Source organism: Dromiciops gliroides, chromosome 5, assembly GCF_019393635.1.
Source record: "Dromiciops gliroides isolate mDroGli1 chromosome 5, mDroGli1.pri, whole genome shotgun sequence".
Lineage (NCBI taxonomy): Eukaryota > Metazoa > Chordata > Mammalia > Microbiotheria > Microbiotheriidae > Dromiciops > Dromiciops gliroides.
In genome coordinates, this window is record NC_057865.1 from 225336570 (window position 1) to 225624927 (window position 288358).

Below are 288358 nucleotides of genomic sequence, written 5' to 3' on the forward strand. Positions count from 1 at the left end.
GTAAGTGTTAAGTGTCTGAGGCTGGATTTGAACTCAGGTTCTCCTGAATCCAGGGCCAGCGCTTTAACCACTGCGCCATCTAGCTGCCCCCTAGAACTCAACATTTTTTAAAAAAATGAATGTTAACAAAACAAACAAACAAAATGAATGTTAGAAATTGTCTTTACATGTAATTGGGGGAAACATATATGTATATATCTGTGTGTACATATATATAAAGTATAACATATATGCTCTGATACTTATTCCCCCTTGAGGTACCCCCCTTGAGGGTACCCTAAGGAGTTAGGGTGTCTCTTTTCTATTAGCTCAAGCTCCCACCAGCTGTGTTCCTCCTCATAACCACTCAACATCAATTAGCTTTGCTTTTTTTTTTTTTTTTTAAGTGAGGCAATTGGGATTAAGCGACTTGCCCAGTGTCACACAGCAAGTAAGTGTTAAGTGTCTGAGGCCGGATTTGAACCCAGGTACTCCTGACTCCAGGGCCGGTGCTCTAACCACTGCGCCACCTAGCTGCCCCAATTAGCTTTTACAAAGAGATATTTACCTCTAAATTATAACAAGAACATTGAATTAACATTTCCCCCAAACCTCAGTTTCTGGGGGAGTAGGCTTAAAGCAGCTCCATTCCTGCATGGTATCAGACCCAACAAATTCATGTCCAAATGTGGCATAACTACTTGGTGAGTCCTTCTGTTGGGCTGGGGTTCCAAAGGTCTCTCCTTGTTCCTCTAGGCATTGGTGCTATGGTTTTTGCAAAACCCAGGCTGAATTCTAACCCCTAAATTCTTGTGGTATTCTTTAGACTCTTAAAACTTCCAATGCTCTACTCCCTTCATGTAAAATAGAAAGGAATAAGATAAAAGGCCAAGGCCTATTTCTTGGGACTATATGTTCTCAGAGGGGACAAGACCCTAAGGTCTTTCTCCTTGTCACTTGGTCTCTCACTGGACAGCATGAGTGAAAGAGCTCCTCATTACTCAAATGAAACCAAGGGAATGGGGCTGATGTTGACCTGTCTTTTTTGAATGCTTCAAGACAATCAAAGAGCTTCTCCTTGCCCCCAGTGGTTAGCAACCACAACCAGTTTACAGAATGTATTTACATGTTCCAGTCTCTCCAAGGCACTCACCTAACATATCATCATGATTTTCCCAGAATTAAACTCTCCATTGTCTTCCATTCAGAGAGGCTGTATCAGCTAAGCAGGCTGATGGGGCCTGTGAATACACCAGATGCTGGTGAAAAAAAGGGAAAAACAATCTTAAACAGCAGGGACCCTAAGAGATGCCCTTCTTAGCACGCTCTTTTCTTTTCTTTTCTTTTTTTTGCGGGACAATGTGGGTTAAGTGACTTGCCCGGGGTCACACAGCTAGTAAGTGTCAAGTGTTTGAGACCAGATTTGAACTCAGGTTCTCCTGAATCTAAGGCCGGTGCTTTATCCACCTTAGCATGCTCTTGTGCCATTTTGTGCATGCCCAGACTGGAAGAGCAGTTGAGTGGCCGAAAGCCAACATCTCTGAGCGTTGCCCTATCCTTTGGAGCCTGGACAGTAGAATTCAGCCCATACTTCTGGTTGAAGTGACCATATGTGGGGGATGTAGAGAAGCCCACTCTCTCAAATACACACTCCAGCAAAGACCTAAAGGGGATGCCATATGAGACAATAATAAAGGAGGGGGAGGATATAGAAATAAGGGACATCATCCAATCCCAAATTGGAAAATTAAAAAAAAAAAAGATTCCCAGAAGCCAACAGTGACTGGGAAAAGAGTTACAGTAGGGAAGCCATATCAAACCTTGGCAAATGGATGTTAAGCCTGAGAGCCTGGGGATGGGGGGGTCAAATGAAAGAAATATAATTAAACAGTGAAAAAAGAGAGAACAAATACAATGTAGAAATGCCATGGATTAGGAGGAGCGCACGAAGAGAGGGAGGTGAATGTCTAAATAAGTTGTGATGCGGGTGAGCTGGCCTTGAGCAACTAGTGGCTGCTTGCACGGCCTCTCAAACCTGCCTGAGGCTTCTGAGGACTTCATAGGGGCTCTGTGCCTTGGGGAGAAGACAAGCCCCTCATGGAAAGGCTGATCTGCAGGGTGACTGTGACCCATTCCACTGTAAGTTACTACCCTGAAAGGCAGCCAGAGCCCAGAGCAGCCCTGCCATCTCGGGGACCCTGAGGAGAGGGCTAAGGCACTGAAAGAGAAGACTGAATCTGAAAAACAGCAGCTGAGGAACCTCTACTCGCTAGATCTCCCAAGGAAGAGAAAGCAGCATGAAAACCAGTGAGTGAAGAAAGAGTTCTTGAGCTTTTTGCACCCTGGACCTCTTTGGCAGTCTGTTGAAGCCTATAGATCTCTTCTCTGAACAAGGTTTTTAAATGTGTAAAATAAAACACATAGGAGCACCTGCCCTGGATTCAGGAGGACCTGAGTTCAAATCCAGCCTCAGATACTTGATACTTACTAGCTGTGTGACCCTGGGCAAGTCACTTAACACCAGTTGCCTCGAAAACAAAACAAAACACACGCCCCAAAAAACCACATATAAGAGTACGGAGGAAACCAATTATATGAAAATAAAGTTAACACATTTTTTTTTAAGTTTGTGAACCTCTGGTTTAAGAACCCCTGCATGACAGGTACTTTTTGGTATTAGTCTGACATCATCTGATAAACTTTATGGTTGCTCATTCATTCATTCAGTCAACTAGCATTTATTTTATTTTATTTATTTATTTTTTTTGGTAAGGCAATCAGGGTTAAGTGACTTGCCCAAGGTCACACAGCTAGTAGGTATCAAGTGTCTGAGGCCAGATTTGAACTCAGGTCCTCCCAAATCCAGGGCCGGTGCTCTATCCACTGCGCCACCTAGCTGCCCCAACTAGCATTTATTAAGTGCTTACTTACATGCATTAGGGATCCAAAGAAAGGCAAACAGTTCCTGTTCACAAGGAACTCACAGCCTAATCGAAGAAGACAACATGCAGACAACTTTGTACAAACAAGCTATGAAAGAGGGTAAATGGGGGGGGGTAAGCTGAGAAGGAAAGGACTAAGATTGAGGGGGCCCAGGAAAGTCTTCTTGCAAAAGGTGGGGCTGCTGCTGCCATTTCGACAGCCCAAGTGTCACCCGAGATGCATATTAAGCACAAATACAACCTCCATGTTGTCTGATATATTTTGCTTTTGGTTCTGAGTAGGTTGTGAATGACATGACTAAGACAAAGTGAATACAATTTTAAAATTCTGTACTTTTTCTGGAAACTTTGTTTTCTCTTTGGATTGTTAGTATATTTTTAGAAAAAAAAATTTCCCTCTTTGGGATTTCCTCTGTCTGGTTGACTATGCTTTATGGGATGACAAATACTTTGTGCTTGTGAATGTCCTCGGTTAATAATCCTGTAAGCTATGTGCAGTTGGAATTGGTGCTGCTGGTTTGCACGTAGAATAGATTTCCCTGATATTAGTTGACATTTTTTTTTTGTACACTCATTATTGGTATTTGTATTTGCATGGCTCTGGGTATGTTACTTTGCTATAGCACTATATAGTGCTGCTTTTATGCACATATCTATTTCACCGTTTTTATTTTTTACATATTAGAGCATGTTTGATTGTTTTTGAGTTACTAATTTGCTGAAAACAATTCTAATTAAAATTTGAATGAAATGGTCATCAAGACTCGAGAAATAAACAAATGAATGATGCACTTATTAAGCATTTACTATGTGCAAAGCATTGTACTAAATAATGGAGATATTCCTGCCCTCAAAGAGCTCACATTCTAATGGGGGACAATACATATTGAAGGGTTCACCTGCAAGTCAGATGGAAAGGTCCCATGCATGGTCCATAGGCTACAACAGCAAAGCAGATGGTAACAGGGGACTATGCTTTTCCCAAGTCTCTTGTGTTCATGATACCAGGCTATCTCCATCAGTGTCCAAGAGGAGATGGTGGTCAAAATGGTGGAGGTGGTTTAACTTGCTTGACACATGCTGTCTCCCGTCTTTCCCTCAAGGTGCTGTGCTGTCTTAACTAGGCTGACTTGACTGCCATGACAGTGGTATTTGGTTGGTAGTTGGTGGGGATGTCGAACCCCTTCTCCATTAGAATTGCTTCCCTAGATGATGGCTGTGAGGGCTGGTGGTGTAAACTAATGGGTATAGAAACAGGAAGATGTTTTTTTCATCCTAGGACTAGCCCTTGAGTGTAAAAATAAGAACATTATAACAATATCATGTGATGTGAATGTACACTGTGAATGATGCACTTGGTGGGGTTGCCAGTGTGATAACTGGGACATTGTAGGAACACAAGCAGTCTACACCAGTTCCTGGACTTCCTTCTGTAAGCTTACAGAAAAGTTGGGCATGGCTGTATCAATTAGCTACCAAGGGAATGTAATAAAAAAGTTTCTCACCAGGTGGCACCACACTCCAGTCACTGTCCCATTGATGTCAGTTTCTTTAATATATGTGCATGACATGCACATATATTAAAAAACATATCGTTTTAAACCACCAAAGCCACATGGCTTCAAATAGTGGGACAACACCCCCCCCAACTTTTGCTAACCTGGTTACAAATTCTAGACCAGTTTTTAATTGCTCAGAATTATTAAAAAGTTGGAAAACCTGTAGCTCTATAAGTTTCCCCCATCTGAGAAATTTCTTAGTTTGATTTTTCTTAAAGTAACAGGAATTGGCAGAGACTGCCACGATTTTCTATTTTTTTCTTTTTTTGCAGGGCAATGAGGGTTAAGTGACTTGCCCAGGGTCACACAGCTAGTAAGCGTCAAGTGTCTGAGACCGGATTTGAATTCAGGTCCTCTTAAATCCAGGGCTGGTACTCTATCCACTGCACCACCTAGCTGCCCCCCACCATTTTCTATTGACACAATCCCTTCCAGTTATCCCCTCAACCAACCAGGCTGGCCATAAGAGTTCAGAAACTGCCTCGGGCAGCAAACTCTTAGGAGGCAGCCTGGTACAGGGAAATGATGCTATGTTTGGAGTCAGAAGACCTAGCTGTAAATACTGGCTGTGCTGTTATGTGACCGTGAACAAGTAATTTTCCCTATCTGGGCCACAGTTCTTCATTTGTAAAAGGACAGGGTTGGATTAAATGGTTTTTAAGGTCCCTTTCAGATATATAGATATAGCTAGCATTTATATAGCACTTTTAAGGTGTGTGCTTCACATATGTTAATTCATTTGATTTTCACAACAATTGTGAGGTAGGTGCCATTATTATCTTCATTTTACAAATGAGGAAACTGAGGCATAGAGAGGTTGAGTGACTTGTTCAGGGTGGAAAAATTACTGTGTATCTGAAGTCAGATTTGAACTTATGTCTTCCTCACTTCAAATCCCCAACTCCAAGTTCACTGTACTACCTAGGTACCTAAAATCACAAATCTATATTCCTCTCTATCAGGGATTGACTGGTAAATTATGGTCTATATGCCAAATGGTCTTCTATTTTTTTGTAGGCCCTGAGACCTAAAAATGTTTTTTACACTTTAAAATAAAATGTTATTGTATTTATTTATTTTTTTTTTGGCGGTGAGGCAATTGAGGTTAAGTGAGTTGCCCAGGGTCACACAGCTAGTAAGTGTCAATCATCTGAGGCCGGATTTGAACTCAGGTACTCCTGACTCCAGGACCAGTGCTCTATCCACTGTGCCACCTAGCTGCCCCCAAATTTTATTGTATTTTAAAATGTAAAAACCACTCTTAGCTTACAGGATATAGAATATACATGTCCAACATCCTTGTTCTATATTTACATGTGGCACTGCCTTTGGGAGTCATCCCCTAACATACATGCAAATGTTCTGTCTCTTGGATGAGTAATTGGTTCAAAGGTACTGAGTAGTCTGATAAAACTATAGTTCATGAGCCCTTTCCAATCTACTTACTTTTACTAGGCAGACATAATTAGCTCAGAACAAAAGCACTTACTAAGATTGCCTAGTAGGAACAGGGGCAACCAAACATTCCTCCCATAAACCTGGGATACATTGCCACATATACGCACAGTGTCATGGGGAGAGTAGGCCCATCCATAGAGCACACCAATATTGAACACATGGTTAAGGCAGAACTCATACCTCAGGTCCTATGGGGCTCCAATGTCCTTTCCTTCTCATGATACCCTCAGTATTACTCAGGTGGCCCTCCTGGGCTTGCTCCTGGCTCCTCAGTTCTACTTCCTAACTGACATGCTGATTCTTGAAGCCTTGGTGGGCTCCTCTTTTCTGCTGCCATGAGTCACTCTCTTCAGAGCTGCCTCTATTGACTGTCTTTTTGGAGTCTGCTCTCTGCAGTGTGGTGTCTCCTGATTTAAAGGCTGCCCTAATTCCATCAAGCTGGATTGAAGACGTTTTCACACTTTCTAAGGGAGTAAGGAGTAATGTAAACTCTTCTCTGCACTTTGTTTAGAACCTTAATACCTGTTCTCGTTATTGTCTTCCCCTTACATTCTGTGATTATAATTGTAGAGGGGAATTGGTTGACCACTTTTACCCAACATATAATAAACAGGTAATCACAAATCTGGCCTCAGACACTTGACACTTACTAGCTGTGTTACCCCATTGCCCTGCAAAACCAAAAATAACAAAATAAACAGGTAATCAACTTTCTGTAGTCATGTTGTTTATTTAACAAAGTGAAGATGCAATGGAAAAAATTTTCAGTGCTCCCACATGGGCACCACACCAACAATACCTCCTGTACCCCCAGCTTGTGGAAAGGGATGTAGTGCTGATGTCCAGAATCCAGCCTCGGGTCCTGGACTGAAACAGGTGAAAGCCAGGGGAAAGTGGGGTGGGGGAGGGAAGAAATAAGAATCCTGGCCTCACCAGCTAATGAGGTTTCCAATCTAATCTAATAAATTATATTGTATTGTCCACCCTCTATGAATTCACCTTCCATTGGTGGCCAAGCTTAAGATGAACTGCCAGGGTTCTAGCTCTCGATCTAGCTGCTGTTCTGTTCTGATCTCAGTCCACTGCTTCTGGCATGAACCATCCCTGCCATCCCTCTGTCCTTTCCCTATCCCAAGGTCACAGTTTCGAGGACAAAATGGCCAGAAAGCCTGCAGAATGAGGTTGTTTTTTCATCTGAAAAAAATGGGAATGTTAAAAATAATTAAACTACTTACTTCCCTGGGTCATTGTGAGGAGAGTGTTTTATAGACCTTAAAATGCTCCATAAATGTGAGTAATTATTATTAGTGACAATAATAATAATTTGGACCCACTTTTACTCATTCATATGTATTGCCCTTTGTAAGAAGCCTGCACTCAAGATGGGCCAGTTTCTTCCTTGTCTCTCAAATGAAACCTGCTTATTCCCACTCTGACATGCTATTCTCTTCATGTGGCATATTGTACTGTTCTCTGAAAGCCCAGGTGTCTTCTAGCTGCGGTAGGGAAGCCTTACATAGAAAAAAAGGTGGCCTTGAACTTAAAACATGAAAGATCAGTAGGATTTTGATAGGCAGATGTGGGCATTTTAGACAGAGAACATACTACAAGCAAACACCCAGAGGTGCTTTTAGGAAACCCTGAGTGAGCCAGTTTATTGGCTGCCCCCAAAAGTTTGGCTGGGAGGGAGAAGAGGAAATTAACCTGAAAAGAAGCAGAACTACCGTGAACCACTTGACATGATCAAATATAGACTAGACTGGAAGAGGCAGAGATGAGAAGCAGAGAAAGCAATTACAAACAAGAAAAATTGTAATGGTCTAGCTCTGATCTAATAGCACTTCAATTGGGAGAAGGGTAAGGAGGAATCAGAATGGAAAGGAAGGAAAATTGCTAAGACAAAATTGACACTACTTGGTGGCAGACTGTATTGGGAGGAGGGAGCCTGGTTAAGGTGAGAAAAAAAGAGCCAGAACTTTGGAGCCTAACTGAGGGAATGGTTGAATTGCTTGTAGTGATATAAGGAGGGGGCTGGAGAATGAGTTCCACTTTTGCACATATAAAGTATAATCCCAGCCCAAGAGCTCATTGGTGGAGATGAATGCCTAGCTCCAGACTTTTGCAGTCTTCTTGAACTCCACTTCAAGTCTTGACTTGCTGCAGGTGCTTCTGGCTTCCAGCTTTGAGAAGGAAGATGGAAGAGGCTGAAGGAAGACTCTGGGAAGACAAGAGAAGGGCTGACAGTCTCCATCACGTCCCTATCCCTCGCTTGCTACACTAGAGACTTTGGGGAATTCTGTTTTGCTACTTGGGGGTTCTCCTTTCCCCGCAGTAATGACAGTGATCAGAAGTTAGCTTAAACCTAATCACATCCTCTAGACTAGGAATATTTAAGAGATCAGAGAGAATTCTAGACTGGTAACTCCTCTCTCTGAAGAGAGCAGAGTGGCAGCCTCTGGCCCTCGACTTCCTGCATCCTCTTTCTGGCAGGAATGAAAGTCTCCCTTGGAGAACGGTAGAGGGAAAAGAGGCTGGACATGTCCATTCTGCCTCCCTCTGAGAAACACAAAGACAGATTCATGACACATGTGAAGAGACAGCCCTCACACTACACACGTGGGCATCACTGTGTAAGTTTGAGGCACCTCAGATGTCTACGCGGAAATGTCCAGTAGGCAATTATCCTACACTTCTGTTTAGTCCCTTCATTACATCTACTGAATCACCAGCTTATCTGGCTTCACAGCAAAAAAGGGGACTCTTTGTCATCTCACAGTGTAAGCCAATCATCATCAATGAGTCACACATGGCCAGGAGCAAGGCCTATCTCTTATGCCTCAAGCTTCCACATGGTTACTTGGAACTAAGAATAACAACTCTATCAGCAGTTCTCAACATGTGGTCCATGGAATTCATCGTGGAGGGGTAGAGGTGCCAAGACCCTCTTGGGGTGGGGTGTCTGCAAGGGCAGAATTCTTTTCTTTTTCTTTTTTAATACATTTTTATTGATATTTCTTTTTCTTATACCACCATAATATTCCGTGTATCCCTTCCTCTCCTCTTCCCAAAGAGCCATTTCATATAACAAATAGTATTTTTTGGAGAGGGGGAAAAAAGTAGCATAACTGATCAATACATTGAAAAAGTAAAAAATAAAAGTATAATGTATAAAACCCATGAGTCCTTCTACCCACAAAGAGATAGCCTGGGGAAGGGGGGGTGTCTTCTCATATTTTTCTTATTTTATTTGTGAGGTATTGGGGTTAAGTGACTTGCCCAGGGTCACACAGCTAGTATCAAGTGTCTGAGACTGCATTTGAACTCAGGTACTCCTGACTCCAGGGTCGGTGCTCTACCCACTGCGCCACCTAGCTGTCCCTATATCTTTTCATTTTAGTCCCACTTGATCTTTATAAATTTGTCACATTTACTTTTTATTTTTTTGGTGTCTCATTGCTCTTTCCATTATTGTCAATCATTCTAGAGAGCAATTTAGAACTAAGCCCAAAGGGCAATAAAATTGTGCATATCCTTTGACCCAGCAATCCCACTACTAGGTCTGTATCCCAAATTGATTTTAAAGTTTAAGGGAAAAGGATTTATGCACAAAAATATTTATAACAGCTCTTTTTGTGTTGGCAAAGAATTAGAAACTGAAGGGATGCCCATCAATGGGGGCTGAACAAGTTGTGGTATATAATTCTTTTTTTTTTGGTGAGGCAATGGGGGTTAAGTGACTTGCCCAGGGTCACACAGCTAGTAAGTGTCAAGTGTCTCAGGCCGAATTTGAACCCAGGTCCTCCTGAGTCCAAGACCAGTGCTTTATCCACTGGGCTACCTAGCTGCCCTGAAGCATACTTTTTAAAAAATAAAAGTATTTTATTATTTTCCAGTTACATGTAGAGATAGTTTTCTGCATTTGTTTATATAAGATTTCCAATTTCAAATTTTTCTCCCTCCCTTCCCCCCTCCCCTAGACAGTAGGCAATCTTATATAGGTTTTATATATATATATACATATATATATATATACACACATATGTATATATATATATACACACATACATATACATAACAACATTAAACATATTTCTGCATTAGTCATGCTATAAGAGAAGAATCAGAGCAATAAAGAAAAACCTCAAAATAGAAAAACAACAGCACCAAAAACAAAAGAAACAGTATGGTTCAATCAGTGTCCATATTCCACAGTTCTTTTTTTTTTTTTCTGGATTTGGAGAGCCTTTTCCATCATGAGTCCTTTGGAACTTTCTTGTACCATTGTATTGCTGAGAAGAATCTAGTCTATCACCGTTGATCAACACATAATGTTGATGATACTGTGTCTAATGTTCTTCTGATTCTGCTCATCTCACTCATCATCAGTTCATGCAAGTCCTTCCAGGTTTCTCTGAACTCCTTCTGCTTATCGTTTCTTACAGCACAATAGAATTCCATTACATTCATATACCACAACTTGTTCAGCCATTCCCCAATTGATGGGCAACCCCTCAATTTCCAATTCCTTGCCACACAAAAAGAGCAGCTACAAATATTTTTGAACATGAGGGTTCTTTACACTTTTCTATTATCTCCTTGGGAAAAAGACCCAAAAGTGGTATTGCTGGGTCAAACAAAGGGTATGCACAGCTTTATAGCCCTTTGGGCATAATTCCAAATTGCTCTCCAGAATGGTTGGATCAGTTCACAGCTCCACCAACAATGCATTAGTGTTCCAATTTTTCCACAGCTTTGCCAATCTGATAGGTGTCAGGTGATACCTCAGAGTTGTTTTAATTTGAATCTCTCTAATCAATAGTGATTTAGAGCATTTTTTCATATGGGAATAGATAGCTTTGATTTCTTCATCAGAAAACTGCCTGTTCATATCTTTTGACCATTTCTCAATTGGGGAATGACTTGGATTCTTAGAAATTTGATTTAGTTCCCCTGAAGCATACTTTTAAAAACCTTTTTTTTTAGTTTGTTTCCTTTTACAACATGACTAATATGGAAATGTTTTGAGTGACATGTATAATCTGTGTCAAATTGCTTGCCTTCTCGAGGAGGGGGGAAGGGGAGGGAAGGAAAGAATTTAGAACTCAATATTTTAAAAAATGAATGTTGGGGCAGCTAGGTGGCGCAGTGGATAGAGCACCGGCCTTGGAGTCAGGAGTACCTGAGTTCAAATGCGGCCTCAGACCCTTGACACTTACTAGCTGTGTGACCCTGGGCAAGTCACTTAACCCCAATTGCCTCACTTTAAAAAAAATCAATGTTAAAAATGTTTTTTACATGTAATTGGAAAAAATAAAATATAAAAATTTTCACTTGGAAAAAATTATGCCCCCCCTCAAAAATTTCAATGACTCCCTATTACTTATTCGAATCTAAACTCCTTAGGGGCCTGGGTAACTTGTCTTTTTCTTCTCTCACTAAGGGGGGCTTTCTCAGCTCTACGCCCATATATATGGATTAGGTTTAGTCTTGAGGAAACCTAGTTCCTAAAGAAGGGTTGGTTAGTCTGCTAGTATTTATTATCACTTTTTATGTGTTAAGCATTCTGCTATGTGATGGGGGAATAAAGAAAGGGAAAGCAAAAAGAAATAATACAAATCAAACCAAACCCTGCCCTCATGGATTGTCTATTCTAATGGATAAGACATTAGTAAAACACTATTTGCCAGATATATGCAGAATGGATGGAAGGTAATTTGAAAGGTGAAGGCTACCAGTAGTCTCTTGGAGGAGGTATTCCTTGAGTTGTCTTGAAAGAAGCTAAGGAAACTATGCAGTGGAGATTATGGAGAAGAGAATTCTAGGAATAGGGAATGGCATGTGTAAAGGCATGGAGGCAAGAGACTGAGTATGGTATTTGATGAACTGACAGAAGGCCAGCTTAGCTGAATCATAGAGTATATGGAGGGGAGTTAAGTGTAAAAAGACTGGAAAGGTAGGAAGGGGGCAGGTTAGAAGGCCTTTAAATGCCAAACAGAGGGCTTTATATTTGATCCTGGAAGTAGTAAGAAACTCACTGTGCTAGAAGGGGTAGTGAGGGGGAGTTAAAGTGAGCTCTTTTTTTCTGGCTTTTAATACCTTCCATCCCAAAACACTGGGAAGAACAATTTGAAGCTTAGGTGTGCCTCATGTTTCAGGTCTTCCCAAAAGGAATTAGAAGGATACTAAAAAGGATAACCTAGATAAGTATAGGGCAAATATTATTCCTTTATACAAAAGAAATACTTAACAGAATAATTAATGTTAGACTCTCCCAATTAAAATATGAGCCATTTTGTAGGACTGGTAAATAGGCATTTCATATTCACTTGGCTCTGCATTGCTTTCCTCATGGGAAAAAAAGTAGCATAACTGATCAATACATTGAAAAAGTAAAAAAATAAAAGTATAATGTATAAAACCCATGAGTCCTTCTACCCACAAAGAGATAGCCTGGGGAAGGGGGGGTGTCTTCTCATATTTTTCTTATTTTATTTGTGAGGTATTGGGGTTAAGTGACTTGCCCAGGGTCACACAGCTAGTATCAAGTGTCTGAGACTGCATTTGAACTCAGGTACTCCTGACTCCAGGGTCGGTGCTCTACCCACTGCGCTTTGTGGGTAGAAGGACTCATGGGTTTTATACATTATACTTTTTTTTCTTACTTTTTCAATGTATTGATCAGTTATGCTACTTCCCCCCCCCTCCCCTTCATGGTCAGAAGATATTAGTCTTCTCTTCTGGGAAGCCATTTAGTAGTTTAAGGTGGCATCTCTATAGCAAAGCTTAAATTGTGGGTTTCATAACTCAGTGTAGGGAGAGTCATGAAAAATGTGGCAACAGCAAAAGGTTACGTATGCCTATTTTATTTATTTGTTTGTTTGTTTATTTATTTATTTTTGTGAGTCAATTGGGGTTAAGTGACTTGCCCAGAGTCACACAGCTAGTAAGTGTTAAGTGTCTGAGGCCGGATTTGAACTCAGGTACTCCTGAATCCAGGGCCGGTGCCCTATCCACTGTGCCACCTAGCTGCCCCATATATGCCTATTTTATATACCTATATATACTCAGGCAGCTAGGTGGTACAGTGAATAGATCATTGGCCCTCAAGTTGGAAGAACCTGAATTCAAATCTGACCTCAGACACTAGCTGTGTGACCCTGGGCAAGCAATTTTAACCCCAAATGCCTTAAATATCTGGAGCTACTGGACCCAGCTGGCTCTGGAGGAAGGAGTGAGATGAGAGAGGCTGGTGACTTTGCACAGCCCTTCCTCGCTTAAATCCAATTCATTCCAAGTCATGACATCTATCACGGTCCTCTTCAAGAACCATAGACAAACAACAATCTATATACCTCCCGGGGCGAGTAAAAATTTCTCCAGCAAAAAGGGGTCAGGAGTGGGAAGTTTAAGAAGCCGGGTCCTTAAAAAAAAAAAGTCGGGTCCTACAGTACAACCAACTCAGAGGGACGCAGGTACACTTGACCTCTGCAACTCACAAGGTGCCTCTAAGCCTAGAAATGTCTATTTCGGGATGTCTGGTCACCTGTGCCTTGCAGCTGTCATGAGCGGTGGGAGATGGCGCAGAGACTATCCAAGATTTGGTATTTCATCCCCAAACACCAAGCCTTTCAGTGCCTGGCCACACCAGTCCCAGGAAGTTGGGGCATTGTCTGGCCCCCACGGGTCCATCCCCACACGTGCGCCATAGCTACACTACTATAACTGCATTTGAGACCCTCCAGAAGTTTGCCCTTATTAGCTAAGCTCATAGAGTGCCTCCTCGGGCTTATCCTTTCCCCAACTTATACACAATTGTTGGGTCTCCCGGGCACGACAGCCCCAGCTTCACGGTACTCCGTGAATCCCCACTCGGGGAAGCTAGGCGGTGCAGGGGGTGGAGCACCAGGTCTGGTGTCGGGAAGACTCATCTTTCCGAGTTCAAATCCTAGCTGTGTGACCCTAGGCAAGTCGCTTCGCCCTGCCTGCCTCAGTTCCTCATTTATAAATCGAGCTGGAGAAGGAGATGGCAAACCACCCCAGGATTCCCTGCCAAGAAAACCTGCGATGGGGCCACGGAGAGTGGGACGCGACCAAACAACAGGTGCACCTCCTTCTGCGGCACCGTCGCCGCAGAGAGCTCCAGGCTCCACAGCGCCAGAGGGAGGAGCCCACGAGGCCGGGAAGAGAGGATGAGCGTCGGAATAAAACGCGGACAACGGCTCCCGCCTTTTCCGCCTCCTCAGGCCGCACCCAGGCCTCAGAAGCCCATCCGGTTTGGATGAATCAGCCTCTCGCGCGCGCCGGCCGTGACGCGTGACGTCATCGCGCTGTACCGTGGCCTCCTCCGCGTCACGTGCCCGAGAAGCGGCGCCGCGGAGATGGCGGCGCCTCGGCGTGAGGGGCGTGCCCAGATAGCCGGGACGGAAGATGGCGCTACCCATAGCGCGCGTGCTGCGTCGTTGGGGAGCTGATTGGTTGAGGACCACGGCCACCGCCACACGGAGAGGTAGGGGTTCTCTGCTGGCTGCCCACGGGGCCTTCTGCCGATTTCCGGAGGCCTTTCCCCCGAACACACGCTCCCCGCTCCGTCCCTCTTCCCGCTTTCTAGCTTCAGTCTGGGGATGTTTCTGTGTCGTCCCTCCGCCCCCCCTCCCCCCCCCCGCGCAGGTGACCCGGACCTGGGCCCCTCAGTTCATACAGTGCGGGCAATTTTCGTGTTCCTACACTTGTTGGGAGGCCCAGTGAGATGAGTATTTGTCTCGGTTCCTGGGGCCACCTCTTTTCTGCTCCCAGACACCCCACAATGTCATCCTGCCACACCAGCTAGGACCCAGATGTCACCCCACCATCCCTCCTGTACCCAGCCAGGACTTAGACCCCCCAAATGCCACCTCGCTTTCCAATCTCCCCCCGCAAGCTCTTCTTTGGGGAGTATCTCCCCTCTTTGGACTTGAGGGTTCCTATTCTAGCCTCATCCTTTTCATTCATTGCCTTTCTCTGGTCTGCTTTACAGATATCAGTTTCAAGCTAGAAGAAAAGACAGCTCATACCAGCCTCGCACTCTTCAAGGGGGAGACCGGTGTTAAGTATGGCATGGTGGGGCTGGAGCCCACCAAAGTGGCCCTCAATGTGGACCGCTTTCAGGAGTGGGCCGTGGTGCTTGGTGACACTGCAGTTACCAGTGGTCGGCACTATTGGGAGGTAACGGTGAAGAAATCCCAGCATTTCCGAATAGGTGTGGCAGATGTAGACATACCTCGGGATGGCTGTATTGGTGTGGATGATCATTCCTGGGTGTTCACCTACGCTCACCGAAAGTGGCATGCCATGCTGGCCAGTGAGAATGCCCCCATAACAGGTATTGGCCAACCTGAGAAGGTGGGGCTGCTGCTGGAGTATGAGGCCCAGAGACTGAGCCTGGTGGATGTAAGCCGGACTGCTGTGGTATACACCTTAAGGACCCAGTTCCGGGGCCCAGTTGTTCCTGCCTTTGCCCTTTGGGATGGAGAGCTGCTGACCCACTCAGGGCTTGATGTGCCTGAAGGAATCTAGGGGAGGGGGGCGCTTAACTAGAGCCTCTCACTGAAGCCCCTGGGTGGGCCCTTTTATATGTCTAGCCCAATTCAGTCTAGTTCTCATACCTACTCAGCCAGCAGTATCGGGCAGTTGTGCAATATCTTAAATCCATCTACCATTCTTTCTTCTGTTCCTTATGGAGTTTGAGGAGACAGCTCCCAGTTCTGCCAGACACACATGTAGTAGCCTGATTTTGGTGGGCACCAGTTTGGTTATAGAGAATTTGGGCCACTAGCCAGTCTTAGATTTTACACATTCTGAAAGTTGCCCTTGCTGCTCTGCTTTAACGTCCTCATTACTAGACTGCTACTTGAGACATAAAACAAGAGGACCCTTTCCCACTCTCCCCATATTTGGATTCTACTGGTTTTGTTTTTGGGGACTCTTCCAAATTTCTCTAGAGTGAGCCCTTTCTAACTGTGAGAGGAATGGCAAATTTGTCAATGTGTCATTACGTCTTTCGCTGGAATACATGGAGTCTGGACTTTCAACTCATTCACAAGTGCTTTATTGACTCAGTGTGCTGTAGCCTGAGAACATGGCCCTGACCCCAGTAACCTCAGAACCATATAACCTATCAGCCCCACATAGCTGCAACTGTTCCCATCCATGAGTCTTTCTCCCTGTCCAGATTCCTACACCTGATCAATTACAATTGTGGAGGAGGATGGAGAAAACTTAGGGGATCGTTAGGTCATTGGTACTGGGAGTTGGCATTCTTGGGGTGCTATCTTTTCAAATCCTCCTTTGAGGATTTTGTAAAGGGATTGCGGGGCAGGTCTCACCTAACTTGTGTTTCACAGAGAGACTTGAAAATTTTTAGTTTTAAACTCAGACAAATAGTATTCTCTGGGTCATGGACTCATTGTTCCCAAGCCCCTAATTAGAAGAAATGGGAACCTATGTAAAGGAAGGTCTGAAGTATATTTAGTGGCTATTACTGTATAAATATACATTCTGTACACTATCTGGCCCCTCCTACTGGAGTGATGGTGGCTAAACACTCCTTATCAAGGAGAAAGGGAGAGGGCTGGGTTTAACAAAAATATTGATTTGTGTAATTAAAATTTTATTTGATCACAAAATACTTTCTCTGTCTATAAAAGAACTATTAGCAGCATTATATCCTGGCTGAAGGGGGTAGAGTACTTCAGCCTTTTTAACCAGGCTCCTCAGCTTTCCCCATTTCTCCTCTGTATAAAGAGATATAGCAACCCAGGGCTCTTCATCAGTGCACTCTTCCTATCTTTAATATGTTTCTTCAACTAGGGAGTCAGGGAGAAGAAACAGAATATGGACAGTTCTCACACTATGCAAACTTGACTCCTCTCAGCCCTGTGGCTCAGGCTCCCAGCAAGCAGTGGGGCAGGGGAGGTGTGCCTGGGGTCCTTGGCTGTAGACACTGAAGCCACTCTGGCTGGGGGTGGGGTAGGGAGGTGCAAGCCACACAGAGCTCCAAGCCTAGAGGGAGGTAGGGAGGAGGAGGTCTGCGGAAGAGCCCACGTACTTAAAGGAGAACTGGCTGTATCTAAGAGGAAAATTAGATAAACCCTCAGGGATGCTAATTGAGTCAAAGTACTTACTTGCACCTTGCAGAAACCCAAGCCTTCTGACCAAAACCCAATTCAAAAACTGGCAGTGGCCACTAGGGCCCTTCTCTGGGCTTTGTCTGAAAAGGTAATGGAGGAGAGTGGGTGGGAATCTGGCTCTTGGGGAGGGGCTGGGGATGGTATGAGAACTCCTGTAAGAGGCTCTGGCCTAAGACATCAAGCTTACTTCCCCTCTTCCCTCACTGAAGCCAGGTAGACTTCATTCCTGTTGGTTCTTGTTTAGGGGAAGGGGTAGTCCCCCTTACACCATGCTCTCCAGGTTTTCCTTAGACAGGGCTTCGGCAGCTGCCTCAGCCTGAGTCTCCGACAAAGTATAGGAGTCCTGGTAATCCTGCAGAAGTTTGACCACCTCCAGATGGTTGAACTGCACAGCATCATCCAGGGGAATATTACCCCACCTGTGAAGGGGAGGGCAATAGTCAGACAAATAGGGAATTGGGTAGCGATCAAAAGGGACAAGAGAAGGCCCTACCTATCGGCCTACTGATTCTTCCTACTTACCTGTCCTTCACAAAAGGATTTACTTTACAGGCTTCCACCAGGAACTTGACAACCTCCAGGTGTCCTAGGGGTACAAAGAGGGAAAGAGGGTCAAGGCTTGAAAGCCTTTAACAACCCTGACTCTTATCCTCTCTTGACCCTTAATGGGAGGGGTATGTGCAAGGAGGGGAAAAAAGTTCTTTTCCTGTCCCCTTATTCCCTTAAACAATAGGGAATAATTCTGGCTATAAATTGTAGTCAAGGGCCTCTGATTTGACTTTGTGTCCCCAGTAGTGATCAGGACAATAGCACTCAGTTTGAATGAAGGCATACGTATGCTCTAATGGAGGTTGGCTCATTCTTTGTGTCTGGTAACCCTGAGAGGCAAAGGAATATGGTTGTGCATCTCTGCTGAGTTAGAGTAGCTGGGATACACCAACATGTAGGCTTTTGTGTCTGGAGCCCTCGTTCATCTTTTGGTACCTTCTGCCGCAGCAACGTGTAGTGCTGTGCGGGAGTCATAGTCCTTCTGTTCCATGTCCATGGCTGATAAGGCAAACCTAGGAGCAATAGCACAAGAGTTGCTAGTGTCCCTTCTAAAACAGGGTTGGTACTCAGAGAAGTGTGGAGGAAAATAAGGAAGAGGGCTTGAGTCACGCCCCAAGTACTCCAGCTCTTCCAGGGCCTTGCTGGGTCTGTGCCCACATGAACCTGATGCTCCCAAGTAAGAGTGGGGACAGGCTGATCCCCAGAAATACCAGGCCTCAGCCTTGTCAGGTGTGTCCTCACTCCCACTTCTGTCCGATAGCACATTTGTCTAGGTGGCAGCAGGCACTGACTCTAGAGGAGTCCAGAAGACCCAAATGCCAGTCCCAGCTGCCGCACTCCCTGTATGACTTTGCTTAAGTCACAACCTCCCTGGTCTTCAGTGTTCTCATCCATAAAGGGAGCTGGACTGGATGGTCACTGAAGCCCCTCTAGTTCTTCATCTATGAGTCCGAGTTCTTATTTTTACCTTCGAAGAGCTGAAACATCTCCACTGTAGGCAGCAAAAAGTAGGTTCACCACAGTCTTGTTCTGAGGGGGGAAAATCAGTTACCTGAGGATGATGGTGCCACATGCACAGTCCTAATGCATTTAGGCCCACTTAGATGGGCAGTTATGGGTGCCTGCTACTGGTGCTGGGAATGGTCTATTTTAGGAATATTTCTAAAACCAACCATGATTTTTCTTTTTCTTTTTTTTTTTTGCGGGGCAGTGAGGGTTAAGTGACTTGCCCAGGGTCACACAGCTAGTAAGTGTCAAGTGTCTGAGGCCAGATTTGAACTCAGGTCCTCCTGAGTCCAGGGCTGGTGCTTTATCCACTTCGCCACCTAGCTGCCCCCTAACCGTGATTTTTCTTACCCGTACTTCTCCTCCTTCACGTCGAGGATCCAGCTTCTTAGCACAATGTCGTAAATTGTCATAGTTGTGGAAGTTGAAGAGAGATACCAGCTTCTAGTCACAGCCAAAGGGAGACACGGAAAGTAATACATAATAGGTACTCAACAAATATTTTATTTGGATTGAGAAAGGCTAGTAAATGGGAAGGGTCCTAACAGCTTACCTGGCAGAAGTTGATGCCCCTGTGGCTGTTCCCCACCTTGTCCAGTGGAGGTGACAGGCACATCAACCCCATGACATTGGGTACCACAAGCAGGATGGCTCCTGACACTGCGGACTTGGCTGGAAGGCCCACCTGGGGGGAACCAAAGATGGGACTGAACATGTGCCAAGGATTGTACAGAACTTGGCCACAACCACTGTAGGAGAAGCCACATGCTCATCTCTTGGGCTCTCCCACTTGAGTGGTCAGCCAAGGATGCTGCTCAGGTTCCTGTGAATTGTTTTCTTTTTAGAATAGTCTAATAATTAACCCATGATTTTCCTTACACACACATCTCCGCTATAATACTGCTAATTTAGCCAGCCAATTAACAACTTCCACTTTTATGTCCTTCCCCTCACCCTCCACCCCCAAAAGCTCTTGCTTAATAGCTTGAGCCTCCTGACTGGAAGAAAAGAAGAAAGATCAGCCTGAATATCTCGAAAGAAAATGTGAGTATCCCAGGTGGACTCACGTGGAAGGCAAACTGTCCAGAGAAGTCATACATGCCACAGGAATGCATGAGGCTGAGGGTGTTGCGAACAGCCTCAGCACTCAGCACACTCTCGCCTGTAATAGGGCAGATTCCACCGTTGGCAAGTGTGGCCGCCATGACACTGCCCGATTCACATGTCACCTCCACTGAGCACAACTAGGGAAACAAGGGGTATGGGGAAGGATGTTGTGTAACCAGACACTACCTTCATTTTGGATGGGGAGCAGGGATAAAGAACCCTAATATGATGAGAGAAGCCTTCTCTAAAAGACATCCCTTTCAGCACGGAAAGAATTTTGTCTCTAGTTCCCATGGCTCAGAGCTGAAATAAATGTTTTATTTACCTGGAAGTAGAGGTCCAAGGCAGCCATCATGTCAACTCCCTTAGGAAAACACTGCAGGGGAAAAATAGAAAAATGTATTACTGCCTTAGGTTGGCACTATTTAGTCAACAGAAGTCAACTTTTCGATCCAAATTTCATATGCTTCCTGCCCCTGTAGTTTCTTTTTTTTAAATCATAAAAGTATTTTATTGTTTTCCAGTTACATGTAAAGATAGTTTTCAACATTTGTTTTTATAAGATTTTGAGTTCCAAAATTTTCACCATCCCTTCCCTTCTCCTCCCTTCCCAAGACAGCAATCTGATATAACTTATATATGTACAGTCACACTAAACATATTTCTGCATTGGTCATGTTGTGAAAGAAGAATTAAAACAAAAGGGAAAAACTCAGAAAAAACCAAAAAACTGATTCAATCTGTATCTAGATTCCACAGTTCTTTCTTCTGGATGTGAAGAGCATTTTCCATCATGAGTTGGAATTGTCTTGGATTTTTGTTTTGCTGAGAAGAATTAAGTCTATCACAGTTGATCATCAAACAATATTGCTGTTACTGTGTACAATGTTCTCCTGGTTCTGCTCACTTCACTAAGCATCACTTCATTTAAGTCCATGTTTTTCTGAAATCTTCCTGCTCATCTTTTTTTTTTTTTTGGTGGGGCAATGAGGGTTAAGTGACTTGCCCAGTAAGTGTCAAGTGTCTGAGGCCGTATTTGAACTCAGGTCTTCCTGAATCCAGGGCCAGTGCTTTATCCACTGTGCCACCTAGCTGCCCCCTGCTCATCATTTCTTATAGCACCATAGTATTCCATTACATTCATGTACCACAACTTGTTCAGCCATTCCCCAATTGATGGACATTCCCTTGATTTCGAATTCTTTGCCACCACAAAGAGAGCTGCTATAAATATTTTTGTACATGTGGGTCCTTTTCCCTTTTTTATGATCTCTTTGGGATATAGACTTAGTAGTGGTATTACTGGGTCAAAAGGTATGCACAGGGGCAGCTAGGTGGCGAAGTGGATAGAGCACCGGCCCTGGATTCAGGAGTACCTGAGTTCAAATCCGGCCTCAGACACTTAACACTTACTAGCTGTGTGACCTCGGGCAAGTCACTTAACCCCAATTGCCCCGAAAAAAAAAAAAAAAGTTTGCACAGCCTCATAGCCCTTTGCCTGCCCCTCTAGTTTCCTTTCTTTTTTTTTGAGGGGCAGTGAGGGTTAAGTGACTTGCCCAGGGTCGCACAACTAGTAAGTGTCAAGTGTCTGAGGCTGGATTTGAACTTGGGTCCTCCTGAATCCAGGGCTGGTGCTTTATACACTGTACCACCTAGCTGCCCCCTCTAGTTTCAATAAAATTTCTACTAACTTCCTCTAGCACCCTCTATTACCTTCTTCTCCTTGAGATAATAGCCAATGGCATAATTCCGATCCCCAGTCTCCTTTTCTGACTGGAACCTGCAGCAGAAACTATAGTTAGTAGGCCTAAAGCTTGGAGTAGGTCATAAAAAGAGGAAATATTTCTTTGATTCAGGGGAAATCATATCATAGATATCCTCCTAAACTTTTGACCCTGAGCAAGGAAGGATCATTGCTTTACAGTGTAGGCCACAGAAAACTTTCCAACAATCTATTCCAGGAGGACTAGACTAGGAAACATCTAGGACAGGGATGGAACCCAGGGCAATATCCTAATCATTATCAACTTCAATCAACTACTGAAAAAAAAGAAAAGCTTCACTTCAATGAAATGTAGCACTGACATTAAGATGCAGGATGGGGCAGCAGGTGCTCCAAAAGGCCCTTAGATTTCCCCTCCCCCAAAATAATCTCACAAAGTCTTACGTAGCATTGCTGAAACCCATATATTCATTTCCTGCCATTTTGTTCAGATACTGCAACACCTAGAAGAGAATAAGAGGAAGCAGTAAAAATATTCCACTTAAGTAATGAAAACCTCTTGACAAGGTCTTCTGAATTACTCAGTATTGATCCCAGTTTGGCTCTAGAGCTCAGGAACTTCAAAGGGCTCTCTCTCCAATTCAAGGCAAGGGCTAGGAGCTTCCCACACCTCAGAGAATGAGGGTCACAATCTGGGCTAGTGCATTGGCTACTGGGAACATTTCATGTGGCAGCAAAGGAACTTACAAAATCAAACTTCTCTGCTTTATTGCAGTCCATCTGCAAAAAGAGACATATATCAGCACAGGAGAAAGGATGGGGTGATGACCCCCAAGTAGAGGAGTCTGGAGACATGGTAGGAATGAAGGTAGGGAGTAACATCTGGACACACATGACCCAGAGTGGCCATCATTGCGCAATAATGAGGGGGTCAGACCCATCTCCCACTTCCCCATACCAGTGTTCTGCCTAGAGGGTCAAAAACACTGGCTCCTACACCTCAGCGGTGGGGGGAGGGCAACCTGGTACCACCTTCTTCAGTAGGGGCTGCGATTGGCTCCCAGGGTGTCGCTGCCCTCAGGGTTATTGCTCAAGGCCTGGGAGGCCTACAGCTGGTGGGCCAGTCTGATACCCCTTCCCAAGGCCAACTCAGCAGTTCCAGGTGGCTGTAATAGCTGCTTCTGTTCAGGCCATTCACCCTCTTTCCTGTCTACTCCCTCACCCTCATGTGGCCAATCAGCACAGAAAGGTGCTGTCCTCCCCCTGGCCCTGGCACTTAGCCTTTGGGATCAGAGAGGGAGCTAGAGCCTTTTCTCTTCTCTAAGGACCAAGGCCTTATGCTAGCGTAGGGAACGTCCCCACTGTACTGGGACTTTTCCAGAGAGATGGTAAGCCCAGGATCCTTACACTGTCTCCATGCCCCCTCTGGGAAGTCAGAGCTGGGTGTCAGCTTATTTGAAGAGTTGGCTAAGGCAGAAGGGTGCTACATTTGGGGAATACAGAGTCAGAGGTACTTGAAGGATGAACAGTCTTGGCAGTATTTGTGGACTGAGGTCAGGACCCTTACCTTTATCAGGGAACTCACAACAATGGCACCAGCATTTACCATTGGATTATGAGGGATTCCTGGAAGACACAAGCCACCCAAGACTATCAGTGGGGGCTCTGGGGCATGACTGCCTCCCACCCTCTACTGCCCTCAGTCCTTTCATTCTGTGGGTTAGTCTGAAACTCCCAGACCATTTTCCTGGAAAGGTGGAAAATAATGGGCTAAAAGAAGGGGCAGAGAAACCCATAGAGAGGGGGTAAGACTGATGGGAAACAAGGAGGAGGAGCAGAGAGGTAGCAGCCTATGCTCTGATTCGAGTTATGGCAGCTCTCACCTTCCTCATTGAGGGAAAGCTTGTTGTACCGCAGACCACTGGGCTCTTTGCCCACATATCTATGCACATATTCAGTACCCAGGTTGCTGACAGATATGGCATAAGTGAGGGGCTTCACACAGGACTGTAGGCAGAAGGGGATCTTGGTTTGTCCTACTGAGTGCCTAGAAAGAGGGAGAAGTTATGGAAAGGGTGGGCCTTAGGTCTACAACCGTTCCCTCCCTGCTCACTCTTCCCCCTTCCCCAGAATTCTCACCTTTGTCCATCTACTGTGCACAGTGAGACGCCCCATAGATCAGGATCTGACTTGGCTAGCTGGGGAATATAGGCCGCCACCTGGGCAAGAGTAGATTTGTGGGAGAGAAGAAAGAATAGAGAGGGGAGAGAAAGGAGGGGGAGGGGAGAGGGAGAAGAGGGTAGAGAGAAAAGGAGAAAGAGCAAGAGAGGGAAAGAGCAGGGGGAGGGGAGAGAGAGAGGAGAGGGAAGTCAAAGTAAAGGGTACCAGGAAGATTAATAACCTGAGTTGAAATTTCATATAATCACAGAGTTGGAAGGTATCTCAAAGGTCATCTGGTTTAACATTTCCAGTAAGTGTCATCCAGCCTCTAGTTGAAGATTTTCATCCTTTACATCTTTCAACTTTTCAAATACAATTTTATAAATTGTAGTTTTCTTCATTTCCCCACTCCCAGCCCAAAGTCCTTTATTATCTATTTTGGGGGCTTTCTTCCTTTTATGCTCCCTAAGCATGTCAAGGAGCTTCTTGGCCATTAGCCCTACCTATAGGAAGGAGCAAAAAGAGAAACTCTTGGAGCTACTTCCTTTAGATATAGATGCATGTACGTTATCTTCCAATAGTTTCCTTTCGATACCCACTTCTGTCAAATTGCCAAATCCTTACAGTAGTTGGTCTTCTTCCTTGCTTTCCCTCCTGGGAACCTCAGGAACTTTACTGAACTAGGATATGTTGGGGGAGGGCTGTCATTTGACTCCTAATTATTGGGACCCATTCATTGGGATGCCGTTTCTTTAACAACAGAAGACCTTAGAGCACAGAGTATCCTCTCCCCCAAAGCAAATTTCCTTCCCCTCTATTGCCCTGTTCCTCACTTTGCCTCCTGTGCGTTCTTTGCTCTCCTCAAAGATGCGATCCACATGGTCTGTGAACTCCTCAAAGTCAGGAATAACAAACTTCTTTCGGAATGCCTGGGTCAGGAGCACAATGTTGCTGCTCACACATCTGGACCACACAATCACAACTGAATCAGGGGGATGAAGTTAGAATATGACACCACCCATTCTACAGGTCCCTTTAGGGTTGGGGTAAGATAAGAGCTGTGCTAGAGCTTGAGCCTAACTACCTGTGAGATCTTGGGTGAATCATAATCTCTCTGGGCCACAGATTCCTCATCTATAAAAACAGATTGGATGAAGTGATCTCTAAAATCTCTTCCAGTTTTAATATTCTATGAATTTGTGATTTTAGATAGAAGTGAGAGAAGTGCTCTTGTACCCAGGTTCTTACTTCCTAAAAAGATCACGGTCTAAGAGACCCCCACTGCTGGATTCTCGAACCATCCGCCGCATCTGGCTCATACAGTCCCGGAGCCGGGGATCTGATGTCTGTAGCCCGGTGGCTTTCAGTGCCTTCAGGGGAAAGAGATGGCTCCGTGAGCTCTCTCTATCCTTTCCTAACCCAGTACCTTTGCTAGCCCACGTTTAGCTATGTCTACTCAAACATGGTGGTGTTCTTTTCCTGGTCTCTGCCTCTTACTAATGGAACTAGGACCAATAGGTAGGAGTTGGAGGGAGGTAGATTTTACCTTAAGGTAAGGAAGAATGGAATGGATATTCAGTGAGTCTCCTAAAATTGGGGGTCTTCAAATAAGAGGCTGGACAGAATCCACACGGTTTTCTGGGCATGCAGTAGAGGTGACTGATTCAAAGCACTTCTGAGCCAGGTTCCTTTAAACTCTAGGATTCTATAATTTTATTAAAGAAGGTACTGGAGTAGCCCCCATTATTGGTCTCTCTCATAAAGAGAAATATTAACTTATGTTCTTGGTTCTTTTCCTTGGATCATATTGCAAGGCCAAAGGTCAGAGGGTAATTCCCTTGGAAACTATCCTAGATTGACCAGGAAGGTCAATAGGCATGTCTGAGACAGGGGTAAGATGGCCCCTATTAACCTAGGAATTTTTATACCACTGGTTACTTAACCTCATGTATTATAGGTTCCCAACAACAATGCATCATGCCCTTTTTTCTCCTACTCCTTCAGAAACTTGGGGATCTGGGTAGGGGAAGCTGGAGAATAGCTCACAGCAGTGAATTTATGGATGGCGATCCTTTCTTGTCCATCAGCAATGGTGTAGAAGAGCAGGTCACCCAGACGGGACAGCATGCCACTCTCTGATGAATCACTATTTGGGGGTGTGGATAAGAGGAAGAGATCAGAAATTATGGACTGTTTTATGAGCAAAAATGCAAATGGCTGTATTTCAGAAATGCTGAAGGTCCCCTTTCCCCCCACAAATGTGTCTCCTACTTTTTCACCAGCCTACAATTTCATCATTGGAGGTTTGCGGGTTTGTTTTTGGATCTTGAAGATTTTTCAGTCTTCAAACATCTCTTATTAAAGAGCCTGTATCCAGTACCTCCAGAAAAGGGAATACCTCAAGGTTAATTCCCAAGGGGATAAGTTTATCAGATGCTTTTCAACTCCAGCAGTCACCTGGAATCAATACCTTTCAGGAATGGGACACAGGACAGGCAATGGCTAATAAGAAAGGGGAAAGAGGAAGGACTCTCTGCGCCTAATGGCCAAGTCTGGCTCTGGGAAGAGTCTAGGTTAGCAGGGAGTAGCTAGCCCTCAGTGAGGGAAGGGAAAGTATGGGAGTAGTTAGGGCAATGGAGAAGAAAGCTGACCTCAATTCTGAAGGGTACTCCAAGGGGATAAGAGTTTAGAGAGTTTCAGCAAGGTGGTATTTATGCTTGGGGAGGAGGAGAAAGGCAAAAAGTTGGTCTACCTTTGGGGCCCAGAGGGGAGTGCTTTCCTCCTCTCATGTCTCCATCTGGGAGGCTCTAGTTTTAGTGTCACTCCTCCCTGGAGTGGACCAACATTCATCACTCAGAGAACACAAATCCCAGGACAATATCGAAAGACAGTTAAATCTTGTATAGCCAGGAGATAAATGGGACTCCTCTACATTCCTTCCCCATTCCCACAGCACTTTTTTGTGTAAAAGGGAGCTGAATTTGAGGTATCATTGGCTTCTATTCCCATAGGATGTTGGAAAGCTAACTCTTCGGTAAGTTTCCTTATCTTATGTTGAGAGGGAGACCAAGGCACAAGAGAGTATTGAGGGGGCTCATCCTTTAAAATTTAAATACTTTGATCTCCTTGGAGAAGAGGGGTAATAAAACAATGTATTTTCATCTTCCCCTACTCATTCAGGGAGGACAGCTAGGTGGCTCAGTGGATAGATTGTTGGGCCTGGAGTCAGGAAGACCTGAGTTCAAATCCAGCCCTAGACACTATAACATACTATGGTGTGATCATGGGCAAGTCACTTAACCTCTGTTTGCATTAATCCACTGGAAAAGGAAATGACAAACCATCCACTATCTTTGCCAAGAAAACTCCAAAGCGGGGTCACAAAGAGTCAGACAGGAATGAAGAGAAAACCCATTCAGGCTTAGGACCCAATACACTAGGGACACTTGTTGGCATACTGGGAAGGAGTGGGGTAGATTTCTTGATCTTTGATACATGGCACTTGTGCTATCAGTTTAAATACTGGGAGACTCATAAATAAAAATTCCAGGAAGGATATCTCTATCCTTTATTACTAAGTAAACATCAGGAGTGGAGAGTGCTTTTTTTCAGGTCTTTTTCTACAATGCAGGCTTAGGGTAACATTTCTATCTATTTCTGGGGCTTCACCCAAAGCCAAAAGAGAGGGCTGACTATATTTAGATGTATAAATCATATTATGTAAATATACATGTGAGTGTGGATGTAGAAGTCTTTGAGAATCCTCACTTTCCCCATCTTATCTCTGTCTTGAATTCCAAGCCTGAGCAGAAAGGAAGAAAGAAACTGGACTGGGACTGGGAGGTTTAGCACTAAGCCAAATTTCCTCAGCAGTGAAGAAAGGTGCAGACTCATGCAGACTCCCAAAGAATGGGGATATTTGGGGTAATGGAGAAGGACCAGCTCGCACGTATGGCACATAAGCAAACAAGATCCTAGTTTGGCTTGCTGGCTGACTCTGAGCTGGGGGAATCTAATTCTCAGTGAATGAATTCCACTGCAAGGAGTGGGGGGGGGGAGAGGGGGGAAGGCAGTAAGGGAACCAGCATTTATTAAGTCACTACTGTGTGCCAGTCACTGTGCTTTCAAATATCATTTCTTTCTATCCTCACAAGACTGTGAGGTAGGTACAAAGAAGCTCCCTCTATGAGTACTCCCATAAAAATCTACTCAATTCTGTAAGCCTTGGGACCTTAATTTACGAGCCACACAGATGCTGCCCTTTAAACACACATACATACGTGTATACACACACAGAGCATGTATTCTCCTAGACGAGCTAATGCAGCAACAACAAACCCCATCACTCCAAACCCCGTCATTCCCGCTCACCCAGACCAGTTAACAGGGAAGGCATAGACATATATACATTTACGTATCTGCATATATATGTGTGTGTACACAATATATACACAGACACACGCATACATACATATGAAAAAAAGCTAGACATTGAAGAAAAGATGATCACCCCCACCCCGTCCTCTACATGCAAATACTACTTAACTAGATGTGTACTCTACATGTAAATACCACCCAAACAACCCCCACCCAGCATTCTAGAGGAGACGACCATATACATATCGGTGTAACCCAGGCTTCCAATTAAGCCTAAACACCCCAGGTTACACTAGGTTGAGGCTGGGAAGTAAAGGTGGGAGGGGGAGAGGGAGAATGAAGTAGAATTAGGGAAGGGTGGGAAATAAGACAAGTGCCCCGAGACTCCGGGGCAGTGCGCGGCCCACCTACGCACCTTGCAAACGTATATTCCGGGAGGTCAATATGACTCAACCCTCGTCCCGAAGGACTCCGCAGGATAGCCCAGGTGGGGCGGACCCATACCCCCAAATCCCAAGGCAAGGGCATCACGGTGTAGCGAGGTGGGAGAGAAGAGGACAGACGGGGGTGGGGGTAGAGAACTGGAGAGAGAGCAGAGCGCTTCCCAGAGGAAGAGGGAGAGAAGGCGCTGGAGACTGGGGCGCAGTCGCGACGTGTGTAACCCCCCCCCTCCCCACCCCCGCCTTACTGTTCCTTCTGATGATGCGGCTGGTGGCTGTTCAGCATCTCCCTGCCTTGCGCCGCGGCGGCTTCATTCAGATGGTGCCGAACGCTTCCAACAAGGAGGGGACCCCGGGCCAGGGGGCTCCATCCTCCCCGCCCGGGGGGCCGTCCCCCCGGCCCTGGCAGAGCTCCACGGAGAGCCCTTAGGGAGCGCATCCCCGCGCCTCTAGCAGTGGGTTTCGCGAGCGAGCGCAGAAGCGTCTCGGAAGGAGCTGGTTGGGGTGAGGCTGGGAGGAGAGGGTGGTGGAGACGTCCTGAAGAGGGTGCCAGGTACGGGTGAGGCTTGGAGGAGGCAGCTCAGGGAGGCGGCGGGAAAGAGGGGAGTCCTGCCTCTTTTTCAAGCGCTTCCAACAGCAGTGCGTGTCGATCCCCCCACTGTGACCCTAAGTACGTTCGAAGGTGGAGGAATGGGGGGAGGGAGGAGTAAGGACTAGGGCTGGGGGAGAGAGGAAGAGCCAAGGGCGGGGTGGGCAAGGGTCGAGTCCAATAAGCGAGTTAGAGGGAGGGAATTAGGATGGGCGTGGGGAAAAGGTGAGACAGCCCAATAACGGGACCGAGGCTGGGAGGAGGGGGGTGCTTCTCTTGGGCTTCCCTCGCTCCTCCCCACTCTGCCCCTTCTGCCCGGCCCCCGCCCCCACGCGATTCTGCGCGTGCGCAGCGGCTTGCGCGGCTCGCACTTCGCGCTGCCAGAACGTGGGAAAGCCCGAGGACGCGAGGCGCGGCCAGGTATTCGAGGCTCCAGGAAGAGGAGCGGGATGATGGAAGGCCCCGGCAGAGGGGAGAGGCGAGGCCCTGGAGCGGACAATGCGGGTGAGCCCCTCCGCTGGATAGTCAAGAGGTCCCTGGTTCGTTCCACAGACTTCTTGACCGCCTTCTCTGGGCAGGGCTCTTGGGCAAAGGGAGATACCGAGATGACCAAGCTGGTTGTTTTGTGCCAGTCCTCGGCGTAGTTACAGCTTGGGGCGGGGGGTAAGACCGACCCTCCTAACCGAACGCATCTGAAGGGCGGGAAGCACACCCATGCCCCTCCTTCTCACCCTCTCCCCCCAAGACAGGTTGCCCGAACTTGGGGTCCCAAGATATAGGTGTGAGTCGAGGCCCTACTTTGGACCAGTCATGGGGGAGGGCGAGGGAGGGGCGCGCTCTTTTCACCTCTGGATCTGGTTCAGCATAGGGCATCGTAATACTGGCCCCGCCTACCTCACCAACCTTATTGTGAGGGTCGGGTGAAACAGCTAGTGAGGGTGCTTGAAGGGCAGCCCACCGCCCTGTGCCTTGGGAAGAATGGGGAGCAAGAAGCTCCTTTTCCTTACTGAGCTGAGAGGTACAGGCTTTTCTTGGAAAGACTCTCCCACCTCCTTCCAGATCCTAAGGATGGGCGGTACCCAGGTGGTCCCATCAGGATAAATGGACCACTGGTCTGGAGTTGTACCTGAGTTGGTGGGGGTTAGTGAGGATGGGAAGGAAGGGAATTTAAGATCGAGGCAAATCAGTGTATGCTTAAATCTGTCCGTTTTGGACTTTTTTATATTGGTGAAAGCAGGTTAAAAACACCAAGGATAGCCTAGAAGGGGCAAAGAAGTCTCAAAATGGCAACCTGAGGTTTGTGTGTGGAAGGGATTTGGGGGAGAATGTGGGATAGTCCTTCCTCTTTGCCTTGTTTATGGTAGGAGGCTTTTTTAATGGGTTGATTATGTTGTACATAATGTAAGCCTCAGGTCTTTTGGCTACAACTGGTAGGCTCCTCTCCTCCCAACCCCCCCCCCCCTTGCCAATAGATTTGGTTCCTATCTCGGGAAGGATTTGTGGAAGACTTTTTTGGGGGGGGGGGCAGGGCAGTGAGGGTCAAGTGACTTGCCCAGGGTCACACAGCTAGCAAGTGTCAAGTTTCTGAGGCTGAATTTGAACTCAGGTCCTCCTGAATCCAAGGCCAGTGCTTTATCCACTGTGCCACCTAGCTGCCTGTGAAGACTTTTTTTTTTTAAATTAATAAAGTATTTTATTTTTTCCCATTACATGTAAAGACAGTTCTCAACTTTTGTTTATACAAGCTTTCCAATTTCAGATTTTTCTCCCTCCCTCCCCTCCCTCTCCCCTCCCCTAGACAGCAGGTAATCTGATATAGGTTTTATATATATATATATATATATATATATATATATATATACACACACACATAATAACATCAAACATATTTCTGTATTAGTCATGATATAAGAGAAAAATCAGAGCAATGACGAAAAACCTCAAAATAGAAAAACAACAGCACCAAAAACAAAAGAAATAGTATGGCTCATTCAGCATCTATACTCCACGGTTCTTTTTTTTTTCCCCTGGATTTGGAGATCCTCTTCTATCATGAGTTCCCTGGAACTCTTCTGTACCATTGCATTGGTGAGAAGAATCTAGTCCATCACAGTAGATCAACACTCAATGTTGATGATACTGTGTACAATGTTCTTCTGGTTCTGCTCATCTCACTCATCATCAGCTCACGTAAGACCCTCCAGGTTTCTCTGAACTCTTCCTGCTCATCATTTCTTACAGCACAATAGTATTCCATTGTATTCATATGCCACAATTTGTCCAGCCATTCCCCAATTGAATGGGCATCCCCTCAACTTCCAATTCCTTGCCACCACGTAAAGAGCAGCTATAAATATTTTTGTACATGTGGGTCCCTTTCCCCTTTCCATGATTTCTTTGGGAAAAAGACCCAAAAGTGGTATTGCTGGGTCAAAGGATATGCACAGCTTTATCACCCTTTGGGCATAATTCCAAATTGCTCTCCAGAATGGTTGGATCAGTTCACAGCTCTGTGGAAGACTTTTAAGGGAGTCCTAAGGCTTAAGGCCTCAGTTCTCCATCTTTGAGAATATAACCTTCACTTTTTTCCTTCCTTCCTTCCTTTTTGCCGGGCTATGAGGGTTAAGTGACTTGCCTAGGGTCACACAGCTAGTAAGTAACCTTCACTTTCCATGTTTGACAAATATTGTGAAGGTAAAGAGGAATTGTATTATGGGTTGTCCTAGATGACCACTAAGGTCCTTTCCAATTCTGTAATTGCTAATATATCTGAGAAATGGGGCAGCTAGGTGGCGCAGTGGATAGAGCACCCGCCCTGGAGTCAGGAGTACCTGAGTTCAAATCTGGCCTCAGACACTTAACACACACTTACTAGCTGTGTGACCCTGGGCAAGTCACTTAACCCCAATTGCCTCACTAAAAAAATATATATATATATATATATCTGAGAAATGCTTTGATCTTCTCAAGAGAAAGATCCTGTGTAAATTTACAATATTAAACCTCATCTAGAGAGGCAGAATGATAGTGGATAGAGAACACCAATTTTGGAGTCAGAAAGACCAGGTTTCAAGTCCTGCATCTTATACATAAGACTGTGTGACCCAGGGCAAATGTCACTTAACTTTTTTAAGTTGCAGAGGAGGTGCTTTCTAACCATACTGGTAGAGGAAATTTGTTTACTGGGAATTCCCTACACTAATGAAGTGACAGGTCCCTTCCAGAAAAACCCCCAAACTCACCTAGAAGTTGGTTAGAATTATCCTTCTTTTGATATCTAGTGACAGGGAACACTCTAAGGTAGCCATTCCACTTTGGGGCAGCTCATATTGTTAGTAAATTTTTCTATATACAGAGCCATAATCTGACTCCCTGTAATTTCTACCCATTGTTCATAATTTTTCTCTCTGGGGCCAAGTAGAATAAGTTAACAATCCCTGTTCCACATGAAAACTCTTTGTATACTTGAAGACAGCTAGTTGTTATGTTTCCCAGACTTAAATATCCTTAAGTATTCCTTTAGCCACAATGGTTTTGAGGTCCACCCCTTGTAGCTTCCTTTTGAATATATGTAACCTGCCTGAGACAGAGTACAATATTCTGGACACTCTGCTTCTACTTCACACAGACTAAGATTCCATTAACCTTTTTGGCTGTCATTGTATTACTGCTATCTCTTACTGAGCTTTCACTCTACTAAAAATCCTGGATATTTTCATAGCAACTACTGGATTTTGTTTTATTTTTTACTGTATCTCCTTCATCCTGTACTCATTAAAACTTTATTTAAACCAGGTGCAACACTTGACATTTATCTCTATTAAATTTCATCTTCCCTACAGTCCACTCAACAGTCTTGGGATTGTTGAGAGCTTAGTGGGTTTTGTTTGTTTGTTTTTTTGTTTTTGGTGAGGCAATTGGGGTTAAGTGACTTGCCTAGGGTCACACAGCTAGTAAGTGTTAAGTGTCTGAGGTCGGATTTGAACTCAGGTCCTCCTGACTCCAGGGCCAGTGCCCTATCCACTGCGCCACCTAGCTGCCCCTTGAGAGCTTAGTGTTGAACTTGGGTCTGAATTCAAATTCTGACTGTGCCACTTATTGCTTATATGCTCTTAGGCAAGTCACTTAAAATGTGTCTGGATCTCAGGAATTGAACTAGATGACCTCTATGACCCATTCTAACTCTAGATCTATGATCTTTCAGGATCTCAGTTCTATTATTCAAACTATCAGTCATCCCTCTAGCTTTGTATCATTTAAGTAGGGCTTCTTAAACTTTTTCCAGTCAACGACCCCTTTTCACCCAAGAAATTTTTACAAGAACCGGGGTATATAGGGATATGAAATAGGTATACATAACTTTTTACTTGACAAATTTTTTGCAACCCCCACATTTGGTTATAAGATCCCATATGGGGTCACAACTCTGAGTTTAAGAAGCTTTGGTGTAGAGGATCATAGATTTATAGTTGGAAGCAACTTCAATGATCCCCTCATTTCATGTATTTGGACGCCAAAGCCCATATTAAATGGCTTTTCAGACATCCCACAGAGGGATGCCAAGTGGCAGAGTCGGGGCCAGCAAGACCAGATCTTCTCACTCCAGATCAGCACTCTTTCCACCAGAACACACTAATCTACTGCCTCTGCCTTCATTGAATTCAGTGCCACTGACTTTAAAGCATCCACTATAGGCACTGCATTATTTTAGATTCTAGGGATATAAAGACAAAAATGAACCCTCCTACCACCTAGGAGCTATGTGTATTGTCATGATTTTAATATCTTGAACAGAACAGGGCCAAAGAAAGATCTCTGGCACTATATTAAAGACATAAATCTGTGTTAATATTGATCCATTCATCAGTATTCTTGGGTTCTGATCATTGAGCCAGCTCCACACTCAACCTAACTTTCTGTCATCTAATCCACATCTCTCCATTTTGTATAGAAATATATTGTATAGAGACTTTTTCAAATGCCTGCTGAAATCCAGATATACTACGTGCATGGCATCCCCTTGTTCAATTACTAGTCTGGTAACTGTAAAAAAAGGAACCGAGGTTCCTTTTTGGTTGTTTGTCCACACATTTTCAAACTTCTGTAAAAGTTAAAAAGTTGTCCTTAACCCTATGCCCAACTCCAATATTTCTGTAATAAGTTATTGTAATAAAGAAAATTCATCTTCATACTTTGCAGGATGAAACAGTTTTTTGCACTCAGAAACAGTTCAGAGCCAGCTCCAGCCCTATCTTCACCTTTGAACTAGATCTTTGTTTATTCTTCTATCTTTTTTTTTTACATGAGTTAGGAGAATGGTCTGGTGACTGAAGTCCCCCCCCACTTCCTAGAATAGTAACAGGCTATAAGATTAGTATTCAAATAGAATTTAATCTCTTCATTTCCAGGTGTTTTCAAGCTTGCAGGTGTGACATTCTTTCTTTGGTTTTAACTTGAAAGTGACCCACTAAACTGGACATTCAGCTGGAAATAAAGCCTTGTAAATTAAAAAAACAAAAACAAACTTTTCTTGTGTCCTACAAAGTAGGTTATTGGATCAGTCTTTTACTGTGCTCATGGTCCCGCAGTCCCCCACGACTGAGACATATTTTTTGGGCATAGCCAATATGGGAATTTATTTTGCTCGACTACACATTTATAACAGGAGTTTTGTATATCTGTTTGCTTTCTCAATATGGGGGAAGAGAAGATGTAACTTCATTTGAAAATAGGATAAAATTAAATTTTTATAAAAAGAATGTTATTATGATCTGGTTTAGACTTCATCAAACCATAAACTGTCTCAGTCTTTACTCTCAGTCTAACAGTGATACATTCTTTGAGGGTATGATCTTGGAGACTTCATTTTATGGTGCTGGCACATAGTAAACACTTAATAGATAATTTCATTTTCACTCATTCATTGATTTATATATTTTGAGAATGGATTTTTTTTTTGGGTGAGGCAATTGGGGTTAAGTGACTTGCCCAGGGTCACACAGCTAGTAAGTTGTGTAAAGTGTCTGAGACTGGATTTGAACTCAGGTCCTCCTGAATCCAGGGCTGGTGCTTTATCCACTGCACCACCTAGCTGCCCCGAGAATGGATTTTTAAAAAATGAATGTTAAAAATGGTTTTACATGTAATTGAGGAAAAACAAATTATTATTTTTTTAAAAACCCACCATTGATATGGGTACTTACTTCATCAATATAACTCATGACACTTTTGTGAACCAGAAAGTCTTGGAGAGTTGCTGTGGCTGAAGAAGTCATTATGCTGTGGTCATTCTGTGGATTATTAGCCTTTTAGAGTGCTTTTCACTAAACCTGCACTCTAAACCTTTCCAGGTTGGTAGGACCAGCTAGGTTTTTGCTGCATTGGCATAATCTTTTAGAATTTAGACCTTTGTTTCATAATGAGATATCAGATTTGGATTTTTTGTGGAAGTGAATTTCATATTTTAAGTAATTCTCATCACCTCTACCAACATGTGTATTCTTATTGATGGGCAAAATGATACATAATCTGGAACTCTGACTTTGTCTCAGTTTAAAACTCAGCTAGAAAAACAAAACAAAACCAAAAATGAGGACAGCTAAGGGACGCAGTGGATAAAGTGCCAGCTCCAGATTCAGGAGGACCTGAGTTCAAATCCGACCTCAGACACTTGACACTAGTTGTGTGACCCTGGGCAAGTCACTTAACCCTCATTGCCCCCCAAAACCTCAAAACAAATAAAAATCAGCTAGAAAAGAGAGAACTGATGGATGAGTTCAAGGACATGCATGGAGTGTTCCATTTGACTTAGTGAAAGGGATGAATCATGGTATATTGACCCACCAAAAAAGTCAGTTAAAGACTACCTGGTATTTTGATGGATCCCTGATGTCATTGCTGTGGGTACTTCAAGACATCTTTTAACCTTTTGAGATTCTTATACATTTTTTTTTTTGGGCAGGGCAATGAAGGTTAAGTGACTTGCCCAGGGTCACATGGTGAGTGTCAAGTGTCTCAGGCTGAATTTGAAATCAGGTCCTCCTGAATCCAGGACCAGCACTCTGTCCACTGTGCCACCTAGGTGCCCCTCTTATACATTATTTATTTATTTATTTAATTTTTTTAGTGAGGCAATTGGGGTTCAGTGACTTGCCCAGGGTCACACAGCTAGTAAGTGTTAAGTGTCTGAGGCTGGATTTGAACTCAGGTACTCCTGACTCCAGGGCCGGTGCTCTATCCACTGCGCCACCTAGCTGCCCCCCCTTATACATTCTTAACGTGAATTTTTCATCGATAGTCTATGAATACACTACAGATATAATTCACTAGAAGTTTTCTTTTTTCCATTCAGTTCAATAAGCATCTAAGAGCCTACCATATGCAAGGCCCACTGAGGCTACAAAGACAAAAAAAGATCCTGTTCTCAAGATGCTTACATTCTTTTCCATAGGTTAGGGGAGGGGGGGGGTGAGAAGATGCAACATTACAAAGATAAGTAAATACAATGAATACAATGTAATTTGTGGAAGGAAATTAATAACTAGAGAGATCAGGGAAGTCATCTTTTAAAAGGTTACATTTCAGCTGAGCCTTGAAGGGAACTAGAGATTCTAGGGCATGAAGAGGGATAACATTCAAGGTATGGGTAATAACATATAGATAGCAGATAGAATAGAATGTGCAGTGGGACTTCAACTAGGCCAGTTTAGCTGGAATGTAGATTCTGTGAAGGAAAGTACTGGAAGCCAGATTGTGAAGGTTTTTGAATGCCAAAGGAGTTTGTATTTTATCTTAGTCATTAGGGAACCACCTAAGTGTCTTGAGCAGGGCAGTGACATAGACCTGTCCAAAAGGAATATCAGTTTGACATATGTTTGTAGGATGGGATTCTGGGAAGATGGCAGAGTAGCTCAGAAAATGTTCAGCTCTCTACATTTCCTCCACAAAAAATGACAGGACACCTCAGCGGCAGTGTAGAGCAGTGGAAATGAAAGTCTGGGTAAAGCACTTGTTCTCCTAAGACAACTTGAGAAGACCCTCTCCCACCTCCTCCCCCTTCCCTGCTCCCAGACCTGACCTCCTGGGGTGGAGATTCTACCCCAGGGAAGTGAAAACACCTCCAGGCCAACTTTGTGGAATCAACAAACAAGCAACCCTGGGGGTAAGCTTTGGTTAAGAGGCAGCCTCAGCCTTAGAAACTTTCTTCTCACAGACTTGTGTGTGTGTGTGTGTGTGTGTGTGGGAGCTTGGGGTGGGGGGGGGGGGGAGGAGGGAGTCTAATAACTGTTGAGAGATGCCAAATACAACTGTGCTGACCAGATATCTTGGGCTGGATTGCTACTGCTGGGGAGAAGGAGTTAGCACACCCCTAGTGAGTGTAGTAGCAGAGGATAGGGACCCTGCTGACTGTGGGTACTTGCTAGAGAGCAGGGTCCTTGGTTTCAGTTCCAGGACAGAGAAGACAGCTATAGTTTGAAGCCATCAGAGGAACCACAGGGAGCAAGATCATTTGCTAGACAGTATAGCCATGGTTTAGGAGTGGCAAAGAGAACCCAAGATTGAGCCCACAGATGGAACTCAGAAAATAAGAGTAAGAAATAACTGAGGGTTGGGGCATCATTCCCCATACCTCGGGACTAGAACTTGATTATACTAATAGCTGCTAAAAACAAATAAAACAAAACAAAAAAATAAAAATGAATAAACAAAGGAAAAAGAACCCAACCATATATAACTACTATGGGCATAGAGAAGTTCTGGGTTCATATTCAGAAGAAGATAATGGAGATTAAAAAGCCACCCTTTTTTCAATGAGAAATGTCAAATAGTCCCAAGCACAAAAATAATTCTGGAAGAACTTTTAAAAGACTAAAAATCAAATAAGATGGGAGTCTACTTTCCAAGACAAACCCAGGAACTATATGTACATAATTACAAAACACTTTTCAGACAAATAACATGAGATCTAAACAATTGGGAAAATATCAATTGTTCATGGGCAAGTTGAACTAATATAACATAAATGACAATTCTACCTAAATTAATTGACTTATTCAGTGCCATACTAATCAGACTACCTAAAAATTATTTTATCGAGTTAGAAAAAATAACAAACTGGAAGAATAAAGGGTCAAGAATATCAAGGGAATTAATGAAAAAAAATGCAAAGGAAGGTGGCCTGGTTGTACCAGATCTGAAACTGTATTATAAAGCAGTAATCATCTAAACTATTTGGTACTGGCTAAGAAACAGAGTGGTGGATTAGTGGAAAAGGTTAGGCACACAAAACACAATAGTAAATGACTATAGTAATCTATTGTTAGATAAATCCAAACTCCACCTTCTGGGATAAGAACTATTTTTAACAAAAACTGCTGGGAAAACTGGAAAATAGTGCAGCAGAAATGAGGCATTGACCTATAATTTATACCATATACCAAAATAAGGTCAAAATGGGTACATGAGGGGCAGCTAGGTGGCGCAGTGGATAGAGCACCGGCCCTGGATTCAGGAGTACCTGGGTTCAAATCCGGCCTCAGACACTTAACAATTACTAGCTGTGTGACCCTAAGCAAGTCACTTAATCCCAATTGCCTCACCAAAAAAAAAAAAAAAAAAAAGGTACATGATTTAGACATAAAGGGTGATACCATAGGCAACTAGGAGAGGAAGGAATAGTTTACCTGTCAGATCTATGGGGAGGGAATTTATAACCAAAAGAGATAGAGAACATTATAAAATGCAACATGGATTGATTTTATTACATTAAATTAAAAAGGTTTTGCATAAACAAAGCCAATGCAATAAAGATTAGAAGGAAAGCAGTGTAAGGGGCTAAAATTCTAGCTAGTCTGTCTAAAATATCTAATGAGTGGTCGCCAATAAATTATAAGCTTTAGCAAGAATTTTTTAAGTGTTTAAGTATTTATTAAAGAGCATTAGGATCAGAGAGAAAGGTAAAAATCTAACTATTTCTAAGAGACCCTATCATCCACCCTGCCATGGTGAGGTCCGGAACAAAAAAGAACCCAACGCTTCCTGTGAAGCTGGGAACATCCCCCCCACATGCACACACAGCTCCAAGCTAATTGGCTGGCAGCTTTGATGGACAGCACCCATGAGCAAATGTCACTTCCTGATGCCAAGGACCTGACTGCATGGCTTGCCCTCAGATGCCTTTTCCTCATGGTGGAGCTTTCCTACAGTCACTCTCCAGCAGGTGCCATCACCCCAATTGTTACAGCAGAAATCTGAAAAACAATTTTTACAGGCAGTGTTTCTGATAAAGACCTCATTTCTTTCTTTTTTTTTTTAATTTCTTTTTTTTTTTTAGTTCTCAACTTTTGTCTATACATGCTTCACAATTTCAGATTTTTCTCCCTCCCACCCCTCCCTCCCCCCTCCCCCAGACAGCAGGCAATCTGATACAGGTTATATCTATACATCTCTATACATATACATATAGATATATATATACACACACACATATATATACACACAATAACACTAATCCTATTTCTGCATTAATCCTGTTACAAGAGAAAGAATCAGAGCAGTGATGCAAAACCTCAAAATAGAAAGAAAAAAAAAAACAACAGCACCCAAAACAAAAGAAATAATATGGTTCAATCAGCATCTATACTCCACAGTTCTTTCTTTCTTTTTTTTCCTTGGATTTGGAGATCCTCTTCTATCATGAGTTCCCTGGAACTCTTCTGTACTATTATTGGTGAGAAGAATATAGTCCATCACAGTAGGTCAACACTCAATGTTGATGATACTGTGTACAATGTTCTTCTGGTTCTGCTCATCTCACTCATCATCAGCTCACGTAAGACCCTCCAGGTATCTCTGAACTCTTCCAGCTCATCATTTCTTACAGCACAATAGTATTCCATTGTATTCATATACCACAACTTGTCCAGCCATTCCCCAATTGATGGGCACCCCCTCAACTTCCAATTCCTTGCCACCACGTAAAGAGCAGCTATAAATATTTTTGTACATGTGGGTCCCTTTCCCCCTTCCATGATTTCTTTGGGCAAAAGACCTAAAAGTGGGATTGCTGGGTCAAAGGGTATGCACAGCTTTATTGCCCTTTGGGCATAATTCCAAATTGCTCTCCAGAATGGTTGGATCAGTTCACAGCTCCACCAACAATGCATTAGTGTTCCAATTTTCCCACAGCCTCTCCAACATTTATTATCTTCCTTTTTTGTCATTTTAGCCAATCTGATAGGTGTCAGTGGTACCTCAGAGTTGTTTTAATTTGCATCTCTCTAATCATTAGAGATTTAGAGCATTTTTTCATATGGGAATAGATAGCTTTGGTTTCTTCATCAGAAAACTGCCTGTTCATATCCTTTGACCATTTCTCAATTGGGGAATGACTTGGATTCTTATAAATTTGATTTAATTCCCTATATATTTTAGAGATGAGGCCTTTATCAGAAGCACTGGCCTCAAAAATTGTTTCCCAGCTTTCTGCCTCCCTTCCAATTTTGGATGCATTGCTTCTGTTTGTACAAAAATATTTTAATTTAATATAATCAAAATCATCCATTTTGCATTTTATAATACACTCTATCTCTTGTTTGGTCAAAAACTGTTTTCCTTTCCAAAGATCTGATAGGTACACTATTCCTTTCTCTCCTAATTTACCTATGGTATCACCTCTTATGTCTAAATCATGTATCCATTTTGACCTTATTTTAGTATAAGGTGTAAGATGTTGGAAAGACCTCATTTCTAAAATATATAGATAACTGAATCAAATTTATAATACAAGTCATTCCCCAGTTGAGAAATGGTCAAAAGATATGAATAGACAGTTTTCAGATGAAAAAATTAAAGCTATCTATAGTCATATGAAAAAATGCTCTAAATCATTATTGATTAGAGAAATGCAAATTAAAACAACTCTGAGATACCACCTCACACCTATTAGATTGACTATTATGACAAAAAGAAAATCATAAATGTTGGAGATGTGCGAAAATTGGAACACTAATACATTGTTGGTAGAGTTGTGAACCAATCCAACAGTTTTGGAGAGCAGTTTGGAACTATGCATACCCTTTGACCTAGCAATGCAACTACTAGGTCTGTATCCAATGAGATCATAAAAAAGGGAAAAGGACCCGCATGTACAAAAATATACCAGCTCTTTTTGTGGTGACAAAGAATTGGAAATAGAGGGGATGCCCATCATCTCTGTTGATTAATATGAATATGAATATATGAATGTGATGGAATACTATTGTGCTATAGGAAATGATGAGTAGGCAGATTTCAGAAAAACCTGGAAAGACATGAACTGATGCTGAATGAAGTAAGTAGAATAAGGAGAACATTGTACACAGTTACAGCAACATTGTGTGATGATCAACTGTGAAAGACTTAGCTCTTCTCAGTGATACAATGATCCAAGACAATTCCTAAAGACTTATTTATGATGGAAAATGTTTTCCACGTTCAGAAAAAAGAACTATGGAGTCTGAATGCATATCAAAGTACACTATTTTCATTTTATTTGTTGTTATTTTTTCCTTTCTTGTGGTTTTCCCCTTTTGTTTTGATTTTTCTTTTATAACATGACTAATATGGAAATATGTATACATGATTGTGTATGTGTGTGTATATATATACATATATACATACATATATATAAACATATATCTGATTGCTTACTCTCTTGGGGACAGGGGAGGAAGGGAGAAAAATTGGGAACTCAAAATCTTACAAAAATGAATGTTGAAAATGATCTTTACATGTAATTGGAAATTAAAATCAGAAAAAATCAAGAGAGATTGAGGAAAAATTAGGAAATATAAGAGCAATTCAAGAAAATGAGGAAAAGAAAATCAACCAACTTGAAATAAAGAATAAAGAATCAAAACCTTAAGGAAGAAAATAATTCCTTGAAAACTAGAATGGGGCAAAGGGAAGCCAATGATGTTCTAAGACACCAAGATAATAAAACAAAGTCAATAGAATGAAAAAATAGGACAGAATGTGAAACATCTCATCAGAAAAAAAAATGATCTGGAGAACAGATTGAGACAAAATAATATCAGAATAGTAGGACTACCTGAAAATTACAATTAAAAAAATAATCTTGATACAATAGTACAAGACATTATCAAGGAAAATTGCTCTGAAGTTCTAGAATAAGAAGGCAAGACAGAAATAGAAAAAAAAAACCCATCAATTGGTACCTGAAAGAGATTCCAGGAGTAAAACTTAAAGGAATATCATAGCCAAGTTTCAAAGTTCCTACATTAAGGATAAAATATTGGAAGCGTCAAGAAAAAAGTTTAAATATCATGGAGCTACACAAGACCAAGGGATTACGTAAGACCAAGCAGCCACTACATTGCAGGACTGCAAGTCTTGGAATATTATATTTTGTACAGCAAAAGAGCTGGGTTTACAACAAAAGGTAACTTACCCATCAAAGTTAAATATAATCATGGGGGGCAGCTAGGTGGCGCAATGGATAAGGCACTAGCCTTGGATTCAGGAGGACCTGAGTTCAAACCCAGCCTCAGACACTTACTAGCTGTGTGACCCTGGGCAAGTCACTTAAACCCCATTGCCCTGCAAAACAAAACAAAAACAAACAAAAAAATATATAATCATGAATGGAAAAAATAGGCATTTAACAAACTGAATGACTTTATTTATTTATGACAAAAACAGCATAACTTAAGGGACAATTCTACATATAACATCTAGGAGAAATATAAGGCAAACAAACATTAAAGACTACTTATAAGGGACTCAATAAAGTCAAATTACTTATTTATATATAAAAATATCAGTTCTTCATTATTTGGGTAGTTTGAAAGAAAGGCTTGGTGTAAACTGAGTGAGATTGGGTAATTCTAAAAAATAAAATTGTAGAGAAAGATAAAAGGGAGTAATTATACAAATGAGGCATAAAAGGAAAAATTGTTATATAGAAGAAGCTAGTTAGAGGGGAGGGTGGGTAGTGCTGGAACCTTACTCTCATTGGGAATGAAGAGGGAACAACATATATATATTCTCAATTCTGAACAACATAGGTAGTCTAAATTCAGAAAGAAGAGGTCAAGGGGATAGGGTAGGGGGGAGGATAAGAGAGGGACTCTTGGAAGAGTGGGTAGGCTAAGAAATAGGAAGGCAAGGTAGTGGGTAGAAGTAAAGCAGGGAAGGAATAGGGCAAGAAGAATAGTGAGGAAAAATAGGAAAGAGGAAAATCCACAAGTAATTATAGCTTAGAATGGAATGAGATGAATTTATCCATAAAAAATGAGAGAGACAATGATAAAATAAAGGTCAGGTGTAGAATTATATTAAAAAAGCAGGGGCGGCTAGGTGGCACAGTGGATAAAGCACCAGTCCTGGATTCAGGAGGACCTGAGTTCAAATCAGGCTTCAGACACTTGACACTTACTAGCTCTGTGACCCTGGGCAAGTCACTTAACCCTCATTGCCCTGCCCCCCCCCCCAAAAAAAAAGCAGGGGTAAAAAAAAATTAGGGGCAGTAATCATGATTTCAGACATGGTTAAAGTTAAAATAGATTTAATCAAAAGGGAAAAATAGGGAAACTACAATATATGATAGCAATATTATTCAATATTGTTTCAGACAATTTAAAATAAATAGACAGGGGGCAGCTAGGTGGCACAGTGGATAGAGCACCGGCCCTGGAGTCAGGAGTATCTGAGTTCAAATCTGGCCTCAGACACTTAACACTTACTAGCTGTGTGACCCTGGGCAAGTCACTTAACCCCAATTGCCTCACCAAAATAAATAAATAGACAGTATAAAATACCTGAGAGTATACCTGCCAAAACAAACACAGGAACTATATGAACACAAACACAAAACACTTTTTATAGGAATAAAGTTAGATCTAAATAACTTGAAGTATTTATTGTTCATGGGTAGGTGAAGCCACTATAATAAAATGTTAACGGCTAAAATTCTAGCTAAACTGTCTAAAATATCTAATGAGTGGTCGCCAATAAATTATAAGCTTTAGCAAGAGTTAGACTTTTAAGCATTTATTAAGGAGAATAAGAATTTGGTAAAGAGAGAGAGAAAGGCCTAGATTTCTATCTATTAAAGGGAGAGCACATTTTTAGCTCCCTTCTCCGCCAGCGTCCCCAGGAAAAAAAAGGGAGACTGAGCGCCAGTCTCTTCCTTCCTCCTCCCACTAGCTCGCGTCACTTCCTGACTCCTGGTCTTGCCCTCAAAGACCTTCCCTTCATGGGCAGAACTCTTCTACAGTAAGTATCCAGCAGGTGGCGTTATTCCAATCGTTACAGTCCCCCCTGTTGTTCCTCAAGAAACAAAATGTTTCCTTGACGGAACAGTAAAAAGAATATAATAACTATTGCTAACTAATAATATGTGAACAACAATATAGAAAAGGAAGAGAGGAAAGTTTTGTCCAGAGGGGCGATTTTTTTTTGTCCTCATGAACCGACGCTTTGACATTAGTCTTGCAAAGGGAGGGCCTCTGCAGAGAATACATGTTACAGATGGTGTATATTATAACAGAAAGAGAAAAAAAACAACAAAAACAACAAATCAAAACTGTTCATTTAAAGTCTCTGAAAGTCTTTTCTCAGATGTCCTCTAGGTGTAGTCGTAGAATGGAAGTCTCTTCAGGGGTTGATGTGTGGATGCTGGTAATCAGCCAGGAAAATTTCCTACAAAATTGAGCTTAACACAACTTTAAAATAGCTTTGTCAATAATCAAATCAAACAATGAAAGTTCTCAAAAACATGTCTAAGGGAATTCAGAATCTTAGTTGTTAACACGTGAAACATACAATAAAACAAAAATTGAACCATTCTTTAAAATTATATTATTATTATAGTCCCCCCTTATGGGGAGTAATTGAGAAGACAATTGCTGCGATATTAATTTTTTAAAAATAATTTTTATCTTTGTTTCATCACTTTTTGCATCATCTGCCTAATTATCCTCATGCCATTATGAGAAATTAGAAAATCTAATATAATTGGTAACAGGTGTCAAGGCCAAATTCAACACTGTTATTTATCATGGCACCTGAGATAATTATGGGGGTTACCATAAAAGAACAGAGAAATGATGGGATATGAGCATTCCCACACTTGAGCAATATGTACTGCCCATACAGTATGCCAGGCTTAAAATAGGTGGATGGAATACATGTCCATGCCACCGAACATATTGGAGGAAACTGAGTCAGACTTAATCAGATGCATGGGATTGAGATGTCCATGGCATCAGGCATATAGGAGGGAGCATAGAAGCTAGGTGTAGAAGTGAGATGGGTGGGATCAATACTTCCAGCCATCTGTACAATATTGTGGGGAAAAAGAGAATAAAATATTAAACCAAGAGAATCCAACCTCAACATTTGTCAAAAGCCGTTCCCTCGGCCATACCTTGACTTCATGCATGTCTCCCCTCATGTGACAGTTCAGTGTCTGCTCTTGCATGTATTCCTCTTGTGATTGGATGACATCTTGGCCAACTGGCATCTGATAACTCAGAATAACGGCAATTAATGTCTTAAATGATAAATTCCCATAATTCAAGTCTCATATGGATTTAAAAATTGAGGATAATAAATGATTGCAAAAAATGTGAATACATCTTGACTCAGAATATAATATATAATTATGCAACAATTTCAAATAATACCTTTTTTTTACTTAGTATACAATTACTTTTGTGAAAAATCTGAACATATTTAAATACAAGTTAAAGCACAACACAATCCTAAAGAAAACTTTTTTTGAAAAAAGAAAACTTTTACAAACATTCCCCTCTTTTTTTTAAAAATATGCTTATCAAAAATAATACTTCTAGAATCAATTTACACTTGCCATGGCAACCAATTTGCCAAGGAAATGCTTTAAAGAGTTTGATCAAATAATCAGTTGAGAAAAAATAACAAAAACAAACAACTCAGAATATGGGAGCACAATACTCCTAGAATTAACATTGTATTATGAAATCAAAACCATCTTGCAATGTTTCAAAATTAGAGATGAATAAATAGAAAAAAATACACATGGAACAATAAAAGACAATGAAATTCAAACTAGGGAAATCTAAATGAATATGAACTTAATATTAATAAGAGTATTATAAAATATAAACTTGATCATATGACTATAAAAAGCTTTACAAATATTCTCCTTGTTTTAGAAACTAAGTATAAGACACAATCTCAAAAGCATGAAAATCTCTATGAAAATAAACCCATACCATTAATTTCAAAATGTATATATAATAGCATGGAAATCCTATGTAACCTCTGAACTGACATTATTACTCTGAGTGAATTCAGAACACTTTTGATTCCGATATCTAAAATCCCCAATACTCATATCAATACCTTGCTGCTGACTTCTACATTTCTGTAAAATATATACCCTTCCATGGCAAAAGAAGCGGAGTCTTGAACTATGTTGATGATTGTCATTCTTATTTAGCTTAAATTTTTCTTCTTTAACCCCTCTATATTGTCTGTCAGTCTTTTCACCATACAAATGCTTTATAAGATTACTAATTAGAGACAAAAGCAGGTTAGCAAAATTATGAACAAAACGAGCATATCTGGAATTTAAAGGGTTTTCTAAGGTTGTCTCAGAAGCACAGCCAGGCTGGGGAAGGGCTGAGCCTGAAGCTGCAAATGTAGTTAGAGAAAGTTGAGCATGCGCATTAGATCTCTGGACTTCCCAGGCAGGGGAAGCAATGGGCTTGGCCATGGGAGGAGTAGAGGGTGGGGTCTGGAGAGGAGGGGATGGACCAGAGCAATTTGAATCAGACTTGATTTTGAACTCAGGCCTGGATTCCTCTTCCCCCACTTTGCCTCCAGGTGCTAGGGGATTAAAAGCTTCAAGAGGGTGGGTCATTGCCTCCAGGCATGCAAAATTAGAGCAACAATTAGTGTTAGAATTGGGAAAAGCTGCAGGAATCTCTTCTGGTTTCTCTGAAAAAGCTTTTTTGGGAGAGTGGGAGATATTTCCTTGTGTGAGTAAGTTGCTGGCTCTTTTAACAAAAAGAAAAAGAAAAATAGAAAATCCACAAAAACAAAGCATTAACATGATCTTATCTCCCATTTGTCTGGTTAAACAGACTAAACTCAAAAATAGGGTAATTAGGGAGTTTAAAAGGTCCATTTGAAAAAATTTAAAGGGAAAACACAGCCAGTACGCCAGTATTTAGCAGTTAAAGGGAGAGGGAGGGGAAATTTCTTACCCAACCAGAAGATCAGAAGACTGAGGTTTAGCTTTCCTCTTCGTGGTCAGCCATCTGTTAAGGGCTAAAATTCTAGCTAAACTGTCTAAAATATCTAATGAGTGGTCGCCAATAAATTATAAGCTTTAGCAAGAGTTAGACTTTTAAGCATTTATTAAGGAGAATAAGAATTTGGTAAAGAGAGAGAGAAAGGCCTAGATTTCTATCTATTAAAGGGAGAGCACATTTTTAGCTCCCTTCTCCGCCAGCGTCCCCAGGAAAAAAAAGGGAGACTGAGCGCCAGTCTCTTCCTTCCTCCTCCCACTAGCTCGCGTCACTTCCTGACTCCTGGTCTTGCCCTCAAAGACCTTCCCTTCATGGGCAGAACTCTTCTACAGTAAGTATCCAGCAGGTGGCGTTATTCCAATCGTTACAAAAAAATGACATTTTCACCCAACTCTATATGTAATGCCAATCCAATCAAATTACTAAAATAATTATCTTACTGAGTTAGAAAAAATAATGACAAACTTCATTTGAAAGAACAAAAGGTCAGGAACTTCAAATAAACCAGGTTAATAAAATGTAAAGGAAGCAGATTCAGTAGTGTCAAGCCTTAAACTATATTATAAGGTGAGAGCATTGTTGCAGTGTCAAATGGATAATTTTGATTATTTTAAATTAAAATTTTATTGTATAAATAAAACCTGTGCAGCCAAGAACCAAAGGAATGCAGAAAATTGTGGTGGGGGGGTGGGGTGGAGACTTTCTTAGTTTCTTAGATAGGATGTGATTGGGTTAAAATATTGCTGTGGTGTAGGAAATGATGAGCTATTTCATTTAAAAAACATGGAAAGACTTGGGCTTATGAAGGAAGATGCTATTCACCTTCAGAGAGACAGATGATGAATTGAAATAAGCATAGTATGGTCCTATGTATATGTATATAGATATTGATGTATATGTGTCTATATATACATATACATGTATATGCACATACATACATATGTGTATGTGCTTATATAGCCTGAGGCACGGAGGAACTGGGGAAAAGTAAGTAAAAAGTGCATAGCAGAGAACAAAAGAAAGCCTACAAGTCAGCAACGAAAAGTTGAGCAGCTTTGAAAAGAATGTGTAGTAGTAATTATCTAGGTTTTCTTGAAGTGGAAATTTGTTGTTTTATATTTAATCTTCTCATGTTCTGTGTACATGGCAATCTTTTCTTATTTTGTATTTGTTTAAAATAAATTTTAAAATTTACAAACAACAACAAAGACTAGAAGCAGGGAGACTACTGTCTGCTACAGCAGTGGTCTCAGAAGATGCCACAATGGCCTGAACTAGAGATGCTAAGTAATATCACTCAGGATGTCTGGGTGTGACATTTTTTTGTTTTGTTTTGGCGGGGCAATGAGGATTAAGTGACTTGCCCAGGGTCACACAGCTAGTAAATGTCAAGTGTCTGAGGCCAGATTTGAACTCAGGTCCTCCTGAATCCAGGGCTGGTGCTTTATCCACTGCGCCACCTAGCTGCCCCCTGTGTGTGACATTTTTGCTACATAATCACTATGCCTCCTTTTCTAGTTCTCTTTTTTGCCATCTCTAGAATACATAATTATTGGAAAAGTTTTAGCTTAAGAATGCCTGTGCTGGGGTGGCTAGGTGGCGCAGGGGGTGGCAAGGTAGCGCAGTAGATAAAGCACTGGCCCTGAATTCAGGAGTACCTGAGTTCAAATCTGGCCTCAGACACTTGACACTTACTAGCTGTGTGACCCTGGGCAAGTCACTTAACCCCCATTGCCCCACAAAAAACCAAAAAACCAACCAAACAAAAAGGATGCCTGTGCTATGCACCTCAGCACTATACTGTGGGTTATTTGTAACCCCCTGACCATTGACCATCAGATGGTCAGGACCAGGGACTTTACACCTGTTCTGCTACCCTTCAGCATCTCCATACCAAGTGACCACCAGACCAGAGTGAGGGACTCCCGAGTTACTACTACTCTTCTGAGGAGGAGATAATCAATTCAATTCAGCCTTGGAGCTGGTCAAATGCCCGTGTTGCCTCTGGATGATGATTAGAAAGTGAATTTAAAAAAATAAATTAAAAAGAAATAATTAAAAAAGAAAGTGAATTAATCAACCTTTCCTCACCCTACAATAAACAACCAGGCTCCAGACTCAGGGTCCATTCAATCTCCAACCCTTGACTACTAGAGCCAGCACTAAAGACTTGCCTTCTACTTTTTGTTCAGAGAATGATAATCAAATCAATAGTACCATCATTGCTTTTGGAAAGGAAATGTCACTATACTGTCCCATCGGTTTATTCAGAGTCTTAGGCAAGCTTAGGAGGAAGCTGCTTTTCTACACATCCAGTCATATTAGCCTTACCCTTACTAGTGTCCCGATTCTGCTCTCTCCTCCTCTTTTGTGGTCTAAAGAACCCTAGTAGATTATAATAAGTACTTTCTGGGCTCACTATTCCAAAGAAAGGCCAGTTACATTTTCCTTCCCCACTGAGGGTTCTAGAGCTATCTTGAGGGGTTGAGGTAGGTCTTCTCTGCTGCTGTTGGCTAGAACCCCATTCCAGTGTGTCCCCCCCCCACTGTTAGTTGACAATGAATAGCACACTAGTTCCATTTAATCAGTTAACATCAATTAGCTTTTACAAAGGGATATTTACTTCAAAGATATAACAAGAAATAGCATAAATATTTCTTGCCTTCCTATTGGAGGGGAGTTTATACTCTTCCTCTTTACCACCTTAGTTTTGGGGAGAGTGACTTGAGACAACTCAGTTTCTACATAACATTGGTCCCACCAAGTCACATCTCTTCTTGGATGAGTTCTTCATCAGTCATTAGGCTGTGATCTGAAGGTTGCTTCTCTGTCCTCAGGATTCATTGCTGAACTGGCTGTAAAAACTCAACATGCAAAACTTCCTGGGCCTCTCAAAATTCAGAATCTCCATTAAAAAAAAATACTGGGGGGCGGCTAGGTGGCACAGTGGATAAAGCAATTGGCCCTGGATTCAGGAGGACCTGAGTTCAAATCCAGCCTCAGACATTTGACACTTACTAGCTGTGTGACCCTGGGCAAGTCACTTAACCCCCATTCCCCCGGAAAAAAAAATACTGTATTTTTTTTTTAGTCAGCAAAAATCTTCCCTTCTCTTCTTCCCACCTCATACTGCCTCTACCCCCAAATTGAGAATGAAAACCCTACAAACATGCTTAGTCTCAATAACAACAACAACAACAACAATCTGCATTGGCATGTCCAAAAAATCTATCATTTTGCACTCTTGAGTCCTTCACTTCTCTATCAGTGTGTATGTAGCATGTTTCATCATTAGTCCTCTGGAATAGTGGTTGGTCATTACACTGATCAGAGTTCCTAATTCTTTCAGAGTTTTTGTCTTTACTACATTGTTGTCTATCAAATTGTTCTGCTCTCTTCCCTCTGTATCCATTTATGTGTTTTCCCAAGTTTCTCTGAAACCATTCCCTTCATTATTTCTTTTAGAACAATAGTGTTCCAGCACATTTGTATACTATAACTTGTTTACCCATTCCCCAATTTATGAGCACCCCCTCAGAGTCCCTTCTTTGCTACCTCAAAAAGAACTATAAATATTTTTGCGTGCCTAATTAAATTTTGTTTAGCTTATGATCTATGATGATAAGTTCTGAAGGAATGCACATTTTATTTCCCCATATTAGAATGTAAACAGTTTATTCTTGTTTAATCCTTTATATTTGTTCGCTCATTTTTAACTTTGTTTCTCATGATTCCTGTGTTTGAACTTTAGAGTTTTTATGCAGCTCTGGTCTTTTTATCAGGAATGCTTGGACATCCTCTTTAAAAGTCTGTTCCCCAAGGGGGGAGGGTATGCCCCATCGCCCGTTGGATTATGTTCAGTTTTGCAGGGTAAGTTATTCTTGGTTGTAAATCTCTGTCCTTTGCTTTTGGGAATATGGTATTTTAAGCTTTCTGCTCCTTTTATAGTCATGGCTGCTAAGTCTTGTGTGAGTCTGACGGTGACTCTTTGGTACTTGCATTCTTTTTTTCTGGCCACCTATTTCTTTGTTTGTTTTTTTGTTGTTGTTGTTGTTGTTTTTTGAGGGGCAATGGGGGTTAAGTGACTTGCCCAGGGTCACACAGCTAGTAAGTGTCAAGTGTATGAGGCCGGATTTGAACTCAGGTACTCCTGAATCCAGGGCTGGTGCTTTATCCACTGTGCCACCTAGCTGCCCCCCACCTATTTCTTTGACCTGAATGCTATGGATTTTGGCTATAATGTTCTTGAGAGTTTTCATTTGCGAGTTTCTTTTAGTTCTGGTTCTAAGATTTCTAGGCACTTTTCTTTTATTATTTCCTGAAAGATGATATGACTTTTTTTGGTCATGGTGTTCACGTTGTCTAATAGTTCTTTAATTTTCTCTCTTCCATCTGTTTTCTAGGTCAGTTGTTTTTAGCATTGAATATTTTGTATTTCTTTTTTTCAGTCTTTTGGTTTTGTTTTAATATTTCTTGTTGTCTCATAGAGTCATTAGATTCTCTTTGGTTCATTTTAATTTTTAAGAGTTTGTTGCTTGGGCAAGATTTTGTAACTGTTGTGCCAAGCTGTTGATATCCTTTCCAATTCTTTCTTCTATAGCTCTCATTTCTTTTCAACTCATGGCACAGTGGATAGAGAGTACTAGGCCTGGAGTCAGGAATACCAGGGTTCAAATTCGGTCTCAGACACTTACTAGCTTTATGACCTTAGGCAAAGAACTTAACCTCTGTTTGCCTCAGTTTCCTCAACTATAAAGTTCAGATGATAATAGTACCTACCTCCCAGAGCTGTTGTGAGGATCAAAAGAGAATTGTAAAAAGAACTTAGCCCAGTGCCTATAGTAGGCACTATATAAATGCTTATTCCCTTCCCTTTCCTTTTTCCAATTTTTTTCTTCTAGCATTCTCATTTTATTTATAAAAAAGCATTTTTAACTCTTAAAAAAAACCTGTTGCTTCATCTTTTCCAGGACTTCTAGTTGAATTTTTCCCTAAGTTGTGTTTTTCTTTGAGTCTCTGTGTTTTGAAATCATTCTCCTCTTCTGGTTTTGTGTCTTGAGTGTCCCTATCACCATCGTAGCTTTTTATTTTAATTTCTTTTTCTTTTTCTTTCTTTTTTTTTTGCTTTCCTGCTTCTCTGCCATCTTAGGTCCTCTTCTTCCTATATCAATTCCTAATGTCTTTTTTTTTTTTTGGTGAGTCATTTGGGGTTAAGTGACTTGCCTAGGGTCACACAGCTGGTAAGTGTTAAGTGTCTGAGGCCAGATTTGAACTCAGGTCCTCCTGAATCCAGGGCCAGTGCTCTATCCACTGTACCATCTAGCTGCCCCCCCAATGTCTTTAATAGTCATCATCTAAAATAAAAGAACAAACCCCAAGGCAAAGAAGTAATACCAAATGTTGGTCTCAGATACGCAGGGCCTGAGGTCTATCTCATTACAGCATGGTTTCTCTACTCACTTAAATGTCAATAAGCAAGTAGAAGTCATCTGAAGAGAAGGGTAAGTGCCTTTTGAATCTACCTCAGTTCCAGCTATGTAACTGTATAGCCAAAGATGCTCCTTTTTTTTTTGTTGTTTGTTTTTTGTTTTTTGTGGGGGTTTTTTGGTGGGGCAATGCCCAAGGTCACACAGCTAGTAAGTGTCAAGTGTCTGGGACTGGATTTGAACTCAGGTCCTCCTGAATCCAGGGTCAGTGCTTTATCCACTGCGCCACCTAGCTGCCCTCAAAGATGCTCCTAATCACCATGTGGTCAGCAGACTAGAACCACTTATAGAGTATCTAAACATGTTCACAATCTATCCCAGGCTCCCGCATTACACTCCCATCACACGTTATTACAGCTCTTCTCAAAGTAGGCTCCCCACTCTCTTTCATGTAAGGAATTGCACCAATGGTACTTTCTGGACCAACTCATGGTGTTTAAGTGAAAGAGCATTTATGCTCATACACTTAACTAGCTATGTGCCCCTGGACAAATCACTTACCCTCCGCTTCATTTTTCTTAACTGTAGAATGAAAATAAGGCTTCTGCTTCACAGGGTTGTGGGGATGAAATGGGACATTTGTAAAAAAAAAAATGTTTAGCACATAAAGCCCATCACCTCTCTGCCAAGAGGTGGGAAGCACATTTCAAAATCTGTTTTCTGGAGTTGAGATCATTGCATTGATCAATTTGTACAGTTTTCATAGTTTTTCTTTTACAGCATTTTAATCATTGTATTAATTATACTTGGTCCTCTTTAATTCTCTCAGGTTTCTTTGACTCTGTCCCTTTTATTTCTTCTTACAGGACAATAATATTTCAAATCATTTATACGCTATGATTTGTTTAGCTAATCCCCAATTGTTGGGCATTTAGTTTGCTTCCATTTATTTATTTATGTATTTGTTTATTTATTTGTTTTGCGGGGCAATCAAGGTTGAGTTGCCCAGGGTCACACAGCTAGTAAGTGTCAAGTGTCTGAGGCCGGATTTGAACTCAGGTCCTTCTGAATCCGGTGCTGGTGCCTTATCCACTGGGCCACCCAGCCACCCCTGTTTCCATTTGTTTTGCAGAATAAAAGGTGCTGCTATAATTATTTTTGTACATATAAGTCATTTCCCTCTTTCTTTGTTCTCTTTCAAATACAACTATATTCTAAATCTAGTTAGTAGTCTTATTGGATTAAGGGATATTATACAATTTAATGACTTTTGAGTGTAGTTTCAAAATGTCTTCCAGACTGGTTGGACCAATTCACAGTTCCAATAGCAATGTGCTCTTTTTAATTTTCTTCAATATACTTCAAAATGTTTTGTTGATAGTCTTTCTTTTAAAAAAAAACTCTTTTAAAAGAAATATAATTTTTTTAAAGTTTAAATTTTTTATTCTGAATTTAACAGACACCAAATAAATCGAACATTTTTGAGCTTTTCTGTGTTGCAAAGTAGAAAAATGAGGAGTGTACAAGAAACTATGAATCTTCATTATATACAGCTTACCCTTTTAACACTGTAGTCCTTATAAATTCTAAGAATTCCTATCCCAACTCCTACTCACAGATGAGTCAAATCCTCAAATGAGACTGCAGCACCCCCTCAGGGTCCTACAAGTACTCCTAAGGAATTTAGGGTCTCTTTATCTGATGCTACTGGTACAATGTGTTCTCCCCAATGTTAATCACCAATGATTAATGTCCCAGTGTCATTTAACGAATTAACATCAATTCGTTTTCACAAAGGGATATTTAATGAGAAGATACAGCAAGAATGGAAATTATAAACACTTTCTTCAACACTTGGGCACATTGTCTTCTGATAAGAGTGGACTCAAAACAATTGTGGCAAAGCAATCACCCTACCAAGTTCACTTCTGAATGTGGCATAACCAGTGGATGAGTTGCTATTGATCCTTTTTTTTGGCTTAGATCCTCTTCTGTGTTGGGTCAAGCAGTTCACATGGGATTTTGATTCCATTTAGGCTTGGTGGTTTGCAAAATCTATCATGGATTCCAGCTCCGGGGATTATGGTAGCTTGCTTTCCTGACCATTCATTCAAAACCCACAAGGTTGCAGCTTAGTCTAAAACTCCTTGAGCAGCAAAGAAGAGAAACCACAGAGACAGAAGCAACTGTCAACCATGTATTCTTGGGCTACATGCTAATAGCCTGGGTAGAGTGATATAGGCTTGAGGGCTCTCCCCACCTGGAAGCTTACAGCTTCCTTGACTCTTCACTTGAATGCAGCCAGGAAACTAAGAGCACTCATTTATCTGGTGAGTGTTTTTTGTAAACATCTTTAGTTCTGATTCAGTGGCCAAATGAAAGGCTCTTCTATTTCATGCGGTAAGCAGACCAGGAAAACAACGTGCTCTGAAGTCCACTTGGGGATTGTATCAGTAGAGCACATAGCATTGTTCCTAAGGACGAAGCTCTCATTGGCCAATCCTGAATATATAACAAATTACCTAAGTATATAATAAATTCAATGTTACTTTCAAGCCTGTCTTGTGCTTCTGTTTTTACTTCTCAACTTCCTTCTGTTTCTGTGTGTTTTAAAAAATGCTTCAAAGATTCTCTTCTTTTTTTTTTGGGGGGGGGGAACAATACTATAGCTTTCCTTTCCCCTCAAGAACTCCACCACCTTGCCCTTGGTTCATACAACTTGACATTCTAAGATACTCTTCTGCTCTTATTTTAAATAATTATTTTCCTTTAGCTTTTCCCTATAGATGGAATTTTTCCAGCTTTACATAACAGGAAAAAAAATGAGACTCAGTATAATTGTATAACATAGTCACAGAACCATTAAACGTAGTACGCAATGGGGGCAGGTAGATGGCGTAGTGGATAAAGCACCAGCCCTGAATTCAGGAGGACCTGAGTTCAAATTTGGGCAAGTCACTTAACCCTCATTGCCCTGCAAAAAACCAAAATAAAACAAAACACAAAACCAAACGTAGTAAGCAAGATTCAAAACTCAACTTTGACACCATCTAATGAGCTTTCCTCTATACCAAACTCTTTCTTTAGATGAATAACACAACCACCAATAACATTAACAAATGAAAAGAAAATACACTCTAAATAGAAATATATCAGAAAGTACATGGCAGAGTGCACAGAAAATAAGCCTAAGAATCAGGAAGACCAGAGTTCAGGTGCCATCTCTGACAAATATTGGCCATGGAATCCAGTACAAGTCATTCTCTTTTCAGTATCAGAGGCAACTCTCTGAGTTGCAGAGTAGTTCATGATTTTCGTGATAGGAGTTTCTTTACCAGGATGTTCCCTACACGAATGAAATCTGAAATCCAGCCACAAAGACAGCTAAATTCATATAGTAGCTATTTATAGATGTTCTTTTATATCTGGCACAATGGCTGTTACAGCATTTAGCAATGAGATATTTAATAAATTCTACCTCTAACTATAACCTCAACAACATCAGTATCTAATGCTTTTAATTATTTTAGCCAACATGATGAATGTAAGATAAGTATCCCAAAGGTGCTTAATTTTCATAGGTTGAACATTATTAGGATGTTGACCATTTTCAAGTGTGTAATAATTTGTTACTTTTAAAAATTATTCATCTTTTAAAATTTGTATTTAATATGATGAAATTTGACCAAAAAACTTAACATTTCCATATATAAACAAAAAAATCTGTATATGAATCAGTAAATCTCTATTATGATAGCTTTTTTAATGCAAAAAGGACCAGGCATGTCAATTGATAGAAAAAAATTTTAGACACTTGAAACTCAAAAAAAAGGTTTGTTTTACTTCATACTTAATGACTCTATATGTTTGTTATCAACATTCCTTCACATTCTAAAGACCTTTCAAATAACAAAAGAAAAAAAAAGTGGTTCAACTTATAAGGACCAGATAAATCCAGTGATTCATATGATTAAGTGCTTTATAATTTTTTATAAATGAGAAGATATGCTCCTGTATTTATTGCTAAATAAATGTAAATTTGTAAAGAAATAGAAATAAATCTACATAGATAGGAGGGTTTATTTTATATCCTGATACCTTGTTGAAGTTATTATTTCAATTAATTTTAGTAGAATCTTTAGGGTTCTCTGAATAGACTATTATGTCATCTACAAAAGGAGATTATTGTTTCTTCTTTACTTATTCCCTCAATTTCCTTTTCTTATTATTATAGCTAGCAGTTTTAGAACTATACAAAACAATAGTGCTTACAGTGGACAGCCTTGCTAATTTACCCCTATTTTTATTGGAAAGGTCTCTAGAGACATTTATCTATAACATATAATTTTGGTTCTTAGGTAAACAGGAATGAGTAGTTTGTCAAAAGCTTTTTCAGTACCTATTGATATAATTATTTGATTTTTCTTATTATTAATTATGCTTGGGGATAGCTAGGTGGTGCAGTGGATAAAGCACAGGCCCTGGATTCAGGAGGACTTGAGTTCAAGTCTGGCCTCAGACACTTGACACTTACTAGCTGTGTGACACTGGGCAAGTCACTTAACCATCATTACCCCGCAAAAAAATTAAATTAAATTAAATATTAAAATATATATATGCTTGTGATTTTTTCTCATTGAATTAACCTTGTACTCCTGGTACAAATTCAACCTGGTTATAACATAGAATTTTAAAAATATGTTGTTTGTAGCCCCTGTACTAATATTTATTTAATATTTTTGCATCCATTTTCATGAGAGATATTGTTCTGTAGTTTGTTTTTTCCCCCTCTACTTTAGGTATTAAGACCACATAGAAGTAGTTTCTTTCCCTATTTTTGCAGTTTATATAATATTGGTATTAATTGTTCTTTGAATGACCTAGGGCTTTTTTTTTCTTTGTGAGTTCATTTATGGCTTGTTCAATTTCTATTATTAGTGACTTAGAACATTTTGATATGGTTGTGGATAGCTTATCTTCTTTTGAAAATTTCCTCTTTATATCTTTTGACCACTTAAATATTGGGGAATGGTTCTTGTCTTTATATATTTGAATCAGTTGCCTAAATATCTTGAATATCAGATTTTTATCAGAGAGACTTGCTATAAAGATTCCTCCACTCCCCAGTTAATGGTTTCTCTCTTAATTCTGTTTGTATTGATTTTTTTCCATTGTCTATCAGAAGCTTGGTTCGGCTTCTACTTCACTGACCATCATGCCTCCCCCAGGATAAGCTGATCACTGGAAATCTCATCACCATCCAGAATTCCCTCCATTTTTGATATGTAATCCCTTCTCAACTTCCTCTGTTGCCTCTATCCTCTGATTGAAGGGTTGGAGGATAGAGGAATAAACTCCTCTCAAAGCCTTCCTAATGGAGGGCTCACAACTTTCCAGGTAACTCCATTTTCCATTGGATGCACTGCTTAGTTTCTGTTCCACTGAACATCATATCCCTTTGTGAGGTACTCATTGGGTAGGCTTCCCCCCAACCCTAGCACTGTTCAGCTTCCTTTTGTGTGTTGTCTTCCCTCACGAGATTATAAGCTCTTTTTTTTTTTTTTTAAGTGAGGCAATTGGGGTTAAGTGACTTGTCCAGGGTCACACAGCTAGTAAGTGTGAGTCTGAGGCCAGATTTGAACTCAGGTACTCCTGACTCCAGGGTCGGTGCTCTATCCACTGCGCCACCTAGCTGCCCTGATTATAAGCTCTTTTAAGGCAGGGACTGTATCCCTAACCTTAGCACAGTGTAACACACTTAATAAATGTTTATTGGCTTGAATCGAATTTTGTTTGTGCAGAATTTAAAAAATTTTTATGCAGTTCAGCTTGCCATTTAATCTTTTGTGATACTCTCTGTCCCTTATTTGGTCAAGAATTCTTGCCTTATGCATAGATAGAAATGGGATCTCCTTCCATTCTCTTCAAATTTTGACTTTTTATATCTAGATAATGAATCCATTTGGAACTCCTTGTAGTATATAACATGAGAGATTGGTCTAAAACTAATTTCTCTTAAACCACTCTCTAGTTTTTCTAGCAGTTTTTGTTGAATAGTGAAATCTTATTCCAGCTGTTTGAGTCCTACGGTTTGTTGAACACAGTGCTATTATCTTCACTTGCTTCTATCTTGTGTTCCTAATCTGTTCCACTGGTTGTTTTCTCAATTTTTTTAACCAGTAGCAAGTAGCTTTTGACAATTACTTCCGTTTTAGTTTTTAAAATAAATTTATTTTTTTCAATCAACAAAAATCTTGTATCCTTTCTTCTACCTTCTACCCCCAATTGAGAAAGAAAGCCACCCCCTCTTTTTTTTAAATTAATAAAGTATTTTTTTCCGTTACATGTAAAGATAGTTCTCATCTTTTGTTTATACAAGCTTTACAATTTCAGTTTTTTCTCCCTCCCTCTCCTCCCTTCCCCCTCCCCATGACAGCAGGTAATCTGATATAGGTTATACATATATATATATATATATATATATATATATATATATATATATATATATATATATATATATATATATATACACACACACACACATACATATACACATATATATACATATATACACATAATAACAATCCTATTTCTGCATTAGTCATGTTATAAGAGAAATAATCAGAGCACTGATGAAAAACCTCAAAATAGAAAAAAACAACAGCACCAAAAGCAAAAGAAAGAGTATGGTTCATTCTGCATCTATACTCGGCAGTTCTTTTTTTTTTCTTGGATTTGGAGATCCTCTTCCATCATGAGTTCCCTGGAACTCTTCTGTACCATTGCATTGGTGAGAAGAATATAGTCCATCACAGTAGATCAACACTCAATGTTAATGATACTGTGTACAATGTTCTTCTGGTTCTGCTCATCTCACTCATCATCAGCCCACACAAGACCCTCCAGGTTTCTCTGAACTCCTCCTGCTCATCATTTCTTACAGCACAATAGTATTCCATTGTATTCATATACCACAACTTGTCCAGCCATTCTCTAATTGATGGGCACCCCCTCAACTTCCAATTCCTTGCCACCACGTAAAGAGCAGCTATAAATATTTTTGTACATGTGAGTCCCTTTCCCCTTTCCATGATTTCTTTGGGAAAAAGACCTAAAAGTGGTATTGCTGGGTCAAAGGGTATGCACAGCTTTATTGCCCTTTGGGCATAATTCCAAATTGCTCTCCAGAATGGTTGGATCAGTTCACAGCTCCACCAACAATGCATTAGTGTTCCAATTTTCCCACAGCCTCTCCAACATTTATTATCTTCCTTTTTTGTCATTTTAGCCAATCTGATAGGTGTCAGGTGGTACCTCAGAGTTGTTTTAATTTGCATCTCTCTAATCATTAGAGATTTAGAGCATTTTTTCATATGTGAATAGATAGCTTTGGTTTCTTCATCAGAAAACTGCCTGTTCATATCCTTTGACCATTTCTCAATTGGGGAATGACTTGGGTTCTTATAAATTTGATTTAGTTCCCTATATATTTTAGAGATGAGGCCTTTATCAGAAGTACTGGCCACAAAAATTGTTTCCCAGCTTTCTGCCTCCCTTCTAATTTTGGATGCATTGCTTTCTGTTTGTACAAAAATTTTTAAATTTAATATTATCAAAATCATCCATTTTGCATTTTATAATACACTCTATCTCTTGTTTGGTCATAAACTGTTTTCCTTTCCAAAGATCTGATAGGTAGACTATTCCTTTCTCTCCTAATTTACCTATGGTATCACCTCTTATGTCTAAATCGTGTATCCATTTTAAACTTATTTTAGTATAAGGTGTCATATGTTGGTCTATGCCTAATTTCTGCCATACTGTCTTCCAGTTTTCCCAGCAGTTTTTGTCAAATACTGAGTTCCTATCCCAGAAGCTGGAGTCTTTGGGTTTATCAAACACTACATTACTAGTGTCATTTACTACTGCATTTCCTGAGCCTAGCCTATTCCATTGATCTACCACTCTATTTTTTAGCCAGTACCAGATAGTTTTGATAACTGCCGCTTTATAGTAAAGCTGCAGGTTTGGTACCACTAACCCACCTTCCTGTGAATTTTTTTTCATTATTTCCCTGGATATTCTTGATTTTTTGTTTTTCCAGATGAATTTTGTTATTATTTTTTCTAGCTCTATAAAATAATTTTTAGGTAGTCTGATTGGTATGGCACCGAATAAGTAAATTAATTTAGGCAGTATTGTCATTTTTACTATATTAGCTCTGCCTATCCATGAGCAATTGATATCTTTCCAATTATTTAGATCTGATTTGATTTGTGTGAAGACATACCCCCTCTTAAAGAACATCTCTAATCAAGCAAAACAAGCTCTCTCATTGGCCATGTTCAAACAAATGTCTTCATCTGTAATTTAGTCTATTCCCTCTCTATCAGAAGGTGGCTAGCATGTTTCATCATGGGGTCCTCTGGAATGTGATTTATCATTGTGTTGATCTAAGTTCCTAAATCTTTCTAAATTGTTTGTTGTTATAGTATTGTTGTTACTATATAAATTGTTCTCCTGATTCTGCTCACTTCATTGTACATCAGTTCATACAAGTCTTTCCAGATTTCTCTGAAACTATCCCCTTTATCATTAATTATAACACAGTAGTACTCTATTACATATAAGGGTATTTAAAGACTAGCACCTCTGGTGTGAGGGCTTGCTGAGACCTTTTCAGGGCTGTTCATCCACCTTTGGTGTCTACCTGGTATTCAACTTTTCCCTGTGGCTCCAAGAAGCTGTGGCATGTGCAGTAGCCATCCCCTGATTAACCATCTAGACAGATGGGCTAAACTAGGTTGAGGGTAAATGATGGGTCACAAACGTGTCAGTGAGTTAGGGAGATGTTTCCCCTAAGCATGTGAAGACTTTCTGGTAGAAATGGGAAGATAAGAACAGTTCATTCCAACAGCCACAAAGGTGGCTGAAGCAGGCTCTGTGGAGTACTTAGACATGGTAGATGCCAAGGTCTGTATCCCGAGCCATCACCAGTCCTGACTTTTGTCTTTCCACTAGACTTCCGTGGCTCTGGATGAGAAAGTGAGGCCAACAACTTTGTGCAACTTTGCCTCACTTAAATCCAATTCACACACCAGTCAAGACATCACCCTGTGATGTCATTGTTCTTCTTTGAAAAGGACAAACAAAACTAACATTTTATCTATTTATATACCTACTATAACTGATTCAGCCATTACCCAATTGATGGATATTCCCTTAGATTTCTGTTCTTTGTCACTTAAGAGTTGCTATAAATATTTTTGTATATCCTCAGAGCCTGTTTTGCCTAATCTCTCTCTTAATCTACCTTTCTCTTATTCCTCTCCCTGCCCAATAGTATGCTGGCAAATGTTTAACAACTGGCTCCCCTCCAAAAAGAGAAGGCATACTTGATATACTTTTATTGCTGTTGTTTTTGTTTTTGCAGGGCAATGAGGGTTAAGTGACTTGCCCAGGGTCACAAAGTTAGTAAGTGTCAAGTGTCTGAGGTCGGATTTGAACTCAGGTCCTCCTGAATCCAGGACCGGTGCTCTATCCACTGCGCCACCTAGCTGCCCAACTTGATATACTTTCAAGGTTAATCTGCATTATTAACATTTCCCTTTAAGACTAGAAATCAACAAAACAATAAATTTACTGATTTTTTTACGTGTAAATGATCACACTAAAAAATTTATCAGCTCTAGTGAACTGTTACAAACTGGCTGCAGCATATCACTGCCCCCTTCCTTCATTTCTTTCCCTCCTATTTCCTTATTGAGTGAAATGTATTTCTGCACCCAATCATTTGTGGGTATATTCTTCCCTCTTTTGATTGGTTCAGATGAGCATAAGATTCAAGTGTCACCCAGCCCCCTTTCCTCCTTTTCTATATAAACTTCTACTTGTATACCCCAGTTATGTGAGATAATTTTCCCCATCCTTCCTTTCCCTTTCCTCACTTCCAGTGTATTTCTTTTCCTTTCCTTTCTGTTCTTCCTTTAAGATCATCAAAACATAACAGAAACACTTGGACTCCCTTTATGAACCTGATGATGATAGGGTTCTGAGGGAATACATGTATCATTTCTCCATATTAGAATGTAAACACTTTATCCTTATGTTAATTTCCTCATTTTTACCTTTTTATATTTCTCATGAATCCTCTGTTCAAAGTTCAGAGTCACTATGCAGTTTTGTGCATAGAAGTCTGTGGAGATTGATGAGCTGGTGCTCAGTGGATAGAGCACTGGACTAAAAGTCAATAAAACTTGAGTCCACATCCAACCTCAGATACTTAGTAGTTGTGTGACTGTGAGCAAGTAATTTAATTTCTGTTAGCCTCAGTTTCCTCAACTATAAAATGGGGATAACATTAGACATGGTAGATGCCATGGTAGATGCATTTACCTCACAGGGTTGTTGTGAGAATCAAATGAGATATTTGTAAAGCATTTAATATAATGCCTGGCACATAATAGGCACTATATCAGTGCTTATTGTCTTCTCCCCTACACAACTATGTTCTTTTCATCAGGCATACTTGGAAGTCCTTTATTTCATTAAATACCCACTTCATTAGATTATACTCAGTTTTACAGGGTAAGTTAGTCTTTGTTGTAAATCTATATCCTTTCACCTCTGGAATATGGTATTTCAAGTTCTCTGCTCCTTTATAGTAATGGCTGTTAAATCTTACGTGATCCTCAGCATGACTAATGCAGAAATATGTTTAATGTGATTGTACATATATAACCTATATGAGATTACTTTCTCTTGGGGAGGGGAGAGGGAGGGGAGGAAGAGAGAAAAATTTGAAACTAGAAATCTTATTAAACAAATGTTGAAAACTATCTCTACATGTAACTGGAAAATAATAAAATATTTATATGAAAAAAAATCTTATGTGATTCTAGCTGGTTCTTTGGGACTTGAATTCTTTCTGGATGCTTGCATTGTTTTTTCTTTTACCTGTAAGCCCTGGATTTTGGCTATAATGTTCCTGGAAATTTTATTTGGAGGTTTCTTTCAGGAAGTAACCAGTAGATACCCTTCATTCCCTTTGCTTGCTGGTTCAAAGAGATCTGAATGGTTTTCTTGAAATATGATATTTAGGCTCTTTTTTTGGTCATGGTGTTTAGGTAATTCAATGATTCTTTTTTTCCCAGTGATTCTTAAATTATCTCTTCTCAATCTGTTTTCTAGGTCAGTTATTTTTCTCCATGGAATACCTCACCTTTTATTCCATTTTTTCAATCTTTTGACTTTTAGTATTTCTTGCTGTCTCATGGAGTCATTGACTTCTATTTGGTGCATTCTAATTTTCAAAGAGTTTGTTGCTTGTTCAGGGTTTTGTAACTCTTGTAATTAATTCTTGTTAATTCACTTTCCAATTCTTTCTTCCCTTTTTTTTTTTTGATGGGGCAATGAGGGTTAAGTGACTTGTCCAAGGTCACACAGCTAGTAAGTATCAAGTGTCTGAGGCCAGATTTGAACTCAGGTCCTCCTGAATCCAGGGCCAGTGCTCTATCTACTGCACCACCTAGCTGCCCGCCCCGCCCCCCCCCCCAGTTCTTTTTTTCTTTCTTTCTTTCTTTTTTTTTTTTTAACATTTTTTTGGTTTGTTTCTGTTTTTGCAAGACAATGAGGGTTAAGTGACTTGCCTAGGGTCACACAGCTAGTATCAAGTGTCTGAGGCCACCAATTCTTTCTCTCTCTCTCTCTCTCTCTCTTTTTTTTAAGTGAGGCAATTGGGATTAAGTGACTTTTCCAGGGTCACACAGCTAGTAAGTGTTAAGTGTCTGAGGCCAGATTTGAACTCAGGTACTCCTGACTCCAGGGCCAGTGCTCTATCCACTGCACCACCTAGCTGCCCCCAATTCTTTCTTAATAGCTCTCATTTCTTTGTCATTTTTTCCCCTCCAGCTTTTTAATTCCATTTATAAAATATTTTAAATTCTTTTTTAAAACTTCTGTTTTGAACCAGGAGAACATTGTGCACAGTATCAACAACATTATGTGTTGATCAACTGCGATAGATTTGATTCTTCTCAGCGATACAATGGTACAAGACTGTTCCAAAGGACTCATGATGGAAAAAGCTCTCTAAATCCAGAAAAAAAAAAGAACTGTGGAAAATGGATGCAGATTTAACCATGCTATTTCTTTTGTTTTTGGTGCTGTTTTTCTTTTTTTGAGGTTTTCCTTTTTGCTCTGATTTTTCTCTTATAACATGACTAATGCAGAAATATGTTTAATGTTATTGTACATATATAACCTATATCAGATTACTTGCTGTCTTGGGGAGGAAGGGAGGGGAGGGAAAAAAATTTTGAAACTAGAAATCTTATAGAAAAAGATGTTGAAAACTATCTCTACATGTAACTGGAAAATAATAAAATACTTTTATAATTTAAAAAAACCACCAAAAAAACAACAAAAAAAACCCCTTCTGTTTCATGTCTTCCAGAAATTCTAGTTGAATTTTTGCCCAAGAAGTTTTGCTTCTCTAGAGGTCTGGGAATCATTCTTTTCTCTGGTTTTGTGTCTTGAGTGTCCCTGTCACCATCATAGCTTTCTGTGGTGGGATTCTTTTTTTGTCTGCTCAGTCTTTCAGTCTACTTCCCAATTTCAGACTTTGTGTTAGGGCCAGGCTCTAAGTACTTATGGAGAGAGTATCTGGGCCAGTACTTCTACTTTCTGGGAATATGGATTGTTGTATTATTCCAGGATTTCAGGGACAACTCAGGCTGGGGACCTTTGTGCTTTAAGTGACCTCAGAGTTGTCTGATCTAGGGTTGCCTTCCAAGTCTGAGGTCTGCATGTTTCTGACCTGAATTTGGATCTATGCAACACGCTTGTGGACTGACTTGCCCTGGTTGGGATTTCAGAAGATAGCTACTGGACTCATCCACTGTGAGCCTCCTGGAAACCTTTGTGGTTCAGAGTGATAAAATCCAGGCTCTTCTTTAGTTTGGGATTTCTGCTGTTTATTCTATTGCAGGCTTCAGATAGGGCTGGAAGGTGAAATGAGATACTGCTTCACTCGAGTTCGAACCACATAACTGTTGCTTACTCCTTGCTTACTACACAGCTTTGGGCCTCCTTACCCTAGAATGCCTCCATTAAGCATAGGTCCCCTCCGCAGTCAACCCTGCATCTATGACAGTGAGTGAAAGAGCTTTCGTTTGACACCTGTTCTTGCATTCTGCACAGGATTGGGCCCTCCCTATATGAATCTGGGACCTCTTCTTGCCCTGGGGCACAGCCTCCTTCCTCTTTCAGTTTCTACTCTTCATGGCCCTTCCTATCTAGAGACCTTCTCAGGTGTACACACACAACTCTGTTCATCTGCCTATGTAGACCTGACCTGGAAAGTTGACTCACTCTGATTTTTTTAAAATATATTTTCCTATAAGGGCGTGTTCTAAAACATTTTCTAGATCTGTTTGGAGGTGGTTTAGGGGAGAGCTCTGCTGTACTTCTTCCTAGTACTCCACCATCTTTGCTTTTCCAACTCTCCATAGTGATAACTGGCCAGTCTCTGTTCATGCTTAGAGGCTGCCTTGCGGCCAGTGCTTTTGTTCGATAATGTATTCTTTTTCTGCTGTCTTCAGGTTTTTGCCTGACATCTTGTGCAATTCTGGGGTAGAAGAAATCACTCTCTACAGTTTTTTTTATCATATTTAACTTTTTTCCCTTTTCTTTCAAGTTATTTTCTTTTTTAAAATTAACTTTTTTTAATATTTTAACTTCTGAAGTGTATCCCTCCCTCCTCCGCCACCCGACACTAGAGAAAACCACCATTTGGCCCAGATGTGTGTGTGTGTGTGTGTGTGTGTGTGTGTGTGTGTGTGTGTGTGTAAAACTACTATGCACACTTCTATTTATCAGTTCTTTTTCTGGAGGTGGATAGCATCTTCCTTCATAGGTCTTTTGTGGTTGATGTGAATATTTATAATACTCGGAATAGCTTGTTCATTCGCAGTTATTCTTTGAACACTATTGCTGTTGCTCTATATAATATTCTCTAGGTTCTACTCATTTCATTCTTCATTATTTCACATAATTAGAAAGAAATATACATCTTAGAAGAGTAAATTGGAAACCTTATGAAAGTAACAGATACCCTGAAGACTAGACTATAACAAATAAATCAGGGGCAGCTAGGTGGCGCAGTGGATAGAGCACCGGCCCTGGATTCAGGAGGACCTGAGTTCAAATGCGGCCTCAGACACTTGACACTTGCTAGCTTTGTGACCCTGGGCTAGTCACTTAACCCTCATTGCCTCACCAAAACCAAAACCAAACCAAAAAAAAAAACCCATCAACAAATAAATCAATGACTTGATGAGAAATATTAGAACAAAATCAAGAGACTGAAAAAATAGAAGAAAAGGTAAAATATATGATGTCAGAAACAACTGACCTAGAAAACAGGTTAAGGAGAGACAATTCAAGAGTAATTGAACTAGGGGCAGCTAGATGGCTCAGTGGATAAAGCACCAGCCCTGGATTCAGGAGGACTTGAGTTCAAATTTGGCCTCAGACACTTGACACTTACTAGCTATGTGACCTTGGGTAAGTCACTTAACCCTCATTGCCCAACCAAAAAAAACCCCCAAAACAAACAAACAAAAAAAGAGTAATTGAACTCCCTGGAAGTTATGATTTTTTGTTTTTGTTTTTTTTTTGCAGGGCAGTGGGGGTTAAGTGACTTGCCCAGGGTCACACAGCTAGTAAGTGTCAAGTGTCTGAGGCCAGATTTGAACTCAGGTCCTCCTGAAACCAGGGCGGGTGCTTTATCCACTGTGCCACCTAGCCGCCCCGGAAGTTATGATTTTTAAAAGCCTATATGTTATATTTCAAGAAATCACAAATGGAGACTCCCTAGATCTATTAGAACCAGGGAATGAAAGCAGATATAGAATATACTGATTACCTGAAAGGAATCCCAAAAGGAAAAGTACCAGGAATGTCATAGCCAAAATCCAGAACTCCTACATCAAAGAAAAAATGTATTTTTAATAGAATGGAGAATTTTCAAATATTTCTGATGAAATGACTAGAGGTAATTTTAAAATAGAAATACAAGAGTCCAGAGAAAACTTTAATGGCAAATTTATTTTAGCTACTGAAAAAGGGAGGGGTATATGATGGTTCAACCCTATCCTTCTAATAGGGGAAGAAGAAACAAGTTCCCATTCAAAACCTTAATATCTTCAAAAGATATTTGAGGGAGTTAAATAAGAAAGAGGACCTATGGCAGGTTGGTTCTGTTCTTAGGACTTCAAGAAGGGAAAGAACTAGGGAGGGTAAAAGGAATACAGTAGGGTAGAACAGAGGAAGAAGGTTGTACTTGCTATTTCTCACAACTGATGTGCATATGAAGAAGAGTATACAAACATGGAGGAAAAGATGGGGAGGTGAGCATCAGATGAACCTCACTTTTATTTAAAATGGAGGGAGAAGGGTTGAATACATTTATACACACATATACAAAGTTTCGTATGGAAATAAATCACACTCTCATAAAAAAGGGAAAAGGACCTACATGTACAAAAATATTTATAGCTTTTCTTTTTGTGGTGGCAAGGAATTGGAAATTGAGGGGATGCCCATCAACTGGGGAATGGCTGAACAAGTTGTGGTATATGAATGTAATGGAATACTATTATGCTGTAAGAAATGATGAGCAAGCAGATTTCAGAGCAACCTGGAAGAACTTACATGAAATGATGCCAAGTGAGATGAGCCGAACCAGGAGAACATTGTATGCAGTATCAACAACATTGTGTGTTGATCAACTGTGATAGACTTGACTCTTCTCAACAATACAATGGTCCAAGATAGTTCCAAAAGACTCATGATGGAAAATGCTCTCCAAATCCAGAAAAAAAGAACTATGGAATCTAGATGCAGATTGAAGCATACTATTTCTATTTTTTTTTTTGAGGTTTTTCCTTTTTGCTCTGATTCTTCTTTCACAGCATGACTAATGCAGAGATATATTTAATGTGATTGTACATATATAACCTATATCAGATTGCTTGCTGTCTTGGGGAGGGGGGAGGGGGAGGGGAGGGAGAGAGAAAAATTTGAAACTAGAAATCTTATAAAAACAAACATTGAGACACTTAACACTTACTAGCTGTGTGACCCTGGGCAAGTCACTAACCCTCATTGCCCCCTCCCCCACAAAAAATGTTGAAAATTATCTCTACCTGTAACTGGAAAATAATAATAAAATACTTTTATGAAAAAAAAATCAAACTCAACAGGGAAACAAGCAGAAATAGGAAAGGGGGCCCAGCTTAGAGGGAGGATAATACTATAGAGGGAATAAATCTAAGTAAAACAAACTTCCTCCTTTTTGTGTGTGTGTGTGAGGCAATTGGGGTTAAGTGACTTGCCCAGGGTCACACAGCTAGTAAGTGTTAAGTGTCTGAGGCTGGATTTGAACTCAGGTCCTCTTGAATCCAGGGCCAGTGCTCTATCCACTGCACCACCTAGCTGCCCCACTTTTTCCTCCTGAAGGAAAGGAAGGGAGATTTTTTAAAGGGTAGGGTTAGAGAAGAGTGTTTAGACTCCAAAGGAGTATCTAGGTCACTGCTTAGACAATCGAAGAATGGCTGATCAAATTGTAATATACAAATACAATGGAATATTATTGCCCTCTGTGATAATACGAAATAGATGATTTCAAAGAATTCTGGGTAGAATGAACTGAAGCATAGTGAATTGAGCAGAACCGGGAGAACAATTTATTTAAAGACAGCTATATTTAAAAGAAAAATAGCTTTAAAAGACTTAAGAACTGAATGCATTGGGGCAGCTAGGTGGTGCAGTGGATAGAGCACCGGCCCTGGATTCAGGAGGACCTGAGTTCAAATCCGGCCTCAGACACTTAACACTTAACTAGCTGTGTGACCCTGGGCAAGTCACTTAGCCCCAATTGCCTCACCAAAAAAAAAAAAAAAAAAGAACTGAATGCACTGACCAACCATGTCTCCAAAGGATCTATGATGAAATATATTACCTACCTACTACCTGGCAGAGATAATTGACATAAGGTACAGAAAGAGGCAGACATTTTTGGACATGACTACTGTGGGAATCCTTTTTAAAAATTTTAAATAATTTTCCCCAATTATACATAAAAACAAATTTTAACATTAGGGTTTTATTTTTAAGCTTTGAGTTCCAAATTCTATACCTCCCTCTCTCCCCTCTCACATCCCTGAGATGTTAAGCAATCTGATATAAGTTATACATGCACAGTCATGTAAAACATATTTCTGTATTAGTTATTTAAAATTTTTTTTTAATTTTGCAGGGCAATAAGGGTTGTGACTTGCCCAGGGTCACACAACTAGTAAGTGTCAAGTATCTGAGGCCAGATTTGAACTCAGGTCCTCCTGACTGCAGGGCCGATGCTCTATCCACTGCACCACCTAACTGCCCCCATAGTAGTCATTTTGTGGAAGAAATCTTGAACCAAAAAAAAATTAAAAAGGAAAGAAAGTGAAATATAGTATACTTTGGTTTGTTTTCAGATGTCATCAGTTTTTTCTTTGGAGGTGGATAGCATTTTTCCTCATCAGTCCTTTCGGATTGTCTTGGATCATTGTGTTGCTAAAAATAATGAAGTCATTCACAGTTGTTCATCATATAAAATTGCAGTTACTGTGTATAATGTTCTAGTGGTTCTGCTTACTTAGCTCTGCATCATTTCATGTAAGAATTTCCAAGTTTTTCAAAAATTATCCGGCTCATCATTTCTTATAGCACAATAATATCCTATTACAATCATGTGCCACAACTTGTTCAATCATTCCCCAATTGATGGACTTTGGGGATTCATTTTGACTATTCTTGTTTGCTACAAGGGCTCCCCCCTCCCTTTTTTTTGGTGGGGCAATGAGGGGTAAGTGACTTGCCCAGGTCACACAGCTAGTAAGTGTCAAGTGTCTGAGGCCACATGTGAACTCAGGTCCTCCTGTCCAGAGCCAGTGTTTTATCCACTGCGCCACCTAGCTGCCCCTTTCCCCCTCCTTCTTTTACTTTTTAATTGGGAGAGGTTCGGTGGTAGCAAAAGAGATGATAAAAAAAAAGGGCAACTAATGACTTTTAAGATGCACATAAAAAATTAAGTTCAGAAGGAAGTACATTTCTGTTTTACACAAATTTGAAATGTATGGAAATGTAGATAAATGCTGCTTGACCTGTATTCCATTTAACAGAACTATTTTCACACATACAATAATCTTGGAACACATGGAAATAATTGCTTACTAAGTTATATTTAGAATTATGTTGTGACTTGAAACACACTATTTAGCTATAACTACATTAATAATTGGATGATTCATTAGCAAGTAAGGTTGTAAATAAAAAGGGTTTTGTCAGACATCTTTGTATAAGGGTTCCCAAATGACTTTTTTTAAAAATTGGAGTAGAGTAGTGCTGATTTTGGTTGAGATTAACAGTGCCTTTAAAAAATAGGCATTTTGCCAAAGGGCGATAAAGCTATGCATACCCTTTGACCCAGCAATCCCACTTTTAGGTCTTTTGCCCAAAGAAATCATGGAAGGGGGAAAGGGACCCACATGTACAAAAATATTTATAGCTGCTCTTTACGTGGTAGCAAGGAATTGGAAGTTGAGGGGGTGCCCATCAATTAGAGAATGGCTCGACAAGTTGTGGTATATGAATACAATGGAATACTATTGTGCTGTAAGAAATGATGAGCAGGAAGAGTTCAGAGAAACCTGGAGGGTCTTACGTGAGCTGATGATGAGTGAGATGAGCAGAACCAGAAGAACATTGTACACAGTATCATCAACATTGAGTGTTGACCTACTGTGATGGACTATATTCTTCTCACCAATGCAATGGTACAGAAGAGTTCCAGGGAACTCATGATAGAAGAGGATCTCCAAATCCAAGAAAAAAAAAAGAAAGAAAGAACTGTGGAGTATAGATGCTGATTGAACCATATTATTTCTTTTGTTTTGGGTGCTGTTGGTTTTTTTTTTCTTTCTATTTTGAGGTTTTGCATCACTGCTCTGATTCTTTCTCTTGTAACAGGATTAATGCAGAAATAGGATTAATGTTATTATGTGTATATATATGTGTGTGTGTATATATATATATATCTATATGTATATGTATAGAGATGTATAGATATAACCTGTATCAGATTGCCTGCTGTCTAGGGGAGGGGGGGAGGGAGGGGTGGGAGGGAGAAAAATCTGAAATTGTAAAGCATGTATAAACAAAAGTTGAGAACTAAAAAAAAAAATAGGCATTTTGCTTCTGCCATCAGCCATTATTTGTTTTCATTTGCAAAAATTTTCATTTTTTAAGGGTTATTATATTAAATAGGAATGTCCAAATTGCATCTCTGGAAATTAAAAATACAGTAGTATGTCACTTAAAAAATTATCACAGTACTGGGTGGCCATACTGATCAGGGAAAATTTTTTGCTGCAAAATGTAGCTGAAAACATAAGAAATGCCTTTTATTGATGAATTAATTTTTACTTGAGTATAAACTTTTTTTTTTAAATCTATCTTCGTGCCATATAAAGTTTTCCAAAGTGAACCATATAGTAATAAGGAAAAAAACTGGCTACTAAATCTTTTTAAAGCATTTTTAATTTGTAAAATAAAATTCTTGATTTTAGAATATAGTAATGAATAAATCTGGAAATATACACTTAAGAAAAAAGAAGGAAGCACACACAAGCAGGACAGTTTTGAAAGTAATATGTAGAATTTATTATACTTTAAAAAAACAAGTTGTATTCAGTAGAGATTCATAATTGCATATAGATTTCTTTTTGTGTTCTGCTATATGCCTCAAAGTGCTTTTGTGGTGTTTAAATTCAGAATTTTAAAAAAATTATAAGAATCGGTATAGAAAATGAATTAGGGAGTAAGAAAAATATTGTTTTGTCTCAATAAGGGCCCAGTTAAGATTAGCTAACACATTTGTAGTTTGTCTAATCAGCATGGATTTGGGACTTTTTCCAACTCAGTTCAGCAGTACTAAAGAGCAGAGAAAGTGGTTATCCAGGATTGGGTTTTGGTGAAGAGTGAATGATAATAAGACAAGGAGGCAACACATTCTTTTTTTTTCTTTCTTTCTTTCTTTCTTTTTTTTGGTGAATGAGTCTTTTCTGTTTGTTTGTTTTTCAGGGCATTGAGGGTTAAGTGACTTGCCCAGGGTCACACAGCTAGTAGGTGTTAAGTGTCTGAGGCTGGATTTGAACTCAGGTCCTTCTGAATCTAGGGCTGGTGCTTTATCCACTCTGTTACCTAGCTACCCCCCAGGAGGCCACGAATTCTTGAATGAAGTTGAGAGAATTGAACTGATTCTCCTAAGGGATTGAGTTTGGGAAAGGAAGAGAATATAGCCAGAGTAGGGGTAATGGCCTGGCAAAATTCTGGGGGATGCCGAGATCTCCATGATCTCCATGATCTCCAGACCATGGCTGGGACAAAGCATAAGTTTGGGGGTTGGGGGACATGGAATGATGGGAGATTGTGGCCAGATAAAGGGCCTTCCAATGTCTTGATCGTGGAGGTGGAACGCTTGTGGGTGGTGGCTGTCTTGAAGGCATAGTGACCTCTGTGTGCGTCAGAGACAGAGTGGAGGCAGCATCGGGACAGCCGAGCAGACTGAAGACCTGGGAGGCTGGGGCATGTGAAGATCATCCACGTTTATGTCTGTGTCCTCTAGTAAGAGAGCAGGAGCTGGAGATCTTCTGGATAAGGCACTGAAATATTTCCCGAAAGGACCAAAGGAGGGAGAATATCCTGGGGGTTAGTAGATTAAAGCAACTAGGGTCTAGACTGGGTGATAAAGGTGGATAATGAGCCTCAAAAGAGAAGTTGCTAAGTGGTGGAAGAAAAAGGAGAGTCTGGGATCTTGGAGGCCCTCATCCCTCGCCTTCTTTGTATCCTCGGCACTTTGTACAGAGCCCTGCACTTGACAAGTAAGCACTTGATAAGCACTTCTTCACTGGGCTTGACAGGATCACATACCTGGAGCTGTAAGGGACCTCAGAGGCCACTGAACTCAACACCTTTGAGGACCAGAGAGTCACACAGCTAGTAACTGTTTGAGGCAAGATGCTAACTGAGGTGTTCTGGTTCCAAGTCCAGCACTGGATACACCACACCGGTTCTTGTTTCTCCCAGAACTAGCAAGCACATTGTTTGGCAGTCTTGGCTCTGAGATGAATGTCAGATCTTAAGCTCCTAAAAGAACTTTTCCACTTTGTCCAGTATGGGGCTGTTTCACACTAGGAGGTACCAGGTCACTACATAGGCAACTGTTCCCACTGTGAAGAACATCATGAAGGTGGCCTCAGCTCAGGTTATGGGAAATACTTGGAGATGAAGATGTATGCACGATGTACTCTGGACCTACAACTCCTGAGGGAATCTAAATCTAAAGGGTCCGTGGTCAGTTTCAGAACTAAGAATCCCTTTCCCATACAACTGAATGTCCTTTGCAGCATACAGTCAGATCTACAGAGGTCCGCTCTCTTCATTATTTGAACTTTGAAGTCTCTGAGACCCTCTGGGTGGTAGGGGGGGAAGTCCAGTCAGTTTTAAGGTAGAAGGCTTCAGCCAATAGGGCCGTGGCCCTCCTTTATTATCAGATCTAAGATATCCAACTCTCCTGGGAGAAGGAGAGGTAAGATCCAAATTGGGAGCCAAGGCTATTATAAATGAAAGGTCAGGCTAGATTAGGAAGTCAGGGCTTCTCAGGAGCATCAGAATCTGTGGATTTGAGGCTGAGACAAAAGCAGGAAAGGCAGGGGCTGGGTGAAAGTATTTCATGCTAAGAAGACTCTATATGAGATCAGAAGGCGAATTATTAGGAGTGTCATTGAAATGAGTGTTTGATATAATCTGTCTTCCTAAAACATTGGCCTTTTAGGCAGCAGCATATTCCTTGCCCTGTTTTGAATTATTGGCATGGAACTGTGCTGTACTCGATGTACTTGTGTTTTGCCCTAACACGCAAATACCCACCCTTTTAAGAAGGGATTTAGACAACTTGTCTCTGAGAAATGATATAAAAGATATCATTGCTAACATTTTTTTCTTTTTTGGGGGGGGTGTTTTTTGTTTTGTTTTTTGCAGGGCAGTGAAGGTTAAGTGACTTGACCATGGTCACACAGCTAGTTAAGTGTCAAGTGTCTGAGGCCGGATTTGAACTTCAGGTCCTCCTGAATCCAGGGCCGGTGCTTTATCCACTCCGCCACCTCGCTGCCCCTTTGCTAACATTTATGATGGGAAAATGAATGGGCTGGTCATGTAACAAAAATTAAAGATGGTTAGGCAGCCTCAGTACTACACTGGGATCCTGAGACATTCCGAGTACATTGGGCAGGTCTTTTTATGTGGATTTTTGGGAAGCTATATGCAATGATCCTACAGGATAAGCTGTGGAGAGGCTTAACTCTACATCAGGAAGGAGTACTAATAATGCCTATGTAATTATTTATTTTTCTAAGTTAAATTAAATCTTGAGTTACTCTTCATATTCCACTCAGCAGTTTGCAGGTTGGATTTTAGGACTTGGATTTCTAGACCAATTTGTTCCATTCGCTTAAAATGTATTCATTCAGCAAACATTCATTGAATCTAGGCAGAGTGCTATGCTAAGCACTGAGGATATTGCGCATAACACAGACCTCACTTTCATGAGACTTGCTGGAAGAAAAGACATGTACACAAACAATTGTGATGTGAGAGTGAGATTCAATTCCATAGATAGGTCTATGCAAATTCCTAGGAAATGTGTAATGGATGTAGGCTCTGTGTGGATCTGGTGGGAATTACATGTCGTACTTTGAAGCATTGCAATCGTGCAAACAACCCTTCTGGTTCATGTGCCACCTTCTTTAAGTCTATCAGGAAAAAAAAAAGGTATTACTTTGTTTATTAACCATTGAGATTAAAATATACAATTCACCTACCAGGGGGCACATATTCATTCCATTAGCCCAGTGACCTTTTTAAAGTCTCTTGGATAACACCACTGGCATGCCAAGCTGAATGGTTAAGCAGGTTTAGAGGCCAAATTCAAAATCAGCCCCATTTATCAGCCCCATCCGCCACCATCCCTACCCCCTATTTAAAAGTCTCAGGCAGTGTTCTATGGTCACTCAGTTTTTATTGTATATAGAAAAGAAATACATCAGGTATTCCTGCATGGAATGCCCATCAAGAGATAACGTGTGTGTGTGTGTGTGTGTGTGTGTGTGTGTGTGAGTGAGAGAGAGAGAGAGTGTGTGTGTGTGTGTGTGTGTGTGTGTGTGTGTGTGTGTGTGTGTGTGTGTGTGTGTGTATATCCTGGACCATAACTCTGAATTGCCCTCAGAACTTTAAGTAGGACCCAGAGGTAAAAGGAGAAAGGCTCATCTTCCCACCCTCTCTTTAGTACTACTCCACAATAGATGGCAATCTCTAGCAATTTGAAAATGGCTTTAGTGCCTGTAATCCCTGCAGTCTTAGATGGCAGCTTGAACGCTGCTCCAGGGAAGGGTATCAGCTTTCCTGGATGCTGCTCCCATTTACTACAGGGAGAGACTCCAACACACAGCAGTGAAGTAGATGCTCATGTTAGTGTCTTTGTGGTCAGTGTGTTGGATGGGGGCTCCCAGGCCAGCTGTGACATTTCACCTTGCTTTTTGGACTCTGAATATTCTGACTGTAAGGAGATTCCCTGTTCTTTGACAGTACAAGAACAGGTTTTTCTGTCCTCTCTTTGGAGAGCAAGTAGCAATGCTAGTTTGTTCTCTTAGGGAGCTTCTTTCTTACTATGAGTTTCATGTTCCCCTGAAATTCATTGAAGGAGAAAGGACATGATGAACTCTTTCTTACTATCCTAGCTTACCATCACCTTGGGTCCCGGAGTAAATAATAGTCTGAAGATAAGCATGGGCAACATGGGCACTGGTTATAGAAAAAATGTTAGAACTCACTTTAATCATAGAGAGTGTCAGGGAAGGACATGAAGGACTTTTTTTTTTTTTTTGGTGAGACAATTGGAGTTAAGTGACTTGCCCAGGGTCACACAGCTAGTAAGTGTCAAGGGTCTGAGGCTGGATTTGAACTCAGGTCCTCCTGAATCCAGGGCCGGTGCTCTATCCACTGCGCCACCTAGCTGCCCCTGAAGGACTTCTAAGTATGGGAAATGTGGTAAGTACGGGGTGAGGGAGGAGTAGTTGTCAAAGTGATTCCTATGTTACAAACCTAAGTGACCCTGAGGTTAGTTAGACAAACTACAGTAATAGATAATGGGATAGATTGCTCTGTAAGAAATGAAAAAAGGAAAGTATTCAGATAAATCCCAACTCTGGCTCAAACTGAATGCATCTTCCTGTCTTTCTCTCTAAATTCTCTATTACTGTATCTCTTAATAAATTATTTTGGATAAATATATTTATCATGTAATATGGTGATAAGTTATGAATGTCGCAGTTGTAAAAAAAAGACGAACACTGGGGACAAAGCCAAGATGGTGGAGCAAAGGCAGTGACTTGCCTGAGCTCTCCCCAAAACCTCTCTAAATACCTTTAAATAATGTCATAAGACAATCCCTAGAGCAGCAGAACCCAAAAAAGGACCAAAAAAGGGTGAAATAATTTTCCAGCCAGGGCAGCTAGGTGACGCAGTGGATAAAGCACCAGAATTTAGAAAGAAAGACAGGAAAATGCATTCAGTTTGAGTCAGAGTTGGGAGAGAATTTAAAGATCACCCAGTCCAATGAACTGAGATCCATACAGGATTAAGTGACTTGCCTCAAATGACTTACATTGTAAGTAACAGAGATGATATTTGAAACTAGCCCCTCTTCCTCCAAATTCCTTGCTCTTTCCATTATATTATACTGCCTTTGTTGAGTTTGAGGTGCCTCACTCTGTGTGGAAACTGCCATTGGGCGTCAAAAATATGGGACTGGAACTTCAAGTAGAAGTTGGTAGTTGGGTATATAGATTTGGGAGTCACCTGCATAGAGGTGATATTTATAATAATGTGAGAGGATGGGATCACCAAGGGAGAGTGATAGAAAAGGCCCAAGAATAGAAACTTGAGGTACCTTTAAGGGATACGAAGATGACATTTATTGAATTAAACTGAACCAGTAAAACAGAAAGGAAGAGATACTAGAATCATGAAAGTATATTGTCACAGAAGTTAATGGAGGGGAGGGTATTTCAAAGTATGGGGTAGTCTGCAATGTCAAGACACCAAAGAGAGTTCAAAGAGGATGAGAATAGCAAGGAAGACATTTGATATAGTAATAAGGAGGCCATTAATCTTAGAAAGAGCTCCTTTCTAAGATGGTATGAGAATGGAACCACGTGCAAAGGAGGAGACTGAGTAGTTAAGAAGGAGTGGCAGAGTAGAGGAAAAGGTTTTTGTCTGTTTGTTGCGGGGAGGGGTTTGGGGGGAGTGGAGAGACCAGAACATTTGTCTAGGATAAGGAAAAGGGGTTTTTCGAGGGGGAGAGACAAAGTTTAAAGGAGATGGGAAGGGGTGGAATCAGTGGTAAGGCTAGACGGATTACCCGCATGAAAGAGGGACACCTGATACTTTGAGACTGGAGAGAAAAGAAGGACTCTAAGAAAAGTGAAAAGGAGTTGAAGCAGATGGCTTCAGTCTTATATTCCTGGAGAGTCTTGAGAAGAGAAGGAATACACAAAGAACTGGATTTCAGAAAGCCTATTATATGTTGGTCAAACGTTTTTTAAAGGCACAGTGCCCCAAATTATAAGGACTCCTTGAGAATTTAGATTTTTATAATATTGTCGTTCTCCTTAAAAATATTAAATGTATTACTTTATGCCAAAATACTTATAGAATCATAGAATTTTAGAGCTGAAAGGGACTTCCAAGTTTACCTGGTCCAGCATATATACATGCATATACACACATATATATGTGTGTGTATATATGTGTATATGTGTATGCACACATTATAACACATTATATATCCCAGACAAGTTGTTGTGTAGTCTCTAAATATGCCCTGTGATATAGAACCTTTCTCCTGAGGCAACGCATTTTAATTTTGGACTTATATGGAATAATTTTTTTATGGATATAGACTTTAATTTCTTTCTTTCTTTTTTTTTTTTTTTTTAGTGAGGCAATTGGGGTTAAGTGACTTGCCCAGGGTCACACAGCTAGTAAGTGTTAAGTGTCTGAGACCGGATTTGAACTCAGGTACTCCTGACTTCAGGGCCGGTGCTCTATCCACTGCGCCATCTAGCTGCCCTGACTTTAATTTCTTTTAAGATTTACCACCATTACCATTACCACACCTCCACCACACTACTAACTACATCCTAATTTCACCTCCCTGCCCCCATGACCAGAATTTGTAGGTTTTGTAACATTTTGTAGCTTTCCATATTTCAAACCCTAAAGTGTTCATGTGATCAAATCATTTTGAGAAACAATATTCTGAAGGGGCAAGATCTGTTTGTGCCCAGGAGGTGGCAGTATTTCTCCAGTTTTCCTGGGAATTGACTTCCTTAGAGACACATTAAAGTAATAAAAATGAAAGTCAAATCCTCTTTCAGCATAAAGCATAGTTCTCTGAAGTAATGCCCTTCAAGTGGATAAAGGAAGAAAAATTCTAGATGCTTCCATTTGTGACCCTATCATTGAATTCCCATTAATATTTGCCTGTGGAGCTGCATCTACATGAGATGTAATTCAGTGCTTTGAGGTCATTCTATGTTTGTTTGTTTTTCTTTTAAATTTTCTTTTTCTTTTCAGTTCCAAGTTCTTTCCCTCAATCTATCCCTACCCCCACCCATTGAAAGGCAAGAACTTCAATTACCATTATACATATGAAATCAGGCAGAACATATTTCCTCATTAGCTATGTTCCATCCAACCAAAAAAAAAAAAAAGACAAGAAGACTTGAGTTCAAATCCTACCTCAAACACTCACTAACTATATGACCGTGGGCAAGTCACATAACCTTCCTGTACAATATAACCTATATCAGATGGCTCACTATCTTAGGGAGGGAGGAAGAAAAACCTGCCACTCAAAATCCCACAAAAATAAAAGCTGAAAACCATCTTTATATGCAACTAGAAAAAACAAAACACAACAAAATACCACTAAGTTTTAAAAAAAATAGAAATTCTTAATATGTCGTTAGATAGCATCAGTAGCCCCTAGCTTATTCCAGATAAGGGGATGAGGAAGAAAACAGAAAAGAAAGAAGGAATGGCTGAAGAATGGTCTATTTCACATTTTTGCCTGGTCACCTCTAAATTGTAGCATATGCCTTTAGTCGCATTGGTTTCTGAAGATTCATTTGCCAGGACTTCCTACCCCAAGGGTAGCTCCAGTTCTGTGAGGCCCCAAGACAAGGGTGTGCCAGTAAATGTTTATCAGTTTTTTCCCTTATATATATATGTATGTATGTATATACACATACATGCATGCATACATATATATATACACACACATACACACCCCTCTTTAAGCATAATCTGCATTATTAATATTTTCTTCACTTTTCCCCCTTAATAGTATTTTATCTTCTTCCAGTTACATATAAGGATAGCTTTCAACATGCATTTCCATAAGATTCTGAGTTCCAAATCTTCCTCCTTCCCTCCCCTTCTCCCCTCCCCAAGAAATTGAGCAATCTGATATAGGCCATACTTGTACAATCATGTTAAACATATTTATACATTAGTCATGTTGTGAAAGAAGAATCAGAACAAAATGGAAAAACCTCAAGAAAGAAAAAAGAAAAATAATATGATTCAATCTGCATTCAGATTCCACAGTCCTTTTTCTGGATGTGGATAGCATTTCCCATCATGAGTCCTTTGGAAATGTCTTGGATCATTGTATTGCTGAGAAAAGCAGTCTATCACAGCTGATCATCACACAATAAATGTTGCTGTTATTGTGTACAATGTTCTCCTGGTTCTGCTCATTTCACTCAGCATCAGTCCACTTAAGTCTTTCCAGGTTTTTCTGAAATCTGCCTGTTCATTATTTCTTATAGCACAATAGTATTCCATTACATTCATATACCACAACTTGTTCAGTCATGTATGTTATACTATTAAAAGACTATCGGGGCAGCTAGGTGGCGCAGTGGATAGAGCACCAGCCCTGGATTCAGGAGGACCTGAGTTCAAATCTGGCCTCAGACACTTAACACTTACTAGCTGTGTGACCCTGGGCAAGTCACTTAACCCCAATTGCCTCACCAAAAAACAAAAAAAAAAACAAACAAAAAAAGACTATCAGCATTGATGAGAGATGAGCAGAACCAGAAGAACATTGTACACAGTATCATCAACATTGAGTGTTGATCTACTGTGATGGACTAGATTCTTCTCACCAATGCAATGGTACAGAAGAGTTCCAGGGAACTCATGATAGAAGAGGATCTCCAAATCCAGGAAAAAAAAAAAAAGAACCGTGGAGTATAGATGCTGAATGAACCATACGATTTCTTTTGGTTTTGGTGCTGTTGGGTTTTTTTTCTATTTTGAGGTTTTTCATCATTGCTCTGATTTTTTCTCTTATAACAGGACTAATGCAGAAATAGGATTAATGTTATTATGTGTATATATATATATATATGTTGTGTATAGATATATATCTATATGTATATGTATAGATATATAGATATATAGATATAACCTATATCAGATTACCTGCTGTCTAGGGGAGGGGAGAGGGAGGGGAGGGAGGAAGAAAAAGAAGCTATCTTGCCCTTCCTCAGTGTCCTGCCTCTTCAAATCCTTGATACCCTAAATGAACTCAATTTGGGGATCTAATTGGAATGGCCTAGATAATTCTAATAGCTGTGGTCAAACAGGATTGGTGACTCAAAGGACTAAAGATTTAGTCTGGGGCCAAGAATAACATTGCAATCAGTAGAGTGCATTCCAGTTATGCATAGGGTCTGGGCCTTCTCGTCCACTTAGTACCAAATTCTGGACTCAGCCTTGGAGAAGTTTCCTGCATCCATGATAGATTTGCTCTAAATCTCTGGTTCTGAAGAACTGAAAAGCCTGTCAGTAGTGTGGGTATACAGTCTTGGTTTCATAGACTCAGTTCCCAATGGAGAGATAGCTATATAAGGGTCGGTGTCTTCCCCCATAGAAAGTAAGGATTGTTTTATTCTTCGGTTTTGTGTCGTTAGGTGCCACCACAGTACTTGGCCTAAAGTAGATGTTTTATAGATGTTGATCTAGTCCTCTGACTCCTCCAATTTCTGTACGTTTTGTTTAGATTATTTTAGCTATTACTTTGGCGGCCAGAAGAGGGCAGGACAGAACTTTGTTTTGTTGTAGGATACAGCATTTGAAAATGTTAGTTGCATGAAGTTGATATGTAAATCTCTCTATGCTTCTCTCCAAAGCCAAAATAACTTTATTTGAATCCTGTGTTTTGGACTTCCCCCAACTTTTTTGGTTTACAAGCCAATCAACAGGGGTGGCTAGGTGGCGCAGTGGATAAAGCACCGGCTCTGGATTCAGGAGTACTTGAGTTCAAATCCGGCCTCAGACACTTGACACTTACTAGCTGTGTGACCCTGGGCAAGTCACTTAACCCCCATTGCCCCGAAAAAACAAAAAACAAAAAACAAAAAACAAAAAACAAAAAAAAAACCCAAGCCAATCAACAGTAAGAAAGATAATCTATATGGAATGTCCTGAAAAGTCATCATCGTATTTCCTATATGCGTTTGACCTCCTAGTACAGTCAGCATTCTTGTTCAGGTCCATGAGCTATATATCCATATTGCCTCACTAATGCTGTCAGTGGGCCAAGGCAAACTGGCTGCATCTGACTGCTCCCAGACACATGTTCCACATCAGTCTGGCCCCTGTTGAATGGCTGGCTAGAGTCCAGCACATCTGCAGGTAATACAGGCTGACTTCTCAGCCCAGATGGAAAACCTAGGGGCCAATGGTGGGGTGGCAGAAATTTTACAGAAGAAAAATTGTTACCTAGCCCTGCAACACACTCCTCTGAATTTTGGAAACCTCTCTGTTTCTTTTTTTTTTTTAGTGAGGCAATTGGGGTTAAGTGACTTGCCCAGGGTCACACAGCTAGTAAGTGTTAGGTGTCTGAGGCCAGATTTGAACTCAGGTACTCCTGACTCCAGGACTGGTACTCTATCCACTGCACCACCTAGCTGCCCTGAAATCTCTCTGTTTCATCCAGAGTCTCACCTCTAAGAATATTAATCTCCTTGGGAAATCATATGCCCCCTCATTGTATCTGAGACAAATCATTTTTCCCAGGAGATATGCCTCAGACCCCAGGTGTTGTTTTTTTTTTGTTGATGTTGTTTTTTGGGGGTTTTTTGGTGGGGCAGTGGGGGTTAAGTGATTTGCCCAGGGTCACACAGTTAGTAAGTGTCAAGTGTCTGAGGCCGGATTTGGGCTCAGGTCCTCCTGATTCCAGGGCTGGTGCTCTATCCACTGCACCACCTAGCTGCCCCTAGACCCCAGTTTTTAAAATTCTCCTTTATAACTACTGATGACCCTTATGTCTGTGAGCAGTGAGTGAAGAAAATTGGTCAAGTTTTAGGACATATGGGCATGTGGTAGTCAAGGCAGAAGGGTAGTTAAGATATACATGTATGAGGAAATGAGATTGTTCCCTAGCTTGATTTTTTCAATTTAACCACATAATCCCACATGCTTTATTTTTTATAAAATGAATTCAAGGATGTGACTTTAGACTTTGACATGATTCATGTTAGGCTAGGCAATCCAAACACCGAACTCCCTTGTACTTTGGGACCCCAAACTTACTTGATGGGTAGACTTGAAAGCTAGTGTATTCTATGCATGTTCCTGGATTTTCTTTCTGTCTGGTGTTGCTGAGGCAGCTGTAAATCAAAAAGTAGCCCAAAAGTCCTTTGCACAGAAAGCTAGAGGCAAATTCTAGGATACCTGAGAGAGGCGGGGGTTTTTTGGGTTTTTGTTTTTCCTCCCTTGGGTGGATGAAAATTATAGCCCTCTAAAGAACCTCTAAAGAATTAGATTTGAGATTCAGGGCTGTTATGGTCTATATCGGTTCTGTTTCCTGTGCTAGTGATAAGAGATTTTCCTCCTACTTCCAGAAAACTGAAAGTTACGCACAGAATTCCCAAATAATCCACACTGCTGATTATGAGGCAGAGTAGAGTAACTGTGCTGGTATGATCCCTGGATTTCTATATTCAATCAGTTTAACAAGCATTATTAAGGACTTACTATGGTAGGATGGTATGGTATGGATAATGGGTAGAGAGAGGGCCAGTCTTGGATTCAGGATGACCTGAGAAGACTCAACTCCTGGGTCTGACACATGCTGTTACTGTGGCCAAGACAATTAATCTTTCAATGCCCCAGGCAATTTTCTAACACTAGGAGTTATGGACAGGTAGCCAATCTACATTGTTCTGTAGTTGTAGAGTTTTCACATCAGGAGGTGTCCCTGCAACTGAAAAGTCCCATGCAGATCTGGGGGTGGGGCAGAGAATTTTAAGGTACTAAGTTAGGTCCAAACATAAGAAAAAGAAAAATAATTCTTGCCTTCACAGAGTTTGTGTTCTGCTGAGAGAGGGATTGGGGGGAAAAAACATAATCTCTACACAGCAAATTAAATGCAAGATGATTTGAGAAGGGAGAGATTAAGAGAATATTGAGGGGACAGCTAGGTGGCACAGTAGATAAAGCACTGGTCCTGGATTCAGGAGTACCTGAGTTCAAATCTGGCCTCAGACACTTGACACTTACTAGCTGTGTGACCTTGGGCAAGTCACTTAACCCCCATTGCCCCGCAACAAAAGAGAGAGAGAGAGAGAGAGAGAGAGAGAGAGAGAGAATATTGACAATTTAGGATGGGCAACTAGGTGGCACTGTGGATAGAGCACTGGGTTTGGAATCAGGAAGACTCATCTTCATGAATTCAAATATGGCCTCAGTTACTTACTAGATGTATGACCGTGGGAAAGTCACTTAACCCTCTGCTTCAAGTTTCTTCATCTGTAAAATGAGCTGGAGAAGGAAATGGCAAATCATTCCAATATCTTTTCCAAGAAAATCCCAGAGGGAGTCTAGAAGAGAGGAACATAACTGAAACAACTGAAAAACAGCAACAATTTAGGGGATCAGGAAAGGTTCCTGTACAATTTGTTCCCTGAATAGATTCTTGAAGGAAAGTAAGGATTCTAAGAGGAGTAGAGGACAGCATATGCAGAAATATAGAAGAAGGAGAAGAAGGCTGAGCAGACCAGTCTGGCCTAAAGTTCATGCAGGGAGAATAGCCTGAAACAAGTTGAGAGGCATTCTCTGGAGCCATATTGTCAAGGTCTGTAAATGCTGTGAAGAGTTTGGATTTCATCCTCTGTGCAGTGGGGAACCCCTGAAGATTCTTGAGCAGGCGAATGACATTGTCAGACCTATGCTTTATAGAGATTATTTTGGGGGGCAACTAGGTGGTGTAGTGGATGAGGTCCTGGCCCTGGATTCAGGAGGACCTGAATTCGGGTCCAGCTTCAGACACTTGACACCTACTAGCTGTGAGACTCTGAGCAAGTCACTTAACACTCAGTGCCCCGCCCCCCCCCCCCAAAAAAAAAGATTACTTTGGCGGCAGTGTGCAGGATGGATTATATCTTTCACTAGTTCCTGCAACTTTTGATTGTATTTAGGAAACTTTCACTTCCAAAGCACCAAATCTGTGTTATAATATGCACAAAGGAAATAGATCTTGTTAGCTCAATCCTACTCGTTTCCACGGGACTGAGTTAGGCCCACATAACAAAAGTGTATTTTCATTTTCTACTGGAATATGTCTGTTCTTTAGTATTCTTGATTTTTTAAAAAGGCATTTTCTAGTGAGTAGTGATGGTGGTGGTCTGGAATAAGACTCTTCACTGTTTTTCAATGTTATACTCCTAACCTGGAAACTTTCTTTTTTAGAATGGATTCTTATTTTGTTCAACCTAACACTGCCTGCCTCCTCCCCCCACCTTCCCCCAATCCCAAGCACAATCTATTTAGATGAAAACTGTATTTCGGGGTTCTAGGTCTGGACAGAAATGGTATAATATACAGCCACATTTAAATCTTGAGAAATCAGTAGGCAGGGCAGCTAGGTGGCACAGTGGATAAAGCACTGGCTCTGGATTCAGGAGGACCTGAATTCGGGTCCAGCCTCAGATACTTGACACTTACTAGCTGTGTGACCCTGGGCAAGTCACTTAACCCTCATTGCCCTGAAGAAAAAAAAAGAAAGAAAGAAAAGAGAAATCAGTAGGAGCTAAAGTGGAGTTGGACAAAAAAAAAACTTATAATACATGAAGTTAAAATTAAATTAGAGAGATTGCTTGTCCTGTGATCATAGGAGTTTCAGTGGTGGGGTTTCTGCATCACAGTGTTAAGGGCCATAGTGCTAAAGACGCTAGAGTTTTTAGAGTTGAGAAAAACTTTGGCACCTAAAAAGGTTGGGGTGAGTGAATGGTGACGTTTCTGAGAAAGCATCTATAATATTTCGTGACTGAGGAATGGATCCGAAAAAGAATTGGACTGGCACATAAATATAATGGGAGTTGATCAGAAGAGTCTCTTGTCAAATTGATGAATCACCTTGATGAGACTGGGGGCACAGGGAATGTGTCTTTCTTAGAAAAGGGACCCAAGGAGGTAGTGCTGTGCAGACACTTCTTGAGAGGATAAAATAAGCTCTTGATTAGGCTCTTGTGACTTTGGCTGCCTCTAAGATGATTGGGGAATGAATCTCCGTGTGTTTGTATCCCTAGCTCCTGGTTCTAACTAAATGCTTTTTGTTTAAGTAAAGGAGGAGAAAATGAGCTTGTTTTCCTAATGCAGGAAGCCTAAGAAGTGTTTCTGTCCCTCCTTTCTTGCTGCTGCTGTGGTTCCAGTCCTGGTTGATATTCCCACAGTCAGCCTGCTCCCACCCTTCCTGTGTCCCCTGAACTGAGCAGGCACTTCCTGTCCATTTCAAGCTGAAAGTTGGAGATTGGGGGTGGGGTATATGTGGATATTTTCTTCCGTTCACTAGTGCTGTCTATCCCACAATCATGACAAAGAGGCAAGAAGAAAACTAGAACTTGGACCAAGTCAAAAGGCAGGCAACCACTTACGCAACTTAGGCCTGGTCATCTCCCCAGGCCAGAAAAGACAGGCATGAGGGTATGCCCCAAGAGAACACTTATGAGGGCTGCAGGGAGGCCTTAAGAAAGTAGCTGAAGTGGCCCCAGTAGGAGGGTACTGAGGATTAATCTATAACTCTCGAGCTTCCCCTATCCAGTCTATAAGTGAAACTGCAATTTTCTTTTGTCAATTACTGCTATACAAGGACATTCCTGTGAGGTTTGGGAGTCATAAGAGGTGAGTGCTGTCTTAACCTTCTTGGATCCTTGACTCGAAAACTTCCTATTCTGTCGACCTTAACAGGGGTTTTCTTACCCTGTCCAGTGTAATTTGTAAATGATGATTTTTCTTTACAGTTCTTCTGATCTCTTGGAGAAAACACCTCAAACTTATGAAAGTCAATTTGGGTTCCAACTTTGGTGAGTGAATATCCCTATTTCAACTACAGTTTTAAATCTCTGGGCTAGGGGAAGTGGCAGAGAAGAAAGAGCCAGCTTTTTGTTACCAGGTAGAGACACCAAGTTTTTGTGATGGAGGCTAGCCTGATACAGAGATTCCTGATAGAGCCATAGCTGAGCATGAAGTGACAGTGATGAGCACTAGTAGAGCTGTATAATACACCAGAAAAATGCATCTGCCTGATGACATTTAGTTAAGTGGGAGGCAAAGCCTTTTTTCACATGTTCGGATCCTGGCTCCCTTCTCTGTGTGTCTGCCTCTTTACCTGCTTTCTTATGGGAAGAGTTAGTGAGTTATTGGGGTCACTTTGAATATAAGGCAGAGGAGAAGCCCTCAGCCACCTTACTTTTCTCAGGATAGCTGTTGGTAGCCTGTTCCCCAGAGTTGTGTCCCAGTTGTCACCTATAAAGTCTAGAAGCAATTTATGAAACCCTTCCTTGGAGCTCAGTGCTTCAAACATAATGTACTCATTCTGCCCTTTTCCCTTTCAGAATAAGAACTTGGTCCCTGAAGAAAGTCTTTAAAAGGAAAAGTATCTTGAAATAATAGTGGGGTCTAGGCATAGAAGAGATTGGTATAAACCTTTCTTTCTAGAATTACCTCTTCCCCTTCTGTTTTTCCTTTAAAAAAAAAAAAATCTGGGCATTAGGACCCAGTGGAAGTATCCCAGCCAGGCTCTGGGTTTACTTCCCTTGGTGACGTAAACCAGCTGCCCTAGCTCTACCATCCCCCCCCCTTCCTCCCCCCCTCCTCCTCCTCCTTCTTTTTCTTCTTCTCTCTCTCTCTTTCTCTCTCTCTCTCTCCCCCTCTCTCTCTCCCTCTCTCTTTCCCTCCCTCCCCTCTCTTTTCCCCCTTCTCTTTTTTTCCTTCTCTCTCCTCCCCTTCCTTTCCTCCTCCTCTCTCTCCCCCATCCTTCTCTCTCTCTCCCCCCTCCCCCTTCTCCCTCCCCTCTTCTCTCTCTCCCTCTCTTCCTCTCTCTCTTCCTCTCTCTCCCTCCCTCCCTCTCTCTCTCCCTCTCTCTCCCTCCCTCCCTTTTTCTCTCCCTCCCTGCTTTCTAACATTAAAGACAAAATGCTGCTCTCTGTGCCTTCCAGGCCTGGGATTACGACTTTTGGCTATAACAAGAGCAACAAGAAGGTAGGGAAAAGCTTTTTCCCCCCAGAACCAAGCTACTTCCTTTTTTGGGATCTGGCAATGTCCTTGGCTTTAGCGTTTTGCTCTGAAAAGGGAAAGAGATTTTTGTTTGCCCCTTTCCTTGCGTACTGTCCCCTCTTGTCATCTGGTTTAAGATTTCCAGGGATCTTCTGTCCCTGTATCTAAGTAAGGTCAGAGGGAGGTGGAGAAATGGAAATCAGAAATCAGTCTTGCAAGTTTGTGTCTTTGGGGAATGAAGTAACTTTGACTTCCTGATGTGCCAGCACCCTATTGAGACGATCTGTCATCCAGGGCCCTGTCCCCCACTGCCTGGGAAGGTTATTTTCTCCTGTTGCTTAACCATTTCTTCCCTTCCCCCTCTCCCCCCACCCCTGCCCCCCAAGCTTTCTTATCGTAGCCACCAGTTTATTAAATGACTGAAAATATTTAGTAAAATCAGGACAGTTCTAGTGTGAGCTCAACATTGCCTTTCAGACTTAGCTCCTTTATCCTGTAAGGAAGGCGCTGGAGTGATGACACCTCTCCAGTTAAAGCAGGGAGCTCTTCTAGTTTCTCTGGGTCCCAGCAGCCTGGACACTGAGCTCAGCAGATAGCCAGGTTCAGCAGGGATCCCTGGCAACCTTGTGGTTAACTCTGTGCTGTCAGTGGTACTGTGCCTGGGCACATGGGCAGTCAGAGGAGAGGTGGATGCGCATGCCCACATGCCAAGCGGATGTCCTTATATGCAGTTTCTTGGTACTATAGGGCACACAATTTGTCTAGGAGGGATCCTGTACTACAATGGGAATACGGTATATACTCTGTCTGGGTCAGGGCTTTGAAACTGCCCTCCAAAGGAAGGGATGTGCTAGCTTTCCTTTTGCTCCCTTGGTAGAGAGGAGAGGTATCTGTGCCTGGGATCCCTCCCAGGCCTGTAGAGAGACTCCCTGCAGAGAATTAGAGATTGGTGAAACTGGATTTACTCGAGTTTTGAGAGTTAAGGGTTCTTTTTATCGGTTTGACATTCAAGGTTGGGCCATAATGGGTAGGGTGAGTATTTGTGCCTGGGTACTTAGGTCCCAGACTAGAATGAATTGCTGAGTAGACATTAGGGTTAGTTGAGACGTCATTGCCCAATGTACCTTCTAAAGAGGAAACATTATTATACAGCTATATTAGGAAATATTTGTTGATTGATTGAAGATAGTCTTGATGTGAGGACAGGGATAACATCCATCCTTTCTTTTTCAATTCATATAAACTCATTAACAGTATCCTTTGTCGTTTATCCAAGTTTCAGGTTACACCAAAATGACTGTTGTAATTAATCTTAAAAATTGATTAATACTCATACTTGGGGGCCCTTATATTTGAACCCACCTAAAATTGTTTCTGTGCCCTTTAGCCTTTCTCAGAAATATGCAGCTATGTTCCTTTCCTGGTGCTCCAAGTTGGCCTAGGAGACCAGATTTAAACCCTGAAATGCATCCCTGTAATTTGAAGAGCCTGAGCAAAAATTCAGGGAATATGCTGACCAGAAAAGTTTAGAATGGAAGTACAGTAACTTTTAATAGTAGTTTAATAGTAGTTACAAACTCTTTTAGGTAAGAACCATCATGATGCCATCTAAGAGCATGTGCACCTACTATGCACACATGAATCACTTTGAGTGCGTGTGTGAGCATTTATTTGTATGTGTAGGTCAGTGTTTAAGTACATTTATACTGAAATGATGATGTAGACATTACTTTGTTTCTGTATTTATGCAGGGATTAATAGATGTTTGGGGATTAATGTACTCAAGTATGTGTGTTGGGAAGGCTACGAATGCTTAGGGATGCATTTGTTTCATTTTATCTGTGCATTTTTATACCCAAAATTTTAATGGTGTCAGTAACCCACATATCAGTTCCAGTCAAAGCTCACTGACTCTCAAGTACCACATTACAAAAGTCCTGTGACCCCTCCAAGATGTTTAAAATATTAAAACAAAAAAGCAAACTTCAAATTCCAACCCCTTGCAGAATGATTGTATCTTCTGCTTTCCTTAAATAAGCAGTATTTTTACAAAATAATGTACTATCTGAGTCATCTGTAGTTTGTAGAAGTTGGAAAAAAATGCCAGTCCTCTGCTTGGAAGGCTGCTATTTTATACCTTATGGAAAACTTGTATTTGGAAAGGCATTTCTGTATTATTTAAAATTAAATTTCAATTCAACAAGTCTTTATTAAGTACTTTCTATGTATTAGGCACTATACAAAGTCCTGGGTGATACAAAGAAAGACAAATTTGTCTAAAGAAAATATTTGCATTTTAATTATCAGAAAGTTTATATAAAGGAATGTGCATACTTATAAGCATCTAACCACCTTGTTCTAGTCTCTTTTTTTGGATGGTGTTTAATACTTATCAAATGTTTAAAACGTACTAAATGCTAGAATGAAACGAATACAGTCCCTTCAGTTTTCTGACAGCTTATTTTTGTGGGAGGGTGGAGGGAAAAAATCCTCTCTTTATATATAGTACCAAACCTTTCTTTGGAATTAAATTAGCCCCTGACCCACATTTCAAAGGAAAATATATATGTTTTTCCAAGTGGGACTTAGCAAAATAATTTAATGTGGTGCATTTTCCCAGGTCCGTTTTAATGGCCTTCAAATTATCCATGGCTTCTTCAAAAAGAATGGCTGAGGTAAGCAGACCAGGGTTCCAGGATCTAAAAGCTATTTCTTCACCAGTGTTTAAAGGAACTACCTCTTTGGTGGTTTAAGAATAGGTGAGACTGAAAGAGGAAATGTTCAGGACTAAAGGAATTTCAAACTTGCAAAGGGTCTAGCCACGCCCTCACTGACATCATTTCCCTGGCATGTGTTATTGTAATTTAACTCATTGTGGCATCAACAACCATTTCCTTAGGAGAAAAGAAAACTGACTCAGTTTAACTGGAGGTTTGCCTTTTATCTGGTATCTTGCTTAACTTTCAGTTTCCTTCTTAATATTAATGTATAAGAATATCTTATGGGGAAGGAAAGTTGGAGCTGACTTGTGGATCAGATCCTCGCTGTGTTAGAGAAAGCTTTCAAAAGAGGTCGGAATGGGGATATTGTTGAAGAGGAAAGAGGCATAATTGTAATAATTTTTTTTTCTTTTAAAAAAGGGAGAGGTTATTTCCTGGTTTTGTTTTTCCACTTTTTCTTCTAGTTGCCATCTTCACACCAAACCTAACAGTACTGAGAGCTCAGAACTCTTGGTGCCTTTTACCATCTCTTGCCTGTGTACTTTAAGGACTACCTAGAGTTAGACCTTAGTCTGGTTGACTTGAACTTAACAAGTCATCATAGTAGAAAAACCTCTCCTTTAAATCAGAACAGACCTGGGTTCCAACCCTGCCTCTGGCATTTACGTCTTTGTGACTATGGGTAATCCACTTAACTTCTCCACAGTATATTTCCTCATCTGTAAAATGGTGATGAAAATATCGATGCAGTGCTTAGTTCACAGGGTTGTTGTGGAGTTAAAATGACATCATGTATTTAAAGTACTTTTTAACATATGCATTTATATATTACAAGTGGTCTAGAAATGTCAGTTATTATATTTATTCTAAATTTCCACTGCTATTAGGCCTTCTACCTCTCACCAGCTAGTATAACAGCTTCCTTACTGATCTCCTTGCTTCTAGTTTTTCTCCATTCTGTTTTGTCAGATTAATATTTCTAATGTGTAACTTTGATCACATCACTTCTTTGTTAAAAGAAAAAAAAGCCTTTAGTAGCTCCCTACTATTTACAGAATAAAATCCAAATTCATTAGCTTGGCATCCAAGGTCCTCCATGATTTAGCTCCAACATACCTCCCTGCACATACCCTATGCTATGGCAGGACCCTCAGACTAACTCAGTGCTTTCAGGCCTATGGGTGTATTCCCTTTGGAAGGTGCCTCTTTGTTATGATTTCTATCCATCCTTCAATGCCCATTTCAAATGCTGTCTCCTCTGTGGAGATATCCCTGATTTCTCCTCCTTGTCTTTCTCTTTTGATTCAAATCACATTCTGCCTTATGTTTTGGTTCTTTTTACATACGCCTTATTTCTTCTAGATTATAAGCTTCTTGAAGGCAGAGTCTATGCCTTATTTATCTTTATTTCTCCCAGAGAGCACAGTACAATTTCTTATACACAACAGATGCTCAATAAATGTTTGAATGAATAAATAATTAAGGTAAGGTTGTGTATCCCCTTGAGGGTCCAGTTAGCTTCATGGCCACAAAATTCTCTTCTTAATTCTGATAAACTATTTTGAAAATGTGCACTATTATTCACAAAGGTGGTGAAGCAAAAATTTGGATGGCTCTTTGCAGCTTTATTCCTGGTACAATAATAATGATGCCGAATAGAGCTTTGGCATTAAGAATGAGGCAATTACAGTTTTTTGTATGAAAAAAAGCTGTCTCATTGTTATTAGGTGCTATAGCTTTATGCCGGAGATAAATGTAGCCATGACACCTGTTCTTCAGCTAGTGGTTAACAAGTGTTTTGACTAAACATTCATTATGTGCCTAGTCATGTGCCTATGACCCTTCTCTTCCTTCAAAGTCCAGCTTAAGTACCATCTTCTACATGAAACCTTGCTCAGCCTCCAACTCCTAATGTTCTCCCTCTATAAATACCTTACAGTTAATGATATTTTCTATATTCTGTAACTACTTAAAAATAAGCTCCTCTGAGGTAGACATTATTTTATTCTTTATATTTGTATCTTTATCATGTAGCACAGTGCCTGGCACGGATAACAGGTTCTTAGTAAATGCTTGTTGATTGGCTGATTCTGTATGGATACTATCTACTCAAGGAGCTTGCCATTGGTTTGCGGGGACAGAACTGATCTGTTTGGAACAATTCGAAAACAGCTCAGGGCTAAGCAAAACTGTATGGCTCTGATTATAAACACAAGGGTTTCCTTTGGTTTTGTCCTGGATATTTTGGGAGTCTGAACCTGTGACTTCATGCAAAGCAGCAACTCCTCTGTAATTTATAGCCTTAGAGAGTTGCTTGGGACGTTGAAAGATTTAGGTGTCCTGGCCCTGGTCATAGGGGATCATAGGATCTTAGCTTGTAGAGCTAGAAAGGGCCCGAGAAGCCATCCATCTAACCTCCTACAGAGAAGGACCTAAAGGCACAGAGGGGCTGAGGGACTTTCCAAGGGTCACACAGTGAACAAGAGAAGTGTCAGGCAGATTTGGAATCAGATCTTCCTGCCTCTTAAGTCCTTTGGGCTGTGCTGCCTTTCAGCTAGTGAGTTCTAGAGTTAGGACTGACCTTGAGTCTTCCTGGCTTCTGTTGACTATAACATGCTGCGTCTGGTGTTTTAAAAAATTAAAGAGAGAACATAGTAAAGGCTGGAGCAGAGAAAGTTTCATATACATGTTAGAACATAACCTTGGCTTTGAAGAGGAAATAGAATATAGTTAGGCCTGATGGAAGAAAAGCATTTCATTTGGGGGAAGAGCTTACTTGGCATGTATGGAGGAAACAGGCTAGGCCTACTGGAATGGAATGATACTTCTGCATTAAGGCTGAATAGTTGGAAGGAAGTCAGGTAGCAAGCATAATGTGGCAGCAAGAGCCCTGCACTTGGAATCAGGAGACCTGGGTCAAAGGGGTAACTCTGACAGTTATTTACTATCTGTGTGGCTGTGGGCAAGTCACTTATTTTCTCTGAGCCTCGATTTTCTTATCTACAAAATAGGGATTATATTTGTACTACCTACCTCATATAACTGTTGTTTCTGACACTTCATGACCCCATTTTGGGGTTTTCTGCAGTGGTTTGCCATTTTCTTCTTCAGCTCATTTTACAGATGTGGAATGAAGGGGAACAGCGTTTAAGTGACTTGCTTGGGGTCACACAGCAAGTATCTGAGACTAAATTTGAACTCATGAAGCTGAGTCTTCCTGATTCCAAGCCCAGTGCTCTATCTACTGTGTCACCTAGCTGTCTAGATAGGGTGTATGAGGTGTTCAGGAGGACTAGCGTATTTGGTGTGAGGGCTGGTGTCCACCTGATTTACCCATCTCTGACCTGTGGCTCCAAGAAGCTGTAGCTTGTGAAGTGACTACAGTCAAGTAAACCATCTCAGCAGATGGGCTAAAGCAAGTTGAGGGCAACTGGCAGACCTTAGGGTTTCTGAGTTAGGGGGATGTCTACCTCAAGCAGGTGAAGACTTTCCCCTGCGTAATGAGTAGATGAGAACAGTTTGTTCCAGTGGCCCTGAAGGCAGCTGAAGCAGGCTCTGTGAAGTGCTTAGAGCTTGGTCAGGTGTCCAAGAAGCCAAGGTCACCCATTACATCCTCAGCCATTGCTAGTTGTCTTGATTTTTGCCTTGCCACTGGACTTTGGTGACTCAGTAAGAGAGTGAAGCTGACGACTTTGTGCAACTCTGCCTCACTTAAATCCCATTCACACACAAGTCAAGATATCGCCCTTGATGTCATTAGTCTGCTTGGAAGACTACGGACAGACAACAGTGACAACTACCTCACCTATGTACACGTGTGTGGTCAGAAGTTTTAGAGGCCTTGAAAAACCAGGTAGAAGAGGTGGGAAGTGAGACTTACATGCAAGTAGGTGTGCCTCTCATTCGAGGAAGAGTAGATTTTATTCCTATTGTAGTCCTGAGCTGTGAAGCTTCAGTGTAGGAGGTTTCATTGGTACTCATAGAGTTATTGAGAAAGGAATTGGTAAATTTTAGTGCCATATAAATGAGTTGTTATTACTACTCCTACTAAAATAAAACAACCTCTTTGTGTTTTAGACATCATAGATGTCTAAACTGGAAGGGACCTTAATTGTCAGGTTCATCCTTTCAGTTTACAGATGAGGAAACCCTACAGAAAGTAATTAAGTGACTTGGCCAAGGTCACACAGCCTAGGTGACAGAGTCAGGATTTGGACTTAGGGCTTCTAACTCCAAATCCAGCAGTTGTATGTGTGCGTGTGTGTGTGTGTGTGTGTGTGTCTAAGAGAGAGAGAGAAGGAAAAGAAGCTGAAAATTTGTTTTATGAACAGCTTTTCTTTTTTTTTTAAATATAATAAATTCAACATGTTATTTTCAAAGCTGTCCAGCTTATCTATACTTCCTACTGATCACCATTTGGTTGTCTTCTATTCATTTTAAAATGCTTCAGTGACCCTCTTTTCTTACTTTCCTTTTTCTTTTATTTTTTAAATGTTGGTGACCTCCATCACTACTTCCGTCCCTCCAATTACCCTCCATATTAAAATGTAAATAAATAAAATCCTTTTATCAGTTAAAATACCTATGTCAGCCATATCTGAAAATGTATGTCTCATTCTACATCTTGAGTTTGTCATTTTTCTGTTAGGAAGTAGATGTTGTGTTTCATTACTGGTCCTTTGGAATTGTGGTTGGTCATTGCACTGATTAGAGTTTTAAGTGTTTCAAAGTTGTTTTTCTTTACATTTCTGTTATCATATAAATTATTTTCCTGGTTCTGTTCACTTCATTCTGCATCAGTCCACATAAGCCTTCCTGGGTTTGTCTGAAATAATCCCTTTTGTACAGTAATATTTTATTACATTCACATACCATAATTTGTCTAGCCATTCCCCAGTTGGTGGGCACTTCCATTAGTTCTAGTTCTTTGCCACTACAGAAAGAGCTGATATAAATATTTTTGCATGTACGGCTCCTTTTCTCTTTTCATCTCTTTGGGATATAGGCCTAATAGCACTATCACAGGATGAAAAAGGTATGCACAGTTTAGCAACTTTTGGGTTTAGTTCCAAATTGCTTTCCAAAATGACTGGACCAATTAATTCACAGCTCCACTGTGTGTTGATGTGCCAACTTTCCCATGGCCCCTCCAAATGATTGCCATTTTCCTTTGTTATTTTTGCCAATCTGATGGGTGTGAGGTGGAGCCACAAAGTTGTTTCAATTTGAATTTCTAAAATTATTAATGATTTGGAGCCTGTTTTTCATATGGTTCTTGTTAGCATGGATTTCTTCCTTTGAGAACTTCCTCTTCGTGTTTTAACCATTTGTCTAATGAGGAATAGTTGTCTAGTGTTATGTCTGCTGTACCTTACCATTCTGGTCTTTGTGACAAGAAATAAATAAAATTGTTACCTGGTGGCTAACCTTTTTGTGATAAGCTTCTCTAAATTTAGCTAAGCAAGTGTTTGGATGACAGACATGGAGATTGTGGCTGGTCCTTTCCAGTTTAATAAGATTTGGAAGAGCTTATACTCAGACTTTATCAGTTCCATGTTCAATAGCTTTTTAGGAGAGGAATACCCCAAATATTTAAATGGATCTGTGATCTTATTGACTTAGAAGGTCCCTCCAACAATGCAGATTGCAATCCATGCATGCCTGCCTATTCTGTACAACACTTGTCCATATATCCCCCTAAGTTCAGCACAATGGATCTACCCAACACGTTAGAGGTCTTCCTCTTCTTCTTCTTCTTCTTCTTCTTCTTCTTCTTCTTCTTCTCCTTCTTCTTCTTCTTCTTCTTCTTCTTTTTTAGTGAGGCAATTGGGGTTAAGTGACTTGCCCAGGGTCACACAGCTAGTAAGTGTTAAGTGTCTGAAGCCGGATTTGAACTCAGGTCCTCTTGACTCCAGGGCCAATGCTCTATCCACTGCGCCACCTAGCTGCCCCCTCATTTTTTCTTAACATTGCTTGGCGTACACCTGTCACTCCTTCCTATCATACAGTCCTTGATATCATGTCTTTTACTCCTCTCATCTTTGTAGTTCCTCATATTGCAGCTTATTCACAGTTACCATGTCTTCATTGCCTTTATGATACTTAAATTTAATTTTTTGAATGCAGTTAAGTGGAGGAATATGTCAAGTTAGGCCAAGAAGCATTTATTTAGTGCCTGCTATTTTCTAGGAACTGTGCTAAGAATAGGAAATACAAAGAAAGGCAAAAATAAGATTGATGAATTTGAAGGTGATTATTACCAAAGGAGTATTCCTTTTATAAAGTAATCTCAGGATTCCTTTCAATATCAAGCTCCCCAGTGAATTTACAATCATTCGTTAGCAAAACACACTTAGATGACAGTAAAAGATCTTGACAGGTTGTAACTATGGGCTGAATCTTGTAAGATAAAATTTAATGGGAATAAAAGCAAAATCCTGTACTTGGCTTTAAAAAAAAATCAGCTAGACAGGCCGAAGGAGGCATTTACTCAATTAATATGCATTTATTAAGTACTTTGTGCTGGGTGTTGTGCTAAGATGGGGGGGCCAAAGAAGGGCAAAAATCGTCCCTGCCTTCAAGAATCTCACATTCTGATGGGGGAGACAACATGTAAATAATCAGATACAGTCACGATACATACAGAGAAGACTGGAAGTGAACTTAGGAGGGCCCTAACACCAGAGGGGATCAGGAAAGTCCCCCTGCAGAAAGTGGCATTTGATCTGAGTTTTGAAGGGAGTCAGGTGTTCTAAGAGGTAGAGGTGTGGAGGAGGAAGAACGTTCTAGGCAAAGGATCAGACACAGAAACAGGAAATGGGGCCTTTCAGGAAGAGCACATAGGCCAGTATGGTTGGATCATAGCTTTCATGGAAGAAAGAGAAATGTATAAGAAGCCTGGAAAAATAGGAAGGGACCAAGATGTCACGAGCTTTCAGTGTAGTGGTTCTTGTGATAAAAATGTAGGGTGTTAAGTGAATCACAAGCTCAGTATGAATCAACAGGGTAACATGGTAGCCAAAGACCTCCCATGATATTAGATAGCATAGTGAGAGGCATCATATCTAGAATCAAGGAAGCAATTGTTTCTCCATACTTTGACCTGGTCATGCAGCATCTGGAGATCTGTGTTCCTTTCTGGGATGTCTAGATGGAGGCTGTCCAGTAAGTAGGGCCGCCATGATTAGGAGAGGATTGCAGACAATGGTATACGAAGGATAGGTTGAAGCACTCAGTTTTATTTGGAGAAGACTTGCTGAGGGGAGCAGGGCAGCAGACATGACAAGTATATTCAAGTATTTTAAGGGAAGGAGAGTGATGAAGCAGGCTTTTACTGGCTTTAAAGAGCTGATTGTTAAATTTCTAGAATGAGCATTTACAGCTTGGAAACTGCCAAGTGCTACAAATCAGAGCCTGATTTATTGTTTACACTTAAGAATGTAATAGAGACTGGAAGGACTTGCATGAACTGATGATGAGTGAAATGAGCAGAACCAGGAGAACATTGTACACAGTATCAAGAACATTGTGTGTTGATCAACTGTGATAGATTTGATCCTTCTCAGCAATACAATGGTACAAGATAGTTCCAAAGGAACTATGATGGAAAAGACTCTCCAAATCCAAAAAAAATAAATAAATAACTGTGGAATATGGATGCAGATTGAACCATACTATTTCTTTTGTTTTTGGTGCTATTGTTTTTCTTTTTTGAGGTTTTTCCTTTTTGCTCTGATTCTTCTCATAATATGACTAATGCAGAAATACGTTTAATGTTATTGTACATATATAACCAATATCAGATTACTTGCTGTCTTGGGGAGGAGGGGAGGAAGAAAAATTTGAAACTAGAAATCTTATAAAAATTAATGTTGAAAACTATCTCTACATATAACTGGAAAATAATAAAATACTTTTATAATTTAAAAAAAAGAATGTAACAAACAAAAAGAAAAGAATGTAATAGAGAAAATGTTCCTCTAGATTAACCTTAAAAGTATGTCCTCCACACAAGTTTTTTTCCCCCAGAGAGCCAATTGTTAAACATTTCTAATAGTACATTCCTATTTAAGGACTATCATATGGAAGAGGGGATAGCTTTTTTTTGCTTGGCCCCAGAAAGCAAAACTTGAGAGCAATGGGTTCAAGTGCCAAAGAAACTGATTTTAGGATCCCTAACCATTAGAGCTGCTTAAAAAGGGAATGTAAAAATTGCCTGAGGAAGTATTAATTTCCCCATTACCAGAGGTTTCTGGCAGATGATGGGTGACTACTTCTTGGGGATCTTGTAGAAGGATGGGGTAAACTACATGTAGAACTAGAAGGAACCCGTTTCACAGATGAAGAAGCAGAGGCTCAGGGAAGGTGAGACTTGCACAAAGTCAGATATAGGTAGTCTTTGTCAAGGGTAAGATTTGAGTCCAGGTTCTCTAATTTCAGAACCATCACATTGCAATTCTATGATTCTGTACAATTTCTTACAAGCGGGGCAGCTAGGTGACGCAGTGGATAGAGCACTGGCCCTGGATCCAAGAGGACCTGAGTTCAAATCCAACTTCAGACACTTAACACTTACTAGCTGTGTGACCTTGGGCAAGTCACTTAACCCCAATTGCCTCACCAAAAAAAAAAACCCACAAGATTTTATTAGGTTTTTTGGGACAGCTAGGCGGCGCAGTGGATAAAGCACTGGCCCTGGATTCAGGAGGACCTGAGTTCAAATTCAGCCTCAGACACTTGACACTAGCTGTATGACACTGGGCAAGTCACTTAACCCTTATTGCCCCGCCAAAAAAAAAAAAAAAAGACTACAATTTCTTATAAGCAATCGGTTATGTCAAAGAAAGCATACTGGCATTTGTACCTAAAGGCTAGAGGGATGTTGCAATAAAGGGGAGTATCTCTGCTTCTACCCTAGTTGCCCCATTTGACAAACAACAATAGAACAGTGGGAAAAGAGATGGTTTATTTTGTGAACCTTGATCATTTTAATGTCAGTTTGTATTGAGGATATCTCTAAAAGTACTAACTCTTACCTTGTCATTTCAGGTAATAAGGATGGTATTGACTCTCCTTTGAAAATGAAGAATAGCACTAGATCAGCTCTGTTAAAAAAGCTGTTAAAACTGAAAAGATGTAAGGTGAAATGTGATGGATATGGAGTAAGGATTTGGGTTTAAATCCTGCCTCTTAATGCCTGTGTGACTTTGAGAAAATTCACTTAACCTCTGTTAACCCTTCTAATGTTCCTCAAATATAAATTGAAGGGACTGTCTTAAATGACCTCAGGGTCCCTTGTTATTTCTAAACTATTATACTTTGATATTACTATGATGTAATCATTTACTCTATTGCAAAAAATTGGTTCTCTTGATTTGATCTTATTTCCACATATCAGTAGACTAAAGCTGTTTACATATTTAAGCTCATTTGGGTTTCTGGTTTCTTTTTAGGCTACTGGTTCAAATAAATTTTAGAAATGGAATTACATGTTCTTACCAGGGACATCTGTTGACCATGGTTTTAGTCAGTGACCGTCCATTGATGGTCCTTGTCTATGGTCTCTAATATGTTAGGGGAAAGGTAATAAAATTACAGGCCATTTGCCTTTTTCTTGCTTATAGCTTCTGCTGTGTTTTGTTTTATAAAGTTATTGCTATTTGTTTGTGAAACTCTCTAAATAGTTTTGGGATTGCCTGGAAGCACTTCATTTTGTTTATAGTGTTAATATGTCCAAGTTTTTTTTGCCTCTGGTAAAGTCTTCCTCCACTGGTAGCGTGAAGGTGACCTTGGTCCTTGAAGTTTCTAGAACTAGAAGAGAGAGACCTTACAAATGAGGAACCCCCGGCCTCTGAAGGTGAAACTCCACAGGTAGCGTACCATGATGGGCTGTTGCTAACAGTGCCAGGCTCTCCCCCATACCATACATTAGGTCTGCACTCATCTCATAACTCTGCCTCTGAGTCAGAGGACCTGTGTTCATATCCTGTCCATTTTTTTAACCTATAGGATATTGGGCAAATTGCTACCTTGAAGGGGCTTATCTTTTTTACCTGTAAAATGAAGAGGTTGAAAGAGATGGTTTCTAAAATCCCTTCTGTTCTTTTTTTTTTTTATCTCAAACTCAGAGATCTTTTATTTATTGTTGTGTCATTAACAAACTACAGCAAAAAACAAAAAACAACTTCAGCAATCAGTGCCTTAAATGCAATTGCATTCACTCAAGAGTACATTCTACAAGGGCTATAAAGTGCCCAAGTAAGCATCAGCCTTCTCTGTTCAGGTCTGAGGTGGGCAGGAGGAAGATTCCTGTCCCTGTCAAACTAGTCTACATTCAGGTTCTCTCTCACACTTGCAAGGGGAATCTTTGGTTTTTAGGCAGTACTGAATGAGAAGGGATTTGCAAATGGATGGGTATTGTGACATCTGAAGAGCTGCTAATCTCTTCAGAGCTAGCTTATGAGGCATATGAGAACACCAGTTTCATTTTTAGTTATACCTTGTTTTTGAACAAAAAACAGCATCATAATTTGATCGCCAACTTCACTGAATAGTTGAAGAGTTGCCTATGAACAAGGTACTTAACTTCTGCCTGGATCCAGAAAGAACTGTGAAAATGGGTAGAGGTTATGGGAGCTTGATTCTAGTGCAATCTAAGTAAGAACTTCCCAACAATCAGAGCTATCCCAGAACGGATATGGCCTGCCTCATGAGGTAGTAAGTTTCCTGTTATGAGAGGTGTTCCAGGAGAGGTCTAAAGACCACTGGTCAAAGATGTTGGAGAGAGTTTGGATTAGATAATATCTGAAGTCCCTTCCCACTGTAACTCTTTGACTTGGGAGTATACACTTGATAGCCACCCCTTATATGCTAGAGGTTTTGCTTTAACTCCAATCAAGGTCCATCAGTCCATACAGCAGGTCCTTGTAGTTCTGTTTCTTGGTGTATACCTTAACGTGGGCGGTGAGCTTAGACTGCTTGCAGCAGAATGACCTGGCCTTGCTGTGGATTTGAAGATGACCCTTCATGTCGGCTTTCACTCGGAAGCTCTTGTCACACTCTGTGCACAGGAAGGGCCTCTCCCCTGTGTGCAGGCACTGGTGCCTGAGCAGTCGGTCCTTCCGGCCATAGTTCTTTTTTTTTTTTTTAAGTGAGGCAATTGGGGTTAAGTGACTTGCCCAGGGTCACACAGCTAGTAAGTGTGAAGTGTCTGAGGCCGGATTTGAACTCAGGTACTCCTGACTCCAGGGCCGGTGTTCTATCCACTGCGCCATCTAGCTGCCCCTCAGCCATAGTTCTTGTTTCACTCAATGCAGAAGAAGGGTTTCTTTTCTCTGTGTACCCTGATGTGATTGGCTAGTTGAGACTTGTGGGTGAAGCCCTTGTTACACTCGCTACATCGGAATGGTAAGAGCCAAGATGAGTTCTGGTTTTGAAAGTTTTCTTGTTCTCTTGAACTTGAAGATCTAGTGTTCCCAGAAAACAGCTGCCCTTGTGTGCTTTTCAAGTCAGGATGCTCATCAGCCCTGGAACCAGTGGCTGGTTCTCTTGTCTCTAAGTGTCCCTGGTCTCTGACGAATGGCTCCTTCCCTTGTTCAATCAGAGTTATCAAGTTTGGCTTGGGAATGGCATAGCTCAGTGAGATCAAGGTCTCATAATTGGTCTTCACTACATCCTTGTAAAGCTCTTTCTGCCATCCCTCCAAAGTCCTCCACTCTTGCTCCATGAAATACATGGTCACATCGTTAAATGTCACAGGCACCGGAGCAGGCACCCCCGGGGCCATGGCCTCGTCGTCTCCTCGGCCCAGAGCCGGCTGTCCGGCAGGCAGAGAGCAGGCCTGTGGTCAGTCCGCCCAGCCGGCCCCACGCGCTGGGACCCGCTCTGCGTTTGGACACGCAACCCGCCGGCCAAAAGGAGGGGCCACCCTTCCCCCTTCTGTTCTAAAACCTCTGACTCTAAAGAGGCAGTGTGGCGTGGTGAATAGAGAGAGCCCTAAACTTAGAGTCAAGAAGACTTAACTCAAACACTTAATAGTAGTTTCACACTGAGACAGTCACAACCTTTCTGTGCCTCAGTTTCCTCATCTGTAATATGGGGGAATTGGACTTGATAGTCTCAAAGTTCCCTTCCAGCTGTAGATCTATCAATCTATGACAGGTGAGGAATTGGCCCAGTTCCCTTACGAGTCCTTATTCAAACAATGGAAAGAAAGAAAATGTCTAGCCTAACATCATCTTAAACTATCAGTCTCAAGAGAATAAGGATTATATCTTTAAAAAAACTTTATAAATTAAAGAACAACTTAAACAGCTGACAGAATAATCTGTGTTCATGGCTGGGCCATGCCAAAATAATAAAAATTATGATACTACCAAAATTAAAAAAAACAACTTTATAGCCCTCTAATACATTGTGGTTTCTTCATAAATATTAAATACATCTTTATCTGGTTGAAGACCCTACATAGGAATCTGTACAAATCCTAGAACAGCAGGAACTTTCGTTTTCTTACACATTCAGTTCCAAGAGTCAAACCTCTGGCTGTTTTTTTGTTTGCAGCAGGCTTTAGCATACCACCTGGACAGGCAGGCTTCCCTCCCTTTGAGATATAGATAGATAGATAGATCTCTATATATATATACAGATAGATAGATATCTTCCCTCCCTCATTTTCCAAACATAATTTGGGGTATAGAGTTCTTATAAACTCTGTTATGCTTTTCTGGGTTTTTTTGGGGGGGGTTGTTTTTTGGGGTTTTTTTTGGTGAGGCAGTCAGGGTTAAGTGACTTGCCCAGGGTCACACAGCTAGTAAGTGTTAAGTGTCTGAGGCCAGATTTGAACTCAGGTCCTCCTGACTCCAGGGCCAGTGCTCTATCCATTGTGCCACCTAGCTGCCCCATCTGTTATGCTTTTCTAAAGACTAGTTCTCTGTAAACTGCCATCACTTTGCTATTCCAAGCCTGCTAGGAATTAGAACTTGCATCCAGGAACTGCGGACCCCATGGTCTCAGGTGGAGAAGGTCATGGAGGTCAGGTTTTCTTGAGTGAGGTACTCAGAATGCTTTAAGAATCTTTTTCTTTTCTTTTCTTTTCTTTTTTGGCAGGGCATTGGGGGTTAAGTGACTTGCCCAGGGTCACACAGCTAGTAAGTTTCAAGTGTCTGAGGTCAGATTTGAACTCAGGCCCTCTTGAATCTAGGGCCGGTGCTTTATCTACTGTGCCACCTAGCTGCCCCACTTTTAAGAATCTTTTGAGGCAGATTGGAACTAGATATGACAATCCCAAGCCAGTGCCTTGGTATTATGAAGAGAAAATAATGATATGGATTTTATTCAAGACTGAAAAAGAATTTGGCCACATCAGTTGAACCCTCAGGGTATGCAATCTTCATATGTGCAATTTTGGCCACTACCTTTACAGTATTATTATACAAGAACAATTGTATAATAATATTTACAACTTCCATTTACATTTTGCTTTAAGTTTTGCAAAGCTTTTTCATACATTACTTCATTTATAGGTCCACTTCTGATACTTTACTAGCCATATTGTCTTGGACAAATCACTTAACTTCTGATTCTCACTTTTTTCTATAGCTGTCAAATGGGAACAATATCTGTAGCACTTACCTCATAGGATTTTATGAGGCTAAAATTAGGTAATGAAGTGCTATGTAAATGTTAGTCATTATCATTTATCCTCACAACAGCTCTGGGAGATAGGTATTTTTAATCCCTCTTTCTACAGAGGAAGGAGGCAGCACAGGTGGCTCAGTGGATAGAGCACTGGGCCTAGAGTCTGGAAGACCTGAATTCAAATGTGATCTCAGAGACTCACTAGCTGTGTGACCTTGGGCAAGTCACTTAACCTCTGTTTGCTTTAATCCACTGGAAAAGGAAATGACAAATCACTACAGTATCTTTACCTAGAAAACCCCATATGGAGTCAAGAAAAAATGAGGCTAAGTGACTTGCCCAAGGCTAGTGAAGTAGAAGAACCAGGACCTTGATCCTCCTTCCAATATACATTGCTGTCCAGCTAAAGATAGTACACAGAGCCTCTTAGCTACAAATTTGATTCTCTCTTTTGAGGAGAATTTGGATGTGCTTCCTGGGAGGCTGTGAAATATTGTCAATTGAGAAGCAGTGTGACATAGTAGAAAGAGACCTGGACTTGGAAGCAGGAAGGAAACTCAGAGTTTGAATCCCATTCCTGACCCTTAACTGGCTCTGTGACCATGGGCAAATCATTGCCCTTCTCTGAGCCTCAGTTTTCTTCATCTATAAAATGGGATTAATAATACTATATTGTGAAAAAAATAATACTATATTGTGTCCCACAGGGCTGCTAGGAGGCTAAAATGACAATATACAAAGTGCTTTACAAACCTTAATGGGATTCAGAGCATAATATAAATCAGCATAAAAGGTTTACTTCTGAATGATAATGGGTTTCATGCATGTGATCTCTAAGGTCCCTTCCAGTTCTAAAAATTGGTTATTTACTTTCCAGACACTTTATATTTATTTACTCTATTGGTAACTGCTATCTAAGTTCTTCCACCGAAGGGCTATTTTCTTTCTAGAAGTGAGAGAAACTTAGGATATAGGACAATAGATAGTTGTTTTTCATGTCTGCCTAGCACTTTGGAGGCTGCCCAGAATTTTGTATTTTCCTCTGGGGATCTTTGCTCAGTCTGGAAGACCTTCATCCAGCCTCAGTGGGGAGACGCAGAGATCCACTAAATTCTTCTAGCTCAGACTCTCCTAGATCTGGAGCCAGTAGGCTGAAATGAATAGCTTTCTAGTTAGATACCATTGTGGTGGTTAGTGCTTGACTAGGGATTCTGGCATCCTTTTGGTTTAGAATATTAGAGTCTCAGCAAATGCCTCAGGGCCAGTTTGAATTCCACCTGGTCCTTATTCCGGAAAGATATGTGCATAGCTTTGGTATTCAAGGAAAAGGAGAAGAAGCAATTACGGGAGCTTGTTTGTTTGTTTGTTTGCTTGCTTTGCTTTTAACTGGCCTGAGGAGTTAGGGACCTGCTGCCAGATTTGCTTGGTCCAAAAGACTAGATGAGAATCATCATTTAAAACCAAGTCTGACTGCAAATAAGGGCTACAGAGGAAGTTGTAGAGAATGAAAGTATTTGTAGTGACTTTTAGGGCAGAAGGAAATTCTCTTTGTCCTGACTATATTTGGAGTTCATATTTGTATTTGGGATGCAGGGAAGCATACTAAACCTATAGCTTCCTTAGAAACTTGCCTTAGATGATTATTGTAGGTTATAATAGGTTATAATAACCTACAACAAGTTTCTAAGGAAAGCTATATTTTGCTACTAAACAGCAGATTCAGAGATGGAATGTGGATAGGTGCTTCTTTTTAAACCTGTGGCAGGTCAGACTAATTTGTGGCAGCGTCTGAAGTGTTTCTTTGGGGCAGAAGGTGAATGAGTGAGTATAAGTAACTCTATAACATTAAGAAAGAGAACCCAGGGGGCAGCTAGGTGGCGCAGTGGATAGAGCACCGGCCCTGGAGTCAGGAGTACCTGAGTTCAAATCCAGCCTCAGACACTTAACACTTACTAGCTGTGTGACCCTGGGCAAGTCACTTAACCCCAACTGCCTCACTAAAAAAAAAAAAGAAAAGAAAAGAAAAGAAAGAGAACCCAGGAAATGCTCTGACTTAAGAGTCTGAACCCAGTAGATAATGGGTCGGTTACTTGTTGGGAGCAAGAGTTAACAAATGCACATATTACTCCCTCACATTGTTGGGATAACTCAAGGAAGGCACACCAATACTTTCCTTGAGAACAGAGAAGAGGCCTTCTAGTTGGGCGGATGGGGATTTTCCATGCTTTGCATTATTAGAATGTCTGTTTTGATAAGATTACTAGTTCATTTAAGTATTTGAGATTCATAGATTTAGGGCTGGAAAGGAGCTCTTCTCATTTTTGAGTCCTGTCTGACTTTTTTTTTTAAGTATTTTATTATTTTCTAGTTACATATAAGGATAGTTTTCTTTTTTTTTTCTTTTTCTTTTTTTTTTTTTTTTTTAGTTAGGCAATTGGGGTTAAGTGACTTGCCCAGGGTCACACAGCCAGTGAGTGTCAAGTGTCTGAGGCTGGACCTGAACTCAGGTACTCCTGACTCCAGGGCCGGTGCTCTATCCACTGCGCCATCTAGCTGCCCCAAGGATAGTTTTCAATATTTGTTTTCACAGGATTTTTAGTTCCAAATTTTTTTCTCCCACCCTCCCTCCTCCCCAAGACGGAAAGCAGTCTGATATAGGTTGTATATGTACAATCACATTAAACATATTTCTATATTAGTTATCTTGTGAAAGAAGAATCAGAACACAAGGGGAAAACCTCAAAAAAGAAGGGAAAAAAAACAGTCCAAAAGTAGAAACAGAATCTGCATTCATAATTCACAGTTCTTTTTTTCTGGATGTTGAGAACATTTTCTATCATGAGTTCTTTGAAACTGTTTTGGATTGTCGCACTGCTGAGAAGAGCCAAGTCTATCCCCATTGTTCATCACACAATGTTGCTGTTACTGTGTACAGTGTTCTCCTGGTTCTGCTCCTCTCAGCATCAGTTCATGTAAGTCCTACCAGGTTTCTCTGAACTCCTCCTGCTCACCATTTCTTATAGCACAATAGTATTCTATTACATTCATATACCACAACTTATTTAGCCATTTCCCTATTGATGGGCATTCCCTCGCTTTCCATTTCTTTGCCACTACAAAGAAAGCTGCTATAAATATTTTTGTACATGTGGGTCCTTTTCTCTTTTCTATGGTCTCTTTGGGATATAGACCTAGCAGTGGTACCACTGGGTCAAAGGGTATGAACAGCCCCATAGCCCTTTGGGCATAGTTCCAAATTGCTCTCCAGAATGGTTGGATCAGTTTACAGCTACACCAACAAAGCATTAGTGTTCCAATTTTTCCACAGCTTCTCCAACATTTATTATTTTCCTTTTTTGTCATATTAGCCAATCAGATAGGTGTCAGGTGGAACCTCGGAGTTGTTTAATTTGCATTTCTCTGATCAATCGTGATTTAGAGCATTTTTTATTTTTATTTTTATTTATTTATTTGTTTTTTTTAGTGAGGCAATTGGGGTTAAGTGACTTACCCAGGGTCACATAGCTAGTAAGTGTTAAGTGTCTGAGGCTGAATTTGAACTCAGGTACTCCTGACTCCAGGGCCCCTGTTCTATCCACTGCACCACCTAGCTGCCCCTAGAGCATTTTTTCATATGGCAATAGATAGCTTTGACTTCTTCATCAGAAAACTGCCTGTTCATATGCTTTGACCATTTCTCAATTGGGGAATGACTTGGATTCTTATAAATTTGATTTAGTTCCCAATATATTTTAGAAATGAGGCCTTTATCAGAAATGCTAGCTATAAAAATTGTTTCCCAGTTTTCTGCCTCCCTTCTAATTTTGGCTGCATTGCTTCTGTTTATACAAAAACTTTTTAAACTGATGTAATCAAAGTCTTCCATCTTGCATTTCATAATATTCTCTATCTCCTGTCTGACTTTTCATGACCCAATTTGGGGTTTTCTTGGCAAACATACTGGAATGGTTTGCCATTTCCTTTTCCAGCTCATTTTACAGATGAGGAAACTGGGGCAGTGGGGGCAGCTAGGTGGCACAGTGGATAAAGCACACTGGCCCTGGATTCAGGAGGACCTGAGATCAAATCTGGCCTCAGACACTTGATACTTATTAGCTATGTGACCTGGGCAACTCACTTAACCCTCATTGCCCCTCAAAACAAACAAACAAAAACACCAACAGCTGAGGCAACTGAGTGAGGCAAACAGGGTTAAGTGACTTGTCTAGGGTTTCATAACTAGTAAGTGTCTGAGACCAGATTTGAACTTAGGAAGATAGTCTTCTTGACTCCAGGCCTGGTGCTCCATCTACTACATCATCCTGGAAAGGACCCTAGGGATCATTTAATTTAATATTTTTATTTTACAGATGAGAAAATTGAGGCACAGAGTTATACATTGACTTGCCCAAAGTCATACAATTCTGAAAATTTGTCTATGAGCTGGAGAGCCAGGCACCAAAAGACATTGGGAACTTTAGTGACATCCATCTTAGTGTCGCCATCTGGGGGGTTGATTGTGAATAAGCAAGGGATTCACCATCTACAAACATTCTTTTTAATTTAAATTATGGGGGGCAGCTAGGTGGTGCAGTGGATAAAGCACACTGGCCCTGGAGTCAGGAGTACCTGAGTTCAAATCTGGCCTCAGACACTTGGCACTTACTAGCTGTGTGACCCTGGGCAAGTCACTTAACTAACCTCCATTGCCCCATAAAAAAATAATAATTTTAAAATAATTTAAATTATGTACATTTAGCAAATTGATGTTCATGTGGTAGTTACTAGCCAACTGGAAGGCCCCTTGTGGCTGATATTGAGGGTGTGTTTATAAAATTTGAGTAATTGAGACTCATTTCTCAGAAGCAAGGTCTCTTATTATAATGTCATTTGTACTTAGGTGTCAGTGAGGCTACCAAATCAAATCAGAAGTAGAATAGGGAAAAACTGTGAATTAGATGAGAACTAGTAGTTCTCTCACCATTGTGACGGTCTCTTCTAAAGAATGGGAAGAGAAGTCGATTCTTTCCTGTCTTCTGGCTTCCTGTGAGTCAGCAGGACATGAAGTTCCTGGTACCGGAAAAAAGGAGTTTGATTTTCCACTCCCTGGGGGTCAGATGAGAGTCGAATCCCTCTTCCCTCTATGTCCCATTCTGTGAAACTGTCCCAAAATTAATGTGTGGCTGGGAGTGGAAAATGAAGTATATATAGAGATAGCTCCTTTCTCCTGCCTGCCCCCATTCAGTTTTAGTGTCTGTTGTAGTGCCGAGAGGCAGAGGTTTTCTGTTCCAGTGCTGAGCCCAAAACTCAGCAAGGCAGAATGTTCCTGCCTAATCAATGTGTGTGTGTGTGTGTGTGTGTGTGTGTGTGTGTGTATGTATGTATATCTATCTAGAGGACAGTTTACTGTTTCAAAGTAATGTGTGTGTGTGTGTGTGTGTGTGTGTGTGTGTATGTATGTATATCTATCTAGAGGACAGTTTACTGTTTCAAAGTGATGTTTCCAAAGCAGTATCGTTTCTTTATGAAAAACAAATTCGATGCAGGTTAGAAGGGCTGGATTGGCCACTTCAGGAATGATTCTCTTTTCCCTCACCAGCCCATAAAGTAGGAATGGACTCGATTTCTTCTATCACTCCCATCAATGCACCTCATTCCTTTGAGGGCAGTTTAGGTCTGGCCTCTTTGTGGGTTTCAGAGGTGCAGACTTAAAGATCACAAAATGGCCCAAGTTGCAACTATGGACTTGTAACTCAAGAAGCTCCAATAGTTTTGAAAGGCCAGATTTGTAGAAGTTGGGTAGGAGAGTTAGCGGAGAGTCAGGAGGTGCTGCGTGGAGGAATATAGACCATGCAGCACCATGTCACTGGAACTTGCACGGTTTGAGCTCTTTGGAACAAAGGCATGGGGGGCAGCTAGGTGGCGCAGTGGATAAAGCACTGGCCCTGGATTCAGGAGGACTTGAGTTCAAATCCAGCCTCAGATACTTAACACTTACTAGCTGTGTGACCCTGGGCAAGTCACTTAACCCCAATTGCCTCACTTAAAACAACAACAACAACAACAACAAATGTGGCCTCAGATACTTGACACTTACTAGCTGTGTGACCTTGAGCAAGTCACTTAACCCTCATTGCCCCACCCCCCCCAAAAAAGAAGAAGAACAAAGGCATGAGACAGAATTGGCACAGTGCTGGCCAGCTCCTTAGGCCCCTAAGGGTCTGTTCAGTGGCCTGGTCAGAACTAGGGAAGAGATGATGGGAGAAGAGGCAAGGGGTGATATGAACATTTACCAAATTTGACTTATAGTAAAACTCTTTATATGCAAATGATTGTACATAGAAGACATAAGCTATTAATAGGTCATCTCCTCCTCAATCCCATTTGCTCTTTTCAAAAAGCCTTAACCATCCCCCTTAATGCTAGTGCCCTCCTTCTGATGATTATCTTGAATATCCTCCATTAGACAGAGCTCCTTGAGGGCAGGCCTTTGATCTTTGACTTCTCTTTGTATCTCTAGCACTTAGCACTGGACTGGCCACGTAAGTACTTAATAAATGCTTATTGACTGCTTGACTAACAGTGAGAGGTGGCAAGATTTCATTTGTGCTTCCTGAAGTTGGAAAGTTAACAAAAAATAGCCTCGTGACTGGTGACTGGAAGACTGCTATTGGAACCTGTATTTGAGATCTTTTTTTTTTTTAAACCAGGGGTTTTAATGCAAGTGCATTAAAAGCAGATATGGGGGGCAGCTAGGTGGCACAGTGGATAAAGCACCGGCCCTGGATTCAGGAGGACCTGAGTTCAAATCCGGCCTCAGACACTTGACACTTACTAGCTGTGTGACCCTGGGCAAGTCACCTAACCTCCATTGCCCCGCAAAAACCAAAACAAAACAAAAGCAGATATGGAATGAGGGTTGGGGCAGTGGGGTGAGAGAGAGAGGATCTCTGGCATGGAGTGGAAAACTAGCTTCCTTGGAAAGCTATATGAGGAACCCGGCAAGCTCAGGCCTGTGCAGGCAGAATTCTGCTGTTTTCCAGAAGAGTACCTCCACTGTCAGAGAAAGGAGCCAGGGCCTAGCAGCATTGATTTGGAATTCCAGGAGAGAGGCAGAGGGAGGGACACCACTGGGGGATCTGTCGGTTTGTATATAACTAGGTCTCCCATAAGCAACAGAATAACTACCTATTTCTATTCCATACGATAGTAATGGCCTTGGACATTATGTTACCAAGGGATCATCAAGGTATAGAACTGAGGAACCATGAAGGCCCAGAAGGCTGGAGGTGGAAAGGAGGGTCCTTCTTCTGTTTTTTTGTTTTTTTGGGTTTTTTTCTGTTTTCGTTTTTGCGGGGCACTTGGGGTTAAGTTAAGTTAAGTGACTTGCCCAGGGTCACACAGCTAGTGTCAAGTGTCTGGGGTCGGATTTGAACTCAGGTCCTCATGAATCCAGGGCCGGCGCTTTATCCACTGTGCCACCTAGCTGCCCCAAGAGAGGAAAGGTCCTTTAAAGCAGGGACTCTTGGACTTTTTTGTGCTGTGAATCCCCTTGTCAGTCAGGTGAGGCCTATACCAAAAGAATGTTTTTAAATGCATAAAATAAAGAATATGGTGTTACAAAAGAAGCCAGTGATGTTGAAGTAGAGGTATCAAAATATTTTTTTAAAGTTCCCCAGGTTAATCAAAGAATAATCAGGGGGCAGCTAGGTGGCACAGTGAATAGAGCACTGGCCCTGGAGTCAGGAGTACCTGAGTTCAAATCCGGCCTCAGACACTTAACACTTACTATCTGTGTGACCCTGGGCAAGTCACTTAACCCCAATTGCCTCACTTTAAAAAAAAAAAAAAAGAATAATCAGTCCCCCTGATTCAAAGGATCACAGGATCTGAACTTTTTAAATCGAAGACACATACAAAATTTGAGATATGGAGTTACCTGTAATTACCACTAAATGTTAGCTCCCCTTACCATTCACTGGCAAGACAGCTAGCTGAGAACAGCTACAAACCACTTTTCTGCAATCAGATTGGTGTTGATTGGAGGACCGAGCCTATGGGGTTGTGCAGTATGTCACTGCAGGATGTCTTGGCTGCTGTGGCCTATAACTGAGGCCAACAATAATGTGTGTGAAGAGAAAACAGTGCTAGTGCTAGAGCCGGTGGTCCCTTAGCAACCTTCTCAGTTAATCAGTAGAGCATAATAATAATAACCAGAGTAAGAACTACTCAGATTGATCCTTCAGAGTAAAGGTGGCAGTTTAAATTAATAGAATTTCAGAGCTGGAAGTGACCTTAAAGAGTGTCACAAAGCTCTTCTGGCCAGTTACTGTTTGGTTTTGTAAATGGTTTCTACTGTGCTGCTCCAATCTTCCCTCCTCAGTGTGTTTGGGAAGAGGATGGTTTTGTTGAGTCTTTAAAAAACTAACAGTCATAATTAGCACCAGAGTATTGAAGGCTAGGAAGTCTGAGAAAGGGCTATGGAGGACAAAAATGCGGGATGAATGAGGAGTAATAGTATCTCTTTTTTCTTTCCTTTAGGGAGGAAAAAACCTGCTTCCTTTTTCTTTCTTACATAGTACTAATGACTTATATCTCTATGGTATTTTAAAGTTTGCAAAGGATTTTATAGCCATCATTTCATTTGATCCTTATAACAAGCCTTTGAGGTGTGTACTACAGAGATAATCATTCCAACTTTACAGATGAAGAAAAAGAAGTTCAGAAAGGATCAGTGACACTTGTCTGGTATGCCAGAGCATACCAGAAACAAGATTCTGGCCCAGGTCTTTGCACTATGTCATGCTGCCACATCCTCGCATACACAGATTAACAATTTTAGAGTCTCTCCTACTGAACCCTTGGGAAACCAGAAAATCTCCTGCATAGGCACTCTCCAGTGTGGGGGGAGTCATTTCTTCCTTTCTCCTATAGTGAGTGTACCATTTCTCTTTATTGCCTGAACAATTTTAGAAAACTCTTGAGAAAAGCAGTAGAAGGATACTTTCATTCTTCCCAGGCGCCTTCCTGGACCTACACTAAGGTTACTATTGATATAATTGTTTTTGTTAGTATTATTATTATCACCCCAATTTGCTTTCTTCTTCCTTGACCCTATTGCATTTGTTCTGAAAGTTCTGCTATTTGAGAAATAATCTCTGCTGGGAAACGTGATGAGTATGCTTAATGTTTTGTTCTCAGCTCTAGTTGCTTAGCTTCCCAATTGATCTATAGTTGTGACTCCCCTGGGATGGAAGATGGGGTACTGAGTTGTTGTTGAGTCATTTTTCAATCGTGTCTGACTCTCTTTGTGACTCCTTTTAGAGTTTTCTTGGCAAGGTTGCTAGAATGGTGTGCCATTTTCCCCTCCAGTTAATTTTATAGATGAGGAAACTGAGGCTAACAGGGATAAGTGACTTGTCCAGGGTCACACAGCTTGTAAGTGTCTGGGTCTAGATTTGAACTCAGGAAGATGAGTCTGTGACTCCAGGCCCAGCACCACCTAGCTGAATCTTCTAACCTTCTGAACTCCAGTGTTCCGATTAGAATATAGGTTATAGGGGGGCAGCTAGGTGGCACAGTAGATAAAGCACTGGCCCTGGATTCAGGAGGACCTGAGTTCAAATCCGGCCTCAGACACTTGACACTTACTAGCTGTGTGACCCTGGGCAAGTCACTTAACCCCCATTGCCCCGCAAAAAAAAAAAAAAAGGAATATAGGTTATAAATCTTTCGGGCACCTAGGTGGTACAATGGATATAGAGCACTGGGCCTGGAGTCAGGAAGGCTCTTCTTCCTGAGTTCAAATCTGGCCTCAGATAGCTGTGTGACCCTGGGCACAGGGTCCTTATCAGCCTCAGTTTCCTCATCTATGAAATGGCAAACTATTCTAGTCTCCTTGCCAAGAAAACCTCAAATAGGGTCACAAAGAGTCAGACACACTGAACAATAACAGCAGCTATGAATCTTTGGAGTCTTTCTCTGGCCTCTTCCTGTTTTAAATTGAATGATAAAAGACTGATGTGAATGAAAATGGAGGCTAGCCCTACTAGATTTTGAACTGTTGTAGTTAAAAGGATAGGACTAGAATTAATAGTGTCATTAGTAGGTTAGTTATAAGGATTCAATCAGTATTCAATTAGGGTAGCGAGGATAATATCAATAACCATTTCTAGGACCTAGCCAGAGAGGTAAATGTCCATGGAAAGCTGCAAACATTCACTTTGCCCCTGCCCTTCTTGACTGCATCATGTGACTTTCACTGTCGTCACTGAGGAGTAATAAATATCTCTCTGGCACATAGGGCCCTCTATTTGGGAAATCCCAATCTCCGAGCCAAGGGAAAGATAAGAGAGGTAGGAGAGGGAGAGGGAGAGGGAAAGGGGGGAGGGAGGGAGAGAGAGAGAGAAAGAGAGAGAGGAAGGAAGGAAGGGAGAGAGATCGGGGTCTTGCTGGAGCCTTTGGATTATCCCAAAATGTGGTATGGGATCTTCTTTCTTTGCCAAAATAAGAGAACAAAGTAATATGTAGGTAGGGGAATATTGGCCTCCTTGTATATATTTAATACACAGGTCTGCTTATGTCACTTCCCCGCTTAAAAACCTTCAGTGGCTTCCTGTAAAATGCAAACTTGTATGCCTGGCATTGAAGTTTCTCCCTAATTTGGCCTTGTGGTGCTTTTCCAGCCTCGTTTCACACTATTCCACTTTGCTCACTCTATGTTCCAGCCAAACTGGACCTACCTGTTTCTCCATCTTGTTCTGCTAGCTCCTACCTTACTTAGTCTGTTCAAATAGGTCATCCCCCGCGTCTGGAATGTGTTCCCATCAGAGATCCTTCTCTCACTTCAAGACCTAGCAGAGGCACCGTCTTTTTTCTTTCCTTATCTTGCTCCCTGCTCTTCCCCCTCTAAAGAGATCCCATTCTTCTCAAATTGTCTACACCACTTTGTCTGGATCTCTTTTTTAGTTGTCATTATGCTCATTACTTATTTTTTTAATTATAAAAGTATTTTATTATTTTCCAGTTACATGTAGAGATAGTTTTCAAAATTTGTTTTTATAAGATTTCTAGTTTCAAAATTTTCTCCCTCCCCCCCCTCCCCAAGACAGCAAGTAATCTGATACAGGTTATATATGTACAATAACATTAAACATATTTCTGCATTAGTCATATTATGAGAAGAATCAGAGCAAAAAGGAAAAACCTCAAAAAAGAAAAACAACAGCACCAAAAACAAAAGAAATAGCATGGTTCAATCTGCATCCATATTCCACAGTTCTTTTTTTTTTCTGGATTTGGAGAGTCTTTTCCATCGTGAGTCCTTTGGAACTATCTTGTACCATTGTATTGCTGAGAAGGATCAAGTCTATCACAGTTGATCAACACATAATGTTGTTGATACTGCGTACAATGTTCTCCTGGTTCTGCTTATCTCACTCATCATCAGTTCATGCAAGTCCTTCCAGGTTTCTCTGAAATCTGCCTGCTCATTGTTTCTTACTGCACAATAGAATTCCATTACATTCATGTACCACAACTTGTTCAGCCATTCCCCAATTGATGGGCAGCCCCTCAATTTCCAAAAAGTTGCTCATTACTTATTTATTAAACTATTAGATTCTTGAGGACACTACACATCGTCCTTTCTTGTCTTTGAATCTATCCCCAGTGCCTAGTACGAGGCCATACACACAATGTACTTAAATAAATAATATTGGTTGAATTGAAGTGACTGAGGAACTAATCCCTGATAAATCAGGATCCCTACACCAGCTATTTAAGGTGATTGGGGCATTCCTGCTTTGTGCAAGCACACTCTAGTTTTAGTGAAAAGACTGAGTTTATAGTCAAATACCCGAGTTTGAATCCATTTTGCTCCTTCCCAACCTGTGTGACCTTTGCAAATTTCCCTCTTCCTCTTCAACCCTGCGGCCCTGCCACTGTTTCCTCTGCTGTAAAATGAAGGAGTTAGGCTAATTGATCTCTAAGCTTCTTTTCAGCTCTAAATCAAGGCTTCTTAAACTGTGGGTCGCCATCCCATATGGGGTCTCGTAACTGAATGTGGGGGTTGTGAAAAATTTGGCAGTAAGTGTTAGATTTGTATGCCTATTTTATATACCTATAAACTTGGGGTCACATAAAAATTTTTCAGGAGAAAAGGGGTAGAGAATGAAAAAAGTTTAAGAAACCCTGCTCTAAATCACATAAATTCATTAATGAATATCCTTCATAAAATGGATATAAAAACTGTCTAGTGTTGGGAATAACACTGAATTGGGATTAACATCTTTAAGTACTCTCAACAAGAATAGAAGCGTTGTGTGGTCATATAACTGTTAAATTGCACAGATTCATTTAGAAAGTATGGTTGGTGGGGCAGCTAGATGGCGAAGTAGTTAAAGCACCGGCCCTGGATTCAGGAGTACCTGAGTTCAAATCCAGCCTCAGACACTTGACACTTACTAGCTGTGTGACCCTGGGCAAGTCACTTAACCCCAACTGCCTCACTAAAAACACACACACACACACACACACACACACACACACACACACACACACAAAAGATCACATTAGAAAGTATAGTTGGTCAAATGACATACCCTGAAATGTAAGTATATACAATAAAATTATCTATGAGTTTATCAAAGCCTTTTGGGGGGGGGCAATGAGGGTTAAGTGACTTGCCCAGGGTCACACAGCTAGTAAGTGTCAAGTATCTGAAGTCGGATTTGAACTCAGGTACTCCTGACTCCAGGGCCGGTCCTCTATCCACTGTGCCACCTAGCTGCCCCCTCAAAGCCTTTTTTGAATATGTACCATTCCTTGGGGGTAACAAATCCAATATATCTACTACTTGCACAATAAACTATTACTTCTTCTTAAGCTTTAAGCATAGAGGGCACTTCCTAGTTCTGATATTCTAGATTTGGTTAACAAAGCCTTATGCAACCTGTTCATTCTTTTTATGATTTTACAGATTTATGTCCTATCCTCTCCTTTTTGTCTTCACGATGAATACAGTTAACCTATAAAGTAGGCATTAGTCCTCTCCCCCAAGTATCAATGTTCATGCATAGTATCTTTTCCAAAGTCTTTTATAACAATAATAACAATTCACATTTTTATAATAAGTTATGGTTTACAAAGCTCTTTCCTTACAACAACCCTGTGAGGTAGGTTTTGGAAGTAGTATTTTTTTACAGATGAAGAAAAATCTTTAGCTTGCCTTACTTTATCTTCCTAGCAACAGTAAGAAACAGGTAAGGCAATTCTCCTTTTTTCCCCTTAATAGAGAATACCTCTAGGTTTTTCTTTCCTGTTGATTTCTGGGGTTACAGTTTCTTCTGAAATTCAAGATCACCTTTCCTGGGGACTAGGCTCCAGCTACCTTGAGTGATGCCCCCAACCTCTGCCAACATAACCTTTCAGATCCTCTGTGCTTTGTGTCTCCCCACAGCCTTATGTGTCCGTGGCTCAGCAGATGGCGCCACCTAGTCCAAGCAGCAACAACATCAGTGGCAGCGGTGGGGGTGGTGGAGGTGACCAGCTGAGCAAAACCAATCTCTACATCCGAGGGCTGCAGCCAGGCACCACGGACCAGGATCTAGTCAAGCTTTGTCAGCCGTAAGTGTGGGCAGGCTCCCGTGGGCAATGAGACATGGGAAAGTTTCTGCTTCCTGCCAGACATCCTTACTCTGAAGTGCTACAGTTCTTTCCCTTTTTCTCATTTCCTTCTTGAATCTCAGTTTTGTTCCTCCCACAGAAATCACAAACCTCCATTATGCTCATCTTGAGTTTATAGGAAATGGGGGTGGGGGGACTGACTTCTGAAGCTCAGTCCATGATTCTTTTTTGTAATATCTTCCCCAAATTGGGAGCCTCAGTGAAAAGATTTCTCACCCTATCGTCATCGTCGTCATCATCATCTTCTTCTTTTATGCTGCAGGGCTATGAGGGTTAAGTGACTTGCCCAGGGTCACACAGCTAGTAAAGTGTCAAGTGTCTGAGGTTGGATTTGAATCCAGAGCCAGTGTTTTATCCACTGTACCACATAGCTGCCCCCCACCCTAATAGTCTTGAACAGGAAAACTAACCTCTGGGTCTCACCTTTGTTTTTCTACTGGGCATTTGAGGAGATTAGACAAAATTAGACTCCTAGGTAGTTGTAGGGTTAGAGCCTGCTGATTGAGAACTTCTCACCAGAGAAATATTAATTTGTTGTTTGTTTTTGTGATTGGTCTGACTTATTTTTTTGGTAGTGTTTTATTATCCAATTACACAAAAAGATTGGTTTCATCATTCATTTTTGTAAGATTTTGAGTTCTCAATTTTTCTTTCTCCCTCTCTTCCCTCCCCCCTCCTCAAGAGGGTAAGCAATCAGATAAACCTTTATATATATATATGTGTGTGTGTGTGTGTGTATACACAATCATGTTATATATATATATTTCCACATTAGTCATGTTGTAAAAGGAGAATCAGAACAAAAGGGAAAACCCACAAGAAAGAAAAAAATAACAAAATGAAAATAGTGTACTATTGATTTGCATTAAGACTCCACAGTTCTTTTTCTGGATATGGAGAGCATTTTCCATCATAAGTCTTTTGGAATTGCCTTGGATCATTGTATTGCTGAGAAGAGCTAAGTCTTCAGAGAAACATTAATTTGGAAGGAAAAAAGGAGGAGTAGAGAAAGAAGGGGAAGATTGGTGGAATTAAAAATGGAGGATGAATAGGCTGTCATTCTACAGCTGCCCCCTGAGGTCCCTCTGAGGTTTTGCAAAGTAACTTTGAGTCATGAGGTGGGTGGTAGCCTCAGCTCACCCCTGGCAGGAATGTTGGAAGACTCATGAGAGCTCAGAAAGGCCCTGTTTGGTTTCACTTGGCAGGAAAATATACGTTTCAAATCAGAAATTTGAAAGGAGTTGGGGTGCGGAACAGTGGAATGGAAAAGGTAGACAGAGAGAGGGTGAGTGATAGAAGGAGCATGCAGAGAGAAGGCAGCAACAGAACCTTAGGGGGCTGACTCAGAATTCATCACAGAATTTGAGATGTGGAAGAGACCTCAGGAGTCACCTAGCTTAATCTGGATGTGAAGGAACCCCCACTGTAACCTGCCCAATCAGTAGTGATGCAGCCAAAGACTTGCAAGGAGGGGCAGCTCACTGCCTCGGAGCTGCTCATTCTACTTGGGAAACAACTCTGGTGGTTAGGAAGCTTGGCCTGACATCCAGCCTGAATTTACCCCTTTGCAACTTCCACCCATTGCTTCTAACTTCTAGCCTCTGGAGCCAAACACATGTCTGCTCCTTCCTCCAAGTGGCTGCCTTTCAAATACTTGAACACATGCCAGAGCAAGAGAGATGGATTCCCTGGTGGCAAGATGACTAAAAGTTCTGCCTCAGGGACCCAGGTCAGAGAATCCAGTGTCATCGGCCCTTAAAAACTCAAGCTATGACTCCTTACCTCTCACTAATATCACTAATATCAGCAGTTTACCATAGGTTCAGCACCCTTGCTCCATGGACTGGTCCATTCTTCTTCTTCTCCTTTTTTTTTTTTTTTTTGGCAGGGCATTGAGGATTAAGTGACTTGCCCAGGGTCACACAGCTAATAAATGTTAAGTGTCTGAGGTCAGATTTGAACTCAGGTCTTCCTGACTCCAGGGCCAGTGCTTTATCCACTGCACCACCTAGCTGCCCCCTGACTGGTCCATTCTTTTTTTGTTTGTTTGTTTGTTTTGTGTTTTTTGTTTGTTTGGGTTTTTTTGCGGGGCAATGGGGGTTAAGTGACTTGCCCACGGTCACACAGCTAGTAAGTGTCAAGTGTCTGAGGCCAGATTTGAACTCAGGTACTCCTGAATCCAGGGCCGGTGCTTTATCCACTGTGCCACCTAGCCGCCTCTGGTCCATTCTTATAAAGAGTAGAGTTAGTATGGTGGGGATGGGGGGGAAAGGGGAAAGAGACAGAGAAAGACACACACACACACACACACACACAGACTGAGAGGAGGGGATCCAGAGATGGACTAAGCACAAAAAGGTATTGGGGAACAAATCTTTTAGAAAGAGGCTACTTTGTACTCAACCATTTCAATACTCAGTGGGCCATAAAGCTTTCCCACCACTTTTCCATTTTGCACATCTTCATTTTAACTGTTGTGATATATTATATTATAGAAATCCTGGGCTCCTCTTCTCCTTCCTCTCTCTCTCTCTCATTGCCTTGGAGAAGATGTATATAATATGAAAGTAAGAAACCAAAAAAGTTTTGTGTTTCGTTTCTATTTCTTAATATGTTTTACTGATGCCATTGTCTTTACATCAGTCATTTCAGTGCCCCCTCCACCCCAGTTTGAATCTTCCCTTATGACAAAGGAAAACAGTTAAATAAAAACATCTGCCACTGACCACATCTAACAACATAACAACATATGTAATATTCTGTCCTACTAGTTCCTGTCTCTTTGGTTTGAGGAGGGAAGGATATTTCATCTGTTTTCTGAGACCTTTCTTGGTTTTTCAGAAACTCAGTTGAATTTCCTTTATGTTTTCTGACCCTCTCATTCACCTTTTATTTTCTTTCTTTCTTTGTGTGTGTGTGTGTGTGACAGTTGGGGTTAAGTGACTTGCCCAGGCTCACACAGCTAGAAAGTGTCAAATGTCTGAGGCTGGATTTGAACTCAGGTCCTCCTGAATCCAGGGCCCATGCTTTATCCATTGCGCCACCTAGCTGCCCCTCACCTTTTCTTAATATTCAATAATATGGGCTCTGGACCTTTAGACACATTAGACTGTGAAGGAATTGGGCTCTAACCAAGTGATAAGGAGGGGAAGACTGAGAACAGCAGGTAGACTGGAACCTGAGGGAATAAACAAGCTGTTGTTTGCCAAACCAATAGACTTTTTAGCCATTAACCTTCTTTACCTTTCTCTAGCATTTGACATGGTTGACCACTCCTTTCCTTTTTATTTTCTCTTCAGTCTGCTTCCATGACACTGATCTTTTGATTCTCTTGTCTGATCTTTCTTTTACCTTGTTGTCTTCCTTCACTGGTTCATCTTTTTGCCACCCGCTCAACATGAATATCTCTAAGCCCTGTCCTTAGCAAATTTGACTTCAATTATTACCTGATTGACTTCTAAGTCTACATATACAACCCAAATCACTCCACTAAGATTCAGTCTCACATTTTCAACTGCTTGGCTGTTTATCTCCACTGGTACCTCAAACTCAGCATGTCTGAAATTCAATTCATCTTCTCCCCATTATCTTACCCCAAATAGTTCCTTCTCCTAACTTCTCTATTTTGTGAATTCTACTGTTGTCCAGGCTTGAAACCTTGAAGTAATCTCCCATTTTTCCTTTTCCCTCACCCCTTCTATCCAGTCTATTGCATCTTTTCAGCATCTCATGTAGTTATGAAGAGGAGATGAATGAAGAGGAGTGCTTCATTCACATGATCAACTCTCCTCCTTCAGCCCCCTATTACCTCTCACCTGGTCTGTTTAAATAGCATCCTCATTGGCCCCCCCCACTCTTTTTTCATTCAATCCCTCTTCCACACAGCCGTCAAAATAATCTCCAAACACAAAGGTCTGACCTTGTCACTCCCTTGCTCAAAAACTCAGTGGCTTCCCATTGCCCATGAAGGTGAGACACACAATCTTTAGCTTGGCTTTTTGTTTAAGACACTTGACAAAATGGCTCCAATGCATCTTTCCAGCCTTATTTCAGTTTATGGATCTTCATGTACTTCTATTCTTGCCAATTAATCAATTTAGTCCCAATCTTATAAACCTTTTCCCACCACCATACATTTTTGTAGGCCATTCTATATATGCCTGGGAACGTAGCCCTCCTCCTCTTTGTTGTAATGCATTTCCTTTCAGGGCCACTGCTTAAGTACCTTCTCTTCCAGGAGCCATCCCTATTTACAGCACTTGCTCTGCATTTTACCCTTCGCCTTTTTTACTCTGAGTCCCCAGCCCAAGTGCCTTACACTCAGTAGACCTTTTTATTAATCAATTTTGACTTAGAAGAGTGTCCTGTCCTTGTCCCTGCTGTTGGCAGGGATGGTGTTCCTCCCTCTTAGGTCAATTAGAACCTGACCTCAGGTTAGGGAGAAGGTAATGTGGGCAGTGGAGCTATAGATCTTACTTCTCTCAGCAGGAATCCTTTGAGGAGGAACCAGCTGCATTGGAAATTCTTGGCTCAAAAGCTGGGGGTGGGCCCCTCCCCGGGGGCTCTGTGTGGGACAGCAGCATCTGTGCCCTTCTGTCTACAGCCTGACTTTTCTCGTGTCCCTCCCAGCTGCTTGCACTCGGGAGAGCACTCAAGTGTTGTGGTAGTTGGGGGGCTGGGATTGCCCCAAACATTCCTACTCTCAATCTAATGTCCGGCCTCAGCCTTCAGGGCTCTGCTTGTCTCCCTCTCCTTCACCTCCTCCCTACACCCCCAGAAACAGAAGCCCCATTGAAGGCATCAACTGCAGCCTGAGAAGCCAAAGAATAATTGAGTCCTCTGTCCCTTCTCAGAGTCTGGGGGAAGGGTGGGAACGTGCTTGATCGGGGTCACATTTCCTAAACTGTCTCTGCATTTTCTCTTCCTCTGGATTTGTGACCCTTGCTCTGCCTTTTTAAGACTCCTTCCTCCATCTTCTGGAATATGCAGGAATTTGGAGATTAAGGTGCTCATGAACCTCAGTCTTGAATCCTACACATTCCTCATTGGGTCTGGGGGATTAGTAACCTTGGAGTCTGGGAGACCCTGAAAGTAGGGTAGCAAAAAAGTAGGGCCTCTGGAAAAAGGCGAAAGTTGAGATCCTGGGGCAGACTGGCTGGAGGCAAGGTCAGTTGAGGGGCAGGCATTTGGAATTCCTGGTGTCTGAATAGATTGGTGGCTCTGGGCCTCGGAAGATCAATCAGTCAAGAAATATTTAAATGACTACCTTGTGCCAGGTGCTGCCATCTGTGGGAGAAATACAAAGAGAAAAGTCTGTTCCCTCAGGGAGCTTACATTCCTTGGGAGTTATGTGTTTGTTGGGGTAATTGCTCTACTTTTCTGGTAGATGCAAAATAAATACTTGGTAATTTGGATAGGGGAGGCACTAAACAGCTGGGGAAATGAGGAAAAGCCTCATATAGAAAATGGTACTTTAGCTGAGTCTAGAACTAGAGAGAGATGTCCTGCCACATACCAAAGGGACGGCATTTTAAGTATGGAGACAACCAATACAAAGGCATGGAGACAGGAAATGGTGTCATCCACGAAGAATTGTCAGAAGGTCAATTTGGCCTTGTAGAAGAAGACTAGAAAGGTAGGTTGGGATCAGTTTGTGAAGAGCTTTAAATGCCAGACAAAGGAGTGTGAGAATGTGGCTATACTGTGGCCCAAGTCTTTGTATCAAGCATCTGGCAGAGTGCCCATGTAGTGGGTGCTTAATGCTTGTTGACTGATTGATTGATTAGTCTTCTAGGAGTTGTAGCTTCCTTCCCCAATCCTCTGACTTATTCTCTATTATACTCCATTGTAGATGGTATCTGATTTCATTCACAAAATCTTTCTTAAGGGTATGGAGATATGTGGTGGTATTGGCACTTGATTTCTTCTCCATTCAGGATAGCTACCTGGAACCAATAAGGAGAACAGTTGTCCTCATAGGTATTGTGCTTGGAATGGGAGGTGGGGGTGGACTCATTAACCTATCTCAGTGCTCAGAGTTTATTCCCATTCTTGCCACCCAAATAATTACTTTGCTTTTCTTCCCTCCCCTTCTCCCACCCAGATATGGCAAAATTGTTTCTACTAAGGCCATATTGGACAAGACAACAAACAAATGCAAAGGTGAGAAGACAGACCATCCTTGGGGGTAGGTAGTATTTTTAAAGTGGTTGTCTCCTTCTAGATCTCCTTTGCCCCTAGATTAGCAAGCACAGTGCCAGGGAATTCGTTTGTTTAGTCGGCTAGCCTTTTTTTTCTTCTTTTTTTCTTTTCTTTTTTTTTTTTTTTTGTGGGGCAGTGGGGGTTAAGTGACTTGCCCAGGGTCACACAGCTAGTAAGTGTCAAGTGTCTGAGGCCAGATTTGAACTCAGGTCCTCCTGAATCCAAGGCCGGTGCTTTATCCCCTGCCACCACCTAGCTGACTCCTTAGTCTGCTAGCCTTTTAAAACTGATTGATATTCCCTAGAATTCCTGATGGTCATATTGCTTTAGCTGTGAGTGCCATCATGGTTACTCAGGCATAGCAGACATTGAATACACACTACACAGAAGCTTCTTTGTTTGGGTTTATTCCTTGCCCACGTTTTTTTTTTCTGGATTTGGTGGTAGAAGTGGGCAGGGCCATGTGAATTAAGATTTAGCCTAGCAACTTCAATTCCTTTTGTGATTGTAAAGTAGGTATGTGTGTCTGGAGGCAAATCTATGGACAGATTGAGCTGGATTTGGGAAAGTGAAAGGGGGGAAGTATTGATGGTAGGCGGTCTGTTGCTTGCTCTTGCCATAGAAGCTCTATTCCCAACATGCCTGATATTTCAGGGGTGTGACAGGGTAGCTGGAAGGGAAACCCCTTCCACTTGTTGGATATTCTTTAGTTCCTGAATATCCTGAAATTCTTAGTTCCAATGGGAAAGGAGTGAAGGGTTGGGGGAGGATACCTGCAGGTTAATCCTCTCATACATTGTTAGAAATCTCAAAGGGTTTATAGAATCTATGGAGAAGAGTCACATTTGAAATCTTCAGTTTCCCTTCCTTTTTCCCACTTGTACTATATAACTAACTCTTCCTCAGCCCCCTGAAAAGCCTCTCCTGCCTGTCCAATGTCCCCGTTACAGTTAACATGGTCCCCTTTTTCTAGGCTATGGCTTTGTAGATTTTGACAGTCCTTCAGCTGCACAGAAAGCCGTGACTGCATTGAAGGCCAGCGGGGTGCAGGCCCAGATGGCAAAGGTAAGGAGAGTTCCTTATTAGCAGCCCCTCTCACCTCCCCGGGGGTATGGGGATAGACCCAAGGATACGTCTCAAGCTCCAAGCCTTCAGAGATTGAATACTACTGATTGAGTACCACTCTCTCCAGGGCCCTCAGTCTTCCCAGTGAGGCCCCACCTGCTTGGCTGGTAGGAAGGAAGGCAGACTATATATAGAGACAAGTAGACTGAGGAACAGAACTGTAGTTCCACCAAGGGGCCACACCCCCAGTTCATGAAGCCACACTCCTCTCACTAACTCTTTCTGTGAGGCTGGGAGACAGATGACCTGGGGCCCTTTCCCTTCCCTTCCTCCAGTATCTTGTGGAGGTTTTGCACTTCTTCTGAAGTGGTTGTGCAATTCAGAGCTGCTGTTCTCCACCCTCCCTCCGGTAGCCGGTAGCCGGTGCAGGAGGTGGAAGCAGGCAGGCGGGAAGCTTCTCTTTCTCTGCTTTCTTCCATAACCTGACCAGGAACTGCTCTCTTCTACTAGGTTGTGGCCACTGGGGACTTCTCTTTTTTTCATCTTGGTAGAGAATGTTGTCTTTCTGATGCTTATTGTCAGGTGGGGGCCTAACTTCTGCTCTGTAAAGTAAAGGAAAAGGAAGCCCTAAAGACCAAGATAGGAGAAAGTCTGAAGCCCAGGGTGTCCCAGGGTCCTGGGCAGGTTTGACTGCCTGCCAGTGTTCTTGGGATTAGACCTTTATGTAGAGAGTACCCTGGGAAAAGCCTGAAGAAAGGGCTGTCTGGAGAGTGGCTGTAAGAGGCTCTGGGAGCTGTGCCTTAGTGTAGCCCCTGGCATATTCCCCTTGCTTTTTTCTTGCCTCTTTTTGCCCACTCTCCATCAAAAAGTGGACATGCATTCCTGCTCAGAGGGACCCTGCTGTGGCCGGAAGATGGGGGAGGGGGAGTTCTTAAAACAATCTGGCCTGAGGGGGGAGGGGAGGTCCAGGATTCTCTTGCCTCTCGGGGCACAGGGCCTGCTGCCCTGCCTAGCTCCTGAAGGAGCAGTCATAGACTTCCCTGGCGTCGAGGTCCAAATAACAGTAGTCTCCTTCTTCCATCATTATTCCAGACTAGAACTAGTAACTGGAGGGCAGGGAGGGGGGGGGTTAAAACACCTCCTGGTGTTTGCATCTTGTTTTTTCCTGAAATATGCAAAGTGGTGGGGGGAGAAGGGGTGCCTTCCCCTTTCTCACCTTTATGCTTTCATAGCAACAGGAGCAGGACCCTACAAATTTATACATCTCAAACCTCCCAGTGACTATGGATGAACAGGAGTTAGAGGGGATGTTGAAGCCTTTTGGTCAAGTCATTTCTACTCGAATTCTTCGAGACACAAGTGGGACCAGTCGGGGCGTTGGCTTTGCAAGGTAAGAGGCCCTGAGAGTGGACAGTGTAGAAAGTCTCCTGCCAACCTGAAGGCACTGGGAATTCAGGAATGAACAGGGACCTAAGCCCTTGATTCAGAAGTACTTGAAAGCAGTTTAAATTTTTATTCATATAGATGTATCTTTGTTTGTTTGTTTGTTTGTTTTTTCGGGGCAATGAGGGTTAAGTGACTTGACCAGGGTCACACAGCTGGTAAGTGTCAAGTGTCTGAGGCCGGATTTGAACTCAGGTACTCCTGAATCCAGGACTGGTGCTTTATCTACTGCGCCACCTAGCTGCCCCCTAGATGTATCTTCTAATTCACATATTTGTATAACTCTCTTTGGTCCAGACCTGTGATCTGATAGGCATAAAGAACTCCTGGTGATGGAATTCCCTCTACCAGTGCAGAGAAGCAACTGTTTTTGAACTTAGAGTCTGAAAAAGTTGCTTGGGGAAGAGGTGAAGTGACTTGGGCAGAGTCACGCCACAAGAGTTTGTGTCTGAGGCAGAACACGAGTCCAGGCTTTGAGGTTCTGTTTCCTCTACCTCCTCGGCTGTGTCCTTAAAGTTTAGAAATCATTTTCTTCATAACTACCTTGTGAAGTAGCTATGTCAGGGTTCATCACAAAAATGCTCCTCATCTTCCCGACTGCTTCCTAGTTCTCTGGCATGTGCTCTTTGTCCCAGGCCTACAAATGGTTTGGGTGACTTCTACAGAGATGCCAGACTGGTCCCTTCCTGAGTCCCTCAGCCCGGTATTGAAGGGGACTAGAGCGCTTCCTCAGGATGTTGAGTCTTGTCCACATCACACGCTGTCCCGCCCTACTTTAACTTCACCAGGGTCAAGCCGCTAAGCTCTCTAGTCCTGAATTGTCATCTCTCCAGTAATATTCTATTCTGGGCTCTTCCAAGCTTACCAGGAAGGTCCCTAGATTTCGAGTTACACATTCAGATAAAAAACGTGTTAGAGTTTTGCTTTAACATTGTAGGAGAATCCTATATTTTATGTAGGCCTTTGTAGTTTTAAAGCTATGTTTACGGGGGCAGCTAGGTGGCGCAGTGGAGAGAGCACCGGCCTTGGATTCAGGAGGACCTGAGTTCAAATCCGGCCTCAGACACTTGACACTTACCAGCTGTTTGACCCTGGGCAAGTCACTTAACCTTCATTGCCCCGCCACTACCACAAAAAAAAAAAAAAACACAAAAAAATCCCCGAAAAATTATGTTTACATTTATTTCACTTAGTCTTCAAAACCCTGTAAGAGTTCTTTATGCCTATCAGATCACAGGTCTGGACCAAAGAGAGTTATACAAATATGTGAATTAGAAGATACATCTAGGGGGCAGCTAGGTGGCGCAGTAGATAAAGCACCAGTCCTGGATTCAGGAGTACCTGAGTTCAAATCCGGCCTCAGACACTTGACACTTACCAGCTGTGTGACCCTGGTCAAGGCAGGGGGGTGGATATTACCCCTATTTTACAAAAGAAGAAATTGAGACTCTGAGAGTTAAAGAATCAGAATGGTTACTAAGAGGCAGAGCTAAGATTAGAACCTGGGTCTTTATATTCTTATATCATCCGTTTCATCACATTGGAAAGATTGTGCTTCTTCCACTTCCTGGGATATGCGGGGGAGGGGTGGGGGGGGACGGGACATTGAGCTTCTGCAGTTAGGACTGGATACTTTCGAGACAGGCTGAGAGCTTAGGGACTCCTGCCCTTAGAGGACTTGGGCTGCACATTGAAGATGGGGACAATACTTGCAGGTCAGAGAAGCCAGAGCCTAACCATTCCCTCCTGTCCTCTGTAGAATGGAATCCACAGAGAAGTGTGAAGCCATCATCACCCACTTTAATGGCAAATACATTAAGACACCCCCTGGAGTGCCAGGTAAGGGAGAGCAGGATCGGCCCCTGGGGAGCTCACTCCACAGTGAGTGAGGAGCAGAAATGTGCCTGGGTGAGGATGGCGCGGAACTCAACTTCCTGTCCATTTTTCTCTCGCCAGCCCCATCTGATCCTTTGCTTTGCAAATTTGCTGATGGTGGACAAAAGAAACGCCAGAGCCAGGGGAAATATGTGCAGAATGGTCGGTCTTGGCCACGAGATGGCGACGTGGTAAGTGGGAGAGGAGTAACAGGAAGACTGTAAAGTGGAATGGAAGGACTGGGAACTTGCTTTCAGAGATCCTGATATGAGCCCAGAGACCTAACAGACAACGGGTGTCCCCTCGAGGGAGGGGGCTTCTGTAGCAGATCCTCTGCTTCTAAAGCAGTAACAAAGCCTCGTTTCATGCAACACCAAGAAAACAGCGGTTCTCCCCAAGTCATTATGGCACCGCACCACACCATTCATACGTGGAGCCATCGTCAGAACAAATGGAGAAATTTTCAGTACTTAGCTGGGCAGTAGACTTCCCAGGCTTGTACGAATAGGTGATGCACTGCCAGAGCTAGCTCAGTGTTTGGGAGGCTCCATAGGAAAATGTGAGAGAGAAGAGGTTTCAGGCTGCCTACCAAACTGAAGGTCTACAGAGCCATTGTGTGCCGACCTCATTGTTGAACGCCTGTGACATCTGGACAGTCTACCAGCACCATGCCGGGGAAACGGAATCACTTCCATTTTGTATTGTCTTAGGGAGATTCTGAAGGTCACCTGGCACGATAAGGTAGCGGACACTGTGTTCCTTTCTCAGGCTAAACTGCCAAGCATTCAAACTGCTGTAGAGAGGGCAACTTCAGTGGGCTGGCCATGTTGCCTTGGCCTTGCCAAGGGTATGTAAAATAGCCTGAAAGACTATTTTATGAAGAACTCACACAAGGCAGGCACCCAGTTGGAGTTCAGAAGTGGTACAAAGATACTCTCAAGGTCTCAGATACTGGTCTTGGACCATCCAGCATGGCATGTCCACATCAAAGATAGCACTGCTTTCTATGAATGAAGCAGAACTGCAGTAGCTCAAAAGAAATGAGAGACAAATTTAAAGACATCTAAATTGTAATGATGCAGGAGTCCAATGTTCATGTGGACTATTCGTGCCTGACCTACCTACGGCAAAAGCCTTCTGAGCTTGTATAGGACTGATCGGCCACAGTCAGACATAGTGTATCTTGACCCCAATATAGTGATGTCATTTTGGTCAAACTCTTTGAGTAGGGAGGACAAATAACAGAATATCTGACGTTGGGTTTACCCAGACCTCACCTTGGGGAAAGCCTTAATCCAAGCTTTCCAACTTTAACTGTCTTAATCATCTGGAAACAAAAGGCTTCTAGTGCCTTTGGGAGTCCCAGGCTGATCTGTGTGCTTTTCTATCGTAGGGTGGCATGGCACTGACATATGACCCTGCCACAGCTCTACAGAATGGGTAAGTGCTCATCAGAACTCCACGTTACGACTTTGACAGTATTTGGATCTAAGAGCTCACATACAGAATGGAGAAATAGAGACATTTTCGTTAAAAACAGGTTTAAATCAGGACTTTGTACTATCACTTTTCATTTTCTGTAATCTTCATAAATATAATAACTGACATTTATATAGTGCTTTAAAGCTTACCTGCTTTCCTCCCAACAGCCCTGTGAATCAGGTAGTGCCAGGATATGAGTATCTCACTTTAAGAGAAGGCAATTGGGGGTAGCTAGATGGTGCAGTGGATAGAGCACCGGCCCTGGAGTCAGGAGTACCTGAGTTCAAATCTGGCCTCAGACATTTAACACTTACTAGCTGTGTGATCCTGAGCAAGTCACCTAGCCCCAATTGCCTCACTAAAAAAAAAAAAAAGAGAGAGAGAGAAGGCAATTGAATTTTGTTTGTTTGTTTGGTGAGGCAGTTGGGGTTAAGTGACTTGCCTAGGGTCACACAGCTAGTAATTGTTAAGTGTCTGAGGCCAGATTTGAACTCAGGTCCTCCTGAATCCAGGTCCAGTGCTCTATCTGCTGCACCACCTAGCTGCCCCAAAAGGATTTTTTTTTTTTTTGCAGGGCGATGGAGGTTAAGTGACTTGCCCAGGGTCACACAGCTAGTAAGTTTCAAGTGTCTGAGGCTGGATTTGAACTCAGGTGCTCCTGAATTCAGGGTTGGTGCTTTATCCACTGCACCACCTAGCTCCCCCAATCTGAGAGATTTAAGGGGAAAAAACGAGGTGATTGTTGTCTCTACTAAGGTAGCAAGATAAATCCACAGAGTAATTTGCATTTCCATATATTACAAATTTTTTAAAACCTGATAAAAATACCATTAACAAAATACCAAATATTTTTCAAGTTACAGAGACAAATTGAAAACATTTTTTAATAGAAATTAGAAGGAACTTAGCAATCATAAGGATAATACCCTATCATATATATGGTTGGGTCTAGCCAAAATACTTCCCTTATTATCTTATAGATTTCATTCCAATATCAGTTGAAAGACCAAAAGGCTACTTTACAGAATTAGAAAAATCCAATGCAAAATTAGTTATAGAAAAAACAGAAATATTGAGAGGTAGTATGGAAAAATATTTATGTAGAATTTGTCCTACCAGTGTCAGTGTTAAAAGGTCATTATAAAATAGAAAAATTTTATAATTTTTCTGGAATAGAAGAAAATCTAGAAATAGAACCTAGTCTATCATTATTATTAATGTTTGATAAAGTCTACAAGTGTGACCTTGAGCAAGTCCCTTATTTAACCTCTCTGGGTTTCTTCATCTGTAAAATGAAAGGGTCGGATGCAGTAACCTCTGAGGTGTCCCTTCTAGCTCTTGAGTCTATGGTTGTATAAGTTATGGGAAAGATTCATTTAATTTTTAAAATTTAGGAAATTTGGGTAACATTGTTATGGAAAAAATAGTTCTAATACCTTTCATTCCAGACCCCCTCATCCTCCAGTTGAATTAATACTTTAAATTATTTCTTGAAACCAAAAGAAAATTGTTTATCTCAGTTGTGAAGAGGAACATTTTTCTCTTGAACAAATGGAAGAAATTATCGGAGACTAAATTGATAGATTTTGTTATATGAAAATATTTTAATTGTTTATTTTTTATAATGTTTGGCATGACAAATTCAAGGAATGTTAAGTGCCAGCTATGTGTGAGGCAACTTTTTAAATGGCATATCCTCTGCTATCATGTTTGAGAGGGATATAATTTGATACAAGGAAGACTATGGTAGGGACAAAGCAGAATTGGGTAATGAGAATTTTTTTTTGGAGGGGAGGATAGAGCTGCATCAAGAAAGGATCTATGAAAGGAGTAGCATCTGAACTGGACCTTTAAGGAAGGGAGGCACTCAAACAGATGGAGTAGAGAATCACAGAATTTGTGCCAAGCACCGAGGAGCAGAGATGAATGGAGACAAAAGCCAGAGAAAGACTAGGACAAGCATGAATGATAAAGTTTGGCTGGAACTTGGAATACTTCTAATATGTGATGGTTGTGTAGTAAGAAGTGTCAAGGTAGGCAAGTTGGACCCTTGAATGCCATGGTCAGCCAGGACTTTAAACTTTTTTCTGTGGGTAATGAAGAATTGCTAAAAATTTTTAGGTAGATGAATGACATAATCATGCCAATGCATCATACAGATTCTTTGGGCATGGAGAACAGATGGGAGAGGTAATGGATGAGAGAGCAAAAGATTTGTTGGGGGGTTATTCCAATATCGTAGGTGAGAATAGGTGTGAGGGCAGTGGTTGAGGAAGTGGGCATAAAGAAGGAAATGTGAATGATATTACAGTTGGAAATAAGAGAACTTGGCAACTGATATGATGTCTGGGCTTAAAGGAGATGGAAGAGTCAAAGATGATTGAGTAACTGGGAAAGTGGATAAAGCACCGGCCCTGGATTCAGGAGGACCTGAGTTCAAATCCGGCCTCAGACACTTGACACTTACTAGCTGTGTGACCCTGGGCAAGTCACTTAATCCTCATTGCCCTGCCCCCTCCCAAAAAAACCACCCTATATTTTTAAAAAAGAGTAACTGGGAAGATGGGGATGCCATTCACCGAGGAGAGGGGAAGCTAGTGAGAGTGGCAGATTCTTAAAGGAGGGTATGATAAGTTGAGTTTGAAGGTATCGTCATGTCATCCAGGGGGAGTATCTGATAGAAATATAATATTGCATTGTAGAGCATTTTTTTAAATAAAAAGAAAAATATATTTTTGGTAGATACAGCTAGTGTCTACAAAGAACTGACAGAAAGCTAGAAAAGAAACAGTAACCATTCTCTAGTGGAGAAATGGTTAAAAGACATGAAGAGTTTTCCTTTTGTTTTTTCCAGTCTTAATAGTATTTTTTTTAGTTACATGTAAAGATAGTTTTCAACATTCATTTTTATAAGATTTTGAGTTCTATATTTGTCTCCCTCCCCCCTTCCCAAGATGACAAACAATCTGATGTAGATTATATATGTACAATCACATTAAACATATCTCCACATTAGTTGTATTGTGAAAGAAGAATCAGAACAAAAGGGAAAAACCTCAAAAAAGAAAAAAACCACAAAAAGTAAAAGTGGTATGGTTCAATCTGCATTCAGATCCTACAGTTCTTTTTCTGGATGTGGAGAGAATTTTCCAACATGAGTCTTTTGGAATTGTTTTGGATCATTGCACTGATGAGAAGAGCCAAGTCTATCACAGTTGATCATCACACAGTGTTGCTGTTACTGTGTACAATGTTCTCCTGGTTCTGCTCACTTCAGTCAGCATCAGTCTACTTAAGTCTTTCCAGGTTTTTCTGAAATCTGCCTGTTCCTCATTTCTTTTTTTTTTTTAATTTTTTTTAATTTTTATTTTTTTAGTGAGGCAATGGGGGTTAAGTGACTTGCCCAGGGTCACATAGCTAATAAGTGTTAAGTGTCTGAGGCAGGATTTGAACTCAGGTACTCCTGACTCCAGGGCCTGGTGCTCTATCCACTGTGCCACCTAGCTGCCCCCTGCTCCTCATTTCTTACAGCACAATAGTATTCCATTACATTCATATACCACAACTTATTCAACCATTCCCCAATTGATGGGCATCCCCTTAATTTCCAATTCTTTGCCACCACAAAGAGAGCTGCTAGAAATATTTTTGTACATGTGGGTCCTTTTCCCTTCTTTATGATCTCTTTGGGATATAAGACCTAGCCATGGTATTACTGGGTCAAAGGGTATGTGCAGTTTTATAGCCCTTTGGGCTAGTTCTAAATTGCTCTCCAGAATGGTTGGATCAGTTCACAACTCCACCAACAATGTATTGCTGTTCCAATTTTTCCACAGCTTCTCCAACATTTATTATTTTCCTTTTTTGTCATATTAGCCAATCTGATAGGTGTGAGGTAGTACCTCAGAGTTGTTTTAATTTTCATTTCTCTGATCAATCATGATTTAGAGTATTTTTTCATATGGCAATAGAAGAAATCAAAGCTATCTACTGCCATATGAAAAAATGTTCTAAATCACTATTGACTGGAGAAATGCAAATGAACAATTTTCAGAGGAAGAAACACAAATCATTCATAACAGCTTTAAAATTTGCTCAAACATTTAAGTATGCAGAGATAAACATTTTAAAACAACTTTAAGGTAATACTTTATATATGGTGAGTTGGCAAAAAATAGTTTAAAAACTGTAAAATTGGTAGCACTGTTCCCCAGCAGAAAAGTAGTCAAACAATATGAACAAGTAGTTTTCCCAGAAAAACTGCAAACTATAAATGATCCTTTGAAATTGTGACCTAGGGGCAACTAGGTGGCATGGTGGATAAAGCACTGGCCCTGGATTCAGGAGGACCTGAGTTCAAATCTGACCTCAGACACTTGACACTTACTAGCTGTGTGACCCTGGGCAAGTCACTTAGCCCTCATTGCCCCACAAAAGAAAAAAGAAAGAAAGAAATTGTGACCTAGATCATTAGTAGTTTGAGAAATGCAAATGAAAACAAGTATCCCATGCCAAAAGACTCATGGTGGAAAATGCTCTCCACAACCAGAAAAAGAACTATGGAATCTGAGTGCAGATTGAAGCAGACTGTTTTCACTTTGGTTGTTGCTTTCTTGTTATTGTTCTTCTTTCTTCTTTCTTGCATTTTTTTCTTTTTGTTCTGATCCTTCTCTTACAACATTACTAAAGTGGAAAAATGTTTAACATGAATTTAATGTATAACCTATATCAGATGACTCACTGACCTCAGGAAGAAGTAGGGAAGGGAAGGTGGGAGAAAAATTTGGAACTCAAAAAAATATCTTTATATGTAATTGGGGAAAAAATTAAAAATTAAATTAAAAAAAATTGTTCCCCTCCTTGAAGATTGGCAGAGATGACAAAACATGGGAGTGGTCCCTGAAAGAGGCCATGGTAAGGTGGATACTCTTTTGGTGGGGCTGTGGATTAGACTAGCAGCCCTGGATATCAATTTGGAATTATGCAAGAAAAGGGGCTAAACTGTTCTTATAGAGTGGGTACCCATCAATTGGGGAAAAACTGAAAAAATGTCAAGCTGGAAGGGACCCAAGCAGTTTCTGAGTCCTGAGAACAGATGATGAAACATACCTCCTTCCTTCACAACAGAGAGGTGGAGATTCAGAGACCAGAAAGCATATTGTTAGATGTGGTCACTGTATTTTGTGATTCGGGTCATTTTTTATGTTATACAGAAACTCGATTGGGAGCGGGGTGGAGTCCAGAATAACTGGAAAGTAAAGAGAAAAGGCATCTTTTTTTGTTTTTTTTTTTTTTTTAAGTAACAGGACTAAAGGAAACAGGCACACCTCAGTAGGCTGAGCTAGTGGGAACTCACTGAACTTAACTATGGGACCCTTCTTCCCATGGTTATCTATAACCCTTTTATTTAGTATGACTCTTTCCTACAGGTTTTATACAGCATCACCCTACAGTATTACCCCCAACAGGATGATTGCCCAGACCACACTATCCCCCTATCTCCCATCTCCTGTATCTTCATATCAGGTAAAAGCATCATCATAAAGGAGGGGAAAATGCATTCTCTTTGGTTTAATGTGGTAGTTTAGGTGAAAAGGGTACATTTAAAAAATATTTATTTATTTTTGTGGGGCAATGAGGGTTAAGTGACTTGCCCAGGGTCACACAGCTAGTAAGTGTCAAGTGTCTGAGGCCAGATTTGAACTCTGATCCTCCTGAGTCCAGGGCCTGTGCTTTATCCACTGCCACCTAGCTGCCCCAGGGTGCGTATTCTTAATGCCTTTGTTATCTAAGATCAGCTTTAATTGGACTTTTGAGCCTGGCTTTGCCAACATTTAGTTTCAGGGGCTGGGCAGGGCCCTATAGGCGATTTCCATCAACTACATTACCCTTTCCCCTCATAGGGGGAGACTCAGACATCTCCATTCTCTGTAGGTTCACAGCCCGTCTTGGATGCACCACCAGTCATACCTCATGCCGCCTGCAGTGAGTGTCTCTAGGCTTTCCTGCAAGGGGGTGGGGGTGGGGGGCTGGCATCACCCCGAGAAAGGTGGGCAAAAGATAAAACGTTCTTAGTCAGGTAGCCATGCCTCTCCTCTTTCAGTCCGGCAATTGAGTCAGGGAGCCTCTTCCTACAGCACTGCTTGATGCTCACTGCCACTGTGACAGGACCTTTTTCTGTTCTCCGGGGGCCATTATTAGCCTTCATTTCAGGCTGTTCCCTAGTCTTGCTTCTGAAGACTTTGAAGCTAATGGGGTTCTTATTCTTTCCTCTTTTCCTGCTTATTCCCCCAGGGCACAGTCCTGACCCCAGGGATGGACCATACCATTTCCATCCAGCCTGCCTCAATGATGGGACCTCTCACCCAGCAACTGGGCCACCTTTCCCTCAGCAGCACGGGCACGGTAAAGCCAATGCATGATTGGGAGGGACAATCATGTCCATATGAAAATTCCCTGGGATCTCTTAGCCTCCCTACAATCTATATAATTCTTTTATTAATATTTGATTAGGGTAGAACCCATGATCATGTGAGTGGGTCAGAAGCAACCCATTAGGTGTAAAATATCCATCTGCCTCTTCATCCCATTATCTACTTCAACTGAGTCCTACCTCATCAAGTTGTACAGGCAGACAGAAATATGATGCTTCCCAAGTTTCTGCAGGTTGTCTAGAAATTCTCACAAATAGAAGAAAAATGCTTGCATTTTTATGCCACCTCATCATTCTGGAAAGGTGCCAGTTTGCACAACAAAGCTTAGGATTAGAGAACACTCTGAATGAGCTGGGGCTGGTAGATGGGGAGGTTGTGGGTAGCTGAAGGACCAGAGCTTGGGATCGGGAGTCTCCGGCAGCCTCTTGATGTTCTTCCTCCTAGTATATGCCCACAGCTGCAGCTATGCAAGGAGCTTATATCCCCCAGTACACGCCCGTGCCTTCTTCCAGTGTTCCTGTTGAGGTAAGAGCTTTGTGATCTCTCTGGGGGCTGGGGAGGGGGCATATAGGAATGTAAGAAAGATCCAGTCCCTGTACTCTTTGAACTGCTGGACCCCTCATTTTCCTCCTGGCCTGGATGGTTGGTAATCACACAGACTTGTTATCCTTGGGGTGGAGCAAGGGTGGTGGTAAGGAGAGCAAGCTGCTCCAAATTTGAGGGTAAAATACTAGAGTTTGGGTGCGTATTAGTCTGTGAGAGGGGAGGAGTAGGGGAGGATGACCACACTGCCTTGGTTGTGATACAGGAGAACAGTGGCCAGCAAAGTCAAGTAGCGGTGGACCCTCCATCTGATCATGCGGCCTACTCCTTCCAGTACAGCAAGTAACAGTGGGTAAGCGTCATGCGGTGAGGGCAGGGGGGCCAGACTGGGGGAGAGAGAGGTTGTGAGAGGAGGCACCAAGACCCATGCAGTCTAGCGTTGAATGGTTGGTTGTTTTCCCACCTGTGCTGCTGTGTGGGGCCTCCAGGTCTTGCGTGTCCTCTGGCTTTGTTTCCTGCTCTGATGGGCTGCAAGTAGTTGGGAGCAGAGAATGAGGGAGCTAGGTGTAGACTGGCCAACTCCAGGGTCACACAGCTAGTAAGTGTCAAGTGTCTGAGGCCAGATTTGAACTCTGATCCTCCTGAGTCATTATTATGAAAGACTGGTATGTTTTACAGATGGGCCTGGGTCTGAGAGGACATCTCTGCTCTCATCACTGGTGGAGCCTGGGGTTACAAAGCCACCTTTCCTTTGTGCTGCATTCAAGGAGATCAGATTTTGTTTCTTTCTTTTGCAAAGAAAATGTTTTTTAAAACCACAACAGACTCTACGCATCCCAAGGAGACCAGCCAGTGACTAGACATTCATGTCTCCAAATGAGAAAGTGTTGTGTTGTGTTGGGATTTATTGTTTGGGCTATTTTAAATTTTTTCTTTTAAAAAAAAATGGAAAGCTTTGTTGCCGGGCGTTGGCCATGGGTTCTTCTTGATGGGTTTGGTTATGGACTTTTCTGTTTTTATTATTTTGTAGGTTTTTTTTTTAAAGAAAATATGCAGTTTTTTGAATTTTGTTTTGTAAAGCTCCCAGAATCCGTGCCTGCCCCTCTTTCTGCTTCTTCCCCAAGGTCCATCCTAACCCAATCACTGCTTTCTTCTCACCCCGTGCTGCAGAACCTGCCCACTTCGGCTTTTTAAACTTGGTGATTTTGGTTTTTTTGAAATGGAATTTTATTTTGTGAATAAGAACAAAGCAGAGCACTACTTGGGCAGTGGAGGGGGTTCTTCCTCCTTCCTCTCGGCTCCTCTCCCCCGCTCACCTGACTCCTTCCTGAGAAAGAACACCAGACTTTGGCTGCAGGGAGGAGAGACATGTCCTTGGGCGCTCCAGAGACAAATCTCCCCAGCCCATTTGGACAGAGACATGGTTTCCTCCAGAACATCAGACAATGAATTCAACTCTTTCTGCTCTTCTTCTTGCTGCTATGGGGACACCTCCATCCCAGGAAATCCTCTTTGGCTTCAGCTCTTCAGGAATCCTAACTCTGCTGCTCTGGCTGGCCTTTGGTGCCATCTCCAGGAAAGGAGCTGTGGGCCAGCCCCTTTTCTCTTTTTCTCCCCACCCCTTTTTGCTGTGCTCAAAGCCCCAACAGCTAGAACATGTGCTGCCTTCCTCTTCCTCTTTGTCCCTTGCCTCCCCCCCCACTTTCTCTACCAAGCATGGATCAGCTGACCAGCTGCTTCATCTTGGAGTAGACGATACTGCCCCACAAGACTCGGCAATTCTCCACCCCGACCCTGGGATCCACAGTGCCTTCTGATACCCACCTTTAGGGATGCTGCCAGGGGAGACCGTTACCCAACCTCTCTGCATGCACTGAGTTAACAACAAGCTTTGGGTTGCATGTTAGAGTGTGTGTGTGTGTGTGTGTGTGTGTGTGTGTGTGTGTGTGTGTGTGTGTTGTTTGCATTTGGGTAAGGATAGAAAAGGATACACCAATCTCTGTGTAGTTCAGCCTGCACTGTCCTAGTGAGCTTGCCCTTCTCCCAGGGTTCTGGGCATCTGCAGGCATCTTCCTTCTTCTAAAAGTCCAGCAAGTATCTGGGCTGGAAACGTGCAATAACCATCCCCCAACCCACATTTCATCCTTCCTGTGAGGCTAGGACTCCAGGAAAAAAAGGCCCATGATTTGCTCTTCCACCCACCTGCCCTCCTCCTACTGCAAAATTTCTCTCTGTGCCCAGAGAAACAAACAGTGGGAGCATCATGCTCCTGCCCACCTCAAGGAACAGGCCTTTTCCTTATTGCCTTCCTACCCAGAGTCCAGTTTCGTAATTACATTGTAGGTTTGTGGAAGGGAGGTTCTGTTCTAGCCCTAGGGACTGGGTCCCCTCCACCTATGGGGCAGGCTCCTCTGCATTAGACAATCAAGGACAGAAAAACAAAGAAGATTGATGCATGATGGAAAATCAGGTGTTAAAATAGGCTGAAGGGAGAGGGAGGGGGAAAGTTGCAGCACCAGTGACTGAGACTCAATGAGAGGCTCTAGCCCAGGCCCCTCCAGTGGGGCCTTACCCCAAAACTACCCCTTTGTTCAACCTTGGGAGACATGATCTTGGTCTGCCCATCTTCAGTTTCTTTCGGGTGCTTTCTAAACTTGAGGCATCCTCAGTCCCAGGACATGTTTGCTCAGAGGGTGCCCCCCTGCCTTTCCTATGCCTCTTGTCCCCTCTCACCCCATTCCACTTGTCACTGTCAATGAGGAGTAATTCCAGTCCTTGTGCATTCAGTTATCCTGTCAGGACAGTCTGGGTGCTGGGGTTGGGGGTAGGGGTAAGGCCCCGGGGAGCTTTTCTTCTTAAGAATTGGACAAGGAAGACAACATAACCCCTACCTTGTCTATGTACTCTTAGGGAAAAATAAGGAAAAACAAATCCCGATAGCTTCATTTGGGGCACAACTTAAATGAAACCTGGAGTGGTTGAGGGCATTGCCTTGTCCGTGAAAGGAATATAGGTGCAGTGGGTCTCCCACTTTCCACGTGCAGCACAAGATGCTGCTGCTCTTCCTCAGTGGATCCCCCGACCTTGCCCTCACCACTGGTTTGTCTGTTTTCTTAAATGTTCCCATAGTGGTGTTTAGGTTCTTTTGAAGAATCACCGAGTTACTTCTTGAGCTTGCCCTAGTGAAGATTCATTGTTCTTATTGGTTGCTTTTAATGGTGTTTTCTGGAAGAAGGGTTTGGGGATCCAGGGGATTTAGACTAACCATTGACTTGAAATTTTTTTGGTGGTTGGTGGTGATGATTTTATTTGGTGCTTTTGAGTTGTTACTCTTGAGATATTGGTGGGGATGGGAGGTGGGGTGAGGGAGGCAGGAATTTTATGAGGTTTTTTTTTTTTTCATGTGATCAGTTGTGATAAAGGGTTGATTGGAGCAGAGAAATAGGTTGAGGGGAGGGAAAGCCTTCCCCTCACCCCTAAGCCACAAACAGAAGTAGTGGGGACAGCCAAAGGATGCTCTAAGTCTGAACTCAGGGGCCTGGCTGGTCCTTGCCCCTTAAGGTCCTTATTTTCTTGCCAGGGGCTGTGGCTGAGGGATAGGGGTAGATGCTGGAGGACCTCTGCACAATCTCCCATCCTCTCCCTGGGAAGAGTATGCTCCGTTTCTATGATTACAGAGATGCTCTTAGTATTTAAAACGTTTTTCTATGGATCTTTTTGTGCATGTGTGTAGGCACACATTTTTTTTCTTTTTTTTTTTTAAGAAAGCCAAATAGGAACATCAGTGAACTGGACATCCTTTCTTGGGTTGTAGGGCTCCAGCCCTGACTTGGCCTTGCCATTGTTGTCATCACTTGTCATCACAGCAGCTCCAAGCCTGGGGATGGCGCATAGGCCATGTCACTGAGGGAACGGGTGTCGTGTATGAAAACACTGTGTTGGGGGCGGAAGTGGGGAAGAAAAGGGAAACATTTCTTTTTTAAGATTTTGTTTTGTTTAACCAAAGAAAGTTAAGCAGATCCCGGTCTAGCCTCCTGTCCTCAGATTCTCAAGGAGAGCCTGTCTGTCAGGGATGGAGGCACATGGACTGTTGGATAAGTGAGGAGAGGAGACTCAGAAGCTATGCAGGCAACCCCATTGCTTCTCCCCATTGCTAAAGAGCAGGCATCCTCCCTTTGGTGCTAAAAGCTGGTGCTTCCCATCCCTGAGATACCCTGCCTCTGCAGTCTAGAGTAGAAGGGAGGGCACTGCATCAGGCGGAGTCAGAGCTGGCTGCTTCAGTCAGGATGTGAGAGACGAGGTGGAGGTCAGACTACTCTACGGGGAGGGATTAGACCAGCTGCAGCTCTTCTGGGAAGGGGACCTTGGTTGTCGTTTGCCATGGGCCCCACCTGCGGGGGGTGGGGGGGAGGGGGCGGCATCGTATCCCAGCCCCTCTGGCTGCACCTACCAAGGGCAGTGGTACCCCTCACTGTCCCACCATGCCACTACTCCATAGCTTTGAGCAATAAAAACAGGTGGTTGTCATCCCCTTCCCCCTTGCTAGTGATGGGCCGGGGTGGGGGTGGGGGTGGGGGTGGGGGTAAGCAGCCAGTCAGAAGCAGGGGGAGGACTTAGATTCTTTGTGCCTTCGACATCCCTTGATCTAGTCATTTCTCCCCCCTCCCCAGCTTTTCCTCACCTCCCACTCTAGTTCCCTTTCAAGTTGTGGCTATCCTTGTCTGCTCCCCTGAAACTTATTCCCTCTCAAGTCCTAGCAGGGGCTTTCCTCACCAGCCCTTGGGAATGCCAAGTTAGCGCCATCCTTCTGCCTTCCCTCTATACTGCCCCTCTCCCACTAAGGGCATCCTACATACGGCTGTTGTGTTGCCGGGCCAAAGACCCCTTCTTCAAAGGACTCTTGGCTCTCCCAGCCTCTACTCCGGTTCCAAACGCTGCCTCACTTTCCACTGCACATCCAGCAATGTTCTTTCTCCTCGTTACACATCTACCTCACAAATCTCACAGTTCATTGTTCAGAATAAGGGCACAACCACCTGCTTAGGCCCCTACTCTATCTCTTCACCTCTTTCAGGTTTGGGAGCAAGGGGGAATGGTGTGTAGGAAGGGTTTGTAACTAAAAAAAAGCTTAGTTGCTGCTTTCTGTAGAATCGAATAGGGTTGTGTTTGTAGTGTTGGTGCCTACTCTCCAATTAACACAAAAATCTAGGCGGAGCTGATGGGTCTTAAAAGGCCATATGACAAGTCCCTCATGACCAGTGGCTTAACTAACTGGTCCAAGCTCCAGAAAGGGAGAAAAGCTTAAGGGCTGCAGCAGTAGCTACTCCCTCCCCCAGTTTGACAACACAGGCACAGGGGCTTTGTCATCTCATTTTCCTTATTCCCCTGTTGGGCTTTCAAAACAGCCTTATTCCAGAGACCTCTTTTATTCACCTTGGGGCACTCACCTCTCCTGTCATCGGGCTGGACTGAGGGGAAGAAAAGTTGGTATCCAACTGTCTGAGTTGAGCTTAATCTGAGGTCTCGATGGAGATGCCAACAGGGGACCATCTTTATGCTAATCCCATCCACCCAACACCAATCCCCATCTCCTATATACCCATTAGACATGAAATAAGTTTAATTTATACTTAGAAACATTTTGTACAGGTTTTTTAAAGTTTTTTTCTTTTGATTTTGTTTATTCAGAGTTTCTAGTTTTGTATTCTACCTGCTTCTATGCTGAAAGCACTCCAGCTTCTTCTTATCCCTCTGTTTATCTCCTAAATTTTCCAATGTACCCCCTTCCCTGCAATCTTGTGGAGCTCCAATTGTCTCATTTCAAATTGTTTTTAAATAAAATGATGAAAACCAGCCTTGGTGTTTTGATCAGGGGAGGCAGGTTGGCGGGAGGCTTTTTTTCCCCCTCAAGTATACCAAGAACGAAGTCTTCAAAGGATTTCAAAGCCTGCACCTACACAGTTCCCTAGTGTGAGGTCACAAAGGGAAGGCAGGTCATCAAGGTGGCAGTCATTCCCAACCGTCGTCCTGTAAGGGTCGTGTGTCTTGTCAGTTCAATAGGAGACTTGAGGTTCACCAATACCCTCCCCCAGAACAAGGCTTAGAACAGACAGCACCACAGAGTCTCTATCAAATGTGGTTTTTATTCAACTGACAAGCACTTTCTCTACAGCTGCACTTGTGGAACATCACATGGCAACAACAGGAGTTTTCTAGACTTTTTTTTTTCCTTTTCAACCTTATTAAAAATGAGATTGGTCCTAAAAATATAGAAAGAAATAAATTTAAATTCACAAAAAAACTGTACATTATCAAAAAGTCACTAAAACACCACATTTGGTTATATAAAAGTTAGTCCCTTTTTGACACAAAAGGAACATGGGAACAACCTTTGTTGACGATGTGGTTTCTTCCTGTTTTGTTAGATCGATGGGACAGGATCTTTTTCGAGGGTAGGGGTGAAATTGATTTCTAACATGCCTACCCCCAAACACTTGAAATCGTTAAGAATGAAGGCAGAAGGAAAAGTGGGCAGTTGACCACTTTACCCCCAACCAGATAGGCCCCCAAAATTTCAAGCCAGCCTACCACCTCAAGAGTGCCTGATCCCTGGGGATTTGGGTGGAGGGAAGAGAACTCCACGTGGAACGCATGACATTCCAGAGCATCACTCTCTTCCCCCCCACCCCCCTCTCCCAACAAGTTCAAAATTAATTCAGGGGCTTTTATACCAGGAAAAACATTACCCTGTGAGGGGGTGGGGTGGGGTGGGGGTGGGGTGAGGTGTGTGACTGAGGGCAGGCAGGGAAGAGCCCTCATCTAGAATTCCAAACATTTAACACAAAGTTTGTTACAGCGCAGTTTAGATAAAATATAAATATTTATGCATAATATAGTCAATTCAAATAGTCTTCAATTCACCTCTTATTTAAAATAAAAAAAATCTCAAAATAATTTCTGAGGTTTATCTGACAGAAAAGGCGACTTGAGAAATGAGATGGAAAAGGAGAGAGAAGCCAAAGGGCAGGGAGAACATAGGCCCATTCTCCCTTCATGTCCCTCAGTGGTTATTCAGTGCAGCTGGTGGAGCAAAACCAGGATTATGGCTCGACCTCAACTGGCTCCTCCCTCCCAGTAGCAAAGTTCCTTGGGGGATGTGGGTGTCTTGGCTCTCTGCTGGAGCCCAGGGCCGCCTCCCCAGTGCAAGTACCCGTAATCTCTGATGGGAGGAGCCAAGGCTGGGCAGGGGAGCAGAGGGTCAGGACCCCGTGGTTATGGCTGGGGCAGATGGCAGCTTTCCTCTTACAGAGTGGGGTCACGTGTCAGGGACAGTGGTGTGCACACAACCTGCCCCATAACCACCCAGGGCTAAGGAGGGGGACAGGCCAGGAAGCAGGAACAGAACTAAAAGCCACAGAAAGCTTTAGGGCCTTCCTGTGTAGGGGAGCAAGAGACACAAAGTGAACAGGATCAGAGATCCTGAAAACCAAACAGATACGCTGGGGTGGGAAGGAGGAATCACAGACATCAGAAGAGGAGCATAAAAAATGCTCACTGGGTGAAACTGTTCCTTGTATATTTCCCAAGTAACAGAGAGGAATAGGAGCGAAGGAAGGCTCAAACACAAACAGTGCAGCAACACACACAAGGAGGGGAGGCCAGGAAGGAATGGGCCCATAGTTATCCTGGCCAAACTCAGCAGTAATTGTCCCTGAGGAGCTCCCAAGAGGGAGGGTTGGATTTAGGGGAGGTGGGGGAGGAAAACAGGGCTGATGGAGCGAGACACTTCCCCACCCGCCCCCACAGCTAGCTAGCCCCAGAGAAGGCTGGAGATTTGGAGGAAGGACAGAGAAGCATCCACTGGTCTAGGTGAGGCTGGGCTAAGGAGAAAAAAACCTCTGAAAGATCTCTTTTGTTTTCTTTTCTTTTAAGGATTCAGGGGAAAAGGAAAGGGAGGAACCCGTACACAATAGTTTGATATTATTGGATATGGGAAGGAAGGCAGAAATTGGAAGAAAAAGTGTTGAAGTGGGCAAAGGACTGGGGGAAAGACTGGACGTGGAAGCAGCATGTCCAGGGCCCCGTATCCGGCTTGACACACTTGGGAGTTAAGTCCACTTTACTGGCCGTTACTACGGGTCCTCACACAGTACAGAGTGTTTCTCGGTTTCACACATTCACTAGAACTATTGCTATCATTAAATAGCCCCAAAGTGCTGGGGCAGGAAAGGTGGGGAAGGGTGAGGGAGGTGTTTCTCCCCTCCCTTTTTTGTTTAGAAAATAAAACAGAAAGGAAAAAAATTCTCTTTCTCTTTTTGGCTTTCAGTCCAGGAAGACCCCCTTCCCTCCCCTTTATCTGAGGGGAAGAGGAAGAGGAAAAAGGGGGTATCTGGGGAATGAAGGTACAGGAAGCTGCCCAGAGGCGGAGTCCAAGATCAGGGCATATCTGACTCTTGAGTGTAGCCCCCAGACAGCATCAGCAGGCGAGAACGGCAGGGTTTTGGAGGTGGGGGTAATGGGAGAAGGGGTAGGCACAACGTGTCCTGCCCCCGTTCTCCCACCTCTCCTCACAGATTGGCCTGTTTTCCCTGATAAAACTCCTCCCAGCGGCTCTCAAAGAAGCGACGCATGATGTGCCCGGCCTTGCCCACCTCGGAATCATCCTCATTGAAGGTCTGGCAATTGTCAAAGACCAAAAGGGCATCGGCAGCAAACTCCTCAGAGTTGGAATACCTGCATGGGGATGGCGATAATGTCAGAGGGAATGGGGCTAAAATGGGGAAAAAAAGAAAAAAAAATAGAAAGAATTTGAAGAGAGAAGAAGGCTACTCACCCGCCCCGAAGGAGCCGTTCCCTCATGGTGGAGAAGTCCATGGGGTTTTTGATGATGCGCCTGTAGCCACTAACCAGTCGGGGATTCACGGGTTCTAAGAAGGGCCAAGCTGAATCATGAGACTCCATCTCCATCAAGATGATCCTACAGCCAGAGAGATGGAGGCACAGTGGAGGATGGAGCTTGACAGCCTCAACCCCTCAGCAAGCAGCCCCATCTTCTGTCCCCTCAACTGCCCCCATCACTATCGCCCGGGTTCACTCACTCGCAGAAAGTGAGGTCGCTATGGTGGTGCCTCATGGAAAGGCGGCGGCGTTTGGAAGAGGACAGCCCTTCCCCAGAGTATCTGGACACAGCCGCCCCATCCTGGCCCCGGGACACAGCGCGAGGACGCCGCCGGCGACGGCTCTCAGGCTCGGAAAAACCCAGTGGTCCGACACCTTTCCGCTTCTGACCTCGTTTGGGAAAGCCCGGCTTCTGAGGGGATTCTCCCTCTGCCTGCTGAAGAGGGAAGAAGGGAAAGGATTGTGACGATTGGAGTGACGCCACCTGCTAGAGAGTTACTGTAGGAAAGCTCTGCCATGAGGAGAAGGCATCTGAGGGCAAGCCATGCGGTCAGGTCCTTGGCATCAGGAAGTAACATTTGCTCATGGGTACCGTCTATCAAAGCTATCAGCCAGTTAGCTTGGAGCTATGTGTGTGGGGACAGGACGTTTCCAATTTTCACAGGAGGCTTGTGGGATGAAGAAGGAGCGAGGCTCACCCTCTCACTCTCCTTCAGGAGGACCTCAGAGGGGAGCAGAGCAGGAGACACTGGCTCCCCGAGATAGATAGCTGAATCTAAGGCCTCTCTCTCTCTTCACCAAATTCTTATTCTCCTTAATAAATATTTAAAAGTCTAATTTATTGGCGACCACTCATTAGATATTTTAGACAGTTTAGCTAGATAGCCCCTTACAGGAACGAGGGCAGCACCGTGCCTAAAGCAGATGGATTCCAGCCCTGTGCTCTCACTTGTCCCAATTCTAGGATCCAGTTCTAACTTTTCCCAAGCCATTTCAATCCAACGTCCCTTATTTACCCAACTAGTCAGGGAGGAAGGTAGGTAAGCAACAGGTGGCACCGTTCACTGACAAATGAGGAAAGTGAAGGTACCCAAGGAATGGAAGGATTTGCGTTTGCCTTGGGTCCCCTTGCAAGAACCAGGTCCACCCGCCCTTTTTCCTTTGCCTTCCCTTCAGTTCTCTTGGAGAGGGGGGGTGGGGAAAGGACAGAGAGCCTCACCTGGGCCATACAGACGCACAGAACCAGTCCCCTTCAGGAACAGTGTCCATCTTGGGTCGGTGGCAATAAATGTGGCAGCCACGGTCACAGCCGTCACAGAGCAGCAAAAACTCATCATTATCCCCCTTGCGGCACACCAGGCATGTCTGAAGAGAGCCCCAGGGAGATGGTGAGCCCCTGTGCTCATTCCTCTCCGCCCCTCCCGCCTGCCCCCACGGCCCCAGGCTTTTCTCCTAGCTGCCCTGGCTCACCACTTACCACTTTGTTGACGGACTTCTCCCAAGCAATGGATCTCTCCAGCTGAACCAAGCAGAGACACACCTGGGCAGCGCTCCTGCACCGCTCCAAGGTCTGCCGCCAAGTCCGGATCCGAGGAGTGATCTCATATGATCTGAGGGGTGGGTGGGGAATGGTGGGAGAGGGCTCCCTCCTGCCCTCCTCCCCACAGAAACGGCCAAGAGCCATTTGGTTTTTGGTGAGGAAGATGAAGAATAGGAAGTATTTTCCCCAGGGGAAGGGGGGGGGGGGGGGGGGGCGAAGCTCCCTGGCCTTTTCCCTCCAACATCCCAGTGTTACTCACATTTCTGTGGTCCCCAGAGCAGCAGCGTCCGGAGGGCTCAGCAGGGCCTTCTCTAGCACAACCTCATGGGGAGGCCAAAGGGGCTCTCGAAGGTACCTTCGCTCCACGTTCTGCTCTAAGGCTACCAGCCGAAGCACAGCCAGATCCAGGGGGTTGGTGTCCTCCCGCTGAGGTACCGGGCCCTCCCGCCCACGGCCTCGTGCAGTGATGTCCTCTAGGGGGTCAGGCGGGTGCTCACAGTATGCCAGGTCCTCTCTGGCAGAGTCAGAGCTGGGACATGTCCAGCCCTGGGCAGGGGGGGAGAGAGCAGGTTAGGGGGAAAGGGAGAAGGAAGGGGCTCTCAGGCAGAGGTGGACCCTTCAGACCTTGACAGAGTAGGAACAAGGCCTTCAGATCGAGTCTGATTGTATCTTCACAATTCTCAGAGAGGTGAGGGAAGGCTGAAGATTAGTCTCCTCATTATTTAAGAGGGAATTCCCTGCGTGGCTTCTTCCCCCACCCCCCAACAAAGGTCCAAGGCTCCCCATTATACCCGGATCTGCAGATCGGCCAGTAGTACCCGCTGTTCCAGCTCCTCCACGCGCTGCAGCATTGCCAGGTCTGCTTCATAGGTCCTCTCAGCCGGGGACCAGCACACAAGATCTTTCTGAGACACTGTGGGGAGCTGGCTTGGCTTGAGAATGGGGTCTAAAAGGAGAGTGCAGGTCAGCAACGGCCATCAGCTTCCCATCTTGATGGCCCTTGTCCTCCCTCTGCCAGATGCCAGCCCCCCCACAGCCCCACAACTGGCTCAGCCCTCACCTGTAGGCGGCCTCAGGCAGACCTCCCTCAGGAAGTCCCTGTGCTTGCTGAGGTGCTTGTGCAGAGCTTTCTCCCGGATGCCCCGGGGGTGGAGGGCCCGCAGTGTGGCTTCCAATTCCTCCGGATCCCGGATCCACCACCAGCCTGTGCGCATTTCTGCAGGAAGAGCCAGGAGCATGAGAGCACTGCTACCAGAGGGCCCTGGCTACCAGAGGGCAGGCACCACATCTGGCCGGCTTCCTCACCTAGAGGCACGGGCTGGGCTGTCAGCTGAGTCAGGTAGCGCTGTTCTATCTGCTTGAAGAACTTGCTAGGGGGCCGCCCCCTCCGTTTGGGCTGCCCGAGGCCTGCTGGGCTTTGAGGCCCTTTCCCAGGGACACCTGCCCATCTCTTGGGAGCTGAGACAGACAGCGGGGTGGAAGAGAGGGGCTTTGGGGAACATGGTTTGGCAGCACTGGGTCCATTCACCTGTTTGGGAAAATGTGGAAGGTCAGGGTGTACAAGCGGTGAAGCAGGAGAAAGGAGGATGAGAGAGGAAAGGGGAAGGTGAAGGAGGAGAAGGGGAAAGGTCTAGTCCTAAGCCAAGACACCCACCTACTTGTGGATCCCCCTTCCACCCTCTAGCCTCCTTGGTGTGTGTGTGGGGGGGGTGTCAATAAGAGGCTAAGCTTCGGTTCTTACTGGTGAGAGGAAGCAGGTGGTGTTGGTGGATCAGGGCTGGGGCCATCCTTTGAGGCACAAGGAGATGTTGAGGGAGCGGTGGCGCAGGGTGTCCGAGGGAGCAGGTTGAACCAAGGGCCCCGGGTGGTTGAGGGCTGGCTGGGCTCAGGTTCCTCAGGGTACACCGGGGTCAGGCTCTAGCCTGCAGGGCTGCTGTCAGGTGGTGAGCACAGAGCTGCTCAGCAGGGATCATGGCTCTGGGTTTGACTAGCCAGGAGAGGAAGGCTGACTTGGCTTGAGGTCATGCTGGCTGCTGCCCAAAGACATAGGGGAGTCCTCTGGCTCTAGAAGCCCATTGCGGGCCTGCTCCTGGACCTGGGCCTGGGGTTGGGGTTGGGCCTGCTCCTGGGCCTGGGCCTGCTCCTGGGCAAGCTCGTGCTCCTCCTTTGCCACAGGTGATACGGGAATCTCGGGCTGCTCAGGGACAGGCTTGGTCTTTCTGGGCCTACCCCTTGCCCGAGCGCAAGGGGACAAAGTCCTGACATTTCCTTCAGCCAATTCCCTCTTTACTGCAGAGAAAGGAGGTGTGGAGGGGGCTGCGGCAGCTGCCCCCTTTGGGGAGTCAGCTTCCTGCTTTATCACATCCTCCAAGGCTGTGGAGAGAAATGAGAGGTTCAAAATACACAATTAACATCTCCCACCAGTTGTTCCTCGGGTTCTAGACCCTTCCCCCCATTCTTTCCCAAAGTTTTGACAGTTATGGTAGTTGAGAGAGAACACGTATGCACCCACCACCGCACCCTTTAAAATGGGAGAGGACGCTCAGAGCTCAGAGTCCAGCCTTCCCAGAGAACCATTAGGGAAAGAAGCAAACACCAACCTGGGGCTTCCTCAGCCCCTTCCACAAAGATGCCGGACAGGTATGGCAGCACCCAGTACCGCCGCCTATAGCGATCCTGGCCCAGAGAAACTGCCCTCAGCATCTGGGAGGAATGGAGTAACTTCTTGCGGAAAAAACAGCTGGCGCTGGAGAAGGACAAAGTCAAAACTATAGCTAAGCACTGTTAGCCATCAACACAAAGCTTAACAACCCGGCCACCCAGTCTGGGAACCTGGGGTCGAGGATGCCCCTACCTTGGTGAGTTTTCTCTATCTGTCGCTCTAGCTCTGGAATGCTGAACGCTAAGGCATCGCCCTAAAGAGGAGAGGACAGAGAGCAAGGTGCGGGGTCAGAGGGGGCTGAGAAATGAGGAGCTCCCAGCATGGGCTCAACACCAAGAAGAATGAATGCCCCTCGCCCCACCCCCACTCCAGAACAGCACCTCCTCGCCTCGGCGGCCCCGCCGGCCCTGGGCAGCAAAGGCTGCTGCAGCCTCCTCTTCCTCCTCTTCCTCCACACCGCTCGTCTCCTCTGGGATCCGGGAACTTCGCCTCCGGCCCCAGTTCTCCTCTGAGCCCAGCAGTTCTGCCTCAGACGCCCGGTCGCTTAGCAGAGCCGTTTTTCAAGCCTGGGAGTGGGAGTTGGGGTGCAGAAAGGGAGAAGAGGGAGAGTAATAAAGAGAACTGACATAGGAGCAGGAGGCAGAAGCAGCCCCTCATCACCTCCTCCCCCAGGCCCACCACCTGCTCTGCCCCTACCTCCGAAGCCGGCCTTCAACAACCCATTTGTTCCTCCTGTAGCTGGACATGTTCTCAAGGGTCTTGTCGATCTCACTGTATGGGAACAGAGACAGGTCTGAGGAGGGGCTCTTGGGGAAGAAGCAAGTAAGGCCTCTATCCACGTCCAAGACAGAGCCTGAACCCTGCTGTGCACGTGAGACCACACCTGGAAATAAGAGACTGTGGCAGCGACTCCTTGAGATCTCCTCTCACTACGATGGCCCTAGAGGCCCGTGAGGAGCCCCGGGGGCTCAGCCCCCCAGCCCTCCATCTATCCTGACTTGGCCTGTGGTTGGGCCTGCCTCCTGAGGCCCGGGTCACACCATGACTCCTTACTTGATGATGAGGTTGGAGCCGTTGAGCTCGTGCACAAGGAAGGCCAGCACAGCAGCCTTCTGCTGGGGCGGCTGTGCCTGGAAAGGTTTGGTGCGCAAGCTGTCGCAGAACTCGGGGCTACTGCCCCATAGTGCCATGAGGTAGCAGCGGAGGATCTCTGACACATTGTCCCGATGTCAGATGGGATTTCCGACACCTTTTCTCCCAGGATCTTCAGGGACTGAGGCAAAGGAAATGGGATTGAGGGGAAACGCGAGTAGGAAGGAAGTTGGCTGGCCCCACTCGCCACCCTCCAGTCCTGACGTGACAGGCCCTCACCTGGCAGTAGGTGGGCAGGCCAGGGTCACAGAGAGCAGCCTGAAGCAGCTTCACCAGTAGGTCCTGCACCTCGCCCAAGGCTTCACCTTGGCACAGCAGCCCCTCCTGCAGAGCTCCAAGGCTGGGCACGTCCTTGGCTGGGTCCAAGCCCAGCACCTTGCCAAAGCTGTGCAGGAACTCCACAATAGTCAGGCAGTGTGAGAATACACCGCTGGGTAACAGCAGACCAGGAATTCTCGAGAAGTCAGGCAGGGGCTGTGCAAGTGAGAACGAAGGGAGAGGGCGCAGGCCCCTCGTCAAAGGGACCAGCAAGAGGAGATTCCTTCCAACTGCCCTTCAACAAAACCATGGCCACCTCCACTTTCAGATGTGTATTTCCTTGTTACAAGGTAAGGCAATAAGGAGAACAGTGATAGGGAAGGAGAGAAGACTGACAATGACACATCTGACAGAAATACACAGGAGAGGACATGATGCAGGGCAACACTGGCACTGCCACATTCAATTAGAGGTATCAACGAGAGCTCCACTTTTTCATAGGTGATTCCACTTTTCTGGCCCCCTTTTTATATATGAGATGGAGATGGTCTTGTTTGTTTAGTAATTTTTTCAAGCCACACACGAACACACATTCTTTAACGCCTCTATATGGGATTATGGTAAGATGGGTGACCTAACATGACTCGGTGCTATTGAAAATTGACTTAACCAGTCTGGAAAAATTAATCTGAAATCTGTCAAGTGTCTGTACAGCTGTTGGCCTCCCCCTGACTGGACCCCCTCCCCCAAGTCACCTGGTGATCAGCAAGCACATGTCCTCCGTAGGCTTCTTCATCTCCTCCAAGATCATCTGCTGTCGCTGTCGCTCCTCCAGGCTGTCGCTGAGGGGCTGGAACCCGGTCCACTTTGCAGGCTGGTCTGGCCTCCTCCTTCTCTTTTGGTCTGGAGCTTCTCTTTCCTGACTTTCTCTTTCAGTTTATCTGCCTTTGCTTTTACCTTCTCCTTTTCAGCCTGTTTATTCAGGGAAATAGAGAAATATACACACAGACGATGTTGCTACCTTGGCCTAACTCTGCTATCCCCAGACACACACAAGGCCAGTGTGGCTAAAAAGAAGACTCAGCTGCCTGTGCTTTTTAGTCAGTCTAGAAAGCACTTGTTAAGTGCCCTCCTCTGGGCCAAGACACTGTGCTAAGTGCTAGGGATACAAAGAAAAGCAAAAGATGGTTGGTACAGTCCTGGCCCTCGAGGAGTGTGGGAAACAAAATGCATGTATATCACATATATGTGTGTATATGTGTGTGCATATACACCTATCTTATCTCTGTGTATGTATACATAAAGAGATACACTTCATGTACACCATTTAGTCACATATACATGTACATACACATGAGTATAAGATAACTTGTAGATTTTCAGCAGAGGGAAGTCCCACACTAGCAAGAAGGAAGACTGGGAAAGTCTTTTTGCAGAAGGTGGGATGTCAGCTGAGACTTGCAGGAAGCCACAAGGCAGAGAGGTGAGGAGCACATTCCAAGCGTGAGGGACAGCCAAGGGAAAATCAAGAGATGGGAGTTTCTTGCACGAGAAAAGCAAAGTCAGTGTCATTGGCTGGAGTGGGGCTGGGGGTGGGGGTGTAAAGAGGCCTAGAAAGGTAGGAAGGGGCCAGGATTTCCTATTTGACCTTGGAGATTATAGGGAGCCAGTGGAACTCTGTGAATGAAGGGGGTGGGGACGACCCATGGTAAGGGCTGCACTTTAGGAAGATCCCTTTGGTGGCTGAGTGAAGATGGGCCGACTGGGGAGAGACTTGAGGCAGAGACCCTTACCCAGCAAGCTGGCCCACCATGGCAGGGGTGATGCCAGAGGCAAGGAAGGGACATGACAAACACGGCTTGGCTAGAGAGATGAGTGGAGGAGTGAGGTGGCAAGGGTGACTCAGGTAAAAGAAAAGGCCTTCCTCCTTCACATCAGCTTTGCACACAGACTCACACTTACCTTGGATTTCTTTTTAATCTCCTTCTGCTTGGAGCTCTTGGCTTCTTGTTTCCGTTGGTTTTTGGCCTGCAAAGCACAAAGGAGCAAGTCCTTTGTCAAGCCTCTGCCATCTCTGCTTGAGCTATGCAGACCCCAAACACATGCAGAGCAGTGGGAGTGGATGGTGGGGACCAAACTCCCCGTCCTGGTCAATCCACAGCGTGGTACTTGGACAATCAAGCTGCAGGGACTTTGCTTTCACTAATGATCCTCACAAGGAGGTGGCCCAAACAGGAAATCCCTGGAGAACAGTCCTGGGTTTTATGGGTAACAGAACAATATTGTGGATAACTCATCCTTGATACCAGTGGGTGCTTGTGGGAAAGCAGCAGGGAAAGATGAGGTATGTCTAAGAGATGGCTGACTTGTGCCCTCCCCTCCCCTAAAATTTACCTTCCTTCTTATCTTCTTCTTGATCTTACTCATCTTGGCCTTCTCACCATCACTCGGGGCATCTGTGAGAACAGGAAGGAAAGAGGGGAAGGTGAGGAGAACCAGTCCCTTAAGACCAATGACCTCCCCCTAGAGGTGAGTTTTTCCACAACCCAGATGGTCCCTAGAGCTCCCCAAAGATGCCACAGGTGGCAGAAGTCACAAAATGCAGAGAGGAGGTCATTCTGAGTAGCTCAGAGAACTCAAATGTCTTCAGAGGCAACTGGAGCTGTCTTTGTAACCAAGCAGTACGGTGTTGTAGATGGTATTTCATTAGGAAGGGTGGAGGTGGGGGGAGGGACCAAGCATTGGGGCACCTACTCTGTGTAGAAAGGCGCTGTGCTAAGGGAGCACTTTACAAAAAGTACCGCATTGGATTTTCACAACCACCCCGGGAGGCAGGCACAATTATCCCCATTTTGCAAATGAGGAAACTGAGGCAAATAGAGGCAAAGTAACTTGCTCAGGGTCACACAGCTGGTGAATGTTTGAGATTGGTTTTGAACTTGGGTCTTCCTGAATCTAAGCTGAGGGATCTAGCTACCCTAGCAAGACAGGTTGTTAAAGTAGGGCAACCTGAGGGAGAAAGGGGGCAGCAGAAAGAAAGCCAAGACAAGGAAAGCATTTCCAGAGTAAGTTGGAGACATGTTGGAAGAGTTAGTTAACCCTACATGTGCTGGCAAGAAGAGGGATGGCTCTCTGTTCTCTCTGGGGCAAACAACAAAGATTTAGGTAACCCCAATATGCTTAAGTGAAATCATGCTACATCCTCTATCAAAAGGGACAATTTCAGGGGCAGGTAGGTGGCAGGTAGATAAAGCACTGGCCTTGGATTCAGGAGGACCTGAGTTCAAATCCAGCCTCAGACACTTGACACTTACTAGCTGTGTGACCCTGGGCAAGTCACTTAACCCTCATTGTCCCCACCCCCCCACCCCCAAGGGACAATTTCAGATTCTCTGGCTGGGCTTCAGATGGATTTTCCTCCACTGATAGTCCTGAATTTTCTCCTGAAAATGAGTGTTTTCTAAAACGGTAATTCTGGACCATATGTGTAATTTCTTAGAAGATATAGTTTTGATATAAAGTTTTCTCTCAGGTACCAATTTTTAAAATTGTATGACATTTAATAAAAAGTAAAATGTCACCTATTTCAAGAGTGTTGATGAGTTTTCTTTGGGAAGGTCAGTAGGCACAAGTGGGGTCAGGTGTAAGTTAGCAGCCCCCCAAAATGTGACTGAGGATAGTAACAGCCAAAAGAAACCACTTAAGAGAAAGGAAGGAAAGCAGCTGGCCTAAGGGTCCATGTAGCCACATTGGAGGTGGGGGAAGAAGGCAGAGACATCCGCCCCACGGGCTGGAAGTAACTCAAGAGTACTCCCAAAGAGGTTTGGGTCCCCAATGGAGGGGTGGGGGTGACTGCTCTACCTGAAGCTTCGAGCCTCTTCAGGAGTCTGGCATCTGTCTTGCTCAAAAGCTCAGTGATTTTGACTTTAGGTGGCCGCCCACGTCCTCTTTTTACTTTGGGCATTTCCTTGGCTTTGGCCTTCTCGGTGTTGCGGGGACGACCTCGCTTGCCCGTGATGGCCTGGATGCGAGCAGGTATCTCCTCCACTGAGAGCTGTACCCATTTCAAGCCCTGGAGTGGGAGGAACAGCTGTACTTAAGTCACGAGGAGAAGACCAGGCTCGCCACTCATGCTGGTGACATGGCCCTCTGATCTCCCCAAGTGTACCTGAACAAGGCTGTGAGCCCATTAAGTACTAAGAACTATACCTCAGGGGTGTCCCGCTCTTCATAGAAATCTCCAACAGGCATCCTAGGGCTGAAACTGAAATGCTCCCGGCGGACATGGTGTACCACATTTCGACTCAGGTACTGGGAGGAGAACAAGACATTTCTGAAGATGCCAGGCCTCCTCTGGGCCCCACCGACAGACTCTAGCACATTCCCTAAGGCAGACTAAGGTAAGGGGTGGGGGGAGATGAGAGCAGGAGGGTAGGAAACCTTGCCCATGACAGACCTAGGTGAGCTTCTCAGACCTGCCCAGAGGATGCCAGAGACTGTTCTGTTACCTTAATCACTTCTGGAAACTGCTTCATCCTCTTCCCACAGGGACCATAGTACCACGTCTCCCCCTGCCACCGGTGGCTGCCCTTCTTGATTCGAACCTCTCTTCGCCATCTGTCATGGAAGCACACGGCCCCTGCCGCCACGTCACCCACCCTCCTACACCCACCCCACCTACCACGGAGCAGCAAGCTCTTTGTGACCACCCTGTCTAATGGCAGTGGGGGATGGGTAAGGGTGTGTGTGTGTGGGGGGGGGGTGTTTAAGAGCCCAAGAGACCATCGGGTTTAACCCCACTCATTTTATAGATGGGGAGACTGAGGCCCAGAAAAAAAAAAAGTTCAGTGACTGACTCCAAGTCACAGCAGTGTCAGAAGTGGAATCTAAACCTGGGTCTTCCTGGTTCCAGTGCCAGCGTCCCACTACAGTAGGATCTAGAGGCCAAAGGATGACAGCAGGGAGCTTGTAGGACATGCTCCTGTCAGCTCGAGAGAGACTTTAAGTCTGCTCTTGCGTGGTCAGGCAGCTGAGACTCAAACTATCAATGCCCTTCCTGGTGTCTCACAGGTTAGAGCTACTGGGATTTAGAAAGGAAGCTGGGAACAGGATAAAAAAGGAGAAAGGGAAAGGGTGTAGACATGGGCAGGCCGGAGAGAGCTCACTACTTACTCCAGGCAATGACTCAGGGGACAGGGCTTGGGTAGGAACTCTGCATTCCCAGCAGCATCACTGCTAGCAGCCAGCTGAGCCTGCTCTTCCCCTAAACCTTCTAACCACCGCACAGGTTTGGGGTCCCCCCACCCAGGGAGGCAGCCCCAAGATGGGGCAGCTAGCTCCTTCCCTCCAGTCTCACCCTGTCCCTTCCCCTACTCCTCCACAAACCACCCAAATCCACATCTGCTGCCACTCCACCCCCAAAGCCTGCCCCAGCCCAGCCTAGCTGGATGACTCAGAGATCTGGGGCCACCTGCCGGGCCTGAGGGAGGAGACGACTGAGCCCCTTGGGCAGAGCTAGCTGTGGGGGTGGAAGACAGGCTACCACGTGGTAGGGAAGGAGGAAGGGTAGGAAGAGACAGGACTGGAGGAGAAAGGCATAGGAAGTTCAGCCTCTCATGGAAAAAATACAACTTTGTAGACACTTGCCCAATCTATCTGGCTTAGTTTCTAGGTTTAAAGAATGTCCCCTCCTCTTAGGCTTTTCAAAATTAAAGACCGGAGCACCTACCCATGCTGAAGGGGAAATCGAACCTCCTCTGGGGTGGCAATCCGTCTCCGCAGGACATCTCCTGAGGGAAAAAGTGGGCAATACCCAAGGGGGAAGAAACTGGTGAAACAAGTGTATTGGAAAGAACACAGAAGGAATTCAAAGGTTAAGAATACTGGGTTTGCACCCCAGCTTTCTGCTACTTTTTCTGGGACCTTGAGCAAGTCATTTCCCTCATCTATCAAAGTGACTACCTCATCCCTGAAGAGGGGAGGAGGCCAGGGCGCCAGGCTGCACGAGCTGTCAGCTGTTCAGGCTCAACTGGCTACCTGTTTTTCTTTTGTTACAAGGGAAAGCTCACTTGGGGCAGGAAGGGATGACTGACATAAAAACCGAAAGGCATTAACCCTCTCAGACTCTCAGCTAAAGCCTGAATGGGAGCAGCCAACCACGCTGGGTACAAGGCACTGTTACCTGTGAGCAGACAGTCTGGGCAGGCCCACAGGTGGAATGGGAAGGCACTTACCGTTGCCAGAAGCACCGCCTCCTCCCCCAGCCTTGTCTCCAAGGTCAGGGGTGCACCCAGGACCACTGCTCCTGTCCGTGTCCGTGTCCTCCGGGGACAGCTGAGCCGGGGCTGACTGTTCAAGAACAGACGACGTGTCCTCCGGGGACAGCTGAGCCGGGGCTGACTGTTCAAGGAGAGACGATGTGTCCTCTGGGGAGACGGCTGACGCCCCCGTCTCCTCTTCTTCCTGTTCTGGATCACTCCCATTATTCAGCTCAAAGCTGCCATCTAGAACCAGAAAGGCCAAAGACTCCATTAATAAGGGAAGAATGACATCAATCCCCCACCTCGTCATCCCCATGGTCACTTCCTCTTTCGTTTCTGGGGATGAAAGGGCAATGGCTGTTGTTACTGTGGGCTCCTGGAGGGCCACTGCTTAGCTCAGTGCCCGGTGCATAATAAGTGCTTGTTGCTTTGACTTTCAGAGTCACCGGAGCCCTTTGAATGCCTCTCCCCTTCACTGACCTCATGGCTTCCCATTCCTAAATCCTCCTGAGCAAAGGATGGATGGCTGAAGATCCTGCTTCCAGAACTGCCTCCATGCCCTCTGTTTCTACCTTCCAACACAGAGGCTTATTTTCCCACAGCCTTTATCAATCCCACCCAATTATCTCCCAGATGTGCACCTTGTAAGACAGACTCCCCTAGGACAGGAGGTGAGCTGGGGTTGGCAAAGATTGAGGCTGAAGTCTGGCTGTCATCAGCCAGGAGACTGAAAGCAGCAGAATTGTTGAGGGAGGGGCAATCGAGAGCTGAGATGTCTGGGCTGTCTCCAAGGGGCAGCTTGTCCTCTTCACCCACCAGCTCCGAGTCATCCATCCCGTAGAGCCCACCAGTCCCTGGGTCTGTTGACAGAAAAGGCAAGGAGAAGAGCAAGTTATTGAAAAATAACTCCTTTTGGGGCACGGGATCACGCCTTCTATCCTGACAGCCATGCCCATGAATATTCTGACATCAAATGAAAGGACGAATCTAACTGACCATTCAGGGGTGTGTGGGGAGGGGGAGGCCAGGGAGCTGGCAGCTCTGCACTAACCCAAAGAACAGTACTTAACTGCTAGTTGTTCTCACACACTGACAGGAGGGGATAGGAGAAAGTGGTCCAGACAAAGTCTGAATGAACCTTGGTTCCATGGAGAAAGAGCAGAAAGAACTATTTCCCCAAAGCTGAGAATGTTGCCCTTCTACTAAGTGCAAGAACTCGACTAACTTCCTATGGTTTCCACCCAGGCTGAAAGGTCCCTGTCCAACAGGCTGCTGCATCTCAGTACCCTGAGCCAAGAAGGGCAGAAAGCCCCTTAGGAAATAAAGCCAGTTCGAGTTTGGTCTACCCAAAGGTTTGTGTCTCATTTTTAGACTGCTGTACAATTCAGCAATATTCGTGAGATTGGGAGCCTCAAAGTTCCCCGTGCTTCCCCCAAACTGTCAATTCTTCCCACGTAGCATATGGGTAGCTGTAGAATGACTTAAGCCTCCAAGCCCACCTGGGGCCAGTGAGTCAAAGGGCTCCAGCGGATCTTCATCGAGGATAGGAGAGTCTTCCAGTTGTTCAGGAAGCTGTGAGGGGTCGTCCAGGCAGCTCACTGTCGGGTCAGGGACCAGGACCGAGACGTCTTGGTGCAGTGATTCCACAGAAGGGGCGGAGCTATCATAGCCACAGATCTTCAGTTCTAGGAGAGTGCGGGAAAAGGTAAAGATGCCCAAGTCAGACCCTGAGATGAGCTCCCGTAACCTGTAGCAGGCAGAACAGCTTTAGCAAAAGGTCACTAACTCTGGGCAAGCAGAGGTGCCCGACAGCAGGTTCACCTAGGGCAGGGCAGAATGAGGGCATAGACAGACCTCACTCATGTTCTCAGAAGTTTTTCATCTAGAGGGAACAAGAGACAGAGAAAGCAACGACTTGGTTCTGAAGAGAATCCCTTTGGCACTTAACAGTTGGGAAGAGCCACGGCTAAGCCAGGTTGTTATTATGGGGGGGAGTGGGGGACATGGCAGGAAGGTTACCTTATATGTACGTGCTCATATAACCAGCAAAAAATGACAGATGGAATGGAAAAAGCAAACAAGCAAGACACTGAGCTCTGGACTGCTCCTTTCTCTGCCCTGAATGCCAACTGATCACAAGAGGCTTGGCAGAAACTGGGAGGGCAAGCTGACCACCTCCCTCAGGAGGACTGGCTGGCCGGCCGGCCCTATGGCCTGTGGTCCCGGGATGCTGTCTCACCCTCTTCAGTGCCACATGCCAAACAAACCCCTCCTTGGTTTTCTGATGAAGGCACTTGCAAGGATTCTTGGGGTGGGAGGGGTGGGGGAAGGGAGTGGTGGTTCCTGGCTTGCCCACCTGCCCTGCCCAGGCTGCCGGCTCCTCGTGAGCTTGAAATAATTCGACCTCCTACTCTTGAGCAGCCGCTACTGCCACAAGAACACCAGCCGCTTGGCTCTGCTGATCACCAACATGCAAATCAGCCTCCACTGCAGAGCGGGAAAGACGGGTTCTTCTTGCCTCAGGAACAGGCCACAGCCCCAAAGCCCTGCTTCTCTCCCTCCCCTCCCTGGCCCTCCCAGCCCATCCCCGTACCTGGCTGTTCTCCTTCCAGCTCCAGGCTACCCACCAAACCAGTGCCATTCTCTGCCACAATGGGAGCTAGCTCCTTATCGGCTGCCTCGCCAGGGTGTCCACCAGGTTCAGGTTCCTGGGAAGGTGCAAAACTCTGGACACTGGAGCCCAGCATAGGAGAGGGTGGTGAGGAGGTGAAGAAGCTGGAGGGTCCATTGGACATCACCTCAAAATTCTGATCAGGGAAAGAGTCATCATATAGTTCCTGTGAGTCAAAATTGAGCCCCATGGGACTCTGGGTGCCATTGGCCCAGAACTCTTGGTTACCAGCCCGCAGGTTAGTGTTTTGACTTGGGGGCGAGCCCTGGCGGCCGCCCCCAATGGAGCCATTGAGTGGATATTGTCTGTGGCCTGAGAACTGGGAGAGAAGGGGTGGATCTTTAAGGTTGTTGCCGGTACTGGCAGGTGGATATTGCGGATAGTTCCAGAGACAGTCGTAGGCCATACTGGGGTGATGGAGGTGTGAAGTGCCAGAGGAGTGGGGAGCAGAGTTCAAAATCCCTGAAGTAGTGTGAGATACAGTAGCTAAGCCATTAACATTCACATCACCATTCAAACCTGTGAGAGGGAGGGAAAGGCAAGGCGTCAGTTCTCTCTCACCAAAATGTGCCTGCCAAAAGAGCCCCGCACTGAGGGGAGGGGAGGCAGCAGGAAGGGGGGATTTCCCCTCTGCTATATTTGGCCTCTCGTCTCCAGGGAACGCCATACCCAGATACTCCTGGCCGTGAGCATAGCAACTACTGTTGAGGGGGCTGTGTTCGGGAAGCTCTGGGAAGTGGGGGGCTGGGGAGCCCCGGGAGGAAGCTGGCTGCTCTGGGTGTCGGGCGCTCCATTTTTTAGACTCCCCTCAGTGACCTCTATGTCTCCTCATCCCCGGCAGTCACCATGGGGCCATGGGGCGTCCACTGCAGGCCCTCAGAATCACTGCTGAGCTCACTTCTCACTGGGGCTGGATTGTTCATCCCTCCCCCTCCTGCCTGGCAGGAGCAGCAGAGCCGCCAGTAGGGACAGGCTCCACCTCAGCAGCACATGCAGATCCAGGCTAAGAATAGCTTTTTCAGTCACCCCAGCGACAAGATCCCAGCTCAGGGGGCTGGGCTTAGCCCCTCCTCACAGCCACTGGAGGGGAATGTGCAGGGGCACAGGGGAGGGTCAGCGTGACCAGTGATGCAGACTCCAGCTCTCACTGCCAACAGACAGGGAAGCTGGCCGCTCGGGCGCTGGAGGGGAGGGAGAGAAGAGGTACCAAGACAGGCAGGTGAACTGAAGGAGCACATACTCCATCCCTGCAGTCAATTCTGCTCAAAGACCCCAAGGCTCCCTCACGTAGAGGGCAGGAAGAGAAGACGGGCACTAAGGATCTCTTTACTTCCAGAAGAGGCATGGGGGCTTCTCTTTGCCTCCAGGATCCTGGGAAGATTAGAGGCACTTGGCAAGGCTATGGGGCAGAGCAGCTGATCAGTCAAATCCAAGCAAAGACCTAATCCGAGCAGCAAGACTTCCATTCTGAAATATACACTCCCTACTCCCTGATGAGGCACTAGCTGAATACTGAAACCCTCCAAGGGTTTGGGACAGACACAAGAGTGCACAAGTGCACTTTCCCTCCATGCCTCTCTCTAAGTGGGTCAAGCAAACTGGGGGGAAGCAAGAAACTCATCTCTTCTACCCCAGCTGCCATTAAAAACCCCACAATACCCAAGGCTCCTCTCTATGATTTCCCCACCAAACCCCGCTATCATTTAATCAGATCTGGAGCTGGAAGAGACTTAGAGGGCATAAAATCCAACCCCCTGAGGACCAAGGGGCAAAGAGCTAAGTGACTGGTCCAGGGATCCCAGCGGCCGGCAGAGGCCTTCTGCTCTGCCCACTGAAGCCAAAGCGGCATTACTCACCCTCGTAGCCTCTGGGAAGAAGCAAAGAGACAGAGCCACAAGAACAGTTTGCAATGGAAAAGCCAGGAAGCCTTCTCTAGCCTCCTCAGGCAAACCGTGGAGGCCTGACCTACTGCCTCAGTGAAACATGGAGGGGACCTTGTTGCTGCCCTGCTCCCTTGCCCTTCTTAGACGCCAGGTTCCCTGCCATACTCCCATCCCCCAGGCAGGAGCCGGCTCATGAGCCCACACCGGGATCTACAAGGAGTCAAATGGCCCATAATCTGCTCTGGAGCAGTGAAGCCCCTCCCCTGCCCAGGCAATCTCCCCTCCCTTACACTCACTTTTCCCTTGTGGAGAGAAGTTCATGGGAGACCCGTTAGTGTAGAGGCCCTCTCCTGAGGAGGAGGAAGAGGGTTTCAGTCCTGAGGCAGCAGGTGCAGGGGGAAGGCCAGGAAAGTTAAAATGGTCATTTGCCTCCATTTCTGTGGGAGGGGAAAGAAAAAAAAATACTGGAGGTTAAACAAAGTCATGTCACCTGGAATCTACCACCTACAGACTTCCTGGGGAGGAAAGCTCCCTCCATCTACAGTGTACTCACTTGCCTCCCACTACAGTCCTCCTCCTTCCACCCCATCACCACCAATGCAAGCCCCTGTTAGAAACACTCTCCAAAAGCCAGCTCTGCTCATGGATGGAATGAATAGGAAAAGCTGGCAAGAGAAGCCTTGATGCCAGAGGGTGGGGAAGACTCCCTCTGTGGCGTGAGCTGCAAGCCCAGCTCACAATCCCCATCCCAGGAATCTGCTGCATACACAATATTTTGGTCCATCCCACTTTCCTTTTCAGTTCAAGGGTGAAGAACAGGGCCAGAGACCCAACCTGGGAGGACAATGTAATCTGACACATAACCATGTTTTATGCTGGAATACCAACTTTGGCTAAAACAGCTTTTTTTGGTTATCTTGTCCATGACCCCAGATATCCTGGTAGCGAAACCAATGCTACCAAAGATCTGTTGGATCAGAAACATGAGAAGAGAACAATCAATTTGCCAGCATTCCAGAAGATGTGAATCGGGTGAGAAAAGTCAATTCTAGAGTAATGAGACTTTCTATACCTGGAAGAAACCTTAGCTATTATCTAGTCTAACCCTCTCATTCACCTAAGGCTCACAGAGGTCTAGACTTCACAATGACCAAGTGGACTCAAGCTTGGATCTCCTGACTTCTTGGTTCATGCTGTTCCCATCACACTCCCTTCTCTCCTGAAGATTCCCTACCCTAGGAAAACAGCCTGCTCTCCAGCCATGATGGAGAAGAATGTCTGAAGTGTGCACAAGTGAAATGAGGAAGGGGCAGCTAGGTGGCACAGTGGATAGAGCACTGGGCCTTGATTCAGGAGGACCTCAGTTCAAATCTGACCTCAGTCACTTGACACTTACTAGCTGTGTGACCCTGGGCAAGTCACTTAACCCCGATTGCCTCACCAAAAAAAAAAAAAAAAATGAAATGAGAAGATGGAATGAAGATCATCCTTAAATGTCTATGGTATATGGCAGCTTTGGTGGTGCAGAAAGGGGGTTATTTCAATACTTTCATTGGTGCCTGTTTGCCTTCCACAAATACAGGCCAAAAAAGCCCTTCTATGCCATAGGATTCATGACTTTCTAAGGGCTGATAACGCCCTTCCCAAGTCGGCCTCCAGATCATCATATGCAGGCACATGCTCATAAGCACACTGATCCCCAGCCTGCAGCCTGGAAGGAAGTGCCACAGCTTTCACTCTGTTAGTGAAGTATTTGGGACCCCAGGATCATCTTCTCCCACTGGTCAAGACCTTGAAGTAGACTTTAATGAAAAATGAAGAGTTTAATTCTAATGGAAATCCAAAAGAAAAAGAGAACAGAGGGAGGAAAGGAGGAAATAGGAGAGACATTTATTTTGGTTTTGGGTTTTTTTGCAGGACAATGAGGGTTAAGTGACTTGCCCTGGGTCACACAGCTAGTTAAGTGTCAAGTGTCTGAGGCTGAATTTGAACTCAGGTCCTCCTGAATCCAAGGCCAGTGCTTTATCCACTGCATCACCTAGCTGCCCCCAGGAGAGACATTTAAAGGAAAGAAAAGAGCAGAGAGGGAAGGCAGGTATTTAGTGGAAGCCAGCTCCCTCTGACACATGTTCCAGTCTCTATTGATGTTGGCATAGAGTAATTTAATGGAGTAACACTCCTCCTAATGGAAGGAATAGAGTCCTCCAGAAGAATCAAACCTAAACCATCACTAAAGCAAAGGACCCTGGAATACTGATGCCACAGATTCCTCCTGTCAAGCTCCCAAATGAGTCAAAATAAGCTAGTAATTCTTTTTGGGGGGATAGTGGGGAGGGGCAGGGCAATGAGGGTTAAGTGACTTGCCCAGGGTCACATTGCTAGTGTCAAGTGTCTGAGGCTGGATTTGAACTCAGTTCCTCCTGAATCCAGGGCCAGTGCTCTATCCACTGCGCCACCTAGCTGCCCCACTAGTGATTCTTTCAATCCTAACCCTTTATTCTTCCTATGCTACCTGTGCCTCAGCAGAGAGTCTAAGCACCAGAAAAACTCAAAAGCAAGACAATTTTATTTTGATCTCGTTCTGTTCTACCCTAGCTCCTGAGCAGGGCTGCTTTCAAAGCCTGTACCATTCATTCAGCTACAGGATTCAGGAAGTCCATTTCAGGAACTGGAGGTTCCTGAAGGCAGAAACTAGAGATGCTAAATGCTAACAATGCATCCCATCAACTTTTCTTAACCACCTTTATGAACTGTATTTTCCTGCTCTCATACACATCTTTGATCTCAACCAAGTACATATGCTCCTCCCTCCTCTTCTCCACTGACAGGCAACAGTTCACTTTCCCACTGCCCCATCCAAATCCCCAAGAAACTAGTGACCTTCTCCCTGCTGCTCTGGGAAGGCACAGTATTTCCTGTTACATAAATTAAACATTAAAAAAAAATATATGAGCAGCTGCTCCTAGAAATCAGATAAAAAGAAAGGCTGGGAAATGATCTGGTGGCCTGGAGCTGGACATTCCCTGCCCCCAGTTTCTCTGGACAGCTCATGATCAGTGTTACTTCATTTAGGAGATGCTTCTTAGGAATATAAAGTCTCCTGACCATATGCTGACCACTTCTATACTGTGCTGGGATGTTGATGTCAGGTCTGGTGGGCTATGCTATGATCTGAAATACCACCAATGTGACTATAAATGGACCTCCCAACTAAAGGGTGGGAAATGCCCTTAGCCAGACCCTCCTTATTTAGGATTCTTTTCTAACCCCCAGGTTTCAGACTATGCTAATGGTACCAGAGCACGATACAAAGGCTACAACAACCCTATCCAAGGCAATGTTCACAACCAAAGGCTGAAAGTACTTTCTGTCTTCCTTTCTAGAACCAGTATTTAACTGGGGGAAAAGGGAGAGGGGGGGGAAGAGAGTACACGGACTAGGGGTGTTGACTGAGAAATGAGGAGAGAAGAAAAGAAAGCCGGGAGGGGATCTCCCTTTGTACCAGGTGGGATCAGAGCCAGATGAATGCAGAAATCAGTCAGTGCCCAACTCTTAGAAAAGCATCCTGCACAAAGAAAAGTCCTTCTGACCAGGAAGTGAAACTAGGTAAGCACCCTGGCAGTGCTAGGCCTATGCAAATGGGTCGTTTAAAAGGGCAAGAAGTTTCATTTCCAAGAGTTAAGAAACATCTCCCTGAAAACAGAAAGCAGAAAAGCACCAACCAAAACCTTCTCTGACAAAGAGCAGCTGGCCAATGTCAGACTAAGGTGAAAAGGCTGGCAATGCACAAACGCTGAAAAGAAATAGTGCAGACTTCAACACAGGTTACACAGCTACCAGAACCAAGGCTGACACTCAGGACTCCTTGGGCCACTCCAATAATAAAAACAAGAGCAGCATTTATGCAGCACCTATAGAAAGGCCAGGCACTGTGCTCAGCATTGTTAAAAAATAGTATCTCATTTGATCCAACAACAGAGGGATATGCTATTGTTCCCATTTTACAGTCGAAGAAACTGAGGTAAATAGAGGTTAAGTGACTTGCCCAGGGTCACACTACTAGTGTCTTAGGCCTGGAGTGGAGCTCAATTCTTCCTGTCTTCAGGCTCAGTGCTCTATCTATTGTGCCACCTCTAAGATTCCACAATTACACTGTACATAGTCCTTATTCTCAACTTCCCTCTTCCTCAATAACTCTCCAAATTATATCAATGGGGTCATCTTTATTAGTTACAGAGATGAGGAATTTCTCTTCTTCACAGTAAAAGGAAATTCATTTGTTGGGTTATAACTAAGCTTTTAAACTACAGGCAACCTTGGCCAAAACTGTGTGCAATGATCTTCCATATCCATATCCCTCTTGCTTCAGCTGCCACACCCTAGTACCAAAACTGGCAGTTCCCAGTCCAATTAGAGGTGGGTATAGAACAGAACAACTGTTCCCCACCCCAAACCGGATGGAAAAGAAACCCCTAAAGATGCAGAACTTACATTCATAGTGCCCACAGCACTGAGGAAGAAGAAACCCTTTCCTCACAGCTGTAGGCTTCCCAAGACCCTCTCCTCGTCTGACAGGCTAGGTCAAGCCCCTCCACTCTGGGCCAAGCAGAAAAGAAGGCATGCTCTCTCTCCCTGACTCTGGCCTAGGCACAGTGTTCAGTGGGAGCCAATCTCATTAAAGTGTGTTCTCTGTAGTCACCCCTGTCCCTCTAGCAAACCCCAACTCAAATTCCATCTATTACAGGAAGCCTTTCCCAAGCCCTCTTAATTCTAGTGCTTTCCTCTTATTATTTATCCTGTCTCTAGCTTGTTTCCATGCTGTCTTCCCCATTAGATTGTGAGTTCCTTGAAGACAAGCACTATCTTTGCCTCTTTCCCCATCACTTGACACAGTGCCTAGCACAGAGAAGGCACTTAATAAATGGTTTTTGATTAAGAACAAAAGGGAGCTTTTGTTTTTAAAGAAAGTCAGGAGGGAGAAGCAGGTTGCACTAAAGGGATTCCCAAGTGATGTGCCAAGGCCTAGAGACCCAGGTGACCAAACAGACAGAGACAAAAAAGCAATTTACCTCTAAACTACATAGCTTCTCATCAACAGCCTACCCATCTACTGAGGTCATGGATTTTCTCCTGGCATACCCAAAGCTTCCAAAATTCAAACCTTGCTCTTCAAAGATGAAGTCTTTGAAAAAAGAAAAGCAGGGGCAGCTAGGTGGTACAGTGGGTAGAGCACCAGCCCTGGATTCAGGAGGACCTGAGTTCAAATCCGGCCTCAGACACTTAACAATTACTAGCTGTGGGGCAGCTAGGTGGTGCAGTGGATAGAGCACCAGCCCTGCATTCTGGAGGACCTGAGTTCAAATCTGACCTCAGACCCATGACACACACTTACTAGCTGTGTGACCCTGGGAAAGTCACTCAACCCCAATTGCCTCACCAAAAAAAGAAAAAAAAAAGAAAAAAGAAAAGCAAACAACATTGCCAAGTTCTAAGCAGCTAGCCAGAACCTAGCATGTGACATTAAAAAAATCAAGGAGTAATCTGAAAATACATGCTGGAAGCAAAATAAGTACTGACCAAACAAGCAGCAACCATGATTCCTGGAGGAAATCAGAACCAAACAACTTGCAGCTAAGAAGAGTTTAACCTGGGCTTCACTACTGAGATATGTGAATGCCCCAGGAATCACCCAACAGTCGGGGATCCCCCAAGTCCTCATCTCTGCTCCTTCTCATAGTGTTTACCATCAGGATGACCCTCCAATAGGGCACTAGGGCCTCCCCACTAAGCACACTACTAATACCATGGTTTGTGAAAGGGATCTGGCCAAAGCTAAACACTTCTAACTTAGGCTTCTAACATTTAGGTCGTGAAACCATTCAACTAAGCCCTCATTCGAAGATGCCCAGAAATGGACTTGTTCAAACGGACAGGAGTAGAGCTGGGATTTAGCCTCAGATGCCTGTTTTCTCCCCTGGTTTTTTACCACCACGGCCGCACAACCCACATCCCACTGTTGATTTCTGATAGGTTTGGGGTTATGGTCAAATTATCTCCTTACTTAAAAAACCATCTCTAGTCTTTTTGCTAAACTGCAGGGGATGAATAAAGCTAACCCAATACAGGTTTTACTGTCAAGTGATTAAGCCAAACTTCAGCTGTCCTTCTTCTAGGAAAAGGTTTCTGTTGTTTTAGTAGCTGATCTCCTATAGGTTCTGCTGTCTAATAAGGCATAAAGAATTACAACTATTTATATACTGATGAGATTTTTTTTAAAAGTCCTTTCCTGCACTATATCCTGGGCTATGAAGTGAGGACATGTGAACAAAGGATTGTAGATTTCGAGCTAGAAGGAGATCTTGAGAGAGACCCTTTCATTTTACAGATGAAGGGTTCAGTGTCTTGCCCAAGGTCATACGCATGGGCCAGGCTGGGGAGGACAAGACTGTTCAGGTAGGAAAATACAAAAGGTTAAGTGACTTGACTAGGTTACAAGGCTAGTCTAGTGACGGAAGAGGGATCAAAGCCCAAGCCTCCTGACTGGGCTCAGTACACCCTTCCCAAGGTGGCAATATTCATTCTCTCTATTCTGAGCCAAGTCTTCCAAACTGCTCAGGAATTACAATTTGACTCTTTAGAGGTCACGAGGGAAGAATGAAAAACCAGTGACACAAAGCCAAAGACATTGGCACTTTCTGTACCTCTACAGTCTACAACTCACCATGGGACACACAAGACAAAACAAGCAAGGGAACTCTAGTTTCCTACCTGAGTCTAAAGCCGATTTAGTTCCTTTGTGCCTCAATCCCAAACTTCCCCTAAAGGAGAGGTTAAAAATCATTTAAACTGTTGAATTAAACAGAAGATCAGGATCATAATACCATGATGTGAATCTGCTCAACCATTTTTAGGATAGCGGCAGTGAGGCAGCACAGTAGATTAGAGTATTGGCCCTGGAGTCAGGAGGAGCTGTGTGACCCTGGGCAAGTCACTTAACCCAGTTTACCTCAGTTTCTCCATCTATAAAATGAGCTGGAAAAGGAAATGGCAAACTGCTCCATTATCTTTGCCAATAAAACTCCAAATGAGGGTCACAACTGAAATGACTCAACAACAACAAATGTTTAAGATAAAGGTAAGTCTTAGAGGAGATATAACAGTTGTCTTCAAGTATTTAGAAGAGGAATAAAGTCTGTTCCATTTAGTCCTGAGGGCAGACCTAGGAACCAGAACTCTTTGGATTTTTACTTAGGATCATCAGATTATAGATTCAGAGCTGGAAGGGCCATCACTCTTATTTTACAAAGGAAACAGAACCAGAGAGATGACATGTAATAAAGAGGCAAACAGGATCTGAACTCCTGCCTCCCTGATCCACTCCAGATCCAGTACTGTTTTTATTATAACACAATGCCTTGACTCCACATCTCTCATGAGAGCTATCCCAAAGTGAAGAGGCAGTAGATCCCCCTCATATGAGTGAACATTCATGTCGCCACTGAACGGGACCTGCAAGAATATTTTGGAAGAGGGGGGAAAACCTCCTGTTCAGCTCTGGGTTGGATTAGATGAGTTCTGAGGTCCTAATCTAAAACCTTCAGGACACTAAGGAAAGTACTGATATGGTGGGAAAATTTCTCTCTCATGAAAAGGGCAATTGGAAAGCTCCTCATTTTTATAAATACCGAGACTGAGGACTCAGGATTTCTGAATATGGAGACACCCTCTTTCTGCTTCATTCTTGCTTAATACAATCTCATATGCAGTTAGTATCTACTTTCCCAGCATCAGCTTCTAGCTTTTCCAAAGAATTTACAGGAAAAAAAATTATTTCTTTTCCATCTCTCCCTATTGAAAAACCTCAGAAAACCATCACAAATTCCCCCCACTCCCCCCCCCCCAAACCCTCTCTCAAACAGGTTCCTAAAGAATCAAGTACCAACCTAAGAAATTCCAGCATAGGCTGAGGGGAAAAAGGTTTAAGCCAAAAAAAAAAAAAAGGGATATAATAATCAACACTGAACAAAGTAAAGATCATAATGAAGGCAAAGAGAAGGAATTCCCTAATTATGTATATAAAAAAACAGGGGGTGAGGAGGGAAGGGCGGTTATCTGATGGAAGAAGAAAACAGCTCAAGCAAAACTGATTTTCCAGTTCCCAGAATGGAACAACCTAATGTCAAGCATGATGATGTTATTTTTGCCAGACAAACATCTACCCAACCCATCCCCCTTCAGAGCCAATATTTTTCTTTTCATTCATTATTATCTCCTGGACATTTGATCTGAGTACCTGTCTCTATGTGGGGAGGCTGAGGGAAGAAAAGACTGGAATGATGTCTTAAATACCAGGAAAAGCAACTAAAAAGGAAGCTGCAACGGGCAAGTTCCACTAGTTTTGGAGCCTACTTCTCCCCATCTCCAGACCCTACCCATCTGAGAATCTTGGGACCAACCTATTTTTTAGCCATTTCCTGACTAAGCAAAGGGACCAGGGCACATGGCTTGCCAAAAAACAAGGGCAACAACTTATTGCAATCCAATAGAGACACAAGGAAAGATGTCCTTTATGGGAAGGAGTGTCATATGATACTCGCCTTTGTAATCCTAATTAGTTAGGTTTGCAGAAGGGTGAAAATGGCTCCCTTCTGTCCACCCAGCTAAGCTAACTGGCACTAGCAGAGGCTGACCTCAGGTTTGAATGAAGGCTGCGAAGATCAAACCCTGGCCTTCCAAGACTCTTAAACACTCCCGGTCCCCCCAAAAATAAATCCCATTCAAAATTAAGTTCCTAAATTTCTAACTCCAGCAGAAAACTTATCCTGCACCCCCACCTCACCATGGGGAGTCTATCCCAGACCCATGGCCCCTCTCCCCCTTGGGGTCTATAAGATCAAAAGAGAGAAAAGGGAACCCAGGAAGATGCTCAAATGCCCTAAATATGGAGACTTATCAGTCATGATGAAAATACAGGAAGCTCCCATCAGGGGATGACTGAGTCGGCTTTTTTCATTATCCTCAGCACATCCAAAAGAAGAAAAAAAGAAAAAGAAAATAATTTAAAAGGTAATAACAGAACTGTTCGGGGGTGGGGTGGGGGTGAGGGGGGTGGAACCAGAGATGGATGAGCCAACTGCTGAACCAGACTGGGGGGGGGGGCGCCCGAGTTGAAGGAAGAAAAGCAAAAGTCAGTGGCAAGGACTCTTAGGCCACATGGTGGGATGGACAGGGCCTGAGCCTGCCTAGGAGGCCCCAGAAAATGAAACCAAATCTGATTAAAAAGGACATTTCAAAACAAGAGACGAAGCAACCTAATGCACAGCTGCCATTTCCCGAGCACTTCCTGCCAGGAGGCTGGGGGAGGGGCTGTTTGTATACAGAGGGAGGTGGCAGCGACTCATCACCCCCCCCCATCCCAACAAATTCCAGAATGAAAGAGGACCCCCTTACGAGCACACACACCCCCGGCCCCCACAGCACGAGCTCTCTAGAAACCCAGACTGAGAGAAAAAGGGTCACCCTCTGCTACCACCAGGTGACTTTAAGGTGGGAGATCACTACTTATTCCTCTCTAGGCCCCCTCCCACCCCCAAGAAAGCTCAGCAGCCACTTCGCCCACCCCCATCCCGGGACAGGGCATTCCTGAGGGATGTTGACCCTAACACAAAGGCCCTCCCCACCCACCCAAGTTAAAGGGGGTACTCCCCAGTCCCTCTCTGCTCCGAAAAAGGCTCGATCCCTCCCCCATTCCAGGGAACACCCTCAAAGAGAAGTCCTTCCCTTCCCCCCTCCCGGGGAATCCCCCTCGCGCTCCCCCCCATCCAAATACTGAGGGATTCCCCATGGGGGGCGGGGCGGGAAACCCACTAGGATCCCCGAGAATCAAGTGAAATCTCCTGGAAACCCCCTGGCCCCGGAATTCCTCGTGCTGGGGGCGCCCGGGGGCCCCCAGCCCCTGAGGGAACGTCCTTCCCCACGGCACCGCACCCCTGGGCTCGGGAGCGGGCAGCGTGGGCGGGAGGGGGGAACCGGCTGTGCGCCCCCTCTGCCCCGAGCGCTCCTCCCCCCCATACCTGAGGCGGCGGCGGGGTCCTCCGGCCGGGCGCCCGGCTCGCGTCTCCCCGGAGGGCCGGGGGCGGGCGTTCACATGGCCGGGCGTCCGGCACTCCGGCCGCTCTCGAGGGGAAATGATGGCAGGGGCGGGGGCGCGGCTTAACCGTGGGGCCCGAGCGGAGCCAACATGGCCGGCGGGGGAGAGCCCGAGGAGCCGGAGACGCCGCCGGAGAAGGAGACTGAGGGAGGGAGGGGGAAGGGGGGGGAGAAGAGAGGGGGCGGGGAGGGTCGCCGGCCGCGCAGCGTCCTAGGAGGGGGGACCGCCCGCTGCCGGGGCCTCAGTTCCACCCCGGGTCCTAGCGCCTCCCTCTCAAAAGGAGAAGCGGCCCCCGCCCCCTCCGCCTCGCTGCTGGGTCCTAGTGCCGCAAACTGCTCCCAGCCCCCGCCCTTGCCCTACCGGTTGTCCTCCAATTGGGAACACCGTGGGAACCCATTCACCGAGGCCAGTTTCTTACCCCAGACTCATAAAGACAGCAGAGCAGCCGCTTCACCCCGCCAAAAAAGCTCTTCCCCAATTTCACAAAGGGGCAGGTGGGGGGGGGAGGGGAAGAGAAGAAGAAGGAGTAGCGTAAAAGGTGAGCAGGTCTCTCGCTTCAAGGCTTAGGGGAAGGGAAAGGAGGGAGGAGGTCTGTCTGACGCGCTTACCTAGGTCCAGTGTGGGCAGACTAGCCCTTCCTGGCTAACCACTGTCCAGATGACATCAGCAGAACCCCGGGAGGCGAGATGCTTCCTGTGTATGGGGAAAGTAGGTTTGGTTGTAGCACCTGAGCCCAGCGTCCGTCCTATTCAGGGCTGTCACTGGGGAGAGAGCAGCCAGGGAAACTTGGATGTATCTTGACGTTTGCAAGCGAGATTCCCCCCCCCCCCCCAAAAAAAAAAACCACCACAGATCCATCCTCTCTGGGCGTCAAGGGCTCTGGAAGCTTTTGCTAACAAGGTTATAGAATTAGGCAGGTCCATCTTCTCCCCTCCCTCCCAAACACAATCTCAAACTGGTTAGGCTTAAAAAGGGGTTTAGAGTTTTCTTCCCTTCCTTAAATTTCTGAGTAGATCCAATATCACAGAATCCTAGTTAACTTAATATTATCTAATCAAACCCCACCCCCTACTTTATTTTACAGAAAAGGTATAATGACTTATCCAAGGCCACACAGTTAGTGGCCAGCTCTCCCACCTCCCAATCCAGGGGTCTTTACACACCTAACCTACCTCCCTGACACAAAGTTAAATTTCCAATATTCTAAAGACTATGGTGTGAGTGAGGAAGTCAAGGCCGAAGTAGGCCCCAGGAGGCTACAGCTCAAACAAGAATGGTGCCCCCCCCCAACCCTCCCCCACCCCTTTCTCCACCTTCCTCTTTCTGTAGGCAGGGGGAAAGGGGAGGAAGAATAGACTTTGATTAGGATCAGCCTTAGAGCTAGAAGGGACAGTAAAAGCCACTTACTTCTAGGCCCTCAGCTACTAAAGCAACACTCTCCTTCCCTTGACAGAAAGGGTGGATTTCTCAAACTTCCCAGGGAGTGAACCCCACCCACCCACCTCAACTCCTCTGGAAACCAAAGGAAGAGGCAGGGAGGCTGATAAGGTCCTAAAGAAGTGTGGGGGCAGGGGGGAGTGGGAAGAAGAGTTTAAGAAAATTTATTTTTTCTCCCTTCCGAAGTAAACCTCAGGATGAATGTGCCTTGACCCTTTTCTGATCCCTCATTCCCAAACAGCTTGACCTGGGGGGACAGACAGGGGTATCTAGCTAGTCTCAGGAATTTGTGAACTTTTTTGGGGGGGAGGGGGAAATTATGTATTTCCACTCAGTTGGTTTTGATTATAATCCTATGTGTTATATTTATTTTATACATTTACCGACATGTTTCTAAGGCTTCCATAGTCTTAACCAGACCATCAGGTGTCCATGACACCAAAAAAGGTTAAAAAACCCTCTCTGTGACTTCGAATGTATAATTGATATCATATTGTTGCCTTCTCAGTGGGAGAGCATTGGGAAGGAGGGAGAGAATTTGGAACTCAAAAACATTTTTAATGAATGTTAAAAATAAAAATGTTCAAAACAGCAATGACTGCTCTAGAAAAAGCTTTTTCAGACCCTCTGCTGTTTAGGGGTGTGATCACAGTCCAACCTACCTCCACCCCTCCTCCCCCAAGACTAGCAGAAAAGACACCACCAAAAAATGGCAGGTGGAAGATTATATAGATAGAAGCCTAAGCATGGAAAATGGGAAGAGAAAACTTCTCGGCCTATTCTCCTTCCTCCTCTCCACCCCACCCCTCACGGGAATACAAGGCCAGGCTATAAGAGAATTTGCCCTTCAAAGCCCTTCCATCCCTGACAAGACACAAGGATCAGACTCAGCCAGATGCCTAGCTGCTGGGGGCAGAACTCCCGGCAGCCTCAGGGAACACTGGGTGGAGGTTTCGACTATCAGACTGGGTCTAGCCACACCCCTCCCACCATCACCACAACCACCCACTCACCCACACATACACACCTACCTGAATGCAGGGAAAGCAGGTTATGCCTAAGGCTGATTGGGAGCCCTGGAGACCAGCCCCCCCACCCCTACTGTTCCAGGTCCTAGGCTTTGTCTCCAGCTGGACCCCCTTGTTATTGCCGTCCACTAACACCACCCCACCAGCACCAAGTGCACTGAATGGAAGGAGTGTGGGGCTGTTTCTCCAGAGTGAATGAGGTCTTCAAAGGGTTAGACAAGAAAATGGGGCAATATCTGATTCGAAGGATCTTCCAACTCAAAGACCTGACTACCATCCCCACACCCACCTGGAAGGGGAGGGGGGATTCTCACTGGAGTCATACCTGTCTCCTTCCTCTTTGATGAAGGATGGATGTGGGTGTGGGGGGAGAAGCACAGGCATCTGCCCAGCTCCCAGCTGGGTGTCTCCTTTCTACCTGTCACTAGCTAACCAAGACAAGCAGTTTTGCCTCCCCCTCCATCGACTGGGATAGAAACCCCAGACTTCCCAGACACTCCTCTCCCTTAATCCAGGTTTGGCTACCAGCCAGTCACCCCCCCCCCATTTCTTCTCTACTAGATTGTGGCCTAAGAAGTCAGAAAAACTGGGGTACAGGTGGAGACAGGAGGTTGCAGTTGGCAGTAAGAAGGCCTAGGTATAGAATGAACCACTCCCTGTCCCAAACCCAGGCAGTGGGTTGGTAAGAACTGATGAGAGAGGGGGAGGGCATGGGAGAAGATTAGCACCTGCTCTTTCCTTCCAGCCCTAGCCCTGCCACTATGTTATTGCTGCATCACCCAACTCTGGGGTCAGCTGCCTTTGTGAAATGGCTCCAGTTTAGAGCCAGATGGCTGGGGCTGGGAAAGAGGCACAGCTTCCCCCATTCCCAAACCCTCTCGCCTTCCCCTTTGTCCACCATCACTGGAGAGGTTCCTCTGGCATCCAGCCCCAAAACGCAGCAGCAGCAGACACCCCCGCCCCCACCCCAGCCCGGCTCAGCTCTCTGGCTGTTCTGTAGTTCATGACTCAGAAAAGCAGGCTGAAGCCTGCTCCCAGCACCCCCACTCCCAACCTCGGAGGGGGAGGGGTGAGAAAAAAGCAGGGTGGGGGGAAGAGGGGCCTGAGCTGGAGAACCACTGGACTTGGGGGGTGGGGGTGGAAATCTCCAATCGAGGTCGGGTCACTTCTAAAAGAACACCTCCCCCACCTTTTCCCTCCCCAGGTACTGAGAGCATATTTCAAGCTACGCCTGGGGTTACTGCCAGACCTGGGGAGAAAAGTGTCCTTTCCGAAACCTCTCCAAAGACTCATTTACCAAGCCAAGACAGCCTCCTGTCTCCAAAAGTCTGTTGTGGGGCTTTTTGGGGGTTTTTTTGTTTTGTTTTGTTTTGTTTTGGGGGGGTGAAATTTAGCAGCATATCCCGAGATCTATAATCCTTCCCTTTTCTCCATTGCCCCAGGCTTGACAGTGATACAACAGAAGACTGGGGGGGGGGGGGTGTCTGACTTTTGCTTCTGAATATCATGGAGCTCCGAAGCCCCTGAAGTTATGGGGGAAGTTACCTTCTCCCCTCCCATCCCCTCTACCAGAAGATCTGGTTTCCAACTTCTAGCTTTAGCAGGAACTGACAACCCGAACACCCAGCTGTTCTCAAGGATCCCGAAAAACCCACTGCACCTGAAGGCGGTCAGGCTGGGTCTTAGGCCTTCCCATGTGTAAATCCCCTTAGAAAAAGCAGAAGCCCTTGCCTGGACCAAAGAGTGGGTCATTCCCCTCCCAGAGTTCAGATCCACTGCAGGTGCTGAGTTCAGAACCTCCCATTCACAAAGGGACTTGACCATGGAGAAAGGGGAGGGGGGAAAGGGTCACGCGAGGCTAGGCTGAACTCGAGAAGCGAAATCCCAAGAAGAAAGGTTGGGGGAGGGGGGGTAAGGGAGGAATGGGAGCGGAGGGGGGGGGGAGAGCTTCCCGCACCAGGGAGAAAGCGGTGAGCTCGGGGGATGCGAGTTATCCCGGGCACATGGAGGAGCAGGGGGCGGGGAAGAGGGGAGCGGGTTCGCGTGGGAAAGAGCCGATCGCGGTTAAAAGGAGAGGGGGAAGGGAGGTGAATCCCCAACCCCCGGAGATCTCTGGGTGCCAGTGGGAAAAGTGTATGTGTGCGTGCGCCAGAGCTTGTTCCTGTTCGTGCGTGGGGGTGGGGAAAGGAAGAGTCCTGGACTGGGCACCGGGAAGACTCCAAAGAGTGAGGGGGAGACCCCGCGAGCCGATCCCGCGGGGGTGGAGAGTAGATTCTAGATTTCCGGCGGGTCGGAGGAGATCCTGGAGGGGGAATCCCCGAGTCAAGCTAGGGGCGCCCCGACCTTTGGGTTCTAGAGCTTGTGGTGGGTCGGGGAGGGACCGGGGAGGGGGGAGGTCCAGGGTCTCACCTGGAACGGGGCCCGGCAGGCGCAGGTGGCTGAGCGGAGCCGGACGGCGGCGGCGGCGGCGGCAGCACCTCCTCCTCCTCCTCCACCTCCTCCTCCTCCTCCTCCTCCTCCCTCTCCTCCTCCCTCAGCCCCGGGCCGGCGGCGGCGGCGGCGGCAGCAGCGAGGAGAGAGGGAACAGGGGATGGGGGTGGCGCTTAAAGGGGCAGGAGCCTCGTGGCGGGGGCCGGGTGGGGGGAGGGGGCAGTCGGGTAAAGTGCCCAGCGGGGTGGGGGGGGGGGGTGGAGAACTGGGAAGATGGAAGAGCCAGGGAATGAAGATGGGGCAGGGATGGACGCCGGCAGGGGAAAGGAACAGGGGATTCCTGGGCGAGGAAGGAGGAGGGACTGAGAAAAAACGAGCCCGGACCGGCTCGAGAGCCTCTTATCTCCTCTTCGGGCCGCCCCCCCTGCCCGGGTCCCCGGACTGTTTAAGGAAAAAAGGAGGCGTTTATGGAAGCCAGGAGAACCCAAGGTCCTGGGAATACGAAGGACCTTTAGCAAGGGGTGGAGTCTTAAGAGAGTCCCTGGAATTGGGGGGGGACATTAACTCGGGGGGTTCACGAGATGAGCAAGGACCCCCTTCCCTCTTTTCCGAACCCCGCAAACTAGAGTGAGTTTATAACGCGCCGGAATCAGGAAATCCGAAAGGTCAAAGTTCTCTCAATCCTCCCAGCCACAACCCTGCCGCTCACCCAGTGACCTCAAAGCCCTCAGGGGAGGAAGAGGGCAAATGGGGTAGAGCCGAGGGACCTTGAGAATGGGCTTCTTCCTAGCTCTTGGTTTCCCCTAACCACAGGCCACCCTTTTGCAGCTTACCTCCAGGCGGACTGATAGAACTCCCAAGTTATATCATCAGTTCTATCTGTCTTCAGGGAGAGGCTGCGCGATTTGTCACATGCCAGCCCCAACTCCTGCCGGAATTTGGGGACAACCTAAAGGGCCCCAGGAGAAATTTGGCCAAAAGTAAGGTCGTCCTTAGAGAACTGATCGACCAAGGAAGCAGTGCGAAACCATTTTAAGCTCTTGAATGCATTCAACTCAAGCGGAGATGTTTAAGAAAATCGAGAGCTAACACTTTCTGGTCCTTTCAGTAACAACCATGCTTCTTCCCCAAAGCCGGCAGTTACATAGCAAGGGGCTGGCCAACCCAAGTCCCACTCCTCCCTCCATCTCCTCGGATTCCCAAACCGAGCAAAGGTTGGGCCCCACCCCTGCTGAGTCAGCCCGGGGAGTAAAACGCCGGTCCCATGCCTTTAGGCATCCTGAAGCGCTGCCCTTAGGGCCTATTCCTCACACTCTTCCAAGTCGGGTAGACGGTCAGACTGAGACAGCGCTCCCCGCAATTGTTTCCCCGCAGGCCCCCCCCCCCCTCCTCCCCACACTTGGTAGGAAACAGACTTTGAGCTAACAAGTGAGAGATTCCAAAAGCAAACCGGCTGAGAACCTTTCTCAGGAGGAACTCCTAGAGGGCGATGTTCCACAATGACATTAGGGGAGGGGTTTGCTCTGTCTGGGTGGCACGAAGAAAAGAGTAAGCAGATTTGCGGGGAAACTCCTAAGGCGTTAAGTGGGAGGGAAGTTATGAAATGGAGAGAAACTAAGAAGCCACGAAAGGCAGGGTGGGGGGCTGGAGGGGAATGCTTGTAGAATGCTAAGGGATCTGCTCAGCTTTTGGGTCACTTGGAATAACAAAACCAGATCAACACCTTAGAAAATTGCTCTCTTCTGAGTCAGGTTAGGAACCAAAGGAAACTAAGATCCTCCCACTAACTATAACTCCCCATAGTCACATTTTCTGGGAGCCGGCTGGCTGGCACGGCTCTGGGGCTCCACCTTGAGTCCTAAATACAAATACAACAGTTACTTAGACTGGGGATGTCAATGGAGCCTAGGAAAGGAACCTTACAGGGTCCCCCGGCTGCGCTCCTGGCTTCTCTCCCAGGCGCCCCTCCCCATCCCATCTCGGGCCCCAAAGGACTCTAAAGGAGTTAATGTCAGCCCAGCCCCTTCTTCCTCACTTCCTCCCTTTCCTACCATCCGGTTCAGGGGGTGGAGTCTGCAGCCACCAAGGCTCCTCCTCAGGACAAAAGCCCCATCTGGTTTGTAAACAATCATTAGCCTGAGCCCAGCAAATGGCTCTTTCAGGATTTCAAAATGGTGAACTGTGTAACTGGCAGACTGCAGCCTGAGCAGCTGTGGGCCTCTCCTTTGGTCTTCTCATTACAAAGTAGTTATAGCAGTCCCCAGGGATAAGCTGAGGCATATAGATATGACATCACTGGTACACTTACAATTCACCTTTCCCCGAACCTGTGGAAATGTCAAAAATCAACCACCAGGGGAACAAAAAAGGTTTAAATGCACTACCCAGATGATTAAGGGGCTGCAGTGCACAGGTTATAATAGGCCAGCCTATTGCCCCGCCCCCAGGTTTATGCAGGAAAAACTCCATACCTGAACAGGAATGAATCCCTTACAATATCTGGCTATCATTTACTTAGTGCTTAGTAATACCGAGTGATTTTCTATTTCCATAAATCTCATGTCCCTGGGAAGTACCTTACTATTCTCATTTAAAGGTGAAGAAACTGAAGTTAAATAAGTAAAAAAAAAAATCATACAACTAAGCAAAGCAGGATTCATTGGTCTAAAAAAGCGAAGTGTATTTAGTAATTAATTGGGATGCGGTGTGCTTTAAGCTAAAATTAGAGTTTTAATTAGGGGTTTAGAGCAATCAGTTTTTGAGGGACTTAAAGCATTATTAAAGCCCTTTATTAAAGGAAATAATGAGAAATGGAACTTCCTGACTTGCCATTAACATCCTGTGTGATTTTGAAGTTGTTAAGCCCCTCTGGGTTTCATTAGCAACCTTTGCTACCCAAGGTCGGTTCTACCTCAACTAAACTGGAAGCCAAATTTCACCCACCTCACAGGACTCATCCTTATCCATCCCCTCTTATCCAACTAAGAATCTTGAGTCAATATTAATCAGTGACCCAACCTTAGTGCTTTAATACTTTTGTTTAGGGACTCTGAATTGAAAACCTAGGCAATAGGGGCAGCTAGGTGGCGCAGTGGATAGAGCACCGGCCCTGGAGTCAGGAGTACCCAAGTTCAAATCCGGCCTCAGACACTTAACACTAGCTGTGTGACCCTGGGCAAGTCACTTAACCCCAATTGCCTCGCTTAAAAATAAAAAAAAGAAAACCTAGGCAATAAAGTATATTCATCTTGTCTTACAGAAAGATAAGTATATGGAAACCAGAGAAGTGAAGGTGACCAATCTCATACAACTCTAATATCCACTCTTCTCTTTTAGACTCTCCCCAGACACATAAAATGAGCTGTGAGATGTACATTTTATTCAAAAGTTTAAATATTCTTCAGACAATACACAGCTTTTCCAATGAAAGTTCTTGTGTAGTTTGCTCAAACAACTGAAATTGAAGGATGTGTGGTAGATGAAGGTGACTCTTCAAGAGTGCTCTTCAGCCAGCTTCTCAGCCTTTGTCACAGCTTCTTCAATGGGTCCTACCATATAGAAGGCCTGCTCTGGGAGATGGTCATACTGACCTGTGTGGGTAAAGAAAACCAAGTGAGAGAAGAAAAATATTCTCATCTTTTAAGCAATAAATTGAAACCTTTATTAGAGCATCCACACTAAGTGGAAGGAATTATGCTATGCACTAAGTACATGGAGATGAAAAATGAAAGACCTAAACTCTCAAAGAGGTAGTCACAAGAGGGGATGTTAACTACTCATTCATGTAACAAATAATACAAAGAATAAGATCCAAAATATTAGGACAAAAATTGAGGAAGAGCTACATGTGAATATATGGTGGCAGGAAAGCAGAACAAGGTAAGGGATGACAATGTGAAATAAGTCGAAAAAGAGTAGATTCAATTGATCGTTAATAAGGGAAGGCATGCAATGTTAGAATGTAATAAATAGAAACTCCTTAGCTGAAGGGTGGGTAAGAGGCCACCTAAAGGTTTCTAAACCTGATTACATTTGAACTTTAGAAAATGAGGGTTTTCTCTTTGGGGGAGAAGAGTTGTCTATAAATGATGTCACTAAAAAAAAAAAGGGACCAGAGGAAAACAGGCAGTTTAAAATGGATGCTACACTAGATCTCAGTAATGACAGTGACATCAAGAAAAGAGGGTGTGAAACAGTACCAAAAAAGCAAATGAAAACCGAAGTACTAGAAGTCACTGCTGAAGGTCAGAAGTAAAAAAAAAAAAAAAAATCACACCTCTGAAATCATATATTTAAATGGGAAAATTGTGTATACATAAACTAGAAAAAGAAAGGCATCTTTGTAATAACTTGCACCTTTTCAAGTTTTCTTACCTGCCAAGATCTGTTGGAATCCCTTAATGGTTTCTTTCAGGGGTACCAATTTCCCCATGTGTCCTGTGAATACTTCAGCAACCTGGAAGGGCTGTGACAAGAAACGCTGGATTTTCCGAGCCCGAGACACTGTCAACTTGTCTTCTTCAGACAACTCGTCCATACCAAGGATAGCAATAATGTCCTGGAGTGACTTATAGTCCTAGGAGAGAAATGCCGATTTAAGCTTTGTCCAGTAGAAAGAGCACATGAATTCTTTTCACTTAGAAAGGATTCTCAAGGGTATGTGTTAGCACTTTATACTTTATTTTTAGATCTTTCAAAGCATTAATATTTTATTCTGGGGGCAGCTAGGTGGCACAGTGGATAAAGCACTGGCCCTAGATTCAGGAGGACCTGAATTCAAATCAGGCCTCAGACACTTGACACATACTAGCTGTGTGACCCTGGGCAAGACACTTAACCCCCATTGCCCTGCAAAAAAATACTTATTTTATTCTTATCCCAAAATTAGTGTCAGTGGTTTTGACACTCAATCCCTATGTCTACTGATGCAAGTTTCTGCCCCTCTAGGCATACTCACCTGCAGAATCTTTTGCACACCACGGGCAACATCATAGTGCTCATTGCCAACAATGTTGGGGTCCATGATTCGGGATGTGGAGTCCAGAGGATCCACAGCAGGGTAAATACCCAGCTCAGCAATGGCCCGAGACAGCACAGTGGTAGCATCCAAGTGGGCAAAGGTGGTGGCAGGAGCAGGGTCAGTCAAGTCATCAGCGGGCACATAGATGGCCTAATTTGGGATAATTAAACATTATTAAGCAGAAAGATACCCTTTTCAAACCCAGAAGAATTCAAGTTCTTCTACTATCTTGTTATCTCCTTTATCTTATAGACTATACTTCAATGAGAAATTGCTTAAAGGCACACAGCTGATTATGTCAGAGCCCAAGCCTAGAACTTGGGTCTTCAAGAGGCCCAGCTAGTGCCCTTCACACTACTTTTATGATAGGGCACCAATGGCTACCCTAGAAGGTTATTCCCTTTGATTTCCTCCTCACTTTTATGCACCAAAGAATTTGTGGTCTGGCTAGGTACTGTACGTACACAGCTAGTATGTGTTTTAGACTATAAAACCCTAGGAATGGAGTCAGAGATTTACAGGTGTCTAAAACTTTGTAGAGGCAGCATATCATGGAGGACCAACAGATTTGGCACCACAGGTTCTGGGGTTAATCTTGGCTCTGATACCCAAGGTATCAGCCTCTCTGGGCCTATTTCCTCATCCATGAAGTTGGATTAGGTCCTTTAAGGTGTTTTCAAATTCAAATCATTCAAAAATATAATTAGATGTTTATATCGCTTTAAAAAAGAAAGAATAGCTCATTTCCAGTTCTAATGTTCTGACAGAGAGGTGAGAGGTGGGGTAATAGCACATTTAACAGATTTTAAAATTCTCTTACCTGCACAGAGGTGATAGAACCCTTCTTGGTTGTGGTAATTCTTTCCTGCATGGTACCCATATCAGTGGCCAAGGTGGGCTGGTAACCCACAGCAGAGGGGATTCTACCTAGTAAAGCAGACACCTAAAAAGACAGAGGGGAGGGAGAGCCAAGGATTTTAAAACACCTGTAGCTTCATCTAGTTTACCCTTCCCTGCTCTCCAATCTCTAATCTTCCCTCTTACCTCTGAGCCAGCCTGAGTGAATCGGAAGATATTATCAATGAAAAGCAGTACATCTTGACCCTCTTGGTCTCTAAAGTATTCAGCCACAGTGAGGCCAGTCAAGGCTACCCGAGCCCGAGCACCAGGTGGTTCATTCATCTGTCCATATACCAACGCTACCTGCAATGGACATACAACTCAGGAAAGCAGGAAAAAAACACTACCTAAAGCTAACCTATAATGGCACAGAGCATCCTGCCCAAGTCAAGAAAAGCTATATATAGTATAGACTCCTGAGTATTAGTTATGAGGATGAGATGTTATTTTTCAACCTGTATCTACCTCCTATTAAAGAAACTGCTAAAGTCAAATCAAAATGGATTTTTTAAAATATGGTCCAAACCAAATCCCTCTAATGACACTTTTCAAAAAAATGGGTCATCTGCAGCTTCCAAATTGCAAAAGTAAGGTCTGTAAAATGTCCTAAGTCAAGGAAAAGAATGGGCACTTCACAATTAAGTACCAATAATTTTGGTATAAAGACTAAATAAGGGCAGCTAGGTGGCACAGTGGATAAAACACTGGCCCTGGATTCAAGAGGACCTGAGTTCAAATCAGACAGCTGACACTAGTTATGTGATCCTGGGCAAGTCACTTAATCCCAATTACTTCACCAAAAACAACCAACCCCCCCAAAACAAACAAAACAAAACGCCCAACTAAATGAACACAGGAGTCTCTAAAGATGAGATAGTTACAAGTAAAACAAAAGTCCATAATGGCTTCTTATAAGAGCCTCAGTTTTGAGGCAACATTTGGATTACCTTGGAAGTGGTATCCTTCAGATTAATGACACCAGACTCGATCATTTCATGGTACAAGTCATTGCCTTCTCGGGTCCGTTCACCAACACCAGCAAACACAGAATAACCACCATGGGCCTTGGCAACATTGTTGATTAGCTCCATAATCAATACAGTCTTACCAACACCAGCACCACCAAACAGACCTGTGGAGAGAAAAATGGACAGCCAAGTGTTTTCTAAGTAATTCTTAAATTCCAAAAATCACAACCTTAAATTTAAAAAGGTTGGATAAAAGTGAACACTAATTTATTCTTGTTTTTCCTTCTCAGAAGTGGCATCTGGCTTCAGCAAAATCAGAAGAACGAAAGTCAGAAAGCTACTCATCAGTGAAGGATTGTCAACAAATAGGGGCCGCTCTAAGACATAACACCTAGCAAAAATATTGGTAGAGAGAGCAGCTATGGGGCAGCTGAGTGGCTCAGTGGATAAAGCACTGGCCCTGGTTTCAGGAGGACTTGATTTAAAATCTGGCCTCAGACACTTGACACTTACTAGCCGTGTGACCCTGGGCAAGTCACTTAACCCTCACTGCCCCACCAAAAAAAAAAAGAGCAGCTACACAGAAGAACTTGCCTCAGACAATTTCACTGTAATGGAATCTAATCTAAAGCTCTCCCCACCATTTGTCATATCAAACACTGCTTAAATGTGAACCATAAGCTAAGGCCGAGAAAACCTTTGTCACTGAAACCATCACCATTCTTTTTTCCCCTCCAAAACACCCAAGTTCAGACAAGAAAAGTAATTTTCATAAATTTTTTTTTGGGGGGGGGGGCAGGGCAATGAGAGTTAAGTGACTTGCCCAGGGTCACTCAGCTAGTAAATGTCAAGTGTCTGAGGCAAAATTTGAACTCAGGTCCTCCTGAATTCAGGGCCAGTGCTTTATCCACTGCGCCACCTAGCTGCCCCTAAGAAAAGTAACTTTCAAAGATCATGCATTAGTGGCAAAGTAAGGACTACTAGAACCCAGGTCTACTGACTTTTATTCCACCCCCCCATTGTTCATGCCATGTATGGTCCAACACACACAAAAAAAACATTGAAATGCTTCCCACATCTAACATACCAATTTTGCCACCCTTAGCATAGGGGGCCAAAAGATCCACAACTTTGATGCCAGTGACCAGAATTTCTTGCTCCACACTCATTTCTATGAACTCAGGAGCCTCAGCATGAATAGCAGCAAACCTGTACAGAAGATGATCCAAGAAGGAATCAGTTTGAATAGTTCTCTCTAGTGATAACTTCCTAGGTCAGGGATTCTCTGGTACCACACATTAACAAATTTCCTTATTTTGCACTGTATACCAGTATTACTTCTCCCATCTACTGGAAGAAAAAAATCTAGGACAGACAAAAGTTCTGGGATTTTAGAGATAAATAATGCAAACTCATTATCATACTTTAACTCAACTAGGAAAGAGGGAAAATCACCTCTTAGGTACTTATGTTCTTGAGGATTCCATACCTTTCTCAATTTTATAATTATGTCAAAAATCAATTACATACATTAAAATGTATATGTTAATGTAATGCTAAACACATCCCTCATGAAGCAATTAAGTGTAATCACTCTGCTATGTTAGCTTGCATTAAAAGGTAACTTGGGTAAAAAAATATCTAACTTGTGTGGACAGATAAGTACAGCTCTTGGTGGAAAGCTGGAGCTACAGGCACTCACTGTTTGGTCTTGATTGGCCCCCTTTCATCGATAGGCTCTCCAATCACATTCATGATTCTTCCTAGCGTCTCAGGCCCCACAGGAATTTTGATTGGGGCACCAGAATCCAGGACCTTTTGCCCTCTCACCAATCCTTCAGTACCATCCATAGCAATGGTCCGGACTGTGCTCTCACCTGTCATTTGGGGAAGAAAAAGAATTTCATAGACTCAAATAACCTTATTACCCTGAAATTCTGACTTTGGTACTTTCTGCCAAGAGTACACCTAAAAATACCCAAATAACTGAATAACCGACACCGGCCGGGTTGAACTCTCTTGCTCAGATCCTAATCGTGGCTTCAGCAAACTCAGAAGAACGAAAGTCATTTAGTTAAAAATCATCACCGAAGAGAGTTTCACTAGGGCCTGGGTACAAGTCCCATCCTCCCCTGCCCCAAGTAACCTTGACCCCAGGGGAAGGTTGCACTCACCCAGATGCTGAGCGACCTCCAGAACCAGCCTGGTCTCCCTGTCCTGCACTTCCAGGGCGTTGAGGATGGGAGGGAGGCCCTCATCGAACTGCACGTCCACCACAGCCCCGATGACAGCCACGATGCGCCCGCTGGCCGCCCCGGTCTTGGCGGCAGGGGACGTCATGGCCGCATAGTCCCGGCCTGGGGAGAGGACGGTTAGAGGTCACTGAGGGTCCTCGACCCGGACAAGCTAAGGCCGGTGGGGCGGGGTCGGGCCTCCTGCAGGCCTGCGGGACCCGGGATTCCAGCTCGGGAAAGGCCGGGCCTGCGGGTTCGCAGCCCCGCGTTTTTCATCGGGCCCGGGCCCCGCTTCTCCCACCCCCACCTCCCACACCGGGTAAACCCGATTTCCGTAGGCCCCCGCTGCCAGCGTGGGACGGGAAGGTCACTGCAGAGCCCGGGGCCTAGGCCCCGGAGACGAGAGCAGCGGCATATAGTGCCCTCCCTGCTTCTTCTCCCCATTCCAAAGCCCTTTAGAGGTGAGGGCTGTGGACGGCCTCGGCCCGACTGCTATCCCCCCACCTCGGACCCTCCCTCCTTCCCTTCGGGATCGGGCACCACCAGGCCCCGCGCGCCTCAAGGTCACGGGCTGACTGTGACGGGTCCAACCTCCGAAAATGTTTACTTACTCGACTGGAGCGCGGCCGGAGCCGCCCGAAGCAAGGTCTGGGCAGGAGGCAACGGCGCCGAAGCGCCGAGGCCCCGAAGGGCGCCCGAGGCCGAGGCAGCGGCAGCGCGGCCCAAGAGCCCCAACATGGCGGAGTCTGGGGAGAGACTGAGCGCTGCGGCTTTCCACAGCTGCAAACTCTACAGCGGTAGGGGCGGGACTCCAGATGGAGCTGGCGCTGGCATTGGTTTAGTTCCGTGCTCTTTACTCTAGGCCAAGCTTCTATAGGGCAAGTTCTACCAACCTTTCTCCAGTTGGTCAGAGCCGTTGCCAATCTCAGATAGTTAATTTTCATTGGGTTTCGTCTGCGATTGGGTTTAACTCTGGCAGAATTAGAAGGCAATTGGTCCAGATGAGTGTCAGTTGGAGTAAGGAGCGGGCGGGACTACCCTTAAAGAGGAAGAACTCTGGGAAACACGTGGGTTGTCTTTGACTGTCCTTGGGCCTTCCTGATACCTTCGGTCTTAGGGTATCTGGGCCCTTCAACTAAGATAATAGAGTGACACCGTAGTCCGGCTGACCTTGGTTAGATCCTTGAGCCCTCCTCCTTGGGTCTTTATCTATGTAATGGTGTTAGAAAAAAGTAATTCCATTCCATTTGCCTTTCCTTGTATCCCTACCTTGTTGCAGTGTCTGCCACGTAATTTTTAAAAGCACAGTTAATAAGTGCGTCTTGACAGACTGACTTCCTACAAGGACTGTTTGGATCTGTGGCCACACCGTGGTACCAGTTTCGGGGGCCCTATAATCTCATAGCTTTATGAGCTTCTGCCTCAATTTCTCCTCTTTTTCAAGTCAATAAGCTCTAATTAAGCAGTTATTGTGTTCCAAGTACCCAGTCAAGCTCAGGAAATATAAAGAAAGACAAGGGAAAAAAGTCCTTGCCCTCAAGGAGTTCACTTTCTAATGGGGGAGAACACTTTGGGGAAGGAGAACAAAAGCACAGGGGGGGGGGGCGGGTAACATTAGCCTCTTTCTTGGAGTGTGTTGATAGCCCGAGTATCAGGATCAGAGTCTTTGTAGGAGACTAAAGTGTAAGGACCGCCAAGGTAGGAAGGGGGTGGTTCTGAAGGACTTTTAAAAGACAAACAAGGCTCCAGGAGATAATAGGGAGCCACTGGAGGTTATTGAGCTGGGAGAATGCTATGAACAGGCCTGCTCTTTAGGAAGAGACTTCATTCAGGAAAACGCATTGGCCTGCCTGTACCAGGGTGGCAGAAATGTATGAACATTTCCTCAGGAATATCATCTATGTCAATTCTTGTTCGTAAATTAGGCCCGTGACATCAATAAATTTCTTGATTTACTTAGCCATCTGCTTGTTTAGAGCACTCTGCTAGTTGATATGAGGACATTAAAGTTTAGGTGCTATCTAGGAATATGTCACAAAAACAAACACAACATACTATATTAAATAAGTGGGTTAATTTAACGATTCCATAGATCAAGAAAGAAGTGGGATAGGAAGTCAGGAATATCTTTCTGGGTTCACATAATGAATGCCTCTGTATCTCTAAGGGTAAGTGGTATGCAGGTAAATAGTTAATTACTGACTGGTGGGGGAGGGGAGGGAAAAGAATGCATACTATTCACTTTTAAATTTAATTTGCATTATTATCATTTTCTCCTTTACTAAGTCTAAGACTAGCAACAAAACTATGAATCAAACCCTAATTTGTAGTTTTTGCCTATTTGGGAGGTGTAAATGCCCACACTGAAAATTTTACCATTAGCTGTCCACTGTTCAGAACTAACTCCAACACACCCCTGGACTGGACCTCAACTTCTTCATCCATAAAATGGAGAAATAATACCTGTACTCCCTATTTCATAGGTTAGATGGTAGGCTCACATTAAATAATCTATGTAAAATGCTTTGTACACTTTAAAGAATTATGTAGCAGATGTTATTATTAGTGATCTCATTGATATGGGTGCTCCCTACAATGGTCATAACCCATCTGTGCCTTTCTATCCTGTGTGATTTGTCCATGAGTTCCCATAAATCTTTCACAGAGCTTCATTCACCATACTGGAAGCCTTCCTCAAGATCTGACATTTCATGGAATCTAATGGAAGGCCCCAATAATGTTGGAAGTGATCCATCAGGTATCCTTCACTTTTACTTGATGAAATGCTTCTCTCCTTTTCTGGGCTTATATTTCTTTGATGCTATCCTTTGGGCTGTTTCTCCCACATAATTCTTTACAGGCAATAGCTCTCAGTCAAATCATGCCCACTATATTCCTCTCCATTGTGCTATGGGTGACCCACAAATGTAATTCTTTGCAGATTGTGGTATTTCATAACTGGCAGCCACAGGACATCACCAAAAGAATACTAATCTTAAAATGATGGGCCTCCTGTGCCACTGTGTTTTGCTTGACTGTATTTATTTATATTTATTTGTTCTAAGGGAAGACTTAACTGGCAAAGTGACAATTATGTTTAAAAAATAAAAATGAAACATTTTTTAAAAAAAACATAGGTCTGGGGCAGCTAGGTGGTACAGTGGATAAAGCACTAGCCCTGGATTCAGGAGTACCTGAGTTCAAATCCGGCCTCAGACACTTGACACTTACTAGTTGTGTGACCCTGGGCAAGTCACTTAACCCCCATTGCCCTACAAAAAAAAAAAAAAACATAGGTCCTTCTTTCTGGGAAAAGATTAAGGTCATTAAAATCATTGCATAATTTCCCAAAGGCAATCCAATTTGTTCTCCTCCTTTAGTTCCATTCTGGGCCCAGCTCATTATTTATCTACAATGTCTGTCAAAAATAGGCTTACTGATGAATTAGCTCTGTGGGTTATCCATCCAATTAAATTAGAGAAGTTCCAGACAAAGTGTTATGTCAGGTCAAGATAACCAGTTAAGCACTAGATATCAAATGTATATATCAAGATAACAAATTCTATTAAAATTAATTAATTGAATTGTGAACATATAGGCAAGGCATATTATTATCATATTGTCAATTTCAGGTATCAACATACCTCTCTAACTCTTGAAAATGATTTCTCCTCCCTTTCGGTTAGTCATTAGAAAAGGAAAGTAGTAAGGTCAAGTGGCAAAGGGGACAAGAAGGCTAGAAAGTAAGGAAAATAGGTTCCTAATCTTGGTTTTTTTGCTTTTAACTTTTTTTATCTTGCCAGGATATCTCTTTACCTCATAGGCTTCAGTAACTCTTCTTGTTTGTTTGTTTTTTGTTTTGGGGTTTTTTTGTTTTGTCTTGTTTTTGGTGAGGCAATGAGGGTTAAGTGACTTGCCCAGAGTCACACAGCTAGTAAGCTGTCAAGTATCTGAAGGCGGATTTGAACTCAGGTCCTCCTGAATCCAGGAGTGGTGCTTTATCTAGGTGAGCCACCTAGCTTCCCCAGTAACTCTTCTTGGAAGAGGCTTATATCTAGGCTTGTATCTGCTTCTGTTTGGAATCTTTGTTAGGATCTGGAAGATTAATAATGGTGCCTGACTATTATTATTTGAAGTAGACTCAACTAAGTATTCTCTTCTATATTTTATTATTAGTTCAAATCATGTTGGTCTATAAAGATCCTGTTATTCCCATAACTTTCCAGGTGAGGTTGATGTTACCTGAGAGTGGGCAAAAGGAAAGAAAACTTAAAAAAAAAAAAAAAAGATGACAACTTTGGATAACAGATAAGTGGATTCCCAAGGAGAAAGGAGATCCTAGAACTTTAACATGCTGGCCTCCATGTTCATCAGCCTCATGAATTCCCATGAGCTCTGTCTCAACCAAGTCTTTTATAGGGATGATCATGCCCAGGGATGTGCTATTAATATTCAACAACCAGCTTTCTTCAGGGGGAAAGTTGCACCCATGTTTAAATTTAATCTATATTATTAACATTTTCTCCACCACTTTTTAAAGTCTAGAAAATCAATAAAAACATTAAACTCTGATTTGTGGCATTTGCCATTTTGAGAAGTATAAATGTTCATAGTGGAAATTTAACAGTTAGTTGGTTTTCCCTAGTTTTGAACTGGCCCCAGCACATCCCTGAATACACTAATGTAGAAAGGACAAGGAATGGAGTGGAACTTTTGATTTCTTATAATTGAGAAGAAGAATTTACAAATAGCCCTCACCATTATTCTAAATGTTTCTGCTTCTAAGACTTTGAACTCTGAAATTTATTTCTCTGATCACAGTCTCCTATATCCTTCCATATCTCCCAGTTCCTTATTCTTTCTTTTATAAATAAATAGCTAAATAAAGGAAAGCTATTTTTGAGGTAGAGAGCCAACATTTTTGCTTAGCTCTTCCAACATACCCCCTCCACAGTGACCTAGAAAATGTGCCAAGGCAGCTAGGTGGTGAGGTGAATAAAGTACCCACCCTGGATTCAGGACGACCTGAGTTCAAATCCAGCCTCAGACACTTGACACTTACTAGCTGTGTGATCCTGGGCAAGTCACTTAATCTTCATTGTCCCACAAAAAAAAAAAAAGAAAAGAAAATGTGCCCCACCAAATTCTGATGGGGAAAGCAAAAACAAAAAACAAACAAAAAAACCCACACCTCACAGTGAGTCATTTTTCCAGCCCTGAGCAATTTAGGAAGACAAAGACATCTTTGGACATTGGGGTAGGGACTGGCCAGGTACCCACTGAAGTGGAAGCCCAATATCCAGGGACAGTAAGGAGAGGAGTGGTCACAGTCCCAAGGGGGCAAGGCCTGTACCTGTGTAAGGAGCAAGGAATAAGTTCCAGAAATATAGCTGTGTAGCTCTGAGCCCAAGAGCAGATAGTGGTACTCAGTTCTAACCTTTAGTCCGATGCATAAACCTGCAGTAGAATACACCAGGGCAGGAGACTAAAACCAAGGATGAACCAATAGTTCAGTCACCCTGAATCTGCAGAACCTCCCAGCCGACTAACTGTGACCAAGACCAGCAGCACTCTGAAGGAAACTCAATCACACACAAGCCATCAGATCCAAACCTGGGTCAGGAACTTGCAGTGTGTAAACTAGGAAGGCAACCACCACTCCCTGATCACACCTCTTTAGAAGCACCCAAAAAGGGGCAGCTAGGTGACGCAGTGGATAGAGCACTGACTCTGGAGTCAGGAGTACCTGAGTTCAAATCCGGCCTCAGACATTTGACACTTACTAGCTGTGTGACCCTAGGCAAGTCACTTAACCCCCATTGCCTCACAAACCGCCCCCCCCCAACCACCTCCCCAAAAAACCAGAAGCACCCAAAATTTACAGGCCTCCAAACTGAGCTTTGAAAACAGGAGAATATAAATGACAACAGTTCAGGTCAAACATACTCCCCAGAGGTGAACAAAGCCCAACACTAACACAAAGTCTAAAGTGAGTAAGTAGGCTGGAAAAATGAGCATACAACAACAAAGAACCATTAAAAATAGTATGGTGGGGGCAGCTAGGTGGCGCAGTGGATAAAGCACTGGCCCTGGATTCAGGAGGACCTGAGTTCAAATTCGGCCTCAGACACTTAACACTTACTAGCTGTGTGACCCTGGGCAAGTCACTTAACCCCAATTGCCTCACTAAAAAACAAAAACAAAAACAAAACAAAAAAAAAATAGTATGGTGGGGGCAGCTAGGTGGCTCAGTGGATAAAGCACCGTCCCTGGATTCAGGAGGACCTGAGTTCAAATCTGCCCTCAGACACTTTACACACCTACTAGCTGTGTGACCCTAGGCAAGTCACTTAACCCCAATTGCCTCACACACACACACACACAATTTTTTTTTTAATTGTATGGTGACAGGGAAGATCATGACACAAAGACAAAATAAAGACAGTGACTTGAAAATGCCAACAAGCAAAGCCTCAAAGAAAAATACAGATTGGCTACAATTCCATTGAAAATTCCTAGAAGCATTAAAGAAAGAGCTTTAAAAAAAAGATTTTTAAAAACCAAATAAGAGTAGTAGAGGAGAAATGAGGAAAAGAAATGAGAGCTATGCAAGAAAATTATGAAGAGATAATTAAGGGGCAGCTAGGTGGCGCAGTAGATAAAGCACGTGTAGTGTCTGAACTTAGGTCCTCCTGAATCCAGGGCTGGCGCTTTATCTACTGTGCCATCTAGCTGCCCACATCTTTTTCATTTCTTATGACACAGTAATATTACGTTCATATACCACAATTTATCTAGCCATTCTCCAACTGATGAGCAACTTCATTCTTTCCTTTTTTTTTTTTTTTTGCTAGCACAAGAAACTGCCGCTCTGAATGTTTTGGTACATATGGGATCTTTTTGACTTTGAATTCCTAGGAATATAAGCCCAGTAGTGGGAACTATGGGTCAGAGTATGAATAATTTAGAAACTTTTCTCTACTAATTCCAAACTGCTTTCCAGAATGTTTGAACCAGTTTACAGCTCACCAACAATATGCCAGTCTTCCCACTTACTTTCCCATTTACTTTTTTGGGTTTTTGTCATTTATCATCTCTGCCCAGTGTGACCATTGGCAAGTCTTAAGAATTCTTAGTAGAGATGAAATGATATATGTATAACCTATATCTGATTGTTTGCTGTCTTGGGGAGGGGGAGGGCAGGGAAGGAAAGAGGGATAAAAATTGGAACCCAAAACTATAAATAAAAAAGTTTATTTAAAAAAAAAAAGAAGGGGACATCTAGGTGGCGCAGTAAATAAAGTGGCCCTGGATTCAGGAGTACCTGAGTTCAAATCCAGCCTCAGACACTTGACACCTATTAGCTGAGTGACCCTGGGCAAGTCACTTAACCCTCATTGCCTTTCAAAGAAAAAAAAGACTATTAAAAAAAGAAAATCTTCTTTTCAAACTATTCATAGCCACTCATCTATTAGAGAATGCATTCATTTGATCTGCCTCCTTAGCAAATGATTAGGTGCCTACTATTACAGGCACTGTGCTAGGTGTGTGAAGTTACAAAGACAAAAATGAAAATTCTTTCCCCTTAAGGAGTACCTGCTCTGTTGGAGGGAAGAAACAACAGAAATGAGCAAATACAAAACATATACAAAATAATGTGGAGGTAGGGGAAGACACTAGTAACAAAGGTGATAAGGAAAATTATGTAGGAGATGACACTTTAACTGAGCCCTGAAGGAAGGCAGCAATGTTCTGAAGTTGTCTAGGTAATACATGAGTGCATTCCAGGCATTGGGGGACAGTGTGTGCAAGGGTACAAAAATGAAATGTCTTGTCAAGAAGACTGGCTAGTCAGTTCTGAATTTTGCAAATAGAAAAGACATACTTGAAATCCTGTCAAGGGCCATCCTTTCAGTTCCCTTGGAGTCATCTTCAATACTTCCATTTTCATCACTCTACATATCCAATCAACTGCCAAGTCTTGGTGATTCTATCTCCACAGTATCTTTCACATCCATTCCTTTCTTTCTTTTTTTTTTTTTGTTTTTTGTTTTTTGCTGGGCAATGGGGGTTAAGTGACTTGCCCAGGGTCACACAGCTAGTAAGTGTCAAGTGTCTGAGGCCAGATTTGAACCCTGGTTCTCTTGAATCCAGAGCCAGTGCTTTATCCACTGCACCACCTAGCCGCCCCCCATTCCTTTCTTTCTAAACACACACCTGCCACCCTAGCTCAAGTCCTTGTCACAGAGTGACAATATAAGAGTGAAGGCCCTAGGGGTAGCTAGGTGGTGCAATGGATAGAGTAGTGGTCCTGGAGTCAGGAGGACGGAGTTCAAATGTTGTCTTAGACACTTACTAGCTGTGTGACCTCAGGCAGGTCACTTAACCCTATTTTCCCTCCCCTCCCCTCCCCTCCCCAAGAAAGAGTGTAGGTCCTGGAGTCAAGAAGGCTTGGTTCAAATCCTGCTTCTGATAGTTATGAATAGTTTGGCCCCTAGCAAGTCATTTAACTTCTCTAAGACTTAGTTTCCAGAACTGTAAAATGGAGAAAGTGGAGGCATCTGGCCAAAATGGCTGCTTAAATGGAGAAAATCAACAGAGGTCTCATAGTTTTTGTTCTAGTAAAACCCTACAAATTGCTTCAGACCAAATAATTAATGATCAAGAAATGCAATGAGAAAGTATAGTAAATTACCTCATCCACCCCAGCACTACACAAAAAGTTAGCCAGAAGCCAATGGGTAAGACAACAGAAGCCACCAAAAAATGAAGCACCAGCAGATGAACAAGACAGTATCCTCCCAAAGTGCCCAGGAAGAGGACAGAGACAGATGTAGTCTGCAGATCTCTGTGTCCAGAGACAGAAAGAACAGAGGGCTCCCCTGAGAAAGCTACCAGGGAGGGGGGAGGGGGTCAGAAATCTATAATTTGGAACTTGAAGTCACCAGGAGCAGCAGTGGTCAGTGTGGGTGGGAGAATTCATGACCCAGGACACTTGAGGACTTGGACTTTCCTAAGCCCTCTGTTCTGGGCTACCCATAGAGCTCCTAGAAGATCCAGCAATCTGAACCTCAAAGATCTGAGGGGATCCAACTCTAGGAGATGGAGGTCTGAACAGGAAGCCAGGTCTCCCTGGATCAAGGCCACCCCAACCAAAAGTATGCTAAGAGGCAGAGGCTGGCTATGACACATGGTTCAGTAACTAAGGCTGAAGAGGTGTGTAAATTGAAGAAGACACTGATCACAAGGAAGAATGCAATCAATCAACATTTTTTAAGCTTTTACTGTGTCCTGGGGATACAAAAAGAAGCAAAAGACAGTTGCCTTCAGGGAGCCCACAATCTAATGAGGAGAGACAGCATGTAAATATATCCAAACAAGCTATTTACAGGATAAACAGAAAATAATTCACAAAGGGAAGGCACTAGAATTAAGAAGGGTTGGAGGGGCAGCTAGGTGGTGCACTAGACCTGAGTTCAAATCTGGCCTCAGATACATGACATTTACTAGCTGTGTGACCCTGGGTAAATCACTTAACTGTCACTTAACCCTCATTGCCCCACCAAAAAAAAAGAAGAAGAAGAAGACGGTTGGGAGAGGCTTCCAGAAAAAAGAAAAAAAGGATTTTAGTTGGAACTTAAAGCGAGGAGAAAGGAAATAAACATTTAGAGAGTAGTTACTCTGTGCCAGGCATGGTGCTAAGTACTTTACAAATATTGTATCATTGACCATCACAATACATTTGGGTGGTAGGTGCTATTATCATCCCCATTTTACAATTGAGAAAACTGAGGCAAACAGAGTGACTTGCCCAGGGTCACACAGTTAGTTAAGTTTCTGAGGCCTGATTTGATCTCGGGTCTTCCTGATTCCAGGCCTAGCACTCTAATCTACTGCACCATAAGCTACTTCTATTATTAAAATTATTATAAATCCAGAGATAACTAAAAATCTAACAAGAAGATGAGAGGAACATAACAACCACAAACAGAGACTTAAATGGGGGAAAAAATGGATCTTTTATATGGACTATACCTAGAAAAATGAAGGAAGAGATAAATAAGAGCTCTGAAAGAAATAATTAAAAGTAAAATAAATAGTTTAGATAAGAAGGTGGCAAACCTTATCCACATAAAATAGGACTCTAATTAGAATTTTATTTCAATTAAAAATGAGAAATCAAGGGGAAGCTAGGTGGTACAGTAGATATAGCACAGTCCTTGGATTCAGGAGGACCTGAGTTCAAATCCAACCTCAGACACTTGACACTTACTAGCTGTGTGACCCTGGGCAAGTCACTTAACCCCAATTGCCTCACCCCCCCCCAAGAAAAAATTAGAAATCAATAACTCCATGAAACAGAAATATTAGAACAAAATTAAAAGATTGAAAAAATATAAGAAGATATAAAAATATTTTTACATAAAAACAACTGACTTAGAAAACAGGTCAAGGAGAAATAATTTAAGAATCACTGGACTAGCTAAATAATTGTGTCTTTAAAATATAGAATCATTGGACTCCCTGAAAATCACTATTTAAAAAAACTCACCCCAAAACAAAAACCCTGAACACCAGTTTTCAAGAAATTATAAATGAAAACTACCCATATCTATTAGATATAGAGGACAAAGTGAGGAAAGAAACCTCTTGAAAAAAACCTTGTCAAAGAAACTTTCCAGGAACATCATAGTAAAAATCCAAAACTTCTATGTCTTCCACTTTTTCCTCTTTCTTGCTACAAGTAGTAAGAAAGGAGTTTAAATACTAAGGAACTAAACCAGTCAGGATCACGCAGAAGCATTTACTCTTGAGAAGAAATCTTGGACTAAGATATTCCAAAAGGCAAAAGAGATATGTTTACAACCAAAAAGGACTTGCCATACAAAGTTGAGTATAATCCTAGAGGTAGGAAAAAAAATGGAACTTTACTGGGAAAGGATTTTCAAGCATTTCTAATGAAAAGACCAGAGTTGAGTAACGACTTTGAAATGCAAACATGAGTCCATAGAAACCTAGTGGGGAGAAAAACAGCCCTTCAAAATCTTTTTTTTTTTTTTTGCTTGGGGCAATGAGAGTTAAGTGACTTGCTCAGGGTCACACAGCTAGTGAGTGTCAAATGCCTGAGGTGAAATTTGACCTCAGGTCCTCCTGAATCCAGTGCTTTATCCACTGTGCCACCTACCTGCTCCCCTCTAAAATCTTAATATCTTCAAAAGGTACTTAGGGAGTTAAATAAGAAAAACGTAGGATATCGGGATGGACTGTTTGGTTCTGAGAGGTTCAAGTGGGGAAAGAAGGGAGGGTAAAGGAAGAAGGGAAAACTTGATATTTCTTTTAATTGGGGTACTTAAGAGAAAGACTATACAAACATGGAGGAAGAGATAAGGAGGGTAGGTATCAGATGAACTTCATTCTTATCTAGGGCAGCATAGTGGATAGAGAACTGGTTCTGAAATTGAGAGGACCTGAGTTAAAAATTTGATCTTAGACACTTACTAGCTGTGTGACCCTGGGCAAGTCCCTTAACCTCAATTGCCTTAAGCACTGGGGCCATTTCCAGTTGTCCTGATATATATCTTGCCACTGGACCCAGGAGAGAGTGACCTTGCAGAACCCCCCCTCATTTAAATCCAATTCATTCCAAGTCATGACATCACCTCTTCATTTCATGGTCCTCCTCGAGAATGAGGGACAAACAACATTCTTATCTGAAATGGACAAATTAAGATTGTAGAAATACATCAAACTTATCAATGAAATAAGGAAGGATAGGGATAGGGGATTAAGAAGGAAGGTAAGGGGGCAGCTAGGTGGCACAGTGGATAAAGCACCAGCCCTGGATTCAGGAGTACCTGAGGTCAAATCCGGCCTCAGACACTTGACACTTACTAGCTGTGTGACCCTGGGCAAGTCACTTAACCCCCACTGCCTTGCCAAAAAAAAAAAAAGGAAGGTAAACATTGGATAATAATGGCAATCAAAACAAAATTCTTGATCCTGAAGGAGAGATTAAAAGGGGGGGGGAGGGTTAGGAAGGAAAGAAAAGCAAATAACTGGAATCTAAGGGGGATGGTACCCATCATTTAAATCATAAAAGTATTTTATTCTTTTCCAGTTACATGTAAAAATAGTTTTCAACATTTGTTTTTATAAAATTTTGAGTTCCAAATTTTTTCCCTCTTTCCCTTCCCTCCCCCTTCCCCAAGATGGCAAGCAATCTGATATAGGGTATATATGTACAATCACATTAAACATATTTCCACATTAGTCATGTTGTGAAAGAAGAATCAAAGCAAAAGGGAAAAACCTCAAAAAAGAAAAAAAAAAGTAGAAACAATATGGTTCAATCTGCATTCAGATTCCACAGTTCTTTTTTCTGGATGTGGACAGCATTTTCCATCATGAGTCCTTTGGAATTGTCTTGAATCATTGTATTGCTGATAAGAGTTTTAAGTCTATCACAGTTGATCATCATACAATGTTGCTGTTATTGTGCACAATGTTCTCCTGGTTCTTCTCACTTCACTCAGCATCAGTCTACTTAAGTCTTTCCAGGTTTTTCTGAAATCTGCCTGCTCATCATTTCTTACAGCCCAATAGTATTCTATTACATTCATATACCACAACTTGTTTAGCCATTCCTCAATTGATGGGCATTCCCTCAATTTCCAATTCTTTGCCACCACATAAAGAGCAGCTATAAATATTTTTGTACGTGTGGAGGTCCTTTTCCCTTTTTTATGATCTCTTTGGGATACATACCTAGTAGTAGTATTGCTGGGTCAAAAGCACATGCAATTTTATAGCCCTTTGGGATAGTTTCAAATGGTTCTCCAGAATGGTTGGATCAGTTCACAACTCTACCAACAATGGATGCCCATAATTTAGAGAATGAATGAATGAATCTACAAATTGTGATGTATACATATTATTTGCCATAAAAATGAGGAAAGAAGCAATTTCATAGAATATTGGGTAGGTAGAATTGAGGTGAGCAGAGTCAGAATAGTTTATATAAGATCAACAAAATCACCTAAAGAAAAAAAACTGAGAGAATTAATAACTCTGGTCAAAGATGTAAGAACTCCAATCAACTAGGTCCCCAGAAATCTATGATAAAGCACAAAGGGGTAATGAACTCAAGGTATAGAAAGAGACATTTTTGGACATGGCCACCATGTGAGTATTTTGCTTGACTGTTTATTTTTTTTATATGGGTTTTTTTCTTCTCTCACTTTTTAATTGGAGAAGGTGTATCAAAATGGTGTTTATTGATAGTGATGGGAAAAAAAAGGTGGGCATCAAAACATTCTTTTAAAATGCAAGAGAATGGACATTAGTTCAGAAGGAAGCACAAAGAACAGTTTTGAAAGAAGATTTTGGAATTAATTTATTATATATATTTTTAAAGCAAACAGTATGAGATAGAGATTCACCATTTCATGTAGAACCCCCTTTTTTGTGTATGGAAGTGCTCTTTTTTTGGTGTTTAAAGTCAGGATAAAAAATATAAGATTACAACAAATGAGTAAAATTATAAGACCTGCCTTGGTCATTTGGTAATGGCCAAATGATCATGTGTCTAAAACATTTGGCAAACCTTAAAGTTCTAAATGTTTTTATTATAATAATAATGTTATGATATAATATACATCATTGTCTCCTAATTGGTTCCCTGCCTAAAGTCTTTTCCTTCTCTACTATATCCTCCACAACTACAAAAATGATATTCATAAAGCCCAAATCTGACCATCTTGCTTCTCTTCTCCAAAAGCTTTAGGAATAAAAGATTTTTGATTGAAAGGTAGCCAAAGGGGCAGCTAGGTGGCACAGTGGATAAAGCATAGGCCCTGGATTCAGAAGGACCTGAGTTCAAATTTGGCCTCAGACACTTGACACACTTACTAGCTGTGTGACCCTGGGCAAGTCACTTAACCCTCATTGCCCCTCAAAAAAAAAAAAAAAAAGCAAACAGAAAGGTAGCCAAAGACAATCCCAAATTCTGAAAGTACCTCATTCTTTCACAATGTTTTCAATGAACTGGATGCTATGCTATGTCTTATCTATGTGTTAGCCTCCTGGACCATTTTTCTGCTACATCCCATCAGTATGTCATGAGTGTTGGATGCCTGTGAGACATTAATTTTATTTAATTTTTTAAAAAATCTGAAATCTAACATTACTACTCAACTACTAAATTTTAGTCAGAAGTTAGTACTAAACTTAATTATATCACAAAGTGAACAATCCTCCCACCTGGAGAAGTAGAGCAAAATTTTAGTTAGCCCTCAAAGGGCCACCTCATATATAAGATTCCAGAGGTGAGGCATTTTCCCTTTGTTTTACTAAAACTTCTACCTCCAGCATGTGCATGTATGACCCATCTTTGGGAAACTGCCCCTTAAAAAACTTCTGAAAATCTACTAAACACACTGAGATTTAAGTAAATGCAAACTAAAGCAGTAATGCCTACCTGGCCTACAATTTTAAGGTAGGACACTATCTCCTAAAACCTCACAATAGTCCTTTGAGTCAGCATGTGCAAACAGTGACATGGTGTGATCAACTATGAATGACAGTTTTTAGCAATACAATGATCTAAGTAAGACAATTACAAAGAATGAATGATGGCAAATTCTGTCCATATCCAGGTAAAGAACTGATAAACTTTCAAGGTAGATTGAAGCATACTATTCACTTCATTTTTTTCATGTTTTTTTCCCTTTTGGTTTTTTTCTTCTTTCCCAACTGTGACTAATACGGAAATAAGTTTCACATGATTGCACATATAGAACCACTATCAAACTGCTTATCATTTTAGGAAGAAGGAAGGGAAGGAGAATTTGGAAGTAAAAATCTTGTAAAAATGAATGCTAAAAATGGTCTTTTCATAAAATTGGAAAAAATGCTACTAAAAACTATTTGCCTCTTGTTTGTGCAAAAATTCTTAATTTTTTCTTTTTTTGGTGAGGCAATTGGGGTTAAGTGACTTGCCTAGGGTCACACAGCTAGTAAGTGTTAAGTGTCTGAGGCCAGATTTGAACTCAGGTCCTCCTGACTCCAGGGCTGGTGCTCTATCCACTGTGCCACCTAGCTGCCCCCAAAATTCTTAATTTTATATAGTTGAAAGAATAATTTCTTTTAATGATCCCCCATTCACTTTTCTACCCCTTTCCACTGGGCTTCTCATCCTACAGAATTGTTTCCTTAAAAATCACCAATGAGGGGCAGCTAGATGGCACAGTGGATAAAGAACTGGCCCTGAATTCAGGAAGACCCGAGTTCAAATTTGACCTCAGACACTTGACACTTACTAGCTGTGTGACCCTGGGCAAGTCATTTAACCCTCATTGCTCTGCCGCCCCCCAAATCACCAATGAGCTGATTGGCCTTTTCTCAGTCTTCATCCTCCTTGAGTTTTATGCAACATCTCATACCTCTGATCACCCTCTCCAATACATTCTTTCTATCCCTCATTTCCATCACAGTAGTCTCTCAGGGTTCTCCAAACTTTCAGACACCTCCTTTGCTGGTTCCTACTCCTCCCTAGGCCCCCTGGACAGGGGCTCAGTTGTCTTCTCTCTAATTATGCTCTCCTTTGGTTATCCTATCAAAGTCCTGTGACTTCAGGGAACAGCTGCCATGGAACTTCCAAATTCAAAAATCTAGCACTAAGTTAGAAAAAAAAAATCCTGGATTTAATAAGCACCTGGATTTAATAAGACTCAATTTGTATAGATTCTTTTTAAGCATATTATTATATTATTAATATTAGCTGGGCAATGAGGGTTAAGTGACTTGCCCAAGGTCACATAGCTAGTAAGTGTCAAGTGTCTGAGGTCAGATTTGAACTCAGGTCTTCCTGAATTCAGGGCCAGTGCTTTATCCACTGCACCACCTAGCTGCCCCCAACACATTATTATTTAACATGAAACTTTCAAAGCTGTTCTGCTTCTGTTTCCTTTTTGCCCTGATTTCCCACTTCTCCCCAACTCCAGCCTTGCATTTGCTATTACCTATTGTTTATCTCCACAAAGATGTCCTACCTGTACCTCAAAGTGAACATTTATGAAACTGAACTCATATTCTTTCCCCTTAAACTTCTCCTGACTTCCCTTTCTTCCCCCTACTAGTACCTTAGTATAAGCCATAATCAACTTTGGCCCAGATTATTGTAATAGCCTCTTGATTGATCTTTCCTGTTGTGTTTCACAACCATCTCAAAACTGCCAAAAATAATGTTAGTAAAACATTGTCTCAAACACTTGATTGTTTAAAAAAATTTTTAGTTAGCTCCCTATTGCATATACAATAAAACACACTCTTTTGCAAAAAATTTAAAACTCTCCACTTGTTTCCTAAACTTCCTCTCCTCATTTTCTCCAATATCTTTTGGAATCTGGCTTCTGATTAGTTCATCATTTAAATAAACCTGCCCAGAATTACCAGTTATCTGTCAATTGCCAGATTCATGTTCTTTCCCAGTGCTCATCCTCCCCCACCTCTTTATAGCAATTTATAGCAAATTCCCCTTGCAGGATGTTATAGAATGTACCAGCAAGGGAGCAGCAGTACAGATTAGAAAATACAGTCCCTTTAGTCCAAATGACTTGAGCGCATGGAAAAAAATCATCCCTAGATTTGATCAAAATCCAAAAACTGTAATTTCACAGTTAAGGACTATATTTAATACATATCAAACAGCTAAAGAAGTAAAAGAGTCCAGAGACAACCAGAGTCCAGTTTTCCTGATGACATCTCACCACTCCAAAAAGACAAGATCTCAAAGACTTTAGTCTTTGTTTTGTTTTTGGATTTTTAGTGGGGCAATGAGGGTTAAGTGACTTGCCCAGGGTCACACAGCTAGTGCCAAGTATCTGAAACCAGATTTGAACTCAGGTCTTCCTGAATTCAGGGCTGGTGCTTTATCCACTGAGCCACCTAGCTGCCTCTCAAAGACTTTAAATGAACAGTTTTGTTTTGTTGTTGTTTTTCCCTTCTGTTATATATACCATTTGTAATATGTATTCTCTGCAAAGGCCCTCCCTCTGCTGACAGTGTCAAAGTGTGGGTTCATGAGGGACTGCTCCTATGGACAATTTCCCCTTTCTTCCTTTTCTATATTGTTATTAACATATTGTTTGTTAGCATAGGGTATTATATTCTGTTAGTTTTTACTGTTTCATTAAGGAAACACTACATGTTTCTCAAAGAAACAAAGTGGGGAATGTGGTAAGATTATTGGAATTTGGCTGACTGATTGGGATGAGCCACATCTGGCCTGCCCTGAGTGATGTGTGCTGCTGATGTCAGCAGGAGAAACCACTCTCCACAGGCAGTTTGAGGGGAAGGGAGCTTTGGACCTAGAGGTCCCTCATTATTTCTGGGACCCTAATATTACTGTGACTCAATTAACTCTCCATATATTAAATTTGGCCCTCACACCAGATTCATGTTCTTTCTCAGTGCTCATCCTCCCCCACCTCTTTATAGCAATTTGATATCCTCTCCTCTTGTTAGTCAGTTAATAAACATTTATTAAGCACCCACTATGTGCTAAGCACTGGGGGAAAAAAAGTAAGGCAAAAGATACCCCCAAAAGATTGGATATGAGAAGTGAAAGATAGGACTCAAGGATGACACCTACGTTTTGAGCTGGGGTGGGGGTGAGATGGGAAGATGGTGGTGTCCTAGACAATAATAAGGAAGTTTTGAGGCGGGGGGGGGGGTTTAGGGGGAAAGAATAATGAGCTCAGTTTTTAACAAGTTAAGATTAAGATGTCTATTGGACATCTAGTTTGAGATGTCTGAAAGGCAATTCAAGATATGAAACTAGAAGGTCAGCAGAGAGCTTAGGGATGGATAAGTAGATTTACTAGCTGGTGACCCTTGGAAAGTCACTTCATTTTGTTTGCCTGTTTCATCTGTAAAATGAGCTGGAGAAGGAAATGTCAAACCACTCCAATATTTTTGCCAAGAAAACTCCAAATGGGGTCACAGGGAGTCAGGCTGAACAGAACAAGTAGATTTGAAAATCATAAGACATAGAGATGATAATGGAATCCCTGGGAGCTGATGGGATAACCAAGTGAAATAGAATAGAGGAAGAAGAGGTACCTGGACAGAGCCTGGTGGCATACCCATGATTAGTGGACGTTACCTAGATGAGGATCAAGGAAGGAAACTTGAAAAGGAATGGTCAGATAAGTTGGAGGCATCCCTAAAACCTCGAGAGAAAATAGTATCAAGGAAAAGATACATTTGAAAATTTAAATCTTTTTTCATTAGACTGGGTTCCTTTGGAGCAGACTGTCTTTTGCCTTTCTTTGCATTCCAGCACTTAGCACAGTGCCTGGAACATAGCTAGTAATTAATGTTTGTGGACTGACTGACCATTTCTGGATCATCATTCATGTTGTACCACCTATCTGGGTGTATCCCAAGGCTCTGTCCTGGGCCCACTTCTCTTTTTTCTTGTACTTGATTTCATCCACTTCCATGAATTCAATTATCATCTCTATACAGATGACTCTCAGATGTACACTATCTTCTAAGCTCCAACTGTCCATTGGACATTTTCACTTCGACGTTCTAGAGCCATCTCAAACTCAACATGTCCAAAAAAGAACGCATATTTTCCTCCAAACCCACACCTGTTCTAACTTCCCTATTGTTCCTGTTTGTCCTTTGTTTTTGAAGACCAATGACATCATTGGTGATGTCTTGACTCCTTTGTGAATTGAAGTGAGGCAGAGTTGTGTAAAATCATCAGCCTCACTCTCCCAGTCATTGAAGTCCAGTGGCAAGACAAAAATCAGAACTGGCGATGGCCCAAGATGCAGTGCATGACCTTGGCATCTTTGATGTTTGATCAAGCTCTCAGTGATTCCTGTTATTAGAAAGGACACCTTTCTTCCAGTCACTCTAGTTTACAATCTAGGTGTCATCTTCAACCTATTCTGTCCCCACAAATCCAATCAGTAGCCAAAGGTCATTTCTGTCTTCACATCTCTCATATACCCCCCATTCTCTCCACTCATGTAGTACTAATTCAGAGCCTCATCACCTCTCACTTGGTATACTGCAATAATCTCCTAATTGGTTTCCCTACCTCATCTCCTCCCACTCCAATCTATTTTCTATGCCTCTGTCAAAGCGATTTTCCTTAAATGAAGGTGTGATCATGTTACTTGCCTTTTCAACAAACATCAGTGGTTTCCTTTGCCTTGGGTTCAAATATAAACTCCTCTCATTGGCACTTAATTTCATCGCAACTTGGTCCTTTCCAGCCTTGTTACACATTACCCCCCTCCACATGGATCATTTCATTCCACTTGCTACAACACTCCATCTGTCCTTGGTTTCTGTGATTTTGCAACAGAGTCATGCCTGGAAGGCCCTCTCTTCTCTGCATCTTGTAAAATCATTGGTTTCCTTTGAGACTCAGTTTATGCATCTCCTTCAGCATGAGACCTTTCCTGTCCACTCTAGCCACTAGTGCTAATCACCTTATATGTGCTGTTTTTTGTATCCCTATGTACATATTGTCTCCCTCAATCTTTCCCCAGCCTTATTTCACTATATTCCCCTTTCAAGCACTCCATGTTCCTGCCAAATTTTACTATTAGCTGTATCCCAAACTCAGCCTGCCTCCATATACCCCACAGCTGAAATGCAAGAACTCCCTCCCTCTCAAGATCACTAGCAATCAAAATCCTTCTCTTCTTAGGCTCAACTTAGGTCCTGCTTCCTCTAGGGAACTTTCTTTTAATCTTTCCAGCAACATGTCCTTTTCTGCCTCCATTTTTCCCACTGTGTTCTCTAGATCTCTCCTTTATCCCTACCTAGGTGTACCTTGCACCATACTTATCTCTGTACAAATTGTATTCCCACTAGAGGACTATGAACTTCTGAGAGGCAGGGATCATGTTTTTCATGCCTTTATGAGCCAGTCTCAGAAGGCTCAGGTCTGCAGAGCCAGTTATGTCAGAGAGGACACTTGAACCCAAATCTTAAGTTTCTCAAATTACTCAGATTTCAAACTGCATAACTGCTCATTTGCACTGAAAGTTTAACCACCCAGAGTTCCTCACACTTCTTCCTCTCAAATCCCTACTAGACTCTAATATTTCATAGGCAGTCGAAGTTTGTTAAATTTTCAAAATTCTAAAGAATCTTGGAGGTTGTCTGGTCTAATCCCTTTACTTTGTAAAAGAGGAAATATTTGACAAGTACTTACTGAGTGCCTACAATATATATGCAGGGTGCTGTGTTAGGGTGCTTCAGCTAGTCCTAAACATGAGTATACAAGATTCCTATCCTTTGCTTAGTAGTTGGGTCAATCCATTGAGTGAGCAACCTATTTGCCTACACACTCACACAAAAATAACCAGTCTGGGTCAGAGTTCTGAGTTGCAGCAAGACTAAACTTGGTGTCTGGCATTAAGCCCAGCACCAATGATGGGTATTACTCTGGCAGAGAGGGCCTAAGGAGAAGCAGGCTCAGGTCAGAAAAATGGAGCTGCTTAAAGCTTCTGTGCTGATCAGTATTAGGGTTTTCCCCCTAATTGGCCACTGCACTTCCACACTGGGTAAGAGATGCACTCTATTAATACTTGTTTAGGTTCATTTTTATTAACAACTAGAAAGGCAGTAGTAACTTCTTTGGTCCCAATGTTCCTATCCATATATGCAAAAAATAATCACATATACCAACTCATTTACACAATGTAGTCTGCAGTTAATACTGTTATTAACTCCACTATTCATCAAGGCCACTGGCATGAAAGCTTAAATAGAATGACCAACATGACAAAGAGAGTCAACTCTAAGACAAGACAATGTCTTCTAATTCCAAGGCCAGTGTGCTTTGGAGTATACCAGAGGATCTTGGGGTGGGGAGCACCTGTAAACTTGTTTTCTAAAATATTTAAATTATTTCAATATAAATTGTTTCCTTTTTTAACTTTAAATTTTCCATTTTATGCACTTAAAACCGATTCTGGGGCAGCTAGGTGGCACAGTGGATAAAGCACTGGCCCTGGATTCAGGAGTACCTGAATTCAAATCCAGCCTCAGACACTTGACACTTACTAGCTGTGTGACCCTGGGCAAGTCACTTAATCCCAATTGCCTCACAAAATACAAACAAAAAATTAATTACATCTAACAAAACTTTCTAAGTGTTAAGAAAACCTAAGGAAATCAGAATCCCTATACATTATTTCTAAATCAGAGAAAAAATGGCTATTGAAATTCACTAAATGGAGAATTTTGAACTTTATTCAGCAGACAGTGGAAATCCAAGGGAAAATTTTTTTAAACAGAGGAATAACATGCTTCGGTCTTTGCCTAAGCATGATATATCTGGCTATAGTGTGAAGAATGGATTGGGCAGAGTTATCCATAGAGGCAGGGAGAGATTAAGAAAACTGTCAATTAGCAGAAAATACAAGGCCAGCTGAGCAGCAGTGAGGGTAGTGCCTTCACTGGTTATGCAACAAATTGACAGTGAATGAAATCAGTTCATTTCAAGGCTTTTCCTAGAAGGGTTCAGTAGTCTGGATGCAGGGACAGGAAAATCCATAGGTTGCCCAGCATCGACTATAAGCAAGGCAGAAATCAGATTTGAGGATTCCAAGTGGTTGCATGGAGAATAACTGGATTGGTCAGTTGCAACAATTCACATTTATATAGTCTTTTTTTGGTTTGTTTTGTTTTGTGGGGCAATTGGGGTTAAGTGACTTGCCCAGGGTCACACAGCTAGTAAGTGTCAAGTGTCTGAGGCTGGATTTGAACTCAGGTCCTTCTGAATCCAGGGCCGGTGCTCTATCCACTGAGCCATCTAGCCGCCCCTATATAGTCTTTTATGGTTAATAAAATGTTTTTTATATATTATCTTTTTGATCCTCAGAAAACAGGTTCAGAGTAAGGAAGTGCCTTTGACCTGCATTACCTCTCTTTTGTCCAAAATCGAGTACTGCTACACTGATTCTCAATTTGGAGTTTAGCATCTAAAATGTAACCATGAAGGTACATGGTAGTAAGCTGGGCAAGGAGACAGATACTGTAGGGGACAAGGAGCTGGGGTGAGGATGTTAAGAGGTGCATCAACATAAATCGTAATTCCTTTGTCTCATACTATATTCTATTTAGTTTGCTTAAGCCAGGGTTTCCTAAACCTTTTCCCCCATGACCCCTTTTTATCCAAGAAATTTTTACATGACCCTGGGTATTATAAAATAGGTATACATAACCTTAAAAACTTTTCACAACCCCCACATCGTTACATGACACCATACGGGGTCACAAACCAGTTGAAAAAGCTCTGGCTTAAACCTTTGGTTACTCCATGGTGTTCAGTTGTGTTCTGAATAGCTGAGGTCAATGCATAAACAAGGTATTTACAACAGTAATCAACAATTACATATTTGGTTACATGTTCTACAAAAAGAATCCTGTACAATCCATCCAGAATTCTTACCCAAAGCCATTATTCAACCATACAGTTAAGAACTCAAGATAGCTTGGCCATCATGCTAGGCTTGAAGGAATGGCAAGGTATTATACAATTTTCCTTTTTATTCGGCTCTCACCAAATAGCCTACATAATACTTTGCCCAACAGTTTCTTTGCTTAGAGGCTGGATCCTTTTGCATACCTCACCCATCAAGAGTAGTTTGCATGGTTTAAGTCAAATTTACAAAAATAATGAATTAGCACTGATTTAGACTATTTTGCTATTGCAGAAATGTCTAGGGCTTTTCCCCAAATGGGATTATGACAGATGGTGAGGATTCCAATAAAGTTCTTTTTTATTGGAGAATTGTTTAGGGTTGGAAAAAAAAATGGAGCATATGCTTATAAGCAAAGTTCAAAAAAGAAACCATTTAGTGCAATCCCCATTTTACAGACAAGGAAACTGCAGCTTAGAGGTTTTATGATTTACCATGGGTCACACAGGTATTAATTATACTTAAGTTCTAATCTAAAGTGCTTTTTTTCATTGTACCTACATCTGTGGTAAACTAAGAAAACTAACAGGTTCCTACCGATAGTGAAAACTACGAATGAGTCTTTATCTAGAGATACTTCTGAGGTCACCTATGAAGTCACGTTTTTATTTAAATTCCTACTAGAGTTGTATAGCTGCCTCATTCTCTATCATATGTTAAAGTTGGGGACAGTATTCTTAAGACTCATCCAAGAAGCCCCCAAAGAAGATTCCTTTAGGGAAATACTCTATCTTGTTTTGTCCGATGACAAAAGTAGGCATTGCTTTCTATTAATTAAATTTAAAACTTCAAGGTAGGTTTGGTATGGGGAATTGCCAAAGGTAATGTAAAAAAAAAACCTCTGTTGTGTAAGAAAAACCCATTCGAATAACCTAAAATCACCTCACTCATGAGAGCTAGCTCGGGAATTTTACCTCAGTCAACAGGCATTTATTAAATCAACAAATGTTTATTAAGCATTTACTCTGTGCTAGGCACTTTCAGCTTCCTTTAAATACAATGAATGCCCTAAAATTTTTTCAAAGGGAGTTTGTATCAGACACCGGGCAGCTAGGTGGTGCAGTGGATAGAGCACTGGCCCTGGAGTCAGGAGTACCTGAGTTCAAATCCGACTTCAGACACTTAACACTTACTAGCTGTGTGACCCTGGGCAAGTCACTTAACCCCAACTGCCTCACTAAAAAAATAAAAACAAAAACAACAACAAAAAGAAGTATCAGACACCACATAACAGACAGTATCATACTAAACTGAGCAATGAGAGTTGTTGAATTTTGCAATGAATGCTCTATCGCCCAGGGGGAGTAAATGATGAAATAATTCATTCTATAGTTCTTTAAAGTTTGCAGAGCATTTTTCTTATAACAAGCATGTGAGCTAGTATCGAGTATTATTTGCTCCATTTTTCACATGAGGAAATGGCCTCAGATGGCTAAGTAACTCAGCCAAGGTCACACTGCTATTAAGTGTTAGAGGCAGGATTGAAAACTTGGTGCCTGCTGACTCCAAGTCTTTTCCATTAGACCTTGCTTTTATGAGCAAACTGGGGGATGGTGAACACATAGAGATGATCTGACAAGCTTTACTGTTACCTCCAAACAGGAACCCAATCCTTTGTCAATGTCCAACTCCCCCCAAAGTAAGATCTACATGAGTCAAAGAAACCTAGTTGAGAAAAACCTCAATCTAAAAAAATAAAGGGGGGGGGGGAGGGGTCAAACTGCAAAACCTCTTTCAAAGAAGGTAGAAGTTCATTCCATGTCAGAAGGGTAATCAGATCAGTGGGTCACTTAAATATAGTTCCAGGGTCTTAGGGAACACATTTCCAATCAGTGTTTATCAAAAACAAAAAAAAACCCCAAACACACACCCCTTCCCCAGTCAAAATAGCTTTATGCAATACTGAGCTACTGAAGATAATGGAAGCCAATGACTTTCCTCAAAGCTTTCCCTTCCTAGTTCTAGTGTTTTATAAAGTGCCCCTTTGAAAACACTGAATACACACCGAAGTGAAGGGTGAAATAGGATGCATTTCAATGGTATAACAAAGGTGCAGAAGCTGAGGGGTAAAAAACTGCTCAAATGCAGAAGCTCAAAGATTTAGAGGAGGACAACACATTTAGTTTTATTTCAGTCAAATCACAACACTTTCTTTTTCAACTGTTGTAAAGTGTATCTACAAGTTCTATTACAGATCCACTTTTTAAAAGGTTTCCTGGGAACATCACAACAAGCCTCCTTCATTTAAGAGGAAATAGCTCTACTATATTGTTCCTCAAGTAAAAATAAAAATTCCATTCCAGTAAATAGTAAGAATACATGAAATTACAGTAAACCAGACACTTAAAAGGACAGCCAAGAAGTCTTCAACTGTTTATTAGAAAGAATGCAGACATAAAAAAAAATCCCCACTGTTCTGAACACAAATTGAAGTTTTTTTCAGCCTTGTTATAAGCCGAGTCAAAAAAAAAAAAAAGCAAAAAAAAAAAAAAATTCCAATAGTGTATTAAACATTTTGTCACTCGTTTTCCATACTGACAGTGCAAATACAAATTTGGTCTAAATGTACAGATTGACAAGCAACAATGTATAGCTGTTCTTCCTCCTCCATACTAAGAGATGTAAAAGCTTAAGGGTCAAACAATACCAAATGTACAGGCTTCATAACCATTTAAATTAGGGCTTCACTAGTTTTAGCTAAGATACATTTGGAACACTAACTAGTGATCATTTAAATACAACAATGTGAAGTGAATAATTTTTTTTTAAATAAAACATTAGTGGAACAATCCTGAAGATACTTCGGAGGTACAGCAATGTTGTCAGCTTAAGTTGTCAGCCAATTAAACTTGCTTCAGCAGTTTGATTCTGAACATTTTAAAATTCTTTTTAGTTTACCCTGTTGAATCAGGGGGAAGTGATTTTAAACTACTTAAAATAAGCTAAGTTTCCTTACCATGTCAGTATCTGCATTATTAAGCAGTAAAGAGACCCAGTGAACCTTTTTTTTTAAACTGCAATGACTGTATCCATTGCTTATACCTCAATTGCTTCTTGGAAGTCTGGAAAAATGTTCATGCATAAGGTTATTGCCTCAGCTGACTTAAAACTGACCCATACAATAGTACACATCAACCCTTAGTGAAGCCTTTTTAAAACAAACAGATTGAAAATGGATTAAAGGAGGCAAATACAGTATCTGCCTTTAGAGCTATCAACGCAGGAATTCTCTCAATTATGAAAATTTTGCAATGAAGTTATCTTTCTTTCCCAAAACCCTGAAGACGACACTTTCTTCTTTACTCCAGATCTGGCATCTCTGAAAGAAAAGTTAGTAGAAAGCATAATGTAAACTCTTTCACTTTACTTAGGCACAGAAGAGATCCACTTTGGGCTCAACTTTGATAGCCAGCTTGTCTGTGTTGCCCCAAATCACTCCAATAATCATTCAGACTTATGCTCTGACTACTTAGATTTCGTATTATACAAGGATTCAAATTATTGTTTTAGAATTTCTTCTAAAAATTCAGGAGCTTTTCTCTTCAACTATTAATAGTTTATTTAATCTGACCTAAAGCACTAAACAATATAGCTCAATGCCTCAAAGCATTCAGGAAAGCATAGCAGATACAAGAAAGAACTGGTCCCCAGCTCTGCTTAACATTAGAGTATTTCCTGAATTACCTCAGGGGTGATAAGGAATCTGAGCAACTGGAAGAAGTAAACAGCAGAAAGTCTGTTCAACTGGGAAGAATCTCAATTTAAAGATCAATGGCTAAAATACTTATATAAGTAACTTATTTCAAATTTTAAAAAGCTTACTTTCATCATCACTGTCTGGTGAATCCTAAAAAATGAAAGAAAACATAGTTATAACGTATCTGAACATCCTTTTGCTTAATAAGAAGTTCTATAAAGTAGAGCTAGTGTACTTTTTGGCTAAAAAAAAAAAGAGGGATATCACAAGTATTAGCACTTAGCAAGTTAGAGACAAAAGCCTGAAGTCTTGTGGTAAAGCTGAACAGACACTTTATTACATTGTTACTGGGAGATGTGACCTTCTTGCCTACATCCTGGCATAAGTATATGCCCTTTCCTATGATTTATGCCTCCTGGGCTTAGCTTTGATTAATTGATAGTGCTTCCCATCTTGAACCTCTGCCGTTCAAGGAAAGGAAGTCTAGTATTGTAGAAAGGGTACTTGAGTTAGAAGCAAAACGTTCTAGACTTTAAATTTTGCCATTACAAATTACTTGACTACTGGGCAGCTAGGTGGCTCAGTGGATAGAGCACCGGCCCTAGAGTTGGGAGTACCTGGGTTCAAATCTGGCCTCAGACACTTAACACTTACTAGCTGTGTGACCCTGGGCAAGTCACTTAACCCCAACTGCCTCACTAAAAAAACCAAAAACCAAAAACCAAAACCAATTACGCGACTACTGTGAGCAAGGTTACTCTGTTTCTTCATCTTTAAAATGAAGGACTCCTATATAGTTCTAATATTCTATGAAACGGAATATTTTTCATCCAGTAAATGATAATGGTTGATTGAGTTTTTCTGGTCCCACTTCCCTTCAACATTCCTTCAATATATGAATTAGCAATACTGCTAAACAAACCAAAAAACAGCCATAACAGCACACTGCTAGAGTTACTAGCCAATGGATTTGTGGTTCTCTTTTCATGGGTGTCATATAGATCTAGTTTGATCTTGTCATTAACCCATTTATAGGGTGACTTAGTTTATGTAATGCTTTTCTCAATGTAGATGGCTACAACTATTCTCCATTTTATAGATAAGGAAAATGAACCTGAGAATTAAGTGATTTGCTTATGGTCACAAAGCTAGTGAGTGGCAGAGCCAGAATTAATCCTCTTGCCTCCGAGGTTCATCATTGTTAACTCATGCTGCAGAAAGAAGTTATCAGACCAAATTAAAGGCCAATTAAAAAATTAAAAACTACTTACATCATCTGCTCCATCTACTTCTGGTAAATCTACATCCTCATCACCTCCCATGTTGTTCATCATCTGTTTAAAGAATATTAACATTGTAAATTGTAAAATGATATCAATTTTCCTAAGTTACATGTCACACTTTATGCTTAGTAAATCACTGACAAATTATCAAATACCACATATTTTCCCCCTAAATTTTACAGAATTTAGGACTGAAAGCAATCTTTGAGATCTGGCCTAATCTCTTAGGTAAATCAGAGAATCCCTTCTACATTTTTAACAAAGTCATTCAAACCTTTGCTAGAATCTCTAGTGACAAATAATCTACCACGTCAAGGAGTTCTTTTGCACATCTGGGACAACATAAAACATGTTATTTCCCTGTCTACATATGATCTCTTTCCAATATTCGAAGATAATAACCCTGTAGTTTCATAATTTCCTCAAATTAAGTTTTTTCTCCTGTTCCAGTCTTTGAAGGAAGAATGAATTTATTATCTCATATTTCATTGAGAAAATGATTTACACATAGGTATGTACTATTTATGCTTGATTTTTACCCTTTAGTCCTAATCTAAGACTACATTAAAAAAAAAACCCAAACAAACCCCAAAACCTAAAACTGATTAGTTTTGCTGAAGTTTAACTTGAGAGGGGAGTATGTTGGGAAATGTAGGTGATTTTAAGAAAAATTATTGGTACCTGTTATTTTTATAAGAAAAGCAGTAGTGAGACTAATAAACTTTGTTGAGAGAAGTATGCTTGATACAAAGACCATCAATAAAAGAAAGATGTACTGGTCAACGTCAATCTAGCTCCTCTTGTAGATAAAAATGTCAAGAGAGAAACATATCATCAGAATGCAGTCATCAATGCTCACAATTCCCACATTCTTTTGAGATGAATTATACAAGATTAAAAGCTTAAACAAGGGGGCGGCTAGGTGGCGCAGTGGATAGAGCACTGGCCTTGGATTCAGGAGGACCTGAGTTCAAATCCAGCCTCAAGACACTTACTAGCTGTGTGACTCTGGGCAAGTCACTTAAAACCCCCATTGCACCTCCCCCCCCCCAAGCTTAAACAAGTTAAAGAAAATTCTACCTCAGAGAAGCGATCAAAATTGGACATGTCTTCATCAGAATCATCTTCCCAATCTTTCCAATTATTGAAGTCCACACTAAGCCAATTGAGCTGTGGAATAAACACATAATTACCCTCTGATCAAATTCATTTGTACCATCATTAGAATTCCTACAGCATGCACATTTCTGAATATAAGCGACAATTTAGTCGTTATATGTTCATAAAAAATTTCATGAACACAAGATTAATACTGCTGGCATGTTAAGCAGATTTTAATATACATATGCCTTAGCAATCAAAACCCTACCTTTGCCCTTTCTTTTGTTAACCTTGGCCATGACTGTCCCGATTCTCCTTTCCGTAAACAACACAAGATCGATCTGTCTGTTCTTTTATGCTTGGAGTCCTACAAGATAGAAGAACCACCTCTATTTTATGTCTGTAGGACTGAGTCTAAAAGGAATAAAGTATTACATAATGCTATTTCAGATGGTCTGACACTCCCCATCTACAAGCTTTGTTGTTTTTCTTTCCCTAAGTTCTCTCCAGAGAGAAAGATAAACATATTCCAGAATATTTCACTCAAATCAAATCACAGAAAGTGCTTTTAGGTTACTAAGATGAATTTAGTTCCATTTTTCCTTCCATAGACAAGGTATGTACAGAGTGAGGATGCCTGCAAGAAGCACCTGTCTTTCCTTTTAGGAGAAAATCTCAAATTAAAAATGAATTATAATGTTCCTGTGCTAGACTGGGCTTTGAGAGTCCTGTCTAAAGGAAAGTTCTAATGGAGCACACATACAATGTGCTCTACAATTGGAGAGCTTCTACAATTGCAGAGTCCAAAAGAGAGACTGAGAAGAAGCAAAAGCGTAGAAATAATTACAAGAGTAGAGAATAACAGGAAATAATATTAAATACAAAACTACCAGCTATTTAGTGAGGTACATTTTGTCTGGAAAAGGGAGTAGAGGGTATATTTACTAAAATACTTACATTTGGATCAATATACTGAAAAAGGTCAATTTCATTTAAATGTTTAAAATTATCACTTCCTCCAAGACAACTGTAGAAAAAGAATGAAAGGCTGTTTATATAGGTGAACAAAATAAAATGTCTAAAATACAAAAATACAACTGTTAAAGATAATTCAGTATATGGAATAATTTTTGGTGCATCATACAGCATAACAATTTACCTGAAAGTAAGTTTGGACTTTTCAAAATTTACATTAACATCTTTACTGTCTTCAACACAAAATTCAATAAAGACATAGTCCCTTCGATCGTACCACTTTGCGGAAGCAGGCTGCCTAGAAAGAGAGAATTTAGAATAATTAAGCAACAATAAACTATGTTTGCAACAAAATAGTTACATACCCCTCCCAAGGTTTAAGAAAAATTATTTCCTACTGCATTAAATCTGTTGAATTTTAGACCATCCTTATAACTAAAGGCTGCCAATATAGTAATATCACAAACTTCTAAATGTACTTAATATTTTCAAGATGCGAACTCAATGAAATATTTAACCCTCCAACCAAAATTCATTGTATTTTAATTATATAGGGGCTCAACATAATAAAATTTATACTTTATTAAAAAAATCAAGGAACTGATTCAATATAAAAACACCTTTTAATTCTATTTTCAAATTCATTCTTTCTTTATTATCCTCCACTAAAAAAGCAAAAAACCAAAATCTGTTAAAAACAGGTATAGTCAAACCAAACAAATCCCTGCACTGGCCATGTCAAAAGAAAAAGAAAAAAAAGAGAGAAACAATCTGTACTAAGTCCATCATTTATAAGGACATTCAGAGCACGAGTCCTTTCAAAGTGGTGGTTGGTTGGTTGGTGTTGATCGTAGTTTTTAAGTCTTTTAAAGTTGTTTTTGCAATACTGTTATTGTATAAATTGTTCTCTGGACTTCACTTTTCATCACTTCATACAACTGCTCCCTTCACCATTTCTTACAGCATAATAGTATTTCCAATCACATTCATCTGCCATAATCTATTACCCAACTGATGGGCAACTTCTTGTTTTCAACTTTTTGCCACCACAAAAAGAGCTGCAATAAATACATGTAGGTCCTTTTCCTCTGATTTCGTTGGAGGTATCGACCTAGTAGTGGTATTGAGTAAGGAGTAAACACTTTGACAAAGGTGCTAAAATATTGTATTTATTTCAATTTCAAAAAATTTCTTATTTATAAAAGGTGTTTTTATATCATTTCATCAAGAGAATGCATGGATTAATTATACTTTATCCCTATCTTCACTCAAGGTATTTATAATACACTTAGGGAGGCTAACATAAACAGATTTATTTGTAAATGGAAAGAATAAAAAGGTTTAGGCCATTACAAGCACTGCTCAATTTCCTAAAGGCAATGTAGCATACACTCCTTAATTCCCTTTCCCATCTGGGCTCTGCTCTGGACACTGCACATGACTGTGACTAATTTTCCCTTTTTTTAATGCCTATCTTGACAGGACAAAGTTATCTCTTGCTAGATCTTTCAAGGAAATCTTATGATTTTCACATCTACAAATAAGAATGTGGTATTTTGCTCTACCAAATCAAATGCTTTAAAAAAGTCAAACAGTGGGATCTTATGTTTTCTGTATTTTTCAGGAATGTTTGTCAAAGTCTGTTCTCTTTTTAAACATTTATCAAGGATGGCCCCTGTGTGTGCGCGCTTGTGTGTAGATTATTCTCAGTGAGTCAGAAAAATGGAAAAGTAGTTATATGGGTCAGATACTTTTGGCTTATAAGGTTATGCATACCTTCCTTGAGAACCAATTTCTCACAGTTGTCCTATGGGCATAATTTAAGTCTAGTTCAACTGCTCGTTACATATTTGTTTTCTTTAGTACCATTTCTACTTCCTCATGGAATTCATAATGGGAGAATTCTAATGAGTCATTGATGGAGACATACTATAAAAAAAACAAACCTTCACAGAGCCTTTTCCCATTTTTCATGTTAGTTTTGCAGTTCCATGTTATTCTTATCAAGTTTGCTTTTCTTTCTACTATTTCCCATTGATTTATGTAGTAATACTGCTCATTATCTTCCATCATCCTCCCCAAAGAATTTATAAAGAAATTTATATTCCAAACCAGTGTTACCTTTGATTGCTCTCTCTGCCTGTAAAAAGATTGTTTTCTGGCTAAAGTGGTTCAAAGATTTTTAGTCCATTCACTATAGTTACTACTAATACTAATACTTAGGCTATAGTTAATGGTCTGTGTAAATTTCTGTTCTTTTAGCCCTTTCCTATTTTTGGCATCAAAAGCTAGTTTAGACAGAGTTGCATTAACTGCACAGCGTATTTTCTTTTCTTTTCTTTTTGGTGAGGCAATTGGGGTTAAGTGACTCGCCCAGGGTCACACAGCTAGTTAAGTGTTAAGTGTCTGAGGTCACATTTCAACTCAGGTACTCCTGACTCCAGGGCCAGTGCTCTATCCACTGTGCCATCTAGCTGCCCCTGTACAGCGTATTTTCTCATTTTGTTCTAATGTTTTAAAATTTGATCTGAAGTTAGTGACTTGACTGTACAGACACAGTGGAGTTGAAAATAGGGTATCAAGAACCTTCAATTTTTTTTTGATGTTGTACAGTGTTCACTGTATCTAGCACCATGACACTTTAACATAGCAATAGTCAACTTAATGTTCACAGATAGTCTAAAAACTTGTAAGCCACTGTACATCCTGCCCCTTGATGCCACAATTACAGAAGCACAACTGGTCCACACAGGTGTTAATGGATAGTAGTTTATAACAATTATGGGTGTTTCTTATTACCCCATTAGATAAGCACTCCGAAGCTGAGAAATGTGTCATATAGCATATACCAGTATCTTCTATGTTGTTTTGCATATAATGGATGCTTAGTAAATGTTTAGTTGAATTGAACAGGTATCTAGGTTATATTCAATAACTTAAATAACTTTAACGGGAAAAATATTAATTTTTTTCTTCATTATCCCTTCCCCTCAGCTTAGATAGCAAGCTGTTTTGTACTACTATCAAGGAAAGGGCAGAATGTGGGAATTAAAAGAGGAATTGATAGTGATACTGAAGGGACAATAGAGAAGGAAGAGCCTTATATAGGTGACTATTTTGGAAAGGAAAGAGAGAACCTAGTAGAAATAAAGCAAATGAATTAAGAGCCAAGACTTGTATTTTAGTCCAGGTGTTGCCATGGTCAAATATAACCCTGAGGGAAACGGCAACAGATTAAGAGTCAGACAAGGGCAGCTAGATGGCGCAGTGGATAAGCACTGGCCCTGGATTCAGGAGTACCTGAGTTCGGATCCGGCCTCAGACACTTACTGGCTGTGTGACCCTGGGCAAGTCACTTAACCCCAATTGCCTCACCAAAAACAAAAACAAAAACAAGAGTCAGACAACTTGGGTTTGAATATGAACTGACATCCCTCCTTGTGGCCTGTTTTTTTCCTTTTAAAATACAGAAAATGGACTAAGATTCTATACTAATGAAGTATATCGAACACATTTTTCTACCTGATAACGGGCTGTTTGTATATAGAAAGGAATAAACTGTCTCAGTTGTCTTTAACACCAAGAGGCAGTTAATTATGCTTAAACTCTCCTGCCTGTAATAACAAATGTAAAATTCCAATTCAAATGACGTAGCAAATGGGGGCAGCTAGGTGGCGCAGTGGATAGAGCACCAGCCCTGGATTCAGGAATACCTGAGTTCAAATCCGACCTCAGACACTTAACACTTACTAGCTGTGTGACCCTGGGCAAGTCACTTAACCCCAATTGCCCAGCAAAAAAACAACAACAAAAAAACAAATGATGTAGCAAAAAAACCCCCAACCTACACAAATCCAGAAATCTTGAGGGAAAAGAAATGTATTGTGTTAATCTCTCCCATTTCTCTCTCCTGGGTTTAGAGTAATCTCCTTACTTGCTAAGTCCCAACAAGATGACTAGGTTTTTTATCCAGCTCCAGATTATATTAATAAAATTCTACTTCAAAATTCTTTGATGTCTATTGGCATTTATTATAAGGGATTTATACCTTTAGATCTGAAGGCTCAACTTCCTTTTTTTTTTTAAGTGAGGCAATTGGAGTTAAGTGACTTGCCCAGGGTCACACAGCTAGTGAGTGTTAAGTGTCTGAGGCTGGATTTGAACTCAGGTACTCCTGACTCCAGGGCCGATGCTCTATCCACTGTGCCACCTAGCTGCCCCCAGAATCATTTTTTTCCCATTTCTTTTTTTTTGCAGGGCAATGAGGGTTAAGTGACTTGCTCAGGGTCACACAGCTAGTGAGTGTCAAGTGTCTGAGGCCAGATTTGAACTTAGGTCCTCCTGAATCCAGGGCTGGTGCTTTATCAATTGTGCCACCTAGCTCCCCCCTCAACTTCCTTTCTAATTACTTGGAAAACATATAATTGTGGAAAACCCCATGACACTTGATGGAAAAGTTATCTGTCCTGATAAAGCTAACCCACGTAACTTTGTTTGCATGTAAAATTCTTCTCTAAAAGTTTATGACTGGAGGTTTCCCCTCCCCCAATTTGTACTTAAAAAAAAAAAGAGGGTTGATGAGAACCCTCCTATTCCAAGAGACAATAATATAATCAGGCACTCCTCATTTTCTGGAGTATATTCTAGCAAAGCTAGTTTTAAAAAATGGATTCTATTTCCTCATTAGGGGAAAAAAAATACACCTAAGAGCCTATAGAAAAATAAAATGGTAGACAGGAGTTAGACAAAGGCTTTGTAGCACTTTAGGAACTATGAAACATTTCCCTTACTCTTTGATTTCACTCTCATCACCCTACTTCTCATTTCTAATTCCACCCTCATAATTAGGAGTTACTCTTAATTTCAGTTTCCTCTAGGAACCTGGAAAATATTTAGACAAAAGGAAAATGCACAAAAGAAATTATAGACGTTGACTCATCAATACTAACAAATCATGACCTATTTCAGACTAAAAATTCTTTAAGCTAGAGTTGAGGTTTTAAAGTGTGGTTGACATTATTAACTTTTTAGTCCAAAATTTTAGAAAAATATTAATTAGTGTAAGTGTGCTGGAACTTGCTGAATTGACAATGTGAGCATTTATACCTTGGAAATCAGCAAACGCCACAAATTACTTATTTTAATTGTTTAGAATTACGTTAATAATGAAGATTAAATTTTTTATAAGTATATCCTGAATTTCAGAGGGCAACATATATTAGTAAACCCCTGGTTATTAGTATATTATTCCAGGTTTGTCTAAGACACAATTGCTACTTTATACTTGATAATAATGGGGCAGCTAGGTGGCACAGTGGATAGATCACCCACCCTTGGAGTCAGGAGGACCTGAGTTCAAATCTGGCCTCAGACACTTGACACTTACTAGCTGTGTGACCCTGGGCAAGTCACTTAACCCCAACTGCCTCACTAAAAAAAAAAAGGGGGGGGATTGAAAATATAAGCTTATCTTCCATGATAGTTCTTAATATTCTTTCTAATTTAACACATTTCCTTATGCCAAGAATTTTAAGGATGAAGTATACTAACAGATCTAAATTTAAGAATCAGTTTATTAACTATGAATAAAGCTAGACAGTGAAAACTGACAAAATGGTTTCTTTTGATTTTAGTAGATCTGAAACCAGAGACGTAGTGGGGGGGGGGGGGAAGATATGACAGTCAAATAATTTTTTAAGTACTTACTACAGGCACTCCTGAATTCAAAGATGAAGTCTCTAAACTACTTGGGCAGCTAGGTGGATAGAGTGCCAAGCCAGGAGCCAGGAAGACACCCTCCTAAGTGCAAACCTGGTCTCAGACACTTATTAGTTGTGTGCCCCAGGGCAAATCACTTAACCCTGTTTGCCTCAGTTTCCTCATCAATAAAATGAGCTAGAGAAGGAACAGGAAAGCGCTCCAGTATCTTTGTCAAGACCCCCCCCCCCCCCCGGGTGGTGGTGTCACAAAGAGTCAGAAATGACTGACATGACTGAACAACAAAAAGCTTCTTGAGGATGGAATCCTATTTCATTGTATCATACTTGGTTCAGATCTAAAGGGCAAGACAAGGAAATAATGCTGAAAAGGTAGGTTAGGGCCAGTAACAGATGGACATTTAAGTAGCATTAAAAAATGTTTACCTAGGTACGCTGTATGTATGAACACTATATTATCCTTATTTTGAGGCTCAGAAGGTCAAAGACTTGTTCAAAGGCACATTACCTCTCTTCTGCATTTGACTGTTATCCTTTAAGGTGTGTGTGTGTGTGTGTGTGTGTGTGTGTGTGTATATATACACACACATATATATACATATATATATGTATGTATGTGTGTATATATACAGAAATACACATATCTGTATATGTACACATACATGTATTAAAAATGGAGATTTGTACCCTACAGGGCTTTTTACAAATAAAAGTCAAACTACTATGGTCAGACTGCTTTTAGTCATAAGGGAAAAATTTGTATTTATTGAAAAGATGGGCTTTTGAAAATCACTTTCCCATTAAAGGGGACCAGAGTAATGCACACTTAATTACCAAGTATGAAATATCTACTACATCCAAAGTAGTTATTTCATGATTTTTTGTTAAATTAATCGCACCATTTCCTGGGTTTTTTTCCTTTTTAAACAAGTACCAGATCAAGGAACTTTTAAAAGGAAAATAGGTTTTTTAAATTAATAGTTATGAACTATTGACCATACCTTTGGCTATATACATTTCTAAAACTGGATATAGATCCAGAATAGGTAAGTGTTACTATTATTCTTCTTCTTATCCTCTTGTTGGTTTTGGGGGGAGGGGCAGCACTGTAGGAGATGATATAAGAGAATTTTGAGCATTTAAAGTGGTGTTTAGTCTTGTAACATCTATTACAAGGTGCTGCAATAAGTAGCCAAGAAAAGGGTCTTAATTTCTTCCTGAACTATATCATAAACATTACTCATGCTAACATTTTGTGATTCAGAAGAAGTTATCTCAATGACATGCTGAAAAGACATAATCTGGACCAGCCAAACTAATTTACTATGTATTTTTTCATAAAAACCAACTGTTTAGGATGAATGCAGCAGCAGAGCTTTATATAACTGTTTGGGGGGAAAAAAATCAATTTCTCAAAGAAATTATACTAGGGAGCAGCTAGGTGGCACAGTGGATAAAGCACCAGCCCTGGATTCAGGAGTATCTGAGTTCAAATCCGGCCTCAGACACTTGACACTTATTAGCTGTGTGACCCTGGGCAAGTGACTTAACCCCGACTGCCTTACAAAAAAAAAAAAAAAAAAAAAAAGAAAAAGAAATTATACCAAAAAGACCTTTTCTTCATCGTAAAGCCAATATTAATCTACTATGGTTACATTTTTATCAATTCTTCTAGAAAAATTAGACAATAAACCTACATTTTTTTAAATATAGGAAGAAAATACTTCTTTGGAAAGCCAAAACCAAAATTTTCAATTATATATGTTGTCTAATAAGCATAAATGGCACACTCTTCAGACACCATAAGAACTGATTCCATACCTTTGATGGGCTATGGCAGATTAGCTTGACCACTGTCTTTGTGATGGGCAGAACTCCTTACCTGAAGGATTTCTACAATATAATTTATACTGCCACCACCTCTAGAATTTACTTTATTCAAGTTACTGAGTTCAAAACAAAACAAAAAACTATTATCCCATAGCTAATTCTATAGCAATCAGTTTTGGGGTTTGTTTAAGCTTGGCTAAAGTGATTCTCAGACCTTGCTTGTTAGTCAAGGCAGCTTAAGAACCTTTAATGTATCAATCCACCTTCCTGTCTTCAATAATATAATTTTTTTGGTGGAGCAATGAGGGTTAAGTGACTTGCCCAGGGTCACACAGCTATTAAGTATCAAGTGTCTGAGGCCAGATCTGAACTCAGGTCCTCCTGAATCCAGGGCCAGTGCTGCCCCCTGTCTTCAATAATATTAACTACATCTCAAAGTGACTCAGGGTGGATATTCTAAATATCATTCTAAATGCATATTATAGAAGTAGAGAATAGAAGATAAAGAGTCCAAAGCAGGGAGAATCTTATATTCTAACTGGCAGAAAAGAAAAAACAGAGGAATCAACTAAATTTTGCCACATATGTAGGAACAAATAGACTCATACCCTTTCCCTTAAAGGTAATAAACAAGGACACAAGAGTAACACTAACCTGTTCTAGATTTATGTTCATTTTTAGAAGTATAAATAACTAAAGTTATGGTCAAAAGTCCATAACTGATACAAAAAGTACTTTCCTATTTACAAAGTTCTGTGATTAAAACTTTACTTAGGAAAAAAAAAAGGGAATTCAGGTTCAAATAGTTTATTAATGCCTACAAAGGGCCATAAGGAATAACTCCTTTGGATGCAATAGCTAGTTCATGCTTGGATAAATGAGCACTACCATGGTCCCCTTTAATGGGCAAGTATTATTTTAAAAAATCCCATCCTTTCAACATAAAGGAATAAAAATTCTTGATGCTTTACTATGCCATATGCTTGTAAAAGGCACACAACTTTTCACTTTTGTCAGCTTTAACTAGGTTGTCATATAGATTCCTACTAATGTTAAAACAAAAATCTTTGAATTAAACAAGATTTAAAATCTTCACAGACAACCCTTATTTCTAGTAATACTCAATGCCAGAAATGCTTAAAATTAATGAATTATGTACCTTGTACATAAGAGGCATTCAATTGTGGAATGAATTTGAGATAAATTACAATAGGAAGGAATTTGCACTTACCCAAACATTTTACAGGATGCAAGGAACACTGTCAGTAGACAGTTCAAAGGCATGGATAATGACATTCGAACAGGATGAATATGGATAAGCTTTGGGGAGGGGAATAATTGACTAAGACCAAAGATCCACAGTAGCACTTAAGAATAATGGTGCTGGGGGCGGCAAGGTGGCACAGTGGATAAAGCACTGCCCTGGATTCAGGAGTACCTGAGTTCAAATCCACCCTCAGACACTTGACACTTACTAGCTGTGTGACCCTGGGCAAGTCACTTAACCCCAATTGCCTCACTTAAAAAAAAAAGAATAATGGTGCTTGGGGGCAGCTAGGTGGTACAGTAGATAAAAGCACTGGCCCTCGATTCAGGAGGACCTGAGTGCAAATCCGACCTCAGACACAGACTCTGGGCAAAGTCACTTAACCCCAATTGCCTCACCAAAAAAAAAAAAAAAAAAAAAAAAAAAGAGAGGCACTTGACCTTTGTAAATCGTGAGTTAAAATTTACTTTAGGGCTTTCTTCTGAAATATTTACTCCTTATTCCTCACCCCACTCCTGTAGTTATTTGATTTCTTTTGATGACTGGGGTGCAAGTGAGAGGAAAGCTTTGGGGAAGCTTAAGCCTTAAGAGTGACTGACTGGTTATGCCTTGGGGCAGCAGTGGATAGAGCACTGGCCCCTTGGAGTCAAAATATATCAAGCTATATTTTCCATTTATGTTGAACTGATTAGTAAATGTGAACTAACCCTCTTCTGCAGGAAGGGAGTCAGATCTGGATTCATTTGGTTGGAAAAGATTAAAACGTAAAGAAAAATAGTTAATTTTACTCCAAAAACCTAGTTTTGAGACACTCAAAAATTTAAATATCATTAAAAATTACAAGATAGTACTTAAGATTTTGAGCCTATTAAAGTAACAAAAACACAAGTATAAATAAGAGTTGAGAATCAGTTAATATGTAGTTAACTAAAGACTCTTCGAAATTGTTACTTTTTCGCATTACCTTTCCTTTATAATTAACCTCCTCTACCTACAAGTAATAACCTACATTTGCATATATTTTTTTAAAAAGGAATTTGTAATTTTATCAGTGTAACTACTCTACTAATACTGATTAATACCTGCTCAGTAATTATTGTCTTAGAAAGTTGCCTGAGGAGCACTGAGAGGTTATGTGACTTGCCTAGTGTCATCCAGTCATTTTAAGTCAGGGGCCTTTGGTATTCCAGCTAGTTTTCCTGCATCCACTACCCTCAATACAGGTACTGCCTCACTTGATTCTCCAAAACCCTTTGACACAAGCAGGGCAGATGTTTTTAATCTATGTAGACCTAAAATTTTGAGGGCAAGTCACTTATTCCTCTTTAAAGACTAAATCATACACTGATTCTAAGAATCAGAACATTTGGATTGCTGTTAAGACATAACCAGTCACTCTTTTTTATTTTATTTTAAGTGAGGCAATTGGGGTTAAGTGACTTGCCCAGGGTCACACAACTAGTAAGTTGTTAAGTGTCTGAGGCTGTATTTGAACTCAGGTCCTCCTGACTCCAAGGGGCCAGTGCTCTATCCACTGCTGCCCCAAGGCATAACCAGTCAGTCACTCTTAAGGCTTAAGCTTCCCCAAAGCTTTCCTCTCACTTGCACCCCAGTCATCAAAAGAAATCAAATAACTACAGGAGTGGGGTGAGGAATAAGGAGTAATTATTTCAGAGAAGAAAACCAAATCATATAGCTGAGCTTATGCACAGCCCTTCCTTAACCTGTCAACAACAAAGAAAAAACAAAACTATTCATCTACAAGGACTAGAACACATCACACAAAAAAAGGATTTCTTGGTGAGGGAATTCCAAGAGATACGATACCTTTAGAACTTTTACAGATATACTGCTTTATGAGCCCAGAGCATCAGCAGCATAGTCCCTCTGAGTATCAACACTAGGACAGAGATCTTTTTTCCCCCTAAACTTATCAAGACAAAATATACATATTCTCCCTTCCAAGCAATTAAAAACATGAACCTGCTTTGTTCAAGATACTCATGATACAAAGAAAAAAAATACTTTGCCCTCATGAGGAGAGCAAAGGAGAAAACAGGGACATAAATTGGCCTAAGTTGAAGAATAGTGTGAGTGGGACAAAGGAAAGATTAGCATGCTCCAGGGAAATTTAAAGAAATCACTCAGAGGAAAGATATGGCTTTGGGTAGGCCATTAGGCCTTGAAGAGAATTTCATGTGAAATGAAGCCAAAGATTCAGATTTAGAGCTGGAAGGAACCTTAGGGATCATTAATTTCAACTCCCTCATTTTATAGATGAGTAAAATGAGGACCAGAAGCTAAGCAACTGCCCAAGATCACCGAGGGCAAATGGAAGATAATTATTTTGCAAAGAATCCAGAAGTGAGAGAATTCAGAATAATCCAGGAACTGATGGGAATATAGTTAACAATCAGTATTTCCTAAGCACCTATGTGCCAAGGGAAAAAAATACATGGAAGAGTGTGAGAAGAAAAGAGGTAGGGAAGAGAGAAGGGAAGAAAAAGAGGAGAGAGAATGACTGCAAAAAAGACAGTTCTTGATTTATCTAAGTGGACCATTCTGTAGTCATCTATGTAAAGTGATTTTTACATAATTAGAATTTGCCCTTACCCAATTCACCTAGCTTATATAACAAAGGCATACACAAAATAATAACTGTACAAGGCATAAAAATGTAAACTGCAGACACATTAAATACTGAATTTAAACAGAACTATGAAATTAAAAGGTCAAATTAATAATAAAGTGCACAAGAGTTAAGATATATGTGCAGTACAACGTGGCTCCATCTTTTCAATAACATTCACTCAAAAGATGAAATGCTTCTGCCAACTTCACTGTGAACCTTTTTGATTTGACCTATGTTCTAAAGCTTTTTCTTCTGCCTGCAATCTTTGCAGCTCAATCAGATCTTCATTCAAAAATCCTCATTTGGAATTCTTTTAGAATTTACATTAAGTCTAGTTTGTGTAATGTGAATTTATTTAAAGAGCTGTCTGTAAATATGAGGTAGTTTGAGCAGGCAGATATTACCACTTGAGAGGATCAGGAATGGCTTTCAAGTAGAATGTCTTGCTTCAGCTGTATGTAGAAGAGAGGGATTATATGAAGTTGAAGTGAAGAATTAAAGAGTCATGCTGGAACCTAGAGTAAATTAAGGGGTTTAGTATGAAACAAGGCTGTAAAATTTGGTTGAAGATAGGCTGTGAAAAGCCTTAAGTTTTCATTTAATTTTACAAGCAATAGGGAGCTACCGAAGGTTTTGAACAGGAAAGCACATGGTCAAACCTGTATCTAAGATTTCTTTTTGGTAGCTTTGTGAAAGCTATATTAGAAAGGAGAGGGAAAGCACAGAAACCATTTAGGAAGCCTGTACAATAGATAGTTTAGGTAAGAGAGCCTGAACAAGAGGAATGACAGCAGTATGAGTGGAAAGAGACTAGAAGTAGAAAACTATATCCTAATGCTAGCTCTGCCACCTACTAGCTGTGTGAAACTTAAGCAATTTACTTTACCTCTGGCTGGGTGTTAGTTCAACAATTCTAAAACTAAGTGATTACACTAGATAAAAAGATTATCTCTTTCAGTTTTAGAATTTTACAATATGACTCTTCAAATTTTAATGGCTTATATTATTTTCAGTAAGTAGTCTTTAAAAATGTATTTATTAACTAATCTACTTTCCAAAAAGTTTGTTAGTAATAGATATGTTTTTTCTTCCCTGGATGATATACATTGTCCAGACCTGTAATTTCATAACTGTAGAGAGGTTCTTATTTAGAGCTTCCACTACCAATTTGATCACTACCGTCCCTACAATTTAGTGTCCCCTACCCCGCAAAAAAGTGACTTGCCCAGGGTCACACAGCTAGTTAAGTGTCAAATGGCTGAGGCTGGATTTGAACTCAGGTCCTCCTGAATCCAGGGCTTTATCCACTGTGCCACCTAGATGCCCCTATACAATTTAGTCTTAAAGAGTTCCTATCTCTTCTTCGATTACCTTCCATTTACCATGAAATTATCTTTTATATACCTTTTGTCTCCTCCATTAGAATGTGAACTTCTTAAGGGCAAGGGCTATAATTTTGCCTCTATATCCCAAGCACTTAGCTGGAACAGTGCCTAGAACATAGTTAAGTCCTAAATATGTTTGCTGACAAAATGAGGTTAAGTGACTTGTCCAAGGCCATGAAGCCAGTGAGTCAGGCTTTTAAATTAGGTTTTCCTGATTTTAAGGTCAGCCTTCTATCAACAGTACTCTACACACTCTCTCTTCCATATATGCATAAACAGAGCTGATGACAAGATTTCATTCATAGTTCAATAGGATCTTGTTTTTAAGATTTCAAAAAAGTTCCTTTAAACTACTGTAGAAAGACAAAACGTCTACAAGTTTACTTCATGTATTTATATTTACTTCATATTTTTACAATGCGCCTGATAAGACTTATTTCAGTAAGCTTCTGTTATTAATGTATACGGAGATTTTAGTTAAACCAACTAGTGTTATTGATCACTGCCTCTAATTTTGTCACACAAGTCTTAATTATCTTCAAATGCCTATCAACTTTCTTCCTATTCCCCCACAAAGCTGTAATGTCAGTTCTCAATTAAGGTAAATGGACCATTCCCCATACCCTCTTCCTGTAATTTGTGTATTACAAATTTACCTGAATTGAGAAATGTGGGTATTCTAATCATCTTCCAGATCTGCCCACCCACAATAGGAAAAAAATATCCACAAACTATACATCACCATCTTACAGATGGGGGCACAGACCCAAGCTATAGAATAAAATAGTTAAAAACGCACATACTTACTAGCTGTGTGACCCTGGGCAAGTCACTTAACCCTCATTGCCCCACAAAAGAAAAAAAATAGAAAATGCACAGATAAATTATGTGCAACGGTCAAGAATAAAGCTTTTGAGCAAGATTAAAGCTTTTAACAGAAACTATAGAAACCAAAATAAGATATGAACTAAGAAAACAATGGTCAGTTAACTCCTTGGAAATTAAGGGACCTGCAGGATTCCATATGGCAACTTAGATCTTAAACGAGTCATTCTCAGTTGCTAGTGCCTCCCCCCCCCCAATTACTTTGCATATATTTTGTATATATGTGCATACATATTTCCTCTCAGTAGAATATAAGCTCCTTGAGGGGTAGAACTTTTTTGTCTTTGTATTCCCAGAATATAGCACAAGATGGTGCCTGGCACATACTTATGGAATGAATGAAAAATGACAGATTGTGGACTTGTTACTTAGCTATTCTTTAAGGTTGTGTTTCCAGCTCAAATTCAGTGATTCCACTGTTACCTTGTTTCAACCACAGCCTTCCAGATTATCCATGGATATCAGTACAGTTTGGTGGGCTCAAGAGATGCTTGACTCTAAGATCCCTTTCAACTCTAGGATTATACAACATGTCAAGCATCAAGAAATAATTCATATACTAGACAAGAACTATACAGTATGACTATCAAAAATCTTCAAAGTCTAACTTTTATTTTCTAAACTTTAGAAAAAGGCACTGATTTATTGTGGAAAGTTAATCTCTAGATGGACAATACCTGTACTAAAGAAATGAACAATATGGATAATATAAAACAGTACAAATACCTTTAGTTATTCAAGCACTAACTGTTGAGGTAACAGAAATTATGTTTCCAAATACATTTTTCTTGAGCCAATATTAAAATTAACATTTCCTTTGCACACCAACTGTAGGATCAGAAATGACAGAAACTCTTGATACAAATTAAACCTAGATATCCTCTTTAGGATTCTAAATCCAGGGCTCTTTCCATAACCCCAATATATACACTGAGAGTTGAAAAGACTTCCAAATGACAATTACGAACACTCTTCAGGGAGCATCAGATAGGATTTGATCAAATTGACACCAGAATCTGAGAAATCTGGATAAAGAAAATACTATCAATGAGAAAAATAATTAAGGCTATGTTGTTATACACACTCACTCACCACTTCTAAGAGCATTCTGGTTGAAGTACAACTTAAGTTTACAGTATGAAAATCAGTTGCCATGTTACAGTGGCTAGGAAATCAATCCTGAATGAAAGGAAACATTACAAACTTCTCTAATTTTATCAGTATTCCTTGCAAATAGAAATCTTTGCCCAGCCAAATATCCTAGACACTAGATCTACTTTTTTTTTTGGGGGGGGGGGGGGGGCGGACTGGAGGATCTATTAAGAGTTTTGTTAATGGACCCCAAGCTTACAAAACTTAGCAATTTTTTGCTAAGGTAAATAAGATTTGCTCAATGTTTGATGACAATTTTATCCCAATGGTTTATAAATTAATGAAATTAAATATAAGCAGAAGTGAAGTCACTCCCTGAACCTTACCTCAAGTAAATGATAATAGGATTAAAGGGAACCATCTGTTCCGATCAAAAAAATTCTAACCACCTAAAGGCTAGCAGATTCCTACAAGAGCAAGAAAAAAAAAAAGCTATAGGATTATAGAATTAGAGCTGGAAAGTACCTTAAAGGCCATCTAGTACAACCCTTTCATTTTTCAAGGGAGAAAACAGAGATCCAGAGACATTAAGCAACTTGCCTAAGGTCACATAGATGAATACAGATAAGGATACATATCTTCTGATTCCAAATTCAGTGCTCTTTCCCCTGGACTGCTCAAACTGTAAAGAGCTGGTAAAGAAGATAACTAGTCTCGAACCAGTTCAGATTTGAAAGAAAAGAAAAAGGAGAAGTGGTAGAACTGGGACTTGAACCAAGGTCTCCTGAATTCAGTGTTCTTTCTACCACCAATCTATCTTCCCTGCTGGGCTGGGAATCTGGGTAGTCCCCATCAAGAATTTTAATCTTTAAAAAATTAATAAAAATTGGGAAAAGAAAAAAGAACTTAATGATCTTGGGCAAGCACACAATTTCTCATTTCCTTGAGGGATAGATGATGCTAAATAACTGCCTTCCCTAAATGATACTGTGTTGTGACCTCTAAGCACCTTCTAGACAAATAAAACTTCGATAAAAATGTTAAAGATATTTGGCTGGGCAATCCATTAATTTTAAGTAGGAAAAACCCCCATAAATTGCCTCTTTCCTCCTTTTTGGTTTTCATGTTAAGGCGGATTGAAAGCCTTATCAATGAGGTTCCTTCTATGACTGGATGACCCATAAAAGGTCTTTTCCAATTCAACTGAATCATAATATCCACTTGATAAATTCACATCCCTAAATAAATCACAAAAATCAAAACCATAGGGGCAGCTAAGTGGTGCAGTGGATAAAGCACTGGCCCTGGATTCAGGAGGACCCGAGTTCAAATTCAGCCTCATATATTTGACACTAGCTGTGTGACCCTGGGCAAGTCACTTAACTCTCATTGCCCTGCTCTCTCCCCCCCCCAATCAAAAACATGAAATGTGTACCTTATTTCTTCAAATATTAAAATACTTGTAAAATTTCAAGGTATACCTTTTGGAATATTACTAGCTTAATTTTTTAACCCAAGTTTCATCTACTTACATGATTCTTTCTCCATTATATAGGTCAATAAAAAGTAGTTTCAAAAAACACTTTTTGAACACACAGCTAAGTTAAAAGATAATTTAAACTGAATATTTGTTTCTTGACCATCTGATTACTAAAACCTTATATGCAAATTTCCTCAAGATTAAACCCTTGGCTCTCAAAACAGATACAACTCTATGCTAGATTTGAATTTATTAAGTTATTTCCTATAAACCTGGGTTTTTAACTGTAGCAAATCAAAACTCCTACCATTCTATGAAGAAAAGCTACAACTGAGTTAAGATGGGCATTTAAAAATGTGAGGTTACAAAAAGGGGAGAAGTTTCACATATGCTGTTGAATTTTCTAGTCAAAGACAATTTCACATTCTGAAAGTACCTCATTCCTCCACAATGTTTTCAATGAACTGGATGCTATGTCTTATTTATGTTAGCCTCCTGGACCATTTTTCTGCACTTGTAATAAGTGCTAGATGCCTTTGAGGCATTAGTTTTATTTAAAAACATTTTTTAAAATCTGAAATCTAAATTTACACTACTCAAACACTAAATTTTATCAGAAGTTGGTAGAAAACTAAATTATACCACAAAGTGAACGATCCTCCCACCTGGAGAATTAGAGTAAAATTTTAGCCCTCGAAGGGCCAACCTCATACATACGACTCCAGAGGTGAGGCATTTTCCCTTTGTTTTACTCAAACGTCTACCTCCAGCATGTGCATGCGTGACCCACCTTTGGGAAACTGCCCCTTAAAAAACTTCTGAAGATCTACTAAACACACAGAGATTTCAGTAACTGAAACTAAAGCTGTGATACCTACCCGGCCTACAGTTTTAAGCCAGGACACTACTTCCTAAAACCCCACAAGAGTCCTTTGGGTCAGCACGTGCGATATACCTGTTGGGTAGTTAAGTAACCCTCCTCCCTGCCAGGAAACCGCCGCGTTGGGCCTGCCCCCTACTCTCTTCAGGGAATCAGCCACACTGAAAGGGGGTTTGGGGGTGGTGATCCGCAAATAAGTCATTAAGTTCCCCCAAGGAGTAACTCTGTGTCAGGGTGACACGGGAAACCGCACCGTGTCAAGATGACACGGGCCCACTGTGGGCTGGCCTGCACGTGGCCGGTACTATCTCCTCCGGACCGCAGGCCACATGGTGTCCCCAACTCGTGGTCACCGCCACTCCCAGGGTGCCACCTACCCCGAATGCACATGGCGTCGTGCCACGGCAGGTCATCCCGGGAAAGCCAGCACAGAGATGCCGACCCAAGTGGGTACCCCGCTCCGGGCACTTTCAGACAGTAACCGGGTCACTGGAGATGGGCGTCCCGGGCTGAGCCGCGGGCCCGGCTACTCCCGGGAGTCGGGGAGCCGGAGGGGCGCCCCGTGGCTAGCGGGGATGGGGGAAGGGAGCGGGTCATTTCGGGAAGGGGGCCCTCCGCCCTCCCCCGAAGACCCTGAGGAGGGGGATGGCTCCGGAGATTCCTTCCGCCCGGTGGGGCGGGAATACGACCCCTCCCCCCCAGGGGCCGCGAGCCCCGCAGGCCGGGAGGAACGCGGGGAGGGTTGGTTTCCCGCCCCGAGCCGCGGCCTCGGCCTCCCGTCCTCCTTTCAGGCTAGCCTCCCCTCAGCAGGGTCTCGCACTCACATTGTGAATGGGGTAGGGGGGGCGGGCGAACGGGTGGGGTGGGTCTCTCAGGCGGCAGTGACGGCTCCGACTCCCCACAGGCGGGCGGCTCCGGCTCTGGTGCCTCCTCCTCCTCCGGTAGCGGCCTCTCCTCTCTCGCTCTCTCCCCTCAGGCGGCGGTGGCGGAGGCGACGGCGGCGGGCTTGGCCTGGATCCCACAATGCACCGCGCGACCAGAGAGGCTCTTCTGTTTGGGGAGAGGAGGAAAGAGTAAAAAGAGGGCGCGAGGAGGGAGAATGAAACGTGTGCGTACGAGGGGCGCTAGGGCCAGGCAAGGCAAGGTGGCGGCGGCGGCGGCGGCGGCGGCAGAGACAGAGGCGGCGGAGGCGGCGGCGGCGGCAGCGGCGGCAGCGGCGGTGGCTAGTGACGCAGCAAAATGCCCGGGCCTCTTCGCGCGTGCGCGCTCCTGGGCTTTCGGGCGCGAGCCCGGCTTTCTAGAGATCTCTATGAGAAAGGCGGAGTCTCCTCGTCACTCTCCCCGACCCCGCCCACTTGCGCCCCCCCCCCCCTCCCCGGCCAGTTCTCCCTTCCCGCCTCTCCTCCCGCCCCCAAAGCAGCCTCTCGTTGGAAAACCGTTGGAGACCTAACTGCCTGGGCTCGCGCCTTTGCGTGATCTGCCAGGGAAACCTCCAAGAAATGGGAGGGTGAGGTCGGCTGGGAAAGCCTGAGCTGGGAGGTGGCCGGTCCTTCGCCGGCAGGCGGAGGCGGGACTTCTGGCCCCTTCTCCCTGGTTCCCCTTCCCCCCTCTCCCACTCCCCGCACCTCGCCCCAGCCCGAGGCATAGAAAAAACCAGGCCTGAGGAGAGATGTTTGAGTTACAACTCAAACTACGCCTGGGTCCGTGCTTTCCTTCCTCGGAGGGAAGAGCGGGCCTGGCCCGGAGGAGGGGGAGGTGAAAGGCCTAGGTTTGGAGGCAAGACCGCTTCCCTAGGCCAGTTCCACATTGGGCTGGCCTGCCGACCCCCCGCGGAAGAATGTAAGCCCCTTGAGGGCAGGCACTGTTCCTTTCTATCTCCAAGCACCTGGAAATTATAAATGTTTATGAAATTGAATTGAGAGGCTAATGGACCGAAGGATTGTTTGGAGGATGAGAGGACCAGATGGGCACAGTCTTTTATAATATCCCACCATTCCCTTCACTCCATTCATTCATCCTTCTGGTGAATATATACTAAAGCATCTACTAAGAGCCAGATCTAGGAATTTTTGCGTAGTAGTTGAAATTTCATCCCCTTTGAAAAGGCAGTTCTCAAATGAAGGCACTAGCAATCGTTTGGGGGGAAAAATGTTCCAAATCACTAATAAAAGAAAAGCAAATTAAAACAATATAAGAGATTTTACCTCATCCATCAGATGGCAAAGAAGATGAAAGGAAAATAGCAATTGTTGGAGGGGCTATGGGAGAACAGGTACATTTATGCACTTATAGAGTTTTGAATTTTCTCAATGTTTCTGGAAAACAATTTGGAACTATAGTCCCCAAATTACCAAACTGTATATGCCTTTGATACAGAAATACTATTAGCCTAGACCCCAAGGAAGTCATACACAAAAGGAAATAAAATATAGTAGCAACACCTTTGAGAAATGAGGAAAATGACCAATTCAGGGAGGTCTGAAGACATGTATTAATTGATTCAGAGAGAAATGAGGGAAACCAGGAGGACTATCTAGGATGACAATAATTTGAAAGAAAACATCTTTGAAAGACAGAACTCTGATAAAAGAAGTGACCAATAATGACTTTAAAAAAACTGATGATGAAATATACCTTCCAATCATACCCTGGCAGAGAGGTAATGTAGAAGGAGCTAAACTATCTCAGACACAGCCTATATGAGTTAGCAAGTAATAATTTATATGCAAAAAAAGTCTTTTTGTTGTTCAGTTATGTCTGACCCCATTTGGGGTTTTCTTGGCAAAGATACTGGAGTGGTTTGCCATTTCCTTCAGCTTATTTTACTGAGGAGGAAACTGAGGCAAACAGGATTAAGTAACTTGCCCTGGGGCACACAGAAAGTTAAGTAAGCCACCCATCACAGGCAATTTTTTTTAGGTTTCTTTTTTAATGCATATTTAACCCCATTTCCACCCAAGCCTGGGGTGATTTCCCTGAGGACTGCCCTCCTGGTGCTGCACAGTTTATGTGTATTGAAGATATGACCCAGGGGACAGCTAGGTGGTGTAGTGGATAGAGCACTGGCCCTGGAGTCAGGAGTACCTGAGTTCAAATTTGGACTCAGACACTTAACACTTACTAGCTGTGTGACCCTGGGCAAGTCACTTAACCCCAATTGCCTCACTTAAAAAAAAAAAAGATATGACCCCCTAATTGGCTGAGAGACTTCTGAGCTGGAAACATTGAATATGATAAATAAGAGAGAAGATTTCAGATTGTTGGAGCACTTCAAGAGAGAAAGACTTTTGGATGGCAGACTTTTTTTTTTTTTTAGTGAGGCAATTGGGGTTAAGTGACTTGCCCAGGGTCACACAGCTAGTAAGTGTTAAGTGTCTGAGGGCGGATTTGAACTCAGGTACTCCTGAATCCAGGGCCGGTGCTTTGCTGCCCTGGATTGCAGACTTTTAAATGATGGACTGGTGATTTTTTCAGAGTCACAAACATAGGTAAACTGGCTCCTGCCACTGCCCTGGTTTCCAATGCTTTCAATCTTGGAGACTGCTAAGAGTAGATTCTTCCCTTCTTCCCCTATTAGATGGTTCTATTTGTTGAACTGAAGTTCTTATCTCATTCCCAAGTAGTTCCCATTTACTCAGGTCTGTTGTATTGTCTACTGACTCTAATCTGTATAGTTTTTCTGGTTTCTATTTACTGTATACTTTGATAAAGTACTTGCTAGTCTTGATGGTCTTTTATGTGATTAGTATTTGATAGGAGGAAGCTAAGTTGCTGTTAGTCAAGATGTTACTTTCCCTTGAGAGCAATCCGGAAAAGTGTCTTTCATGTTGAACACCTTAGACTCAGACCCCTGGAGTACTCATATTTGATGCATGGTATAGATATAATTCTAGACCTATATCTGGAGATATGAGAGTGGAGAAGAGATCATCTAAGCATCCTAAATCCTTCCTGTCCCTTCTTTGCTAGACTAGTGAAGGCAAAACCCTCCTCCTACTCTTTAAAAGGAAGAAATTGCAACCTCTCTCAGATCCTCTATCAGATAGCTCTCTGCCACATGGGCCAGCATGTCTTTATATTATACAGCCCAGAAAACAAAATACAGAAGGAGATACAAACAAAGCATTTTTGTTGCCGCCTTATACTTATAATATAGAATAGGGATAACAATTAGACCTGTTATTTCATTGGAATAGAGAACTACTGCATGAGGAAACTCCTACCAATGCAGATAGACACCTCAGCAACTTAATAGTTTTGGATTGTTGCTTATAGCACTGAGAGGTTAAATGACTTGCTCAGGGCCACCAACTATGTAACAGATACTCACCACTTAATAATTCTCTTTGTTCTTTATAGATTAAATTGTTTGTTGATGATTAAGTTAATGGGGGGGAAAAGACTGTGTCCTTTCTTCCCCTTCACCAATAGATTATTGACCTCTGGATCCATTGAGTCTTTATTGTAGCATTTTTTGCTTATCACAAATTAAATAACTGTCTTGGACAACAGAATTTCCTGGAATTAGAAATAAGTATATTGATTTTCTTTTTTATGTTAAAAATTATTTCTTGTTGCCTTTCCTGCTTGTTGAGCTCAAATGTCAACTGTACTCATCTGTAGCATCTAGTTTAGATGAGATACAAAGATAATAAGCAATTTTCCCTGCCTATAAGGAGTTTACAGTGTAGGAGGAGATAGTGACTAGTACAAGAGATTCTACTATTTAAAAGATATGTGATAATGGGTATTTTTTACCCCCTTTGGGCCTAGTTTCTTTCATCTGTAAAATGAGGATATAGGACTAGATCTCTTGATAATAGGCCCTGCTAGCTCAAAATCTATATTCCTGTGATCCAATGACTATCACACAGTTTAATATGGCATATGCACAATATATAAATATTAAGTGACTACTACATATAAAGCATTGTGCCAGCTACTGGATGACATACAAAATTTATCTAAGGCAGAGTCTCTTCCCTCATGGAGCTAATAGTCTAATATCTATAGTAGTTTCAATAAACATACATGATGAGAAAGGACTTCCTACTGGTAAAAATAGCATAAGCAGATGCATAGAGGGCAGGATATATTTATGGAACAGTAAATTGTTCAGTTTGATTCAAATAGTGGGATTCAAGTAATGGGCTGGAAAAGAATTAGCCCAAGGGTATTTAGAGTTAGAATTAGCTTTGGGGATCATCTACTCCAACCCCAATATTTTACAGATGAAGAAACTGATGTTAAGGCTAGATCGTGTGAAACTAGACCTTGAAACTTACATGTAGAGGACCTTTTCATAATTTACAACTATGGAGAGAATTCCTAACTAAACAAGGGATATACCAGTTAGGAAATGGCTCAATAAATTATGGTATATAAATGTAATGGAATATTATTATGCTGTAAGAAATTATGAAAGGGATGTATTCAGAAAAAAAGCCTCTTGAATGAATGCAGAATAAAATAAGAAGAGCCAGAAAAAACAATTTATACAATTATATGTCATCACTTCAATTAAAAACAACTTTGAAAGACTTGAGAATTCTGATCAATTCAATGATTAATCAAGAGTCCGGAAGACTGATGATAAAGCATTTGACTTACCTCTTGACAGAGAGGTGATGTCCTGTAAAACATTACCATATTAGTCATTTTGTAAAAGAAAATTTGAATAAAAGAAAAAATGAAAGTGAAAAATAGCACACTTCATTCTGTGTTCCATCCATATCAGTTCTTTCTTTGGAGATGGATAATATGTTTCATCAATAGTCCTTTGGGATTGTCTTGGATCATTGCAGTAAGAACAGTTAAGTCATTTACAATTCTTCATCAAACAATATTGCTGTCTGTGCACAATGTTCTCTTGGTTCTGCTCACTTCACTATACATCAGTTTGTACAAGTCTTTCCAGGCCTTTCTGAAATAATCCTGCTTGTTATTTCTTATAGCACAATAATATTCCATCACCATCATATACCACAGCTTGTTTAGCCATTCCCTAATTGATGCACATTCCTTTGATTTCCAATTCTTAGCCAACACAAAAAGAAGAGCTATAAATATCTTTTATAAATAGGTCTTTTTCTCTTTTGGGGGATGTCTTTGGGATATAAACCTAGCAGTGGTATTGCTGGATCAAAGGGTATGCATAGCTTATAATATAAATTCTTAACTGAAAAACCTGGCTTAAAGTCCTACCATTGACGTATACTGGCTATCTGACCCTGGGAAAATCACTTAATCTCTCAGCTCCCTAGACAACTCTCTAAAACTATATCTTTTTTTTTTTTTTTTTTTTTAGTGAGGCAATTGGGGTTAAGTGACTTGCCCAGGGTCACACAGCTAGTAAGTGTTAAGTGTCTGAGGCCGGATTTGAACTCAGGTACTCCTGACTCCAGGGCCGGTGCTCTATCCACTGTGCCATCTAGCTGCCCCTCTAAAACTATATCTTGCAGAGAACATAATTGGTTGAGGGAGTTTTCTCATCTAGAATTTTCCTGTACCAATGAAATCATAGATCTAATCCTTTGTCGATCATATATAATACCAAAAGTCATTCTCAAATAACTAAGTGGTCAAAGGATAAGAAAATAATAGTCCTTAAAAGAATGATTATTAGGGGCAGCTAGGTGGCGCAGTGGATAGAACACCGGCCCTGGAGTCAGGAGTACCTGAGTTCAAATCTAGCCTCAGACACTTAACACTTACTAGTTGTGTGACCCTGGGCAAGTCACTTAACCCCAATTGCCTCACTAAAAAAAAAAAAAGAAAGAAAAGAATGATTATGAGCCATATAAATAGCCATTAAAATGCCCCAAATCTCTAATAAAATTAGAATGCACCTCTCTCCAACTATAGGGTCACAGAACACTACCTCTAATGTTTGGTTTGGCTGATGTGTTGGCTAGTTTGGCTAACCTTTTATTTTTTCCAAAAGCTCTTTGTAGTAGATAGAATTGAGGAAACTTACTTATATATAGCGATCGTTGTTGTTGTTTGTCCTTCATTCTTCTTTTTTCCCCTTGCAGGGCAATGGGGGTTAAGTGACTTGCCCTGGGTCACACAGCTAGTAAGTGTCAAGTGTCTGAGGTTGGATTTGAACTCAAGTCCTCCTGAATCCAGGGCTGGTGCTTTACCCACTGCGCCATCTAGCTGCCTCCTCCAAAAGCTCTTTGAAAAAATATGGTGGTTATATTGAAATCATAGGATTGAGCTTTAAAGCTAGAATGGAACAAAGAGATCATCTAGTTCAACATTTTAGTATTACGGACAAGAGAACTGAGGCAGGAGAGGAAAAGTGATTTGCCCAAAGTCATATAAGTAGTAAATAACAGAAGCAGAGTTCAAGTGTATGTCTTCTAAGTCCAAATTCTTTCCTCTTTTCAGTGCACCACAATGGCTCCTAGCTATTACAGATGCTTTTGTTTCTGTTTTTGGTTGTTTGTTTTTATTTTTATTTTTTTGATGGGGCAATGAGGGTTAAGTGACTTGCCCAGGGTCACACAGCTAGTAAGTTTCAAGTGTCTGAGGCTGGATTTGAACTCAGGTCCTCCTGAATCCAGGGCTGGTGCTTTATTCACTGTGCTACCTAGCTGCCCCCAGTTGTTTGTTTTTAAATAATGAGTTCTTGTTTGGAACCAGAGATATTTTAGGAAAGTTAATTTGACAGTATTGTTTAGGATGGATTGGGTTGGGGACAGGCAAACCAGTTAAAAGGTTTTTAAAACCCCAAATCTTTGATATTTCTTTTAAACAAAAGAAGTGGCAGGGGAGGCTGTTCTTACATTAAGAAAACTTTTATAACAACCATTGACACCTTCCCAATCCCTGTTTCCTCTATTTTTATATTATTATTTGCCTAACATAAGTGCAGTTTTAGAAAATGCTAAAGTCTTTCTTTATAAAAGTTCCACAAATATCTCACTATGTACTGTGGTCTAACCATGCCATTAGATGTTTATATCAGCTGCTAGTCTGCTAGTCTATGTGAAAGTGGATTCCATTGTTCTAGACTTCTTTCTTGTACTTGCTAGCATTTTCTGTTGCTTGTAGAGAACAAAGTCTAAGACCAAACACATCATGTGCAACTATGGTGACAGAGAATTGGCAAAGAAAGCTGCCCAACCTGGACTGGCAGGAATTGGAAAATACTTGGCAAACATTACATTCTTCTTCCTACATTTAACTCTGACAGAATCCCCCAAGAGAAAAGAATTTGCCAGGTTAAGTATGAGAAAGATTCATAAAAGAAACACAGGAACATTCTGTCAGTTGTGCTAAAAACCTACAAATTCTTCTGGTTTGCTTTTGAAGGGCAACCATAATTATTCACTTAGTCATCAGTAAGCAAAACGAGGAATTTACAGATTACCATAGGGCAGGTTCTTTGTATCCCAGTCATAAAGACAATGGTGAGAGCAACTCAATTTCATGAAGAGGTTTTATCATTACATAACACTGGCTTCAAGAGTCTCTATCACAGGTACTATAGTTATAGTTACTATATATTTAAGAGGCTATATAAGGTTGAAAGACTGAGAGCTTAACTGTCATTATGGAGAGACTGTTAACAGTCATGGAGGAAGAGAGATTAAGTGAAATTCACAGGGAAAGATGCTTCTTTCCAGTGGAGGAGGCGGTGGTGGATAGGAGGACTATTTTAACTTTTATCTTGCAAAGAAGCATTGTAGAGAGATTTCTTGAAGGACTTTGGATGCTATCTTTACAAGAGCCGAATGGTAGAACCCTTTTCCAAGGGAGGAGAAATCAAGAGTGATGATTAGAAGAAAATGCTTGTGATCTCTCACAGCTACAACATTGTAAATAATTACCTTTGTTTTATTATTTGTTACATAGTCAAATTCCATGATCGGTAACTTCCTAGGCTTAAATAAACATCAAAGTTATTGGTTATGCAATTTAATAGTGTAACAAATTAATGATGTGGAATATATTCTAGACATAGGGAATTAAGCCATTACTAATTAGGGCAGCTAGGTGGCACCGTGAATAGAGTGCCTGGCTTGAAGTCAGAAAGACTCATCTTCCTGACTACAAAGCTGACCTCAGACACTAGCTATGTGACCTTGAGCAAGTCCCTTAATCCTGTTTGCCTCAGATTCCTCATTTGTAAAATGAACTGGAGAAGGAAATGGCAAAAACTCTCCAGTATCTCTGCCAAGAAATCCCCAAATGAGGTCACAAAAGAATCTGAAATGACTGAACAACAATTAGACTAGCACCATGATGCTAGACTGAACCATTTTTATCTTTGGAATCTGTGATCTAGTACTCTACCCTCTAGATTTAGATGGATCACATATAATCTGTCTTTCAAATTAACATTTTCTTTGACTCATAATACCCATACCCATATTTTACTTTGGGAAAATCTCAGAATATAACTTATATCTAAGTCTTCCCCAAATTTTATATTTTACATTCAAAGTAACAAAGCATATATTGGGTACAGAACAGATTTTGTCTTACCCCTGCAAAAAAAAAATGTAGAAAAAGCAAAGGACTAACAGGAGCCTATTAAAAAATGCAGAAAACATATAGAAGCCTGACAGCCCATAAACAGCATAATTTTCTTTCCACCCTACTTAGTGTTGCTTTCAACAGGGACACATGTAGTCCCTTAGACTCAAAGAATTACCCTGTGGGTTGTGCCTGTGTAACAACCTCAATTATTTTTCTACCCAAGATTGTTATACAGGCACCATCTTCTTCACTGGAACTATACAATTGAAATAATACATACTAATAGCAGGGGGCAAAGCCCAGTTCCTTTGCATCTTAATATGGTGCCTTCAGCCTTCTACAAATCCACTTTTGGGTACCATTTGTGAGATCCTCCTCTTTCTCCAAGAAGTTCTGCCTGGTAATTCCGTTTTCTCAATAGAAGGGCAGATTCTTGGACTCTTGAATGTTGGATTACTGAGGAAGCAATTCCCAAGGCAGTTACTCTCCATGAAATCTCCCCAGCTGTTTTCTTGCTGCCTACCCAGCCTGCCATTATGCCCTCTACCCTGGTGGATTTTATCATTCAACTTACTGTTTCTTCTTCTAGGAGACTTACTCTCTTAGCTCTCAAATTCCCATCCTTGGTCCTGAGCTGTCCTGTTGGGTAAATGCATCATGGAATCTAGCTGGCCCCATCCATACTTTACATTCCACCCAATCGACCTGCTTGCCTTCTACCTTTCTGTTGTACGGGTACCCTCCCTGCCTCATCCCTTTCCAACTCTGAAACTAATCAAATCAATTCTAGTAATTACTACTGGAAAGGGCATGTCAATCAACACCCCTATGGTTTCATTCACCATTCCTGTGACTTACCAAACCAAAATACACTACTCTTGGGGCAGCTAGGTGGTGCAGTGGATAGAACACTGGCCCTGGATTCAGGAGGACCTGAGTTCAAATCTGCCCTCAGACACTTAACACTTACTAGCTGTGTGACCCTGGGCAAGTCACTTAACCCCAATTGCCTCACCAAAAACCCAAAACAAAGCAAAATACACCACTCTTGTGGCTATTGTCTCCCCCTATTAAAATAAGCAACTAGATGGAAGAGACTGTCGCGCTTTTGTATTTATATCCCCGACTCTAAGCATAGTGTTTGGTACTTAACACTTTTTCTTTCTTTCATTCATTTGCTAGGAGTCTAAGTTTTGGGATTGGGTATTGCCCAGGAACTCTCAAGAATTCCATCTTTTCTTTCCCCCCCCCTTTTTTTTTAGTGAGGCAATTGGGGTTAAGTGACTTGCCCAGGGTCACACAGCTAGTAAGTGTTAAGTGTCTGAGATTGGATTTGAACTCAGGTACTCCTGACTCCGGGGCCGGTGCTCTATCCATTGCGCCATCTAGCTGCCCCCATTTTTTCTAATAGAATACTGGATTCTAGAAATATTGAACTTAGGGAAGGAAGGTGTTCAAGCCCATCGGTCTTCCCTCCATAGCTGCCATATGGTTCAGAGCATGCATATTTCTGCCCCTGCAGGCACCCTTAATATTCCACCACTGGCTCCAGCTCCTGCTATCTCTTAAGATGAGAGGCTGTCATCTTTGGAATACCTGACCATGTGGTTCCTATCTCCATGGCTACCACATGAACTTAAAACAATTTTTTTGATAAGTGTATTTCAGCATAATTAGTTTCCTTTATAATCCTTTGGCTTTTATTGTATGATTTTTTAAAAAAGCTTTATCCTGAGAAGGGGTTCATAGGTTTCTCCAGATTGCCAAGAGGATATTTCATAAAAAAGATTAAGAAGCCCCGATAAAGAGAGAGGGAAAGAGAGAGGAAGAGGGGAAAAAAAGGGAGAGGAAAAAGGAAAAAGAGGGAAGAAGCTTTTTTTGATTAAGCAGGGACCCTGGAGAGGGATGAAGATAGGAGTAAATCCTATGAGTTGCTTGGACAGGGGTCTGAGGTGAATGAAAATGCTTATTTAGAAGTCCCTGAAACTATATTTAGTCTGGAGAGGAATGGGTTTGGGGAGGGAATCATTTGGTCACTTCATATTTTTTTTATGTGAGAAAATAATTATTAATAATGGGTTTCTTGGAGGCAGCTAGGTGGTGCAGTGGATAAAGTACTGGCCCTGGATTCAGGAGGACCTGAATTCATTACAATTTCAGACACTTGACACTTACTAGCTGTGTGACCCTGGGCAAGTCACTTAGCCCTCATTGCCCCACAAAAAACAAACAAATAATGGATTTCTTGAGGGACCCAGAGATCACTTTCTCAGTCCTTTCTTTCCCCACCCCCTCCAGAAAGTCCACTCTCCTAGAGAAACTTCAACAAATTTCATCCAGGACAAGAGGCAGAGGACAGAGAGGCACAGAGGGTCACATAGAGATGGAGACACAATACTGATGGTATACCTCTGAGTACAAGTTGAAGCTGATTGTTTTTCAATTCTATTTTCCTGGCTTTTATTTTGCTCTATTTAATTTCATTTTAGGCTAAGGTGGCTAAGGTGGAAACGTGTTTTGCATGACCTCAGAAGAAGAATGGGAAGATAGATTCTTTTGTCTAGATGGGTGAAGGGATTAAACCACACCTAGATAATGGACTTTGTCTTGACCAAATTCAGTGGGGGTCTTTTTTGGTTTTTGGTTTTTTTTAGTGAGGCAATTGGGGTTAAGTGACTTGCCCAGGGTCACACAGCTAGTAAATAAGTGTCAAGTGTCTGAGGCCTTGAGCTCAGGTCCTCCTGAATCCAGGGCTGGTGCTTTATCCACTGTGCCACCTCTCTGCTCCCTCTAGAGTTCATTTTAATGTAGACCACCTTCAAGTCATGTCAACCAATGGAATTGAATGATGCTAACCAATTAGCTTTGATCAATGTATAATTGGGGGCAGCTAGGTGGTGCAGTGGGTAGAGCACTGGCCCTGGAGTCGGGAGGTACTGAGTTCAAATCCGGCCTCAGACACTTAACACTTACTAGCTGTGTGACCCTAGGCAAGTTACTTAACCCCAGTTGCCTCACCAAAAAAAAAAAAATGTATAATGACCCACTTCTATCAAAAAAGGATAAAAAAGTCCTTGGAAGCTGCCACGAAAGATCTTCTGGGTATTCTGGTGCCTCCAGGGTTTCAGGGGCATCTTCTAGGCTTCTCTTGACTCTCTGGGACAACATGGGTCTTTTGGGGCATTTCTCCTGCTCACACTAACTGGCATACTGAAGCTCTCTTTTTGCTTTCTCTTCCATGTGACCTGAGAACACGAGAAGTTAGGGAGACGTGGTCAATCCTTTACTGGTATAATATAAATTAATATATGCTTACCCCAAACTGGTGTCTGTAGCAGTCAATTAATTTTCAGAAACACATTTATTCATGGATTTCTAAGAGACCTAAGTCTTTCTTATGCATTTTCTCTGGAGGTTGCTCCATACCTGATACCCATTTATATGTACATTGAGTGTCTGTGCAGGATTTAGGGACCCTGTTATCTGTAATATTTCTGTTCAAATTAAGGAAGAGAAAGGTGGGTCACACCCTGACATTTGGAGAAACATTAAACCAAGCCATAATTAATGGTGGGGTTTAAAAATTTTTTTTATTTTGGAGATTTCTCTTGTAGTAAAGCTCTTAAGTGGAGGAAAGAGGGCAAAAAGAGAAAATGACCTTTTGGAATCTGGTTCTCAGATCAGTCTTTGTAAACTGTGAATCTTTGGAGGTCTCTGGGCAGGAGTCACACCCATGCCTCAAGCTTTTCAGCCTACAAGTCAATACCACATGAAAGAAACTAAAACAACAACCAAAAGAATAGTGTGCACACTTATAGTTGTAAAAATCTGCAAAAGTTTCAGTGTTAAAAATTGAATTGAGGGGGCAGCTAGATGGCGCAGTGGTTAAAGCACCGGCCCTGAATTCAGGAGTACCTGAGTTCAAATCCGTCCTCAGACACTTGACACTTACTAGCTGTGTGACCCTGGGCAAGTCACTTAACCCCCATTGCCTGCAAAAAAAAAAAAATAACAAAATAAAAAAAATTGAATTGAAGGGGCAGCTAGGTGGCACAGTGGATAGAGCACTGGCCCTGGAGTCAGGAGTACCTGGGTTCGGATCCGGCCTCAGACACTTAACACTTACTAGCTGTGTGACCCTGGGCAAGTCACTTGACCCCAATTGCATCACTAAAAAAAAAAATTGAATTGAGTAAGCTTTCTGTTACTTTTAAGTTTGAATATATATGAGTCGGGAAAAGAGAGAGACCAAGACAAAGACATAGACACACAGAGAGATTGGGACAATTAGTTTAACAAATATAATGACCATCAACAAATCAAATAAAGGAATAAAGAATAAAATATCCCTCAACCTTTTACCTGGCCTTTAACAAGATAGGATCAAAAGAATCCTATTAGGCAACTACAGTATTCCAATGCATCATGTGGGTAGTTTTAGCCAAACATAATCCATTCATGCTTGCCCATCCTGTACAACTACCGTCCATGGCAACCCCAACAAACAACAAATAAGATGCTTTTGTTTTATGTCCCTCTTCAGCCCTGTTTGAAATTCAGTCATATTTGGCCCTGTGCCTTCTTTCTTTTTTGAGAAAAATTTTATCATTTAAAAAAAAATACAACAAAAAAAAGTATCAGGTTCCAGACATAAAAGAGTTTATATTTCAGCTCAAGAGACCTCAAGTTTGAGGCTTTGTTTCCAAGTTTGTCAGTTGCTACAATACGTAAATAATTCTCTTTATCTAATTCTCGGGGAAAGTGGGGAGCTTTCCCCCAAAATATGTTGGAAGATTTTTGAAATCCTTAATAAGAATACACCATAAAATAATTTCATAATATATTTTTTTTAATGAAAAGTCATACTCTAGATTTTAAGAGCCAAGAGTCCGAATAATTTTCTGGATTGTGAATCTACCAGAACTCCCACTCTTGCATAATCTGCTGAACACACCCCAAATTAGTTTCATTTTTAGTTGCAGGCTGGATTCAACCTTTAAACACCAGATTTTGAAAGCTGAACCACTAATCAATAGTGTTTACAATCCTTTCTGCAGAACAAGAGTGCTAAGCATTAGGAAAGCCTTATTTGATCTGATTATTCAGAGGTAGGCTATGATGTCAACAATTCTGGTTTCCGTGGAAGAAGAAGAGTGAGTTTCGGAAGGAAGGTGACCTCCGGGCAGAGGTTTTGTGAGCATAGCCTGAAACCCCACCACCAAGTTTTCCCTGAACCTATGAAACAGTGTCTGGGGAAGCCACCCTCCCGGAAATATGCACACCTTCTACCTACTTCTATTTATACCCTTATAGCAGGTATTTATTAGTAAATGATTTAAAGTCTTCATGTCAAATGATTTGCCATAGTTCTAGGAAATTATGTAGTAGAAAGAAAAGAGAAAGTATAGATAAAGCTGATTACCCCAATTATTACAGCATCTAGCTTTCTTTTGGGGGAAGAGAAGTTGCCTTTAAATATTCAAAGGGTTATCATAGGATCAGACAATTTAGAGTTGGAAGGGATCTCACAGATATCTAGTCCAACCCTTTCATTTTACAGAGAAGGCAATTGAAACCCAGAGAAATGAAATGACTTGCCCAAGATCCTAGAGGTCATAAATAACTGATCTAAGTATTTGAACCAAGTTCTTTTTATGTTAAATTTAGTAGTGCTCTCTCCAGTATACCATGTTATTATTCTCACACAGAATATTAGCTGATGTTTATATTGTTTTACATATAACATCTCATTTGATCTTTTTTGGTTTTGTTTTTAAATGAGGCAATGAGGGTTAAGTGACTTTCCCAGGGTCACACAGCTAGTAAGTGTCAAGTGTCTGAGGCCGGATTTGATCTCAGGTCCTCCTGAATCCAGGTCCAGTGCTTTATCCACTGCGCCACCTAGCTGCTTCCATCTTATTTGATCTTCATAGTAATCCTGTAAGAAAGATTCTATTATTAACACCATATTATAGAGGAAACCATAGAGATTAGACTTGTTTTGCTTGGTTCAGAGAACAGAACTAGAACCCAAAGAAAGAAGTTACAGTAATACAGATATCAGCCCAATATAAAGAAAAACTTCTTAATAATTAGGAATATCCAAATGAAATGAGCTGCTTCTATCAGTCATGGGAGACCTTTAGAATCACAGGCTGGATGATCATTTCTTAATTCATACTTTGGTAGGGACTAGACTAGATGACCTCAGAGGTCACTTTTTTGTTTTGTTTTGTTTTTTGGTGAGGCAATTGGGGTTAGGTGACTTGCCCAAAGTCACATAGCTAGTTAAATGTCAAGTGTCTGAGGCCGGATTTGAACTCAGGTCCTCCTGACTCCAGGGCTGGTTCTCTATCCACTGCACCACCTAGCTGCCCAAAAGGTCACTTTTAAACTTGAAGATTATATAGCCTGGGGGGGAAGGGGCACAGTGGATAAAGTACAGGCCCTGGATTCAGGAAGACTTGAGTTCAAATCCAGCCTCAGATACTTAACACTTACTAGCTATGTGAACCCTGGGCATGTCACTTAACCCTCATTGCCCTGCAAAAACAAACAAACAAAAAAAGATTATATAGCCTCTCAATGAAAAGGGCTTTAAAAAAAACCCCACTGGGGGGCAGCTAGGTGGCACAGTGGATAGAGCACTGGCCCTGGAGTCAGGAGTACTTGAGTTCAAATCCGACCTCAGACACTTGACACTTACTAGCTGTGTGACCCTGGGCAAGTCACTTAACCCCAGTTGCCTCACTAAAAACAAAACAAAAACAAAAACCACTTTATTAGAGTGACCTGGGGGCAGGGGGGCAGCTAGGTGGCGTAGTGGATACAGCACTGGTCTTGGATTCAGGAGGACCTGAGTTCAAATCCGACCTCAGACACTTGACACTAGCTGTGTGACCCTGGGCAAGTCACTTAACCCTCATTGCCCTGCCCCCCCCAATAGAGTGATCTATATTTTCATCACCCTTTATTTCTTCAGTTCTGATTTCTTCATGTAGTTTCACGGAAGCCTCTCCATAATCTGTTTGAACAATGTAAATATAACTTGGCCTGACCCTGCCTATGAGTGTTGCCATGAGAGTTATGCCCACCTAAGTGGGCCCAGACTCCCAGGATACTCTCTGGCCATTTCATGTCATGCTTCCACCTCCCACTTGACACTTCAGTTCTGGCCCTTGGGCTCTGAGATCTGGATGAATGAGAATTCTTCACATCTAGCTGAACCCAAATGATTGTACCCCACTCTCCAACCATCTGTGTGCGTATCCCTACCCCTATATTTCTCTTTATACCTCTAACTCTGGTAACAGTTATCAAATCAATTTCACATCAATTAATAGTCCTATGACTCCACTCACCATCCCTGTGAATCCCCAGACCAAAACATCTCTCCCTGGCCACTCTCTTGACAGGGTTGTCTCCTATTTAAATATAAGATCCAGGAGGACAGGGACTGTCTTGCTTTTTTATATTTGTATCCCTAGAACTTAACACCAGGCCTGCCACATAGTAGGTACTGAATAAAAGCTTATTTGCTTACTGACTTTGAGGAATCCAAGTATCCCCTTGCTAGTCAGCATTCTCTAAGTTCCATTGATTGATCTCTGATGAATATCTGGGAAGGAGGAGAAACTATCACAAGTGGAATCAGGACAGGCAGTGAAAATCTGATAGAGGGTTGTGCCAATATAAATGAAGTGATGGCCAGGAAAAAGAGAAAATGGAGGTCTTCAATCCCATCTGCTATGGATGGGCCTGGACCTGGGTTGTTGAATTGTTTTTAAGAATTCTTTTTTTTTTCTGGGGCAATAGGGGTTAAGTGACTTGCCCAGCGTCACACAGCTAGTAAGTGTCAAGTGTCTGAGGCCGGATTTGAACTCAGGTACTCCTGAATCCAGAGCCGTGCTCTATCCACTGTGCCACCTAGCTGCCCTGGGTTGTTGAATTGTTGAACAAATTGAGAGAAGTAGAGACAGCATGAGACACAGCCACGAGGATAGGGAGGGACCTTTATGCTGGACAACAATTCCTTTTTGTCAGTAAGGAAAAGCAGATTCTCCTACTGCTGGTCAACACCCAAGCTCTCTCCCTTTTGATTTAGCTTCCTCTGGCTGCTAGCTAGCAGGCAGGAGAACATTTTTTTCTTCTGTTTTTCATTTTATGCTCATGTTATCTAAAATGCTTACATGGATCTTAGTGGTCATTAATACTTATCCTGTGTGGTTACTGTATGTACAAATTGAAAAAAGAAAGAGAAGCGTTTTTTCCTTGCACAGAAGGGAGACATCAAAGCCAAAGAGAAATAGCGTGTTTTGGTGCTTTTCCATAGGTCTTTTGGGGTACACATGAACCCAGAGTTTTCCATAATGAACAGACATACCCTCATACATTGAGTCCAGGTAGCTGCATGCTCTGAGCAGAGCAGACAAGAGATCCTTTAGTCTGAGAGGCTTTGAGTAGTTGGTTTGCACATGCACTGCAAAGCCTTGTCCAAGAGAGGAAGGAGAACTTCCACATTTGTACCATTATTCAGACTGTAAGGATCCCAACTATGCACAGTAACCATCATTACTGAGGGAGTGGAGGGCAGATTGGCAACCTGTGTAGGTTAAGAGATTCTAAGCTTGAGCTCCTTCATGTGATTAGACAAATAAGGAAATTGACCTTCAGAGACAGAGATTGGGGAGAGGGGACAAAGCCCAGGTCCAAAGTCCTGGGTTCTTTTCTATTATTTCCTATCCTTAATATAAAAACAACTGCTTTGGGGCAGCTAGGTGGCGCAGTGGATAGAGCACCAGCCCTGGAGTCAGGAGTACCTGAGTTCAAATCCAACCTCAGACACTTAACACTTACTGGCTGTGTGATCCTGGGCAAGTCACTTAACTCCAATTGCCTCACCAAAAAAAAACACCCCAACAACAAAAAAACCCTGCTTTAACCATTACAGAGGATGAGAATCCACTGTATTTTAATTAATTAATTAATTTATTTATTTTGGTGAGGCAGTTGGGTTTAAGTGACTTGCCCAGGGTCACACAACTAGTAAGTGTCAAGTGTCTGAGGCTAGATTTGAAGTCAGGTCCTCCTGAATCCAGGGTCAGTGCTTTATCTACCTAGCTGCTGTGGTAAAAAGTGAAAGCTTTTAGAGTTGGTTAGCAATAACTGAAGGACACCAGTTTTTGAAGGACCGCCCTTTCGGGGAGGAGACCGTGATGAACAGCTGTGCATCTGCTAAGCACTCCACTTCCGGGGTGCGAGTTTAAAGGCAAGGAGAGAACGGAAGTGGTGCCTTTTCTCTCCTCACTAGCTTGCTCCCTCTGCACATACACACACACACACACACACACACACACACACACACACACACACACACACACACACACACACACACACGCTGACTCAGGTTCGACAGCGTGGTCCTTGGTGATCGGCCTGGTCCTCCGTAATAGCACGTGCTTGACACAGGTTCTCAGCCTCAGAGGTGTCCTTGGGTTTTGGTGAGTTCTATACAGAATATAGACTAAGCTTAGATCTAAGACTATTTATTTGTATTTCTACTTTCCTATTTCTCTAATCAGTATTACCTTGTTTGTTGGCTAATTAATTCCCAAACAATAAAAGCTAAGTAATCCATTTCTAACTAAAGCTCAGAGGTTTCTTTCTCTTACTGGTCTGGGAGATATATAAGGGAAAGGTTAAGGGGGAGTTTAATGCTCTTATATCCAATTTTAAATCTCACACTGCCCTCCCCCATTGTATTTTTTTTTTTTTGGCGAGGCAATGGGGGTTTTGTGACTTGCCCAGGGTCACACAGCTAGTAAGTGTCAAGTGTCTGAGGTCGGATTTGAACTCAGTTACTCCTGAATCCAGGGCTGGTGCTTTATCCACTGCACCACCTAGCTGCCCCCCCCCCCACTGTATTTTTAAATAAGAAAGTGTAACAATAGACTTGGCCCAGCAGGAATGGGGAAACCTCTTCCTTTAAGGCTATCACTGAATCAATCAATAAATATTATTAAGTGCTTACTATTTGTCAAGTACTGTGCTAAGTGCTGGGGTTACAAAAAGAGGCAAAAGATAGTCCCTGTCTTCCAGAAGCTCACAATCTAATAGGGGAGACAACATGCATACAAATATATACAAACAAGGTATGTACAGGAAATAACAGAGGAAAGGCACTAGAATTAGGAGGAGTATTAGGAGATTTTTCCTCCTTTTTTTTTTTTTTTGACTAGGCAGTTGGGGTTAAGTGACTGGTCCAGGGTCACACAGCTACTAAACATCAAGTGTTTGAGGCCAGATTTGAATTCAGGTCCTCCTGACTCCAGGGATGGTGCTCTATCCACTGGGACAGGCTTCTTTGAAAAATAAGTTCAGGGGAAGCTAGGTGGCACAGTGGATAGAGCAACGGCCCTGGAGTCAGGAGTACCTGAGTTCAAATCCAGCCTCAGACACTTAACACTTATTAGCTGTGTGACCCTGGGCAAGTCACTTAACCCCAATTGCCTCACCAAAAAAAAAAAAATAATAATGATAATAATTTTAGTTGGGATTTAAAGGAAATGAGGAAAGTAAGTAGGTAGAAGAGAAAAGGAGAGTGTTCCAGGCATGGGAGACAGCCAAAGAAAATGCCCAGTGTCTGGTTCCTGGACCAGCCAGGAGGCTAAAGTCACTGGATAGAAAAATATGTACTGGAGAGTAAGGTGTAAGAAGACTGGAAAGGTAGGAGGGGGGTAGGTTATGAAGGGCTTTGAAAGGCAAACATGATTTTGTATTTGATCCTGGAGGTGATAGGGAGTCACTGGGGTTTATTGAGAAGGGGTGAAATGGTTGAACCTGAAAATAGGAAAACAACTTTGGTGACTGGATAGAGGAAGAATTAGAATGGGGAGAGATTTGAGGCAGGCAGACCATTCAAGATGATAAGGGCTTGTATTAGAGCGGTGGCAGTGTCAGAAGAAAGAAGAGGGCATATTTGAGAGATGTAAAGGTGAAATCAACAGGCCTCGACAACAGATTGGATGTGGCAAGGTGAAGGGAAATTTGTTGCCTACAGAACAGGCGTTCCACAGGGCACAGTGGAAGAACTAGATGATGTTTGGTTGAAATTTTAGCATGGGGAAGGGGGGCAGCTAACCCTCATTGCCCCGCTAAAGAAAAAAAAATTTGGCATAGGGGACACACTGCATCCAGCAAGTGACAGAAGGCACAAGATGCATAGTCAGAGAAATGTTTAGCTCCTCTTCTTGTGACTTATTGAGTTTGTATGGACCAGGTTCAGTCTTGGGAAAACCTGGCCCCAAAAGAGAGGGATCAGATCTGATTTTTCATTGTTTCTGGCTCTTTGTATCCTCACTGGGCATAGGAAACAGAAGGCAAAATAAAGATAGAAACCATACTGATCACCTCCTGAAAGAAATGCTAAAAGGAAAAGGACTAAGAATATCATAGTCAAAATGCAGAGTCCCAATGTCAAAGAAAAAATATTACAAACATCCAGAAGAAATAGTTCAAGTACCAAGGAATCACAGTTGGTATCCAACAAAGCTGGAAGTTTCTACTATAAATAAGAGGATATCTTGGAATACAATATTCCAAAAGGCAAAAAGTATGGGCTTATAACCATGAATAACTTACTCTGAAAACCTGAATATAATCCTACAAGGGGAAAATGGATTGTTAATGGAATAATGGTCTTTTAAGCATTCCTGAAAAAAAAGACCAGAGATGAGTAGGAACTTTGAAATGAAGACATAGGAGTCAGGAGAAACTAAGAAAGGTAAATTTATTAAAGCAATGAAGGGGCTATATAATGAGGCAACGCTAACATTCTTTTTTTGTTCTTTAAAGGCAGTTGGGGTTAAGTGACTTGCCCAGGATGACACAGCTAGTAAAGTGTCTGAGGCCAGATTTGGACTCAGGTTATCCTGACTCCAGGTCTGGTACTCACTCTACCTACTGTGCCATCTAGCTGACCCAATGCTAACATTCTAATGGGGTAACAGAAACAAGTATTCCTTCAGAACTTGTGCTCAAAGAGTATTGAGGGAATTAAAAAATAAGATAAACAGAGGTCCCAGAATGCAAGAAGCAATATACCAGCATATAAAGGAGGAAGAAGGAAATAGACCTTGGTATTTCTCACAATTAGAGTACATGAGAAAAAAAATAAAAATATAGATTATCTCCAATTTATCCTTATGGTTTGTACATAGTTGTTTGCATTTTGTCACCCCATTAGACTATAAGACTTTCTATAACCCTTCCAGCATTGCTTTGTTCAGTCATTTTTCAATGAACTCTTTTTATGGGGGGGGAGTGTCAGGGCAATGAGGGTTAAGTGACTTGCCCAGGGTCACACAGCTAAACTGTGCCAAGTGTCTGAGGCTGAATTTGAACTCAGGTCCTCCTGAATCCAGGGCCAATACATTATCCACTGCTGCCCCTATTCAGTCATTTTTCAGTTGTGTCTGACTTTTTATGAACCCATTTGGGGTTTTCTTGACAAAGATACTGGAGTAGTTTGCCATTTCCTTCTCCAGCTCATTTTTTCTTTTCTTTTGTGGGGTTATGAGGGTTAAGTGACTTGCCCAGGGTCATACAGCTAGCAAATGTCAAGTGTCTGAGGCTGGATTTGAACTCAGATCCTCCTGAATCCAGGGCTGGTGCTTTATGCATCTAGCTGCCCCTTCCAGCCCATTTTATGATGAGAAACCTGAGGCAACTGGGGTTTAGTGAATTGCCCATGGTCACACAGTTAGGAAGAGCCTGAGGCTAGATTTGAATTTAGGAAGATTTATCTTCCAAGCCTGGGGCTCTATCCTTTGTGCCACCTAGCTACCCAATATAATATGTAATATATTATTACACCATAAGAAATTACTCAGGAGGTGATTTCAGAGAATCCTGAGTAGTATGAAATGATGCAGAGGGAAATAAACAGAACAAAGTAAACAATTTATACAAGGACAACAACACTGTAAAAACAAAACAAAACAAAACCCCCCCTGCAACTTTGAGTTTTTATTTATTTTTTAAATTATTTTTGGGGGTGGGGCAATGAGGGTTAAGTGACTTGCCCAGGGTCACACAGCTAGTAAGTGTCAAGTGTCTGAGGTCAAATTTTTTTTTTTTTTTAGTGAGGCAATTGGGGTTAAGTGACTTGCCCAGGGTCACACAGCTAGTAAGTGTTAAGTGTCTGAGGCCGGATTTGAACTCAGGTACTCCTGACGCCAGGGCCGGTGCTCTATCCACTGCGCCACCTAGCTGCCCCCCCCCCCGAAACTTTGAAAGACTACTGATCAATCCAATGCCCAGCCATGTCTTCACAGAACCTATAATGAAGCAGGTTACCTACCTCCTGACAGATAGGTAATAGGCTCAAGGAACAGAAAGAGACTTTATCCCCTAACAAGGCCACTATTTAGATTTGTTTTTGCTTAACTATGCTTATTTGTTACAAGGATTTTTAAGTTTTTCTCTTGGTTTTTAATTGGAGGGAGAGATTTGATAGAGAGAAGGTTAGTTAGCAATAGTGATACCAAAAAAATAAGGCTATTGAAACATTTTAAAAATTGTGAGAGGGGCAGCTAGGTGGCACAGTGGATAGAGTACAGGCCCTGGATTCAGGAGTACTTGAGTTCAAATCCGGCCTCAGACACTTAATACTTACTAGCTGTGTGACCCTGGGCAAGTCACTTAACCCCAATTGACTCACTGAAAAAAAAAAATTGTGAGAAAATAATGGGATTTGACAGATACTCAAAGGCCCACCTGGAGATTAATTTAAACTGATTGAATTAAGTGAGAGTGATTGACTTTGTTGATTAGCCTACTTCAAGTTAATTAGATTGTAACCACACCTGGCTAGCCCTTAAGAGGGTATCATTCTCAGAAACTAAGGACTTTGAATTCAACTGGAGACCACCTTCAAGTCCAATGAACCAATGGATTTGGATGATGCCTATCAATCAGCTTGAAGCAGTGTGTAAGAACTGCCTCTGCTCCAGACCTATAAAAAGCTTCCACACTCAGTTTGAGAGGAGTTCGTGGTTGAAGCAGGCTCGTGGTGGAGCACTTGAGGAAGAACTAGACCAGGCTGGAACTCTAGGCTAGATAGGCCTTTTCTTAACTCCACATGTTCTTTTTTTTTTTCTAATACCTAGTATGCTTTAATAAATGCTTAATGCCCAAAGACTGGTGCTAAAGCTTCTAATTTAAGGCGACCACACATTTAGATTTTAAACATCACAAAATGTACATAAGAGAAGAAAAGGAAGTTCAGAAGGAAGCACAGACAAGCACAACACTTTTGAAGGTAATATGTGGAATGTATATTCTATTTTTGTGGGGGGGGGTTTGGTGAGGCAATTGGGATTAAGTGACTTGCCTGGAGTCACACAGCTAGTAAATGTTAAGTGTCTGAGGTCAGATTTGAACTCAGGTCTTCCTGAATCCAGGACTGGTGCTCTATCCACTGTGCCACCTAGCTGCCCCCATGTATGTTCTGTTTTTAAAGTAAATATATGAAATGGTGATTCACTTTTTCATGTTCAATCCTCTGGGTTCTCCTATGTATATGCAAATGTTCTCTTTTTCTTTCTTTCTTTTTTTTTTTTTGGCAGGGCAATGAGGGTTAAGTCACTTGCCCAGGGTCACACAGCTAGTAAGTGTCAAGTGTCTGAGGGGATTTGAACTTGGGTCCTCCTGAATCCAGGGCTGGTGTTTTATCCACTGTGCCACCTAGTTGCCCTCAATTCCAACTTTCAATAGCAGGTTGGGTAGCTGTTAATTGCTCCCATTAGGGTTCTAAGAGTAACCTTTAGGAGTAGGGGGGGTGTCCAACACCATTTCTGCTCGAGACCCCCTTCCAGTATGTCCCTCAATATCACTTAACCGGTTAACATCTTCCCAATATCAATCAACCAAATAATATCAATTAACTCTTTTTTTGTGAGGCAACTGGGGGTTAAATGACTTGCCCTGGGTCACACAGCTAGTAAGTATCAAGTGTCTTAGGCCAGATTTGAACTCAGGTCCTCCTGAATCCAGGGCCAGTGCTTTTATCCACTGTACCACCTAGCTGCCCCAATATCAATTAACTCTTAAAAAAATAGAGTAAACACAAAGGGGCAGAAGAAGCAGAGTTGGTATGCATTCATTCATGGCCACACAGTAGCTGGGTGAGGAGAAAAAGTGGCTTTGGAAACCTGACACTGACACTTATGCCAGTGCCTAGGGCATTTTTTTTTCATTTGAAAGCTGCCAGGGAAGAAAGGGAGAGTTTGTCTGCACAAGTCTTTTGTAGGTACACTCAATTCCAGCTCAGCTGTCAATAATTAAGATTTTAGTCACCAGGCAATAACAAACGATAATAGCTAGTATTTATATAGTGCTTTAAGGTCTGCAAAGCACTCTGCAAATATATTTTTGTTTGTTTTTTTCTGTGGGGCAATGAGGGTTAAGTGACTTGCCCAAGGTCACATGGCTAGTGTCAAGTGTCTGCGGCAGGATTTGAACTCAGGTTCTCCTGAATCCATGGCCAGTGCTTTATCCACTGTGCCACTTAGCTGCCCCCCACTCTGCAAATATTATCTCATTTTATTTTCCCAATAACTCTGGAAGGTAGTTGCTATTATTATCCCCATTTTATAGATGAGGAAACTGAAACAGACTGAGGTGAAGTGACTTGCCTAGTGTCACTTAATGTAGATTTGAAATCCTTTTTTTTCTTTTCAACTTCAGTTCTACTACTCTAACCACTATACTATCTAGCTGCCTCTAAAGATACTGGGAGGATACCAGTCCATGCTCTGAAGTGAGTTGCAAGGCCCCTCCATTATTAGGCTCACTAAGCTTCCAGTGGGTTAGTGTCAGAGAAAGCTTATTATTTATATTCTTAAGTACTGGACTGGCCAGTCATCTCATCGCATACAAAAGGCTCATAAGTGTGCATTGACAAAGACTTAAATCACAAAACAATAGCCTATTACCCCCTTTATACTCTCTGTGGAGGTTAATATTTACAACTAAAAAACATGAAACAGTTTATGGGGTTGTTGAATAGATATTTCACTTTCATTCACTTTCATTTCAGGTTCTGCATTGTTCCCAAAACTTCCACTCTCTCCTTATTTCCTGGCAAGCTAGGATATGGCTTGGACCATCTTCGTGTCAGGGATTTTCTTCTCCAAGAAGGATATATTTGCAGAAAATAATTGCTGGTGTCAGTCAGTATCAAACTGAGCAACCTGGGAATTTCTGACTTTCTAAACTCAATAAAATTGTTAACACAGCTAGAAACACCCATCTTGGGATTTCTGTTTGGTTACTTGTATTGAGAGAGAGAAAAACAGAAGAGGCATCCACAGATATAAAGCACAGTCTATGGCTCATCTAGGCTAGTACATGTGTTCACTGTCATGTGTAAGCAGTCGCCAATACTCTTGGAAGGAGAGGGAGCCTTTCCATTCCTTAAAAGAAGTCCAAGAGAAAGTCCCAAGCTACATATTCAAAAAAGAGGAATAAGACAGCTAGAACAGAAATTATTTCTCTCTCTAAAGTCTCCTGAGTTGGCAGCTCCTGTGGCTCAGTAGCCAATGTTTTTGGCATAGATTCCCATCCTAGGGGTAGGAGAATTATTTGAGAATTAACTAGAAGCCTTTAGTTACAGCTATCCTTTAAAAGGGGGTGAAAATCCCTGTTCCATTCCCTGTAGAGCAAAAGCAAGTGCTCCAGTAGGATCACTACTGTTACAAAAGGAAATGCTCCAAGCTTCTCCTAATCACTGTTTCAGGATTTAATAGCCAAGAAGTTGATTGTTTATAGATATTTTTAAGTCCTTGTCTTCTTCTGAGGTTGTTCCTGGAGCTTCCCTGTGACCATAGTAGCTTTTTATGGTCAGGTGTTGTTTTTTTTTTCCTTTCTGCCTGTTCATTTGTCCAGCCCATTTCTTGATTTTGGACTTTAAATTAGATTTGGGCTCTGCTCACTTCCGTGGGTGGGTAGGGATTGTGGATGTCTGGCTTCAGTCTTGTATGAGCCTCTGCTGCTTTTATAGCCCAGTGGGTTGTCAGTGCTTTCAAAGTGATCCAAGAGAGAAGTCTGGTCACTGCCCAACTGGGCTACATTCTCATTTCTATATAGGCAGGGCCCCTGCTCATGACTGTGACCATTCCTCTTTACCTTAGAAATACTACTTGGAACTGGATAATGGGCAAACAGAGCTGCCAAATGGCACCTGATTCTGTCCAGGTGTTCAGTCCCCTTACTGTCCTTGGACACTTGGATGGTCTTGCTGCTGCTGCTTCACAGCTTCTGAACTAACCTCATCTCATTGTCCAAAAACCTTTTCATTTCCTAAGCTGCCCTGTACTGCTTAAATTATTCACTGTGATTTTTTTTCTTGTTTTCCCCACTGCCTCTGTTTCCAGGAAGTTAATTATTTAGGAAATTCTTTAGATCTATTGTAATCTCACTTTACTATGTTTTCCCCCACTCTCATGCAGATTAGGCGGGCAGTTTTTCTGTAGGGTGTGGGGGAAAACATAGTAAAGTGAGTTTACAATCTAAACTGGGAAGACAAGATGTATATATGTGTGTGTGTGTATACATATATGAGCATATTTGAAAATGGAAACAAAATATGGTGATATTGGAGGAAATGAACAAGCTGCTAGGGGGAAGGGATCAGTAAAGACTTCATGTAGAAGGTGATGCTTGAACTGGAGGTGATGGATGGTGAAATGATGAAGGAGAGAAGCGATGCTGGGGATGATGGAGAAAAGAGTTCATTCCTGGCATGTAGGAAAAGCAATACAAAGATATGAAGGTAGGAGATGGAATATCATGTATGAGACACAGCAAAAAGGCCAGATCTTTCAGATTGCAGTGCATGTGGAAGGGAAGATTGTTCAATAAGGTTAGAAAGATAGAATGGGATCAGGTTGTGAAGGGCTTTAAATACCATCAGAGAGGTTTATATTTGATCCTATTGACAATAAGGAGCTACAGGGGTTTATTGAGTAGCAGAGTGACATGGTCAGGTTTGCACTTTAGGAAAATCATATTGTCAAGCTATATGGAGGATGCTTTGGAGTGGGAATAGACTTGAGACCAATTAGGAGGTAATTACAGGGGCAGTTAGGTGGCCCCAGAGGAAAGAGCACCAGCCCTGGAATCAGGAGGACCTGAGTTCAAATCCAGCCTCAGACTCCAGCTGTGCGAACCTGGGCAAATCACTTGACCCTGTTTGCCTCAGTTTCCTCATCTGTAAAAACAAACCAAAAAAAGAGACAATTACAATAATGCAGAAAGGTCTTGAAGACTGTGAGAGTAGAGAGAAGGGGTTGGATGTGAGAGATTTTTGGAGAGGGAGAAATGACAGAACTTAACAACTCAGTGGATGTGTAGGGGTGGTTGGAGGTAGTAGTGGGTAAGGATAGCTTAAGATTGAAAACCTGAGTAACTGGAAGGATGGTGATGCTCTGGAAAGAAATAGGGAAGATTAGAATAGGGGCGAGGATAATCAGGTTCTCTCAGCTCCCTGGTTATATTTCTGAGGGGTTGGGGCTTGTTTTTCTAAGATTATGTAGCTCATAGCTCTCATTGAGTGATACTCCCCACCATGATTATCAGTTGATTAACACTTAGCCAGATTAAATTGTTTTGTTTTTGTTTTTGTCTTGTTTTTTAGTGAGGCAATTGGGGTTAAGTGACTTGCCCAGGGTCACACAGCTAGTAAGTATTAAATGTCTGAGGCCGGATTTGAACTCAGGTACTCCTGACTCCAGGGCCAGTGCTCTATCCACTGCGCCACCTAGCCGCCCCTTGTTTTTGTTTTTTGCAGGGCAATGAGGGTAAAGTGACTTGTCCAGGGTCACACAGCTGGTAAGTGTGTCGAGTGTCTGAGGCAGGATTTGAACTCAGGTCCTCCTGAATCCAGGGCTGGTGCTTTATCCACTGCGCCACCTAGCTGCCCCTCAATTGTTTTTTAAAGACAGGTATTTACTAAGGTGATATAATATGAATAGCTACTACAAATCATCCCTGATGGCTAGAAGTATTTTGTGGAGTTTTCAAGAAGTTTGTCTTAGGTATTGTCCAGCTTCTTTTCATGAATCTTTGTTGAGTTTACCCTAGGACTCCAATGGGAGAGCACTACTCTCAATTGGTTTGGGAAGTCACAAAGATGCTGATGGGAAATCAAAATAGTACAGACTCTATGAAGGTCGAAACGTTGTGCTCTGGCCAAAGATAGAGTGGAAGGAGACCTAGTTTGAGACCAAAGCTGAGACTTCTCCTTCCCCCCCTTACTTTCCTTCCCTCCCTTCCCCTTATTGATTGTTTCCTTCAGGATATGGTATCCTAGCATCTTATCACTTTCTTTAAGTGGGGCTGGGGTGTGTACCTGACTTAATTGATTTACTCAATCAACCCTGCCTTTTATATTTATATTACTTTCATTTCCAAATATGTTCCTCCTCCCTCCCCTGCATTTTCTCATCTCTTCTTCAGGGCTAGGCCTGGTCATTATAATTACATAGTGTCCAGTTTTATCTTTTTTGTTGTTCTTGTTACATTGTTAGTGTTGTTCTATATAGTGTGTCCCCCCCCCCCCCCCAATCTGCTTGCTTCATTTTGCATTGGCTCATGATGTCTTCTTGTGTCTTCAGTCTGTGGGCTGAAGATGTCCTAACAGATTCTGTCCTAGAATTCACCACTTTGGTCAGATTTTTAAACCTGACATTGAAACTTGTTGGAAGGAGAAACCAGAAGTAATTTTATCTTGAAAGCCAGATGGAAGCATGCAGACGAGTAAGTGTTCGAAGTGGCCACTGCCTCATGCTGGGTGACCGACCTATCTCTTGTTTGCTAGAACTCCTGATGACTTCTGTTGGAGGACTTTGTAATTGTAACTGATGGGAGAGAGAGATTAATCAGAGATGATTTTAGTATTGTTGAGTTTTGAACTGCTGGGGCTACCTGGGCACTGTGCTTCTTTATGGTTAGGGTTAACTTAAAGTGGGGTTAACTTAAAGCTCCTTAGTTCCCAACTGAACTATGGTAAGCTGTCTACCAACCCCATCTTCCTCACTTGGCTAGGGGTGGATGGAGCAGAAAGAGAAATAGGTTTGTTCCTCTTGGCAGCTAGCAAGAATCAATCAGTTCTCATTTGTATTGTGGTTTTTTTTCTTTTATATAGTATTGTAAAGAATTAATTGTTATTTGATGTTTTTATGCCTCCTCACACTGGCCTGGGGCTCCGCAAACCACACCATGCTCCACCCACTGGTTGTAGCCTTTGCCAGGGCCTTGGCACCTCACGTCATCACCACTCACCAACACCTACATGGGCCTGGCAAAATTATAATGATTAGAAATCTAGTGAGGGCAGTCACTAGTTATTTTTTCCAATGACATGTAGACAATTTTTTAACATTCTTTTTCTTTTGGAGGGGGTAGGCAATCAGGGTTAAGTGACTTGCCTATGGTCACACAGCTAGTAAATGTGTAAGGGCAAATTTGAACTCAGATCCTTCTGATTCCAGGGCTGATGTTCAATCCACCATGTCATTTAGCTTCCCCAACTTCCTTCCTTCCTTTCCTTCTCTCTTTCTTTCTTTCTTTTGCAGGGCAAAGAGGGTTAAATGACTTACCCAGGGTCACAACACAGCTCATGTCAAGTGTTTGAATCCAGGGCCAGTGCTTTATCCACTGTACCACCTAGCTGCCTCCAATATTCATTTTTTAAAATAAAATTTTGAGTTTCAAATTTTCTTCCTCCCTCCCTCTCCTCCCTAAGATGGTAAGCAATTTGATATAGGTTATATATGTTTTACTTGTACTGTATGGTTCCTGACTATTAATCTATATTCTTATGTGAGTAAGATTATATGATTAATGCCATCTTCAGATAATTAAAACTTATCTTCAGATAAAGATTTGAGAAGAAGTTTTGACTCTTTAAAAAGAAGGGAAACATTATTTCTCTTTCTATGTGAACTGAAGAGCAAGAAGGGTGGGGCCTGGATGTAGATCTCACATAGATTTTCCATAAACAAGAGAGCTCTATGATAATCTTACTGGCTAGACCAACCTAAGCAGTGTAAAAAAATTATTAATAACTATAACTAACCTGGAAAAATTATACAATGTTGGATTTATGAAAAATTATACGTATATGAAAAATAAGTTTAGAAAAATTATAATTGGGCCGTAAATCCCTTTGCGGTTGCCATTCAAATGTGAAATATTTTTGTTAATTAGTGCTAATTTGGGGGCTGAAGCTGACTGGAGGACTAATCTGGGGACTTTTGACTATTTGGCTGACTTCATTAATCTAATGTGGGCCGCTTATAAAGTTCCACCACACTACTCCCAAATTGATAGACTAAAGATTAAGAAGCCTCTTAACCAAATAATCAAAGCAGAGTTTATTTATGAGATACTATTTCAAATTAGAAATACAGGGAAATAAAGTGTACAACCTGACTGCTTTCCCACCTGCTGCGCCTCGAACTTCTTGAATACAATAAGGGCCTTAGCCGCCTCCGGCCTCAGGGCACTATATTCTTCTAACTCCTCTTAATCTTCACTTTCTCCAACCTGTACCCTGAGCTGACCTGCTTCTGTGCTCTCCCCTGCCTCCCGGTCAGTCTGTCTTCTGCTCCGTCCTTGTCCGCACTACCCTCTAGCCACCCCTCTAGTCCCTCTATCTAGCCCGTCCTCAAGTCTTCTTTTATCTAGTCCGTCTCCCCAGAGTCTTGTCTATCTAGTCCTCCTCTAGTCAGCCCCTCTCCTTAATCTTGTCTCTCTATCTAGTCCGTCCTTGCTCCTCCTTTCTTCTCCTAACTCCCAGCTCTATATATACCTTTTCTTCTCTCCACTCAAATCTCGGGGCTTCCTTCGCCCCCACAGACCAAGCTAATCCACCAGCCAGAGCTGCAGCTGGTGTGTGTGTGTGTGGGGGGGGGGGTGCTCTCGAGCCTCATGCCTCAGCACAGGCCATCCGGAATTCTTCAAATAGCTCCGCTCAGGTCAGAGGGAGCTGGGGGCTTTTTCTCCCCCAAGCTGTCTGACCTGGTGTCTTGTATAGCCCACGGGGCTTTTTCTACTCAGCTGAAGCTGAGGAGGAGGGGGAGAGACCCTGAGGGCCTAAGGCTTTCTAATCTCAGCCTAAAGGTAGGGTCCCCAAATCAAAATAAATTTCCACAGCAGGAAAGCATACAAGCATAAGTCATAATTTGTAACTTGTATCTGATATAGATAAACACTTGAGGCAAATGAGAACCTAGAAAAGTTAAGTTCCATATGGGGTGACATTGGAGAACCATGGGGGGCATCTACATATGTGGACACTCATGATAGTGCTATTGGCCAGAGATCTCAATGAAACCTTTTTTGAATGTGAGAGACCTTATTTACTATACATGCTTCTTTGTATTTTTCATATTTGTTTCTTATGATATGTTGATATTTTATTATGGTCATGTGCCACAATTTGTTCATTAATTCCCCCAATTGATAGACATCTAACTTTATTTCCACTTCTTTGATAAAAAAAGTAGTGCTACAAATATTTTCACCTATATTGGACCTTCCTATATATTTTTAACCTCTTTGGGTTATAGCTAGCTGTGGGATCTCTGGGTCAGTAACTATGGACATATTAGTCACTTTCTTAGCATAATTCCAAATTGTTCAACCAGATGGTTGAACTATATACAGAACCATTGAACTCACAATTTCAATAACAACATGTTGGTAACGGTCCTGTCTTTCTGTAACCCTTCCGTCACTGCTTTATTTCAGTTGTATCCAACTATTTGTGACCCCATTTGGGGTTTTCTTGGCAAAGATACTGGAGTTCCTTGCCATTTCCTTCTCCAGCTCATTTTACAAACAGAGGCAAACAGGGTTAAATGCCCAGGGTAACACAAGCTAGAAAGGATCTTAGGTGTGGTGAGTAAAATTAAATGTGGTCACCTTATAATTGTCCCAAGTTCAGGGAACATAGCTGGGGTTTATCATATATATGTTACTTAGAAATTAGAGGCTACCGCACCAGTTTGGGGGCATTAAGCATTTATTAAAGCATATTAGATATTAGTAAATAGAGCACACATGGCTCTGAAAAATAGGAAAGCCTAGGCCTTACCCCCAACTATTAACCTGCTAGGAGAACTTATAGTCATTATTTCATCCTTCTCGTGATCCAACTTCTCCATCATCTTACTAGGAATCAACACAGTAATTACTGCACTTTACTCTTTACATATATTAATTACCTCACAACGAGGCAAATTCACACACCACATGTATCCTATCAAATCCTCTATAACCCGTGAACACATCTTAATAATCCTACACCTCATTCCCCTACTCATCATCTCCTTAAGCCCCAAATTCATTTTGGGTCTTACATACTGCAAATATAGTTTAATAAAAACATTAGATTGTGAATCTAAACATAGAAGTTTAAACCTTCTTATATGCCGAGAAAGTCCAAAGAACTGCTAACTCTTTAACCCGCATTTAACAGATGCAGCTTTCTTACTTTTAAAGGATATTAGTAATCCATTGGTCTTAGGAACCAAAAACTTTGGTGCAACTCCAAATAAAAGTAATCAATATACTAATTAATACACTCATTTTACTATCCATTAGCATTCTAGCTAGGATCTAGGGGAGGAGAGAAAGATAATGGGGAACCATAGTGGGCTGTGTCTGCCCTCACCAAGTTCCCTGGCCAAGAGAGTGATCAGCAAGAGTAAGCTATCTGAGGGAAGGAAGAGAGGCGGCCCTTACACACTGCTTAAAGCTGATTGGCTAGCATCATTCAAATCTATTGGTTTATTGGATTTGAGGGTGGTCCGGAGCCCTCTGAGGAGAAAAAGCCTTCAGGTAGGTGTGGTTTCAATCCCTATTTCTCACACAGGCCTTGAGTTGAACTCAAGAAGATGCCTTTCTGACTCTAAGCTCAGTGCTCTATCCACTGAGCCACCTAGCTGTTCCTCTAGCACTTCTAGTTATTCTTTTTTTTTTTTTTTTTAGTGAAGCAATGGGGGTTAAGTGACTTGCCCAGAGTCACACAGCTAGTTAAGTGTCAAGTGTCTGAGGCCAGATTTGAACTCAGGTACTCCTGACTCCAGGGTTGGTGTTCTATCCACTGTGCCATCTAGCTGCCCCTGGTTATTCTATTTTAAAGTGCCCTGATCAGCAGGTTTGAAAGTTAAATTTAAATTTATTATATGTTTTAAAAAGAAAAGCAAGCTGACCATAATGGAGATTTGCAGTTTTATCAACCCCCTTTTTCTGTTCTATTCTTTTCAGGAACATGCTTATTTTATTTGGTATGTGTTCAGTTCAAGATTTAAAAAAAAAATTAAAAAACAAGTATAACAAGAGTCTGTCACATATGCAGCAGGCCTCAGATGCTGTTAAAATGATGCCTTGGAGAAACTGTGGAACATGTGTGGACATTCTGTAACTGGTTCTAGTTGGATAACCACCTGTTGAAGGGGAGGCTTCTCAATAGGCCCTGGAGGCATTCCAAAGGGCCTGTCAACTTCAGATACTTCCTTTTTTGACTTCAATTGCTCTTGCAAGGATCTTGTGACCCTTACTTATAATTTCTGGTAAGAAACCATGTTATACGGGGAAAGGCCTTGGCATCCTGGCATTCCAGAGTCTGCAGACATATAGCCAGTAAAGCACTGATGATGCCCTGAGGGACCTTTGGGAGCAACATTTGAGATGCAGGTCAGCAGCATCTCCTCTTCCTGAGATTTAGATGGTATAGGTGAGAGTATGACCCTCAGGTTTTGGCGGGGGGAGGTGGACCATGCTATATCTTTGAAATAAATATTCCTTTGTAAAAGCCAATTCCTATTAAGTGGTTAACTGGAACTGAGCTGCTAATCGGTGGTACCTAACAAAGAGGAGAATACAACCAGTATTTGAGCCAATGATAGACCCTGAGGTAGCTAAGTGGCTCAGTAGATAGAGGTCTGGATTTAGGAAGAAACTTAAATTCAAATCTGCCCTGATGGGGCAGCTAGATGGCGCAGTGGATAGAGCACTGGCCCTGGAGTCAGGAGGACCTGAGTTCAAATCTGGCCTCAGACACTTGACACTTACTAGCTGTGTGACCCTGGGCAAGTCACTTAACCCTCATTGCCCCACGAAAAAAACAAAAACAACTCTGCCCTCATATACTTCCTAGCTGCATAACCCTGAGCAAGTCACTTCTAAATTCCACCACACTGCTCCCAAATTGATAAACTAAAGATTAAGAAGCCTCTTAACTAAATAATCAAAGCAGAGTTTATTTATGAGATACTATTTAAAATTAAGAATACAGGGAAATTGGGGCAGCTAGGTGGCACAGTGGATAGAGCACCAGCCCTGGAGTCAGGAGGACCAGAGTTCAAATTCAGCCTCAGACACGTAACACTTACTAGCTGTGTGACCCCGGGCAAGTCACTTAACCCCAATTGCCTCACTAAAAAAAAAAAAAAAAAAGCAAACAAGAATACAGGGAAATAAAATGTACAACCTGACTGCATTGCGGTAGGTCTCTTTCCACTGTGTCTCTTTCCCACCTGCTGGGCCTTGAACTTTTTTAATACAATAAGGGCCTTAGACGCCTCTCACCTCAGGGTATTTTCACTTGCTCAGCTACTTTCACTAACTCTGCCTGTACCCTTTCACTTTGTAAATCCCCCTGCTTCTAACTTTCTTCTCCTTACTGCTACCGGAATCCCTGTGTTTCTCTCTCACCGACCTTCTGTCTGTCTGTCTGTCTGCTCCGTCAGTCTGCCCTCTGCCGCCTTTGTCGCCCCTCTAATCTTGTCCGCCTCTCTTAATCTTGTCTGCCGGCCTTTCCTCCTAGTCCTTCTCCTGCGTCCTTGTAGCCCTATCTCTAGTCTGCCGTGCTCCAACCTTTCTAATCTCATCAGCCACCACTTGACCTCTTCTCCCACTCATCTCGTCAGTCCTAACCCCTTGCTGTCTAACTCCTAGGTCTATATATACCTTTTCTTCTCTCCACTCAAATCTCCGGGTTTCCTGCACCCCCACAGACCAAGCTAATCCTCCAGCCAGGGCTTCAGCTGGTGGGAGGGGGGGCGGTACGCTCGAGGCTCACATGCCTCAGGCTACGCCAGAGCCCAGCCTGGACCAGTCCGGGATCTCTCGGATACCTCTGCTCAGGTCGGAGGGAACTGGGGGCTTTTTTTTCCCTCAGCTGTCTGACCTGGCATCTTGTACAGCTCACGGGGCTTTTTGGCTCAGCTGAAGCAGAGGGGGAGGGGCACCAGCACCTCCCACACAGAAGAGACCCTGAGGGCCTAAGGCTTTCTAATCTCAGTCTAAAGGTAGGGTCCCCAAATCAAAATTAATTTCCACATAAGGCTAATACTAGAACCTACTTTGAATGGTTATAGGCCCTATATAAATGTGGATCCCCTTTTCCCTTAGGGTAGTATGGACTCCTGTTCTGAGTCAGCTAGAGAGTACTCACTACAAAAAAATAAAATAAAATTAATGCCCCCATCAGCACAAGATTTTTGTCCCTTTTAGTTCCTACTCTTTCCTCTAATTGCACTCCCCAGAGTGGGAAGTTTCAGGGAAAAAAATCAGAGAATGTGGAGGAAAGATCAACACAGGCTCTATTCTATTCTATGATTTCAAACCAAACCAAGCTAGAAAAGTCAGTTGTCCATGTTATATTTCCCTTTTCCTCATTCTTTTTTTTTTTAAAGTTTAATTGGCATCTTAAAAAAACATAACAGCCATTTCTCAATTTAATAATAACTAACATTGGCATAGTGTTTTTTTAAAACATTTTTTAAATTATAAAAGTATTTTATTATTTTCGAGTTACATGTAGAGATAGTTTTCAACACTTGTTTGTTTGGTGTTTTTTTTTGGTGAAGCAATTGGGGTTAAGTGACTTGCCCAGGGTCACACAGCTACTAAGTGTCAAGGGTCTGAGGTCAGATTTGAACTCAGGTCCTCCTGAATCCAGGGCCCGTGCTCTGTCCACTGCACCACCTGGCTGCCCCATAACATTTGTTTTTATAAGATTTCTAGTTTCAAATTTTTCTCCCTCCCTAAGACAGCAAGTAATCTGATATAGGTTATATGAGACATAGTGTTTTTTTTTTTTTTTTGTGAGGCAATTGGGGTTAAGTGACTTGCCCAGGGTCACACAGCTAGTAAGTGTCTGAGGCTGGATTTGAACTCAGGTACTCCTGGATCCAGGGCCGGTGCTTATCCACTGCGCCATCTAGCTGCCCGTGACATAGTGTTTTAAGGTTTACAGAGAGCTTCCTCTCTGTTATCTCATTTGCCCTTCAAAACAGTCCTGTGAGCTGAATGTTACATATGTTATTATGCTGATTTCACAGATGAAAAAAATAAGGCTGAGAAGTTATGGGGTACACTTAGGGCCACATCACTAGTTCGTGTCTGAGCTAGGATTCAAATCTAGGTCTCCCTGACTGCAAAGTGATGGCCCTGTGCACTATTTTACATTTTCTCTTGCATGACATGTTCCAAAAGTTTTAGTGAAGCTTTAAGCTTTTTTACTTTTTGCGGGGCAATGAGGGTTAAGTGACTTGCCCAGGGTCACACAGCTAGTAAGTGTCAAGTGTCTGAGGCTGGATTTGAACTGAGGTCCTCCTGAATACAGGGCCAGTGCTTTATCCACTGCACTACCCTAGCTGCCCCAGCTTTAAGCTTTAGTACCTATGCTACTAAACCTCCATAACATTCCATCTCCTTCTCTAATGCACATACAAATATCAAACCTTCCCTAACAAATAGAAACAATTAAGCCAAACTGACCAACAATATGACTGGGACTTTTTAGTTGTGTATTTCAAGTCCAAGAAAAAAAATTGGAATTATTTACTGTTTTTCTGAGCACTGAATATAATTCTGTTTTTGTTTTGTTTTTGTTTTTTTTTTAGTGAGGCAATTGGGGTTAAGTGACTTGCCCAGGGTCACACAGCTAGTAAGTGTTAAGTGTCTGAGGCCGGATTTGAACTCAGGTACTCCTGACTCCAGGGCCGGTGCTTTATCCATGAATATAATTCTAATTGTAACATGTACCATGCTAGCTTTTCTGGCACACTTTGTACCCCAAGCACTCTAGGTTATCTGGTTCTTATAGTAGCTAGAAGCTTCTCTGCCCAAAACCAAAGCCAAATTCTTCAAGTAGCTGGGTATACATACCGGAGAACCTGTTTTCCCAGTTAGTTCAGCTCTGACAGGTGTGGGAAGACAGATCCAGGACAAGATGAGACACATTTATGTTTTGGGGGCTGTCAACTCATGGACAACCAACCTACAATGAGTGGAAAAGAAGGACCTTTCAGTTTGAGTTTTCTATTTCACTGGCTTTGGTGGAAACAACGTATGGATGAAATTATCTAAGATGAATTAAAATCATCCTGATCTTCTGCAGTCACATCTTCTTTCAAGTGAATATCTCCACCAGCAAAAAAAATACCTCCATGTTTCTGTTTTCCCTTGAAGCCTATGTCTTCTGGCTCAGAGTCTTAGACAATAATTTCCATGAGGGCAGAACCATGCCTTATTTGAATTTTGTATCCTACCACACCTAGCACTTTACTACAGTGATCTGTGTAAATTAAACATTTAATAAATATTTGATTGATGTGAATGGAATAGGCAGAAATGGATCTAGGGAGGGTAGAGTCAAAGATATTTAAATACGACTAATAATTATATACCATTAAAAAATTTTCAAAGTGCTATACATATATGAGCTTTTAAAAACGTTTCTATTTGGGCAGCTAGGTGGTACAGTGGATAGAGCACTGGCCCTGGACTCAGGAGGACCTGAGTTCAAATCTGACCTCTGACACTTAACACTTACTAGCTGTGTGACCCTGGGTAAGTCACTTAACCCCTCATTGCCCTGCCAAACAAAACAAAATTAAAAAAAAAAAGAATTGATATAAAAAATGTTTCTGCTGGGGGCGGCTATGTGGCACAGTGGATAAAGCACTGGCCTTGGATTCAGGAGGACCTGAGTTCAAATCCAGCCTCAGTCACTTGATACTTAACTAGCTGTGTGACCCTGGGCAAGTCACTTAACTCTCATTGCCACGCAAAAAAACCCCAAAACAAAGAAACAAACAAAAATGTTTTTATTAATGCTTATTTCTTGACTCACTGATATTTCTCAAAGGCTTTCTTTCCAGTAGAACCTTATCTTGTAGTAGGCAAAATTGTACTACCAGGGTGGAAATTTCTAATGTGTTAGCCATGTTTTCCAACATACGTACCTCATTTCTCACTTCTAGTCTATTGCCTTTGTCAAGAAGAGAAGGGTATGATTCAAAATTAGTCCTCTGGAATACAGATTGGTCACTGTATTGGTGAGAATTCTGATGTCTTTGATGGTTTCTTCACATTATTGTGATCATTCTGTGTTTTCCTGGTTCTGCTTACTTTACTCTGAATCAGTTAATACACATATTCATAAATATAAGGTGATAGGGTTTCACCTTCACCTAAATTGATGTAATCATAGAAGGCCCAGGATAGAGTCACAAGTATTAAGTGTAATGGTCGTCAATAACCCTATATTCCAAAGAGATCATAAAAAAGGGAAAAGGACCCAAATGTATAAAAATATTTATAGCTACTCTTTTTGTCGTGGCAAAGAATTGGAAATGGGGATGCCCATCAATTAGGGAATGACTGAACATATTATGGTATATGAATGTAATGGATGAGCAGTCTGATTTCAGAAAAATCTGGAAAGACTTACTTGAACCGATGCTGAGTAATGTGAGCACAATCAGGAGAATATTGTATACAGTAACAACAACATTGTGCAATTATCAACTATGATAGACTTAGCTCTTCTCAGCAATAAGATAAACCATGGCAATTCCAAAAGACTCATTATGGAAAATATTATCCACATCCAGAGAAAAAACTATGGAGTCTAAATGCAGATCAAAACATATTATTTTCACTTTTCTTTTGCTTTTTGATTTTTACTTGTTGTGGTTTTTCCCTTTGCTTTGTTTCTTCTTTCACAACACGACTAATGTGGAAATAATGTTTAACATGATTGAACATGTATAACCTATATCAGATGGCTTGCTGTCTTGGGGAGGGGGAGGAAGAAAAATTTGGAACTCAAAATCTTATATAAAAAATGAATGTTAAAAAAAAAAAGTGTTGGGGCAGCTAGGTGGCGCAGTGGTTAAAGCACTGGCCCTGGATTCAGGAGTACCTGAGTTCAAATCCAGCCTCAGACACTTGACACTAGCTGTGTGACCCTGGGCAAGTCACTTAACCCCCATTGCCCTGCAAAAAAGCAAAAAAAAAAAAAAAAAAAGAGTGTTGATATTTTTACATGTAATTGGAAAAAAATTAATATTTACCCCCCCAAAAAAAGGGGGGTCATAAGAGCATAATATGTGGATTCAAAATGAAGAGATCTTTAAGACAATGAATGTTTCCAAGGCATAGACTTGCTTCCACGCCTAGCTACATTCATTTACATAGATTCCCAAAGGAGTTTAAGATTTGAAAAATGAATACACTGCAGAATTTTTCAACTGCACTTCTGTAGATGCCAACCTAAGGTTAGTGGCCCTGGCTGAAAGAGCAGTGAAAGACTTTCCTGAGGAGCCATAGGGACTGTGCTGTTGGGAGACCTGACTTCTCTCTGAGTGTTGGCATGTCCATATAATTTGATCAGAGATCCTGCTGCTCATTCTATTTATTCTTCAAGGAGGTAAAAGAAAGATTCCATGTAGGCCAAGATAATCATAGCAGCACTTTTTGTAGTAGAATGGAAACAAATTAGATGCCCATCCAAAAAATATTCTTTATTCTCTCAATGTCCTGGTTCCCCTGCTCTGAACTTTTTTTCCCTAGTGTCAATGTTCTTCCTAGAATGTAGAATCCAGAATTCTTTTAACAAGCATCTATTGGGGCAGCTAGGTGGTACAGTGAGTGGATAGAGCACCAGCCAGGGAGTCAGGAGAACCTGAGTTCAAAACCTACCTCAGACACTTGACACTTACTAGCTGTGTGACCCTGGGCAAGTCACTTAACCCCAATTGCCTCACACACACACATACACACAAAAAAAAAGAAAGAAAGAAAAAGAAAAAGCATCTATTAAGTGCCTGTTGTATGTTAGGCAATGTGTATCAGGCTACAAAGAAAAAAGCAAAAACAGTCCCTAATCTCAAGGAGCTTGCAACCTATTTTTTTTTTTTAGCGAGGCAATTGGGGTTAAGTGACTTGCCCAGGGTCACACAGCTAGTAAGTGTTAAGTGTCTGAGGCCGGATTTGAACTCAGGTACTCCTGAATCCAGGGCTGGTGCTCTATCCACTGCGCCACCTAGCCGCCCCTTACAACCTATTTTTAACACTTATTAGCTGTGTGACCCTGGGCAAGTCACTTAACCCTCATTGTCCCCCCCTCCCCCCATGAGGTGGGATACTTTGGTGAGTTCTTTTAAAAAATGTTTTTTTAATTAAAAAATTTTTTTTCTTTTTTTTCCATGGTGAACTCTTATCAGAGTGTTTAGCTCAACTCTCTGGGATCATCCTTATTTTCTATCAGTATGGCTCCATCAACACTGAGTAATTGAGATACACCCAATGTCTTTGGTTCATAAATAGCTTTCATTGGGCATCAAAAGAAAATACCCCCCAAAACAAAACAAAACAAAACAATCCCCCCCTCAAAAAAACCCCCCTCTTTGGGTTGTTTCTATCAGCAAAAAATTGAATCTCATCTGCCATCTTACTGAGGCAAAAATCCTGCATTTCCCTGTACTTTACAGTGATGTACACATTAATGGTGAAGTTGATGCACACATTGCCAGAGCTGGAGCCTCTGAAAGAAAATGTGAGAAGAGGTTTTAGGCTGCCTACCAAACCGAAGGTCTAACAGCACCATTGTGCTGACCACATTGTTATATGCCTGTGAAAACTGTACAGTCTACCTATGCCATGCCAGAAAATCCAACTACTTCTATCTGAATTGTCTTTGGAGGATTCTGAAGATCACCTGGCAAGATAAGGTGTTCTCTCCAGCTGAAGTGCCAAGCACTTAAACTCTACTGCAGAGAGCACAAGTTCAAAGGGCTGGCCGTGTTGTTCAAATGCCAAACATATGTTTGCTTAAAAGACTATTTTACTGAGAACACACACAAGGCAGGTGTTCCCGTGGAGTTCAGAATAAATGGTACGAGGACACTCTCAAGGTCTCTGAAGAACTTGTTGATTATGAGACATGGGAGGCACAGGACAATTCAGCATGGCATGCCCGTATTAAAGAAGGTGCTATGCTCTATGAGCAAAGCAGAACTGAAGTAGCTCAAAAGAAACATGAGGTATGCAAATTTAGAGACGTCTCCATCCTAAATGTTCATACAGACTATTTGTGTCACACTTGTGGTAGAGCCTTTTGAGCTTGTATTTGTCTGATAGACGGACACATTGTACTTTGACCCCGACACTGTGATGTCATTTTGGCCCTTTTTGTGCCCAAAGGACAAACAACAACATCAGAGTAATGAGCAACCAGAATTCCAGAGGACTAATGAGGAAACATGTTACCCACCTCCTGATAGAAAGATGAAGGACTCAGAATACAGAATGATATGAATATTTTTGGATGTGGCCAATGTGGAAATTTGTTTTGACTGAATATACAGGTTTTTCATGAGTTTTGTTTTTTTTTCTGTTCTCAAATGGTGTGGAGGTTTAAGGTGGGAGGGTGAGAAGGAAGATTTGGCTGATTTGGTATTATACTTTTTCCTCATTGTTGGGGATCATGAGATCAATGCTCTGTGTCTGTGTGATGTGTAAAAAGTCGAAGAGATATAATTTCTGGGTAATTATCAATCACTTTAATAATTATGGCTAACAAACAATAAAACGATGGTCATTTGGCTTTCTCTCAAACCAAAGATCCCCTTCGAGGCCTCTTGAGGCTTACACACCCTTGAAAGAGTAGGTGTTCCCGACAGGCAGAAATCAATTCTGATTGGTTAACAGTTAATGAGAGAATGAATATTATAGAGAGAGGTGGGCCTATTCTAATAAGGGGCTGGGTACTGACTCAGATCATGTCACTCATGTACAAAGAGAGACTAGTCTCAAGCCAGAGTACTCCTGTTTCCTGGCAATCTATACAAAAGGATCTCTCCTCCACCCAGTCGATGAACAATGAATGCTGCTGGGGTAATTATTCCACCTACATTAGATTCCCCTAGTAAGGTCTTCTAGCTGGGTGTGTTGAGAAACATGTGCCCAGAGGATTTAGGCAATCTCATCTGTCAGCAATGTCCTTCACAAGAACTGGCTGAATAACCCATAGGGATTTATTTCTGAATGAGGAAATAGAAAAAGAAAAATCTTAATCTCTATTAATAGCTCATTGTTAATATGAGAGAAATAATATTTTTTCTCACTGAATTGGATGGGGAGAAAAAGAGAAAGGGAGAGAGAGGAGAGACAGAGAGATAGAAAGGAAAGATGGAGACACAGAGGAGACAGAGACAGAAAGAGAGAGATAGAGACACATACTCCACATACTCCGAGGAGACAGAGGAGAGAGAGAGAGAGATTTTCTTTAAGCTCTGGTGAGCCTCTTTACTTTCTTTGAAGCTCTCCTGTTTGTTTCAGGTTTTGTAGCCATATTGGGTGTTTCTGGCTTCCATTTTGTATTGCTGTGTGGTTGGAAGGAAGACAGAATAAAACAGCGTTAGACATCTCTAGTCTCTTCTCTTCCCATCTTTCTTCAAGGGAGACTTTAATTCCTGCCAGGAGGGGGACAGGAAGTTGAGGTTAGAAGCTTGGCCACTTTGCTCTCCTTGGACAGAAGTGGTACTAAGGCTAGAATTATATCTCTCTGTATTCCCTTAAGTATTATTAGTCTAAGGGATATGGTTTTCAGGTTCAAACTAAACTTCCAATTGCTGTTTCTCAATGAGGAAAGAAGGACTCAAGTTTTATATCCAAGATTTGACCTTTTCCTACCAAATACCAGCTCCACAATGAAAACACATAGAAGTGCCCGAAGGGCTATAAAGCTGTGCATACCCTTTGACCCAGCAATACCACTTTTGGGTCTTTTCCCCAAAGAGATCATGGAAAAGGGAAAAGGACCCACATGTACAAAAATATTTATAGCTGCTCTTTATGTGGTGGCAAGGAATTGGAAATTGAGGGGATGTCCATCAATTGGGGAATGGCTAAACAAGTTGTGGTATATGAATGTAATGGAATTCTACTGTGCTGTAATAAACGATGAGCAGGAGGAGTTCAGAGAAACCTGGAAGGACTTGCATGAACTGATGATGAGTGATATGAGCAGAACCAGAACATTGTACACAGTATCATCAACATTGTGTGTTGATCAACTGTGATAGATTGGATTCTTCTCACCAATCCAATGGTACAGGAAAGTTCCAGGGGACTCATGATGGAAAAGGCTCTCCAAATTCAGAAAAAAAAAAAAAAGGAACTGTGGAATATGGACAGTGATTGGACCATACTATTTCTTTTGTCTTTGGTGCTGTTGTTTTTCTTTTTTGATCTGTTTCTTCTCTTATAATATGACTAAAGCAGAAATATGTTTAATGTAATTATATATATATAGATAGATATAACTTATATAAGATTACCTGTCTAGGGGAGGGAGGGAGGAAGAAAAATTTGAAATTGGAAATCTTATATAAACAAATGTTGAAAACTGTCTCTACATGTAACTGGAAAATAATAAAATACCTTTATTTTTTAAAAAAAAGAAAGAAAATACATAGAAGATAGCAAAGAAATCCACTTATCCAAGTTGATAGGAAAACAGAAATCAGATAAAGTGTACATAGGAGAATAATCTCCCTCTGTCTCTGTATGTGTGTATATATGTATGTATGTATGTGTGTGTATCTATATATATGTATGTATTTATATCTATAAATATCTATATTTTCACACACACACATATATATGCATACATATACGTGCACACACACACACACACACATATACATATAAAGAGTGAAGGGTCTCTCCCATTGGGTGACTCAGCTCAACCAAGTATCCCAGATATCACCCAAGGGGAAATTCCCTGAAGTCTCTAGTGTAGCAAGCTGAAGACAAGGACATAATGGAGATGCTAGCTCCTCTCATACTGGTTTCTTCTTAGAGTCTTTTCTTTTAATCATCTGAAGTGGGGTTGGCATTGTCTATACTCCCTGCCCCTCGAGCAGGCCCAGGGCACTGATTTCCATCAATGAGGAGAGTCCCATACCAATGGGCTTTGAGATTGGTATTAAAAAACAAATGAAATGTATTTTTTAATAGGTACTTCCTTTAGTTAACCAAGGGCCTATTCCTTCCTTAACCACTCTCCTTTAAGCTTCTCCTTTCAATATACTCCAAACTATCCAAGGACATCTTAGCTCTTGATCTAATCACTGCCCCAGTCACTTCAGGAGAGACTTAGGACTTCTTCCTAACTGGATCTAAGTTATTTGGATTTTGAAACTAAAGAGATCAAGGCCTCCAAACTAGGGCATTCAAATGAATCCAAGAAAGGACATGAGAATGAAATATTATTCCCTAATAATTTCCTAAAGATTTAAAAACAGGAAGGGGGAGGGTTAGGATGCTTCCATACCTGCAATCTCTATTTATTCAAGTCAATCCCCCTTTTCAAGGTCCAACAAAGTCTACCATCCCCCCATCCCCTTCTCAATCACTGTCTTGTCATGACAGAGGGCTTGCATAGCTCAATGAAACTATGAATTATGCCATGCGGTGTTACCCAAGACTGATAAGTCATAGTGTAGTGTTCTGACAAAAGATGATCCACTGGAGAAGGAAATGGTAAACCACTCCAGCATCTTTGCCAAGAAAACCTCATGGTACTAAAATGATAAAAGAGATGACATCAGAAAATGAACCCCAGGGGCAACTAGGTGGCACAGTGGATAGAGCACCAGCCCTGGATTCAGGAGGCCCTGAGTTCAAATCTGACCTCAAACACTTAATACTTATTAGCTGTGTGACCCTGGGCAAGTCACTTAGCCCCAATTGCCTTACCAAAAAAAAGAAAAAAAAAAGGGAACCCCTCAGGTCAGAAAGTGTCTAATATGCTACTGGGGAAGGGTAGAGGACAACTAAAAGTAGCTCCAGTATTAATGAAGTGGCTGTGCTAAAGCCAAAAGGAAGCTCAGCTGTGGACGCATCTGGTGATGAAAAGAAAGCCTAATGCTATAAAGATCAATATTGCATAGGATCTTGGAATCTATGAACGAAGTTAATCTGGATATGATCAAATAGGAGATGAAAAGATTAAACACTGACTTCTTGGGTGCCAGTGACCTTAAATGGACAGGAAAGATCTTTACATTTAGTATTGTGGGCAAGAATACCTTAGAGGGATAGCCCTCATAGTCAATAAAGGGGTGAGAAAAGGCAGTACTGGGGTATAATCTCAAAAATGATCTAATGATATCTCTTTGAATTCAAGGCAAACCGTTGAACATCACAGTAATACAAATCTGTGCTTGTGTAATTTAAAATTCTAAATGTGGGTTCTAATCTGTCTTCCCCAGTTTGGGGGGAAACTGACTAAAATCACTGATAAATGAATTTAGGTTTTTTAAGGGTTTATTGAAAGATAGTAAAAGAAAGAGAAAGATTGAGAACAGAGTTCCTATAACCTGATGTTCTATAATGGGCAGCTAGGTGGTGCAGTGGATAGAGCACTGGCCCTGGAGTCAGGAGGACCTGAGTTCAAATCCGGCCTCAGACACTTAACACTTACTAGCTGTGTGACCCTGGGCAAGTTACTTCACCCTCATTTTCCAACCACTGATCTCAGAGGCCAAAGTTGATCAGTTCTATGAAAACCTACAACATCTTCTAGAAGTAACCCCAGAAAAAAGAGGTCACATTCATCAAAGAGGACTGGAATGCTAATGTAGGAAATCAAAAGATAATTGAAATAATAGGCAAGTTTGGCCTTGGAGTACAAAATGAAGCAGGGCAGAGACTAGTGATGTTTTGTTAAGATAATCTGTTGATCATAGCAAACACTCTCTTTCAACAACCCAAAAGGTGACTCTATACATGGACATGGATATAGAAATAGTCAATATAGAAATCAGATTGATTATATACTTTGTAGCCAAAGATGGAGAAACTTGTTACAGTCAGTTAAAACAAGACCTGGCGCTGAGCGTGGAACAGATTATGAACTTCTTAATTAAATTCAGACTTAAATTGAAGAAAGTAGGGAAAGCCATTAGACCATATCGGCATGACCTAAATAACATCCCTTATGAATATGAAGTAGAGGTGATGAATAGATTTAAGGGATGAAGAACTATGGACAGAGATTTGCAAAACTGTATAGGAGGCAGCAACAAAAACACATTCCAAGAAAAAGAGCAAGAAAGCAGAAAAGCAAAAGGGAAAGGAGAAAGGGAAAGATCTACCCAACTGAATGCAGAATTCCAGAGAACAGCAAGGAGAGACAAAGTTTTCTTTTCTTTCTTTCTTTCTTTCTTTTTTTTTTTTTTTGCAGGGCAATGAGGGTTAAGTGACTTGCCCAGGGTCACACAGCTAGTTAAGTGTCAAGTGTCTGAGGCTGGATTTGAACTTAGGTCCTCCTGAATCTAAGGCCAGTGTTTTATCCACTGCGCCACCTAGCTGCCCCCACAAAGTTTTCTTAAAAGAGCAACACAGGGGCAGCTAGATGGCGCAGTGGTTAAAGCACCGGCCCTGGATTCAGGAGTATCTGAGTTCAAATCCGGCCTCAGACACTTGACACTTACTAGCTGAGTGACCCTGGGCAAGTCACTTAACACCCATTGCCTGCAAAAAAAAAAAAAAGAATGCTAAAAAAAAAAAGAGCAACACAAAGAAATAGAAGAAAACAATCAAATGGGAAAGACAGATCTCTTCAAGAAAATTCAAGATATCCAGGGAAAGTTTCATGCAAAAATGGGTATGATAAAAGAAAAAAAAGGTAGGGATTTAACAGAAGTAGAAGCAATTAAGAAGAGGTGGCAAGAATGCACAAAATAACTCTACAAGAAAGATCTTAACATCACTGAAATAACCATGTGGTTATCTAGAGCCAAATCTAGATTTAGAGCCAAACATCCTAGAGAATGAGGTCAAGTGGGCCTTTAAGAAGCATGGCTAACAATAAGGCTAATGGAGGTGACAGAATTCCAGCTGAGCTATTTAAAACCCTCAAAGTCATCTTGATTCCCCTCTGTTAAAGTGCTGTACTCAGTATGCCAGCAAATTTGGAAAACACAATTTACATCTCAATCCTAAAGAAAGGCAATACCAAAGAATGTTCAAATTACTGAACAATTGCCTTCTTCTCATACACCAGCAAGGTTATGTTTAAGATTCTTCTGCAACTTAGGCTGCAGCAATTTGTGAACTCAGAATTACCAGAAGAGTAGGCTGGTTTTCTAAGTGGCAAAGGAGCTAGACATTGCCAACATTCACTGGATTATGGAGAAAGCAAGGGAGTTCCAGGAAAATATCTACTTCTGCTTCATTGATTATACTAAAGCCTTTGACTGTGTGGATCACAACAAAATGTGGCAAGTCCTCAAAGAGTTGGGAGTACCAGGTCACTTTCCTTGACTCCTGAGGAACCTGTATGCAGGCCAAGAAGCAACAGTTAGAAATGAACATAGAACAACTGATTGGTTTAAGATTGGGAAAGGAGTCTAACAAGGCTGTATATTGTCATCTTATTTTTTTTTAAATTAATTAATTAATTAATTTTTTTTGCAGGGCAATGGGGGTTAAGTGACTTGCCCAGGGTCAAACAGATAGTAAGTGTTAAGTGTCTGAGGCTGGATTTGAACTCAGGTACTCCTGAATCCAAGGCTGGTGCTTTATCCACTGTGCCACCTAGCCGCCCCCACCTTATTTATTTAACTTATATGAAGAATACATTGTGTGAAAAGTCAGGCTGGTTGAATCAAAAGCTGCCGTGAGAAATATCAACATTCTCAGATGTGCAGACGATACCACTCTGAAAGTGGCAGAAAGTGAAGAGGGAATTAAGAAGACTCTTTATGTGGGTGAAAGAGGAGAGTGGAAGAGCTGGCTTGAAGCTTAACATCAAAAAAACTACGATTTTGGCAACTGGTCCCATCACTTCCTGGCAAATAGAGGGAGAAGAAATGGAAGCAGTGTCAGATTAGATATTCTTGGGCTGAAAGATCACCGCAGATGGTGACTGTAGCCATGGAATTAAAAGACGTTTGCTCCTTGGAAGGAAAGCTATGGCAAATCTGGACAGTAGACTAAGAAGCAGAGATATCACCTCGCTGACAAAGTCAAAGTTATGGTTCTTCCAATAGCAATCAATGTATGGCTTGTGAGGGTTAGACTGTAAGGAAAGTGGAGTGCTGCAGAATTGACACTTTGAATTGTGGTGCTGGAGAAGACTCCTGAGAACCCCTCAGAAAGCAAGGAGGTCAAATCAGTCAATGCTTTTTTTTTTTTAGTGAGGCAATTGGGGTTAAGTAACTTGCCCAGGGTCACACAGCTAGTAAGTGTTAAGTGTCTGAGGCCGGATTTGAACTCAGGTATTCCTGACTCCAGGGCCAGTGCTCTATCCACTGCGCCACCCAGCTGCCCCCAGTCAATGCTTAAAGAAATGAATCCAGGCTGCTCATCGGAAGTCCAAACACTGAAGCCAAAGCTTAAATACATTGGCTATGTAAGGAGAAGGTGGGACTCCTTGGAAAAGACCCTGATGTTGGGAAAGATTGAAAGCAAAAGGAAAAGGTGATGGCACAGGATGAGGCAGATAGTGTGGAGACAACAACCATGAACCTGGACTGACTTTGAGAGACAGTGGAGGACAGAAGGGCCTTGTCTGCTGTGGTCCATGCGGTCAGTAAGAGTCAGGCACGACTAAACGCCTGCATCTTCTCTCCTAGGAAACCTTCACTGCTTTGCTAGGTGAAAATAATCTCTCCCTTCAACTAATTTTGTGTTTGTCTTTACCCTTATTGGGCACTAGGTGGCGCAGTGAATAGCGTGTCAGGCCTGGCCAGGAAGGTTCATGTTTAGGAGTAAAAATGTGACCTCAGATGCTTAGTTAACCTGTGAGACCCTGGGACAAGTCACTTAACCCCGATTGCCTGAGTTTCCTCATGTGTACAATGAGCTGGAGAAGGAATGACAAACCACTTCATTATCTTTGCCGAGAAAATCCCAAATAGGTTTACTGAGAGTCTAAAGTGACAAAAAAGGCTCAATGGTAAAAAAAAAACCCTTTATGCTCATTAGATTCCAAGCTTCCTGAGAGCAGTCTCTCAAAAAAATCTCTTTGTACCCCTAACCCAGCACATAGTTTAAATTCAAGCCAAGACATTTATTAACTACTTATAAGCAGTTATAAGACTCACATCGTATAATCTCTGAAAGCGGATGAGGGTTTTTTTGCAGGGCAATGAGGGTTAAGTGACTTTCCCAGGGTCACACAGCTAGTGTCAAGTGTCTGAGGCTGGATTTGAACTCAGGTCCTCCTGAATCCAGGGCCAGTGCTTTATCCACTGTGCCACCTAGCTGCCCAAGGGGATGAGTTTTAATTCAGTTCATGAAGCATTTAAACACCTGCCAAGGTGGGATGCTACAGCTAAATATAAATGAAAAGGAGGCCACAGAGCTATCAGTGAAAACAGTTCCTGCCTGTCAGGACCCGGCACTCTCCAGGGGCTACAAACATCATAGCCATAATACAAATAATAATATTATACAAATATGATATGAAATAATAAAGGCAGAAGAGAGCCCTAACCTTCACGAGGATCAGGGCCAGTGCTACCTCCCATATAAAAGCAATCAATGTGAGCCTTGGATCAGGAGGCAAAGGCTTTTTTTTTTTTTTTTTGCAGGGCAATGAGGGTTAAGTGACTTGCCCAGGGTCACACAGCTGGTAAATGTCAAGTGTCTGAGGTCGGATTTGAACTCAGGTCCTGCTGAATTCAGGGCTGGTGCTTTATCCACAAATCAAAGGCTTTTAAGAGGCTGATGCATGGGAAAAGTCCATTCCAGGCCTGGGACACAGACTTCACAGGGGGCACAGATGTAGCAGATGACTTGAAGATGAAGATATTTCCTCCGAAGAGGGTGCTGATTGTCAGAAGCTAATCCATCTGTTCAATTCAACTGAATAAATGTTTATAACTGGATTTGAACTGATTTGTTTATAACAGGCCAGTATGTGTGAGGCACTTTGTTAGGCCAAAGACCGAACCCCCCCTCCCCTGAAAACCAACAGGTATGTGTATATACATACATGTACACACATATATACACACTCATAGAACATATATACACATCCTTATACATTATATACACATTTATCTTATCTTATCTATCTTCTTTTTGCCTTTAAGGAGTTTAAGTTTAGCATGGGACATAGGACATAAATCACTCTAATAGATATTGCATAACTATAAGAACATGATTTAAGGCCTCTGATTAAAGCACTGTGCTTAGAAGTGAGGACCTAAATGCTAAGAGAGTTTGGATAATTCTGAAGGAGGAAGTACAATCAAGCTGGGTGTTAGCTTCTGGAAAATTGTCCTGGGTATCAAAAAAGTTTTACTCACTTATCTTGTGGGGGAGTGAGGGGAGGCGGGGGGAGGTACAGAGACTCCCAAGTCCTAAGTTCTAATGTCCACAGCTTTGGGCCTCTCTACTGTTTACTCTGATTAGGACATTCTGTTCCACTCCCAGTGATCAGAATGATGCAGTTCCTTGGTGTTAGCCACACACCCTTCCCCTCCTGTTCTCCCTCCTCCCCCCCAATCTGGTTAGAGTTTCTTGGCTTCCATTTGCCATAGCTTCTCTAGATTCCACTGCCACCTTCAAGGAGAGCTTCAGTTCGCCTTGAAGGTAAGCAAAGTGGAATAGATTTTTCCCTTTTCCCCTTTCTCAGACTGAAAGTAGGAGATACAGGATTCCACAAAGCTCAGGCAGCAGAAAGCGTGCCTGAAAAGCACTAAGAACAGACTTAGAGGTGGAAAGCTTGTCTATCCCAGCTCTACTTGTCCAAATTCTCTGATAAAGTAACAAAGAACCTGCCTCTTTTTGTTAGCTAGGTGAGGTGTGCTACCCTTGGGGTTAGGAGAGACCGGAGTTCAAATCTAGCCTTAGACACTCGGGAAAGAAATGGCAAACCACTCCAGGATCTTTGCCAAGAAAACCCCAGGACAGCGTTGGTGTGCTAAGGGTCCATGGGGTCATGAAGAGTCAGATGTGACTAAGCAACAATAGAGCCCTGTGATTCTGGGCAAACCACTTCACTGATGCCTGCCTCAGTTTCCTCAGTGGTATAACTTCACATGGTTGTGGTGAGGATCAAATGAGTCAATATTAGCAATGCCTGGCACATAGTAGGTGCCGTATAAATGCTTATTATTATTACCTGCAGTAAGAAGAAGAGCTTCCAGGAATAGGAAAGTGATAGTCCCTCTGTACAGGGCCTTGGAGTATTGTGTTCAGTTCTGGGCATCACAGATGCAGGATACTTGATAATCGGGCCCAGAGAGGGGCAGCCAGGGTGATGAAGGACTCTGAGTTCAGGGTCATGTGAGGATTGATTGGGCGGGCATGTGCAGCCTGGAGAAAAAGAAGATTCAAGGGGAACACGAGAGGCATCTTCAAGTATTTAAAGGGCTGACATATGGAAGAAGCATTGCGGGGGCAGCTAGGTGGCACAGTGGATAAAGCACTGGCCCTGGATTCAGGAGGATCTGAGTTCAAATCCTGCCTCAGACACTTGACACTTACTAGCTGTGTGACCCTGGGCAAGTCACTTAACCCTCATTGCCCCGCAAAAAAAAGAAAAGAAAAAAGCATTGGGCATTTTATTCGGCCCCAAGAGGCATAGAACCAGGAGCAAAGTGTGGAGGTTGCCAAAATACACGTGACTTTGATGTCAGGAAAACCTTTGTAACGAGTGCTGTTTCAGCGTGGGTTCCTTGCCAGTGGGGGTCTTCACCAGAGGCTGAGTGTCTACTGTCAGCGGCGAGATGGCTTCTGAGACCCTTTTCAAACTCTGAACTTCTTTGGAGTTCACCTTCCCTTTGGTGGTGAAATGGCACTAATTACTTTCAATTGTAGGATCACAGGATTGAAAATCTAGAGCGGGGAGTCTAATCTTCCCATTTTGCAGCTTATGAAGATGAAGACCAGGAAGGTAAGATTTACCAAAGATCGAAGATCATAACATCACAGGTGGGGTTTGAGTGTTTCATTCTAGAGAGGATTTTTTGTTTTTTGTTTTTTGCAGGGCAATGAGGGTTAAGTGACTTGCCCAAGTTCACACAGCTAGTGTCAAGTATCTGAGGCCGCATTTGAACTCAGGTCCTTCTGAATCCAGGGCCAGTGCTTTATCAACTTGCTCCACCTAGCTGCCCTGAGTATTTCATTCTAGAGGCCATAGTTTAGTGAGAGAAATCAAACAGGCAATTTAAGAGTATATCACTAAGTAGATAGAATTATATAAGGTGTTCAGTGACAGGGTAAGGTTTTCTTATTCCCCTGAAACAAGGAAAACCCAGGACCCTCAGAAAGGCCTCACTCAAGTTTTGCAAAAGCCATCTGCTACTGGGATATAAACTCTCATCAAATCACATCTCTAAAAGCCAGCCTTTTGCTGCTTTACCAGATAGTGGGGCTCATAAGGCTCCCACCAGAGACCAAGTCCTGAAGCTGTTTCCAACTTTAGGAAGACTACAGATTATTTGTGATGGCTGGGTTAGGGACATGTGATCGTGGAGTTTCAAGTTCATGGAAACGATTTGACTGGTTTAGGGATTATTCAAGAATAACAATAGCTATCAAGTATATAGTACCTACAAAGTGCCAGGTTACCTACCTTACTTGATTCTCACAACTCTAGGAGGTGGGTGCTATTATTATCCTCATTTTAGAGTTGAGAAAAGAGGCAGAGTGCTGGTGTCCAAGGCTATAACTGAATCCAGGTCTTCCTGATTCCATCTGCTGCAGTCACCTAGCAGACTTTTTGAACTCAGGTTCTCCTGACTCCAGAGCCAGTGATTTATCCACTTCGCCACCTAGCCGCCCCCAACCTAGCAGACTTATTAGTTTAATTAACTAATCACTGAATTAGAACATAAACAAGAACTATGGGAAAGTTAGGCACTTTACTCATGAAAAAGCCTCTTTTTTAGGCTTTCACTTGAATCCTGTTACACGATTTTTTATTTTTTGGCGGGGCAATGAGGGTTAAGTGACTTAAGGGTTAAGTCACACAGCTGGTTGAGTGTCAAGTGTCTGAGGCCAAATTTGCATTTCTATTTTGTTAAATATTTCCCAATTGTATCCTTTTTTTTGCTAGGCAATTGGGGTTAAGTGACTTGCCCAGGGTCACATAGCTACTAAATGTTAAGTGTCTGAGGCTGGATTTGAACTCAGGTTCTCCTTAATTTGGGGCCAGTGCTTTATATCCACCGTGCCACCTAGCTGCTCCCTATGTTACAGGATCTTAAGGAGTATGGCTATCTTCATTCTAAACTTAAGAATGTAAATCATAGCAGTGATAGGAGTTGAGGTACTGCTGAAGGCAGTGCTATGTATGTAACAGACAATATTTTTATGGAACTTTTGAAGGATGTGTGATCCTCCCAGTAGCACAAAATAATGCGTAATAATGATGACCTTGAGTCATCAAGAAAAGGTATATACAAGATATATACACAAGATATTTTATTTATAAACACAGCTAATATTTACACAGTGCTTCTTGGGGTTTGCAAAGCGTTTTACATATTTAAGGCAAAGAAGTAGATAATACAATTTACAAAATGTTATTGTATAATGGAATAAACCTTCAGCTGTTTTAAACTGTTTAAAACTCGCCTGTCC

General features: G+C 42.3%; 6 protein-coding genes and 2 non-coding genes across 18 annotated transcripts; 2 read left to right on the plus strand and 6 right to left on the minus strand.

Annotated features, from left to right (window-relative positions):
- The first annotated feature begins 14269 nt into the window (after positions 1-14269).
- Positions 14270-16592, plus strand: SPRYD4 (SPRY domain containing 4). The gene is made up of 2 exons (XM_043969417.1): positions 14270-14444; positions 14952-16592. Exons 1-2 carry the CDS (start codon positions 14366-14368, stop codon positions 15488-15490), a joined length of 618 nt encoding a protein of 205 aa, XP_043825352.1. The 5' UTR covers positions 14270-14365; the 3' UTR covers positions 15491-16592.
- On the minus strand, positions 16007-29166 carry GLS2 (glutaminase 2). 5 transcript variants are annotated; one of them, XM_043969403.1, is made up of 18 exons: positions 28713-29166; positions 25694-25793; positions 24896-25017; positions 24481-24610; positions 23627-23706; positions 23371-23534; positions 23055-23113; positions 22235-22267; positions 21932-21990; positions 21478-21544; positions 20090-20140; positions 19725-19901; positions 19211-19342; positions 19009-19101; positions 18620-18681; positions 18088-18164; positions 17626-17689; positions 16007-17522 (listed from the first exon to the last, which is right to left on the minus strand). In XM_043969403.1, exons 1-18 carry the CDS (start codon positions 28901-28903, stop codon positions 17366-17368), a joined length of 1818 nt encoding a protein of 605 aa, XP_043825338.1. In that variant the 5' UTR covers positions 28904-29166; the 3' UTR covers positions 16007-17365. The 5 variants fall into 5 exon arrangements, with proteins under 5 accessions (XP_043825338.1, XP_043825339.1, XP_043825340.1 ...); XM_043969404.1 differs by lacking the exon at positions 28713-29166 and adding an exon at positions 28440-28653; XM_043969405.1 differs by lacking the exon at positions 24896-25017 and having other exon boundaries at positions 28713-28850.
- A 320-nt stretch (positions 29167-29486) lies between these two features.
- Positions 29487-142210, plus strand: RBMS2 (RNA binding motif single stranded interacting protein 2). 7 transcript variants are annotated; one of them, XM_043969413.1, is made up of 15 exons: positions 29487-29557; positions 87320-87382; positions 118392-118558; positions 124722-124780; positions 125793-125884; positions 127117-127274; positions 129087-129166; positions 129284-129393; positions 130596-130642; positions 136114-136210; positions 136619-136669; positions 136979-137089; positions 137563-137643; positions 137927-138013; positions 138340-142210. In XM_043969413.1, exons 3-14 carry the CDS (start codon positions 118416-118418, stop codon positions 138005-138007), a joined length of 1110 nt encoding a protein of 369 aa, XP_043825348.1. In that variant the 5' UTR covers positions 29487-29557; positions 87320-87382; positions 118392-118415; the 3' UTR covers positions 138008-138013; positions 138340-142210. The 7 variants fall into 7 exon arrangements, with proteins under 7 accessions (XP_043825348.1, XP_043825344.1, XP_043825345.1 ...); XM_043969409.1 differs by lacking the exons at positions 29487-29557; positions 87320-87382 and adding an exon at positions 88420-88559; XM_043969410.1 differs by lacking the exons at positions 29487-29557; positions 87320-87382 and adding an exon at positions 88420-88559 and having other exon boundaries at positions 138692-142210.
- A 1576-nt stretch (positions 142211-143786) lies between these two features.
- Positions 143787-178090, minus strand: BAZ2A (bromodomain adjacent to zinc finger domain 2A). The gene is given in 37 exon segments (XM_043966335.1): positions 143787-146394; positions 146495-146638; positions 146760-146995; positions 147779-147795; positions 147798-147924; positions 148037-148169; positions 148359-148645; positions 148891-149045; positions 149160-149315; positions 149405-149632; positions 149845-150011; positions 150013-150472; positions 150700-150852; positions 150963-151014; positions 151142-151293; positions 151296-151349; positions 151459-151532; positions 151815-151987; positions 151990-152034; positions 152133-152387; positions 152927-152940; positions 152943-153006; positions 153008-153076; positions 153078-153143; positions 154134-154199; positions 154566-154627; positions 156033-156243; positions 156381-156482; positions 156680-156788; positions 157900-157960; positions 158405-158674; positions 159073-159291; positions 159931-160116; positions 161025-161621; positions 163282-163422; positions 173744-173896; positions 178010-178090. Coding segments are annotated over 35 exon segments (5469 nt in total). The 5' UTR covers positions 163421-163422; positions 173744-173896; positions 178010-178090; the 3' UTR covers positions 143787-146228.
- A 3299-nt stretch (positions 178091-181389) lies between these two features.
- On the minus strand, positions 181390-187920 carry ATP5F1B (ATP synthase F1 subunit beta). Its single transcript, XM_043967128.1, has 10 exons — positions 187764-187920; positions 187093-187275; positions 186621-186795; positions 186006-186127; positions 184898-185082; positions 184095-184253; positions 183871-183993; positions 182988-183200; positions 182405-182606; positions 181390-181620 (listed from the first exon to the last, which is right to left on the minus strand). The coding sequence occupies exons 1-10, from the start codon at positions 187888-187890 to the stop codon at positions 181523-181525; spliced, it is 1587 nt and encodes a 528-aa protein (XP_043823063.1). The 5' UTR covers positions 187891-187920; the 3' UTR covers positions 181390-181522.
- Positions 185200-185272, minus strand: LOC122730251. The gene has a single exon (XR_006353443.1). It is a non-coding gene; the product is annotated as a small nucleolar RNA SNORD59 (small nucleolar RNA).
- LOC122730252 lies at positions 186936-187012 on the minus strand. The gene has a single exon (XR_006353444.1). It is a non-coding gene; the product is annotated as a small nucleolar RNA SNORD59 (small nucleolar RNA).
- A 23848-nt stretch (positions 187921-211768) lies between the features above and the next one.
- On the minus strand, positions 211769-235071 carry PTGES3 (prostaglandin E synthase 3). Its single transcript, XM_043966501.1, has 8 exons — positions 234718-235071; positions 216910-217023; positions 216708-216777; positions 216019-216117; positions 215730-215819; positions 214638-214700; positions 213492-213516; positions 211769-212988 (listed from the first exon to the last, which is right to left on the minus strand). Coding segments are annotated over exons 1-8 (483 nt in total). The 5' UTR covers positions 234720-235071; the 3' UTR covers positions 211769-212968.
- Positions 235072-288358: the final 53287 nt, after the last annotated feature.

Coding starts and splice junctions, on each gene's coding strand:
- GLS2 (XM_043969403.1), bottom strand. CDS start 28,903: ATGCGCTCCCTAAGGGCTCTCCGTGGAGCTCTGCCAGGGCCGGGGGGA. Junction 25,794..28,712: donor CCGCATCATCAGAAGGAACA/GTAAGGCGGGGG, acceptor ACCCCCAAATAG/TGATTCATCAGAGAGTGGCA. Junction 19,343..19,724: donor CTGGACAGTTTGCCTTCCAC/GTGAGTCCACCT, acceptor GGTTCCCCCCAG/GTGGGCCTTCCAGCCAAGTC.
- RBMS2 (XM_043969409.1), top strand. CDS start 88,494: ATGCTGCTCTCTGTGCCTTCCAGGCCTGGGATTACGACTTTTGGCTAT. Junction 124,781..125,792: donor GACAACAAACAAATGCAAAG/GTGAGAAGACAG, acceptor CCCTTTTTCTAG/GCTATGGCTTTGTAGATTTT. Junction 137,644..137,926: donor CTTCCAGTGTTCCTGTTGAG/GTAAGAGCTTTG, acceptor GTTGTGATACAG/GAGAACAGTGGCCAGCAAAG.
- SPRYD4 (XM_043969417.1), top strand. CDS start 14,366: ATGGCGCTACCCATAGCGCGCGTGCTGCGTCGTTGGGGAGCTGATTGG. Junction 14,445..14,951: donor GGCCACCGCCACACGGAGAG/GTAGGGGTTCTC, acceptor TCTGCTTTACAG/ATATCAGTTTCAAGCTAGAA.
- PTGES3 (XM_043966501.1), bottom strand. Junction 216,778..216,909: donor AAGTCCAAACTTACTTTCAG/GTAAATTGTTAT, acceptor CTTTTTCTACAG/TTGTCTTGGAGGAAGTGATA. Junction 215,820..216,018: donor TAACAAAAGAAAGGGCAAAG/GTAGGGTTTTGA, acceptor TTTATTCCACAG/CTCAATTGGCTTAGTGTGGA.
- ATP5F1B (XM_043967128.1), bottom strand. CDS start 187,890: ATGTTGGGGCTCTTGGGCCGCGCTGCCGCTGCCTCGGCCTCGGGCGCC. Junction 184,254..184,897: donor TGAAGGATACCACTTCCAAG/GTAATCCAAATG, acceptor TGTCCATTGCAG/GTAGCGTTGGTATATGGACA. Junction 182,607..182,987: donor GTGTGCAAAAGATTCTGCAG/GTGAGTATGCCT, acceptor TTTCTCTCCTAG/GACTATAAGTCACTCCAGGA.